Source organism: Chiloscyllium plagiosum, unplaced genomic scaffold (genome assembly GCF_037043375.1).
Source record: "Chiloscyllium plagiosum isolate Xiang-an unplaced genomic scaffold, Cpla_swu_hap1 HiC_scaffold_23, whole genome shotgun sequence".
In the NCBI taxonomy this organism is placed as follows: Eukaryota; Metazoa; Chordata; class Chondrichthyes; order Orectolobiformes; family Hemiscylliidae; genus Chiloscyllium; species Chiloscyllium plagiosum.
Window position 1 is genome coordinate 49,960,030 of NW_028270161.1, and position 288,358 is coordinate 50,248,387.

At 42.4% G+C, this 288,358-nt stretch overlaps 2 protein-coding genes across 6 annotated transcripts; one reads left to right on the forward strand and one right to left on the reverse strand.

The window, feature by feature from the left end:
* The first annotated feature begins 35,495 nt into the window (after window positions 1–35,495).
* On the forward strand, window positions 35,496–109,812 carry arhgef39 (Rho guanine nucleotide exchange factor 39). 4 transcript variants are annotated; one of them, XM_087999656.1, is made up of 14 exons: window positions 35,496–35,588; window positions 43,140–43,233; window positions 72,668–72,849; window positions 72,957–73,051; window positions 77,930–78,050; window positions 79,264–79,382; window positions 92,830–92,900; window positions 93,369–93,497; window positions 96,108–96,337; window positions 98,188–98,276; window positions 100,797–100,895; window positions 102,926–103,058; window positions 103,203–103,306; window positions 105,605–109,812. In XM_087999656.1, the coding sequence occupies exons 2-14, from the start codon at window positions 43,191–43,193 to the stop codon at window positions 105,660–105,662; spliced, it is 1,473 nt and encodes a 490-aa protein (XP_087855782.1). In that variant the 5' UTR covers window positions 35,496–35,588; window positions 43,140–43,190; the 3' UTR covers window positions 105,663–109,812. The 4 variants fall into 4 exon arrangements, with proteins under 4 accessions (XP_087855782.1, XP_087855784.1, XP_087855785.1 ...); XM_087999658.1 differs by lacking the exon at window positions 100,797–100,895; XM_087999657.1 differs by lacking the exons at window positions 35,496–35,588; window positions 43,140–43,233 and adding an exon at window positions 71,864–71,880.
* A 571-nt stretch (window positions 109,813–110,383) lies between these two features.
* Window positions 110,384–218,460, reverse strand: LOC122561491 (serine/threonine-protein kinase 33-like). Of its 2 annotated transcripts, none has more exons than XM_043713239.2 (13): window positions 218,216–218,460; window positions 215,799–215,918; window positions 158,746–158,859; window positions 152,399–152,503; window positions 133,684–133,822; window positions 129,607–129,695; window positions 124,634–124,727; window positions 124,451–124,526; window positions 122,975–123,087; window positions 121,572–121,657; window positions 117,548–117,742; window positions 112,055–112,261; window positions 110,384–111,039 (listed from the first exon to the last, which is right to left on the reverse strand). In XM_043713239.2, exons 2-12 carry the CDS (start codon window positions 215,877–215,879, stop codon window positions 112,082–112,084), a joined length of 1,272 nt encoding a protein of 423 aa, XP_043569174.1. In that variant the 5' UTR covers window positions 215,880–215,918; window positions 218,216–218,460; the 3' UTR covers window positions 110,384–111,039; window positions 112,055–112,081. The 2 variants fall into 2 exon arrangements, with proteins under 2 accessions (XP_043569174.1, XP_043569173.1); XM_043713238.2 differs by having other exon boundaries at window positions 110,389–111,042; window positions 218,216–218,458.
* Window positions 218,461–288,358: the final 69,898 nt, after the last annotated feature.

The following is a 288,358-nucleotide window of genomic DNA, read 5'->3' on the forward strand; positions in this document are numbered from 1 at the left end:
CATTTTGAGCCTAAGTCTGGCCACAGGATTAATCAATTCAAATTATTAGACCATTCAATTTGTTTTTCACTACTGAATTCCCACTTTGCTGTCTTATTTGCATTGCTTAATTCAATAGACAGATAAATCAATTTGATATTTGAACATAAAAGATGACTTTGATTTATCAGTAGTCTTTTCAATATCCCCGATTGTTCCTTATGTGTACACAAATTTACAAACAATAAATGTGTGTTTGTTTTGTTTGTGCATGCCACTGACAATTAGACCGGCATTTATTGTCCATCCTTACTCATCCTTGCGAAGGTGCTGAAGAGCAGCCTTCTTGAACCATTGCAGTCCACGTGGCATAGATACACCCATGATGGGTTAATTAGGGACTTCCAGGATTTGTATCCAGTGATGCTGAAGAATTGGTGGTATATTTGTAAGTCAAGATGATGTATCACTTGGAGGGGTACTCATGGATAATGGTGATCTCATTATTAGCTGGACATACTCTAGATGGAAGAGATTGTAGATATGGAAGTTGCTGTCAAATGAGCCTTGATATGCTATTGCATTGCATTTTATAGATGACACACACCGTTTACCCTACACATGAAGTGAATGGATCTTTAATGTGGTGGAATGGGATGTCAATGGATAATGTAGAGTTGTTTGAACATTGTTGGAGCTACACTTCTTCAATCAAGTGAAAAGTATTCCCATCACACTAGTGACCTGTGCCTTATAAATATCAACAGGCTCTGGATAGACGACTGGACAGACCCACTTCAAGATCACAACAAATCGCAGAGCCCAGGCCATACAGTATGTTGCAGCAGCAGGCCAACCACACAAACCAATGTGTTCATCATCTGTCACATCATGACTTTTATAGGATGTGAACTCTGCTATCAAGTCCAGCAATTGTGGCCCATCTCTAATTGACCTGGAGAAGGACAGCCCCTCTAAGTCTCAGTAGCTATTTGTTCATTGAAAATACAGTTGCCCTCTTTCATTCAAAACAACACATGCAGATAATTTTACATCCGACATATGCATGTGCCTTGCATGACATTGTTTGAAAACAAAGCACCTCTAATAAGCCTACGTGGTCAGGTTAAGTTTCATTCATGTGTTAGTGAAATGTTCACCAATTTGTTCCCCAATAACTACATCCACAACATGTAACTGGAAGTGAACACTGATTTTGTGTTTGTAATTTAATGGTCTCACTAACACTCGGTTTGCCTGAGGGTACCAGTTTTTATGGATTTCGACCACCACGGGTATCCAGTACATAGAGAATACTTGATAGAAACCGATGAGCCTTTGGTCTTTCAGACATGTATGGATATCACGCAGAACTCATTTCAAGGTTATTTGTTCCCTTTTTGCCACAATCTTGTAGTTTAGTCATATTTTAACACTGACATTAGAGAAACAAAATGCACTTGTATTATACTTTCATGAACACTTAACATTTCAAAATGATGTAAAGCCAAATAAGCTGAATCCATTGCTGAGGACATAATAGCAGGACATTTAGAGAATCATAACACAATGAAATAAGCTTAACCTGGTTTTAAAAAGGAAAATTATGTTTGACAAATTTCTATTTGTAATAAATAAGGTGGATGAAAAGAAACCTCTAGACGTACTGTATTCAGATTTCTAAAAGGCATTCAATACATTGGCACAGAAAATATTGCCACATAATCTAGTCACAGCAATGCAACAAGACTACATCACTAGCTACTTGATGAAGGAGCAGCACTCCAAAAGCTTACACTTCCAAATAAACTGTTGGACTATGACCTGGTGTTGTGTGATTTTTAACTACATGAAATAAGAAAGGGTCATGGTAATAGGGGTCAGATGTTAGCTTGGACAGAGGATTAGTTAATCAATAAGAAATGGAAAATCAGGATAAGTGAATCATTTCCATTACAGTAGATTTGACGGGTCAAATGGCCCCCTGCTGTTTTCTTTTCTTACACTTTTCTGAAGTGTAGCCACGATTGAAATGTAGACAGCTTAACCGCCCATTTGCATACAGTAAATGCCAATTAATGGCAATGTGACAGTGACTAGACAATCTTTTTTTTGTAATGTTGAAAATAATAATTCCTCTTCAAAATATTGCCTTTTCTTTTACAGCCAATTACACAGGCAGGCGGGGCCAGAATTTAATGTCTTATTGAAATTGTAGAGCCTCCAACAGTGCAGTACTCCCTCAGTACCACTGTGGAGTGTCAGTGTTGATTTTTGAGCTCCAGCCTTGGCGTGGGTCTTGAAACCAGACCTTGTGAGTCAGAAATAAACATTCAAAAAATGCTGGAGAAACTCAACAGGTCTAGCATATCTATAGAGAGAAACAGAGTTAATGATTGGAGTCCTGTCCAACTTTCCTTCAGAATTCTGTGATTTATAGACAAAAGTGCTATCAACTGAGTGACAGTCTACAAGAACAGATATTTCCAGTTGGAGATGAGCATCTCCACTGGTTCGATATAAATTATATCATTTTAATGAATTCTCAATCTTTTCATATTCTTCAATTAGAAGACAACACTTTTCTGAAGCCAGAACACTGTACATAGCATTGACTTCTGAATATTCTACACATAGCAAAGCCTATTATATCTTGCAGACTTGAAAGTTCATAGTCAGCTCCTGTATTTCTGCTCAATGAGAGGTGACAATCCATTCAAGGAGTTGTAAACCAGATGCTGACTCTCAGAAGTATCATTTGCCTTTGAAAATTCCTCATGGAAAGTACAACTGTTAATACATTTATGCAAACATCAACACTTGCTTAAAAAAATACTTTGAAAATTCAATCAGCCGTCCCTTTTGAAGGTTTTTGATTAAAGTAACAAAGCCCTCAAATCCTCACGAGGTGAGGACGCTACACTTACAGCATTCAAGATCTGTTGACACACAAATTATGGTGTTGAAAAATGTCACTAATTCATATGTTGAGAATGCACAGATGTAGCTAAAAGCTCTCTTTCAGCTGTTATAGTGTAAATCAATCCTGTCAATGCTCATGCTCTTCAGCTGGCCTTGAAATGAAAATATTGAAAAATATCGAAGATTATCAATTGTGGAATGATGCAACTTTATTGCAAATTGTATGTAATTTGCTTTGGTCAAAACCTGACTTTGGCCATTAGAAATTTCAGTTATTGAGGAAAAAAATATTATTTAAAAAATTCATAAAGTTTTTTGTGATTTGTGAAGAAATAATAATAGGTAATACAGGGCCATCTAGTGGCATTAAAATCATAGTTACAGGTACATTTGACAGGTATGTATGGAGATTTTACTTCTGGAATTTGCAGAGGAAAAGTTTCCATTGGTTTCAATAGAACACATAGTAAAAGGAAGAATTTTACAATATTATGTAGATGTGTGATCATCATAACTGGAGCAGATAAGAGCTTAGAAAGTCTGGCTATACCAGTGAATAGTCAGTTTGGTCAAACTGTGACATGGTGGCACAGTGGTTAGCATTGCTGCCTCACAACGCCAGAGACCTGGGTTCAATTCCCACCTCAGGCAACTGTCTGTGTGGAGTTTGCACATTCTCCCCGTGTCTGTGCGGGTTTCCTCCGGGTGCTCCGGTTTCCTCCCACAGTCCAACAAAAATGTGCAGGTTAGGTGAATTGGCCATGCTAAATTGCTCATAGTGTTAGGTGTAGGGGTCTGGATGGGTTGCTCTTTGGAGGGTTAGTGTAGACTTGTTGGGCCAAAGGGCCTGTTTCCACACTGTAAGTAATCTAATCTAAAAAAAATTACAAGATTTGTTCTTTAGGGATACACCTGCAATTTCTATGACCAAAAAAAATAATTGAAGAATTAAAGAAGGCAAGTTTAGAATAATTGTGCTTTTTTATAAAATGTAATTTCTGTTTTGAATATTTTCAAACTCAACATTGCTCTTATTGAGACGGGATGCACAAATAAAGAATATTACACGTGAGAACTAGTAACAAATGTACAGAATGTTCCCAATGAAAAGTTTAGTAAGGGAACTTGTGCATTCATTTTCCTCCATTTGAATTTACATTACAAATGCATATGTCATTATGTAAGCACTTCCAACTCCACATTCTCAAATACCAAGAAAAACACTGACAGCAGATTTATGAGTCATAAACCTGACTCTATGCATGTATTGCCATTTATTAACTTCCTCTGTGTCAAAATCCTGAAAGTTTCTACCCAATATTACAGCAGGAGTACATTCACCATGTGAAATCATGCAATCCCTGCAGTGTGGAAAACAGCTATTTAGTTTATCAAGTCCATACCGACCTTCTGAACAGCATCTCAAGCAGACCCATCCCCTATCTCAGTAGCCCTGCATTTCCCATGGATAATCCACCTATCCTCACATCCCTGGACTCTATGGGCAATTTAGCACAGCCAATCCACCTAGATTCTTAGTTTGTGGGAGGAAACCGATAGACACCCAAGGGTGGAATTGAACCTGGGTCCCTGGTGCTGTAAGGCGACAGTGCTAACCACTGAGCCACTGCAGCTGGAACTGCAGTGATTCAAAAAGGCAGCTCACCCACCTCCTTGAAGTCGATTAGGGATTGACAATAAATGCTAATCTACATATCCTGAAAATCAATCTAATCCTTATTTAAAAGGAAGAATACCAATAAGGAAGCAGCTTAAGTGTCATAAGACCATAAGATATCGGAACAGAATTAGGCCATTCAGCCCATCAAGTCTGCTCCGCCATTTGATCACGGCTGATATATTTCTCAACACCATTCCCCTGCCTTCTTTCCATAACCCTTGAACAATGTCAAGCAAAGATTTCCACCAAAATTACAACTTGCCTCATATTTTCAATTTACTGCTCGCGAGCAGGAACTATGATTCAATGAAGAGTACTATTCCATTGGTTTATACTTTCCAAAGATCACAAGAAATCACCGTAAATTAGGACACAAACAGATATTCAGTAAACTCCCATTCGCATTTCCCATTGATTCTCAGTGGGTGACACTTAACTGACCAGGTGAAAGTGTTAAGTACTTCTGATTGGAAAGAAATCTTTTTAAAATAAAGAAATCAGTATGCCAAAAGAGAAAATGCTGGAAAATCTCAGCAGGTCTGGCAGCATCTGTAAGGAGAGAAAAGAGCTGACTTTTCGAGTCTAACTGACCCTTTGTCAGAGCTTTGACAAAGGGTCAGTTAGACTCAAAACGTCCGCTCTTTTCTTTCCTTACAGTTGCTGCCAGACCTGCTGAGATTTTCCAGCACTTTCTCTTTTGGTTTCAGATTCCAGCATCCGCAGTAATTTGCTTTTATCCAAGAAATCAGTATGCATTGACTAGATTGGGTTTTGCAAGTGGATATTTAATTGGTTAAACGGATATTTTTACTGCTGGTAGTTTAAAACAAAAATGATAAGAAAGTCAGGGTGATTTTGGTATTGGGAAAGTCACTCAGTTGTGTGTGATAACACTTCTGGCTGGGAAAGCAAAAGCGAAATAAAGGAAGAAATCAACGTGGACTCTTGTGGCACAGTGGTAATATCCCTGCCTTTGGAAAGGAGGAAGGGTCACTTGACCTGAAATGGTAACTCTGATTTCTCTCCACAGATGCTGCCAGACCTGCTGAGACTTTCCAGCAATTTCTGTTCTTGTTTCTGATTTACAGCATCCACAATTCTTCCAGTTTTTATTTGAGAAAGGAGGTTTGGGTTCAAGTCTCAATTACTCCAGAGGTATCAAGTAACATTACTGAACACATTGATTCAAGATAAATATTGAGAAAAGAGAGAAATTAATGATAGAAGCAGGTGGCTCACAATCATCCCTATTATTTACCCATTGATCACAAGAAGGTAGGATGGACGCCTGGACCTTTGGCCTTCTTCTTAATATAAAAGCCCAGCTGGCCTCCTCCTTAACTCCTCTCACCCTGCCTCCTGTAAAAGCGCCATCCCCTATTCCCAATTCCTCTTCTCCACTGCATCTGTTCCCAGGATGACCAATTCCACCATAAAAAATCCCAGGTGGCCTCCTTCTTAAAGCGAAGCCACTTTCTCCAAATTACAAGACCTGGTAATTTCACCAGTTTCCTCATCTCCCATCTCCCCACCTCATCCAAAATCCAACCATCCAACTCGGCACCGCCTTCTTGAACTGTCCTCCCTGTCCATCTTCCTTCCCACCTATCTGCTCCACCCTCTGCTCCATCACCCCCCAACCTGCATCTACCTATTGCCTTCCCAGTTACCTTCCACCCAGTCCCACGCCCCTGCTATTTATTTCCCAGCCCCCTCCCACACCCCAACATTCCCGATGAATGGCTTATGTCTGAAATGTTGACTCTCCTGCTCCTCGGATGTTGCCTGACCGGCTGTGCTTTTCCAGCGCCACACTTTTTGACTCTGATCCCCAGGATCTGCAGTCCTCACTTTCTCCCAAATTACAAGACCTCCCCATGAATGAATGAGAGCAGCTGCAGCAGTCCTCCCTTTCTCAGATAGCTTATTCACAAACAATCCCACTAAATTAGTGAACATTATGAAGGAGTTGCACCAACCCACACCGAGATATTGTTCAAACCAAGGTTACAGTTAAAAATTGCAAACATAGGCATAGGACTCAGGCTGGGGATAAATTCTTGCTTGCTATACCTAGAGCCACAGGGACCCATGAATGGTGGATGGGGCAGCACATTGTGGCTTTTACACAACATGGTTACTGGAAAAATGATTTAAGACACAGAGTCTTTAATTGTAGTGTGTAGCTGAGAATCTCATTGAACAACCTGAAGCCTAGGCTGGAGTTGGTTGAAAATAATGAAATTTGAGATTAAAATAAGCAAGAAGGTTCTAAACATGAAAATAATAACTACACTCATTAGAGGGTAATAAAGAATGAACTTGGCACAGGGGGTCTCGGGAAGAATTTTGTCATTTAAATCTTAATTAGAATGATTTTAAATTGTCCAATTATCTGCAGTCATTGCTAAAACTGATCACACGGATAATATTGAGTAAAACCAAGTTGCATTGGGCTGTTTAGAGCTGATAGTGTTTAGATATGTTGCATGTACATAGAGTCTAATCTGGATCCCATTCTCCTAGTGGAGACCTGCTGAGTTGTACAGTTGTAGAGAACCCCTTTACTGTCCAATCATTCTGATTAAGTAAATGGAAAATCTAAGGCTTTTTGCACACCACAGTCAGTGAGTGCACTTCAAAGTTAGAACAATGTGCTCGCAGAATTAAGCCATGTAGCAATACCTACATGGGTTGACTGATTAGTTATGAATTGTAACAATAATCAGCTGTTCTCCGATGCCCTTTCTCAAGATTAAAGAAAAATCAAAGAAAAAAGAAACAATATTGCGGGCCCTGGACGTCCAGCCTAGGCTTCAGGTTGTTCAATAAGATTCTCAGCTACATACTACAATTAAAGACTCTGTGTCTTAAATCTTTTTTCCAGTAACCATGTTGTGTAAATGCCACAATGTGCTGCCCCATCCACCCCTCACGGGTCCCTGTGGCTCTAGGTATATAGCAAGCAAGAATTTATCCCCAGCCTGAGTCCTATCCCTGTGTTTGCAATAATTGACTGTAACCTTGGTTCAAACAATATCTCGGTGTGGGTTGGTGCAACTCCTTCATAATGTTCACTAATTTAGTGGGATTGTTTGTGGATAAGCTGTCTGAGAAAAATAACAGTGGATTTGTTAATGAAAAAATTAACTCTGTTCGTCATTTCATAAAAGGTTGTAGCATTTTCTGTTTTTACTCAAATAGGTCGCTCATTTAAAGCAAACAGACATTTAAACTTGTGACCTCACTGCTGACAGTTACAAATATAAATAAATAAATAAAGTTCTGTGCCTTATTACGCAATTTGGAACAACAGAAAACATAGAAAATGTGGCAAACATACAGTATACTCATTGCCTATTCATATTAGAACTGCATACAGTAGATTAGTATTAAAAACATGAATACACACAGAGACAAACACAGACACAAAGCTAAAAGTGTCATATGTACAAGAATACAAATTAGAAGCAGGCCATTCAGCCCTTTGAACTTGTTCTACTATTTGATGAGATGACGGCTGATCCACTTGCTGTCTCAACAAAATTTACTGCTCCTCGGATGCTGCCTGAACTGCAGTGCTCTTCCAGCACCACTAATCCAGAAAATGTTCCTTCCTAACCCTGAACCTTTTCAATCAAAAATCTATTAAAATTTTTACCTAACAGTTGAATGGTTTTAATTAACCTCTCTTTCTAACCAAACTGATCAGGGATGTTATTAAACACTTCTGGAGCAGGTGCTCCAAGGGTTTGAACGCTACCACTGTGCCACAAGAGAACCCTTCATGGAACATGAAATAGCCTTGCAGAGGCCGGTATCCTGTCACCAAGTCATCCTTTATTTACATGTGCAGAGTACTTGACACTGATCCAGTTCCCTCAGAGCCAGCTCTCAGAGTGAACAGGACCTCTGACACTCCTCTTTATATTTGTCAGCCAAGGCTCCCTGATGGGACCAGGTTAACAGCTCCAATCGAGGAACACCTCCTCCAGGATTTCCATCTGGCTGACCTCATTACAATCATGACAGAACGTGGCACGAATTTGCATGTCATCCTTGCAGAGATTAGGCCATGCTAATCTCTGCATCGCTCTCATTTTAATATGTGTACCGCTGAAGCAAGCACAAGTTCTTTAATGCAAGCAACTACGTTAGGAGGATTAGAAACTGAGGTTAATGCACAAAAATGGATAACCTTTGTAATATAGGTGCAGTTTCAGAAGCCTAGCCAGCTGACTGGAGTTCAAGAGAACTAGCAGGTATGATTTTCTTTGAACCTGGCGATGAACAACAATGCTGACAATTTTCGCAGCCTCCAACTACTTGCTCGAGAGATGACATTAGCCTGTGTGCCAAGATCGGGGAAGTAGAATTTAGTAAGCACGAGACTCGAATAGGGAATTTTTTTTAAAATTTGGCAATTTGATAGGACAATAATAAGTCAACAGTATTCCAGACTTTCTTAGAGAGGGGGTGGTGCCAGAGGATTGGAGCGTAACAAATCCCCTGTGTTTTTGTGAAGTGAGAGGCCAGACAGCTGGAGGGAAGACTTTAGCGAATATGTACAGAACCTTCCCAGGCCTTGATAAATGTGAGCAATTTGGGGAAATTGGGTGATGGAGGTTCTTCTTGACATAAAGAGTGAATAGTCATGTTTCCCAACCAAAAGCGAGATATCGAGATGAGATTCTTGCTAGTGAGGGGCGAGAGGCATATTAATATGGATTATTGCATACTATCATGGAATCCCCACAGTGCAGAAAGAGGCTATTAGGCCTATCAACCCTCCGAATGGCATCCCACCACAACCCCGTATTTACCAAGACTAACCCACACATCCTGAGACGCTACAGGGCATTTTTGTAGTGTGGCCAATCCGTCTAACCTGCACAACTTCGGGCTGTGGAAGGTACCCGGCAGAAACCCAAGCAGACACAGGGAGAATGTGCAGACTTCAAACAGAGAGTTGCCCGAGCCGGGAATCGAACCTGAGTCCCTGGCATTGTGAGGCAGCAGGGCTAATCACTGAGCTGCCCGAGGAAGAGTGTGGCCAAAACAGAAGTAAAGGAGAACCATGTATTCGCTGGGAATTGAATCCGGGCCTCCAGTGTGGCAGGTGAGAATTCTACCTTACTATTACTTCATCTTGCCTCACTAACATTCATGCTCCTATACTTCCATCCATTGGAATAGAGTGAGCGGGAAATTGGATTAGCTTGGATAAGTGGGGCAACAAAAGCGGCATGGTTGGTAGTTCACAAGGCAAGTTTGGGTTGACTGTGTGTGAAAGCTCACTAGAACCTGAGTGGAGGAACCATCCCTGAAAATCAAAACACCTGACACTTAGCCAAATTCTGCTGAGACTCAACCCAATAATTTGAGATAAAATTAGTTGCTACTAGTTGTTAAAGGCAAACTGAATTTGATTGACTTCATCAAATTCATTGATATATTATCAGAGGGTTAACAATGTGGATATGGCCATTCGCAAGGTATTTAACACGGAGCTAAACAATACACTTGAAGTAAAAGTAAAGCTAATAGGAATAAAGAGAGAATGGTAGCATGGTTACAAAACCCGACTCAGGAATGGAAAATAGGGAGCAGCATTGAATGGCTTGTTGTCCAGGTGGGAGGAAAGTATACAGCCAGTGTTTGCTAAGTAACAATGCAGGAGTTTTCAGGTAAGTAATCCAAACACTGCTGCTTTTGATTATTGGAAATAATCCACCCACGTCAACACAACGGTCAAGAAAGCACAGCAGCCTCTCTACTTCATTAAGAGGCTAAGAAAATTCGGCACATCCACAAGGACTCTTGCCAATTTTTATAGATACACCACAGAACGCATCCTATCTGAATGAATCACAGTGTGGTATGCCAACTGCTCTGCCCAGGAACCTACAGAGAGTAGTGAATACAGCCCAGTCCATCACATAAACCAGCCTCCCATTCACTGACTCCATCTATACTTCCCGCTCCCTCGGAAAAAGCAACCAAACTAATCAAAGGCCCCTCCCACCCCAGTTATACTCTTCTCCACCCTCTTCCATTTAACAGAAGATATAAACGTTTGAATACACGTACAGTTTAAGAACAGCTTCTTCCCTGCTGTTATCAAACTTTCTTAAATGTTAATTCTGATCTCTCCCTTTGCTTCTCTACAGCTGTAAGACTGTATTCTGCACTCTCCTTGCACTCTCCACTGATGCACTTTGTATGGTACGATCTTCCTGTATAGCACACAAAACAACACTTTTCACTGTATCCCAGTGAGTGATAATAAATTAATCAATCAAAACTGATCAGAAGAATAAGAAGAGTCAGTGTAAGATAAAATATATAATTTTAAGGGAGGTGAAGTGACAGGAAAACCTGAGGATGTTGTACGCAAATTTTTGAAGGTGTCAGAACAAGTTGAGGAGGCTGTTTAAAAATGTTTGGAATCATCGGATTTGTTACCAGAGGAGTAGACTATAAAAGCACAGAAGTTATGCTGAATCTTTGTAAAACACCATTTAGGCCACCGCTGAAGTGTTGTGTTAAATTGTAGTCATCTCATCACGGGAAAGGACAGTAAGCCCTTGGAGTAGCTATTTTGGAGATTTATGACAATGGTTCCAGGGTTCAGGGATTTCAGTCTCGTGGAGAAGCAGGAACGGTTCTCCTTGGAGCAGAGAAAAGTTAAGAGGATATTTGATAGAGGTGTTCAAAAGCATAAACAGTTTTCAACGAGTAAATAAAAATAAACTGTTTTCAGTGACAGAAGATGTGGTGACAAGGGAATGCTGTTTCAGGTGATTGGCCAAAGTACCAGAGGCACCATTGGGAAACATTGTTTTTAAAAAATGCATTAAGTTGCTGTGATCTAAAATGGAGTGCCTGCAAGGATGCCAGAAGCAGCTCCAACGGTGATGTAAAAAAAAAGAATTGAATAAATCGTTGAAAGGAAATAATGAAAGGGCTATGGGAAACATGCAGGGGAGTAGTATTAATTAGATAGGGATATCAATGAGGACCATTGATGTGAATGGCCTCTTTTGCATTGTACAGTTGGACGATTGTAATATTTTTATAGCTGGTTTCTGCTGAGAACTGTTTAATAAGCTCCTGAACTAAGCATCTTCTACAATAATCTTCCATCAGTGTTGTTTACATTTGAATAGTGTGATCTATGTGATTGAGAGCAGTAACTTATTTGTTCCTATTTTTTGTGTTAATCAGTCATCTAAAGCTCTGGACCAGGGTAAACCAAAGAGACAAAACCAGATCAGATGCCACTGATGCAGTTGTAAAGAAACTTTCAAATAAGAGTTTAAAAGTCATTCACACAATGTCTGGGTTTCTTCGACAGAATTTACGAATGGATAGTTCCTGTGATGATTAGATTAGATTACTTACAGTGTGGAAACAGGCCCTTTGGCCCAATAAGTCCACACTGACCCTCCGAAGAGCAACCCACTCAGACCCATTCCCCTACATTCACCTAATACTACGGGCAATTTAGCATGGCCAATTCACCTGACCTGCACATTTTTCAGACTGTGGGAGAAAACTGGAGCACTCGGAGGAAACCCAGACAGACATGGGGAGAATGTGCAAACTCCACACAGACAGTTGACTGAGGTAGGAATTGAACCCAGGTCTCTGGTGCTGTGAGGCAGCAGTGCTAACCACTGTGCCACCATGCTGCCCAAAGGATAGAGTTTTGTCAGATTGTGGGCTACACATTAATTGTAAGGCCCACCTCAACTAAAAACTGACTTTTGAAAAATCCAATCTAAATGTTTACTCATCTTGATGACTAACATTAACTATTCTAGGTGCAATCATGTTTTTAAGGTTTTAAGACTTTGTAACATTAAGCACAAAAGAGCTGATACTTGATTTGACCAGATGTGACTAGGCACAGTTCTCTTGTCTGTTCACCGAAGTCCTTGTTTTGTTTTCAATCTTCCTTCCCGAATGAACCACTAAAACCCAAGCCTTAATAACACTTACTAGTCACTATACCTGCAAGGTCAAATGTGCTGAGGTCTAATTGGCTATTCAGAGTATGAACAGTGTGAAAGTCTTTGTAGTGCAATGGCAGTGTCCCTACCCCTGAGCCAAGAGGCCTGAGTTCAAGACAACTTTCTCTAGAGGTGTGTAATAACATCTCTGAACAGGTTAATTAGTGAAATAGCTGCATGAACATTTCAAATAATATTTGGCTAAACAATATCTGCCTTACTCCTGATTACTTTTAAAGAAATCAATGGACTTTTCAATGATATCACTTCCTATTGTTTCCTGGATCATTAGTTCATATGCCAATCATTTAGTAAGATTGTCCCTCTTATAACAGCTTGTCTCACTTAGCTTAACAATTTCACAGATCCTTCTTAAGATAAGGTGGCACTAATAACAATTAATTCATCTGCTTAGAATATGTCATATCATTTCCCTAAATATCCCAAATGATAAGTTTACAATTCTCTAAAGTCTATCAATATCATTTAGGGCGGCACAGTGGCTAGCACTGCTGCCTCACATCACCAGGGTCCCAGGTTCAATTCCAGCCTCAGATGATTATCTGTGTGGCGCTTGCGCATTCTCCCTGTGTCTGTGTGGATTTCCTCCCACAGTCCAAAGATGTGCAGGTCATGTGAATTGGCCATGCTAAATTGCCCATAGTGTTAGGTGCATTAGTCAGAGGGAAATGGGTCTGGGTGGGTTTCTCTTCAGAGGGTCAGTGTGGACTGGTTGGGCCGAAGAGCCTGTTTCCACACTGTAGGGAAAAAGAAAAGGGAAAAAACTATGTGACTCCCCAATACCTGCTATTACCTAAACCAAATGAAAGTTCAATAATACCATACAAATTAACACACAGAGGCTATCACATACTTTAAATTACAAAACGGAGTCATTTTAAAACATGGCTGTGTCTTTGAATAAAAGTTGTGTCCACTTCAAAGATATTTTTACATGTGGAAGCCTACATTTGCATTAGGTGAAGTAATGGTCTGCAGATGCTGAAGATTAGAGTCAAGACTGTGGTGCTGGAAAAGCACAGCAGGTGAGGCAGCATCTGAGGAGAAGGAGAATCGGCGTTTTGGGCAAAAACCCTTCATCAGGAATATGATTTGGAGATGCCGGTGTTGGACTGGTGTGTACAAACTTAAAAATCAAACAACACCAGGTTATAGTCCAACAGGTTTATTTGGAAGCACTAGCTTTCAGAGCGCTGCTCCTTCAGATGGTTGTCAACCCTCGAAGGAGCAGCACTCCAAAAACTAGTGCTTCCAAATAAACCTTTTGGACTATAACTTGGTGTTGTTTGATTTTTAACTTTGTCAATCAGGAATATATTAGTATTAGTCTGAGCCATAAAATAACTATGTAACTAATGCCTTTACTTTTTGTTTAACTTGCACTTCTTCACAACTAACCACAACTAAACATATAACATAATCCCTCCTTTGCTTAGTCATGTCAAAATTATTAACTATTGAAAAACAAGCTAATTCTGCAGTTTGACTGAGCGACAGTACAGTAGTGACAATACCATGGCTTGAAGAGGTGATTTTGTCCTGGCATTTTTTTTTATGAAGAGAGGTTGAGAAGGAGGTACGGAGCGGTTTGCTCGAAGCCAATAAACAGCTTGTGAGGCCTTGGTTGTTTTTTACAGTTGGAACAAAAGAAGCAACCTCAATGGGAGGGGTCAAGCTCCCACAGAACCAGGATTTTAGTTTGAGTTTTCAGTAGCAGCCGCAGGTAACTTGAAGCTGGATGTGGAAGCTCTTATTCCTCTCTCTGTTACAGCTAAAAGCTAGGGTTCTCTCCCTGCTGCTAGAATTGCATGTGAGATAATCTGTTTCACTGAATTTACCTTTACTGAGGGAGCGTTATGGGGTGTTACTTTTTTTTGGAACAGTCAATGAGTACTTCATTATTTTGTTAAGTATTTCGATAAAGTTGAAGTTAAACTGATTCTTTTCTTTTTATCTGTATTTTAACAATAATGTATGAATAAAGTGTGGAGAAAGTGAGTCCTGCAGATACTGGAGATCAGAGTCAAGAGTGTGGTGCTGGAAAAGCACAGCAGGTCAGGCTATACCAGGTTATAGTCCAACGGGTTTATTTGGAAGCACTAGCTTTCAGAGCACTGCTCCTTCGTCAGATGGTTGTCATCTGATGAAGCAGTGGTGCTCCAAAAGCTAGTGCTTCCAAATAAACATGTTGGATTATAACTTGGTGTTGTTTGATTTTTAACTTTGTCAATCATGAATATGCTTGTATTAGTGTGAGCCATAAAATAACTAGGTTATAGTCCAATAGGTTTATTTGGGAGCATCCAGGGAGCAGGAGAATTGATGTTTCAGACTTTCCTGATGAAAGGCTGATGTATGAAATGTTGACTCTCCTGCTCCTCAGATGCTGCCTGACCTGCTGGGCTTTTCCAGCACCACACTCTCGAATATGAATTAAAGTGTGGTTTGCTTCCAGCCTGATTGTTCAATCCATCAATTGCATCCGGAACACAATGCCTGGCACTTGCCTTTAAAATAAGAAAAGGTTAGAGTCTAGGCTGACTCATTGACATGCTTTGAAGGGGTTTAGTCTGATCCATTACACAGTGACATAGTTCCAAGTCAGGATGATGCGTGACCTGCAGCAGAACCTGCAGCTGGTAGAGTTCCAATGTAACTGCTGCTGCTATTCTTCGAAATTGTGGAGGTCAAAGTGCGGCAGTAAGAAACCTTGTATCGTGCATCCTGTAGATGTGCTGCCACTGGCTGCTAGTGCTAGAGAGAGTAATTGTTTTAAGGTTGTGAATGCTCTACCATACAAATGGATTGCATTGTCCTGGAAATCATCTTAATTGTTATTTAAGTTGCACTCTTCCAGGTTAGTGAAGAGGATTCCATCTCACTCCTGATTTGCGTTTTATATGTGGTGGACAAGCTCTGAGGAGTCAGGCGGAAATTTTCACCCTCTTACCTACTTTATATTCAGTTCTATTGTTCAGTTTGGTTTCTGAACAATGATAACTCCCGGGATATTAATGGCAAGACATTCAGCAACGACAATGCCGTTGAATGTTAAACGGAGGTGGGTGGATTTTTGTTTTTCTTGTTGGAGATGGCCATTGCTGATGTCACACCTGGGAGGAGGAGGAACACACTGGTCTTCAAACCCTCACTACTCTTCCAGCCGCACCATTACAATCAATGTGTTGATTCAATAATCAGAATGGCCAATTGCTTCCTTTTTATGCTACCATCCAAAGTTAAACAGATTTTCACCAGTTCCTTCCTTGAAAATAAAATAATTGCTTAGCAATACAGCACTTCAACATTGCTAAAAGAAAGGCAAGAAGTTGAAGTGTTTAATCTTGCAAGAAAGAATAACCTTAATAAAGGTGGCATGGTGGCTTAATGGCTCTGTGGTTAGCACTGCTGCCTTGCAGCACTAAGGTCCCAGGTTCAATTCTAGCCTCAGGTAACTATCTGTGTGGAGTTTGCACATTCTCCCTGTGTGTGTGGGTTTCCTCCCACAGTCCAAAGATATGCAGGTCAGGTGAATTGCCATGCTAAATAGGTGCATCATTCAGAGGGAAATGACTCTGGGTGCGTTGTGCTTCAGACGGTCGGTGTGGACTGGTTGGGCTGCGGGGGGGGGGAGCTGTTTCCACATTGTAGGAAATCTAATCTAAAAGCAACCCCATTTTATGAGAAGAGGGTACTGCTTGCTAATGGTGACCCAACCTTCAGGATGCTGTAGTTAATTAGCTGTCTCCATGACCCCATTTTTATGAAAACTTTGCAATGCATGTATAAATTTGTTTTGTCTATATAAAACAAAACAATGCAAAATAAACCATTTATTATAAACATATGTCTTTTTCCTAATGGGAGAGCTGCATGCCAACAAATAAATGGATTGATACAACTGCCAAAGAAGGACTCATTTTGCACTGAAAAGGGATTTTATTTAGGTGAAGGTGTAGGCTGTGTCTGAATCCCTGGCAGATGGCAATGAGATGGTGTCAGTCTCCATGGTCTTATCAGTCATAAGACAGCATGAACTTTATTGAATTTATGCTGAACAGGGGTATTGAGCAAGTGAACCAAAGTCACCTCTGCAGAAGGAATCTCCAATGTCTCATTAGCCATCCTGACCCCAAACTTCACAGGTTGCTTGCATTATGTGTACTGACCAGCATCACCCGTTGAGTAGACCCTGAGCTTGTGATGGTCATTTCTGTTCACTAAAAAGGTGGTGTTCTCAAAAGGGGCACAAATAATGACAGCGCAAATAAAATTGTGCAGTACCCAGTAAAATGCTGTAGCAGGACAAATGTGAAAAAAACCCACCAAAAATTGTAAACAGCCTTCAGCAATATTTTACAGTTTACATTGTTGAGATAATGAGCTACAGAATTTATTAAAATTCTTCTCATTGTTTGCAAAACCCTCTATCTCTATTTCTCTAACCTCAAACTCTACAACCTTCAGGTCACTGCATCCTTACCTTATCGCTTTTGTACATTTGAATCATTTCACCACTGCCCTCACCTGACTAAGCTCTAAGCAAATTTCCTTCTGCGATCTCTTTGCCTCTCTTAACTTGTGCATCCCCTGTTAAGATACTCAATAAGACCTACTTTCAAACAAATTTATGGTTATCTGTTTGAATATCTTCTTGAGCTGAATTTTGTTTGGTAAGGCTGGAATATTTTACTATGTTTAGAATGCTACATAAATCAAAGTTGTTGGTTGATGCTCGATCCTGATCGTTCATTGCCTCAGGATATCAACAAGTTCCAAGAGCAAATATTTTAAAGTCTATTGCTATAATGAGAATACAATGGTATTGATATTGTGATATTCTGAGTAGTCTATTAACACTGCAACATGAAAACTAAGTTCCCTATTCAAATCTACACGTAGTATGTAAATGATTGAAAATTCAATGAACTTCAAATATGACCAATGCACATTAACAAAATGCAGGGTGCTGAACAGCATAATTTCTATTCTGCCAGTTAAGGAGTTCTGTAATCATTTGTATGCTAAAATGATCATAATTGTACAAATCTTCCATTTTTAATTTTGTTTTAATGATTATCCATAACGATGTCATGAATTATGATTACTTGATTTATTTATATTCTCACTACAATTTAGTACATGAAGATTTTCAATAAACCAATTATTTACTGAAAGGAACAATACTATGATGCGATGCTGCTGTGAAGAGAGACAGTCTTCAAATCCTCCAGCAAGTGTTCTTGTAAATTGCAGTTTGTCCACATGAATTCATACTTTCTTTCCTTTCTTACTGCATTTGGGTCAAAATAAATTCTTTGCTGAATATCAAATGGAAATGTAGCTCCTCAATAACGAAGTCAGTAAATACACCACATTATGTCAGGCTGAGCCAAACAGCAGAACACTGTAGATTTGATATGCAGATAGCACTAAGTTCACTGTCCTCAGTCAGACTTGTGTAGCTACAGTTGGCTTCAAGTTTCCTGAGATGGTGGAGCAGTAAGATTGGTGACAACACAATTTATAAAATATTTCATTTTCAAATACAGTTACAATCTAGCTAATTCAGGCACCGGAACACAAGCAGAAGCATGCATTGTTTCAACTCACTCTGTGGTTTCACTTTTGATATTAAGCTGAATGGGGACCTATCGAATAAGTCATTCAAAGCCTGTGACAAGATCAATGAATCAAGCCATTCCTATCAATTTAATTTGGTCAGTTTGACATTGGACACAGAGAGACTGAAGGATAACTTTGAACTTTTCAGTAAATGGCATCTGTACTTGTGTGGCCAAACGTCCTAGATAACTGACAATCTGTGAATGGCTACTCATCTAATTTAATCATGAGAAATACCATTCCCTAATGCAATCTTCTTTCATTATATCTTCAAAGGATGGAGAATGAAATGTCTGTCTTACTTGTATTAGCTTTAACTCAGCAGAGAGAGTGAGCTAAATTTTAGCCTATTCCTCATGTGTCAATTTTGTATTTTGTTGTATGGAAGGAAAAGAAATTTTGAGCTTTCAATATTTTGAGGAAGACCAGTAATGCTGTTGTTGATACACAGTTTTTAATAAGTACTGGTCACTGATATGCATGCAATTATATAGTGACATTTCATAGATGGCCACATGAAAAATTAACACTGGACTGGGGTTGGGGTGGGGCAGGAGTGGGAGGTCGTGAGAGGTGGCTGGAAAGATAATATTTGCAAAAGTTTTTAAAACAGGAAGGAGAGTTACATTAAAGTAGGCATTAAGGTAAATAGCTTTCAGGAGGCAATGGTGGGATGTTAGTGGTGTTACCTTTGGGACAGTCCATATCACAGTAGTGGAGGTGGTGGATGTATTAGAATGTATGAAGGTGGTTAAATCGCCTGGTTCTGACCGGGTATATCCAAGCACATTGCAAGAGGCTGGAGAAAAATTTGTGGGGGCCCTGGATGATATTTTTGCATCATCGTTAGCCACTGGTAAGGTCCCAGAAGACTGGAGGGTAGCGAATGTTGTGCCTTTATTGAAGAAGGGCTACAAAGAAAAGTCTGGGAACCACAGACCAGTAAGCTTAACATCTATAATGGATGTTACTTGTGAAGATTCTGAGGGGTAAGATATATGTGCATTTGGAAAGAGAGGGTTTGATTAGATTACTTACAGTACCTTCGACCCAACAAGTCCACACCGACCCTCCGAAGAGCAGCCCACCCAGACCCATTCCCCTACATTTACCCCTTCACCTAACACTATGGGCAATTTAGCATGGCCAATTCACCTAACCTGCACATCTTTGAACTGTGGGAGGAAACCCACACAGACACGGGGAGAATGTACAAACTCCAAACAGACTGTTGCCTGAGGCGGGAACTGAACCCAGGTCTCTGGCGCTGTGAGGCAGCAGTGCTAACCACTGTGCCACAGTGCCGCCCCAAATTAGGAGTAATCAGCGTGGCTTCTCAAGTGGGAGATCATGCCTCACAAATTTGTTAGAGTTCTTTGATGAAGTGATTAGGAAGGTTGACGAGGGCAGGGTGGTAGACATATGTCTACATGGATTTCAGTAAGGCCTTTGATAAGGTTCAACATGGTAGGCTGTTCTGGAATCACATTGAGTCCAGGACGAGCTGGCAAATTGGATATAAAGTTGGTTTGATGGTAGGTAGCAGAGGGGAATAGTGGAAGGATGCTTGTTGGACTGGAGGCCTGTGACTAGTAGAGTGCCTCAGGGATTGGTGCTGGGCCCATTACTGTTTTCTATCTATATCAATGATTTGGATGAGAATGCACACGACATGATTAGTAAGTTTGCAGATGATACTAAAATAGGTGGTATAATAGACAGTGAGAACGGTTATCAGAAATTGCAGCAGGACTTTGATCAGTTGGGGAAGTGAGCCAAGAAATGGCAAATGGAATTTAATATAGATAAATGTGAGGTCTTGCATTTAGAAAGTCAAATCAAGGTAGGAGTTTCATGGTGAATGGTAGGGCCTTAAGGAGTGTAGTGGAACAGAGGGACCTTGGAGTTCAGGTACACGGTTCTCTGAAAGTGGAGGGCAGTGAAGAAGGCTTCATCAGTCAAGGCATTGAGTATAGGAGTTATGTTGCAGTTGTAAAGGATGTTGGTGAGATCACACTTGGAGTATTGTATTCAGTTTTGACACCTTGTTTGGGAAGGATGTTATTAAACAGGGAAGAGTGCATAAGAAATTTACAAGGATATTGCCAGAACTGAGTTATAGGGAAAGCGTAGGAGACTGAGGGGTGACCTTATAGAAGTGTATAAGATCATGAGAGGCACAGACAGGGTGAATGCACTCAGTCTTTTTCCCAGGGTTGGGGAGGTGAGAACTAGAGGGCATCAGTTTTAATTGGAGGGGAAAGAATAAGAGGCAACTTTTTTTACACAGAGATTGGTACGCATATGGAATGAGCTAAACCCCTTCCTGGACCTCTCCATCTCCATTAGTGACGACCGACTTGACACTGACATTTTTTACAAACCCACCGACTCCCACAGCTACCTGGATTACACCTCTTCCCACCCTACCTCTTGCAAAAATGCCATCCCGTATTCCCAATTCCTCCGCCTCCGCCGTATCTGCTCCCAGGAGGACCAGTTCCACCACAGAACACACCAGATGGCCTCCTTCTTTAGAGACCGCAATTTCCCTTCCCACGTGGCTAAAGATGCCCTCCAACGCATCTCGTCCACATCCCGAACCTCCGCCCTCAGACCCCACCCCTCCAACCGTAACAAGGACAGAATGCCCCGGTGCTCACCTTCCACCCTACCAACCTTCGCATAAACCAAATCATCCGCCGACATTACCGCCACCTCCAAACAGACCCCACCACCAGGGATATATTTCCCTCCACACCCTTTTCCACCTTCCGCAAAGACCGTTCCCTCCGTGACTACCTGGTCAGGTCCACGCCCCCCTACAACCCACCCTCCCATCCTGGCACCTTCCCTTGTCACCGCAGGAACTGCAAAACCTGCGCCCACACCTCCTCCCTCACCTCTATCCAAGGCCCTAAAGGAGCCTTCCACATCCATCAAAGTTTTATCTGCACATTCACTAATATCATTTATTGCATCCGTTGCTCCCGATGCGGTCTCCTCTGCATTGGGGAGACTGGGCGCCTCCTAGCAGAGCGCTTTAGGGAACATCTCCAGGACACCCGCACCAATCAACCACACCTCCCCGTGGCCCAACATTTCAACTCCCCCTCCCATTCTGCCGAGGACATGGAGGTCCTGGGCCTCCTTCACCACCGCTCCCTCACCACCAGATGCCTGGAGGAAGAATGCATCATTTTCCGCCTCGGAACATTTCAACCCCAGGGCATCAATGTGGACTTCAACCGTTTCCTCATTTCCCCTTCCCCCACCTCACCCTAGTTCCAAACTTCCAGCTCTGCACTGTCCCCATGACTTGTCCGGACTTGTCCTACCTGCCTATCTCCTTTTCCACCTATCCACTCCACCCTCTCCTCCCTGACCTATCACCTTCATCCCCTCCCCCACTCACCTATTGTACTCTATGCTACTTTTTCCCAACCCCACCCTCCTCTAGCTTATCTCTCCACGCTCCAGGCTCACTTCCTTTATTCCTGATGAAGGGCTTTTGCCCGAAACGTCGATTTCGCTGCTCCTTGGATGCTGCCTGAACTGCTGTGCTCTTCCAGCACCACTAATCCAGAATATGGAATGAGCTGCCAATGGAAGTGGTTGAGGCAGGTACTTTAACAACATTTAAATGGCATTTGGACAAATACATGAATAGGAAAGGTTTAGAAGTTTATGGGCCAAGTGCGGAGAAATGGTGTTAGTGTGGATGGACATTTTGGTTGGTATGGACCAGTTTGGGCCAAAGGGCCTGTCTCCATGCTATAGGACTCCATAACTCTGAAAGGGTGAAGATGCAAATAATGGACAGCAGTGGGAGAGGGGAAGACTGTAGCACAGGATGACATAAAGAACTTAAAGAGATAATGAATTCAAGGTTGAATTTCAGACCAAGGATACATTTTAAATGTTGAGCATTGGAGAATGGAGACCCAAGTTACCGCTGGGGAAGAAATGGGGAAAGATTGGGGAAAGTAACTGTCTGAATTTTGGACAAGTTGTAGGTGATGTTGTAAGACATGAATGATTACTTGACGAAATTGTTTATAGGGGTTTCAGTGGTAGATTCAATAAGGTACGGAATTGAGGTGGATAATGTTGTGGAGGTGGAAGAAAGCAGTCTCTTCAATGCATAAGATAATCAAGACAGGATTGCAAACTGTTTGGGCTCAAACAGAGGACATGCTTAGGTTGGGGATTGGCATCAGTGACTGATTTCTAATGGGGACTGATGACTTCAGCATTTCCAATGTGCTGAAGGAACGGCTAACGCCCATGGTTAGACAAGCAGTGTGCGTGCAAATGGGCAATCAGAATTTTACCAATTCAGTACCCTCAGGGAAAGATCCAGTTAACAAAAAAAGACACTTCAAAACAAATGTACTGGTTAAGCTGGTCCTCTGTTTTAGACAAGACCAGTTGGACCATGGAGTCACATTTTGCTGTTTACTAACTTTTCCTTTTGGGTAGCCATTCCTCTCGGTTGGAAAGTTGCATTCACCATTTAAGGTGAGAGGTGGAGTCTGAAGTAGAGAAACTACTAGAATCTATAATAAAGGATAAAGTGATTGACCATCTTGGATGTTTTCAGAGACAGCATACATTTATAAAGGATGGGTGATGCCTGACAAACCAGGTTACATTTTTTGAAGAAATAACTAGGATGGTGGGGAGGAAATATCCATGGATATTATATGGGCTTGCAGAACACGTTCAACGGACTACTTCATAAAATGAAGGCCATGGAATCAAACGCAAATGACTGACCATGTTAGGAAATGAGCTGTAAGTAAGACTGAGTTGAAATAATGTACAGATATTCTAATTGCCAGGATGTAACTAGTTGTTCTCATGTGGAATTGTGTTGGAGACCTTCTACTTGGTATATTTATTAATAACTGAGAGAAGGAGATAGAAAGCCATGTATCTAAATGAGCTGATAGGTAGGTATAAGCTGTGTAGATAGTAGTGTAAAATTGGGGAGAGTTTAATTGAATGACTGGGAAAAATTGTGACAAATGGATTTCAATAAAATGCAAGGTCATTCAGTACAGACTGGAGAATAAATAGATAGAACACTTTTAAATGGTCAAAGACCAGAATTATTGGAGTTCCTCAGAAGCCAAGGAGTCCATAAAGTATTCCAATAAATAATCAATTGGTTTAGATTAGATTAGATTCCCTACAGTGTGGAAACAGGCCCTTCGGCCCACCAAGTCCACACTGACCCTCCAAAGAGTAACCCATCCAGACCCATTTCCCTCTGACTAATGCACCTAACACTATGGGCAATTTAGCATGGCCAATTCACCTGACCTGCACATCTTTGGACTCTGGGAGGAAGCCGAGCACACCGAGGAAACCCACGCATACACAGGGAGAATGTGCAAACTCCACACAGACAGTATATTTGGCGAACTGAAGCATAAAATGATACAAGATTCTGCTACAGCTACACAGAAGTCTAAATGTAAATATTGTCTTCAGTTTTAGTTACTCTGTCATAGCGAGGAAGTAATTGCTTTGGAAAGAATGTTGTGTAGATTTATCCAGAATGGATACCAAGAGTTAAATTACAAGGAGAAATTACACAATCTGGGGTTAACTTACTTGGAATTGAGGAGGATTTGTTATTGTTATGGGGTCAAAATAAAGCTGTTTTCATGGTTTTGAAGCTAGGAATAGAGAACATACTTTAATATTTTAAAAATGGATCTTTCAGGAAAATGGTTAGGAGACACTTATTACCTTAATAGTGGTAGATATTTGAAACTCGCTTCTAAAAACAGCAATTAATGCTTGGTTAATTGTTAATTTTGATCGACTTTTGGGAAGCAAAAGCTTATTGGGCAAAGGGGGTGAGTAACAGCTCCCAGAGCAGCACATTTTTGTTAAATTGCAGAATAGATGTAAGGGGCTAAACAGTCAATACCTGTTAGTATGCTGGAGACAGTGGAGTACAGAACCAAGTGTTTTAGTATATACATGCAGAAACTGATGCCATGCTATAGATGGAATTGCTATGTGATGTAATGCATTCTTTTTATATTTTATCCATTCGACTTATACCATAGAGACTGGATTCCCGTTGATTCAGTTGTCTTTCAGGTTGTTAAAAACATTTTGTACATTGATGTGATATTTCAGACTTGCATCTATTTTCTGGGATCTTTCAATAGATAATTATGACATTATATACATACCTTACTAATTTTACTGTTTCAACTGACTGCTACAGATTGATTCACCGACTGCTATAAGAAGGAGATCTTTTATACTGGAGTGTTACATGCCATGATGTATTTCAGCTGCCTCAAAGGTATAGTGCCTTGATCCCACAGAAGTGCCAGAATATAACACTAAGAAGCAATGGGTGCATTAGGAAGGATGGGACCGATGGCAGCTGCTGTGGAGACTTGAGCTGGTATTGTCGGGGTGCTGGAACCTTTTTGTTGAATGCATTTACTGTATAGTCCAAACCTTTTTCGGCACACGATTACTGAAAGCAAGGAGACCAGGTACAGTTAGCTGAGATATTCTAACAAATCACAATGCCAAGATCAGGGTTCCCTGGTGGATGCCAGGTCTCAGTCTATAGACATGGATAAGATACAGTCATAGCATCCCCACAGTGTGGGAGCAGGACACTCAGCACGAGTCCACACCATCCCTCCGAACAACCTCCCACTCAGACTCTCCCTGCCAACACTATCCATGACCCTGCATTTCCCCATGGCTAATCCACCTAGTTTGCACATCCCTGGACATTATGGGCAAGTTTACATTGCCAATCCACCTAACCTGCATATCTTTGGACTGTGGGAGGAAACCAGAGGAAACAAGGAGAACATGCAAACTCCACACAGACAGTTACCCAAGGCTGGAATCAAAGTGGGGTTCCTGGTGCTGTGAGGCAGCAGTGCTAATCACTGAGTCACCGTGTTACCCTCGTCAGAGTAACTCTCTGGTTGGAAGGGGCTATGAAGTATGCCTATAGGAATGCTTACTGACAGTGTGTTTAACTAGTTTATTTAGTGAAAGTACTGACAACAGAGTCTGATGCCATGCTTCCTGCTGGAGAGTAGAGGTCTGTTGAGTGGGGACAAAATCTGGTTTAGCTGCAATGCCCTCAATGAACAAACAGCCTGCAGACTCCCAGAATTTAGGCTCAGAACATAAAACCTGACACATTATTGGTCTAATCTTCAGCACCCTGCTCAAAAGCCAACACCAATAAGGAAAAAATTGAGATACAAAAAATGGAAGCCCATGAAGGTATAATAGTACAGATTTGCCAACCAACATCATTTCTGTGCTGGCAGCAATTCATTTATATTAAATGATATAACACCAAATGGAAACTTCTGATATCTTCCTAACTTTCTCTCCCCATCAACTAATGCGTAAAGGTTCAAAACAAATTAAGACTAACCTTATTCAGCAGCTAGTTAATTGCAATTTTCCCTTTTACTTATCTGCTTTTTCTCATGGGTAACTTTTTATTGAAGTATTTCCATGGTCTTAACAGGAAACAAACTCATTCCCGCAGAGAAGACAGATTTTCTCACATTCCAAGTGCAGCTGTCAGATGCAGAATTTGTAGTGCAAACAATATGTTAAATTAAAAAGTGTAATTTTAATGCCTCACAGATCACTAATAATGATTAGTATCAACCCTATATTTCACACTTTCTTTAAAGGTGTTCTAAGGCACAGTCCTGTTACTGTAAATAAAAGACTGGGTCTCTTTTAATTTATTTAGTTCTAGACAATGACACTGCTCATATGAAGCATTCAGTAGGACTTCTCAAAAAAAATTAATAAGGCTATACTTTTGCAACGTATGTTGCTTTCAAACAGAACGGCTAATTTGGTCTGTACTGCTTGGGGGAACTGTCTGTATTGGAATTTTCAAAGAGGAAACAGGAACTGTTGTAAGCACTCGGAATCAGCCGCTATCTATGAAGAAAAGGTGCAGTTTCACATTTTAGATCTAAAACCATTCGTTATAATGGAGGCCTGAGGAACAGACCTGCAACCTTTTAGCCTTTGCTTTCTCTAATCAGATATCAGCTTGCATCTCCAACATCAGATGTCAGGGGTTCAAGTCCACTTACTTAAGAAAGCCCGGCACAAAATCCTTGCTGACAGTCCAGTGCGATACTGAGGGAATACAACTCTGATGGAAGTGATCTGTCCTTTCAGGTGGATGTGAACAATTCCACTTCAGAGAAGTTTACTCTTGTGTTCCAGTTAATACTTAACCCTCATCCAACATCACTGGCATTATTGGGACCTTTCTGAGCACCAAGTAGGTGCTGCATTTCCTTTACAGCAATAATTACAATCATTTGCTGTAAAAAGGCTTTAGGATGTTTGTGCTTATGAAAGGTCCTATGTAAGAGCAGGATGCTAACTACATAGAATCCCAACAGTGGCCCACTCAGTCCATGCCGACTCTCGAAACAACATCCTACCCAGACCCATCATCCCATCTTATCCTGTCACCCTGCATTTCCCATGGCTAATCCACCTATCCTACACATTCCTGGATACTATGGGCAACTTGGCTTGGCCAATCCACCTAACCTGCATATCTTTGTACTGTGGGAGGAAACCGGAGAACCCAGAGGAATCCCATGCAGACACAGGGAGAACATGCAAACTCCACACATTCACCTGAGGGTGGGATCAAACTCAGGTCCCTGGCCCTGTGAGGCAGTAGTGCTAACCACTGAGCCACTGTCCTGCCCCATCTGTGGTGAACAAATGTTCAGACTCAACAATCTTCCCACACTATGATACTCACATCTTCCGTGGCATCCACCTCACAAATCTCAAATTTATCAAGAACTCTTCTATCCATGAATTGTTCTGCACCAAGTCCCACATGTTCAATACACTAGCTTCGTACAGTTAATGAACTCCTGATTCTGGTAATCCAAATTTAAGATCCTAGTCCTCATATTCTTCATGGTTTCACGCAATCCTATCTCTACTAAAAATACCTTCAGCCCATGTGCCTATTCTTAAACACTTTGCTTCTTGGACTCACCTCTGCCCACTACTGGTGGCAGAACCATAAGACATTGCCTGGGGCTCCAATGCCTGCATCAACCACACTGAACCTTCCCATCTATCCTTCAAAAAAAAGACTTCCTCAAAATACCTTGCTTCATCAAAGCTTTCAGTCATACTGTCTAATCTTAATGTAATAATTTATCAATCTGAAACATTTCAATCCAGGTTTCTATAGCAACAGATATCTGCACTGTATTAAATAGTCAATTTCTTTCCTGACCATTTGCCAAAGGTAAACATATTTAAAATGGAATTTTCGCAATGGACAGCATCATAGATCTGATGTGAGAGACCCATGGATAGATTATACTGGAGTATAAATCACATCTTTACTCTATAGGCCTTGAGTAACTTGCATTTATAATTTTAAATTGTCACCGCTGAGTATTAATCATCTGTTAAGCAATGGACTACCAATGCGGTAAACCAATTTTAGGTTTAGCTGGGTATCAATATTCATACTAAGTAAGCTATATTGACAAGTTGCAGCAGCAACTTCAGGGCCTGTTAAAAGTCTATCCAACAATGGCCTACAGCAGCCAACAGCAGGAATGCTAATCCAGAGAAGCCCCCATTAAATCAATTTCAATTTACTGAAGAAAAATTGATCTTCATGGAATTTTCTTTTAACAGAAGGCCACGGCTCAATGTTATAAGGGCACAAATCTACATACAAAGATATCAATGACGAGGCTATGAATGTGGGGTTCAGAATCAGGAATTTAAAGCCCTATCTATGACACCTCCCAAGGAGAGTCTGCCAAGACCCCAAGTTGCTGCACTGTCGTCATACATTATCTGCCTCTAGGAACAAATTACTGCTGATGGTGGAATCTGAATTGAAATCAAAAAGTGCTGGAGATCACAGCAGGCCAAGGCAGCATCCACGGAGAGAACGTAAGCTAATGTTTTGAGTCTAGATGACTCTTTATCATTGGTTCAAGGTAGCTTGAAAAGAATGACACCCTCTGATGCCGATATGTAGTGACACTTTTTGACTCCACTGAAGTCTACCCAGAATGTTCATTTCCAGGCAATCACCGTGACGGTGGATGTATGGACACTAGCAATCACTGACGATGATAACAGATAAGCACAGTGCAAATGTGAGCAAAGATCTTGTAACAGTCTCTATCACGAGAGACAAAATGTTTAACAAGTAACAGGATTCAATGCAGAGAAGTCACCAGGACTTGATGGTCTGCTTGCATCTTAGAGTTTTAAAGGAAGGGGGTTGCGGAGATAGCAGAAACATTGGTCAAAATGTTCCAGAACTCGCTGGATTCCAGGAGAATTCCAGGACATTAGAAAACTGTTAATGTCACACCCATGTTCAAGAAGAGGAGAAGTTGGAAAGCAAAAAGAACACAGGCTAGTTAACTTAATATTTGACATTTGGAAATGCTACAGTCCGCTACAGAAAAAACTAGAAGGGGATTTTGAGAAGCTGGACAGAATCAGTCATCATGGTTTCGTGAAAAGGAAATCGTCTTTGACAAATTTGCTAGTGTGCTTTGAAGATATAACAAGAGGTGATAAAGGGGAACCGGCAGATGTAATATATTTGGATTGTCAGAAGCTTTGAATGTGGTGCAACATCAAAGGTTACTACACAAGATAGGAGCTCACAGTATGGGTGTAATGTGTTAGTAAGGAATGAGGATTGGTTAAAATACAGAAAACAGATTTGGAATTAAGGGGGATTTTCAGGTCGGAAATATGTAGTAGTGGATTACTACAAGGATCAGTTCTAGGGTTTCAATTAGTTACCAGCTATTTTAATGATTGGGCGAATGGGACAGAATGTAATATGTTTAAATTTGTCAACAATACAAAATTAGGTGGGAGAACATGTTGTAATGGAAGGAAGCTGCAAGGATATATAAATAGGTTAATGAGTGGGCAAAAATCTGGTCGATTGAGAAAAGTGAGAAATTGTGCATTTTTGCAGGAAGAATCAAAAGGGAAAAAAAGCGAAATATATAGGGAATTGGGTTGTCTTGTGCATGCAACATAAAATGTTAGGTTTCAGGTAACCCTAACCCAATCGCAGCCAGTAATTACAAAGGCAAATGGAATTTTGGCTTTCATTGCTAGGATGTTGGAGTTTAAAAGCAGAAAGTCTTGTACAAATATACAGGGTGTTGGTGAGGCTGTGTCTGGAGTACTGTATACAGTTTTGGTCCCATTATTTAAAGAAGCACATACTGGCATTGGAGGCAATTCACTAGGCTTAATCCCAGGAAGAACGGGCTGACTTATCAAGAATTGTTAACCAGGATAACCCTTTATTCTGCTGGACTTCTTATTTCTTTAATTCTGTATTTTTGTTCCCTAGGAATTTGCACTTAAGAATCTGTACCTAGGTACCTGTGTACCTAAGATGGCGCCGTAAGAGGCTACTTGTAAATTTTTCACTATAGTTATTTGAGTACATGCAACAATACAGCTAATTCAATTCAGTTATTCACTTGAGGTTAGATATAAGACTCTAAGAGAGCTTGACAGCAGTGGTGCTGAGATATTTCCACTTATGGGTGAATCTCAAACCAGGGGACAGTAACAAAATAAGGGGGCACTGATTTTAAACTTAGATCCAGAGGAATTTCTTTGCCCGAGGGTAATAAATGTCTGGAATTCTCTACTCCAGAGATGTCTGGAGGCTAAATCCCTGGAAGTATTTAAAGAAGGAGGTAGAGTTTTGAAACACCAGGAAGATAATGGCTATGCTGAGCTGGCATGGAAGAGCAATTGAGGCATTGGAAAGGATCAGTCATGACCTTGTTGAATAGCAAGGCAGGTTTGAGGGCCCTAATCATGTTTACGTGGAGTCACGCAGGGAGAGGTACGTGTGGAGAGGGGACAACAAGAGGTGATGGAAGAAAATTGCATAATCAACGTTTTAAAAAAAAAGGACACCTTTAGGAAGGTTATGATGCTATACTGGTGCTATGATGCTGTGGCCATAACAGAGACATGGGTTTCTCAGGGGCAGGAATGATTGCTGGATATTCCAGGGTTTAGAGCATTTAAAAAGAATAGGGAGGGGGGAAAAAGAGGAGGGGGTGTAGCACTACTAATCAGAGAGGGTATCACAGTTACAGAAGCTTCCATTGTCGAGGAAGATCTGCCTACCGAGTCAGTATGGGTGGAAATTAGGAACAGCAAGGGAGCAGTCACCTCTTTAGGGGTTTACTACAGGCCCCCCAATAGCAGCAGTGAGATGGAAGAAAGCATAGCTCGGCAGATTTTGGAAAAGTGTGGATGTAGTAGGGTTGTTGTAATGGGTGACTTTCACTTTCCCAATATTGATTGGAACCTCCTTCGAGCAGAAGATTTGAATGGAGCTGATTTTGTAAGGTGTATTCAGGAGGGCTTCCTAACTCAGTACGTTGACAGGCCGACGAGGGGAGAGGCCATTCTAGACTTGGTGCTCGGAAACGGCCAGGGCAGGTATCAGATCTTGTGGTGGGAGAGCATTTTGGTGATAGTGACCACAACTACCTCACATTCTACATAGCTATGGAGAAGGAGAGGATTAGGCAAAATGGGAGGATATTTAATTGGGGAAGAGGAAACTATGATGCGATTAGACATGAGTTAGGAAGAATGGATTGGGAGCAATTGTTCCATGGTAAAGGCACTATAGACATGTGGAGACTGTTTAAGGAACAGTTGTTGCAAGTGATGAATAAATATGTCCCTCTGAGACAGGCAAGAAGGAGTAAGATAAAGGAACCTTGGATGACGAGAGCGGTGGAGCTTCTCTTCAAAAGGTAAAAGGTAGTTTACATAAGGTGGAAGAAGCTCGGGTCAAGCTCAGCTCTACAGGATTACAGGCAGGCAAGGAAGGAGCTTAAAAATGGTCTGAAGAGAGCCAGGAGGGGGCACGAGAAAGGCTTGGCAGAACGGATTAGGGAGAACACAAAGGCATTTTACACTTATGTGAGGAATAAGAGAATGGTCAAAGAAAGATAGGGCCGATCAGGGATAGCATCGGGAATTTGTGTGTGGAGTCTGAGGAGGTAGGGGAAGCCCTAAATGAGTTTTTTGCTTCTGTCTTCACGAAAGAAACGAATGAAACCTTTGAAGAGCAGGTGTGCATGCTGAAATGGATAGAGATAGAGGAAGCTGATGTGCTGAAAATTTTGTCAAACATTAAGATTGACAAGTCTCCAGGCCCAGACCAGATTTGTCCTCGGCTGCTTTGGGAAACGAGAAATGCAATTGCTTCGCCACTTGCGAAGATCTTTTCATCCTCGCTCTCCACTGGAGTCGTACCTGAGGACTGGAGAGAGGCAAATGTAATTCCTCTCAAGAACGGAAATAGGGAAATCCCTGGCAATTACAGACCAGTAAGTCTCACGTCTGTCGTCTGCAAGGTGTTGGAAAGGATTCTGAGAGATAGGATTTATGACCATCTGGAAGAGCATGGCTTGATTAAATGCAGTCAACACGGCTTTGTGAGGGGCAGGTCATGCCTCACAAACCTTATCGAGTTCTTTGAGGATGTGACTAGAAAGGTTGATGAGGGTTGAGCTGTGGATGTGATGTATATGGACTTTAGCAAGGCATTTGATAAGGTTCCCCATGGTAGGCTCATTCAGAAGGTCAGGAGGAATGGGATTCAGGGGAACATAGCTGTCAGGATACAGAATTGGCTGGCCAACAGAAGACAGCGAGTGGTAGTAGAAGGAAAATATTCTGCCTGGAAGTCTGTGGCGATTGGTGTTCCACAGGGCTCTGTCCTTGGGCCTCTATTGTTTGTAATTTTTATTAATGACTTGGATGAGGGGATTGAAGGATGGGTCAGCAAGTTTGCAGACGACACAAAGGTTGGAGGTGTCGTTGACAGTATAGAGGGCTGTTGTAGGCTGCAGCGGGACATTGACAGGATGCAGAGATGGGCTGCGAGGTGGCAGATGGAGTTCAACCTGGATAAATGTGAGGTGATGCATTTTGGAAGGTCGAATTTGAAAGCTGAGTACAGGATTAAGGATAGGATTCTTGGCAGTGTGGAGGAACAGAGGGATCTTGGGGTGCAGGTACATAGATCCCTTAAAATGGCCACCCAAGTGGACAGGGTTGTTAAGAAAGCATATGGTGTTTTGATTTTCATTAACAGGGGTATTAAGTTTAAGAGTTGTGAGATCTTGTTGCAGCTGTATAAAACTTTGGTTAGACCGCACTTTGAATACTGCGTCCAGTTCTGGTCGCCCTATTATAGGAAAGATGTGGATGCGTTGGAGAGGGTTCAGAGGAGGTTTACCAGGATGCTGCCTGGACTGGAGGGCTTATCTTATAACGAGAGGTTGACTGAGCTCGGACATTTTTCATTGGAGAAAAGGAGGAGAAGAGGGGACCTAATTGAGGTATACAAGGTAATGAGAGGCATAGATAGAGTCGATAGCCAGAGACTATTTCCCAGGGCAGAAATGACTAACACGAGGGGTCATAGTTTTAAGCTGGTTGGAGGAAAGTATAGAGGGGATGTCAGAGGCGGGTTCTTTATACAGAGAGTTGTGAGGGCATGGAATGCATTGCCAGCAGCAGTTGTGGAGACAGGGTCATTGGGAACATTTAAGAGACTCCTCGACATACATATGGTCACAGAAATTTTAGGGTGCATACATGAGGATCAGTGGTCGGCGCAACATCGTCGGCTGAAGGGCATGTTCTGTGCTGTACTGTTCTATGTTCTATGTTATGATACAATCAAAGGCAATTAAGAAAGGAAGGCTCCAGATGGGGCAGGAGTTGGAAAGACTGGGGAGGGGCCAATGGTAATTTTTCTGAGGAATGGAGGTTAATGAGTACAATTTTGCAAGCTAGAATAATAATGCTTGAGGAAAGCAAACCATCGACTCTCTCCACTAGCAAGGGTGAGAGGAGTTGAGTCAGTAAGAATATAATAGTCAAAGACTGAAGCTGGCAGGAGATATCCAGAGGACAAAACAGTAAAACTTGTGAATGACATACTGGGTTGACTTATCTTGTATACTTCAAAATGAAGGACCGGTAGGCTCTTTTCCATGTATGACATTTTTTTTGTAGCTTTGGCTTTCTCTCTGGATACTTATTACAGAAATTAAGTTGAAAGAATAGGAAAAGATGGACGTCAAATGGAAATGCTGAGTAGCAGTGGGGGATTGTAGTCGTAATTAGGTAGGAACAAATTGAAGGTAATATCAGAAACTGCATGGATAAATGAATGTGCTTGTAAATATTTATTAAATGTATTCTGAAAGTCAAAAATATGTAATTATACGAATGGTTTTATCAAAAAAAAAAGTGGATATGTGGAACTCAGTCTTTTGGAGAGATGTTGAGATAAATGAAATGCGCACGTGTGAATTTAACCGATGTAGAGCATTCATGCACTGGTTTTAGCAAACACTAACTTGAACAAAACAAATAATACTCAGATTGGGAGGAGTGTGCAGTGGGTCAGCATCTGTGAAACAGACTGGGAGGAGTGCGCAGTGGGTCAGCATCAGTGAAGCAGACTGGGAGGAGTGTGCAGTGGGTCAGCATCAGTGAAGCTGACTGGGAGGAGTGCGCAGTGGGTCAGCATCAGTGAAGCTGACTGGGAGGAGTGCGCAGTGGGTCAGCATCAGTGAAGCAGACTGGGAGGAGTGCGCAGTGGGGTCAGCATCTGTGAAGCAGACTGGGAGGAGTGCGCAGTGGGTCAGCATCAGTGAAGCAGATTGGGAGGAGTGTGCAGCAAATCAGTATTAACTGTGTAGGTCGAAATTCATTAAAAAGACCAAAGGATCGGTTTCTATGCTGTGCATCTCAGTGACTCTATGTTCATGTTTAAAAGACAGTCCATATGAGACTTGCTCTGCAAACACAATAGTTAACTGCTTATACTAGGAACAAGTTCTGTTTAATAGTGTTTATTACAGGCCAATGCTTTCATCATGAAAGTCTCATGCTTTGTGAACTCTGGGACCATCGAGTATAAATATCAAAGGGTTGGTAGTTATGTGGGGAATGCCTGTGGATAGCATCATATTTACCTGCCTCTATCCTTTAAGTAGTTATTTTTACTTCCCTTTTGGAATGCTTCAGTAATTAGTTCTTGAAGTGGTCTCCTGTATCAGCCCAAAGAGATCCATTTCATTTAGTAAAACAGCTGCACTCTGTTGCCATCAGCCAAGCTCAGCAATGCGCACTGTACTTAGGAATTTAGTTGGTTCATTTCCAGATGGACAAAGAGTTACAAATTATTGAAAGGAATGTGCACTTTACAGATCCCAGAATCAAACTTAAATAACTGGCTTTCCAGGTTTGTATATATGATGTTACCCCCACCCAACTACCCTTCCCAAAACTATTGGGGGGGGGGGGAAGAAAAGGAGGAGTAAGGGTAAGGAAGTGGAGTAAGGATAAGGAGGTGGGGTAAGGAGGGTGGTGGGGCAGATGGGATAAAGAGGGATGATGGGCGTAAGGTTGGGTAAGGGGGTTGCAGGGGAGGTGAGGTGGGGTTAAGGTGGGTTGGTGGTAACTTGGGGTAGGGGGTAAGGTGGGGTGAGAGGATAAGGTGGGGTTGGGAGGGTGTGGGGGGTAAGGGTGTGTGTGGGGGTTGGGGTTAAGGGGAGGTTAGGAGGGTAAGATGGGGTTGGGGATAAGGTGGGCTGAGAGGGTAAGATGGGGTTGGGGATGTGAGGGGTAAGGTGGGGTTGGGGGTTAAGGTGGGGTTGGGGGTTAAGGTGGGGTTGGGGGGGTGAGGAGGGTAAGATGGGGTTGGGGGTAAGGTGGAGGTTGGGGTGAGGAGGGTGAGGGTGTAGATTGGTCGAGGGTGTTGTGGGGGGGGAAAGGGGGTGAGTGTGAGGGTGAGGTAGGGTTGGGGGGTGTCAGGTGGGGTTGGGGGGGTGAGGAGGGTAAGATGGGGTTGGGGGTAAGGTGGGGGTTGGGGTGAGGAGGGTGAGGGTGTAGATTGGTCGAGGGTGTTGTGGGAGGGAAGAGTGTGAGGGTGAGGTAGGGTGTGGGGATGGATGGGGAGAGGACGTGACGTCATTGCCGATTGTGTGGTGAATGTCCGTCACTGCCCTCACCCCCGGGAGGGGGAGGGGGATCCAGGGGCCCACACCCTCCGTGTGTGGGGGAGGGGGGTGAGTGTTATTTTCAGGAAGAGGAGCCGCTGCAGCGCGGTGTTTCATGGGCAGGGTTTCTCTCCGCCAATCAGGAGCGAGAACAACTCGGAAGCGGGAAATTTTAAACAAAAATCCACAGAAACAGATTGTCAGGTAAGAGAGGGAATGAGAAAATCTCCGGGATAGAGGGAGAGGGAGAGGGAAAGAAAAAAAAAGACAGACAGACCGACCCGAGGGGCAGAGAAAAAAGAACGAGAAAATGCCCGGGGTAGATAGATAGAATGAGAAAACCGCGGGAGGAGAGGGGAAAGAGAGAGAGAGAGAGAGAGAATGAGAAAACCTCCAGGGGGTGAAAGAAAATGAGGAAAGCCCCGAGTAAGAACGAGAGAGAGAGAGAGAGAGAATAGGAAAATCCACAGAATAGAGGGAAAGAGAGAGAGAGAATGAGAAAAACAACGGGCTAGAGGGATGGAGACAATGAGATTTAAAAAAAAACTGCGGGATAGAGGGAAAATGAGAGAAAACCGCGGGACGGAGGTTGTGTGTATGTGACAGAGAGAGAGAGAATGAATGAGAACATGTCCAGGATGAATTGAGAGAGGGATGGGGAATGAGAAAAACACTGGGATAGAGGGTGGGAGAGAGAGACAATGAGAAAATCCCCAGATGAAAAGGGGGCAGAGGGAATGAGAAAACCACTGGGATAGAGGGAGTGTTCTGGAGTCATAGAGATGTACAGCACAGATCCTTCAGTCCATGCCGACCAGATATCTCAACCCAATCTAGTTCCACCTGCCAGCGCCCGGCCCATATCCCTCCAAACCCTTCCTATTCATATACCCATCCAGCTACTGTTTAAATGTTGTAATTGTACCAGCTTCCGCCACTTCCTCTGGCAGCTCATTCCATACACGTGCCACCCTCTGTGTGAAAGAGTGCTCCTTTGGTCTCTTTTATATCTTTCACCTCTCACCTTAAACCTATGCCCTCTCGTTTTGGACTCTCCCACCCCAGGGAAAAGACTTTGTCTATTTAAACCCTATCCACGCCCCTCATGATTTTATAAACCTCTATCAGGTCACTCCTCAGCCTCCGACGCTCCAGGGAAAAGAGCCCCAGCCTATTCAGCCTCCCTGTAGCTCAAATCCTCCAACCCTATCAATATCCCTGTAAATCCTTTCTGAACATCAAGTTTCACAACATCCTTCCTATAGGAAGGAGACCAGAATTGCATACAATATTCCAAAAGTGGCTTAACCAATGTCCTGTACAGTTGCAATATGACCTCCTAACTCCTGTACTCAATAATCTGACCAATAAAGGAAAGCATACCAAACACCACCTTCACGATCCTATCCACCTGCGATCTACTTTCAAGGAGCTATGAACCTGCACTCTGTTTGTTCAGTGACTCTCCCAAGGACTTTACCATTAAGTGTATAAGTCCTGCTAAGATTTGCTTTCCCAAAGTGCAGCAGCTCACATTTATCTAAATTAAACTCCATCTGCCACTCCTCAGCCCGTTGGCCCATCTGATCAAGATCCCATTGTAATCTGAGGTAACTTCTTCGCTGACCACCACACCTCCAATTTTGGTGTCATCTGCAGACTTACTAACTATACCTCTTAAATTCACATCCAAATCTCACGTATAAATGATGAAAAGTAGTGGACCCAGCACCGATCCTTGTGGCACACCACTGGTCACAGGACTCCAATCTGAAAAACAAACCTCCACTACCACCCTCTGTCTTCTACCTTTGACCCAGTTCTGTATCCAAATGGCTAGTTATCCGTGTATTCCATGCGATCTAACCTTGCTAAGTAGTCTCCCACCTTACTGAAATCCATATCGATCATGTCCATTGCTCTGCCCTCATCAATCTTCTTTTGTTACTTCAAAAAACTCAATCAAGTTTGTGAGACATGATTTCCCACGCACAAAGCCATGTTGACTATCCCTGACCAGTACTTGCCTTTCCAAATACATGTTCATCCTGTCCCTCAGGATTCCCTCCAACAACTTGCCCACCACTCTAGTCTATATTTCCCTGGCTTGTCCTTACCACTTTTCTTAAATAGTGGCACCATGTAAGCCAACCTCCACTCTAGAGACATAGAATGAGTAAAATCCTGGGACAGAGAGAACGAGGAGAACCTGGGAGGGAGGTGAGGCGGCAGTGGGAAGAGAGAGAAAATGAGAAAAACGCTGGATAGAGAGGCAGGGAGCAAGAAAATGAGAAAAACCCTGGGATAGTGGGAGGGAGAGAGAGGGAATGAGAAAATCCCTGGATGAGAGTGGGGGGCGGGTGGGTGGAGAGGGAGAGAGAGCATGAGGAAAACCCTTGGATAGAGGGATGGAGCAAGAGGGAGGGAGAGAGAGAGAAAATCCCCGTGTTAGAATGAGGGAGAGAGAGATGATGAGAAAAGCCCAGGTGAGAGGGGAGAGAGAGAGAGAGAGAAATTAGAAAATCCCGGGATAGAGGGAGAGAGAGAGAATGAGAAAATCCCCAGGAGGGAAGGAGAGAGAGAGAGAGAATGGGAAATCCGTAGGATTAGACGGAGGGAGAAAGAGAATGAGAAAGCCCCCGGGTTGGAGAGACAGAGAGAAAACCCCCAGGTTCGTGGGTGCAAGGGAAAATGAGAAAACCCCTGGGTTAGAGGGAGGGAGGGAGAGAGAGAGAATGAGAAAACCCCTGGGATAGAGAGAGAGAGAGAGAGAAAGAAAATGAGAAAACCCCCGGGATAGAGGGAGAGAGAGAGAATGAGAAAGCCCCCAGGAGGGAGGAGGGAGAGAGACAGAGAAAGAAAATGAGAAAACCACGGGGAGAGAATGAGAATACCCCAGTATTTGAGAGACAGAGGGAGAGAGAATGAGAAAACTCCAGGATTGGAGAGAGAGAGAGAGAGAGAGAAAATGAGAAAGCCTCAGACTTCCCTAATCTTACACTCCAACCCTCTTGAAGTAAAGGGCAATATTCCATTAGCCTTCCTGATTATCTGCTGGCCCTGTATGTTTCAGTGTTTTGTGCACAAGTCCCCCTAAGTTCCTTTGTGTTATGGCTTTCTGCAGATTGCCTCCATTCAAATAATATTCTGTACTTTTGTTCTCTCTTCCAAAATGAACAATTTGATATTGCAGTCCAGCACAGATGGAGAGACTGGGATAGACAGGGTGGGGGTGATAGCAAGCCTGGGATAGACAGGGTTGTGGGAGCAGAGGAGAACCCCAGGATTGATGGAAAGAGAGTACCTGAGGTAGCTAGGGGGAGAGAAGTGGGGTGAGAGGGAGAACCTAGGATAGACAGGGCGAGAGAGAGAGAGAGAGAGAGTGAGTGAGCCTAGGACAGTGAGAGAGAGAGAGACAGACACACACTGGATGGACAAGTGGAGAGAGAGGCTGATAGAGAGAGAGAGAGCACGTGAGAGAGAGTGCAAGAGAAAGAAATCAAAACCAAGATGTGAGTGTGAGAATAACTAACCTGGGATGGAAACAGTGAGTGAATGAAATTTAAAAAAAAGAGCATTCAGAGAGAAAATCCAGATTGAACCCAGTACAGTATCTGAGAAAGAGTTTTTAAAGGATATGGGTGTTGGCCAGCACTTATTGTCTGCCTTTAATTGTCTTGGTGAAAGTGATGGCGAGCTATCTTCTAGAGCCACCCCAGTTGGCACATTGGGGCTGTGAACAAGGAAGCTCCTGGAGTTTGACCCAATGCCAGTGCAGCAGCAGTGAAAATAGTTCCAAGTCAGGATTCAGTGTGGCTTGGAGGGAAACTGTAGATGCTACTAATTCCATATCCTTCGGAAGGTGCTGTTTGACTTTGGGGAATTTGTGCAGTACGTCTTGTAGATGGTACCCTCTTCTGCCAGTCTGGGAATGAATATAAATCTGGTGGAAAGGGTGCCATCAAGTGGACTGCCTTGGGCTGATAGAGCCAACCTTCCTCAGTGTTCTTGGAGCTGCACTCACCCAGGCATGTACAGAGTATTGTGCCGTGTAGATGGTGTCCATGTTTTGGGGGGTTAGGTGAGCTATTTGCCACATAATGCCCAGCTTCTGACCTGTTGTTGCAGCCAAAGTATTTACTTGGCTGGCCCAGTTCACTTTCTGGTCAATGGTAAATCCCAGAGTATTGATCCTTGAGGGTTAAATGATGGTGGGATAGAATCATAGAATCCTTTCAATGCAGAAAGAGGCTATTTGGCCCATTGACACTGTTCCAGCCTTCCAAAGAGCATTCAACCCAGAGCCATCCCAGTATCTTCACATTTCCCCCGGCTAACCCACTTAGCTTGCATATCCCTGGACGCTATGGGCAATTTAGCATAGCCAATCCATCTAACCTGCATACCTTTGGACTGTGGGAGGAAACTGGAGCAGCCAGAGGAAACACATGCAGGCAAGGGGAGAACATGCAAAGTCCACATAGACTGGAATTGAACCTGGGTCCCTGACACTGTGAGGCAGCTGTGCTAACCACTGAGCCACTGTGCCAAGGATATGGGAAGTGAAAGGAAAAGTGACTTGCTTCCATTTCAGACAATTGGCTCCATATTATAATTAACGTTGGTTGATGTTAAGTGGTTTGTCAAAGATATATTCCAGTTTTTTCCAGGAATTTGATGTTAGTTAGTGGCTTCCCAGGAAATTTCACAGGGCAGTTAGAGTTGATCATATTGCTATGGGTCAGGAGCTATGGGCAAGACCAGATAATAAGTAAAGTTCAGTTGTGAATCGATGTTTTTCTTTGTGACAATTTTGGCAGTTTCACAATTACCATTATTGATGCAAATGTTCAATTCTACAGTTATTTAATTAACTGAATTTTCTCAAGTTCCATAGCAGGACTTAAAGTCCTGTCTCTAGGCCGTGAGTGCAGTAGCATCATCACTATGCTTCGATAACCTTCAGTGTAATAAAATATTTCCAATGTGCTTCACAGAGGCCTTGTAAAACAAATTTTGACATCAGGCCTCATAAGCACATTAGCTCAGACGACCAAAAGATATTGTTTGTTTTCAAGGAGTATCTTAAAGGAAGAAGAGTAGTAAGAGATTTGGTGAGAAATTTCTGCACTTAGAGCCCAGGCATCTGAAGGCTCCAGCACTTATTGTGGACTAATTAAACCTGAACCTGTCCCCAAGTTGCAGGTCCTAATTCCTTCTCTTTTTGCTTTATGTCATTGTGTTTTTTTGTCATTTAACTTTGCTTGCCTTGTAACTTATTGGAGGCCTTCTGTTCTGACCTTCCCTTCTCCCCTTTCTATGACCCTGTACTTTCTCAAAGCTGTTACATCTCTCTAACCTTTTCTACTATTGACGGATGGTCATCAACATGGAACATTGACTAGGTTTCTGTGTCTCAAGTGCCGCCCAACTTAAGCATGTTTTGTGAAGATTTGTAGCTCAGGTTGAGGTTCTGGATGTAAGTTTGCTCACTGAGCTGGAAGGTTTGTTTTCAGACATTTCGTCACCCTACTAGGTAACATAATCAGTGAGCCTCTGGTGAAGCACTCTTAGTATGGCTCACTTTCTATGTGTGTTTAGGTTTCCTTGGGTTAGTGACATCATTTCCTGTGGTGATGTCATTTCCTGTTCTTTTTCTCAGGGGATGGTAAATGGGATCCAAGTCAATGTGTTTGTTGATAGAGTTCTGGTTGGAATGCCATGCTTCTAGGAATTCTCGCGTATGTCTCTGTTTGGTTTGTCCTAAGATGGATGTGTTGTCCCAGTCAAAGTGGTGTCCTTCCTCGTCTGTATGTATAAGCATTTCCAACATTTTCTTTTTTTTCACTAGAATTCCTTGCGGCAGCTAGAAGTACAAATGCAAAGAAATAGAGTCAGACAGCAAGGAAACAGACGCTTCGTTCCAACTAGTCCATGCTAACCATGTTCCTAAACCAAACTGTGCCCACTTGCCTCTGTTTGGCCCATGTCCCTCCAAACCTTTACTGTTAACATACTTATCAATGTATATTTTAAATGTTGTAACTGTACCTTTTAAATGTAATTAGGGAGCTGGGGAAAATTGAGTTATGTGTTATGCCAGTGCAGATTAGGGAACAGAGTCGAGAGTGTGGTGGTGGAAAAACACAGCTGGCCAGGCAGCATCCGAGGAGCAGGAGAGTCGACATTTCGGGTCTAAGCCTTCTTTCCTGATGAAGGGCTTATGCCCAAAACATCGATTCTCCTGCTCCTCGGATGCTCCCTGACCTGCTGTGCTTTTCTAGCACCACACTCTCAACTCTGATCTCCAGCATCTGCAGTCCTCACTTCCTCCAGGTTATGGAACAATCTGTTAGAGGTGATTATAATTATTGAAGGAAAGTTCAGAGTAGAGTGCCTTTCAATAGTTCAAGGGTTAAAGTGATTTAAAACAGAATAAGAAAATGTCTTTTAAAATAGTGAGCTGTGAAATTCAACTGCAAGGTTCATAGTAAGGCAGAAATATGCCAAGATTAAATATTATGTTAAATACGTAGGTCAAAGAAACAGGGTCAAAGTCATATAGCTCAGTCTAGATACATGTAATTAGAAGTATAGCTTGCATTGAAAGTAAACACTAACTGGTGTTTGCTAAATTTTCTGCCACCGTTTGTGTCATTATCTAAAACAATGGGCATAGATGAATGGCATGTTTAAGTGAATTGCAGATTGATTGAGTTTCTTCCCTCTAATATCTCTAATATATTAACGCGTTTTCTCCTTCATATATTTATTGTGCCCAGGCCTGACTATTCCATTGCTTGAATCCCCTACCTTCTCTCGACTTCATCTTCCACAGATCTGAATGAATACATCCTGTCCAACACAAAGACATGCTTGTCTGTCACCTCTGACCTCGTTATCCGGCTTCAATCATTTCCCAAACTGCAAAATTAAAACTTTTCATTGTTGTGGTTAAATCCCTTCATGGCTTCTCTTTTTTTTAAATTAATCTTTGTGGTATTGTCTGATCCTCAAGTCTTCATTTCTTTCTCTGATCTCTTGTTCACAGTCATTCCTGTGCACACCTTTGTTGGCTGGGCTTTCTGCTGCTTGGGCCTTGTGTTCTTGAATTTCCGTGACCACCATTGGTGTCCATGCCCTCTATTGCCTCGGTTCGAATGGCTGGAATTACCCCACTCCCCCAACTTGTGCCATGTCTTGCCAGATCTCCATAGTTACCATCTTCCTCTTAATTTTTTTTCTGAATGTACTGTCTGAGTATTTATGAATTTTCATTTGCATTCAGTTCTCTTTATTTCTTTATTCTTTTGTGGGCTGGTAAGGTTAGCACTTGTTGCTCATTCCAAACTGCCTACGAATTCAGTTTTTTTTTAAGGTAATCTTGGAGAGTGGTTTCGAGCTGAGCACATTTGGGTTCAGAGTCATGTGTAAGGGATACAAATTTCCCTCCCAAGAGGATGAGTGAAATAAATAGGTTGTTTATAACAATCAATGACAGTTTCACTGACATTATATAAAATCCACTTTTATTCCAGGTTTATTTGCAGAATTCAAAATCCATTAGGTGTCATGGTGGGCTTTCAACTCCAAGCAAATAGCCTAGGCCTCTGCATTACCAGTCTACTAACATCACCACTGTCTACACCATCTCACCTACTGTGCTGGTTCCTATACTGGACTTTCACAATAAATGGAATAAGGGATAAAATGGACCTTGATTTCACTTGGAATTTATCCTCTTCCCTTTTCTAGGTTTCTTTTCCTTTACCAGCAAATTTTACCGAAAAGTATCTCCACATCACCATGTCTGCATTATCATCTTGGACTCTAACAAAAACGCATCTGAGTAAGTGTTTCTCCTGTTGGTCTACAAGGTAAACTGGAGCTCTTTCTCATGAGGATTTGTATTATTGCATAGATTCCAGTCCAGACAGGCAGTGTACCTTTATGACAATAGATGACATCATGGAATGTGACATTCAACTGTAAAGGTAACCATCTAACTTCAAGGGTGGTAATAGTTGTAGCCTGCAAGTCACTGTATCTTTGCTGTATGTCGTCAGGGTAAGTACAGAGCCCAGACCATGTGTACATCAGAGATCTTGCAGCAGAGTGAGTAGTGAGTGTTACTAGTAAACTTCAGGACACCTGTTTCAATGAGAACTTAGTCTTTGCAGCATATATTATGAGGGCTAATATTTGGTGAATACTGAGAGAATATCATATTAGTCAATGGCTACTGTTAAGAATCTATTCTCATATTCTGGATCGCCTAAATTCTCAGTGGCTCCAATGATTTTGGTTTTGAGCAAGTCAGACTGTTGAATGTTTGGGCCTTCTTTGAATACCACTGATGACACAAAAGTGTCAGTTCCACGGTTCCATAAGAAACATGAGTAACTGACCTTTGTAGGAGTTGGTATGTGCTACCACGTATGTATTTGTATGGTAGTCAGTCCCATAGTAGTAACAATGGAATTTCCTTGTTATCTGAACCTGGATTATTTTACCAATTGCCTCATAGGTGGACTGAGTTAATGCTAAACGAGGTCAGGTCCTGTTTAAATCGCATACTACTTTATTCCAAGGCCTATATAAAAAGTCAAAGGTATGCTCAGAGCTGATTGATTGATTAAGTTTACTTGTGCTCACACAGTTATGATAGTTACAACTCTAGTGGACCATCTAACATGGACAGCATGTTGACATCTGGCACTGGTGTGGTACAGCTCTCAGGTCACAGTGTTTTTTCTCTTAACCTCCTGTGGAGTTCTGTTTCCGAGCAGCAACCTGCCTTCCTCCATGCATGTTCTCGGCTTTATCCCTGACCGCTGGCAGCGTGAGATCAAAAGCCTTCCATTGCCAAGGTTGCAAAGTGTTTATTTCTCAAGGGGCCATGCCACCAAATTGCCCATTGTTTGACCTCTAAGAAATCACTTCATGATCATCATAACAACATTGTTCCTCCTGAGTTTGAATTCTCGAGCAGCATGCTGCAATTCTGAGGAGCTAAGCCCTTTGAAGAAAGCTTTAACTCAAAGTGCATTTTAAAGTAACTCCCAGCTAGATAAATGGCCACAGAACTCTCAAATTCAACATAAAGCTCTCTGTAACGTCCATAGAGTTGCTTACTGTGCCACAAAGTGATTGAAAAAACTGTTTTATAAACATAATTTTTGCACCAAAAGGCTGCCTTGTTAAGTTAGACTAAACACGCTTTTGACTGAACTGAAATTTGTGAGGTTCGTTTGTGATGTTCAGGATCAAAGGGTTAAATACTTGGGAGGTCTTTTGCATCTCACTGTTGAAACGACCAAGATGAATGTTTAGGGATTCTGAAGATTAGTGCTCCGGGATTCCACTCTCCAAATGGATTCACTGCGAATTTACATTTCTTTTGGTCTTATTACCAGCTGGTTATGCTGATAACTATAATTTATATTTTGCTGAGTGCCCCATTAGTCCCCTACTAATCCACAAGCCTGCTCTTCTGGACTAATAGAAAAGTAATTTTTCCAAAAAATTGCCTCGTTTTGTCCTCCAGCGAAAATAAGGATGTGACAGATGGAGCCAATATCATGCCATGCTGTTTCTGCAATTAAACTGAGAAATGAAGAGCAATCAAAAATGGACTGAAGGAAAGCAATACTGGCTTGGTCTTCTGGCATGTCACTTCCTGCCCTGAGCTAGCCGAGCTCTTGTTCTTTGCTGCTGTGCGGAGCTGACACTTCAATGTCAGCCGCAATTCATGTCATCACTTCGCTTAGGTGAATGTGCCCAGTTTTCCAAATCTACTACGCCACTTGTGTGGTTCCCATTAAACCATCCTGGCACAATTAGTGGGTACTCCCTGAGAAACTGCTGTTGCGTTTGGCCTTTCCACCAGCGCAAATGAAAATCAGTCGTCTCTCATCCTAGCTCCCCCCTTCACAACTTGCTCGAGTGGAGTTTTCAGATCCATGGGAGTGAGATACTTTTAGATCGTGATGTCGGACACTAAATTTATCATCTTGTGGCTGCTCGCATTGGCACTGTTAATGTTAGCATTCTGTCTCTTTTAGAAACCATTTGGGGTTGACAGTCAAGAGTCAGAGGTGTTGCTTGGGATTGACCGAGATAAAAATTCTCAGCTCTTGGCCACTGCTGCTTCTGGTGTGAAACTGGAATTACATTTTTTAATTTATTAGCTGACAGAATTTGAGATGGCAAACCTTTAGTGCCTAGAATTTGCAAAGTTATCACTGTAAGCACTTGGGTTCATTGTACATGATTTTAGTGTAGGAAAAAGACTTATCTGGCCAAATAAAATACTTGTGACATGCCCACATTAATAGTCATCTTACAGTACCTGTATTCAGAAAAGCATCTGGATATATTCTGTGTTCAAATCTTTTATTCTAATCTTTAGTCGCATTTATAAATTGAAAAACAGATTTCTCTACTTCCAGCGCACTTATTTCTGTAGATAATGTCACATTTGAATCATTAGTTGTGTGGGTTTATACATGTAGAAATTGCTTGCATTATTACTGTGCTCTTGAGCCACCAGTCTCCATTGATCAGAGGCTGCTTGTTTACAGTGTTTTGGCAAGTTGCTGATGTACTGCTCCCTGGGGATAGAGCAGGGGTTAATTACTGTTAAACTCTTAGTGCCAACTAACAACACAGGCTTACTGCTACATTAAAAATGACACAACTAAGGAAAGCATGAGGTGAATGGCACTTGGCGAAACCGGAATTAAAGTGACAGAGTCTTGGAGTGGAACTGACGTTTGTATTATAGAGGCTATCACATAATTAAGATGACTAGATGTTGGCTTTGTTAGCTTCTATTGGGCATTATGAATAAGAGAATATTTGATGCTTGCTTCACCTGTTTAATGGTGTCCTCTCAAGGTCATCTGATCTTTGATCCATCTAATTGCTGTCTGTGTGTGAAATAGTGCAACTAGTGGGTCTCCTCTGGCATTGCTCGTTTTTAGCTAGCAGTTAGATAGTGACACCATTGCTTTCCCTAGTCCCTGTGATGTGGTTACAGAGGAGGAGACACTAACTGTGTCATTTCAAAGATTTGAACTTTGTGTTGGGGAATTTTTTTTTAATAATAATGTATTATTTCTAAATGAGCTCTTGCCCACTGTGGGCAAGGAAAATATATTTTGTTCCTTCACATGGCACATGTGAATGTCAGGCATCACACTGGAGATCGTTGCTTTACCCTAAACGTTAGAAAAAAGATTATGTGAAATACAAGTTGTTTCATTTGCATCTTTCTTTTGCAAGTATCTTTGTCAGTACTTAGTATTATCAAAAGTTTGATTTTGATAGATTAATGTTTGAGCTTTTATTTAGAATGTTCCCTCAAACTTCAATGAGGTATAGTCTCCACTACTTGACTGTCTATCCTGTCAGCTGCTGCTCGCTCGAGTTAACGATGTCAAGCAGGTGCTCTGAAACAGCAGACGAGTCCCAGGTGGGAAGAGGAAGAGCTTCAGGAATTCTCTCAGTCTCCCTGGTGATGTGCAGCATTTCTGACACCTGGGAACCACTGGTCTGTGACCGTCCAAAGTGGAGAAGGAGCATCCGAGAAGGCGTCCAGCACCTTAAGACTCAGTCGGGGGGAGAAAGTGGAAGTCAAGCAGAAACAGGGAAAGGGGCACGCTGCCACACCAACGCCTCACCCATCCCTTCCTGTGACCACCTTTTGCCCCAAGTGTAACAGAGCCTGCGGAAACAGCATCAGTCTGTACAGCTATCTACTCACCCTGAGAGCAGGAGAGTCATCCTTGTCTGTGAGGGATTGCCAGTGATGAATAATTTGAAGCATATGGCATTTTTCACCAATATACTTGGCATTTACTCAGGTAAATGACTTGGGGCACTGATCCACTCCACGTCCCTCTCTGATCCACTCCCCCCCTCCCTCTCTGATCCACTCCCCCCCTCTCTCTCTGATCCACTCACCCCTCCCTCTCTGATCCACTCCCTCCCCTCTCTCTGATCTCTCAGTGGGGCACTGACTTGGGATGTGGGACACCAATGTGGGAGAGTCTGAACAAGCTTAGGTTGAAACCTGAGATCAAATTCTTTGGTTCTGGATTATTTTATTCATTTAAAGAGCGGTGCTGCATCTACCTTGTTGGATTTGCCTGCGCTGCATCCATCTTGTTGAATTTGCTTGCCTTTTTCAGTTATTGTGTCTTGTTGCATGTTGTGTGAGCAAATTGCATTGATGTCAACAGGCCTGCTGCAGGTAATTGGAACAGGACAGACCTTTGAGAATTCCCCATTGTTTTAGGTGGTGATTGTTTCTCTGGGGTATGATGAAGGTGGCTGTTGTAACTATTCAAAGTATGGAGTGCAGCTGAAATGTCATGGAATCTTGAGAGTTTGGGGAGTGAGGGAGAGGGGTGATGGGAGCAGGGCGGTGCTCCTTACTTGTTTAATTCTGTCAGCCTATCAAAACAGCATAACCGCAAGCAGGGAGGTAAATGGAGTCAGCTTTGTGAATATCCCCATCCAAAAGAGCATTTGCATAAAATTAAAAGATAACTTTACAGGCAAATGGATGAGTAATTCGTTGCTCATTTACGGTATTATTTTAAAGCTTTGGAAAGTTATTGTAATTGATATGTTTCGTTAGTATTAGTAAACATTGCAAGCATTCCTGATGACTGGCTTTGCCCAAAACATTGATTCTCCTGCTCCTCGGATGCTGCCTGACCCACTGTGCTTTTCCAGCACTATACTCTCGACAAAGATTGTGTGCAGTAAGAAATCCTATAGGGTGTGGTCGGATTTATTCATTGTAAATGAATCAGAACATTTGTGTGATGTGCAGGAGGATGAAGGAGCTCTTAGATGCTGGTGATCCAGAGCAAATATGTCTGCTTGCTGCTTAAGGTTTTTTGACTCAGTTCAGAAGAGATTTACCAGGATGTTGCCAGGTATGGAAGGTTTCAGTTATAAAGAAAGGCTGGGACTTTCTTCTTTAGAACGTAGGATGTTGAGAGATGACCTTATAGAGTTTATAAAATAATGGTGAGTATTGATGGGGTTAGTGGTACAGGTCATTCTGCTATAACGTGCGTTTCATCAACATGAATTGTCTATAACGAGATTAACGAATTGTGGATGATATTTAATTTACGTGAACTTTCTACTGAATAGATATAGCAATTTTCTACTGTACAAGGCCACAGAGGGACGCAACTGTGGCGTTGTAGCAGACAAACCTATAGGTGTCATTTCCCTCGGATGAGAGATTTCAAGTATATTTTCAAGATGAGAGGAGAGATTTAAAAAAAGATATGAGGGGCAAACATTTTATAAAGAGTAGTCTGTGTGTCGAATGAACTCCCTGAGGGTGTGGTGGTGCAGGTGCAGTCACGTTTAAAAGACATTTGGATAAGTACATGAATAGGAGAAAGTGAGGTCTGCAGATGCTGGAGATCAGAGCTGAAAATGTGTTGCTGGAACAGCGCAGCAGGTCAGGCAGCATCCAGGGAACAGGAGAATCGACGTTTCGGGCATAAGCCCTTCTTCAGGAATGAGGAAAGTGTGTCCAGCAGGCTTAGATAAAAGGTAGGGAGGAGGGACTTGGGGGAGGGGCGTTGGAAATGTGATAGGTGGAAAGAGGTCAAGGTGAGGGTGATAGGTCAGAGTGGGGTGGGGGCGGAGAGGTCAGGAAGAAGATTGCAGGTTAGGAAGGCAGTGCTGAGTTCGAGGGATTTGACTGAGGCAAGGTGGGGGGAGGGGAAATGAGGAAACTGGTGAAATCCGAGTTCATCCCTTGTGGTTGGAGGATTCCTAGGCGGAAGATGAGGCGCTCTTCCTCCAACCGTCGTGTTGTTGTGGTCGGGCGATGGAGGAGTCCAAAGACCTGCATATCCTTGGTGGAGTGGGAGGGGGAATTGAAGTGTTGAGCCACAAGGTGGTTGGGTTGGTTGGTCCGGGTGTCCCAGAGGTGTTCTTTGAAAAGCTCCGCAAGTAGGCGGCCTGTCTCCCCAATATAGAGGAGGCCACATCGGGTGCAGCGGATGCAATAGATGATGTGTGTGGAGGTGCAGGTGAATTTGTGGCGGATATGGCTGTTTCCTTTGGGGTCTTGGAGGGAAGTGAGGGGGGAGGTGTGGGCGCAAGTCTTGCACCTCCTGCGGTTGCAGGGGAAGGTGCCGGGAGTGGAGGTTGGGTTGGTGGGGGGTGTGGATCTGACGAGGGAGTCACGGAGGGAGTGGTCTTTACGGACAGGCCGCCTACTTGAGGAGCGTTTCAGCGAACACCTCTGGGACACCCGGACCAACCAACCCAACCACCCTGTGGCTCAACACTTCAACTCCCCCTCCCACTCCACCAAGGATATGCAGGTCTATGGACTCCTCCATCGCCAGACCACAACAACACGACGGTTGGAGGAAGAGCGCCTCATCTTCCACCTAGGAATCCTCCAACCACAAGGGATGAACTCGGATTTCACCAGTTTCCTCATTTCCCCTCCCCCCACCTTGTCTCAGTCAAATCCCTCGAACTCAGCACCGCCTTCCTAACCTGCAATCTTCTTCCTGACCTCTCCGCCCCCACCCCACTCTGACCTATCACCCTCACCTTGACCTCTTTCCACCTATCGCATTTCCAATGCCCCTCCCCCAAGTCCCTCCTCCCTACCTTTTATCTTAGCCTGCTGGACACGCTTTCCTCATTCCTGAAGAAGGGCTTATGCCCGAAACGTCGATTCTCCTGTTCCCTGGATGCTGCCTGACCTGCTGCGCTGTTCCAGCAACACATTTTCAGCTAAGTACATGAATAGGAAAGGTTAGGAGGGATATGGGCCAGGAGCAGGCAGGTGGGACTAGTTTAGTTTGGGATTAAGGTCGGCATGGACTAGTTGGACCGAAGGGTTTGTTTCCATGCTCTATGATTCTATGACTCTGAGTTTGAGCCGCATGGTCAAGCTGTAGAATCTGCATTGTGTCAAGAAGGGGCAATGTCACCTCAGTACCTCTCCAGAAGGCAGTCACATCTCTTGAGATCTTCTGATTTGGTCAGGGACAAAAGAGTGAGGCAGTTATGGGAACTCAAGGTGTTGTGGTAAATGTCAAACAGTTTTGAGATACTAGGATACAGTGAGGACTGCAGATGCTGGAGATAAGATTCGAGTGTGTGTTGCTGGAAAAGCACAGCAGGTCAAGCAGAATCGGAGGAGCAGGAAGTTTGAGGGACCTTTAGCTTTTTTGGATGAGAATGACGGCTGCAGGGTGAGATTGAGCTGACAAGTCCCAGCACACTGGGACAGAAAGCCATTTGAGTTGGGAAAGTGACAATCAAGTAGTGACAGTAGGGAACACGGCAGTGAGGGCAATTGACGCCAGTACAACAAACAGCAAGATCATAGAAAGCTGTGTTGCCTGCTTGGTGTTAGGGCTCAGGCTGGAAAAGAACTTGCAGTGGGAGAGAGAAGATAAAATAGTCATGATCTACAAAAGTACTAATGACATGCAGGACAAGAAGAAGGCAATGTGAGATGCTAGGGACCAAATCAAAAAAGAACCTCAAGGGTTATAATCCCTGGTAAAGACTGATATGAGAAAGTAGATTCCGTTTTGTGTGAGACTGGGGAAAGTGGGATCTGTACCATTGGGACTGCCTCCACTTTGAACTATATTGGAGCCAGTATTCTAGCAAGCTTTTTAACGAGGGAAGTAAAGGAATTTTGAAACAAATAATGGGAGCAAAGAATCAAACTTAGAAAGAGGTGGTCAGTCAATGTATGAAAAAGAAAGGTGAAAATGATACTACTGTAATATAGCCAGACAAGAAGAAGATTGAGTGGACAAATCTAAGAGTAATTTAGGTTGGAGTTTGGAGGCTAGAAAGAAAATAGGACTAGACTAAAAGGTCTGCTCCTGACTGCCCATAATATAGGAGTAAACAGATGAACAAAAAGCATGAATAGAAATACGTAACTTCAGTCAAACATAAATTGAGACTTGAATATTGAAGGATACAAGACATTTAGAAATTGCGGGAAGCTCGGAAAAGATGGCAAGTTGGATTTGTTAATTAATCATGGCATAATAGAGAAAGATGTCATAAATTGAAGAAACCACAATACAGAATCTGTTTGAATAGAGCTGAGAAATATTCACGCTAAGACATGGTCCAACAGTAACCACCCAGTAGAATGGAATATCAAAGAAGAAATACATTAGACCTGGTGCAACGAGATGGGATTAATATCTGGCCTCACAGTGAAGCTGTCCTTAGGTAGCAGTGACTGTGAAATGACTGAATTTTGGGTTCAGTTTGAGGGAGAAACAAGTGGTTTTAAAATTATTATTTTAATCTTAAATAGGGCAACTTTAAGGGCTTGAAAACAAAGATAGCTGAAATGAGCTGGCACAATAGATTGAAGGATAAATCAATAGAAATGCAATGACAGATATGTGAGAGGATATTTCACAATACACAGAATAAATACATTCCAATGAGAGAAGGAAAAATGCAAGCAGAGCACTCATCATTTGCTATTAACTAAAAATAATTAAACATAACTTCAAGCTTAAAGGAAAGGGGTATAATTATGCAAGGATGGGTGTCAGAGCAGAAGATTGGTCTGAATATATTAAAAAAGACAAAAAATAAGCAAAAGCAAAGTAAGGAAGGGAAAATGTGAGTGCGTGAGAAAGCTAGCTAAAAACGTAATACGAGACAGGAGTTTCAACAGATATTTAATAAAGGAAAGAGTTAATTAAGTGGATGTTGGTCCTAAAGAAAGTGTGCCTGGGGAATTAATATGAAATGATGATAGATGAATTGAAAAAGTGCTTTGCATTGATTGTCACTGTAGAGGATTCAAAAACATTCCAAAACTCGCTAATTCAAGAAATAGAAAGGGAAGAGTTGAATAAATTATAAAACCGTACTATGATTGTAAGCAAATGTTTTGGAACTGTAGAATGGCAAGTCGCTGGGTCTTGATGGACTTCATCCGAAGCTCATCAAAGGAGTAGCTTGTGAGACAGTTAATGCACTGGTTCTAATTTTCCCCAACCCCTTGATTCAGGGAAGGCCTATCAGATTGGAAAGTAGTGAATGAAATTTCTTTATTCATAAAGGGAGGGAGGCAGAAAGCTGTGAACTAAAGGCCAGTTGGCTGAATGTTCTGTTGTAGGGAAAATGTTAGATAGTCATAGAGACATAGAATCATACAGCATGGAAACAAGCCCTCCGGTCCAACCAGTCCATGCCGACCATAATCCCAAACTAAACTAGTCCCACCTGCCTGCTCCTGGCCCATATCCCTCCTAACTTTTCCTATTCATATACTTATCTTTTAAATGTTGTGACTGCATCTGCACCACCACACCCTCAGGAAGTTCATTCGACACACAAACTACTCTTTATAAAATGTTTGCCCCTCATATCTTTATAAAATCTCTCCTCTCATCTTGAAAATATACTTGAAATCTCTCATCCGAGGGAAATGACACCTATAGGTTTGTCTGCTACAACGCCACAGTTGCATCCCTCTGTGACCTTGTATGGTAGAAAATTGCTATACCCGTTCAGTAGTAAGTTCACGTAAATTAAATATCATCCACAATTCGTCAATCTCGTTATAGCCAATTGATGTTGACGAAACGCACATTATAGCAGAATGACCTGTACCACTAACCCCATCAATACCCACCATTATTTTATAAACTCTATAAGGTCATCTCTCGACCCCCTACGTTCCAAAGAAGAAAGTCCCAGCCTTTCTTTATAACTGAAACCTTCCATACTGTTGAAGAAGTTATTTCAGGAAACCCTGAAGAGTTCAGAGTAACTGGCCAGTCAACACTGGTGTTTGACACTGGTGGTGATTATGGCTGATGGAAAGAAAGGGGACCTTCCAAGAAGGGTGCCAGAAAATCCATGAAGAGGCTGCCAGGGGAGAGCAGTGAACATTTTGCGAAGGCAATGGAGGAGCGTCAGTTCATCTGCATCTACAAATATTGAAGCAGGTCCACTCCCATATCTCCTCCAAGGCAGAGAGTTGTTAATGATATTTTCAAATGCATCACGGCTGAGGCTTCGGGGACTGGCTTAGTACAAGAAGCCTCAGGCCTTCAGCTCCTGGGGAAACACAGACCACTGTGTATCTGTTGCTGCCACCTGGGGAGCACACCGTATTGGAAAGAATACAATAATTGACCAAGTGCAGTAGTTCCAAAGGAATCTGCAAAGGGAATTTATGAAAAAATACCATGATCTTGTGAAAGAGATTTCACGTTTAATAAATTTCTTGGAGTTCTTTGAGGAAGTAACGTGTGCAGTAGATAAAGGGGAAACTTTGGATTTTGTATGTGGATTTTCAGTAGACATTAAATAAGTTGCTACATCAAAGGTTATTGCTGAAAATAACAATTCATGGTGTTGTGGGAAGTTAGGGAGGAAATTGTGGGGCACCTAGCAGAAATACTTTTATCATCTATAACCATGAATGAAGTGGCAGAGGACTGGAGAGTAGCTCGTATTTATTTAAGAACGGTTATAAGGAGAAACCTGGGAACTATAGACCTGTGAGTCTGACATTAATGGTGGGTAAGTTGTTGGAGGTGATTCTGATAGGATTTACATGCGTTTGGTGAGCTAAGGAATGATTAGGGATAGTCAGCATGGTTTTGTGTGAGGGAAATTGTGTCTCTCAAAATGGATTGAGTTTTATTTTGAGAAAGTAACCAAAAAGATTAATGAGGACAGAGTGATAGATGTTGTGTCCATGGCCTTCAGTAAAGTCTTTGATAAGGTTCCACATGGTGAAGTTCGATCATCTGGGATTCAGGGTGAGCTTGTGGCTTGATGGTAGGAGACCGAGGGTGGTGGTTGAGGGTTTATTTCAGACTGGAGGCCTGTGACCAGCGGTGTTCCACAGGGATCAGTACTGGATCCACTTTCATTTGTCATTTATATTTATGATTTGGATGAGAATATAGAAGGCATGGTTTACAGATGGCATTGAAATTGTAATGGACAATGAAGAAGGTTATCTAAGATTACAAAGAGATCTTGATCAATTGGGTCAGTGAGCTGAAGGGTGGAGTTTAATTTGGATAAATGTGAGGTATTTTGCATTTTGGTAAAACAAACAAGGGCAGGGCTTATATACTTAATGGGAGAGTCCTGAGTAGAGTTGTAGAACAGAGAGAAGTAGGGGTTCAGTTGCATAGTTTGAAATTTGCATTACAGGTTGACAGGGTGGTTAGGAAGGGGTTTAGCGTGCTTGCCTTCATTGCTCAGACCTTTTGAGTATGTTAAGATTGTACAGGACGTTGGTGAAGTCTCTTCACCCTTTTATAAAAAGGATATTATTAAACTGGAGAGGGTTCAGCAAAGGTTTACCAGGATGTTACTGGGAATGGAGGGTTTGAATTACAAAAGTAGGCTGGGACTTGTTTTCACTGAAGCATTGGCGGTTGAGGAGTGACCTTATAGAGGTTTATAAAATCACAAAGAGCATAGATATGGTGAATAGCAAATGTATTTTTCCTAATGTGTGGGGAGTTCAAAACTAGGTGGTATATTTTTATGGTGGTCTGAGAAAGTTTTAGAAAAGACATGAGGGGAAGCGTTTTTACAAAGTGATTATTGTGTGAAATGAACCGTCAGAGGAAGTGATGGATGTAGGTAGAGTAACAACATTGAAAAGATATTTGGATAAGTACATAAATAGGAAATGTTTGGAGGGATATGGACTAAACGTAGGCAGGTGGGACTAATTTAGTTTGGGAACGGGAAATGCAGACTAGCCATTTTCTGGTTGGCAAGATATCATCAATGATATCCCACAGGGATCAGTACTGGGGTCTCACATTTTCACAATTTGAATAAATGACTTTGAAGAGATGTAGGATATGATTGCTAAATTTGCTGATGACACAAAGGTAAGTAGGAAGATAAGTTGTGAAGTTGAGATGAGGAAGCTGCAAAGGGATTAAGGTGGGTTATGAGTGGGCAAAGATCTGACAAATGGATTATGATATGGGAAAATATAAAAATGTCCATTTTGGCTGGGTGAATAAAAAAGAAGTGCATCTAATTGTTGAGTTTGTAAAGCTATGCGCAGAGGTCCAGGTATCCTGATGCATGAATCACAAGAAACATTGAATACTATATTTGTCTCCTTATTTAAGGAAGCATGTATGTGTGTTGGAAGTAGTTCAGAAAAAGCTTGCCAGACTAATGTCTAATGTGGAAAGGTTGAACAATCTAGGTTTGGAGCTTGAGTTAAGAGGTGACTTGGTTGAAAAATAAGTTTCTGAGAGGTCTTGGCAGGATGGATGTGGAGACAATGTTTCTTCTTGTTGGTCATTTCACAATTAGAGGTGACTGTTTAAAAATAAGCGATCATCAGTTTACCGGATGAAAAAGTTGTAGTTGATGAGTCATTACAACTCTGGTTGAAGCAGAATCTTTGCGTATTGTTAAGGCAGAGTTAGATTCTTGATAAGCAAGGAGGTAAAAGGTTATCGGGGGTAGGGAAAATATGAAGTAATCAGATCAGCCATGATCTTATTGAATGGTGGAGCAGTCTTGAGGGGCAGATTGAGTGACTTCTCATTTGTATGCAAGCAGGTGGAATTTGTGTTCAGAAAGTCATTACTCATTGTTTTTTTTTCCTTCTCAGGTCTGCCTTTGATCAATGCTGATTTGAAAAGTGCTGCAGGATTTGAAATGAGCTCACTTGTTGTACTTAGGGGTCTTGGCTACTGCGGTCCATTTTGAGTAGGTTTCAGCCACTGGGAGAAGCTGGAATTGTTTGAAAGGGTTCCCATCTCCTTGGTTGCAACTGGATATTAAGGCCTGATGTCTCCTTTCCAGACTAGCTTAGGATGCCCTTGTACTCTGAGAGAAGCAGGCAGTTATACTGCAGAAGGGGATGATATGGATCACTTAAATAGTTATCACTGGCTGGAGGATAGAGTGAACTTTATTTGAAGTCAGTTTAAGTGACTCTTAGAAACAATGTTTAAAATGCCCAATTGTTGTGTCCTCCCAAAGCCCCTTTTCAGCTCTGTCTGTCTGTCTCTTTCTCTCGCACGTGCACACACACACACACGCGCGCGCACACACATCCACACGCACGCGCACACACACGCGCGCACACACATCACCACCCACCCAACCTCCAACCAAGTGCAGGTTACATTATTTAATATGTCGTGGTTTACATATATCTATATAAAACCAAAATTGCCCTTGTATGGACCTCCTGACTGTAAAACATATTTCCTTTTGTCACGCAGTTGGCATTCCTGTCAATTACCAATATAAAAGCTATGTCTTACATTGGAGCAAAGACATAGCATGACGTTCGATGAGGTTTGGCCCAAATGTTTCCCTCCATCTAAACTCCAAGGCATTGTGGGTTCCCATGCACATTACCAAAGAACATTGACTCCCAGCGTTAGGCTAAATGCAAGCAGTTTATGAACTGGATTTGAATTACAATTTTTAGGTCACACCTTTTATGCCACTGTGTTAACAATTTCTAATAAACAACCCCTCAACATTTTGGACCAGTCTAAATGCTTGTTGGACTGTAGTTGCAGGTCTCCAATCACAAGGTGGCACTGTGAAACATCATGTTTGTTTCTGGTCCAATGTGGCTGCCCTTTCAATATTTTTTGGTGTTTAGACCTAGGTCTATGTGACTCTACAATGATCCACCTGAATCACTTAAGGCTGCCCAAGCTTGGGTCCTGGCCAATGCCTTCTCACCTTTCACCTCATATCGAGTCTGTGATTGGCTGTGCAGCTGTCTTTGATACCCTTGTGCTGTGTCCTTCATCATGGTCAAGATTTGGGGATTTAGAGAATTACAACATTATGACAACATCTGTGCAGGTGTCCCAAACATTAATCATCTATTTTTGTTGGAACGTTTAATCCAGAGAGCATGGATCTGACTGCAAATAGCCAATGTTTAACCGTCTGACTTTCACTGCATGTTATAAGGCTGTACGGGATGGAAACAAACTCTTCAGCCTATGGGTGGCACAGTGGCTCAGTGGTTAGCACTGGTGCCTTATAGCACCAGGAACCCTGGTTCAATTCCACCCTCAGGACTGTCCGTGTGGAGTTTGCACATTCCCCCGGTGTCTGTGTGGGTTTGCTCCAGGTGCTCTGGTTTCCTCCCATGGTCCGAAGATATGCAGTTTAGGTAAATTGGCCATGCTAAATTGCTCATAGTGTTTCAGGGATGTGTAGGTTATGTCCATTAATCAAGGAAAATGTAAAAGTAATAGGGTATGGGAATGGGTCTGAGTGGAATACTCTTCAGAGGTTTAGTGTGGATTTGTTGGGCCAAATTGTCTGTTTCCATGCTGTAGGGATTCTGTGATTCAAACTTGTCCATGCCAACCAGGTATTCAAAATAAGTGTAGTCCCATTTTGCCAGCTTGGGCACTACACTTAATGGGATTTGTTATAATGTCATATTATTAACAAAGAAATAAGAACTTATTCTTGTGAGAATGTATATATGGGGTACCACATTCACTTTGCACTGCAGTTATGTGCTGAATAACAGTGCATTAGTCATATGGAGAGTGGAAAGAAGTATACTCAGTGAATCTCCATCATTTGGAGTCTAAATTGTGATTGTTATTTCTAATTTGAGAACAAGAAGATATAACTGGATTGTGCTCTCTTTAGGTAGCTACTTCTTCAGAACATTTACAAATTGTCAGCTTTTCAGCAAAGTGTGTAAGGGTTAATTTCACTCTCATACTGAATAGAGACACTGTGCATAGGGCAATGTGTCTGAGATCCAAGTTTTGAATCAATCTGTCTGTCTCTGTCTTTCAATGTCTCTTGTGAGAGTTCTTAATGCAGTCATTTTCAGCTGTCTCAGTTGAGTTCCCAATGATTGTGGGTCTTTGAAAGCTGACGATTTGCTGCTAATTAACAGGCTTATTCCGAGGTAGTGTTGTAAAGTGCCCAGCAGAAGATACTTGCTTGAGAGGTGGATATACACTTTCTAAATCACTCTTCAGAAAATGTTTGTTACTGATACTTGATACCATTATAAACCTCAAGCACAACTGTTGTGGCTCCAAATTTCCTGGAAAGCTTTGACACATCTTCACTGTAAGATTACACAGTTGTAAGGATAGTTTGTTTGAAATAATTTGAATGTAATTTGATTTGTACTTTTACGCCAAAAAATTGCACAAATATTTCTCACATTTGCTGCAATCCAAAATTGCAACCCACTTCCCATGCATGTTACCAAAGAATTTGAATTTTCCTCTGTATACTTTAATCTTGACATTTTACAAAGTTTTCTCAGTGATTTTTTTTTTGTTAAAAATCATTTTGCTGAGACCAGCTCTGATTTCTGTATCTTTGAATGCATTGTTGTGTCAGATCTATAATGGAAAACTTTCCACAACCGTTTTCAGAATGATGCTGGGGGAAGAGTTTTCACTTTAGATGCAGTCGATAAAGCCGATTCGAGGTAAAATTGCTCCACCTTTGAAAAGGATTTCTTTCTTTCATATTTCTGCTCAAAATCATGAGCAAGTCTTCAAATCAAAAATGTATCACGAGTCAGCGCAATTACTTAATGGCATTTGGTAACCGGATGCAGTTTTTTTAAGGCAACTCCATGTGACTTTACCACAAAACACCCAAAGTATTTTGAATAGGTATTAGTCCGTTATTCCACTTGGAACTGCATCAGCGTTTGTTCAGTGTCACTGAGTCAAAGTTGTGGAACTGTCTTCTTCGCACCACTGTGGGGGAGTCTGTAATCGCCAAGGGCTAGTCATTCACACAGGCAGCTCACACCACCATGTCCATGGCAATTAGAATGGCAAGTGAATACTGGCCAAGCGAATGAGGACAACATCTGTAAATTTTTCAAACAATGCCTACAAATGTGTGACCAACTGTTTAATTTGGGGCCATAACAATTGTTGGAAGTAGAGCTTGCTTCTAATGTGATGTGTTGCTAAAATCACAGAAACTGGATTGGTACTGAACATGATCGGTGCTTAAAGTCCTACCTTACGTGCTTAACTTGACCAAATTATGCTGGGGGGAAAAAAGTCAACACAACTAAATGAAAGCTCCAGGCGGCAGCATTTAGTATGTCTTATTATTTTCACAGTACATAATAAGAGAAAATGGGACTGGTAATAAGGGTGTAGGTGGAAATTCCAAGTCCGGGGCAGCACGGTGGCTCAGTGGTTAGCACTGCTGCCTCACAGCACCAGGGACCTGGGTTCGATTCCCGCCTCGGGCTATTGTGTGTAGTTTGCGTGCCTGCATGGGTTTCCTCCCATATTCCCAAAAAGATGTGCAGGTTAGGTGAATTGGCCAAGCTAAATTGCCCATAATGTTAGGTGCAGTAATCAGAGGTAAATGTCGGGAAATGAGTCTGGGTGGTCACTCTGATAGGGAATCTAGACAAAGTTAGCTGGATGTTGTGCAGAAGAGTGATTGGGCTCACAGGTAATTGTATTTCTCTCTCTGCAGATATTGCAAGATCTGCTGAGTTTCTCCAGCATTTGGTTTTTATTTCAGGATGATGTGTAAATTAGAGGAGAATTTGGTATCCAGTGGTGTTCCTATGTGCCTGCTACCCTTTATAGGAGTCAAAGATTTGGAAGGTGCCTTTTTCTAGAAATCATTGTTGATAGACAGCAGAGAAAAGACTCAAGGAGCCAAATGGCCTATTGCTGTTCCTAATTTATATAGATTGGAGCCTCTCTGGAACAGTGTGCCATGATATTGAAGCCTCTTCTGCCTCTGGGGAGAGCCCAGTTGGAGACCAATGAGCAAATTACCTCTTTGGTTAGCTTAATCGAGTTAATTTGACAGGGAAAATATTCCACATTAAATTGCAATTAGCAGGAGTGGAAACAGCCTGAATCGCCCCTCGGTTCCATGTAATTATTTCATTTTGATGTAGTCATGCAGCAATCATGATGCAAGCTAACTCCAGGATGTCAGGTAAAATCGAAGTGTCTTCCTGATGGTTTCAGGTCTTACAACCAGACCTCATGCAGGGCTCCCCAATTCATTCTAGTTCCAGACAGGAAATCCCCAAACTAATAAGCTCCCCGGGGGAAGGAAGAATGACTGGCTCCCCTTTATTCACTCCTGTCCTTGTTTGGTTGCAAGAAGGTTTACTTGTAAAAGATCCTTTCCCAGCAAGATACGTTTCCCCCAGAACCAAATCAACTTCTCTTTTAGAAGGAGCTAGTTTAACCAAGCTGCTTGAATTAACAAGGAGTTTATTAATTAATAAGCCTGAGAAGAATTAGTAATACAACGCACACACCTGCTCAGACTAGATTAGATTCCCTGCAGTGTAGAAGCAGGCCCTTCAGCCCAACAGGTCCACACCAACCCTCCAAAGAGTAACCCGTCCAGACCCATTTCCCTCTGACTAATGCACCTAACTCTGTGGGCAATTTTAGCATGGTTAATTCACCTAACGTGCACATCTTTGTGATGAGTGGGAGGAAACCCGAGCACCTGGAGGGAACCCACGCAGACACTGGGAGAATGTGCAAACTCCACACAGTCGCCCAAGGCTGGAATTGAACCCAGGTCCCTGGAGGTATGAGGCAGCAGTGCTAACCTCCGAGCCACCGTGCCACCCATTAGAAATAAGGCTAGTCCAAAATGCTAAAAGTTTTTCAAAACAAGGATATATTTGGGCTGGACAGATTTGATACAGGGAGGATGCTTTCCCCAGTTTGAGAGTCTAAGACCGGAAGACACTACCTCAGGATGCAGAGCAGATTGTTTTAAGATTGAGATGAAGACAAATTTCTTCACTCGAAGGGTAATGAACCTGTAGAATTCTCTCCCACAGAAGGCAATGGTCACCAGATAAATTCAAGATAAAGTTTTAGATTTTGAAAGGCAAGAAGGGGTATGGGGATTAAGTACAAATATAGCATTGAGATATAGCGTCAGCTGTGATCATATTGAAAGGCAGGGCAAGCTTGAAGGACAGATTGGCCTGTTCCTGCTCCTGGTTTTTAAAGTACATAAGTCTCTGATTAGTTCGTAAAGATGTTGAGCCTGTTACAGTGGAAATTATCTGAAGTGACATTGGAAGTTGACCGGAAGATTTTTGAGATTCTTGGTTTTGCAGGTTGTTTGAAATTCTTGATTCTGGTTTAAGCTGGTTTTTGCAATGCTCTGCGAGTGATTCCACATTTCCCTGCAAAACAGGGTGGTTCAATAGCAGTTCTTCGCAAATGCTGCACGTGAGAACTTCCTGTCCCACAAGTCCACTCCAGCAGAGTTGAAACTGGCTTTTCAATCCCTGTCCTTGTGTATTATTCAAAGGGGAAAATAAAAGTGTTTGGGAATATATTCCGGAGGTGGGGGGTGGGGGGGGGGGGGTGACTTGCTGTTTAGTAGGCTGTTCTCAGCCCCTTGTTATCTTAACATTCACAAGAAATCATGTATTTAAAGTTTCTTTGACACCTTTACAGGTAACATCTCATCAGTCCCACACATGACTTTGGCAGACAGTCACTGAATTTAAATCTGCATTTTTTACAGAGCAGTTCTCCTTTCAAGAAAGAAGTATATAATTAGAAGTAAAAGAAATGTTAATAAATACTCTGAAGTTCTGATTCATGGTCATGACATGGGCTTGCAGTGCATCCTGTGGTGTGAGCGAGCTTCGTTGAGCTCTGTGAATCCGGTTCCTGGGGGGAATGCTGTCTCATTTCAGCAGGTCATTGCCAGCCAGATTCAACAAGCCAAGTTTATGTTGTGCTTCTAAAGCTGGCGAGGAACGCTGACAAGTTTTGTCACAATAGTGCATAGTGCTGCAGACATGCTACGATAAGATATCTGGAATTCCAAGGAAACACGTTAGCAAGCCGAGAACATGGGGACTCAAAGAACACAAGATTTCACATTTATGGGTAAGAAGTACTATCAAAGAGTCCTGAAGAAGAATGTAATGAAGAGATGATTTAATCAGAACATGGATTAAATTATCATGGTCATGCTGGCTGTAGGAAGGCAAACACAATTTTTCATGCTTAAGGCCTTTTTGCATCAGAAATTGTTTTGAGTTGTAATGTGCAGCACAATATCTGTGGAATACATTTCTTCACCCAGAATCAGAGCACTTGGTATTTGTTTAACTAATGCAATTGAGATTAGAATTTTATTTTTATTTGCTCATGAGGTGTGAACGTCACTGCCAGTATTTGTTACCTGTCTCCAATTATTCTTGAGTAGACTGCTAGGCCAGTTCAGAGAGCCGTTGAATCATGCACAGACTGCGTAGGGATGTCAGAATTCCTTCCCGACAGGGTGTCAGTATCCCTAGAGCGTCTCATGGATCTCTGGATTGCTAAACCAGTGACATCATCACTACACCACCACCTATTAAATATAGACCATATGTAGAAAAGTTATAAAGAGAAAAGGAATGTTGTGATTTCTAGTGGTTATTGTCAAATTTCTTGAAAGGAATTGGGGTATTTTGCAAGAACGAAGGTACTGCAGATGCTGAGAAACTGAAATTAAAAAGCAAGAAATGCTGGAAACAGCTCGGCTACTCTGGCAGCATCCATGGAGAATCAGCCTGTTGGGTCAATGACATCTCACCAAACAGAATATACCTTATCCAAACTGGCACTCCTGCAACTGAAGATGAATCATGGGAGATTGCATGTTCCCAGGTCCTTATTAAGAAGATGTGAACAAGGAAATTGATCAGGAGGCGTTAATAGATTAAAAGTACATGTGAAATTAATTGAAGTACGGAGAACACTTGATGTGACACTGATGAGTCTCATTTAGAAATAAATCGAATGTATACATACAATAAACAAGGGTTAAAATGTGGACGTATTGAAACGTGGTCAGATGGTGTGATCCAAGGTCAAAGAAATGTTGAGCAATTAAAAAAAAATTACTTTAATTTGCCTTCAAACAGATGATGAAAAGCTGTCTAAATATTAAATTTTCATAAAGGATGAGAAGGGAAGGAGAGAAAGTACACAGAATGATTAATTGGATGTAGATGGCTTGGTGGCTCAGTGGTTAGCACTGTTGCCTTACAGTGCCAGGGACTTGGATTCAATTCCAGCCTCAGGTGAATGTCTGAATGAGCTTCCTCCGTGTGTTCCAGTTTCTTGCCAAGGTCGAAAGACGTGCAGATTAGGTGGATCAGCCATGCTAACCTGCCCATAGTGTCCAGGGATGTGCAGGCTGCATGGATTAGCTGTGGGAAATTCAGTGTCACAGGCTAGGGTAAGGGATTGGATCTGGTTGGGATGCTCTTTGGAGAATTGGTGTGGACTCAAGCCAATTGGCCTGCTTCCAATGCTGGAATCCTATATTTATGAAAAGAATTGGACCAGACAGACTGATTGTTGAAACTTATTTTGATTGACAGTTTATGACCTAACCATCCTCCCAGACTCTAGGTGAGGTTCTTCAGTTTTTTGTGGTTCCAAATGGGAACACCTCTAATCTTTTCATTCCTGGGAAGGAAGGATGAATGACTTCTCCTGTTTATTGGATTGCACTGTCAGTTGGTTGTACCAATGCTAATTTAAAAGGGACCCTTCCCTGGTCTTTCAGGCTACATGAATATATATGTTTTCAAAGCACTAATTAAATCAGGCTTTTTTGGGTTAAGAGAAAAGTATTAAACGTGAGAAGAAAAAATAATGCCCCACATGCAGGTTAGAAATGAGAAGAGATTCGAGAATGAAAGTCAGGAGATCTGTGTTCAGACTTTGGACAGTTCATGAAGAGTAGACTGTGACTGTTGATAGTCGAGCAGTCAGTTTTGGGATTCTTGGCTTTGTGAGTTGGTTGAAGTTCTTTCATCCTGTTTCCTTTTGGCAGTGACTGGCTGATGGCACTCCAGTGAAAGTCCTTGGTTCTTCACTTGGAACCTTCACAGCACACTAACACGTGAATGTACGCTAGCACACGAGTACCTCTGCTCACTAACACTACTTGTTCCACGAGCGCGCAGACCAGGTTTGAACTGGTTTTAAACCCCTGTATTCGTGTATTCTTGAAGGAACAAGAAACAAACATGCCTTTTGCCCAGATTTCTCCTGTCGCATTCACACTCTGGAATAGCACTCGGGGTTGCAGTACAGTCTGTAGTGAACAGTTCTCCTTCTAAGTCAATCCTTTTGAAGCTCCTTTAAGATGTCATCAGGGTGTGAAATTCCAGGGTCTGTCTCCAGAAATCTGCCGAATTTACATCTTCATTCATATTTTAGCTGAATGTCCTTATTTTTTTAAATTTGATAAGTGATCAAGAGTCATGACGAGTTGAGGGAATTGGTAAAGTGGAATATTCCACAACTCTTACAATTAGCCTGGAGAACCCAGTGTGTGATAAATAAAATGGTCTTTCCTAATTGGTTAACAAGCTTCTGCACTTTTAAAATAATCCATATTTTGTTGTTCATAAAGACATCACAGGAGAGAAATTAGTAAGAATTGGGAAGAAATTTCAGGTTATTATTTATTTTGTAAGTATTTAGTGGATTTCTGTGTGTGTGTATTGTACACTGGGACTCAACTCTGCAAAAACAGTCTCAGTTGTAAATTGTTTGAGCTGTTTGGCTCTCTAGTACAGTTTTTAATTGGATGAGATAGTATAACAGAGCTTTTGTTTAAACTGTTAGTTACGGAGACCTGGGGCCTGATCTTTTCATTTGTAGGGTACAAGCAGCCTCAATATGTACATTGGTCTAAGGTGTGTTACTGTGGCTGGCCCTTGTGATTCTCTTGCAATCCACATTGAATCAGGATTCGTTTACCACAGGATGCTGTTAATAATGCTTGCCGCTAAGCTTTCCATGAAGTGTAAAATATAAAGGGGCAAAAATGTACAATAATATGAAAACTTTATTCAGCATTTGCGAGAGATTCAGCAATGTCCTTGCTTAAAATTTAAAATGCGTTATATTTATTGACATTTATTTAACAAAATGTACACCAGTCTGGCCCTACATATTGAAGGGGAAATGTTTAAGGTATGTTTCATAGGACATTGGTACCTGAACTATTCTCATTTCTTCACAGAAGTATGGTGTTTTTATTATTTGTTTGCATCCATCTGTTCGAGTGATCATGTATATGTGGCGAAGTGTTTTAAAGTTTGTGAACTGGATATTCAACAGTGAATGAATAAGAATAATAATAAGCAAAAAGGTCTGTAGAGTTTTGCATCATCCAATTTGTATTCAGCTCAAAATTTATTCCAAGAAATTTTTTTTAAACTATCAACTCAAATGGGTATGTTATGGCTTTGTATTCATTTATTAGATTTGTGGTTACCAAGGTAAATTTGCTGAAACTTTCAAGGCTGCACACTGTGATTTGTCACAGTCTTGATGTCTGTACAACGAGTGACAATCTTCGAAAAATCTATATTAGTGATGTATTTAATTACAGAGCAGATTGAAATTGACAGTCTTGGTGACCTATTTGTGGACTTAGGCTGATGGATGCTTTCATCAAGTCCTTTTCCCTTAGAATCACTTATTTCTCAAAGCAAATAGAATCGCTGTTTTATCTTAAAAGATCTGCTCCCTGAAATGTCTGGAATGTTGGACCAAAATAAATTTTAAAATGGCAAATTTATATTATATCACAAAGAAGAAACTAATCTTCAGGTTGCACTTATAAAGGGCAGCTCAAGTACTGTGCTTTAACTGAGTAAGAAGCTAAATATTTGTTTTAGCTAGAATCAGTTAATTTGGCAGGCATGGGAAATAAACTATATGTTGTGATTTTGGAGGATTGCATTTCATTGAGTTTTCACTCAATCACTAAGATGTATTTGCTGACAATCTTTCAAGTTTAAAATTGTCAAATCATTTAGTTTGGAGGAAGGCGATGTCCGTGGAAGGAAGAACACCATTGTCTTGCTTTGGATAAAACAACATAAACGATTAAATGGCACAATCTGAAGAAGAAAATTCTGTTGAAACCTTGACTGAAATTTAACCATTGGCATCAAATTGGTTCATTTGGTATCTTATCTTGGTGCGGGCGAGGAATGAAAGAAATATGTAGTCAAAACATTACATTTTGCATTCATCAGGACAGATGCAAGAGTGCAAACTTTGAAAGGAAACAACATTTGATCCTGATGAACACAAAATGAAAAGTTTATACAGCATGTGTCTGCTTTCAGCAATATTCAAGTTTTATCCTGTCAAGTGACTATCTCATTGTCGTTTGTGAGGTCCCACTGTGTAAAAATAGACTTAACTGCAGTCGCTATGATTCAAAAGACTCCGTGTTGTGATGTGAGGGCATGGAGGATTGAGGAAGGAAGAACAGTACCAAGTAGCAGAGATCAGTGGTTACAACAAAGGAACTGGTTGCTGTCTGAATGAAGTATTGAATCCCACTACAGTCTGGAATCTCTTATTCGAAAACTTCAGAACCAAATGGTTTTCAGATGAAGAATATTTTTGGTTTCTGATTGCAGTTTATCCCCCCTACCCCACTCATACGTCCGTGCAGGTCTGTTCGAGCCCTCTGGTTACACAAGGAACTTTGCTTGGCTCAAATAGATCTAGAAGTGAAGATTTTTTTTCCAAAGTGCCTAAACAGACCCAAACAGTCATATAGGCACACTGAGTTTGTGCCTTTGGAAAAAAAACTTTGCTTTCAAATCCATCAGTATGCCTGCAGGGCTGTTCAGGACCTCTTTCAAAAGACCTTAGGTTTCGATCTGTAGTATATCAGCCCAGTCAGTGCCCTGTAAGAAGTCTTGGTCTGCACCCACTCTCCCCCACACACCCTCCCTCCAAAGCAGTTTAGTTGAATCCGCATTGATCTCTACCTTAAGATTTTTTAAAAAAAAGAATGAATTTGCAAATGTCTTGTTTTCCTTCATCTCTACATCTGGTATGCAATGTTCCCCCCCTCCCCCCAACCACCACCACCCCGCCCCCACCTCAAAACAGTTTGCTGGAGGTTGGCGGATGGTTCATCAGTTCCACTCTGGAATTGATCTAAAGCAAACTCTGTCTCTGAATGTCAGTTTCTGAACCTTTCTTTTGATGTTACAAATGAAATTATTTTTCCTTTAAGTTACATCCAAGTTTTCCTCCTGTGTTTATCACTCCATTTGTTTGACACTAAATGGAACCCTGCCTCCCACACTCACTTCCCAACTTCAGTTTCTTAATTGGCAATAAACCAGGGTTTGTACGCTTCTTGTTAGGTACTGTTTCAACAGGGCATTGAGTTTATGCCATGTCTGGTTACAGTTCTGTTTCGGTCTAGCTGCGTCCTTGACTGCGCAAAGCCAGTAATCTTGCAACAATGAAGTGAACAGGTAGAACTGCACACCACAGCGCACACGTAAACTAGCAGTTGTCTATTTGAAACCTCCAATAGCAGAGCCATGTTTCTGTCACTGGAAATCTGTTTCCATTAGGGTTCCTTTATGCTCGCTGCTGATGCTCTTGCTGTTTGTGAAGTATGCCAATGACATGCACTTAAATGTAGTGGGTATGATAAAGAAGTTTGTGGAAGTGTGGTAAACAGTGATTAGGATGGCTTAGGAAATATGTCTGAAGAAGAGGCATATCAGACTCGAAACGTTAACTCTGTTTCTCTCTCAGATACTGCAGACTTGCTGGGATTCTCCAATATTTTCTCAGTTTGTCTCAGATGCAATGCTGGAAATCTGAAACAATCTGTTTTACTGAACTTGCCTTTGCCAAGGGTGTGTTTATGGGGTATTACTATATTAGAATAGTTGCTCTTTAGTAGTTTAATAATAATCTATTATTCTGTTAAGTTTTTCAATAGAGTTAAAGTTAAACTAATTCTTTTTTCTTTTCTTTGTATTTAGTGGCAGTTAAGTGTATGATATGTTTTGCTTAAAGCCAAGTTGTGTGATCAATTGAATTACATGTGGAACAACAGCATCTTACACTTGTCTTTAAATTAGATAAAAGTTAGCGTCTAGCCTATCTTCTTGATATATTTGCAGGGGGTTTGGTCTGGTCAATAACACAATCTCTAAAAAGGGTAATGGTTTCAGAAGCTTAGAGGAGTAACAACTGAAAGGACTGACCTTGAAAGTGCATAATTCACCAGTGCCAGGTGGGTTGTATCCTGCAACATAAGAAGACAGCAGCTCAAAGCTGGAGGCAATTCAGCCCCTCGATTCAAGCCCCTCAATCACTGCTGACTTCATCTCAACTTCCATTCCCAATTTCCTGTTCCACTCCCCATGACTGATTAAAAATCTGTCTATCTGGTCTTTAAATTTATTCAGTGTGTTGACATCCACCACACTCTGGAGTAGTGAATTCCACAGAGTCATAACCCTTCAAGAGAAGATAATTTCTAATCATCTCTGATTTAAGACGTGACCTAAAACTATGACCTCTCATTTTACATTGCCCCACACAGGGAGACATCCACCTTCTGTGTGCTTTGTTAATCCTGTTTAGCATTTTCTATACCTCAACTAGAGCATCCCTCACCCTTCTCTAAACTGGAGTGAGTATTGACCTAAACTGCTCAATTTCTCCTCATAAGACAAAGCCTTCCATCACTGGAATTAATCTCTCAACCTTCTCAAAAGCAAGTACATCCTTGAATTGAATTGAATTTATTGTCACGTGAAAAGCTTGCAAGCAATACAGGCAGATCACAGAGCTAAGTAGCACAGATAGTAAATAATAGGTAAACAGCAGCAAAAACAAAAACACAGGTACAGGCGAATGTTAAGAGTTTGTGAGTCCATTCAGTATTCTAACAACATTAGGGTAGAAACTGTTTTGAAACCAGCTGGTGCATGTGTTCTGGCTTCTACACCACCTCCCGGATGGTAGAGGTTGGAGAAAAACATTGCCAGGGTGGGATGGATCTTTGAGAATGCTGCCGGCCTTTCCTTGACAGTGGGCCTGGCAGATGGATTCTATAGATGGGAGGTTGGTCTTTGTGATTGTCCGGGCTGAGTTCACCACTTTCTGTAACCATCTCCGATCTTGAATGGTACAGTTGCCATACCAGGTAGTGATACATCCAGACAGAATGCTCTCGATGGCGCACCTATAAAAGTTGGCAAGGGTATTCACAGTCATGCCAAATATCCTCAGCTGCCTCAGGGAGAATAGACATTGTTGGGCCTTTGTAACCTGTGCGTCCACATGGAGTCCAAGAAAACTTGTTGTGGATGACTACTCCCAGGAGTTTGACACTCCACTTGTTCCACCTCCATGTTGTTAATGCATAGGGGGACATGAGTAACATCCAATGCAAGTCAATAATGAGTTCCTTGGTTTTGCCAGCATTAAGAACTAGGTTGTTCTCAGTGCACCATTTTTTTTCAGGTCTTCCACCATCGTCTGTATTCTGTTTCGTTGTCATCTGAGATTCGACCGACTATGGTGGTGTCATCAGCGAACTTGTAAATGGCATTAGTCTGGTATTTGGTGAAGCAGTCTTGGGTACACAGTGAGTATAGTAGGGGGCTGAGTACGCACCCCTGGGGGTTGCGGGGGGCTCCAGTGTTAAGTGTTAGTGAGGATGAAATATTCTCCCCAATCTTCATTGATTGTGGCCTGTGGGTCAGGAAACTGCGGATCCAGTTGCAGAGATGGGTCTTCATCCGCGATCACTAAATTTAGTAATCAGTCTCAAGGGGATAATAGTGTTGTAAGCTGAACTGTAGTCAATGAGTAGGATTCTTACATAGCTGTTCTTGGTGTCAAGATGTTCTAGGGAGAAGTGAAGTGCAAGTGAAATGACATCTGACGTGGATATGTTTGTCCAATAGGCAGATTGGAGTGGGTCAAGAGTAGTGGCGAGGCTGGAGTTGATTAATGCCAGGACCAGCCTTTCAAAACACTTCATGACCACCAAAGGTAGGGCCACTGGGTGGTAGTCATTGAGACATACTGCATGAGCCTTGTTAGGCACAGGGATGATGTTAGCCCTCTTGAAACAGCCAGGGACAGGGGCCTGCTGCAGGGAGAGGTTGAAGATGTCCAAGAAGACTTCTGCCAGTTGATCTGCACATGCTCTGAGTGCACGGCCTGGTACTCCGTCTGGTCCCATCGCTTTCCTTGGATTTACACAAAGGAAAACTGATCTGAGCTCTGATGCAGCGACTGTTGGGAGAGGTTCATCAGGACTTGTTGAAATAGGTTTTACCTCTCCACCGAAATTCTGCTCAAAGCGAACATAGGCGTTGAGACGATCTGGGAGGGATACATCATCGTCTGCTATCTTGCACTGTCTCTTTTTACAACCTGTGATGTCATTCAGTCCTTGCCATAGTCGCTGGGTGTCTGTCTGGGTCTCTAGTTTGGATCGGTATTGGTCCTTGGCTGTCTTAATGGCTCTGTGAAGGTCATACTTGGATTCCTTATATTTCAGTGGATCTCCTGATCTGAAGGCCTCACGCCTGGTTTTTAGCAGGTTCTGTATGTCCTGATCCTTCCAGGGTTTCCTGCTGTGGAACACCCGGATTGACTTCCTCGGTATGCAGTCCTCCACACACTTGCTGATAAAGTCTGTGACGGTAGTGGTGTACTCGTCCAAGGTACCTGCGGACTGTTTGAACATGTCCCAATCAGCCGATTCCAGACAGCATCGGAGTTGATAATCTGCCTCCTCCGACCAGCACTGGACCTGTATCTGCGAGGGGGTCTCCTGCTTGAGCTTTTGCCTGTAAGCCGGGAGAAAAACACGGCATTGTGGTCGGAGATCCTGAAATGAGAGTGGGGTTGGAGCAGTAGGCATCTTTCACAGTGCTGTAGCAGTGGTCTAAAATGTTCGGGCCCCTGGTGGGGCAAGTAATGTTCTGGTGGTACTTGGGCAACACCTTCCTCAAGTAAGGGGGCTAAAACCCGTATGCAACACCAAGAAGTGGTCTCACCAATTTGTTGCACAATTGCAACAACATTTCCTTACGTTCCTATTGACTCATAGACTGTTAAAAGAAGCCAGGGAGGTATAGCAGGTCATTGAAGGATCATTTTCGAATCCTCACTAGCTACAGGGGAGATACCAGAGGATTGGGGTCTGTGAATTTTGCACCATGATTCCAAAAGGCTGTGAGGATGGGCCAAATAATTAAATCCTTGTCAGTCTGATCTCGGTGCTGGGTAATACTGGGAGACAGGATTGTATGAAGAGGGCTTAGTTTTATTGGGGATTGTCAGAATGCTTTTGTTCTGGGAAGGGGATGTATTATCATCTTAATTGGACTTTTTTGAGGAAGTAGCTAGGAAGATTGATGAGAATGTTCTTTACATGGATTGGAGTAAGGTATTTGACAAGGTCTCATGTGGCAGGTTTTTCTGGTTTAAGCAAACAAAAAAAAATCCCGAATCACAATCAGCTTGGAATTGTTTTAGATTCAATTGCTTAAACTCTACGACAGGCCAAAGGAAAGGTGGTGGCCAAGTGAGATCATCACTGGACTGTTACTCTAGAAACCCAGGTATTGCTCTCAGGATCCCACCCTGTCAGATGGTGGAATTTGAAATCAGTAAAAATTTGGAATTAATACTCCAGTGATGACTATGAATCCATTGTCGATTGTCAGGAAAAACCCATCTGGTTCACTAATATGCTCTAAAGAAGGAAACTGCCATCCTAACCTGGTCTGGTCTGCACATGACTCTAGACACACAGAAATGTGGTTGACTTTTAACTCCTAACGATTGAGGATTGGCAATAAATATTGGCTTATACAGTGACACCCCATCCTGAATGAATAAAAGCAAGTTAGAAAGGGGTACCTTGAGACCTTTTATTTTGGAGCAGTAGTAGCATCCCTAGCTCTGGACCAGGAAGTATGTAGCAAGTAGGACTTGAACCCAGAAGTATGTGATAACATCTCTGACCAGTTGATTAGAAAATACCTGAAAGGATATCTTTATTGTAAACAGCTGTTCGCGACACCTCAAGCTTTTAATTGCTGTCACATTGCTAAATTCCACTGTTTTACTTTGAAATGACAGATTTGCACCTAAGATTGTCCTCACTGCATATCTGAATTTTGGGACCACAACTTATGGTCTTAATTATATGCAGTAGTAATCGAACCATCTTACTTGGAGTATTTATTTTAAGTTTAGTTTAATAACTGGAAAGTGAAAAGGTAACAAGGAATATCCACAACCATCATATTTTGTAACCAGTGGAAATGAAATTTAGACCTGGCTTTTAAGTAATCTTTTCATCTCATTCATGGTGATCTGTATCCCCTGTAATTAATTTTCCAGAACCAGCTGCCAGTGATCAGCTCTATACCCCAATGGCTCGAGAGTTTCAGCGAAAGCACACAACAGGAGGCAGCACCATAGAAGAGCAGAGGGCGCGTTGGGAAAGGAAGAGGATTCGAACCGCTAAAGAGTTGATTGAGACTGAGCAGAGGTACTTCGAACAGCTGGAACTAGTTGTAGTGGTAAGGATGCGATAGAGAACACTACAGTGAGGGATATGACAATGTGACTTGAATACAGAGTTTTGTTCAAATAGCTTTTTCATCTAAACAGGCTTCTCTTCCCTTAGTATTTTATAGAAATTTTAAAAGCAAAGGGGACCCTGCAGCCAGGTGTTCGAGATGCCATATTTTGCACTTTAAAGGCCATCCATTCAGTAAATAGGTATGATTTTATTGTCAATGTGTTTTAATTTGTCTCTCTTAGCTTGTTGTTCTACAGTTAGTTCTGCTATAATGTGTTTCTTCAACCCGAATTGGCTTTAATGTAATTGAAGAATTTGGACCATTGTTTCTGGAATGCTAACTTTTCTTACCTGTACTGGCTATAACACGATTCCAATCCCATTAGTTTAAATGGTGTGGCTATTGTGTGACTTTTGTTTTAATGATGTGAGATGGCATGAGAACAGAGCTGTTCGCGTTATATCAGAACCGACTGTACTTGTTTTCCTGCATTTGTTTCCCTTGATGGGAACTTATATTTTCACTTGAGCAAGAAGCTGAAGCCTCTCTTTAAAAGTCTTGATCAATAAAAGACAGCGTTAGAAATATGCCACCTGAGCTGGTACAATTACAACATTTAAAAGGCATCTGGATGGGCATATGAATAGAAAGGTTTGGAGGGATATGGTCCAAGTGCTGGCAAATGAGACTAGATTAATTTGGAAATCTGCCCGGCATGGACGAGTTGGAGGGAATGGTCTGTTTCCGTGCTGTACATCTCTATGACTCTATACTGCATAGAGGTATCAACCCAGATTAGGCGCTCACTGTTGGAGCACCATCTGCTGTCTGTGATAGAGTGCTACCAATTTATTTCTGAGCTGAGCCTCCTGTTGGTTATTTATCAAATTTTATTAAGATAGGCATTCAACAAGGTTCCCCATGGGAGATGGTGAGCAAGGTTAGATCTCACGGAATACAGGGAGAACTAGCCATTTGGAGGGTTGTTTTTCAGACTGGAGGCCTGTGACCAGTGGAGTGCCACAAGGATCGGTGCTGGGTCCTCTACTTTTTGTCATTTATATAAATTATTTGGATGCGAACATAAGAGGCACGGTTAGTAAGTTTGCAGATGACACCAAAATTGGAGGCGTGGTGGACAGCGAAGAAGGTTACAACAGGATCTTGATCAGATGAGCCAATGCGCTGAGAAGTGGCAGATGGAGTTTAATTCAGATAAATGCAAGATGCTGCATTTTGGGAAAGCAAATCTTAGCAGGGCTTATACACTTAATGGTAAGGCCTAGGGAGTGTTGCTGAACAAAGAGACCTAGGAGTGCAGGTTCATAGCTCCTTGAAAATGGAGTCGCAGGTAGATGGGATAGTGAAGAAGGTGTTTGGTATGCTTTCCTTTATTGGTCAGAGTGTTGAGTACAAGAGTTTGGAGGTCATGTTGCAGCTGTATAGGTCATTGTTTAGGCCACTGTTGGAATATTGCGTACAATTCTGGTCTCCTTCCTATCGGAAGGACATTGTGAAAAGGGTTCAGAAAAGATTTATAAGAATGTTGCCAGGGTTGGAGGAGTTGAGCTATAAGGAGAGGCTGAACAGGCTGGGGCTGTTTTCCCTGGAGCATCGGAGGCTGAGGGGTGACCTTATAGAGGTTCACAAAATTATGAGGGGCATGGATAGGATAAATAGACAAAGTCTTTTCCCTGGGGTGGGGGAGTCCAGAACTAGAGGGCATAGGTTTAGGGTGAGAGGGGAAAGATATAAAAGAGACCTAAGGGGCAACTTTTTCCAGAAGGTGGTATGTGTATGGAATAAGCTGCCAGAGGAAGTGGTGGAGGCTGGTACAATTGCTACATTTAAAAGGCATTTGGATGGGTATATGAACAGGAAGGGTTTGGAGGGCTATGGGCCAGATGCTGGCAGGTGGGACTAGATTGGGTCAGGATATCTGGTCGGAATGGATGGGTTGGACCGAAGGGTCTGTTTCCATGCTGTACATCTCTATGACTATATTTTCTGTGGGCTGACGGTGGACAGAAGATCTTTCACTTCATTTCCTGATGGCCATTTCATAAAATCTAGAATGATAAAAGTGCCGAAGGAGGCCATTCAAGACCAATATCACTGCAAGACTAACTCAACTTTGAAAAAGGACATGAGGGGCAATTTTCTTTTACACACAGCATGGTTAGTATGTGGAATGGACTTCCAGAGGAAGTGGTGGACGCAGGTACAGTTACAATGTGTAAAAGACATTTGGATAAGTACATGAATTAAAAAAATGTTTGAAGTGATGAGGGCCAGGAGCAGGCAGATGAGACTAGTTTATTTTGGCATTATGGTCTGGTTGGACTGAAGGGCCTGTTTGCATGCTGTACGACTCTGACTCTATAAACTGATCCTAACTTCTTTTCCCAACTGCAAATCACTTCTTTTCAGGTGCTTTATCAAGTCCTGTTTGAAAGCCACAACTGAATCTGTCTTCAGCATGTTACCAGGCACTGCATTCTACTTGTGTGAAGAATATTTTTCCTGGTGTCACTGTGGGTTTCTTCTAAGAACAACAAGTCTTCAATATATTCACATAGCTGCAATCTCTCAACCCTGGAGCCAGTTTTGTAAAATCTTTCTGCACACTCATTAATATCTCCAGATCTTTCCTAAAGGGTGATGTCCAGCAGTGAATATTGTATTTCAATTGGGACTGTAACAGTGCTTTGTAAAGGTTCATTGTAACCTCCTTGGTTTACTTGCTCTATATACAAAGCCCTGGATCTTGGTTGCTCTTTTACCACCTTTCTTAACCTGCTTTGCAATTTTCAATGCTTTGAGCGTATGTACCTTTCCTTGCATTCCCATTAGAATGATCCCCTTTATGTTGCATTGCCTATCCTCATTGTTCTTGACTAAATATTCCATTTTATATATCTCTTTGCCTTAAATTTCACCTCCTACATTGCTGCTCATTCCACCAGCCTACCTACACATTCTCTTGAAATCTGTCATTTTCCTGCTCACAGTTAATGAGGCTTCCAAGTTTTGTCAGCTGAAAATTATGCCCAGTGCACCCAAGTCTTGGTCGTTAATAGTTTTCCAGAAAAGTATGGGACAGATCCTTGGGGAATCCCACTGCACACTTCTCCCCTGTCTGACAAACAGCTGTATATTTCTCTTTATTTCCTGCAACTCTGCCAGCTTTGTGTCTGTGCAGCCACTGTCCCTAGTAGTCCAGTGACTTTATCTTTGATGGCAAGCCTATTATGTAATGTGTTTTCAAATGTCCTTGGGAAGTTCAGGTACACCACTCTAACTGCATCATCCTCACCGATCCTCTCTGTTACTCATTTTTGCAACTCAAACACGTTGGATAAGCATGGCTTGCCCTTAACGTCTGTTCTGGTTTTCCTTTATTCACCGACTCATCAATTTAGGGCTCTTATAGTGTCATGGTAGTGTCCCCACCTCTGGATGAGAAGTTTCGGTTCAAGTCCCAACTGCTCCAAGCTGGATCAATAGCATCTCTGAGCAGGTTGATTTGAAGTTATCTTTACTTATGCTAATTTTTGCCCCTAGTATTGTCTCTAATCCTTTTCTCACCACCGTTATTAAACTGTTGGGCCTGAAGCTACTCTGTATATCCTTGCATCTTATTCTCACAGATGTTGTAAACTTTTCACTTCTCTAATCCTCCGGCACTACCCTGTTTCTAAGAAGGGTTGCAAGACTGTGGCCTGTAACACTGCACTTTCTATGCTTAGTTTCTTCAGCAACTTTGGATACATCCCATCTGATCCTGCTGACTTTATCAACTTTTAAGTCCAACTCTTCTAATCCCTGCTCCTTAATTTTAGCCCAGCCAATATTTCAAAGGTGTTTTGACTGTGACTTTCATGATTCCTGAAGATGGGCTCATGCCCGAAACGTCGATTCTCCTGCTCCTTGGATGCTGCCTGACCTGCTGCACTTTTCCAGCAACACGTTTTCAGCTCTGATCTCCAGCATCTGCAGTCCTCACTTTCTCCTGTGGCAACACTTCCCTTGGCAATGACAGATTCAGTTCGCCTGGGGATAGGCCTGTTCTTATCCCTCCTGAAATTAGCCCCATTGCCAATTGATCACCATCTATTCCACTTTGTTCCTTGTCCTTTTCTAAGGCTCATCTAAACATTGTTGTTTTGATCTCTGCTTCCTATCTATTCCCCTACTGGCATTCCTTCTGCTTTGCACAGACATCAGCCCATACGTTGACCTTTTGTCACACAAAAAGTGAACCACTGGAGGGTGTGTGCATGGTCATCACCTTTATCGTTCACAGCAGTGAGCCTGTTGTGCGTGGGCATGCTTTAAACTTCCATATGTCTTTACAATACAGCCTGTGATGCCTACTTGAGCCCAGTTATAAGGTATCAGTAAATAAATCATCCATTTGTGGGGTGCAAAACTGAAGCTGCCTCCTACTACAAACATGAGTTGTGAAAAATGGGTTGATATTGATATGCTGAACATGTGCAAGAAACATGACTTTTGGAGCTTGAGAAATGGGTATGACTTGTACGCTGGGTTAACTGATACAACATGATCCAAGGCAGAAATGCAATGCATGGTGAAAACAAAAATGTTGGAAATCACAGGGAGCCAGACAGTATTCATGGAGAGTGAGCAAGCTAATGTTTCAAGCCTTAGATGACTCTTCATCAGACTGACTCGAAATGTTATCTTGCTGTCTCTCCATGGATGCTGCCTGACCCTCTGTGATCTCCAAGATTTTTTGTTTCCAGTACAGATTCCAGCATCTGTTTGACTTCTCTGTTGATCCAATTTTGCAGCATTTGGAGTCTAGCTGTCTGACTTAGAGCTGTAAAGACACAGGTGGTCTGGGCTAAATGCGAATTAATATATGGCTTTCATCGTGTCTTCGATCATTAACATGTCTCCCACTTGATTTCAGTATCTATGAAGTTTTCCTCCATGTGTTACTTTAAAGAAAATATGCTTTGTTATGGGGCATGAAGCACTGGTTTGATTAGCTTGGGAAAAAAATTAGAGAAATGTCACTGGATAAGCAACATTTTTATATCCTATACAGGACATTACTGTGTAATCTTGAAAATGGCAAGTTTGGATTGGCCTTTGACCTCTTCTGCCCTCACCTTCATCTTTATATCACTTACACAGACAATATGGAGCAGGCTGTCAAAGTCCTACAGGTAATGCAGCAATTTTTATGAGTCATTGAAGGTGTATTTGTAATGACAGATTAACATTCAGCAACATCTTCAATAGATTCATCCAGCATTTTGCTGTTCTGATGATGAGAGTGAGGTGACACCGTATAGAAATGGACTATATGTAAAAACAAAGGCTAATTGTCCAATGAGGTTGCCACACTGTCTATAATTAAATTTGGCACCAGTGGCAGAAGCATTATAATTTGGACTTTGATTATAAAAGGTATTCACATTGAAAGCATTCTTTATTAATTGCAGTTTTTGCTATCAGTTTTTTGTTTTATGCAACCTGCTCTTTCCCTAAGGAATTTGAATTTGAGGAGACGATGGCCTAGTGGTATTATCACTAGGCTGTTAATCCAGAGACCCAGGTAATGTTCTGGGCACCCAGGTTCGAATCCCGCAACGGTAGATGGTGTAATTTGAACTCAGTAAAATCTGGAAGTGCGAGTCTAATGATAACTTGGAATCCATTGTCAATTGCTGGATAAACCCAGCGGGTTCACTAATGTCCTTCAGGGAAGGAAACTGCCATCCTTACCTGGTCTGACCTACATGTGACTCCAGACCTAGAGCCATGGGGTTGATTCTTAACTGCTCTCTGTGCAATTAGGATGGGCAGTAAAAATGCTGGCCTACCTAGTGATGCCCTCATACCAGGAATGAATAAAAAAAAGTTGGTGCTTTGAAAACATGCTCAGCTTTTCCTCATCCCCTTCATTCTAAGGATATTGTCCTCCTCCTTCAAAGTTTGTCGGAGTAAACTCATGGAGTCACCTCTTTGACATTTCCCACTCTGTGTACTTATTTATCTCGTTGAGATCCTGAGCTAGAGAGATATCACTGTCTTAATTAAGAAGAAGGATGTGACCATAGTAAATTGACTGATTCCATTGATTAAGGACTAGCTGTGCAAGTAACATTGATTTTAACAGTGGGTCTACATAAATGTAATTGTTGGAACATGGGACTGCATAATTAGGATGATCTGACAGAGAATAGTTGGTTTGTCCTTTTCAACCTTCAGTATCATCCCTGTGCATAATAATGCGCCCCTGCGCAATTAGTTTCAATCGGGAAATGTTATGAAACGTCTTCACAGTGAGTGCAAAGAGATCGTTAAGATTAATATTGTCTGCCAACATCTGCAACACTCTGTTAATTAATATGCATCTTGTGTGGTCTATTTTAGGAACAAATTAGGAAAAATAAGTCATTTGTACGTTTTAAGAGGCTCCAAGAATCTAGACCGGAATTCCAAGGGTTGAAACTGGAGGATTTGCTCTCACTGCCACGTAAGCGGGTTTATCAGTAAGTAGGCATTGGTTCCTATAGTCTCTTCTCCAATGCACACAAGGCGGCACAGACGTGAGGGGTCAAGTGACCTCCTTCTGTTTTATAAATTGTCCCTCCTAATGCAGTATTTGATAACATTTAAAAATATAGAAGTTTACAAGCTTAACCTTCTGCTGGAAAACGAATTAGGAGCCAGCCCTTCTTTGTGCATATGAAATCATCACTTGCCTGGATGGATCTGGTCGATTGATTTTGTATGAATCACTCTGCTGCGAATAAACTGCCCTATTTGTTGCCCATGTTTTGTCCCATTAAATCAGAAATGGTGTACGACTTTGAATTATTGCAATTTCATGACTCAAAAGGATCTCGATAAAGACCAATCTTTTAAAATAGATGAACTTCCAAAATGACCAACTGAAAGAACCAAAGGATGTGAGTTCACTATCTTAAGTCTTTTACTGTAACAAACAAACTAAAATCAGTTTACTCTAGTTCAAACATAAATTTACAGACAACAGAACTAACAGTGCGTCAACTGAAAAAAATCTAAGTTTAGCATTCAGTAACTAATGCAAACAAAATATTTGTAGGAACCACATTTTCTCAGTGTCTTTCTTCTGCAACAATGTAGCATTAAAGGAGCTACCCCAAAGTGACTCCAAACTCTCCAGCACACCAGGTTGAAATGTTGACAATTGTTCCTCTCTCTAGCCAGATTTTCCCAGATCAACTATCACTAGCAAAGCACAACCCAACCTTCCCTAAATCTTTAAGAACCCTTTCTGTCTCTTCCACTTCTTTTGAATGGAAACCATAAGTATTAGATGGTCTTTAACACAAAACAGTTCTCTCTACTTTGCACAGTCGCGTTTCTTCTGCATCTCAGTTGCCACTGTCTTAGTTTTGTGGGATACTGTGGAAGCTGATAAAATTCCATTTGACACCTCAATGAGTTTCTGTTTGTTTCTCCACCTCCTCACCAAACCCTCCATCTCACCCCATGGTAACTGGGTCACATAGGTATTTCTCTAAACAGGGGTATATCAGGAATTCTAATTTTCTTGAATTTGGTGTTTTACTTTAACTTGGAAACAAGTAACTTGTAAAGTATTTGTATACGAGCAAATGCATACGTCAAAGTCTAATTAACTATTTCATTACAAATGTAAACATCAAGCCTCAACTATATGCCTGACAATTCAAAGCCAAAGATTTTGTGTTTTACAGCTGATAAGAATTTCAAATATATACATTTGGAGACAGTACTGGGTGGAGGTGCTTCCTTCCTATTTTATTATTGCATCGTTGACGTAACTAGTATGTTGGCAACCAATGCTTTGCAACTAACTGGTTCAGTAAGGCCAGCATTTATTGGCCGTTCCCACTCTCCATTATCGTGGCTAGGGACAATTGTCTTTTGAATCACTGCAGTCTGCCCAGAGAAGGTATTCCAATAATGCTGTGTGTTAGGCCGATCCACAATGTTTTTATCCATGACAGGTTTATCTTTTGAAAAAGTAGAATCGCATCGGGTTAAGTGCCAACCACTGGTAGCTTGTAATTTTCATTAAGTTGCTTTGAATGACCATTAACAGCCCCAAATGGCATTCCTTGTCTCTCTTAGTGATTTAATGTCTCAAAATATATTTTTCAGACAGCTGGAAAATTTCATCTCTATCATTAACACTATAAATTGATGATGACTTTATTATGAGTAATTGGAGGAAATAACCAATTGGTGTATTAACTATCTGATATTGATTCTCAACTTCAGCACTTTTCATATTGAGTAAAATTCTCACCAAACCTTTATCTGCTTATTTTAACACAATTGAAGCAATTTCTTATTGTTGTTTTACGTCATGCCAGGTCAATATACCAATAAATCCAGATAAGACACTTTTTGTTGGCTATTCAGTCTTGTCTTAACAAATTTTATGTTTTCACCTCATACGCCATATGGGGTTGAAATATTCACATTAAGACTATCTCGCCATGAATTTTCTGTCCTCCCCTGACCTTCGTCTCTGCTTAAATCAGTCGTCACACAATCTGAAGCTCCTTAGGCCTTCACTACAGTTAGTTGGAGAGGCAATGGCCTAGTGGTATTATCGCTAGACAATTAATCCAGAAACTTAGCTCATGTTGTGGGGGCACGGGTTCAAATCCTGCCGTGATAGATAGTGGAATTTGAATTCAATAAAGGATCTGGAATTAAAGAGTCTAATGATCATCACGAGACCATCGTCAATTGTTGATAGAAGCTCATCTGATCCACTGATGGGCTTTAGGGAAGAAAATCTGGCCTACATGTGACCCCAGCCCCATAGCAATGCGGTTGACTCTTGACTGACCTGTGGGCTATTAGAGATGGACAATAAATGCTGGCCTAGCCAGAGATGCCCACATCCCATGAGTGAATTAAAAAATAAATCTTCAATGTTTTTACCTCCACAACTGCACTTTTGGTGAGAAATCTTCACTTCATATAGCAGGCCTTTTCTCCCATTTTCCAAATTTTTATTCCACCTGGATCCTCCCGTTATCCTTTTACTCTGTCCATATCTTTTCATTAGAATCTGCTGGTGTGAAGCATCATCTCAGTTTTTCTCCTCCAGTCACTTGCTGTAACATTCTTTCCTCTGAACCTGCAGCACCAGTCCTCAGACCCAGCATAGCATTGCCATTAATGCCTCTGACAAGCATAATGCCATTGCAAGTAAGTGAACCAACCTTACCTTGAGGCAGCGGACGGCTAGTTCTCTAATGGCTTCTCCTGACAGCCACAACCTCAACCTGTAGTTTCCCAGTTTGTCACTTATCCCGTCTCATCCTTAGTGATCTTTGCCTCCAGTCTCATGATTTCCCCACTTGCCCTCCCAAATACACGGAGTCTTCTGCCCATTCCCAATATCCACAGGAAGGTTTGCCCTGGAAAGTCCATTTATTCGGCCTGCACCTGTCACACAGAAATGATTTGTTCATGTCTAGACCCTATTTTTCTACTATTGTCAGGGGTCTCTTTTTCAAAACTTGCTCCAGTTGCTGATTTCCTGGCATTCCCTTTGCACCCTGGGCATCTGGTCCCTCTGTGTTTCCACACTGCACCCACATTGATGAGAGATCTCATGGCCTCTCCCTTGACTAAGACCAAGCCTAACTACATCTCTGCCCCCCCCCCGACCACCACCACCCTCTTCCAACATCTCCTTTGATCAAACCTGCATCCTACCAAATAAAATATTTTGCTATGGAACTTCTAACTGAACCTACCTTTTTCATGGAATACGTGGTACATTCGTCGTCCTGGTCCTACTTGTGGCTTTTCTCTGTCTCGCTCTCTCTTTCTCTCTCTGTTCCTGTTTCTGTCTCTCTCTCTGTTTCTCTCTCTCTCTCTCTCTCTCTATTTCTCTATTTCTGTCTCGCTCTCTCTCTCTCTGTTTCTGTCTCTCTCTCTCTCTCTCTCTCTGTTTCTGTCTCTCTCTCTGTTTCTGTCCCTCTGTCTGTCTCTCTCTATCTCTCTTTCTGTGCTGTTTCCTCAAACTGGAACATTTCAAAAATATTGTTTCCAATTTCCATTTCATTCCCAGGGTCCAATCTCCAAATCTTTCCTCATCGTTGACATCTCTAGACCCATCCTTTGTTTCTATACTTGTCCCTACATCTTTTCTTGGGGTCTAGCACCATTGTTCATTTAGTCATTCAATCCCTCCTGCCTTCCTCTCTGTTACACACCTTCCTGCTTTTCCTGTTTCTATACTCACTCAAAATACTGTTCCACCTCTAACTTTTTTAGTCAAGTTTGATGAAAGGTCATGACGCTGACACATTTGCTTACTATTTATCTTCACAGATGTTGCTTGGTCTACTTGAGGTATTTCCGGCTTGTTCTGCCTTCTTGATTTTCAAATAGAAATGCTAAAGCTTAGTACCAGTTAAAGTAAATTTGTTCAAAAGCTGCTCCCAGCTGTTTGTTGTTCCATTTCAGGGGATTATTTTTTTTAAAAGATGTTTTGTTTTAATCCTGGAGATAAAAACACTTGCACTTTTGAGATAAATTGAGCAATAAAAGAAGGACATTTTAATCATTATTATCAGCGTGACTGTAACATTGCTGGGAATTGCATTTAAAGTTAGATCTGCATTTTCAGACTGTTTTTTTTTTCCCCTTAGACCACTATCACAAAAGTAGGCCAACCAGCCGACTGAGTCCACACTGACCCTCTAAAGAGCATCCCACCCGGACCCATCCTAACCCTGTAACCCTGCATTTCCCATGGCTAATCTGGGCAATTTAGCATGGCCACTCCACCTAACCTGGACTGTTGGAGGAAGCTGGAACACCTTGAGGAAATCTATGCGGACAGTGAGCAGAATATGCAAACTCTGTGCAGTTGCCTGAGGGTGGAATCGAACCTGGGTCTCTGGCAACGTCAGGCAGCAGTGCTCACCACTGAGCCACCGTGCTGCAGCATTAATGCGCTGCTAGTTTCATAAATGTTTGTAGACAAGACAAAGGTTATACAGTACAGATGAGAAAGTGGAGCCAAGACCACAACTAAGTCAGCCATGGTCTTGTTGAGTGGTAGAGTAGTCTCAAAGAACTCAGTCACCTACTACTCTTAAGGCATCCAAATGCCATATCCCCTGGGAACAGGATGGACCTTCCCATGGTGACTTGGGAAGCCAGTTTAGATGACTTGGAGGGTGTTTCTGGGCTTCTCTGGGTGACTACTGCAGACTCTTTGGAAGTTCCCTGATTTGCAGCCAGTGGTGACCCGCTGATCTTTAATTATGACTTCAGGATGTTCAAGCCTGGAAGGATGTGTCAGTGGGGAGAACCTGCTGCTTACTCTCCACATATGATTTACTAAATAACTCGCACAACATCTCACTTGCGTAGATATTAAGCTGGGAAACAAGATCATGGTCCCAGCCATGATAGACATGACACCAATGTTCACTGCCATACTTTAATTTCAAATTGAAAAGATGCACTGTAAAATTGATGAAAGATCCTCAGACAGCACCTTCCAAACCCATGACCAGTGCAAGGGCAGCAGAATTATGCCAACACCATCACTTGGAAGTTCCCCTCCAAGCCATTCCCTATCCTGACCTGCAGATGTATCGCTGTTTCTTCATTCACTGGGTTAAAATCCTGAAATTCCCTCCCTAAGGGCATTGTGGGTCAACCTGCAGCATGTGGACAGCTGGGGTTCAAGAAAGCAGCTCACCAACACCTTCTCGAGGGGCAACCATGCACAAGCAATAAGTGCTGGACAGCCAGCAACCCCCATGTCCTTTGAGTGAAAAAAAGTCTTAGAAGGGAAAATCCTGCCCTCTGATTCCCACGCCCAACTGTCTCTTAGGCTATAGATCTGGAGAATTGAGAGTTTTGCTCTGTTGTTAGATTGCAATCTGTGATTCCAGCCCTGCATCTTCACTGTTAGCGCCTTTCATTTCTGGGTCATTGGCCATTTGCTCTCATCTGAGTGTATCTGCAACTGAAACGGTCAGCATTACTATTGCCATCTTGAGATAAATTAATCTAATGCTTTCCTTATTAGTCTCCTCCTCTGTTCCTCACATACTCCAGCTCGTTTAAAGCTCTCCTACTTGAAGTTGATCCTGTACCATGTTCCACTCACCCATTACATGCTAATCCTCACTGACTTTGTTCCCCATCTCCTCACTTCAAATTAAAAATACACATTGGCCTTGAAATCCTTCGGTACTCCTATCCTTCAATGACTCCACGAGTCCTGTAATAACTTTCTATCCTCAAGCTCACCATGTATCTCAATGACTCCACCAATCCTGTAATAACTTTCTATCCTCAAGCTCTCTACACCTCTCGCCCATCTTCCCCCCATTGGTCCAGCATTGCAAATTCTTCCTTTATCTGAGACTTGTTCCCTTAAAATCCTCCAACCCCCATCTCATTGCTCAAGCTTTTTGTCGTTCTTCCTGCCTCTGCAGATGACAATAGGGCGATGGCCATCAATAAATTTGACTTAATTTGGCAAATACAAACACGCTGTGTGAGGAGCTGACTCACATTTGAAGCAACGCCTTTTTGTGGAACTCTGCATGTTTGACCCAATGCAGTGTTTACAATGGGGAGACATTTCTGTTCTAAAGCTGGCTATCACTTGAGGGATCTCGTGATAGGTTACAGGCTGGTTTTGATGGCTTGTCAGAGAGCCTCGTTTTATATCCTCCAAAGTGACCTTGAGTGGCTCCATCCAACAGCTGTGAAGATGGAGCTTGCTGCTTTCGCCCCTCTACTTGCCAAGTGCACGTGGGCAAAATTGCTTCAAATAATGCCATGTTGCCACCTTGGTCTCCATCTGCACATTGCCAATTGTCAGCAGATATTGGAGCTTGCCACCCTCCTGCATGCTCTGGGCATGGGGCCAAGGTGATGATGTGCCAGCACGTGCCCCCTGCCCAACATGTTCTGGATGAATCTTGGGCAGTGAAGTTGTGGCTGATTTGTTCTGCCTCCTCTCGAACGAGCTCGCTGGTTTTTATGGTGCAATCTGTCAATCTGGGAAGATCCAGCCAAGGGCACCGGACAGTTGCCAGCACAGTTCATGGAGGCAGTCTCCCAGTCGCTGTCCTGAAATCCCTGGGTGTGTAGCCTTTGCCAATTGTGTCTTCACTGCCTATCTTTTCCAGACAGATGGCATTTCCCACTGTCAGCTACAATAGTCTGGATGTAGGAAGATGTATGAAGGCTGAGTGTTTAATAATTGACTCCCGTTGGTAATGTCTTTGTGATGCAGCTGTTAATTCCATGAGGAAGACCTGTTTATGGCTCTTCAACATTCTCAATTTGATGAAACTTTTGTTGGGTCCTGTTGACAAACCTCTATAGAATTATGATGCAGCCATGGAGCTCGGTTGACTGTTTGCTTGGCATTAAAAAAAAAAGACACGGCTGAGAGGAGATTTGATAGTGGAATTCAAATCCATGCAGAGCTTGGACAGAGGAGATGGGGTTGAAACTGTTCCCACTTGTGAAAAGCTTGAGAACCGAGAGGCACAGATTTAAAAGGATTGGCAAAAGAAGCAAAAGCAACATTACCAAAAACACATTCACGCAGCGAATGGTTGAGGGTCTGTAAGGCACTGCGAGAGTCTGTGTGGCAGAGGCAGCTTCAATTGAGCCATTCAAAGGGGAATTAGACAGTTTTTTGAAAAGAAACAGCATTGTAAGCTATGGGATAAAACGCAGGATAATAATCCGAAGTGAAATGTGTATTTAAAGAGCCAGAGTGGACACAATGAGCTGAATAGCCTTCCCATACTCTTTCAATTCTGTGACATTACTTATCCACTGGTTAAAAAATTATCATGCACAGTCTGTTATTCCTTTTTATTGATCCCCCCTCGGTCTGTCTCCCCCCGCTCTGTCCCCCCCACCCCCCCCCACTCTGTCTTCCTCCCGCCCTGTCCACCCCCCCCGCTCTGTCTCAACCCCCCGCTCTGTCTTCCCTGTCTTCCCCCCCTCGCTCTGTTCCCTCTCCCACTCTGTCTCTTGCCCCCCCTCGCTCTGTCTCTCTCTCTCTCTCTGTCTTTCGCTCTCCTGAGCTATCAAGAGAGGCTAAGAAATATCTGGAGAATTGAAACAATAAGGCTGGTTCCCTTGAATTTGTTCAGCTTGCTCGTAAATGGATTTTTGCAGGTCATTGCAAAATTAAACAAGTGAGACCCAAAAAAATAAAAGTCATCAACGGGGTCATAACATTGAACTTTACCGTGCCCTCTTCTGGATAGAAAATACCCAAAAATGTCGCCTTTATTTGTGCGGCTCCTCTCTCTGCATTTTCTTTTCTTCATCTTTTGTTGGGTTTCTGGTAGTTACTTGTTGCTTTTCTTTGTTGTACTTTTTTTCATTTGTGATCTTTTCCCATTTTTCAGAGCTGAAATTGGGAAAAACTGATTTGTCTTTGCGTTGCGTGAAGTAATGAATGATAAGAGGATGAGTTTCAAGTACAAGTCAAATATCAAGTTCTGTCCTTGATATTTCTTTAAGCTGTTGTGAATTCCTCTGTCCAATTCTGTGAAAGTCAAATTTATGTCATCGCTCTGATGAGCCATTGTGTATAATCAATACATTTATTAATTTAATGTCACAAACATCTTTTTAAACATTTTTCACTATGGCCCTGTATATGTTTCAGTAACGCTGTCAAGCTGCTATTTTCACCTTACTCTGATTACATTATTGATCTTGTAACTCTAAGCACATGATTGTGGACTTTAAGTTTCAACTGCGTGTTGGGCCCTAACATTTCTGCAAAAAAAAAAGGAAAACTGTGGAATTTCTCGCTTGGCTTTCAAATAAATGTATTTTCAAACTAGGAAGGAGAGAGAAGAAAGTGCTGGCTTCCAGATGACAGGACACATTATGTCTGCTGTCACAGTAGATAGTGTGGGAATCTCCCCTAGGCCTGGCCTGCTTGCAACTGACACCAGTCTGCAGTAATTAATCTCCGCAGTGATGAAAGCAGCAGGTCTTGGGAAGCTCCTACTCGTGAAAGCATATGCTGGAGCCAGCTGCTGCCACTGTTCGGAGAGGGCCTGCACAGTGGAACACTCCACATTTGACAGACTCCCACAGTGACAGTCGTGCATCATTGGCATATTAGGCCCAGAGGAGGTGGAATTTGCCTTCTGCTGCCCTTTATTACCAGAAAATATCCATCAGACAGTAACAAAATACACTAATTATATGAGAAGCAAATTGTGGACCAGTTACTGTTAAGCAGACCTGTATGTCAAGACTGTTATGTTTTCATTACACTGTTCCTCCAGGAATGCTGACAACAGGGATTGTTTGGTCTGGTTGAATGTGTACTAATTAGATTCCCATTGTGCACATGCTGAAGAGAGCAGATTGTCAGTAATTGTTTAGTAACTCCGAAATAGTTTGAGTATTTTACCGAAGATATTTCAGACCGAATGGTGTGTGGCTTAACTGGAGAATATCCAGGTTGTGTTGAAATTTTTAAGGTAACACGTTGACACGAAGGTACAGCCTGTTGTCAGCTTGCTTCAGCTGGTAAAGACTGCACCATCAACTCTATTCCAAGAATTGTGCTTATGTTCTCTAGTGCAGTGTAAAACAGGTGGGGGGGGGGGGGCATTGCACCTTCAGAAATGCCATCTGAGGAGATGTTAAACTGAGACACACCTACCTTATTGAGCTGGTACTGATCAGAAAAGAATAGGAGGAACCTTGATATCGTGTGCAATATGGGCGCCACCAAATCATCCTATGGTCACCAATCAATGCCAGGGAATCCACATTCATGCCAATTAGCAAAATCCTCAGAAACTACTGTTTAATCTTGTAGATTCACACGAGGAAACAAAATATGAAAGTTCTCATGACTCTGTTCAATCCTGCTCTTCTGTCATTCTCTTGAAACAATTGATGGAAATGTTTGTCAGAATTTTGGTGCGTGTGCGGTGACTTTTATCCCATATTTTCTTCTCCAGCAGTTTAACCAGATACCTCCCTAGAATCTTCAATTCAGATCTCTTGAAGGATACCACAAGCTCAACTGACAACTCTCGCTTTCTCATCAGAACTCTTCACATCACCTTCAACGACTGATCATCTTTAGTCCTGCTGTATAACTGTCTCAACATAGAAACATAAAAGATAGGAGGGGGGGAGGCCATTTGGCCCTTTAAGCCAGCTCCACCATTCACACGATCATGGCTGATTGTCCAACTCAATAGCCTAATCCTGCTTTCTCCCCATAACCTTTGATCCCATTCGCCCCAAGTGCTATATGTAGCCGCCTCTTGAATACATTCAATGTTTTGGCATCAACTACATCCTGTGGTAATGAATTCCACAGGCTCACCACACTTTGGGTGAAGAAATGTCTCTTTATCTCCGTCCTATAAATGGTCTGCCCTGAATCCTCAGACTGAAACTTCTGGTTCTGGATACACTCACCATCAGGAATATCCTCCCTATATCTACCCTGTCTCCTCCTATTAGAATTTTAATAAGTCTCTATGAGATCCTCCTCATTTATCTAAACTCCAGCGAAAACAATCCTAACCCAGTCAATCTTTCTTTATGCGTCAGTCCCGCCATCCCCAGAGACAGCTTGTCTTGTCCATTGTTAATTTGTATGTGCAACATGTTTTTTTAATGAATAGAGGCCAATCCATCTCATCATTCAGAGTTCATCAGAGTCCTCTGTGTTCAACTCCAATAGGTTCCTTGTACAATGCATTCCAAAATTGTCCAGGTCTTTGTAACGCACTTGGCATCCTGGATTGCATAACTCTTCTTCAAAGTGATAGCATTAACGAAAATAATTCCAACTGTAGCAAGGTACCTTTTTCCCACTTCTCTCCCTTTATTGGACGTAGACAAGCTGAGAGATGAACTGATCTTATTTCTTTTTGTCATCAGAAAGCTTATAGGTGTTTATGACAGAAAAGCATTGTTTGCCTGTAGTCTGTGACTTCTCTTAGAAAACATAGAACAGTATAGGCCCTTCGGCCCTCGATGTTGTGCTGGCCTTTTATCGTCCTCTACAATCAAACTAACCTACACACCCTTCATTGTACTATCTTCCATGTACCGATTCAAGAGTTGCTTAAATGTCCCTAATGTATCTGACTCTACCACCAACGCTGGCAGTGCATTCCAAGCACCCACCAGTTTCTCTATAAAGAATCTACCTCTGACATCTCCCCTAAACCTTTCTCCAATCACTTTAATATTACGCCCCCTCATGATAGCCATTTCCACCATGGGAAACAGTCTCTGGCTATCCACTCTATCTATGCCACTCTATATCTCTTAAAGAATGATCTGAAAAAATAGTGCAGTTTGGACACTTCACTTCTAAAAGACTCTGAGAACCGAATGAGGTGGGATGTTTGAAGCAGCCTGCCAACATTGGAGAGCTGAAAGTAAGGTAGAAAGTGAAGGAAATGACTGTGTTAAAAAAAACGAGGTTCAAGGAAACAGCTCACCACCACCCTCGGAAACGTACTTTGCAGATGAAGAAGGTCCATGTCTCTGCCCCCCCTTGTCCTTCGAGATGGAAGTGGTCATAGTTTTGGAAGGTCTTATCTAAGCAAGCAAGGTGAAGTTTTGCAGTGCATCTTGTAAATAGTGTACATTGCTTTCTCTATATACTTGTAGACAGTGCCTTAGTACCTGTGCATCAGAACTCTGAAGTTGCCTGTAGACTTTGAAAAAGGAAGCACCTATGGTTATGTTCTGCGTGTGCAAAGCTTTTATTTTCAGATTTGTTTGTGCAGCAGACATTCAACAATTGAGGAAGATGAAAACTTAACATATTGATTTTTACTCTTCTGAAGCACTGTGTCCCGTTCTGGTCACCCTGCTATTGGAAGGATATTATTAAGCTGGGAGGCTTCAGAAGAGATTTACCAAGGTGTTGCCAACAATGGAAGGTTTGAGTTATGAGAGGTTGGATAGGCTAGGACATTTTTCACTGGAGCATAGAAGGTTGAACAATGACCTTACAGAGTTTTATAAAACCATGAGGGGTGTAGATATGGTGAGTGGCAGGTGCCTTTTTCCCTGGGGTGGAGGATTTCAGGACTAGGGAGCATATTTTTAAGATGAGCAGAGAAAGATTTAAAAAGGGGCAATTTTTTTCTACACAGTCATTTGTGTGTGGAATGAACTTCCAGAGGAAGTGGTGGATGCAACATTTAAAAGACATTTGGATAAGTACATGAATAAGAAATGTTTGCAGGGATATGGGCCAACCGCAGGCAGGTGGGACTAGTTTAGTTTGAGATTATGGTTGACGTGGACTGGTTGGACCGAAGGGTCTGTTTCCATGCTATATAACTATAAAGTGTCTAAACGCAAGAGAAATATGCCACCTTTGGCAAATATGCCATATCCAATGTCCATGTCCCTTGTCCTTCCTTTCTATTTGGATGTGACACCTCCACAGCTGTCAACATTTGTAAATCTTTATCTTTTTCACGGGATGTAGCCATTGCCATTCTGAACTGCCCTCAGGCTGAAGGCAGTTAAGAATCAATCACATTACTGTGGGTTTGGGTTCATGTGTAGCTTCAAGTTCAACTCCCCACCCCATCCCTGTAACCCTGCATTTCCCACCTCAGCTGCACGCCGTTGGACTGTGGGAGGAAACCAGAGAAAACCTACAGATGGGGAGAGCATGCAAACTCCACATAGCCAGTCTCCCAAGGCCAGAATCAGTTAACCACTGAACCCCCATAAGATGGGCTTTTATGACAAATCAATAATTATTTAATGGTCACTATTGAATTCTCGCTCTATGAATTGAACTGACATTCAGCCAATGCCATGGTGGGATTTTAATACATGTTTCCAAAGTAGTAGCCTGGGGTTCCAGGTTACTAGCCCCAATGGCATTAACACTAGGCGTCCATCTCTCTGTAACTGTCGAGACCTGTGCCAGTGTCAGTGGGGACGTTTGTATTGGGAGCAAAGGATCAGTCCTGCTGAATTTCTAGCCTTGTTTTCAGAAGGATAGTTCTGGTTACAGCTGTTGATCCCCCTGCTATGAGCTCATTCCTATTTGACCTCCAGCAAAAGCAGTTTCCCATTGACATTGAAGGCCGAGTGCCAGTGTTAATGAGAGGCACCTTATGCTCACTTTTACCTGGCCTGCCAGCTCAAGGCAAGTGAAATAAAGTCGAGAAATAATTAGAGCCTTTGGTTTTTACAATTACTTTCTGTGAAGCAGCAAAGCCGGTTAGAGTGTAACTGGAATTGTTTCAACAGGTCTGAAGTAATGTGGAAGATACTGAGTTGGTGGTGGTGGGAGGGGGGGGCGGCAGTGACAGCGGTGACAGGAAAAACGCAGGAAATAAATTGTTCCCCATTCTCTAAGCGTTGCACTCACTGAAAAGAAATTCAAGCATCTATCTGAAATCCTCAAGGAAATATTATACAAAATGGATGGGGTGCGCTGGAGGTTTATGCGAACAAATGTTGATTGTCAAGTGGGCCCATAACAGGTAGTGAGAGAGGGAGGAGGACTGGGAGCGGCTTTTCGGCATTTCTTTTCAGGTTGACCCAGGCTTGTGTTGCTGTTCACTCTTCAGTGCTCTCTTCAGACTCTTATTCGAGTACCAGATTCTTTGGTAAGGTGTACAGAGGATTCTTTCACTTTTGCCAGCTCGCTCTCTGTCTCTCCTATCATACGTCAAGTTGCAAGGCCACAGGAATGTCAAGCTGTACCCCCACCCCAGCTCAAAACTGGCTTGCTCCTCGCTGCTCTTTCCATTTAAAAACCTTTTCAACATCTGCTTTACTAGCAACACAAGTGTGCACCTAGTTCCATGATGTTTTAGTCATTTTGCCAACAAATCATTTCTATAGTTTGCAACTGAAAGTAGTGTTTCCTCATTAAAAAAAAGACATCAAATTTCATTTCAGGTACAAGCATTTGTTGCGAGATCTGATCGAAAACACCAGCCCTGACAGTCCTGAATTTCAACAGCTGACAAGTAAGATTCACTATTCTTTCCCTGTATTCTGAAATCATAGCAGTTAAATGTTATCAGAGATCTGCTTTTCCGTAAATCTGATGGTGTGGCTTTTATGCATCAGATTTAAAAGTGGATATACATAAAGTTATCAATCAGCTTTTACAGTGAGGAGCTCTATATACCACTCTCGCTACCAGAGGAGGACTGTGTACAATACTTATAAAGTAAATGATTAAAAATGCTCAAAAGCTCACATATAAGGGGAAATCACAGACTGCGCACTCCAAGCTTGTCCTGCTTCCTCTCTAGGGTGCTGAATTGCACCTACTGCACAGCATCACTTTTTTTGTTTCATTATTTGCACAGCAATAACAATCTCACCCTGTACTCAGTGAATCCAGTGCTTGCGCGCGGTGTCTATTTCTTTTTTCTGGAAGCCAATGTCCTCTTTTTAAAATGCCTACGCTGCCCCTTTGTGAACATCAGATGCGGTAAAAACAGTTTCTGAAGTTTCTCGGCACGTTGAAGACCGGGCCCGGAGCCACGAAAACCACCTGCAGATGTTGAGAGTGCAGAAAATGCTAAAAGGAAGGTGGAGCAAGGTGTTAGCTTCAGGTTAGTTCTTGTGATCAATTATTCCTTTTAATAGTTCTGGGGGAATAACCTTGAATGTTGCAGGAATGCAGGAGATCGCAATCCGCAGTGACTAGAATGATTACAAGATCCCTAATGACGTGGTGGAGTGCAAAATGGTTGCAGGTTTCAAGGAATTGATTTAACTTAATTTGTTGGCTTGCTGGTGAACACTGAAGGCTTTTGGGCCTAGATTATCGAAGATACTTTTTTTTTGGCCTTTTATTTCTCCACCAGCTCCCCCGCCCCCCCACTCTCTAGACTTTCTCCTTTTGTTTTTCTCTTCAGAGATACCCACTTGTGTAAAAAGCACAAAGAACCCAGTCATGAAAGCGGAGGCCTGTCAACTTCCCTGAGGACCAATTAATGGTGCTCCAAATCTTGTGGGCAGGCAGATAAAAAGACGAGAGAGAGCGTGAGAGAGAGATGAATACCCGGCATGCAGAAGGCAGCTTTTATTAGATGTTAGTAGGCACTTCTTAAGTATTCTTAACCAACTTCTCTGGGATTTCTCAATATCAATTTTCTCATCTGATTTAATATTAAGAGACGACTATACTTATTTTTTCACAAAGAAGATCCTCACCCCCTCTTCCCACTGCCCCCTCCAAAAAATATGGAAAATATTGAGCAAAGGCAAGTGCTTTATCTGTGACAGCAGTTCAACATTGTTTATTTTTTTAATTTTTATAGTTTTTACCTTTTTCTGTAAGGTATGACTGCTGGGAAGTTCTAAGACTTGGCAACGCAACCCTTTGCTCTGTCCTTGCCCCCTGCAAGCCCACAGCCTTTTGAACAGCTGCTGAGTTTGACTTTGATACCGCAAGTTGAAAGTGTCTGACATGGAAGGGGAAGCATGAAAGTCTTGCTCTTTGAACTTTCTCTTTTCAAAGTCCTGCATAAAGTACCAGGGAGGGCAATAATGGACAGGCTCACCACTCTTTGAGTATGCAATGAATCATTGATAATGAGAATCTGGGTTTTCATTGCATTCAGATCTCGAAACACTTTTTTTTAAAAAAGGGAACTTTGGCTAAAACTTTGCAGCTGTGCATGTTAATTTCTGGGTTGCAACATAACACTACGGTTGAGTCCAGAGAAATTTCATATTCTGTAGCATTACATTTGGAAGCTCTGTTTCATTTTTGTTTAATTTTGTTCATTTCATTCAAAAATGGTCGTTTAATCTCAAACTTGTATTTTAGGTCAGCTTCAAATATTTGCTAACAATCTTAAATGTTCTTCAAAGCTCACAATCTAGCTTTTGCACGAAGTTTTCCAAAATGGACATGGGAATGTGCTAAATCAAGGCAGCATCAGCACAAGTGTAACTTGTGTGTGATCTTTATCTTCACGGATTCGGTTTGGTCCATAGCTGCTGCTTACGCTTTTACACAAATCTTTTAGTTCATGACAACAGGATTGTTGATGTCTACTGCACAGAACTGATGCCATCTCTAGATATTCTCAGAGTGTACTAGAGGAGGTGCAAGTGCTTAAACAGAATAGCAGTCACACAGTGTTAATGTCCTTGCGCTATACAGTAACCTTTCTCTGACTGTCATAACACAACAGTCATGTTCCACCAGGGGATAGCTCTACCTTGTGAAAGCTGCAGTTTGGAGAATCTGAGCTCATGTATTATACCTGTACCTCTGCTTAGCACTCTCTGAAAGTGCATGCTTCATTCAATAAGCACAGGATATCTTTTATTGACTTACAAAAATTGTTAAACGAAAGCCTAACACTTGGAGTCACATTAGCTTCATTCTTACTATTCTTACCTGAGTGAGGTTATGGGTTCACCACCCATTTCAGTTCACAATCTAGACTAATTGTGCAGTACTGAGGCCGTGCTGCACTGTCAGAGGTACCATTTTTGTAATGAATATTAATCTGAACGCCAATCTGCATTTGCCAATAAGTGTGGAAGATCCCAGATCATTATTTTGAAGAATAGAGTATTCTCCTTTATGTCCTGATCAATGTCTTTCTCTCAACAAATGTTACTAACACACTGTCGCTGTTCATTATCACACTGCAGCGTGCGGGCTCTTGCTGTGTTTTGTACTTTGCCATCTTATAAAACTTCATGCAAAAGCTGGATTGTGAGCGTTGAAGAGCATTTAAAATTGTTACCAAATATTTGAAGCTGACCTAAAATAAAAGTACATCATTGTGATTTGGCATTTGGAATGTCCTCTGGTTGTGAAAAGTGTTATGTAAATACAATTTATTGTTATGGGAAAGGATCGGTTCTGAAATTTTTGGCACAGTTGCAGAATCTAGTAGTGGGAAGCTAGAGATCGTTTGGAAATATGTTTCACAGAAGCAGGTTTCACTGTTCTTGTTTTGACAGTGGTTAAGAATACTCAAAAGTATGATCTGATGCAATCAACTGTATTGGTTGATGAGAATTTGCCTGGTGATTGCTGAACTTGAGAAGTCTTTTTAAATAAGAAAGGGGGTGCATATAGTGGGTGTCCTGAATTCTCCAATGAAATTACAGATGGAGAGCCCTAAGATCCTTCTACTTCCTGCACTTGGCACAAAGCTTGTTTTTAACAACTTTCCTCCCTTCTGCTGCTACAGGAAGGAAATATATTCGAGAGGGCTGGTTGACAATTGTGCCTTCTAAGGGTGAGGATTTAAAGCACAAAATGTTCTTCCTGTTTTCTGACATCCTCCTGATGGCCAAGCCTTGTCACCCACTCCACCCGGTGCATTCTGACAAATTTGCCTGGCAGAAGACCTATCCCTTGATCGAGGGCACCGTAGAGAAAGTCTTTGGACACACCAAGAGTCAGGGGGGGCTTATTAACGTAAGTCTTAATTTTTAGCGTGCACTTAATATTGACCCACACTGCACATGGATAAAATTCAATTGTCTTTGTAGATTTCGAGATCAATGACTGCCTACTCAAAAACCAGTCGACCTTGTTCCCAAGTTCCATTCTCCTTCCTTGCATGCGTTAAATCAAATCTATCCGTTTGGTGACATTTACTATTAATTCTTTTTGATTTTATCACCAATCATCTTGCAGAAATTTCCGTGAGTATGCTTGCTCTTCTGCAAAAGAGACAAAAAATAAAGTCATGTGATTATATTAAACACTCTTTGTTCTATTACAAGATAGCTCCAAATGGTCAAATTCAATCAACTCTGGGAATTAACTAGCTGTAATAACTCTGCATGTCTCTGTCAAAGTAGCTTTTAGCCACTTAATTCATTAAACCATCATTAGATATTAATTTTAGTAGATGAAATCTTGAAGTGTAGACAGCATGAAGTTACAAATAGATTGGAGTAATTTTATTGACTTTATCAAAGGTATATAATGACAATAAAATGCATTAAGTTTCAGATTTTCACCTGTAGGAAATCTTAAACATTTGGAGCTGGTTATGTGTTCAAGTGTGCCACTGCCAATTCCATCAAACACTTCATTTGAGTAGTTAGCTTTTTCTAATAACTCTGGCCTTTCATCATCCTATTATGCTGTAAAGCAAAATTCATCTACGGTAATAGTGCAATGATATTCAATGTTCATTTCTTTGCCCCCCTCTCTCCAAGGCAGATTATCAATCTGGAAGCTACCTGTAAGCATTGAAAATTGCAGCGAGCACTGTGAGCCACTTGCATCTTAGCTTGAAGAATTAAAGAGAAATTAAATTTGACAGCAGTAAATTCAGACGTACAATGTTCGCTCCAATTTATATGCAAAATGAAATGCCTCATGAAAGTATCTCCCAGTTTCTGTCTCAGATTTGAAAGAGAATTCAGTAGCTTCTGCAATCCGTAATGTGCTGGTTCTTTCATTTTAGATTGCAACTTGCAGACACCTTTTGATGTATAAATAATCAACTTGAATTATGCCCAGTACAAATGCTGGTGCACTACTGTTTGTGTCTTACAATGTAATTTCTGTCCCAGAGAGTCAAATTTCCTTGACAAATTCTTAATTGCTGTGTTTGCACAGAGGCTGGATCTATTTGTGCATAAATCTTAAGTATTCCCAGAAGGGAAGGAACTAATATTATCAACAGTTACACTTGGCCTATTCAGTGAACTTCATAATTAGATAATGCATTTGATGACAATGCATTTGAAATCTTTATTCATTTTGAATTCTGCATTGCAAATTGTTTTGCACCAAAAATACTTCCTCATTTCAAGCTGACCATGTCCTTACCTTCGTTTTAGGTGTCACCTTTTGTTGTGTTTTAATGAAGTCTGTGGCCAGGAAATCCAACCATCTATCAGTCAAAAGTCAATGTTCCTATAGATTTGTTGGCTTCTTAAGCCAGCCGCATAAGTTGCAAAGTTGCTGTTTGATTTTTTTTTAATGAAGAAACGTTGTTGCCTTTAGAGAGAGAGAGAGAGAGAGAGAGACAGGTGATTTTATTTGATGGAACTAATCTTAGCTACACGTTTAAAACGTCAATGATGGTTATTGATGATAACGTGCTATTGCATTCTTAAATGGTTTTGAATATTTCATGATGGAGGATCTACAGAAGGAATAAATTGAAGGACTTTGCGTTTATTGACAGACATAATTTCTGTTGGGTTCTGTGTAAAAGTTTCTCTTTTTAAACAAAAGCTTGCTTTGAAGTGGAAGAAGTGAAATCCAAATCAGCCTTTTTGTTTTTTTTTAAATCTGCCCTTTAGCTAACTTTTCCTGAGGAGAAGCTCCTTGTGATGTCGAATGACCAGGAGGACATCAATGACTGGTACCGGTGCCTGTCTGCTGCCATCGGGTACGTTGCTTTGGCAAGTTGGCCGTCCTTGCTGCTGCCACTGACCTTGTGGAGTGCTCCCGACGAAAGGTCGGAATGGATTCATTGATCAGCCAGACCGAGCGTATGACAGTCTCTCCCTTAATTGAATCCCAAAAGGGGCCAGACGTAGGTTATTATTACAGAAGTCAGCCGATAGTGCTCATTAAAAGCTCCACAGACTGTGTGGTTTACTAATTAGTTTATTATACAGACACATTGACGATGGGGAAATGTTGTCATTTTGCCCTTTATCGCGCAGGGGATGCTGCTAAAAGTTTAATCAGCTGGCACTGACCAGCTTCGTGGTGGATGCGCACTGGTCATTACTGAGGTCACCCCTGCTGTATCACTGCTGGCAGGGTCACAGTTTGAACCCTGAGCAGATCCACTCTCAGGCTGCATAACCCTTCCACCTGAACGAGGCCTGCTATAAAATGCACACTACAGGGCGTAAAGCAGCAGATTGGCTACATGAGTGAGAGCATCTTGTTAAAAGTTTCCCTTTACTTGCCTTGTTAAAGATGGTATTGTCAGAACATCTGTTAGCCACGGTTAGCAAGACCTTGGAAGTTTTGCTTAAGGCCTAGAACAGTTACAGTTAATTAATGTTTTATTTAATACAGTCTTGCTGAGTGACAGAAATATTTTTAACCTCTGGAGTGCCAAATGCTTTTGTTCCTGCTGATGCATAGTTGACTGTGAGTAGTATTTTATTGTTTAATTTGGGAGCAATATTATTTTGACTTGAACAGCCTCTCGTTACTGATTATCACAAACATGATTGCCCCACGGACTAAAGGCAAGTAATGGGATAGCTTTAATTCGACCAGCATGAAAGACGCTGTAGTCCTTTGTTAACTTCCTCTCTGTGCACAGGATGAGCGGTCACGATATTCAAAAAGGAAATCGTCTCGTGATCCTGCACCCTTCAGAGCTTCGCTGAATTAGAAGCTGCCAGCAACTTCCACCCCTCCATCCCCCACAAAGGAGCTGCCCTGAATAAGCACAGTGAGAATGAAGCACCAGTTCCCCAGTCCGTGCTCTCCTTTTCAGAGTGATGCTTGAATGGGCATGTGGGATCGATGGCTTAATCCACACCTCACCCTCCCAAGTCCCCTCGCTTGGCCCAATTCAATCCTTTTCTTAAAACAAAACTCTTCCCTGTTTAAGGTCAGAAAGCGTCGTTTCTGAAATAAATTGTGACATGTAATGGTTATGAAAGATTTTCTTGGCATCCCTGAAGTTGTGAGGAAAACCAGAGAAACCAACTCTTCTTGTAAATTGGGGTTTTATAGAAAGCTGGCTGCTGTGTTTAGGAAGAAATTATTGTATTTTTTCCCCATTTATAACTACATTATAAAATTAGTATTTGGTCTAAATGCTGTTTAACAGCTGCAACATGCAAGCTGTGGCAGCTTATCTTAATTGGGTTGACTCCCCTCTAGAGTACCTAGAATTTGGGTTTGAGATCCACATCAAGGAAGTTGTAATGATTAGCTGATCATTCACAGCCTTGCTGCTCTTGGATGGTCACTCACGTATACTGGTTGATGCCTTTCCCTACACTAGTCTGCTCCCCACCCCCCCTCAAATCCTGAAAGGAATTCACTGTGTGAATTCACTAAGTGGAGCAATACTATTTGGCACATTTCAGCTGCCACTGTCTTTCCCATGAGATAGTTGCAGTGACAGTCTCTTCCCCTATGAGATGCCTTTTTAAGTCTCTTTTATTGGCTGTGAATTTGAATCCTTCATGTTTCCAAGTTACCATCTTCCTCTCTGCATGCCAGAGTTAAATTTTGGAAGAGTAGGTGATGAACGATGTTTATTAATGGAGGGAAAGGAGGTCAAGTATGTCCCAAGATGTTGCTCATTAGCAATCATCTTCAGCAGGAGTTGTGTGGTGTGTACAAAATGAGTCACTTGTTGGGAAAGGGGCTACTGTGATCAACTTTGGTGGATCAGTTTGTTCCTTGTTTGTTCTCTGCATCATTCCAGGTATTTCTGTGTAGGAGCAATTTTCATTGGGCACCATCCAACCACCAGCTATCCTGTAAACTCCTCCCATCACTCCCACACTTGTTACTTCCTTCTGCTTATCTGAAAATCTGCAGGTCTAGTTTAGCCCAAAGATTGTCAGAGATGGTGCCAGTGATCCACCACTACGTGTAAACCTTGACTTTTCAGGAGCAATGTGAAGATCTTGTGTTCAGTGCTTGGTTACAGCCTTGGACTTTGTGTTTATCTGAACCCAGGGCTTTGCTCCTATTAGCCTTAATAGGCCAGTCTGAGCCACATTGGTAACTGCAATGCAGCTCTCCCCAGCAGGGGGCAATACTTGACAAGACCAGCCCACTGATAATTGCATTGCTGCCCACCCCTCTATCACAGAATGCCCAGTCATATGTCAGCAAGGAGTGCAGCCCAGGATACAAAACTTATAAAACAGATTTTAAAACTGGGCAGCTGATTGCAGTTTCATTATCTCTTCATTCTCAGGATGCGGTGGCCATGGCAAAGCTGGCAAATTATTGTCACGGAAACAGAAAATGGAGCAGGAGGAGGCCATTCAGCCCGAGGAGCCTGCTCCCTTATTCAGTATGATCATCGTTGATCATCCAACTCTGTACTCTGTTCCTGCTTTCTTCCCATTTCCTAAGAACTATATCTTAACTCCTTCTTGAAAACATTCCAAGTTTTGGCCTTGACCACATTCTGTGACAGAGAATTCAGCATGCTCCCCACTCTCTGGGTGAAGGAATTTCTCCTCATCTCAATCCTAAATGGCCTACCCCGTATCCTTAAGACTGTGATCCCCTGTCATTGGGAACACCCATCCTGCATTTACCCTGTCCAATCCTGTTAGAAATTTATAGATATCTATGAGATCCCTCATGATTCTAAACTCCAGTGACTCTCATCCTAACTGATCCAGTCTCTCTTCAAATGTCAGTCCTGCCCTCCCGCAAATCAGTCTCACAAAGGCCCTGGACAATTGCAGCGGGACATCACTGCTCCTGCACTCGAATCCTCTCTTGATGAAGGCCAACATACTGTTTACCACCTTCACTGCTTGCTACACCTGTGTGCATGCTTTCAGTGACTGATGTGTAAGGAGACCTCAAGATAATATGATGGAGATGTGAATTTGAATCCCACCATGATAGATGTCGACTATGTCTTATGGTGACAATGAATTTATTGTCAAATCGCTGTAAAAACCCACTAACAACTCACTGATGTCCTTCAGGTAAGAAAACTGCCATCCTTCCCTGGTCTGGCTAACATGTGACTCCAGACTCATGTGATTGACCAGTAATTGCTCTCTGACATATTGGAGCATGTCATCCAGTTGCAGCGATCACTAGAAAGTGGTTCACGAAGGCAGCTGACCACCATCGTCTTGAGGGCAACTATGGACAGGCAATAAAATGCTGGTTCAGTGAGCGATGCTCACAGCACATGAGTGAAGTTTTTAAAAAAGTAGTTGCAAGTGCTCACAAACAGCAATGATCAAGTATTGGTTTTTGTGATATTGATGGAGGGACAGATATTGACCCGACAGCTCCTCTCTGAAACAATGCCGTGAGATCTCTGCTCAAGTAGGCGGATGGGACCTCAGTTTAGCCTCTCAGCTGACTTGCAACATTTCATGCAAAGCAGTGACATCCTTCCAGTCCCAATCATCATCCAACCATCATCACAACATCTGACTAATTCATCTTAATAACTAGCTGGAATTACTGCATTTACCCTGCAAAACCAAGTGACTGCACTTCAAAAAATCATCATGTGATTGCATAGCCCTTAGTGAGATCCTGACAGTGTGCAGACTGACAATTCCATGACAATTCTCGAGTCTTTCCTATCATAAGGAAGTACAGAGTGAACAATACAATATTTCCATTGCACTGTATTCGAACAGAGGAGTCACTCCAGTATTGTAATAGATTCAGTCATAAGGGAAGGGTGACTGCCTTTCAGAGTGGACACCCAGTTCAGGAGTCAAATTTGAAGCATGTTTACTTGGACCTTCGGCCTATATAGGCTTTGTAATGGTGGGGACGGTCACCGCTGCTCACCATGTTGTATGAGCTAGCTGGACTCTTGGTAATCATCTGTTGCTAAGGTTGAGCCTGTTTTGTCTTATCTGGCAGAGAAAGCCCACAACATAGTCAAATAGGAAGAGGCTTTTGTCTTAAAAAAATGTCATTGACTGCATAATAGTAACTAGGTACAAGTCATGTTATTAAGGTAAATGTAATTACAAAGACCATGAGGGGGCTTTGATGCGTGTGTCTCCTTCAAGAACCAACTGTGCCTTTCCCCACCCAAGTCCTTGCTCCATTTTCAGATTGGATGGAGCTTAATGCAGTCTTCAGCATTAACCCTTTCAGAGCCATTACCTTACTCAGTCATCTCATCGCCTTGTGTGATTTGACCTTTCAAATTAAAGGTTCATGAACTGACGATGGCGTCCAAAACTGAATATGGTGACTGAATATATGCTACCTGAAACTTGCATTAAAATTGTCCTCAGCAGCCTATCGTGTGTTTGGCAGGATTCAGTAGGCAGAGATGAAGTATTGTTTACTGACTGGACTTTTCTACTCCTTGTCATCTCACAGACAGTTGAGGTCCCGGTCTGTCTTCGTACTGAGGAAGGATAATCTAGCAAGGAGACCCTTACGGTCGGACAGAAATACAACACCAGAGGAAACCTACCTGACCCCCTCACAAAGTGGAAACAAGAGAAGCTTGGTAAGAAGTCATTTCGGAGGTTGGAAGATACCAAAAGCTGCCGGTGCATTCATTGTCACCGAAGGGAGGTTGTGAGTAACTGAGTGGCACAGGCAGTGCAATATTAAAATTAATCTCCTTCTCCTCCTCCTCCTCTTGTGATAGAACAGTGACCAACGCCAGGTAAAGGACATGAATGCAAACAGCCAGCCGATACATGAAGGGACAGCAGTGAAGCGAATCCGACTGGAGACAAACTCCACAATGAGGTAGTGTGTTGGAAATCCAAGCTTTGTTTGAAAGTTTGTGTATCGCTGCACCGTATGCTGCTTTGCCCTTTCTCTGAAGATACTCTGACTGTTGTATTGATCCGACATCCCACTCATGAATTCTTGGTGCTCTTTTCAACTTGAAACAAATTCTTTGGATGAAAGGCTTTCTGAATTTTTAAGCATTTCAAGGCAATGTTGCGCTTTGTCAATATATCCACCAGATGTCTCCAAAATGCACAGATACACATTTCATCCATTATTAAGGTCCACAACACCGTCCCCACACTGTCACCCCTCACCGCCCCGACGCTGTCACCCCTCACCATCCCCACACTGTCACCCCTCACCGCCCCGACGCTGTCACCCCTCACCGCCCCCACACTGTCACCCCTCACCGCCCCGACGCTGTCACCCCTCACCGCCCCCACTCTGTCACTCGTAACTGCTCCCCGTTCCCGTGTATACCTATATCTCTAACATTAGCATACTTTCAGGCATGGATAGGGTGAGTGTACTGAGTCTTTTTCCCATGTGTAGGGAATCATGAACTACAGGGCATCAGTTTAATGTTTGAGGTGAAAGAATAAATGCAAATCCGTGGGGCAACGTTTTTATGCAAAGGGTGGTACACATATGGAATGAGCTGCCAGTGGAAGTGGTTGAGTAGGCTTCATTGACAACAATTAAAAGACATTTGGACAAATACATGGTTAGGAAAGATTTAGAAGCATGTGGGACAATTGCAGAGAAAAGAGGTAAGCGTGGATGGATATTTTGGTCGGCCTGGACCAGTTTGGGTCCAAGGGTTTGTCTCCATGCTGTGAGACTCTGAGTTAATGCCCTGCAACCAGTCGTTCCGCTGGATTTTGTTCTAGCGGCTTTAAGATGAGGTCCTCTTTGTGAGGCGAAGTGCATTGCTTCCATCCGGCCCAGAATTCCCCTCATTGACTTCTGCAACCCCATGGCTTGAGCTAACCCAGAGAGAGGCTGAGCCATTCTCTACCCAAAGACCCACGCAAAGTTGATCTCTCTCACCATCAGGGTGGTCTTAATGTGACTGCATTAGGATGGCAGGGGAAGGCTGTAATGTTGGATTCCTCAATGTTAGCAGCGGTGGAAGTTCACATGAATGGATGTGATGTCAGGCTAAGGTGATACCTTCCCCTACTCGGCACTCAATTAAAGCCCACAGGTGAGAAGTGGGAGATGGAGTGCAATGTGTGAAGGTGATCAGTCCTTTGGAGCCATTGGACACCGAATAACCAATGACTGGTAAACCAGACTAGATTAGATTCCCTACAGTGTGGAAACAGGCCCTTTGGCACAACCAGTCCACACCCACCCTCCGAAGAGTAACCCACCCAGACCCATTTCCCTCTGACTAATGCACCTAACACTCTGGGCAATTTTGCATGGCCAATTCACCTGACCCGCACATCTTTGGACTGTGGGAGGAAACCGGAGCACCCGGAGGAAACCCACGCAGACACTGGGAGAATGTGCAGACTCCACACACAGTCGCCCAGGTTGGAATTAAACCTAGGACCCTGGTGCTGTGAGGCAGCAGTGCTAGCCACTGTGCCGCCCAGATGAATCTCATTCCCTTGAGTCTCTCCTATTCCCAATGCACCCTGTTTTCGACTGGAATGTTGGCCCTTATTTCGAGGGGTGAGTGAAGTAGCAGAGTTGGGAAGTCTTACTGCACGAGGTGCTGGTGGAAGCACAGCTGGAGCAGTTTTGATGTCCCTTTATTGAAGGCAAGTTATCATTTCATTGGAAGCAAATCCGAGAAGGTTCGCTGGAATAATCCCTGGTGATGAAGGAATTGTCTCATCAGCAAAGATCAAATAGTCTGAGGCTCGGTTCGCTGTCTAAAGGAATTGAAAAGAAAGTGAAGTGATCTCATTGAAGCATTTAGGATTGTTCAGGGGATTGACAGGGTAAATGCTGAGATGACATTTCCCTTTACTGGACAGCATAATCTCAGAATAATTTAAAAGGAGGAATTCCTTCCCTCAGGGGGCAGCATGCCTTTGGGACTCCTTGCCACAGACAGCTGTAGGGGCAGAGGCCTTGCGTATATTTAAGGCTCAGGTTTCGATCAGTCGGAGAAATCACAGGTTTATGAGGAAAGTGGCTGTGAGGAATGTCAGATTGTCCATGATCCTGTTGAAGAGCAGAGCAGGCTCGAGGGGCCTAATGTTCCTACTTCCTGAGGTCTGATGTATTTTTAACAGTTTGCCTCACAGTTTTCTGAGTAATGTTTGCTAAGGAACGCCTCTCTGACTTTTCTAGGCACGAGGATGCTGGTCCCAGCGTGGAGCAGACGGGCACCAACTGTACCATTCTGTAACATGATTGTGGAGCAGCAAGGACTGACCTCCATCACGTGCGAGGAGGGCTTCTGTTTATTTTTGGAATTATAAGCATGCAATGGGTTCCTCACAATCATGATCACATGACAAGTTTGAAATAATAACGCAGAAGTTGAAAGCTGAATTGACGGCTTGGAAGGAACTGAAAAATTTGACCTGAGTCAACAGGAATCTACTGATTCCGATGCTTTTGTTTCTGGGACTCTGTACCCGATCCATGCCGGAAGGCTGAGAGGGAGTGAGGGGTAACCAGGCAGCTGGTCTTAATATCCGTGCTGTTTCCCTGTTCATTCCTGGCTGACCTGTCAGACTGGGCCTTGAGCACTGAGCGTTTCAGGGCTCTCTGATGTTTGCTTCGTTGCTGCCTGGTTGAATCTCTCCTGCCCGGATATCTGGGAGGAGCTGTGTACTGTGCTGCTGCTTTGCTGCTGGTTACACCCAAAAAAGGGAAAGAAGAACGTTTCTGTCACCCATTTAAGCAATGTCCCAGTTAACAGGAATTTGGATGGCCGGGCTGCATTTCCCATGCACCCTCCCAGTTACAAGCATGAATCAATTTGGTTATGAAAGGGTATAAGGTGTATAGCATCCCATTGAACTTGGAGATGAGTAGTCTGGAAATCGGGGAACATTTGGGTCTTGAAATCAGGTCAAACATGCTCCACATGGAGAATGATGTGCTGAGACTATAATCAGAAGTTGGTGTGGTATTACTTGTCTATTTTATGCCAATAAGCTGTCGTTGAACATTACGCTTTTGCTCCCACCTTTGCAGAATTGGAGTCGAACCATTGACAATAGTTTTGAAGAGAAAGTCAAGTGAAGTATTGGCTAGCTTCAATTTGCTGTCATATCACGGGGTTATATGCTCATCCCATACCGAGCTTTTCGGGTTTCCTGACCTGCATTTACAGCACTTCAACAGTAGCATTTACTCAATTACTGGAAGCTTTTTCAAGTGAAGCTTTTGATTAATTACTTGACATTGTCATCGTGTAGCCTCTGACTGTTCTGTTGAGGAACTAATTCAAACATTTGGAAAAAAGAGTTTGGTTTGTCCCATTGAAAATGCCAAATGTACTTGTATTTAATAAGCAGTCTCTAAGTGTCCATTCTGAGAGCCAGGGTAAATACTCGTCAATCGCCACACACAAGTCTTAATTAATGGAGTAATTGCTTTATGTGCTGTCAATTTTCGCACCGATTTTATTCATCCTAATTGTATAATGATCCTGCCTCAGTGATTGTCAGAATAATGAATAATTTGCAAAGCATAATAATGGCTAATAAATTTACATTAAATGTTTAATAATCTTTTGGCTAAGAATTTTTGCAACAGGAGAACCCTTTACATTCAGCAAGATTTTATTGAGTCATTTGCGACTTGTTCAAACCGTATTTTGGGAAGTGTAATTCCATCTCCTGCCTTTGTTCTTATAAACTGAACAGGTAAAATGGATCAAGCCTTGAGAAAGTTCAATGCTGAATAGCTGGTTTTGTTGTAATTACTTGATCAACGTTAATGTCTTCCAGCTGGTCATGTTGCTAGGCTGGTACAGTCTCCAGAACAAACAGAAAAGTCTATTGGTTGCGATGCTTCGATAAAATTGCATATTTCTATACAACCAGTATGGTACTGTTATGCACGAAGGAAGCAAGGAATAAACCAGGAAACTCCAGGTCAGTCAGTCAGTATCAAAATTTCAGAAGCAGTTCTGTGAGACAGGATTAATCTGCACTTGGAGAGGCAGGGATTAATCAAGACCAGTCAGCACGGTTTTGTTAAGGGGACGTCATGTCTGATCAACTTGATTACCTTTTTGAAAAGTACAATCAGGCATATAGATGAGATGCGTACATTCAACATTGTCCACTTGGACTTAAGCAAGGCTTTTGACGAGGTCCCGCATGGGAAACTGATAGTGAAGGTAAGACCTCTTGGGATCTAAGGAGTTGTGGCCAATTGGATCCAGAATTGACTGAGTGGCAGGAAGCAGAGGGTGATGGTTATTTTTAAGACTTGAACCCTGAGTTCTGCAGGGTTCCATTGGGATCAGTGTTGGGGGCACTTGCTGTTTGTGATTCAAACTGAAACGTTAACTCTGATTTCTCTTCACCGATGTTTGCAGACCTGCTGAACTTTTCTGGCAACTTCTGTTTTGGTTTCTGGTTTACAGCATCCGCAGTTATTTCGGTTTTTATTGAATCTCGGCATGTCAATCAGTAAGTTTGCAGATGATACCAAAATTAGTGGGATGCCTTAGATTACTGGAGAATATAGCTGGAATGATCTGTGGTAAATGAAATTCAATCTGCATAAGTGTGAGGTTTGGCAAGACACAGAAAGCAAGGGAATACACAGTGAATGGTCAGACTCTAGGAAGTAATGAAGATTAGAGGGACCTTGCTGTGTATGTAGAGCAGTCCCTTACGGTATTGGGACAATCGATACTGTGATTAAGAAAGCATGTGGAATACTTGACTTTACTGGCCAAGACAGAGAACAATTCTGTTCTCCCTCCTACAGAAAGGATATTGTGAAACTTGGAAGGGTTCAGAAAAGATTTACCAAGGATGTTGCCAGGTTTGGAGGCTTTGAGCTATAGGGAGAGGCTGAATAGGCTGGGGCTGTTTTCCCTGGAATGTCAGAGGCTGAGGGGTGACCTTCTAGAGATTTACAAAATCACAAGGGTCATGGATGGGGTAAATAGACAAGGTTGTTTCCCTGTGGTGGGGGAGTCCAAAACTAGACAGCATAGGTTTAAGGTGAGAGGAAAAAGATTTAAAAGGGACCAAAGGAGCAGCTTTTTCAAGCAAAGGATGGTGCGTGTATGGAATGAGCTGTCAGAGGAAGTGGTGGAGGCTGGTACAATTGCAACATTTAAAAGGACTCTGGATGGGTATGTGAATAGGAAGGGTTTGTAGGGATTTGGGCCGGGTGCTGGCAGGTGGGACTAGATTGTGTTGGGATATCTGGTCGGCATGGACAAGTTGGACCAAAGGGTCTGTTTCCATGCTGTACATCTCTATGACTCTTTAACTGGAAGAACAGGGAGGTGATGCTGGAACTGTATAAAATGTTGGTTAGGCCATAGCCAAAATATTGTGTGCAGTTCTGTAATGCACATCATAGGTAGCATGTGATCACACTGGACAGGGTGCAGAGGAGACCTACCAGGATGTCGCCTGAGCTGGGGAATTTATTATGAACAGAAATTGGATAGACTGGGGTTGTTTCCCTTAGAGTTGAGGAGGCACATCATTGAGATGTTTAAAATCATGAGGGGCCTAGATAGAGTCAATGGGAAGAAGCACTTCCCCTTGGTGGGGGTGAGGTCAATGATAGGGGCATAGATTTAATGTAAGGGATAGGAAGTTTAGAGGATATATTTTTTGCACTGAGAATGATGGGAGTCTGGAGGTCAATATCTGGAAGGGTAGTAGAGATAGAAAAAATTTAGACGTACACTTCAGATACCAACGCCTACAAGACTATGGGCCAAGTGCTGGGAAATGGCATTAGAATAAGCGAGATGGTAGTTTTTGACTGGCACAGACTCAATGGGCAGAAGGGCATATTTCTGTGTTGTAGACCTCAGTGACACTATGGCTGCGAGTGCATTAATCACTAAAGTGATTGAGTTTGAAGAGTTTGCAACCAACATTTCTAATTGTAATACAGCTCAATGTGCTTCATGTGCTAACTCCTTCTACCTAAGTGGTAGGCGATGGATAAGTGGCATTATCACTGGAATATTAGTCCAGAGACCCAGGTAATGTTCTGGGAACACAGTTTCACATCCCACCTCGGCAGGTGGTGGAATTTGAATTCAATAAATATCTGAAATAAAGAATCTAATGCTGACCTTAAATCCATTGTCGATTGGGATGGTAAATCTTTCCCTAAGAATTTGTATTAGAGAATCTGTATGGCACGGTGGCTCAGTGGTTAGCACTTACTGTTGCCTCACAGCACCAGGGACCCAGGTTCCATTCCAGCCTTGGGCAACTGACTGTGTGGAGTTTGCACATTCTCCCCGTGTGGGTTTCCTCCTGTTGCTCCAGTTTCCTCCCACGGTCCAAAGATGTGCAGATCAGGTGAATTGGCCATTCTAAATTGCCCGTAGTGTTAAGTGCATTAGTCAGAGGGGAATGGGTCTGGGTGGGTTACTCATCGGAGGGTTGGTGTAGATTTGTTGGGCCGAAGGGCCTGTTTTCCACACTAGGGAATCTAATCTAATGGTGCTGTGAGTGACGACTTGTAAACTTTTCACTGAACTCGTGTGTGTACATGTGAAAATAAAACTATTTGAAATTCTCTCTCTCTTTCTGTCCAAATTTTCTTTCCTGCTGTTTCTCTCTCAGTGCCTGATTTAATATTGAAATCACCTGCTCTGATGTACACTTCTTAGTCCTCGCATGGTCACTTTGATTAAGACAATAGAGATTTTTACTCTTGTTCAGCCAGGTTTGCAGGTTTCCAGTGGCACTCAGGAGTGAGTGAAAGGCATTGAAGTGTTTGATCAGCTCCAGTCGTATTGAATGATGGGGTAGTCTCGATGGGCTGAATGGCCTATTCCTAGCTCCCAAAAATCCTGGTTTCCATTGCTGCGTTGAGACTGACTCGCACTTTCAACAACCTGACAATCAAAAAGTGTGAAACCCAGATGGGGCAAGTATTGCTAATGGGCAGATACTTTGCAGAGAAAAATCTGACCCTCCAGCATCTATTCATTCATCATTTGATATGTACAAGTTGAATACTTTGTTTATCTACATAAGTGAGATCACACTTCAAAAACGATGCTCTGTGAAGTATGTTTGGGAAACCTCAGGGTATGATGAAGTGATGTCTAAGTCTTTTTGATCTTTCCCTTGTCTTTCAGCAATTGCATCTTAATCTTGAAACCGTATCGTGGAAAACTCAATCACGTGTGTTTTTTTTTGGTGCAGGGAGATTTTCATATCTAAAATGCTACTTCAATTTAATACCAAAAACTAGCAACATCCTTTTAATTTTCTCACCGTTTAATAGTAATATTGTTTCAAATTGTGCAATGCGGCACACAATTGTAGATTAGGTTAGCATTCAATTCATCTAATTGTAACATATTTTCAGGATTTCAAATGTTTAAGTGTGACAAGAATCATAAAGCCAAATACGATTAACAGTAAATAAAACATTGTTTCATTGAACAGTTGCTTTCCAAAATAAGAAGACAAGTTGCTACAGAGAATAATTATTTCTTTCGGTTGCAGGGTGGCCTCATGCTGAGCTTGAAGCAGGTTTCACACTTGAAGAGCTGGTTGTAAGCTGGCAACTGGGGAGATCAATAGGGTTTCGACCTATTGCAGCTACTGGAGATGGTGCCAGAGAGAACAAAGGGGGGCAGTGGAGGGGGGAATAAAAACAATGAGGATTAGATACTGAAATGACAATATGGAATGTGAGACACTTTTAATAAATGTTTAATTATTCCCTCCCGACAGTCATTGTGGTCTACATACAGCACAAAGACAGCTCACCACTACCTTCTCAAGGGCAGCTAGGGACGGGCAATAAATACTGGGCCCAGCCAGCAACACCTACGTCCCATGAGTAAATTAAAACAAAAAATCTTATAAGACCTTCCACATCGATTTGGACTTCGGGGGAAGATTTGGAACACCAGGTGGAAATGCTTGGAAAATCTGTCAGCATCTGTTGAGGGGAGACTTATTGTTTGTGACATGTCAACTTACTTAAACACTGACTTCCATTCTCAGGCATTCCGCTATAACACATGTTTTGTTAACACGAATCGATATAACACAATCGACGAATTGGGGACGCTGTTTCTAAAGCGTGAAGTTTTAAAGTGTGTGTTGGTTATAACGTGATTCCAGCCCCATTAGTTTAAATGGTGCTGCTGTTACATGTTTTTCTTACAACATGGGATTACACGAGAATGGAACTGCCGTGTTAAAGCAGAACTGACTGGATGTGCAGAATTTTGTGATCTTTTGGTTTGTGGATCAAAATGCAGGCATGTTTTAAGCAGTGGAAATGTGGAAAATAGCAAAATCTTTTTCTGCTTCTAGTGATGTAAAAATTACCCAGGAGGTGCAGCTCAGAATCAGAAAAACCACCAGACTGAAGGGAGTTTCTCTGAAGGTACAGCACCCAAATGTATTTTCTTTTGTGCTCTCCCCCACTGTGATTATGAAAAAAAAGGTGCCACCTTATCTGGTGATGGATGCTGAGCTCTCTTTTCAAGGCTGACATTCCAGTTGAGTAAACGTTGTGCTGTGAGATGATTTTAGTGCTGAAACATTGAAAGTTCTGCCTCCTGCAAAGATTTTAACAGACATCTGCTGTTCTCTAGAGTACCTGATAATGGGCTTCCTCAATGAAGAGTTATCTTTTCAGCAGAGAAGTCTGAGTGGCTACTTTGTTAAATATTCCTGGATTCACTGCCGATTCGGACATCCGTCGGCCTTTTCTATTGAACGCCAGATGATGTTTTGATGCGAAAGTAGCCGGCAATGGTGCAATGTCAATCGAATGGCGTTTTTGTCTCGCACCTGCACCTGTTGGCTGAAAGCACACACAACCTCAAACCATGAGGGGCATAGACAAGGTGAGTAGCAAAGGTCTTTTCTGGCAAGTTCAAAACTAGTGGGTGTCATTTTAAGGTGAGAGGGGAAAGATTCAAAAGGGACCTGAGGGACAACCTTTTCAAATTGTTCGTAAGTGAAATGAACTGCTAGAGGAAAGGGTAGACGCAGGTACAGTTATAACGTTTAACAGACATTTGGACAAGTGCATGAATAGGAAAGGTTTAGAAGGATATGGGCCAAACACAGGCAAAAGTGGGACTAGTTTCATCGAATCCTACAGTATGGTAGCAGGCCATTTGGCCCATTGAGTCCACAATTACCCTCCAAAGAGCATCGCATGCAGATCCAACCCCATCCCTGTAACCCTGCATTTCACGTGGCTAACTCACCTCCCTGGACACTATAGGCAATTTAGCATGACCAATTTACCAAGCCTGCACATCTTTGGACTATGGGAGGAAAGCAGAGCACCCGGAGGAAACCCACGCAGATATGAGGAGAATGTGCAAACTCCACACAGACAGTCACCTGAGGGTGGAATCAAACCCAGGTCCGCATGAGGCAGCAGTGCTAACCACTGAGTCACCATGCCACCCAGTTTCATTTCGGAAACTTGGACAAGTTGGACTGAAGGGTCTGTTTCCATGCTGTATGACTCTATAACTGGTAAAGTTCATAAATTTCTCCTAACTTTTAAAAACAAAGTATGAAACGTATAGTACCAATACTTTGAGGATATTGTGTCAACCACCTCATGTAGGAGTGCAGTCATGAGGAGGCCTGATCGAATAGGTCTGTCAGTTTTCCATCTTTAAGGATGTCACTGGAGCTATATGGGTTTTTGCAACTGTCTGTCCCTAAGACTACTCAACTGCCAGCCCACTAAGTTTATTGAATTTGACCTCAAGACTTCCTGTTTCTGCATCCACTTCCATAACCTCTAGGTTAATTGGTTATCCAATATTAGCGAGCAATCTTGTTTAGAGACTGAATGCTTGGAAGCATCGCAGGCTGTAAATAAAGAAACAAAAGTTAGAGGTAAGATTGCCCCTCTACAGTCTCTGGCTTTGATTCAAGAAATAATATTCTTCAGAGGAAGGCATCCAAACAGTTATATTTATATATTGATCATCCACCAAGAAGTAGCGGTATTTACAATTCAATTTAACTTGCTGCTCCTACAAAGAGAACATGTTGAAATTAAATTGAAACAAAAGCAGACTCCACTCTAATTCTGTTCACTGCTTGAAAATTATAATGTTTAATTGATTTGATTTATTGTCACATGTACCTAAGTACAGTGAAAAGCTTTTGTTTGTGAGCAGTACAGGCATAGTAAGCAAGGACAGGCAGATCACAGGGTGGGAAAAAAAATCTGAACAAGGTAAGGCACACAGATTACACCACGCAGGATGTTCACGAGGCAAAATCACATTGACAAGATCAACATTATTTGAAGTTAGCTGGTCCATACAGCAGTCTAATAACGGCAGGAAGAAGCTATTCTTGAACCTGCTGGTGCATGTGTTCAACTTTCTGTATTTGTCTGATGGAAGAGGTTGTAGGAGAGCATTACCGGGTGGGATGGGTCTTTGATGATGTTGGCAGCCTTTCCGCAGCACTGAGAAGTGTAAATGGAGCCCATGGATGGGAGGTTAGCTTCTGTCATGGTCTGGTCTGTGCACACCACCTTTTGTGGTTACTGATGGTGCTGGGCAGAATAGTTGCCATACTAGGCCCTTATGGACACAGCCAGTATACTTTTAACCGTGTATCTGTAAAAGTGGTGAGGGTTCTTATGGACATGCTGAATTTTCTGAGCCACCTGAGGAAGAAGAGGCATTGTTGTGCCTTCTTGACCATCACATCTACATGGGAGGTCCATGTCAGGTTGTTGGTTATCATCACTCCCAGGAACTTGACACTGTCAACCTTCTTCACCTCAGCTCTGTTCATATAGATGAGAGCGTGTCCTCTTTCTTTTTTTCCCAAAGCCAATGATGAGTTCTTTAGTTTTGTCAACATTGAGAGAGAGAGATTGTTATCATTGCACCATGACACCAAGCTCTCTAGCTCCTTTTTGTATACTGACTCATTGTTATTTGCTATCCATCCTACCACAGTGGGATCATCATTGGCTTGGATATAAATAAGAAACTATAAATTAGAGCCAAAATGAAGTTGGAAGTAATGACAAAGGTTATAACCTTTTTAGAATGAAAGGTTTAACCATAATAAGCTATCTAGTAAAAGAAAAGCTCTTGTTGCTTGTATTAATTTTATTGATAGTTCCTTTCCTATCATTTCCCTCTGGTGGAAGAATACCAAATTGAGGTAGCACTGAGTAAACGAAGCAGGTATGCCTCGGAATAGTTGAAGGCAACCGAACCAGCTGGTTCCCCCTCAGTCATTTCGAGATTGGAGGAAGGTGTTCAGTTTCTCCTCTGTCCTTTCAATTGATTCTAAAGAAAGTTCAAAGTCACCTGACACCAGAACAAAGAATAAAGAAAATTTACATCCCAGGAACAGGCCCTTCAGTCCTCCAAGCCTGCGCTGATCCAAACCTACTATCTAAACCTGTCATCCAATTCCTAAGCATCTGTATCCCTCTGCTCCCCACTTACTCATGCATCTGTCCAGACGCATCTTAAATGAATCTACCGTGCCTGCCTCTACTACCTCTGCTGGCAACACATTCCAGACACCCACCACTCTCCGCGTAAAATACTTGCTGTGTGTATCTCCCTCAAACTTTTCACCTCTCACCTTGAAAACGTGACCCGTCATTATTGAATCCCTCCCCCCAGGAAAAAGGTTATCTCTATCTACCCTGTATATATCCTTCATGATTTTGTAGACCTCAGTCAGGTCCCCCTTCAATCTCCTTTTTTCTAATGAAAACAAACCTAACCTACTCAAACTCTCTTCACAGATAGCACCTTCCATACCAGGCAACATCCTCGTAAACCTTCTCTGCACCCTCTCCAAAGCGTCCACATCCCTTTGGTAATGTGGCGACCAGAACTGTACATAGTATTCTAAATGTGCCCAAACCAATGTCTTGTACAATTTTAACATGACCTGCCAGCTCTTATAATCAATACCCCGTCCAATGAAGGCAAGCATACCATATGCCTTCTTGACCACTCTATCCACCTGTGCAGCAACCTTCAGAGTACAATGGGCCTGCACTCTCAGATCCCTCTGCTCATCAACTTTTCTTAATGTTTTTCCGTTCACTGTATAATTCGCTACAGAATTAGACTTGCCAAAATGCATCATCTCACATTTGCCTGGATTGAATTTCATCTGCCTCTTCTTCATCCAACTCTCCAGTCTATCTATATTCTCCTGTATTCTTTGACAGTCCCCTATGCTTTCTGCTACTCCACTAATCTTTGTGTTATCTGCAAACTTGCTGATCATGCAAACAGTGCCCTCTTCCAGATCATTTATGTATATCACAAACAACAGTGGCCCCAATACTGATCCCTGTGGAACACCACTGGTCACCTTTCTCCATTTCGAGAAACTCCCTTCAACTACTACATTCTGTCTCCTGTTGTTCAACCAGTTCTTTATCCACCTAGCTAGAACATGCTGCACACCATGTGACTTCACTATCACTTTACTATGGGCAACCTTATCAAACGCCTTACTAAATTCCATGTGTATGACATCAACAACTCTTCCTTCCTTCCTTCCTATAACCAGGTTATAGTCCAACAGGTTCACTTGAAATCACAACTTTTGGTGCACTGCTCCTTCATTAGGTGAAGACTCCAAAAGCTTGTGATTTGAAATAAACCCGTTGGACTATAACCTGGTCGTGTGACTTCTGACTTTGTCCACCTCAGTCCAACACCAGCACCTCCACATCATGGATTCCAGAAAAGACAAACTATCATATCTAAAACCAAAGCTTCCTAGTTATATTATCACGTATTGATAATACAGAAATAATTGTTTGAGAGATTTTCTTTAGTCTAGATTGAAGTGTTTACTGTAAGTAGTAGAAAATGCACTGTAAGAGCAACCAAATGTAAAATGGTTGATCAAATCATAAGAGTTTCTAATCCAATTTTCACTGGATAACAAAAACAGGATGGCACAAAAAATGTTGTTGCCAAGTAATGTTAAATTTACATGCCTGGCTTTGTAAATGATTGGCTTTTTCTTTGCTAATTTTCAGCCTCTTTCACATCCTTCATCTCTCTGAATTGCTGGTCAGAATTTAGCTTGATGCTTGAAGTAGTTTCAGACACATGAACTGAAGCTACTGACATATCTGGCAGAACAATCAGTCCGACATCTCAGTTGCTAGCACTATTGCCTCATGAGTCATCAGATTGTGGGTTCAAGATGTACTGCAGTGATTTCAGCACAAAACACTAGCACTGTTGGGCAGTCTTTCAGATGAGATGTCAAACTAAGTCTTAGATGTGTGATGGATCAAAGTGACACAATGTTACTATTTCAGAGAAGATCAAGGTTCTTATTTTGCAATGTCTTAGCTACTAGTTATGCCTCAGTCACCATCCAATGAGCATTTTACTGCAGATGCTGGAAATTGTACTGAAAACAACAAATGCTGGAGATCGCAGCGAGACCCACAGCATCCATGGAGAGAGAGCAAGCTAACATTTTGAATCTACTCAATGTTAGCTTGCTCTCTCTCCGTGCTTGATGTTTGGGGAGCTTGCTGCTTATAAATTGGCTGCCACAGTTTTACATTATAATAGTGACTACAACTCAGTGTTGTGTGTAAAGTACGTTGGGATATCTTGAGATTACAAAAAGACTCAAATATAATATTTATGTGTGCACAAGTTTTTTTTCATCCAAGTGGTGTCAATTACAAATTGAAAAGCCGGTTTGCTGGTTTGCCATCACTCATTTTCTGCAAGGTAGAGAATAAGTTAAAATTACCTCCTCCTTTCTCTTATGGTAAATGCCTTCTACATCCAGATGTCTTAGTAATTATAAGCAAAACACTTCATAATTTTTAATAACTTTGTTATAAGATCTCTTGCAAACCTTCTCAAGCCCCTCCTCTTATCCACTGCCATTTACCTGCGCTATCTTCATATCTAGTCATTCACCTTGTTACTGTTTGGTGACATCATCTTAGATACAGAAACTCCCGTGTCAATAAACTTCCCATTTGCTCATTTACTGAGCAGCTACAAGGTGCTTCCTTGAGAATGTACAGCAGGGTTATGCAAACGGAAATGATATTTTTAACATTGTTAGAAAAAAATACCTTTGTAGTACGTGAAAGCGCTTTGCTGAAGTTGAGATCAGTCTTCATATCTGTTTCTGATTGGGCAAGGCCATCATCCTCATTCACCCCGTTCTCTTTTACCACTTCCTCCTCGTTGTCGCTATGGTTACCTAGTTTCCACTGTTTCATCATTTCCAACACATTTTTGGGTCGTTTGCTCTTACTAGTATCCCCCTGAAAACATGCAAAATTACGCATGAAGTGTCAAATGCCTTAATATGGCAGAGCTGTCAGCAGCTGATCAAAGATGGCGAGATGCGCTCCACAAGTCTACAACTAGTATTCCTCTTGTATCAACATTGATTATAAAAGTCGATTTGACACTCTACAGATTTCAAAGACCTTGCAGACTTGAAAGCAGCTGTGAATTATTAACAGCTGTTATGAGACACAGATATTTTCAACACAGAAGGAAGCCATTCAGCCCATTCTGTCCATTCTGGTGATAACTCTAATCCCACTTTTCCAGCTCTTAGAGGCCATGGTACAACAAGTGGAATATCTAAAATACTGCTGAAATATTGAGAGACTTACTGACTTCGCCACTCTTTCAGGCAATAATGTCCAGACTCCCGCCAACATCTGGCTAGAAAAGAAAATCTGTTCAACTCCTTTTACTTCTTAACTTAAATCTGCCTCCTAGTTATTGACCCTTCTACTAATGGACAAAATACCTTTCCATCCACCCTAGCAATGATCTTACACAGCCCTCTCAATGTCCCCCCCCCACTAAGGAGAACAACCCCAGCCTCTCCAATCTTTCTTCATAGCTGACTCTCCATCCTAGGCAACATCTCTTCTTCACCCTCCAGTTACAATCACATCCTTCCTATAATATCATGAGCAGAACAGCATGTAATTCTCCAGATGTGGCCTAACCGGCACTTTTTATAGTGTTCAGCATCACCTTGCTCCTCCTCACTGCTGTATTCTATGCCTCAGGCATTAAAGGTAATATCCCATATGCCGCCTTTAGTATCTTATCCACCCTATCCTGCTAACTTGGAGGATCTGTGGATATCTCTCTGATCTTCAATACTTGCCAGGGTCATATAATTCATAATGTGATCCCTTCCCTTATTAGACATGCCAACTGCAGTCCCTCACACTTTTCTGGGTTGAAGTCCATTCTCCATTGGTCTACCCAGCTGACCAGTCTGTTGAAATGCTCTTGTAGTGCACAGTTATACTCCTCACTATTCTTACCCTATTATTTTCATGTCACGCACACAGTTCTTCACCACACTCCTGTCATTTCATTCCAGATCATTAATGTGTACCATAATGGTCCCAGCACCAAGCCCTACAGAACTCCACTAGAAACAGATTTCCAGTTACAGAAACATCTCTCTACCATCACCCTCTGCTTCCTGCTTCTCAGCCAATTTTGTATCTAACATGCCACTTTTGTTGGATCCCTTGGGTTCTTACGTTCTTGACCAGTCTGTCATGAGGATCCTTAACAAAACTTTCACTAAAATCCATATAGACCACATCGAGTATGTTACCTACCCTCATACGCACTATTGACTAACTCCTCAAACATTTGTTTAGAGTTGTCAAAACGACCTACTTTTGCTGACTACTGCTGACTAATTTGTATCTTTTGTCTTTCCAACTGCAGATCTGTTCTATCCTGCAGATTACTTTCTAATGACTTTCCCATCAGTGTGGTTTACAGTGACTGCTATTGAATTTCCTGATCCAGCTCTCCCTCCCCTCTTTTAATAATGGACAATGCTAGCAGTCCTCCAGTCCTCTTACATCTCATCTGTAGCAAGGGAGGATTTGAAGTTTTTTTTTATTTCAAAAATATACTTTATTCACAAAAAAAAGCTTGGTCATAAACGCAGTTCGGTTCTATACAGTAGCATATCAAGAAAACAAACATTGGAATTTGATTCTATCCAAACAAACCAAAGACACCTCTTACTTGTACAAGACCATATTTACATGTGTTTGAGGCACTGTGGGGTTACTGAACAGACCCCCATTTAATTTCAGCAGGAGGATCTCGGACAATGTTCTTTCTCTGCTATGCCGTGGTGGCAGCTGCCCCAGGCTTGAATGCATCCCTCACCACATAGTCTTGAACCTTGCAATGTGCCAGCCTGCAACACTGGGTCAAGGTCAACTCCTTGTTCTGGAGGGCCAACAAATTTCAGCCAGACCAAGTTGCAAAGGCCTTGGATCTCCTCCCTCAGCAGCCTGGGATATATGTCATCTCGGCCTATAGATTTATCCACTGTTAAGGCAGCTGAACCCATTATACCCCTTCTCACTCTATGATAACTTCTAATATTTCACAGTCTTCCCCCTAATGTTTCTACCCGCACCTCCCTTTTCCAATGTAAAGTCTGACACAAGTATTCATTGAGGACTGTGCACATGTCTAATGTAAAACAATTCTTTGAAAACATTTAATGCTGTGGCTTAGCAGTTTGTCCAAATGGGTTTTTGTGATTTTAATTTACTTCAAAAGTTTTTGGGAGTTAATTAAACTGTTTTGTGGAAGATTCTGTGAGAATAAATGGTTTCCTCCCAGGCTATTTAATGGCAGGCTATTCCTCTGTACTGTTATATTCAATGGCATATTTGAATATATTTTTCTTGTTAAAATTACAATGCGCACTATCATCACTTTGGTCATCTTACTCACGATATGTTTGTCATTGTATAACTTAGGCAACATGTTCTGCACACCAAACTAATGAACCCGTTTCAAAATGGAATTGAACATAGTCCAGTTACAACATATCGGTGCAGTCTACTTCCATACACAACTGAAGTTATTCTCTCATAGAGGTATCTACGCATACAGAGATATTTACATGCACTGTTTCCCAAATTGCAGCCAAAACATACAAATATAGAAGAACATGAATGGACACCACACAACAATCAACAGACAGGAGTGTTCCCTCCCAGTTGGAAAACACTTCAGCAGTCCGGGACATTCGACCTCGGATCTTCGGGTGACCATCCTCCAAGGTGGACTTTGGGACAGGCAACAATGAAAAGTAGCCGAGCAGAGGTGGAGAGCCAAGTGTGGTACCCACGGGAATGGCCTCAACCAGTACCATGGGTTCATGTCACACTACAGGTGACCCTGTTGCACTATACACACACACACACATACAGTCCCTCTCATATGTTCTCACACACCCTCTCACAGACTTCTACCCCTTTACACTCACATTCACTCACAATAACACACTCTCAATAGACACTCAAACTTGCCCCACCCATGCACTCACACATACACGTACGTTTGTGGGGTGAATTTGGACTTGCAGAATTACATTTTACTTTGCTCAAAAATGCATGAATTAATGTAAGATTCTGTAAATCCGTTTTTTAGATTAGAATCATTCTGACCATTATGGCACAGACAGTCTCACACAGGGAAACTCACACCTTCAATGCACTATCTGGGCCGACATGACACCAATTGCTAAAGTTCATTTGAGAATGTAATTTTTTAAAAAGGTTTTGTGATTTACATATGAAAGAACTGAAACCAACAAGGTCATTCTAAAAGATTAAAAATCACACAACACCAGGTTATAGTCCAACAGGTTTAATTGGAAGCACACTAGCTTTCAATTAAACCTGTTGGACTATAACCTGGTGTTGTGTGATTTTTAACTTTGTACACCCCAGTCCAACACCGGCATCTCCGAATCATTCTAAAAGATGAAAGACTTAACAAACAGTCCAGGTCTTTTTCAATATATAATTTCAGTTACATTCACACTGTAAACGTTTGCTATAAATTCTATGTTTTACAATCTTATTCTCCACAACCACCTCCTGAAGGAGCAGCGCTCTGAAAGCTAGTGCTTCCAAATAAATCTGTTGGATTATAACCTGGTATCGTGTGAGTTTTAATTTAAGACTATTTTTAATGCATGAAATTTGATCATGAGTGAAATCTTTGCTTATTGGTGAAGATATACAGATAAGTCTAAATTTTCAAAGTATTTAATGAATAATTACTCACAGTTATCCAATGGTGATTTAGCAATTCACTGGCTGTCATTCTGTGAGCTGGATCCACTAACAGAAGGCCTTTCAATACTGAGCGAGCTGTTAAAATATATATATATAATATATAGAAAATACTAGTTAATATTTCCATTGTACAGTATTGCAACAGAAGACTTACTTAAGTTATCTCGAGAATGTGATTTGAAAGAAGTTCTGGGATTTACGTATTAATGAACTGAAACCTGCAACCTAGACTTACAATCTAGGTTTGTTCAATATATGGTATCAGTTGCATGCATGACACTGTGATCTTTTGCTATAAATTCCGTCTTATGACCCTGCTCCACAGCTACCTGACAAAGGAGTAGCACTCTAAAAGCTAGTACCTCCAAATAAACCTGTTGGACTATAACTTGGCGTTGTGTGGTTTTTAACTTTGTTCACTCTAGTATACTAATAGGATTCAGTTATGTGAAGCAGTTGAATTACAATAAAGAAATATTGTAGCTGAATGTTTGGTATCACATCTTCATTTAAACAATTGACTCATAGGAGACCCAGCCATAGAGCAGTGTTCCTTGCTGTGTAAATCATCACACTCATATTATAGTCAATAAATAGACTGACACTTAGCATGCTTAAGAAGCATGACACATTCAGTAACGTGTTCACATTTGAACGAGGGGGCTAGTACTTTCTATCCAATGACTCAGTGGTTTGCACTTCTGCCTCACAGCACCAGGGATCCAGATGCCATTCCAGCCTCAGGAGACTGTGGAGTTTGCACATTCTCCCCGTGTCTGTGTGGGTTTCCTCCGGGTGATCCGGTTTCTTCCCACAATCCAAAGATGTGCAGTTAGGTGAATTGGCCATACTAAATTGCCCATTGTGTTTGGGGATGTGTAGGTTAGGTGCTTTAACCAGGGATAAATATAGCATAATAGGATAGGGGAATGGGTCAGGGCGGGTTACTCTTCGGAGGGTTGGTGCAAACTTGTTGGGCCGAAGGGCCTGTTTCCACACTGTAGGGATTCTGTGACAAAGATAGAATTTGTGAAGGTGATGATCATAACCAGGTAGAGGAAGACCAAAAGAAAACTTTCTGAATTTAATATAGTTCTTAATCAGACTCACCTCTTCTCAAGACATGTAGCAAGTTTTGTACTTGAATTGTGTGGTGATACAAGGTAATGAGCTAACCAAAGATGTTGATGTTTGCAGGTACCTTTGAATTTCTTACATACCCCTGACAATTTTTAAAAAACTAATAAATTATCAAACTAAATTTCAACCAAAATTTCAACAAAAACAGGATACTTTATCAAAACATTAGGAAAATTCAGACAGGGTATTCAATCATTCCTTCTTTTGTCACATTGAGCATATGTGCATTGCCACTGTACTTAAGGATCTTACCGCTCTCACTAATAGACTTCAGAGATGAATGAGAAAAATCTAGCTCCCCTTTTGTGATCTCCTCATACAATTTTTCTGAAGTTGTAGCTGTAAAAGGAGCTTGACCACATAGCCTGTAAGACAAAACAAAAGTGAAACATCATCCTTAGCTTTTCAGTTTGCTCAGAACCATGCATTAATGCAGAGACTATTTGGACATTTCTGTTTTCGATGAATATGTATAATCATCTTCCCTTGGGGTATTAGCTCTGGGAAGACAAACCTGGCAATGGAATATTGATAATTATCAACTGCAAATTTCCAAAGTGCTGCTGTTGATGGACAAACCAGCAGTGGATTGTTTGAAAATTACGAAGCTCGCTGTTTTCCTGGTGCAAAGCCTTATCTTGTGATTACTCAGGAATTAAAAGTCTTTGGGGATGGCAATTGCTAAGACTAATTGGGCACTTATTATTACATTGAATTTTAAAGCACAGTAATAGGCCAACTGAGCAATTCAAAGTTCCTGCCCTCCAAGGATCTCCTACCATCTTACTTCATCCAACCAAAATAGTATTTCTTTAATCCACATGTAATTATCTATCTTTCCTTTAATTGCATCTGTTATTCATCTCAATAACTTCATTTGAGAGCAAGTCCCTGGTTCTCACCAGTCTTCAGTTTTATTGGATTTATTAGGGATTCCCTTATGATCATGGCCTTTTGTTTTGAACTTGCTCATAGGTGGAACCACCTTCTCAACATTTACCTTTTAATCCTGAGTGGCTTTATTTGGATCGATTTACTTATAAAGCCACACAGCAAGGAAACAAACCCTTCAGTCCAATCAGTCCAACAATCTAAATTAAACTGGTCCCACCTGCCTGCTCCTGACCAATATCCCTCCAAACCTTTCCTATTCATGTACTTATCCAAATGTCTTTTAAAAGTTGTAATTGTGCTATTATCCAGTACTACCTCAGGAAGTCCATTCCATACGTGAACCACCCCCTGTATAAAAAAAATGCCCCTCATGCCTTTTTTGAATCTCTCTCCTCTCACCTTAAAAATGTGCTCCCTCATCTTGAAATCCCCTAACCTTGGGAAGAGACAGCTACCATTAACTCTATGTAAACCTGTCATTATTTTATAAACTTTTATAAGGGCTCCTCTCAATGTTTTATGCTCTTGTGAAAAAAAGTCCCAGCCTAACCTCCTTTAGAGTCTACTGTGACACCAATTTGGTATAATCCGCAAACTTACTAACCATGCCCTTCTGTATTCTCATCAAAATCATTTTTATCAATGACAAAACAAGGAGGACCCAGAACCTGTGGAACACTGCTGATAGTCTTCCAGTCTGAAAGACAACCCTCCACTACCACTCTCTGTCTCCTGCCATTAAGCCAATTATGCATATGTATAAGAATGCCCATAGGTTTTCACAGGAAGAAAGACAGTTAGAAAATCCTAAAAATAAATGGAATGAGTACATACAAGATATACATAATGATTCCAATGCTCCAGAGGTCGCACTGCTGGCTGTAGTCATAGTTATTGATTATCTCTGGGGCTGTCAAATAATGAGAAAAGTATTAGAAATGTAATTAGAGAACATAGGTTCTACTTTACAATTTCCTTTTCCATTACATAACCTGGAGCAAATTATGCACTGCTTACCCATGTATAAAGGTGTACCACATGCGTCCTGTAACATCGATTCACTGCCAACACCAGCACCATCCTTTAATACAGACAAGCCAAAGTCCGTCACCTGTGAACAGAGAAGCAAATGTTTTTTTTTCAATAACAGCATGTTCTCCTCTTCCTAAAGGCAGAAACTCATCAAAGAGAAAGTGGCCTCCAGTCCTTCTCCTACTTCATCCTGGGGGAATTCAGCTCCAGTGCCTCTAATGGCTCATTCTGGCCAATAGCACTATAAGCCTTCTTCACATGAGAGGAAGGGAAATGAGTATCAGAAGACCACTTCACTATTGAATTTAATCATGTCATTACTTAAATCTGCCATCCATAGTTACCAACAAAGGGGAAACATTCCATCAGCAATGATCAGAATGGGAACGGAGAAAAGCTGAAAGTGCTGGAGAAACTCAGGAGGTCTGGCAGCATATGTGGAGTGAAAACCAGAGTTTAACTTTTCAAGACCCGTGACCCAGAAATTAAAACTTTGTTTTTCTCTCCACAGACCTGCTGAGTTTCTCCAGCACTTTTTGGGTTTTTTTGTGTATCTCCAGTGTCTGCAGTTTTCTTTTTAAAATGTACTTCACGATCAGAATTGGAATGACTGGCTAATATTTACAGCATTATCAAGGAATGTTAAGGTTAAATGAGCTATTTAAAAGAATGGTTGTGCAAAAAGTAAGATGAAGACTTTTTAAGCCAAAAAATCATGTCTTAATGTCGTCCAGCTGCCTTAAAGGTATACTGCCTTTCTGAGGTCGGGGGCAATAATACACCATCCCTCTTTATGCTTTGAAGAACAGGAAACCTGTTCTGATTTTTAAAAACCCTGAACGAACTGTGGATGCTGGAAATCTGAAACAAAAACAGAAATTGCTGGAAAAACTCAACAGGTCTGGCAGCATCTGTGGGGAGAAAACAGAATGAACATTTCAAGTCCAGTGACCCTTCTGAAGAAACGTCTGTGTCATGCTTATGTTTTGTGTTCTGGAGAACTGTGATATAATTTGGAATACAGACCAAAGTTGGTAGATACTTGGTGATGTAATCCATATGCTTTTGGAATATATCCTCACAGCTAATCCAAATGGTAACCTGTGAAAACGATATCTATAGAAGTGTGTTCTAAAAGTTGTCTCTCCCAATGACTGAGGAAAGACGTATGAACCAATACCCTGACATCCAGCTTGGAAAAATGTTTGCTTCTGAGAACTTGGGATTAAACTTTTCCAGGTTAGGAATGTTGGTTAGATATCTTTTTAGTTCAATGTTCAGTTGCCTTGAATCTAAATATACTCATATAGTGTCATCTTTCTTCAAAACAAAAGTAAATCATTGCACCAATCAATTAGTGCTCAACTTTGCAACTGATGTTACTTTGTACCATTCCGACCTTGAGTGCACTTATGAGGAGGGTTGATGTTTGGCTGTGCATCTTTCCGATGTTGCACCGTATCACTTTAAAGTTTAAAGATGTTTTAAAGTTCCCAATAGAACCAAAGGGTAGAGTTTAGTCAAGTCAAGGATCGGTTTGATACTACAGTCTGGAATCTTTGGTGTAGGAATTGATGAGTTCATTAGCCTGATTATAATATATTTATCCATGTATGCAGCTAGAATGATAAAAGAAGATCCTGTTGTATCAATGATGTAAAACATTTCTCATGTCTATCATAAGGAAATGTATTGACATTTAATATGCCAATGCAGGAGATGCCAGTCCCATTACAAGCTGTTAACTCATCAAGTGTGGACTGCTTCACGCTCTACCAGTTTCTTGAGTACATTTCATGAAAAATGCATAAAGGGATGATATTTGCATTTGCACCAGTGTCAATTTTGGCATATAGCTCACATTGCATATTTCTTTTGGCATATACCACTTGGATGGAGTTAAAGACTTTATCTTTTTTTGATAGTATCCATGTGGTGTGTCAGATTGAGCACATGTACTGGATCATTACCATTAGCTCTTGGAATTGCTTGCATGCCATGAACAAAAGTTTGGAAATGTCTTTGACATATTCCCTTTGTTGGTTTGTCTTCACATGTTCAAGTGCAGTGAAGTGTTGCAATTTGGGTTTCTCCCAGTACTTGGACTTCTTGTAAATCTCAGCTCACTTCATGTGGAATGCCGGGCAATGTTTTGGTGGGTAAAACAGCCCACATCTCTTCCAGGATTTGGCTGTTTTGCTGAACCTATTGACAGCTGCAATTGCATTGTAGACTGGGAGACCTGTGGATGTTGCTGTCCTGCTACATTCACTTTGAGCCTGCATTCTTCTTCTTGTGTCAAAGTAATAACTTTTAACTTTGCAAAGCACTACCTTTCAGAAAGATTTGATAGGGTCAGAGGCAGTGACCATTCCATAAGCCTTTCAGTTATGTTAGCTTTGGTGAATCAATATCTGTCTATGAATTGGTTGATTGTTTCATTGGCTGCTGGCAATATAATATGGATACAAGCTTATGTACCCTGAAGTTGGTTTGGATCTAAAGCTGGCCTTCTAAAAATTAGGAAATTTGCAGTTATTACAAAAATATCAGGGCTTTTCATTTTGCTCGTCCTTCATTTTCCAAAATGATAAGAGGTTTCACTGCCTTTGTTTAATGGCTCTTGTCTATGGAGATTTATTCTTTCTTTGAATAACTGAAGTTCTGACAGAATGTCACTGGAGTACCAATCCACAATCAGATATTTGCTTTCTATTCTTACTGTGCAGCTTTTGCTCTTTAAGAATGCCAGTACACACAGAATCTGCAGTGAGTGTAATGATATTCTTAGAGCTATAGAGTCGTTGAGTCATACAGCAAGTCATACAGTCATTCAGTCCAACCAGCCCCTGCCGAACATAATCCAAAACTAAACCAATCCCACCTGCCTGCTCCTGGCTCATATCCCTCCAAATCTTTCCCATTCATGTACTTACCGAAGCGTCTTTTTTAAGTTGTAACTGTGCCCACATCCATGACTTCCTCAGGATGTTCATTCCACATGCGAACCATGCTCTGTTTAAAAAATTTGTCCCTCATGCCTTTTTTAAATCTCAACCCTCTCACTTTAAAAATGTGCCCCTTCATCTTGAAATCCCCTCATCCTAGGGAAAGACACCTCCCATTTACCCTATCTTTACCCCTCATGATTTTATAAACCTCTACAAAGTCACATTTCAACCTACACTCCAGTGAAAAAGGTCCCAGCCTATTCAGCCTATCTTTATAATTCAAACCTTCCTCTTCTCTCCTTGTTGCTGATTTCTTTTGTTTTTATGTTGAAAGAAATAGCTGGGCAGTGCCTGGATGTTGCTTTGGTGCTGAACAAGTATTGGTGTGATATAATGCATGCTTTTTTTAAAACTTTTTGCCATTTCCAAAACTACAATGTGGTGGAATCAACTGACAGCTAGGTACAGATAAGTTTTAGCAATATATAGAATTTTTTTTCTAATGTTTTGGTTGAACTTCATTCTAGAACCTTATTTTAAAAAACACTGGCAAGCTGTGGCCTCACATTTTTTCTTAAAAGAGAGAGAGCATATTCACAACTATTCCTCTGCTATCATGAGCACATTTTAGTACAGTTGTCATCGTCTGCATTGATAGTTAGATATGAATCACAGCTTTGAACTCAGATGATTGGTGACAGTTAACTAAATAATTCTCACAACCGCCATTACTATTATCACCCTCTCGTCTTCAGTACTGACTTATGACTAGTTTCTCGTGCTCACTTGCTATCAGCATTTTGTGATGCTCACTTGCTGCGATCAATTGATGTTCTTTTCTATTTGTTAGCCTGTGCAACGTATACTATAGACACCTGTGTCCTTATTGAGACAGTTATCTGGAAATTAATTAACAACAAGCTATGTACACTGATATGACAGCTCAGATTTGTATATTGTCCAAGTTATATCTTTACTTATATCATTAGTACATTACATATTCAGTTACTGGATGGCTAGCTGACTGACTGTACAGACAGTGAGACCTTTCATTCTACAGAGTCACATATTGTGATATAATCTAGCTGCCTTTTTAAGATTTGTTAAATAACTGGGAGCATGGATTTAACGTTGTTAAATTTGAACCCAAATTCCCAGAACATTACCCGGGTCTCCAGATTGGCAATGGTGGAAATGTGTTGCTGGAGAAGCGCAGCAGGTCAGGCAGCATCTAGGGAACAGGAGAATCGACGTTTCGGGCATTAGCCCTTCTTCAGGAATGGCAGATTGGCAGTCCAGTGATAATATCACAAAGCCATTGCTTCCACCTAAACATTTTAAGAGTTCAATTTTGGACATTTGCCTATGTCATGGAACAGGGCATAGCTATGGTATTGGTTTACAATGTGTAACCTTAGTCTCACTCTGGACCTGTATTTGCATCCAGTGATGTTCTAGAACAGAGAGTTTCAGTCTTCATAAGTCACTAATCGCAAAGTGATTATTGACGAAATTATATTCAACTGAAAGCTTTATTAGTTCATAGATACTCAAAGGAAATTGCTATCCTTACTTGGTCTGGACTACTTGTGATTCCAGACCCGCAGCAATGTGATTGACTCTTCACTGACCTCTGGGCAAAAAGTGCTGGCCTAGCCAGGGACACCCCTATCCCATGAATGAATAAAAAATTTTGGAAAAAAGATTCCAGATTCCACTGGAAGAGAATATGAATTTCAATGAGGCAATGTGTTCTATGTAAAGATGAAAATATCAAAGTGAGTTTAAAGAGCTTACCTTTTCTAAATTTTTGGCTTCTACATATGCACTACCAATGCCCTGTACTTGCAATAAAATGCAACTTGTGGATCAGGTCAAGACTTGATACTCATTGATCATTTTTCATAGTTGACCGAGAATTATTACAATATTACAAGGTAACATACAACCTGATGATTCCAATTTTTAATGAATGAAACCAGGGGGTGCATCATTGGTAAAACTTACTTTGATATTAAGTTTTAGTTCTTCATCATCTGCATTATTATTACTTTTTACCAGGATGTTTTCCAGCTTCAGATCTCTGTGAATAATATCTTAAAAAGAAGAGATTTGATTAAAAGAAGAACCGAGTTGATCTAATATAATTTTCACAGCTTTCACGTCAATATGGCTATATTTAATCAGAAAAGTCAGGCTGTCCGGTTTGGGATCGTAAGGTCCACTGCTGAAAGCCCAGATAAATCAATTGTATTTTCATTTGCTGGTGTTCATTCCATAACTCAGTAGGGAGTAACTGCTGATAGGTAGACATCAAAGGAACTTATAACTGGACAATATCCCCTGAGTGCTACTTCCCATTGGGAAAATGGATTCATCCTTAATGTTTTAGTTTCAAAACTTTGCTGGTCTGGTTTGTTTGAGATTCCTGAGCTTGGAGTCTTGAATGGCAGCTGTTCATTTTCTTCAAAGCTTCTGTTGACAGTTCCTTGGATTTAGTGCCATCGCTGTAGGCCAGTCTCAAGCCCATCACCTTCTGGTCATGCTACCCGATGTCAACCAATCTGATCGTATAACACAAGGGGGCAGAGAATGTACACAACCCTCTCATCACATAAGCAGGACATTTCAGTCTAGTGTTCCCTCTGAGCTGAACTGATATTTTTTAACCTAAGATTGGCCAAACCAGAGCAAATCAAAATCAAGAAATTTCAAGTGGAAATTCCTTGCAGTGTAAATTGAATAGTGATGATTGATTGTACTAGTCTGAAAAAAACACATGACTGGAAACCAGTCAAAGCACTAGTCACATTCCTAAACTACATTAATCACATGATGAATTCCCTACTTATTGTGCTCACTGTACACATTCAAAAGGTTTAATTTTTATTTTAATATCTACATTTAGATTTAGATTAGATTACAGTGTGGAAACAGGCCCTTCGGCCCAACAAGTCCACACCGACCCACCGAAGTGAAACCCACCCATACCCCTACATTTATCCCTTACCTAACACTACAGGCAATTTAGTATGGCCAATTCACCTGACCCTGCACATCTTTGGATGGTGGGAGGAAACCGGAGCACCCGGAGGAAACCCATGCAGACACGGGGAGAACGTGCAAACTCCACACAGTCAGTCGCCTGAGGCAGGAATTGAACCCGGGTCTCTGGCGCTGTGAGGCAGCAGTGCTAACCACTGTGCCACCGTGCCGCCCACATATTTTTATTGAATTGCAAGGGGGCTAATAGATGTGTTTTAGTAGCTTGGGACTTCTTTATTTCAATTTACTAAGAAATTTTTACACCAATGTAATTAACAAATTTTAAAGTTTTTATAAGTAACTTTCAGTTATTTAAAATCAGGTTACTCACAATTGCTGAACTAGACACTTTGCTTGTAAATGTTTTTATTTGTGACAACAGCATAAATAATGGGAAGACTGTTTCCAATGTTTGTCATTGTTTTCATTTTTTTCAAACTCTGTCTCTGAGCCTCCATCTCTTTCGAGCAGCTCAGTGATAACTCCACCCCTTTCCTGACAACCATCTGAGACCAGTCCAGACTGCTTGCAAACTTAATATCACATGTGACCCTGTCATAAGCTTCTCTTCATGCATTTCCCCTGTCACTAAGTTTGCCAATTTCCACTTCTGCAGTATCATCTGACTTTGGTTTGGCCTCAGTTTATCTGCTGCTCATACCCTCATTCATACCTTAGTTACCTCTGGACATGACTATTCCTGCACATTTGTGGCTGTTCTCCCACATCCTACTCTCTGTAAATTTGAGTTCAATCAACTCTGCAGATGTGTCCCAATTTGCTCTAGGTCTCATTCACCCATCACCTCTGTGAGCTTCGACCAACACTGGTTTCCACTCATGTGATGTCTTGATGTTTAAAATATTTTCAAGTCCCTGGATAACCTCATCCCTCCAAGATCTGTCATCACCTCCAGTCTTCCAACTCTCCAAGACATCAGGCTAGTTGATTCAGCCAACTCTGGCCTCTAGAACATTCTTGGTGGTTATTCCTTCAGTAATCTGGGCCTAAAGTCCTGAATTCCTTCTCTACTTCTCTAGCTCTCTTTAAGACACTTATTAAAAATAGCCCTTCTGACCAAACATTTTGGGCATCTGCCTGATTACCAATTTGTTTTCTATCTCTCTGGTGAAATGTTTTGGGTAGGGTAATGCACTATACAATTGGTCAGTGTGTTTTCAGCTCTCTTCATAAAACTATACTACGATCACTCTTTAAATACAGGGAGGAGCAATTGTTTAACAATTTATAATCTAAAATGCTGCCTGATTTACCATAGGGGCTCATGAAATATTTGAATTTTGGAAACATCTAAGTGAACTTGGGCAAAGTCAAACGAAAATCTTTCCAACTGCTCATGTAATTTGCACACAGAGCACCGATTGTACCTAAAGTAGCACCTCATAGTCTGATTCTTCCCAATATGCTGTCATGTATTATTCCTGCTTTTCATTTGGTAGACAGCTTGCACTTTATTTCAATGAGGTCAGAATGAAGTATTAAGCTGCACTATTTCTCAAGTAGTCAGAGAACATTTGGAACAACAGTTAAAAGTGGATTTGCCTAATTGGATCACACAGTTTCTTTTCAAATAATAATACAATATAATTAATGATCATCTGAGGCTGGTATACAATAGGTGTGATGTGCTCATTGATTACGGAGGCAGTATTATGGATTACTCATTGTTTCTGATCTTTGGGGAAACACGTCAATGTCTCGTCACTCATTCGTATTTTCACCACCTTTTGTTTTAGTACTTTTTTTTGATATCTACTAACTTAAGAGAATGTCCCTTGATTTCTTTGGTACGATGGCACAGTGCTTGTATTACTGGAAAGGAGTCCTGAGTGCTAGTCTATTAAAGTTGAGAAATTAGTTCAAATCCTAACAATGCAGCTGAGGAATTTAAACTCGTAGTTTATTAATCAAATAAACAAAATGTTGATATCAGTTGATGGACACCAAGCAACAACTGAATTGTCATAAAAAAAAACATGCTTTAGACAAGGAAACCTCTCTGTACTCACTTTGGTCAAAATAAACTCCAGACCTTCTGCAATGTGATTATCTCTTGACTACCCTCCAAAATGGTGTAGCAAGTTACTCACATGTAACAAAATCACATTGAAAATCTGTAATCCACTTAATCTGCTTTGGTTCAAGTAGGCAGCTCATCACACCTTCTCAAGGACAATTAAAGGATGAACAATAAATGCTGGGTTTGCCAATAATCCCCACATGTCATGAATGATTTTTTTTTAGAATGTCTAACATTTAACTGTTATTGTTTCTGAAGCATTTATACAGAGTATTGATTTATTTGGGTCTCTAAATATGACATGCATAAATCCCAAATTTGAACATGAAGGTATGTTAGTATTGGGAGCTGGAGATGCATACAAATTACCAGGAAGATGGATTTTAACATTACAGCAAGTTACATGGATCATTTAATATGGTCCAGGAGGACAAAATGTTTTTCTAAACTCCATCTGAGCTGATCCCAATTGTTTACAAAGAGTGATGTTGCAAAGCTTTGCTTGATTTAACATTCCAATTCAGAAAATAATAACTTCAAAATGTCACAGTTGATTATGTGTGAGAGTCTCTGGAATGGGCTTGAACCCGTGACTCTCTGATTTGGGCAGTCATTCTATCATATATGGGCCAGACATGTATTGGCTCCAGGGATTCAATGGCTAATTCCTGTTCCTTGATTACTAACTCAAGGATATATTGAACACGTGAGATATGTCACAATGTTGGCATAAGTTTGCATGGTAGATTGAGTTGGAAATTAATGCAACATTTTGTAACAAACATATACAACATACACCTTAATAATGACTCAAGATGTGTACTAAATGAATTGACTGTCACATTGTTTAATTGTCACATTTCCTATCTGATATTTCTAATAGGAGGCACAAATAAGGAACTTGTGTTTGACCAGTTGTAGATAACCAGTATAAATGAATAGAACAGTAAGTATTAGCTACAATGCAATATCCATTAATGTAACACAGGGCATCTTACCGTTCTTGTGGAGGTAAAAGATAGCACTGGCCAAGCTGGATATGATGTGTTTTGTTTCAGACTCACTCAGATGGCCTTTCTCTTCCAGAATGCCCTTCAGCTCCCCAAGCTCACAGAATTCAATGACAAGGTAGACTTTCTAAATCAGACAGGAGAATTGGAGAAGAACAGTAGGCCTTTGGTTAACAGTTGTATTTGTAGAGTCACAGAGCCGATAAAGTCACACATTTTGATGTCACCTAGTGAATGTGCAGAATGTGAAACAATCCTCTCAGTGAGTGAGTCAGAAAGACAATTGACTATCTTTTATACACTGCCAGAAGTAGTTTCACTTGGGAAGCTTCCACCAGCACAGACAGGAGATATTAACTCATTGGGTAGGATTGGATTCTAACCCAGGAGTTGATTCTCTAAAGCAAGGCATGTAATGGATGGTGGGTTCATGAGTGAAGCAGCAAATTACAAACCGTTTCTTAAATCTACTACATTATAAAAAGAGTGGATCGACTCTGCCACCGTTGCATGCATTATTTTAAAGATCATTACCTTTCAAGTCACATTTTCATCACTAACACTACGGGGTGGGTAGATAACCCATTCCAAGGTATTTGTCCAAATGGAGCTTGCATTAATCAGCTGAGTGAAAGGAGGGTTGGTTCAGTCAGTGACTCAGTCACCCTTCTTCCCTCTGCTCACTACCCTCCCTGGCTAACACAGGTGAGAACAGCAACCATCAGAAATCAGAAATCTCCAAATCATCAGAAATCAAGTGCTTGTTGCATGTTATTGTGATGGTGGATCACACCAACTCCATTGTGTTTTACCGCTGCTACATAAAATTATATCTATCTGACACCATGATAAAGACAGGGCCAAAATCACCAGTTGAAAAGTGTGGCACCAGAAAAGCACAGCAGGTCAGGCAGCATCAGGGGAGCAGGAGAGTTAAAGGTTTGGGCGTAAGCCACACTTTTCAACTCCGACTCTACAGCATCTACAGTCCTCACTTTCTCCCAATATCTCCAGTTGCTGATATTACATCCTAGAACCCTTCTTCCTTGTTGGAAGATCGAATGGAAACAGTCATGTGAAATTCACTTAATTTTCTACTCATGACTCCGAATAGCAAGGCAGGAAAATATAGAAACTTAGAAAATCAGAGCAGGAGTGGGCCATTTGGATCTTGATTCATCCACCATTCAATACAATCATGGCGGATCATCCAAATCAGTACCATCTTACTGCTGTCTCCACAAAACCATTGATTTCTTTAGCCTTAAGCCTTATATCTAACTCCCTCTTGAACACATTCAATGTTTTGGCCTCAACCATTTTGTATGGCAGAGAACTCTGCAGGCTCACCATGCCCTGAGTGAAGGAATTTCTCCTCATCTAAATCCTAAAGGGCATACCCCGTATCTTTAGAGTGTGACCCATGGTTCTGGACTCAGTGATTATCGGGAATATCCTTCCTGCATTAACACTGCTAATCTTGTTAGAATTTTATAGGTTTCTAGGAGGTTCCTTCCTCATTCTTCGGAACTCCAGTGAATATAGTTCTATCCAATCTTTTCTCTCTACATGTGTCAATCCTGCAATCTGAGGAATCAGTCTGATAATTCTGGAGGACAGAATGGATGCATGTAGCATTACCTCATTGATGCAGAAGCCAGCCATGCCCTTGAGCCTAACATTCAAAACACTCTCATCTCATCCAGTGAATTGTGTGACAGCAGCGGTGTGTTACTGAAGGTCGATGGTAAAATTGTTTTACCCCAATTTATGGACCTAACACAGCTGTAAATTTAGTCAGTTGAGCAAGACCAATTTGCACGTGGGTTAGGGACACTGATAACTTGGTTGAAGGCTTTCTTTTCAGCAGTGGCTGATACCTAAAAAAGCACAGGGCAGATTTCAATCATAGAATCCCTACAGTGTGGAAACAGGCCATTCGGCCCAACAAGTCCACACCAACCCTCCGAAGAGTAAGCCTCCCAGACTCATTCCCCGACCTTTCATTTCTTAACATTTCAATGTAGAAACAAATCTCAAGCCCTCATTTCAGATGAAGAGGCTGGATTAAGGGACTCATGACTGGCAATTGTGATCAACCATTCCCCTTCTACAGAGGCCAATAACCTGTCACCAAGTCACCCTTTATCTACAGGTGGAGAGACCATGACACTTTCAACTCCCTAAGAACCAGCTCCCTGAGTGAGCAGAACCTCTGACTCTCCTGTTTATTTTTTTCTTTTTAACTAAATCAAAATAGAGTTTGGAGGGGGAAATCATCCCATCCCAACCCCTCCCCAGGGTGTAACACCCCCTTTTTTTTAATGATGTATGTGAATACGTGTGAGACACAGTGAAAGACACAAAGTGCACGTATCTTTATTCAATTTCCACCACAGGAAGATAGGAAAACACCCGAGTGGCCAGTGACAAACACTGCCCTTCACATCGAAGGGCAATGCTGTGTGATCAAAACAGTGAAGGGGAGGGTAGGGACTAAATCAAAATAGAGTTGGAGGGTATTCTCCTGTTTATATCTGTCAGCCAGGGCTCCCTGATTAGACCAGATTAACAGCCCCAATCAGGTAATTCAATTCTATGAGGTCCACTTGGCTGACCTTGTAACATTCACTACAATGCCATCTGTAGGCAGGTGCTGGAAATATACTGGAAAGGCCAGCCTCACAGTGATAAGGTGCCCTCCTACTGATCCTACTGACAATAAGAGCACTGGCACATCGTGGTTTAAACTGTTTGAATTAAGCTGCTGAGTTTGGCCAATCTCTTCAGACTGCAGTTATATTTCACTGAGAGTACTTAACTGTCACTATGACTGACTTACTTCTCCCTTTCTTAGTCAAATGACTTTATAAATCTTTGCAGTATATTTAATGTGTTCCACAATACAAGGAGTTGGGTAACCTGAGGAAAACTAAACCTTGCTCTGTTGCTTTCTATAAGTGATTTACACAAGTCTTTGAGTTAGACCTAGGCAAGAACAGAGTTCCCCAGAAGTATAGTTTCAGGATATTGCAGGCAATGGTGACTAGGAATTGCAGTAATCAACTAGGTTTGCTTTTTCTTTTGTTCTTTCGTGAGATGGAGGCATAATTCTCAAAAAGTGTGGTGGTGGAAAAGCACAGCCAGTCAGGCAGCATCTGAGAAGCAGGAGAGTCGATGTTTCGAGCATTCATTCATTCCTGATGAAGAGCTTATGCTCGAAACATTGACTCTCTTGCTCCTCGGATGCTGCCTGACCTGCTGTGTTTTTCCAGCACCACATCTTTTGACTCTGACCTGCAGCATCTGCAGTCCTCACTTTCTCCCTGTAGGATTAACTGGTAAGGCCATCATTTGTTGTCTTCTCTCTAATGCCCATCGGCCATTTCAGATGGAAGTTAAGAGTCAAAAACATGTAGGCCAAACTAGGTAAGGATGGCAGATGCCCTTCCCAAAAGGACAGATGATTCAGTGATTAACTAACTAGATCTAGGCAATCAATGATTGCAAGCTCTAGTCTAATGGTTAACATTACGGAAGCTAGCTTCAATACCAGATTTTATTAATTTATTTTGATTAGCTGTAGTGGATTTGAACCTGTTGTATCCTCCGAACAGTTTGTGATTTTAGATTATTAGCCCAGTGGCATTAGCATGCTTCCACTCAGCTCCATGTGGCGTTCCTGTTGCTGTTTCACTCCCAGCCCCCAGTTCCCCCCAACCTGGTGCAGAGTCCCCACTGTCACACAGCCTCTGAAGAAGAAAGCTTCTCCCTAAATAACATTGAGAATTATACAGGTTTGTATCTGAAATTAAGTAGTTTGTGGACTATTGAATTTGAACGAATGAAATTGAATAAGCGAAAACTGGAGTTGCTTTGTATTCAAATGATTAGCGAAGAGCTGTGGAAATTTACAGAGAGAGAGAGAGGCAAGGGGAAGTATTCCATCTTCCAAACTGTGTTTCAAGACTGCCCAGATAGAGTGCAGGGCGACATGACTTTGAACTACTAGTTACACAGATTCTGGAAATTATAGTAGCTCCTTTTAAGAAGACAGATGGGCTTGCGTCAATGCTTAATCATGTTTTGTAACGTTGCTCCGTATTAAGCTCATTAGAGTAAGTGATTCCATTTTGAAACAATGCTCACATTTTAAACAAAGTGATTTGTTTTCTTGGCCATTAGATAGAATGTACTAAGTTCAACGATTTTTTCTGTAACCCTTGCGTTCATCTCCTTGGCGAGAACTTTTATTTGTATGGAGAACTGGTGTGGAAAGCTACATTGAAATGGCAAAATTCTCCAGTTATTATTTTAAGTGGGGTGCAAATTGGTCTTGAAACCATTGAAGGAAAACATGCCACTAGCAGGGGGCAACCATTCAGTCCCAGATCCTCCCCTGACATTCAGTCAGATCCTCATTAGAACTATATCCTAACTTTATATCTGCCTTTGCTCTATATTCCTTCATAGTTTTGCTTATATGAAATCTATCAATTGCAAATTTAAATGAATAATAGACCAGAGTTGAAACTGCTGTCATTGATATACATAGAAATGTTTCCTAACTTAATTTCTGAAAGGTCTGGCCCTAAATGGATAAAAAAAATTTCAACCATGGGAATAGGTTCAAAAGAGAAAAACTCCGTTACCCAAACTTTTGATCGAATCACTCTTAATCTTCTTCATTCCAGCGAATACAATCCCAGTATACAATCTCCTCATTGAAGTAAAACAGTGCTGCTCTCCCTTATTCCTGCAGTGTCATTCCCTAAATATACTACTCCATGTAATATTTGAGGAGAAAGTGAGGTCTGCAGATGCTGGAGATCAGAGATGGAAATGTGTTGCTGGAAAAGTGCAGCAGGTCAGGCAGCATCTAGGGAACAGGAGAATCGACGTTTCGGGCATTAGCCCTTCTTCAGGAAGAAGGGCTAATGCCCGAAACATCGATTCTCCTATTCCCTAGATGCTGCCTGACCTGCTGCGCTTTTCCAGCAACACATTTCCATACTCCATGTAATACTCCAGTACTCCATTTACTCCACTTAAATCTTTGTCTGGCTGGACTTTTATATATATATATTTATATATATTTTATTCCTTATTTTATATATTGATGTGAACCCAGTATTCTAATAGATTATCCCTTATACCTTCTGGAGATTTTTAAAATCAATGTTCATGGAGCCTTAAGTCTCTTTCGGTCTTCACTGCTTCTAACTTTTCACTATTTAGAAGGTTTTCTGGTCTTCCTTCAGTCCAAAGTGGATGACCACACACTTGTTCACACCTAAATTCATCTAACACAGTTTGGCCTGAAAACTGAATCAATAAGTACAGGTAGTCCTCATTTAACATTGTGTCACTGTTCCTGAGCATTACTACTTTAAGTGAAATGACTTTAAGTGCACCATGGGGCCCACGGGAATTGATGTTAAAGCCAAAGTTAGGTTCCTTCAGATGTTATCTTGCCTGGAAGTCCTGTACCATACATGTGCATTACAAACTGGAATCACTTACAAAATGAAATAAATCATTGTACATGTTGGACTGAGGGGTCTGCTGCCCTGCTGTATGATTCTACGACTGAATATAGCAGAGATACAGTTTTTAAAAAGATTATATTTGCTTGAAAAGGATATCCACGGATTGCTAAATAGTTTACCTTCACATCACCTGCCAGGTCACTCTGTAATCATTAATGCTACAATTTATCATTCTGTGGGCACTATGCACTCTGCTTGGGTTATCTTCTGCCAGGATTTTCAGTGCTTCTTCCCCGAGTTGGAAACCTCTTGCCAACACTCTTTGTCGACAGCATTCGAGGGGTTGGTATTCTGGCACAGTCTTCTTCAGATCATGGATTCCTAAGTCCTCAGTGAACAATGTCTCTCCATGGAATTAAAACAATTTCACCACATCAGCCTTGTTCAGTTCATCAAAACCAGCCTCCCTCGCCATGGTCATGATTTCACACTGAACCTCGGGAACAGGATCACGAGAATCTCTTTTGCCACTGACACACTTGGGCCACAATTTCTGCCATACGCCACTGAGACACAATGATAAGGTTTCATCCCATGCACCACTGCAATTGTTGATCGCTTTGAAAATGTTGTATGCATGCTCAAACCCCCTGACCTATGGTGCATTCTCACCATTTATTGTCTTGATTAAATGGGTGAAAGTATGACACGGATAGTAAGCTTTGGATAGCTGTGTGGCTCCCAGATCCATGGGGTCTATCTTTGGAACCTAGGAACGCTATGCCTAATCGTGTCTCACCAACTTGATTGAGTTTTTTGAAGATGTGAAAAACAAGATTGATGAAGCAAGTGGTAGACATTTTCTTTATATGAACTTCAGCAAGGTGTTCAGCAAAGTTCTGCACGGTAGACTGGTTAGCATGGTTTGATCACATGGAATCCATTTGGATACAAAATTGACCTGAAGGTAGGAGACAGAAGATGGTGGTGGAGGGTTGCTTTTCAGATTGGAGGCCTGCAACCAGCAGTGTGCCCCAAGGATCAGTGTGAGTCCACTGCTTTTTGTCATTTATATAAATTATTTGGATGTGAATATAGGAGGAATGGTTAGTAAGTTTGCAGATGACACCAAAATTGGAGGTATAGTGGACAGTAAAGAAGGTTAACCAAAAGAGAAAATGCTGGAAAATCTCAGCAGGTCTGGCAGCATCTGTAAGGAGAGAAAAGAGCTGACGTTTCGAGTCTAACTGACCCTTTGTCAGCTTCGACAAAGCTTCATTAATCATTGCATTGAGTATAGGAGTTGGGATGTCATGCTGCAGTTATACAGCACATTGGTTAGGCCACTTTTGAAATACTGCATTCAATTTTGGTCTCTTTGCTATAGGAAAGATGTTGTTAAACTTGAAAGGTGTATAAAAGATTTACAAGGATGCTGCCAGGGTTGGACGATTTTAGCTATCGGGAAAGGCTGAATAGGCTGGGGCTGATTTCCCTAGAGCATCAGAGGCTGATCTTATAGAGATTTATAAAATCGTGAGGGGCATGGACAGGGTAAATAGCCAGGGTCTTTTTCCCAGGATAGGAGAGTGCAAAACTAAAGGGTATAGGTTTAAGATGAGATGGGAAAGATATGAAAGGAACCTAAGGGACAACTTTCCCATACAGAGAGTGGTGTGTGTATGGAATTAGTTGTCAGAGGATGTGGTGGAGGCTGGTCCAAGGCATCTTGATGGGTACATGACTAGGGAGGGTTTAGAGGGATATGGGCCAAATGCTGGCAAATGGGACTAGATTGGGTTGGGATATCTGGTTGGCATGGACGGGTTGGACTGAAGTCTCTGTTTCTGTGCTGCACATCTCTATGACTCTTTAACAGGAGTAGGCCATTCAGCCCCTGAGTCTGGTCCACCTTTCACTGAGATCATGGCTGACCTGTGGTCTAACTCCAGAAACCTGCCTTTGGCCCGCATCTTTTAATTTGTTTGCCTAACAAAAATTGTATCTATCTCAGATTTAAAATTAACAACTGATCCAGCATCAACTGCCATTTGTGGAAGATAATTCCAAACAATCTACCGCCCTTTGTGTGTAGAGTGCTTCCTAACATCTCTCCTGAACGATCTGATGCTAATTCTCAGACCATGTCCCCCAGTTCTAGAATCCCCCACCAGTGGAAGTAATTTATCTTTATCTACCCTGTCTTTTCCTGAGAATATCTTGAACACTTTGATCTGATCACCCTTAACCTTCTAAGTTCTAGAGAAACAGCTAATTTGTGTAATCTCTCCTTATCACCCAACCCCTGAACTCCAGATATCATTCTTGTAAACCTACACTGTACTGCCTCCAAGGCCAATATATCCTTCCTAAGGTGTGATGCCCAGATAGTAGTAACAGGATAGGTCAGAGTCAGCATGGATTTATGAAGGGGAAATCATACTTGATAATCTTCTGGAATTTTTTGAGGATGTAACTCTGAAGATGGACGAGGGAGATCCAGTAGATGTAGTGTACCTGGACTTTCAGAAAGCTTTTGATAAAGTTCCACATAGGAGGTTAGTGAGCAACATTAGGGCACATGATATTGGGGGCAAAGTACTAACTTCGATTGAAAGTTGGTTGGCTGATAGCAAACAAAGAGTAGTGATAAATGGCTCCATTTTGGAATGGCAGGCAGTGACCGGGGGGGTACTGCAGGGATCAGTACTGAGACCGCAGCTTTTTACAATATATGTTAATGATATAGAAGATGGTATTAGTCATAACATTAGCAAATTTGCTGATGATACTAAGCTGGATGGCAGGGTGAAATGTGATGAGGAATTTAGGAGATTACAGGGTGACCTGGACAAGTTAGGTGAGTGGTCAGATGCATGGCAGATGCAGTTTAATGTGGATAAATGTATGGTTATCCACTTTGGTGGCAAGAACAGGAAGGCAGATTACTACCTAAATGGAATCAATTTAGGTAAAGGGGCAGTACAGAGAGATCTAGATGTTCTTGTACACCAGTCAATGAAGGTAAGCATGCAGGTACAGCAGGTAGTGAAGAAGGCTAATAGCATACTGGCCTTCATAACAAGAGAGATTGAGTATAGAAGCAAAGAGGTTCTTCTGCAGCTGTACAGGGCCCTGGTGAGACCACACCTGGACTACTGTGTGCAGTTCTGGTCTCCAAATTTGAGGAAAGACATTTTGGCTATTGAGGGAGTGCAGCGTAGGTTCACGAGGTCAATTCCTGGAATGGCGGGACTACCTTATGCTGAAAGACTGGAGCGACTGGGCTTGTGTACCCTTGAGTTTAGAAGACTGAGAGGGGATATGATTGAGACATATAAGATTATTAAAGGATTGGACACTCTGGAGGCAGGAAACATGTTTCCGCTGATGGGTGAGTGCCGAACCAGAGGACACAGCTTAAAAATACGGGGTAGACCTTTTAGGACAGAGATGAGGAGAAACGTCTTCACCCAGAGAGTGGTGGCTGTGTGGGCAGTGGAGGCCCAGTCTCTGGATTCATTTAAGAAAGAGTTGGATAGAGCTCTCAAGGATAGTGGTATCAAGGGTTATGGAGATAAGGCAGGAACAGGATACTGACTAAGGATGATCAGCCATGATCATATTGAATGGTGGTGCAGGCTCGAAGAGCAGAATGGCCTAATCCTGCACCTATTGGAAGGTAAATCATGTACATGTTTTCAGACATTTCAATTGATGGTTATATTTTCTCTGGCACAATACGCCTTCCCAACAGGGAGAGAACACAGAGAAAGCAAATCCTGAAAATGCATGTCCATCATCCAGGCTTTCTTGTTTGAGTGTTATATTGGATGGCAGATATTTCTTAGAGTGGCTCTTCAGTGCTCATGGTATTTCGGATGTATAGCCCTCAGGGCAGTATCTTTACATCTCCTGCCATGTTCCTGTCAAGTAAACGATGTTTAATAACTTTAATTTCTGGCCTATCATCTCCTGTTTTGAATTATATGTTCACTGGGATTTTTACCTCTAGCCAAGTCTCATCTCAGCAATGTTAAAACCTTGCTTTGGTGAGTAGATACCTTCTTTAATGACTGTCTTCAATTGGGCATGAATTTGTTCAGCCTAGTGACAGCACTAACCTCTTCACCAGACACTTCCATATTGTGCCGACAACAACAATTCATGAAATGGTCAAACCATTCACAACAAGCATGGAAACTAACCCACTGAGACCTCTGCAAGGCCTCATTCAGGGGTTTGGTTTGTTCTTGGGTGACCTTGATGCTGAGAGGCTCTTTGACTGGTTTTGGCCTTCGATCCAGGCTGCCAAGAATCTTTCCGTGACTACATGGTGCTGTATCTAAGTTGACTCACCCTCTCAGCACTTGGAGGTGTAACTTGTTTTGATTTTCATTAACTCGATTGTTCTCCCTGTTGTAGGGATTATCCCAAACATTCAAGCAATATTGCATTCTCATTCTCCTGCTTTGGAATGTTTTAATGCATCTGACTTCATTGATGAATTCTCTTGATCTCTTGATAGGGTGAATTGCTGGGCTCTTTTCCCCTGGGTGGGGGGGGGGGGGTCCAAAACTAGACAGCATAGGTTTAAGGTGAGAGGGGAAAAACTTTAAAGGGACCTGAGGGGTAACATTTTCACACAGAGCGTAGTGCACGTATGGAACAAGCTGCCAGAGGAAGTGGTAGAGGCAGGTACAATTACAACATTTAAGAAATATATGGTCAGGTACCTGGATAGGAAAGGTTGAGAGGGATAATGCAGGAAAATGGAACCAGTTGGGTTTAGAAAACCTGGTCAGCATGGACAAGTCAGGCTGAAGGGCCTGTTTCCATGCTGTGTGACTCTATGATCTCTTTGCTGCAGCAAGCTCCCTACCACTGCTTGCTGGGTGCTTCTGCCTTATGTTTAAATCCCTGCGGGTTGCACAGACTTCAGTCTCTCACGTCTCTCTTTCTCCTTTCCCACTCTGTCTGTCTCTCTCCTACACCACTCTGTCTCTCTTTTCCCTGCACCCAGCTCAGGACAACATTCTCACAGACCTGTAAAGGACCTCTACTCTTCGTCATCCACAGAAGAATCCATACACTAAACAAACAGTTCTTCCTAGCCATATCGGAAATTAAAGACAGTAAGTACCAAAAACTTTCATGTACTTATCCCCCACACTCCAGATTCCTCAACCGTTCCAGAATATTCCATCGGCCTCCGGAAGCGCTCGGGCGCCATTAACCACGCGGCCGTTGCAGCAACTGCCGCCGCGAACCATGATGTCACTTCCGCCCCCACCGGCCATGCAGCCTCGGCGATCGCCGCCCAGACAACTGCCTCCGCGATCGCCAGGAAGACCATCGCCAACAGATTCGCGGCCTCCGCGGGGTCCACAGCCACCGGGAACAACACCATTTCTGGGTTCGCCGCAGCCACTTCTGCCCCCGGAGTTGCTGTCACAGCATCTACTTCCGCCCCCAGTGACGTCACTAACCTGCACAACCACCACGCTGCATGCGTCCCTGCCCCCACACCGATCTCCGCCCCCACACCTAACCCCGCCCCCCCACACCGATCCCCGCCCCCATGCCTAACCCCGCTCCCAGCTCCAGTCCCACACCAGGTCCTAGCTTCCAGCCCTGCCGTATTTTGACCATCCCTCCAGACCTCCCCTTCTCTGAGGATGAAAGATCAGTCCTCAGCAGAGGCCTCACCTTCATCCCCCTATGCTCCCGGATTAACAAATTCAATACACGGCGAGACATCGAGCATTTCTTCCGCCGCCTTCGCCTCCGCACCTACTTCTTCAACCAGAACTCCTGCCCACCCTCTGACGACCCCTTCTCCCAACTCCAACACACCCCATCCACCTGGACACCCCGTGCTGGCCTCTTACCCGCCCTCGATCTCTTCATAGCCAACTGCTGCCGCGACATTGACCGCCTCAACCTGTCTACCCCTTTCACCCACTCCAAACTCTCACCCTCGCAACGTGCTGCCCTCCACTCCCTCTGCTCCAACCCCAACCTCAACATCAAACCGGCAGACAAGGGAGGCGCGATGGTGGTTTGGCGCACCGATCTTTATATTGCTGAGGCTAAACGCCAGCTCGCGGACACCTCCTCCTACTGCCCCCTTGACCATGACCCCACCTCCCACCACCAAACCATCATCTCCCAGACCATACATAACCTCATCACCTCAGGGGATCTCCCATCCACCGCCTCCAACCTCATAATCCCACAACCCCGCACCGCCCGTTTCTACCTCCTGCCCAAAATCCACAAACCTGACTGCCCCGGCCGACCCATTGTCTCAGCCTGCTCCTGCCCCACCAAACTCATTTCTGCATACCTCGACACGGTCCTGTCCCCCTTAGTCCAAGAACTCCCCACCTACGTTTGGGACATCACCCACGCCCTCCACCTCCTCCATGATTTTCGCTTCCCCAGCCCCCAACGCCTTATCTTCACCATGGACAACCGACTGACTCCCACAGCTACCTAGATTACACCTCCTCCCACCCTGCCCCCTGTAAAAACGCCATCCCATATTCCCAATTCCTTCTCCTTCGCCGCATCTGCTCCCAGGAGGACCAATTCCAATACCGAACAACCCAGATGGCCTCGTTCTTCAAAGACCGCAATTTCCCCTCAGACGTGGTTGACGATGCTCTCCACCGCATCTTCTCCACTTCCCGCTCCTCTGCACTTGTACCCCGCCTCTCCAATCGCCACCAGGACAGAACCCCACTAGTCCTCCCCCACCAACCTCCAGATACATCGTAGCATCCTTCGTCATTTCCGCAACCTCCAAACAGACCCCACCACCAAGGATATATTTCCCTCCCCACCCCTATCAGCATTCCGGAAAGACCACTCCCTCCGCGACTCCCTCGTCAGATCCCCACCCCCACCAACCCAACCTCCACTTCCGGCACCTTCCCCTGCAACCGCAAGAAATACAAAACTTGCGCCCACAACTCCCCCCTCACTTCCCTCCAAGGCCCCAAGGGATCCTTCCATATCCGTCAGAAATTCACCTGCACCTCCACACGCATCATTTACTGCAACCGCTGCACCCAATGTGGCCTCCTATACATTGGGGAGACAGGCCGCCTACTTGCGGAACATTTCAGAGAACACCTCTGGGACACCCGCACCAACCAACCCAAACATCCTGTGGCTGAACACTTTAACTCCCCCTCCCACTCCGCCAAGGACATGCAGGTCCTTGGCCTCCTCCATCGCCAGACCATGGCAACACGACGCCTGGAGGAAGAGCGCCTCATCTTCCGCCTAGGAACCCTCCAACCACAAGGGATGAATGCAGATTTCTCCAGCTTTCTCATTTCCCCTCCCCCCACCTTTTCTCAGTCCCAACCCTCAGACTCAGCACTGCCTTCTTGACATGCAATCTTCTTCCCGACCTCTCCGCCCCCACCCCCTCTCCGGCCTATCACCCTCACCTTCACCTCCTTCCACCTATCGCATTCCCAACGCCCCTCCCCCAAGTCCCTCCTCCCTACCTTTTATCTTAGCCTGCTTGGCACACCCTCCTCATTCCTGAAGAAGGGCTTATGCCCGAAATGTCGATTTTCCTGCTCCTTTGATGCTGCCTGACCTGCTGCACTTTTCCAGCAACACATTTTTAAGCTCTAGAAATGTACAGCACATAAACAGAGCCTTTAGTTCAAATCATTCATGCCAACCAAATATCCTAAATTAATCTAGTCCCATTTGCCAGCACTTGGTCCATATCCCTCTAAACCCTTTCTATTCATATATCCATCCAGAGGCCTTTTAAATGTTATTGTTGGACCAGCCTCCACCACTTCCTCTGGCAGCTCATTCCACTTCCTCTGGCACCACCCTCTGTGTGAAAACAGTTGCTCCTTAGGTCTCTTTTATATATTTCCCCTCTCACCTTATACCTATCTCCTGCCTTGGGGAAAAGACCTTGGCCAGTCACTGTATCCATGCTCTTCATGATTTTATAAACCTCTATAAGGTCACCCTTAGCATCTGATACTCCAAAGAAAATAGTCCCAGCCTATTCAGCCTCTCCATATAGTCCTAAAAAGAAAACAAACTTCATTTGAAATAGTACATAATGGAGCAACATTATATGAAGAGTACCCAGATCTCCTTGTAATTGAATGCTCCCATCTTCACAGCTTACAATGTCACCTACTGTTGTATTCTTATCAAAACTGAATGTATGGCTCTCTATCTCTTCATCTGAGTTGTGCATGATTGAAATGTATAGGTGAGGTGCTAACATACATCGCTGTGGAAGCCTTGAAAAGGAACACTGCATCTATGATGCTGTAACATCAGGGGCAGGACTTCATGCATATGACTAGACAAATAGCCTATCACGTCTGCACCAGCTAATGGCACAGCAGTTGCACAAGCTTGATAACTGTCCTTAGCTAGTAAGTGCTACCTTTGATCAGCAATTGGCCAATTTCAGGAAAACCAGTAAAATTTGAAGTTACTATGCTGTTTCAAACCTGCCATCTATATTCTCAGCAGCAAAACATCATAAATGATTGATATGTTGCCATGTTTAGGGCAAAACAATGAGTTACTCCTCAAATGCATCCCCCTTTTATTTAATTGATTCTCAAGTAGAACAAAGAACAATACTTCAGTCCTCCAAGCTGCGCTGACACATTTTGCCCCTCCATATAAAATTGTCTTCATTTACAGAATCCATATCCCTCTGTTCCCTTCCTATTCACATACTCGTCCAGGTTTTTCCTGACTGCTGCTATTGTGTCTGCTTCCACCACCTCCTCTGGCAGCGTGTTCCAGGCACTCACCACACATTGTGTGAAAAACTTGCATCACACATCTCTTCTAAACTCCTCCTCCCCCCCCAACACACACCTTGAACCTGTGTCCCCTAGTAATTGACCAACCCCCCCAACTCTGGGGAAAAGCCTCATACTTTCCACTCTATCCATGCCATTCACAATTTTATAAACTTCTATCAGGTTGCCCTTCAACCTCCTGTGTTCCCAGTGAAAACAAACCCAGTCTATCCAACCTTTCTTCATAGCTAAAATTCCCCTTACCGTGCAACATCCTGATAAACCTTTTCTGCACCCTCTCCAAAGCATCCATATACTTCTGGTAGTGTGGTGACCAGAACTGTATGCAATATTCCAAGTGTGGCCTAACTAAAGTTCTATAAAGCTGCAGCATAACTTGTCTATCCTTATACTCAATGCTCCTTCCAATGAAGGCAAGCATGCCATAGGCCTAAATTACTACCTTATCTACCTGCGCTGACACCTTCAGTGATCTGTGGGCCTGCACACCAAGATCCCTCTGCATATTAATACTCAGAAAGGTTCTGCCATTCACTGCATAATTTCCACCTTGACCTTCCAAAATGCATCACCTCACATTTGTCCAGATTAAACTCCATCTGCCATTTTTCTGCCCATACCTCCAGCTGATCCATATCCAGCTGTATCCTCTGACAATCCTCCTCACTATGTGTAACTCCATCAATCTTTTAATAATCCACAAACGTACTGATTTTACCAGCTACGTTTTCTTCCAAATCATTAATGTAGACCACAAACAGCAGAGGTCTCAGCACTGATCCCTGTGGAACACCACTAGTCACAGCCCTCCATACCGAAAAGCATCCTTGCACCACTATCCTGTGTTGCCTATGACTAATTCAGTTCTGTATCCATTGTGCCAGCTCACCCTGATACCATGTGACTTCACCTTTCATACTAGCCTATCATGAGGGACCTTGTCAAAGGCTTTACTGAAGTCCATGTAGACAACATCAACCACTTTTCCCTCATCAATCATCTTCGTTACCTCCTCAAAAATCTTGTTCACGTTAGTGAGACACTCCCTCCTGTGCACAAAACCATGCTGTTTATCAATAATAAGTCTATTTGCATCTAAATGCATCTTGTCCCTGAGAATCTTTTCCAAACATTTTGTTGCCACTGATGTGAGGCTCACAGGGCTGTAATTTCCTGGATTATCCCTGCTACCCTTCTTAAACAATGGGACAACATTGGCTATTCTCCAGTCCCCGGGACCTCAACTGTGGCCAAAGAGGATACAAAATTGTCTGTCAATGCTCCAGCAATTTGTTATCCTGGCCACCTAAATACTCTGAGATATGTCCCATCAGGACCCAGGGATGTATTTACCTACATATTTTTTAACACCTCTTCCTTTGTAATAGCAACTTGGCTTAGAAATTCCACACTCCCTTCCCTGATATCATCCTCCACCAATTCCTTCTCTTTGGTGAATACCAACACAAAGTATTCATTTAAGACCTCACCTACCTCTTTTGGCTCCACACATAGAATCCCTCCTTTGTCGAGTGAACCAACCCTTTCCCCGGCTACTCTCTTGCTTTTTATATTGTTATACGAAACCTTGGGGTTCTCCTTAATCCTGTTTGCTAATGACTTTTTGTGACCCATTTTAGCCCTTCTAATTCCTTGTTTATGTTCTTTGCTACTTTCCTTATATACTTCAAGGACTTCAATTCCCATTCCCATTCTCTTAGACCTTACGTATGCTTTCTTTTTCTTTTTGACCAAGGTCATAACATTCCGGGTCATCCAAGGTTCAGGCATCCTTCATTCTCGCAGGAATGTACCGCTCCCGAACTCTTATCAGTTGCCATTTGAAATACTCTCACATGTCCAATGTAGATTTACTTCAAACAGCCACCTCCAATCAAAATTCTTGAGATCTTGCCTAATATTGTTGTACAAAGTTAAAAATCACACAACACCAGGTTATAGTCCAACAGGTTTAATTGGAAGCATTAGCTTTCAGAGCGCTGAGTCCAATTAAACCTGTTGGACTATAACCTGGTGTTGTGTGATTTTTAACTTTGTACACCCCAGTCCAACACCGGCATCTCCAAATCATTCCAATGTTGTTGTAGTTTGCCTTTCCCTAATTTATCACATTCACATTGTTATCCCTCTCCATTGGTATCTTAAAACTCACAGTATTATGGTCACTGCTCCTGAAATGCTTCCCCCCTTAAACTTCACTCACTTGGCCAGGCCCATTTCCCAAAACCAGGTACAATTTAACCCCTTCCTGATGAAGAGCTTATGCTTGAAATGTCAATTGCCCTGCTCCTTTTCCAGCACCACACTTTTTGACTCTGATCTCCAGCATCCGTAGTCCTCACTTTCTCCCAGTATAACCCCTTCCCTGGTTGGACTGTTTACATACTCTGTCAAGAAACCCTCCTGAATGGTCCTTACAAATTCTGACGAAAGTTGGTACTGCAGATGCTGGAGATTAAAGTCAAGGTTAGAGTAGTGCAGGAAAATCGCAGCAGGTCAGGCAGCATCCGAGGAGCAGGAAAATCGATGTTTCGGGCAAAAGCCCTCCATCAGGAATGCTTACAAATTTTGCCCCATCCAAGCCCAGTCAATATAGGGGAAGTTAAAAACACCCACCGCAACAACTCTGCTGGTTTTACATCTTTCCAAAATATGCCTACATAATCTGTCCTCTATCTCCCACTGGCTGTTGGGAAATCTGTAGTATATCCCCAGCATTTACCCCCAAGTAAATTGAAGGTTTTCTCAAGTGAATTTAAATTCAAGTAATTAAACTTGATTCCTCTGAGAAAAGCAGGATTTGAAACAATCCAATGTGGTGCTAAACACCATTCTGAATTTTCACACAAAATGGATTCCACGTGGAGGATGGCAAAGCGGGAAGTTTAATGTTAGTAGAAACAAGCACTGTGTTGGGAACAGTCACTCAGCAATGGTTTTCTTCAAATTGGCCAATTCCTGATCAAAATAGCACTTGCTGTCTAAGTAAAGGCAGGAAGTGAGTTCTGGCAGCTAGTGTGCCATTGCTGGTGCAAACATGATGGGCCAAATGGACTCCTGCTGCTCCATGATAATTCTGTGATTCTGTGAATAGGAAGTCAATAGAATGCCTTTGCAGATGAACGAGGGAGTAGCATTCTCTCTCTCCAACGGTTTTAACTTTAACATAAAAAATGCCTTCATCATCCCAAATACCATTGGAGGATTTGAACCCCTCCAGAGCTGACTGTGGTTCCAGTTCAGTTGAGGCAAACCTCTAAGCCTGCCTGGAGTATTAGGCCTCTGGTTTCCTCATAGGAGGCGATCTCCAGGCAGGTGGCCTCTTTCCCTTCACCTGGGAGCCAATTTGGGGCGTATCAGGAAGGTGATACCATAGTGATATCATCACTGGATTGTTAATCCAGAGACCCAAATAAAGTTATGGGGACCCAGGTTTGAATCCCACCATCGCAAATGGTGGAATTTGAATCTGATAAAATAAATCTGGAATGAAGAATCTAATGCTGATCATGAAGCCAATGTCAATTGTCAGGAAAATCCCAACTGGTTCATTAATGTCTTTTATGGAAGGAAATCTGCCATCCTTACCTGGTCTGGCCTAAATGTGATTTCAGAACCAGAGCACTATGGTTGACTCTAAACTGCCATCTGGTCAATTAGGGTTAGGCAATAAATTCTGGCCTAACCAACGACACCCTCATCCCATGAATTAATATTTTTAAAAACCGGAATTTTCTCACCCTTTAATACCGTGGATGTCAGCGTATAAATCAACTTTCAATGCCTCAAGGAACCTCTCCAAAAACAGGGGTTATGTTATAAACTGAGTCCAAAGTAACCATTGATGTGGGTGGTCATCAATTTAGAATAACTTCTGATGCAAAGAGTGGAAATGAGACATGCTATCCTTGTAACACACCTGGTATTATCCACCTCATGCATGCACCCAGTTATGAGTAAGTAAATCCTGAATATTGTGAGATGAGAAACTGAAGCTCACTACTGAAGCAACTGCTATGAAAAGAAGGAATAAGCTATACATTGAGTGGAGCCAAAAGCATGTCATTTGGAGCTAGAAGCATGGGTTCATCATGTTCACCAGGTTTAATTTAATTATGCAATTTATAGTAAACTGAATTACATACCCTCTGTCTGTATATTGTTAATCCTGCCATCACCCACCTCTGTTCACCTTTCAGGAAGATCAATCAATGAAGGGCAGATAGACCCCTCAGGGTGGCACATATGAAAACAAGTTGCAATACCACAAGAAACATTAATGGCAATCAAGAGGAATGTACTGAGTAAATATTATACAAAGCTCAAGTTTTCCTAAGTACTTAGCTAGAAAGCCATTACCTTTGTTGTTTCATAAACTTCTTCTAGTTTAATGATATGTTCATGGTTCACCATCTTCAAGATGGCAATCTCCCTCTCCAGCATTTTCACAGCATGGCTCCCAGCCTGAAATGAGAAGATGGGAGTTTTGTTCAACCTCTGCAGCAAATATCACAGCAAATCATTTAGATACAACACACAGAAAGGAACTTTTCATTTTCTGGTCTGGTAACTGGAGGGGCAGTGCAGTTGATGTTTGGATGCCTACAATTCAAATATGTTAGAGTTTCTCCCTGTGAATGCTATCCAGTGCCTCCTGCTGGAAGCATTATGTATTGGTGCCAAGTGTGCAGATCTGTGACTTGTTGACTGTTCGATAATTCATTGACCCTGGCATCAAAACTGGCACTGAGTAATGGGTACCTGGATGATTTAGAATTTTGGGTGTGGGATCCATGAGCCTCCAACACATGCTGGTGACAATAAAGAATGCAGATAATCTCCCACAAAGTATCTGAAATATTTTGATAGTGTTGAAGAAATATTGGAACATCAAATACTGAGCAAAAGTACAGATTGCATGCTACCACATAATATTCTATGACCAGGAGTGGCAACCAAGGGGCAGGGAAATGGGAAGCCAAGTAGATGATTGCTAAATAGATTGAATAAGTTTGACATACTCAAACATCCATACTTTTTCAATACAATTCAGACTCACTGACTAATCCCTCTGGCATATTACGAGTCTTGATTTAATTGAAACATATATATATCCCGAGGGGACTTGACTGGGTTGACATTGAAAGCATGTTCCTCATGGGAGAACTTAGACCGAGGAGTCATAGTTTAGAAATAACTGGCTGTCCGTTTAAGACCATGATGAGGAAAAATAATGTTTTTCAGAGAGTTGAGAATCTTTGGCACTTTTTTTGATTAGATTAGATTACTTACAGTGTGGAAACAGGCCCTTCGGCCCAACAAGTCCATACCGACCCGCCAAAGCGTATACTACCCAGACCCATTCTCCTACATTTATCCCTTCAGCTAACACTACAGGCAATTTAGCATAGCCAATTCACCTAACCTGCACATCTTTGGATTGTGGGAGGAAACCGGAGCACCCGGAGGAAACCCACGCAGGCACGGGGAGAATGTGCAAACTCCACACAGAGAGTCGCCTGAGGCGGGAGTTGAACCCGGGTCTCTGGCGCTGTGAGACAGCAGTGCTAACCACTGTGCCACCATGCTGCCCACTAGGCCAAGTGTTAACAAATGGGACTAGATTAGGTTGGGATATTTGGTTGGCATAGGCCAACCAAAGGGTCTGTTTCTGTGATGTAGAATTAAAATCCCTACAGTGTGGAAACAAGCCCTTTGGCCCAACAAGTCGACACTGACCCTGTAAAGAGTAACCCATCCCCCTACATTTACTCCTGATTAAGGCACCTAACCTACACATCCCTGGATACCACAGGCAATTCAGCATGGCCAATTCACCTAACCTACACATCTTTGGACTGTGAGAGGAAACCTCATACACATACAGGGAGAATGTGCAAACTCCACACAGACAGTCACCCAAGGCTGGAATTGAACCCAAGTCCTTGGCTCTAGAAGGCAACAGTGCTGACCACTGGGCTACCATGCTACCAATGTCGTTTTGCCTCTGTGACTCTAGATGCTGAATATTTAAGTATGTTTAAGGTAAGTGTAGATAGATTCTCAGTGACCAAAGAGATGAAAGATTATCAGGGATGTGCTGGAATGTAGAGTTGAGGTTAAAAGCAGATTGGCCATGGTCTTATTGAATAACGGAATAGGCTTGAAGGGTTGAGCAAGCCTGCTCTTGCACCTTATTGATATGTTTGAATTAATCGTTAAGTTATTAAATGTAGGTGATAACACTGGCACAGGAAGGAAGAACTTTAGTTCTACATATAGAGTGGAAATGAAAAGGTTGAAAGGGAATTTGGTAAGAGATATTCAAAATCACGGACATCTTCAGACAGAGTAGATAGGGAAAACTATTCCAACTGATGGAAGGATCGACTTTGAGAGGGCATAGACTTAAAGTATTTGGCAAAAGAAGAAATATTTTCACACAGCAAGACCTGGAGTGCACTGCCTGAGATTTGATTTGATTTATTTATTGTCATGAGTGTTGTTTAGCATCACTACTCTCTGGTGCCATTTTAAGATTAGATTACATACAGTGCGGAAACAGGCCCTTCGGCCCAACAAGTCCACATCAACCCGCTGAAGAGCAACCCACCCAGATCCATTCCCCTACATTTACCCCTTCACCTAACACTATGGGCAATTTGCCATGGCCAATTCACCTGACCTGCACATCTTTGGACTGTGGGAGGAAACCGGAGCACCCGGAGGAAACTCACGCAGACACGGAGAGAATGTGCAAACTCCACACAGACAGTTGCCCAAGGCAAGAATTGAACCCGGGATCTCTGGCGCTGTGAGGCAGCAGTGGTTGCCACCGTGCCGCAGAGAAAATAAGCAAATCAAAACACAGTTAGTGTTGTGGAGCCAGATTCAACTGAGACATCCAAGAGGGAGGTGAATTATTATCTGAAAAGGAAGATGTGTGGGGCTATAGGAAGATGTCAGGGAATAGCATGAGTTGAATTGCTCCTTTGGAGAGCTAGCACAGATATAAATGGGCTGAGTGGCTTCATTTTGTGCTGTAACGCTTGTGTTATTCTGTGTTAACAGTGGTGGTTTTGCCTCTGAATCAGAGAGTTGTGATTTCGACACCCCACTCTTGAGAGCTGAAAATATAATTGAGATCTTTTTAAAGAATTAGTTCTTGGGTTATTGGCATTGAGAGCAAGGTTAGAATTTATGGCTGATCCCGAGAATGACACATCAATGGAGTCCTGAGGGAAGGCTGCACGTTAGAGATGTCAGTTTTCAGTCAAATTGTGGTCCTGTCTGCTTTGAGGATAAAAATGATCCCATGACTTCATCTCATCCCAACAATTCTGGTCTCCCTGCTATAGAAAAGATGCTGGGAAACTTGAAAGGGTTCAGAAAAGATTTACTAGGATGTTGCCAGGTTTGGAGAGTATTAAGCTATGGGGAGAGGCTGAATAGACTAGGGCTATTTTCCCTGGAATATCAGAGGCTGAGAGGTGACCTTAGAGAGGTTTATAAAATCATGAGGGGCATGGATGGGGTAAAGAGACTTGGCCTTTTCCCCAGGGTGGGGGAGTCCAAAACTAGAGGGCATAGGTTTCAGATGAGAGGGGCAAGATTTAAAAGGGATCTGAGGGGCAATGTTTTCACACAGAGGGTGGTGCATGTATGGAATATGCTGCCAGAGGAAGTGGTGGAGGCTGGTACAATTACAACATTTAGAAGGCATCTGGATGGGTACATGATACGAAGGGTTTAGAGGGATATGGGCCAAATGCTGGCAAATGGGACTAGATTAATTTGGGATATCTGGTCAGCATGGATGGGTTTGACCAAATGCTCTGTTTCCATACTATACATCTCTATGACACCATGCAAAGCAGGGTACAAATCTCCCTTGAGACAAAAGTAGAGATTGCTGGAAAAGCTCAGCGAGTCTGGTAGCATCTGCGGAAAGAAATCAGAGTTACTGTTTCGGGTCAGAACAGAGTTGCCAGATCTGCTGAGCTTTTCCTGCAATCTCTATTTTTGTTTCTGATTTACAGCATCTGCAGTTCTTTCAATTTTTATTCAAGTCTCCCTTGCTTTCTTTCCAGATTTTTTTTTAAATTATAGATGGCCTGGGCTAGCACTTTGAGGGTGTAATTTCAAAGTTTGCTGGTAACATGAAACTCCGAAATGAAGTAAACCATATAGGCAGAGGGGGTCGGTAAGCTAGATGTCTGGTTTGTGATGAAGAGGGGTACCCACCACGTGGGTTCAACTCCCACACTGGCTGAGGTTGCCATGAAGAAGTCTCCTTTCCAACCAAACCCCTCACTTGAGGTGTGGTGACCCTCATCAGTTTTACTTAATCAGTCATCTCTCTCTCTAATGGAGAGGAGCCCTATGGTTTAGTAGCATTATGGAGGCTTTACCTTTTAATAACCAGCTTCAGAAGCATAAAGGCAGACTGGCGAAATGGAATGGAAGAATTGAAGATATGTTTACATGTAGGAAGTTGTGAAGTGATATATTTCGGTTGAATGAATGATGAGAGACAATATTGGCCAAACAATGTTAATGGCATTGTAGGAATAAAGAGACCAGGCGATTAGTATGTGCAAATGTTTGAAAGAGGCAAGATGTGCCACAAAAGCTGTTGGAAAGACATATGGGATTCTTGGATAGTATAGAAAGAAGCATTAAATATAATTGTTGAGGGTGTTCTGCTAAGTAAGAATATCCTGAATCTTTTTTTTTCAGTCTAACCCCAAATTTGAGGTTTGAAAATTGTCATCAGTCCTCTGTGGGAACCACCAAGAAGCTGGGGAAGGGCAAAGAGAAGGGCTATCAAAGCAGAGGATTGAAAAACTATGAAAGTGAGAGATGGGGATCAGTGCTACATTGCTGCCTCTGACCCCAAATCCTAAAGTTTCAGCCCGTGATCCCAGTTGGCGTCCTGCTCCCATTGTAGGAAGCCTTGTGTTAAACATTATAAATCCCTGTTTGAACCCTAGGTCCAATTCTTTGGTCAGTTCTGAGGACCATATTTTCAAGGAGGATGTCAAGGCCTTAAGAATAAAGAACTTTGGTTATGTGCAGAACCTAGAGAGGTTGTGTTATTCCACTTACAGTGGAGAAGGTGACAGGGTATTCAAATAAAGACGGTCAAATTTTTGAAAAGGTTTTTTCGAGTCAATGAGGAGAACTGTCCCCAATAGCCGAAGAAATGACCAGAAGATACATTGGCAAAGGCTCAGAGTCTTGATGAGAGGATGATTTCTATATTAACAACTTTTTCTGATCCAGAACACAATACCCAAAAGTGTGGTGGGATCAGGTTCAATCATAACTTTTCAAAGGGAAATCAACTGAGAACTGCAGAACTTTGGGGAAAGGGTGAGGATACAGAATGAAGTGGATAGCTCTTTTATAGTGTCAGAGAGCCATAGTGATATACAGCACAGAAACAGACCCCTCAGTCTAACTCGTCTGTGCTGACCAGAAATCTGAAATTAATCTCGTCCAATTTTCCAGCACTTGGTCCATATCCCTCTAAACCCTTCCAATTCGTATACCCATCCATATGCCTTTGATGCTGCAGCAATCTATGGTTCTGTGATATCTGTTGGAATGAAAAGACCAAACTAAATTGAGCAGCCAGTGCTCCCAACCTGGAGATTCCTCCAATTCTGGCTGTAATTATGGCCCTGGTCTCTTTACCATATGGAAGGTGGGCAATAAGGGATTCACATGAGTTTGTGCAGAAACGTAGAGCACAAGTTCCAGAGGATTTTCACAACAGCAAGAAGAAGGAACATGTTTTCTACTTGTTAACTCAGAAAGCTGTTTAAATATTCTGTTCAGGAAATTCTTCCTATCACCTGCATCAAAGCTGGCGCTGAGTTACACTGCATTGGATGATGCTGCACTGTGGGCTCTATGATCTTCCAACTCATGTTGGTGGCAGTGAGGAGCTTAGATAATCTCCCCCAAAATATCTGAAATCTTTTGATAGTCTGAAAAATGGCATGGTGGCTTGGTGGTTAGCACTGCTGCCTCACAGCACCACGGGCCTAGGCTCAATTCCAGCTTTCAGGCAACTGTCTGTGGGGAGTTTGCATGTACTCCCTGGTGCCCTGGTTACCTTCCAAAGTCCAAAGATGTGCAGGTTAGGTGAATTGGCTATGGTCCATTGCCCATTATGTGGAGATTAGCAGGGAAGGGTTGGGATTCTCTTAGGAGGGCTGAGTGGCCTACTTCCACACTATGCTTACTAAACACCAGTTAAAGTACATGTTACCCCATAATATTTTATGAATGGCAGAAATGGGAATCAAAAGAGATAATTCCTATCCTACATGACCCTCTTCTAACCTTTGAGCCTAACAGATTCATCCTGTGCCTATTATTCTTGCAGTATAAATGGTGATAAACAGTAGAGTACTGTACTTTCCCTTACCTGTACTTTTTAAACATTCCCTTGGCCCAGGTATGAATGGTGACTGTTTCTTCGGTGGCAACTGGACAGCCCAGACACAAGGAGCAGCAGCTCAGTACATGGGTATCAATCTGAATTCTCTTCACACTTCTCCTTCTATCATTCAGAAGAGGAGAGCTTTCTCTACTCCACATCCCCATTCATTTCCCCACCCCACGGACAACACAGGCCAAGTTTAATGAGTCATGAAATGAGTGGAGGATTCAATTTCTTTTAGGAAGAATGTTACCTTTTCCTTGTTCAGTTTCTTGATGGCCCATGTTGTGTCTGTGGAGATGTGTGTTGCCTGGACAACAACACCAAAGCTGCCTTTCCCCAGATTGCGTCCAAACTGATAGATCAGCTGGAAGGCAATTGAAAGAGATGTTGTGATTGACAGTTGACAGTTCATGCAACAGTCCTTAAAAAAAACTTACAGCCATGAAGATCATGTGTAACCTATATTTTAACTGAGACCCAAACTAACACAATTCAGTCAGGATATATATACATGAACATATTTCTGAGCCAGGAGGCCTAGGTTCTCGTTGGCACGGTGGCTCAGTGGTAAGCACTGCTGCCTCACAAGACCAGGGACCCTGATTCAATTCTACCCTTGGGTGACTGGCTGTGTGGAGTTTGCACATCCTCCCATAGTCCAAAGTTGTGCAGGTTAGGTGGATTGGCCTTGCTAAATTGCCCAAAGCGTGCAGGCTGGGTGGGTTAGCCTTGGGAAATGCAGGGAAAGGGTGGGAGTATGGGTTTGGCTGGAATGTTCTTCAAAGGATGGATGTGGACTTGCTGGGCCGAATGGTCTGCTTCCATACTGTAGGGATTCTGTGAAGCCCCACCTATTATACAGGTGTCTTACAACACCTCGGGTGGTAGGTCAATTAAAAATATCGATACTGAGGAGTGGTAATCAATCCATCCACACACTTTTGCGGTAGAGCTGAGCTAAGCTCATGGTTTCTCTGACAGTTTTCATCCCAGCTCCCTCAGGAATAAGAAGCATGCCTGAACCTTAACTGTTCCCTTGCAGTTCTCAGTGGTCAGGGGAATTCAAACCCCCTTCCCCATGGCAGTGAGTGTTGTTTTCTGTGGACTTTGAAAGTTCTAAGGTTGCTCACGCGATTGTTCATTATTCCACTGGCACTTCTTTGTTCAGTGTGAATACCCACCTCAGACAGTCCCTCCACACAACAGAGCTAACTCCTGCACCACCCCACCCCACCTAATAATCATCCCTCCCTCATTACTCTCCCTCACTCTCCGACAGTGATTGCTTTCTGACAGTGATCACCTTCTGACAGTGATCACTCTGCCTCACCCTCCGACATGACCACCTCTCCAATCCCCATTGTTATCCATTTCTAACAGATCGTTAATATTTCAACAATGTCCGTGAGAGTGTAATGGAATTTCCCTCTAGTATGAGGAACTCCTCTGCGAGCAGAGCGCCTGAGCAAAAAAAAACTCCATGGAGATTGTAAACATGTAATACCAGTGTCTGCACATACTGAATGAGCCCCATTCCCAGTAGTGTGACTTCAAAAATAAAATCCAGTGGTGAATTCCCTGCCCTTCATGTGTGAAATATTGATCCTGGAGGTCAAAAGGGACCTTTGTTATTCTTGCATTCTGTATGACAAGACTTTTGGACAGGTTCTGTGAGCATTAGGTGCTGGATGAATCCCACTCTATTCTGCCTCAACATTGGAGCCTTATTTCAATGTATGCCATTCTATTTTCTGGGAGGTATGGATCGATTTTCCTTTTAGCATTCCAATATTGCACAGTATAGTTATGATTACGAATGGTTTTGGGTCAATTGTAGCTTATCATATGTTAGTGTTTTAATATAAAACAAACAAGATTCAGGCATTGTGGGCAAAACAATTAGCTTAAAGAAGTATTGACCAGAAAGATATTTCCCTCAGAGTGGTGCACTTCTCTAAGTGTTATTGACCATTATTCTGGTGCATGGACACCCTAACCCCCCCCCCCCCACCCCACAAAAAAACATAGACATTCAAACAATCATGAGAGGACAATCAAGTTGAGTGGTTGCTATATGCAGCACCTACTGAAAGTGATAGGAAATCATTGGAAGATTTTGTCAATTAAAAACAGAAAGTGCTCAGCAGGTCTGCTGCATAATTGTAGTTTTTATACGTTTGACAGAAGGGAGGAAGAGTGAGTGGAACAGATGGTGAGGTCGAGTAAAAGATAAGGCTTGGTGGTTAACACTGCTGCCTCACAGCACCAGGGACCCATATTCAATTCCAGCCTTGGCTGACTGTCTATATGGAGTTTGCACATTCTCTCCCTGTCTCTGTGTGGGTTTCCTTCTAATGCTCTGGATTCCTCCCACAGTCCAAAGATGCACAGGTTGGTGGATTGACCATGCTAAATTGCCCATAGTGTTCAGAGATGTGCAGGCTCTGTGGATTTTACCATGGTAAATGCAATGCAATAGGGATAGGGTGGGTCTATGTTGGATGCTCTTTGGAGACTCGATGAGGGCTCAATGGGCTGAATGGCCTCTTTCAGCACCGTAGGGATTCTATGATTCTAGAAAGAAAATATTAATGATAGTAAAGGAGTGAGAGAGATATAAAATAAGTGTTAATGATTGGTGCATAGGGAAGAAAATGGATCCGGTGAGAGCAAAGTCAATATGAATGAGATGTGTTGGAAGATGCAAGTAGTTTGTGATCAAAATAGAGGAGAGAGGTCATACTCTGAATTTGTTCAGCACATGGTGAGTCTTAGAGGCTGTAGAGTGCCAAAGCAGAAAATGAAGTATTAGCATGGAAACAGGATAGTTTATTGAAATGGCAAGCAACTGGAAGGTCAGGACCATTTTTGTAGGCAAGGCTGAGTCTGTCTCTATCACAAAACAACCTGTGCAATGGCTCTTGAACACAGATGCATCAGACACCACAGGCTGAATGTTTAGGCCTATTTGAGGTGGTAGGCATGGTGGTAAAATACCTACAATGACCAGTTTGCTGAGTTCTTGATGCCATTTTCAGTGTGGCCATTTCAGAAGGGTGAATTTAAGTTGCATATTAGGCTTGCTTATGACCTAACAAAAGCCAGCTGGGGTTTTCAGGTTGATCTGCAGCCCCACAGATCGGTGAGGCTAGTTTTGATGCCTAAAGGCAGGCATTTGATGGCAGGTCACAATGCCTTTTTTTTTAATTTCAAAAATATACTTTATTCACAAAAAAACACATCCTATACAAACTTAGTCACTAAAGCAATTTGGTTCTGTACAGTCTTTGCATATGGAGAAACAGACAAATACTGGAATTTGATCTTCCTGAAAGTTCCACAAATCCAAGGCATTTCTTACTTATGCAAGATGCTATTTACATATTTTTGAGGCACCAGGAGATCCACTAATTGAGCAGACCCCCATTGTACTCTGGCTGAAAAGCCTCAGATGGTGGTCTCTCCCTGTCTTTCCTAAGCTTTAGTGCGTCCCTTAGCATGTAGTCCTGCAACTTGGACCGGGCCAGTCTGCGACAGCCAGTCAAGGTCAACATCTTGCAATGGAAGACCAACCAGAATGGCTTCACTCTTGGCCTCAAGGCCTTCCCTGCCCCTACCTGGGTGCTGGAGAGGACAGGTGCCTCTATGTAGAGAGGTTCTTCCCTCTGCGGTGAGAGCCTGAGTGGAGATTTAACTTCAAAATTTAAAAACATTGGAAGCTGGGCATCTGTATGAGAAATGCTCCTTCTCTTACCATTTATTACAGCTCTCAAGCTGAAAGATTGCTTGATCCTCCTGATTTGAGATCCAACTGGCCATCCTTAATTGGAAAGAGAGCCTATTTTCCTATGCTAATTAGGAGACATCATTGAGACAATCCTATTGAGTGGCTGTTATCATCTCCCCCTTCCCCTGGATAGCCTCAATACCTGGGAACCTTTGGAGGGAACATCTAGCCATATGGCAGCAGATCCATTGTCGCTGTTGCTGGCCTTATGTATCCATCTTTCACCTGCGCAGATATCACACCAATTTCTAAATGCTTATTCTCAGTGCTTTAAAATGTCAACTTTCAAGTTGCTTTCAGCAAGCCCTACAATTTATTTAATTGCACTAAGTCCACGCACAAGCAAGCACAGGGAGAAATGATAGTAAACAGCCTCAGAATCAAACACACAATATCAACACAGGACCCTTCCGTCTCCACAGCCCAACAGATTACTGACCCGACAGCACCTACAGAGTCCAAAGGGATTAGATGCCCCCTTCGTCCACCCTAGCACCCAAGCACACCACCCTAAACATGCGGAGCTTTCAGTGAGTGGTTGGGATATATCGTGGATCTAAGACCGAACCAGAGAGAATGTGGTGGATACAGGCATCAGTGAACCAGCCTACTGAATGAGGGCAATGGAACACTAGTACCTGGAGCACAATATTACATCCTCTGTGCACACCTCAGTAACACCAGTTCAGCCAGGGTGGAGAAATCTACCTCAGAGGCCACAACATAACTGCACTTTGGAGATGAGGAGCTCTATCCCTGGCATTCACAACCGTGGATTTACGTAGCAAGCTCCTGGACCTAGAGACTGTACGACTGGAAATCACTCCAAAGGCAGAACGAAAGGAGGGATGTCTGGTGTGTGTGTGTGTGTGCTTCTACATTGTCACCGAGTCCTCCGGTGGGACATAAAGCCCAGAGATAGGGGTACTAACCACAATACTCAAGATAGCCTCTAACTCCATTTAGGTAGAAAGACGATCATTTATAAAGTAAAAAAACGAAACATCAATCTCTACTCACAACTCAAAGAAATAGAACTGTCAGCAATTTCAATATTTGGATGAGTTAAAACATTAATCTAATCTAAAAGATCAAGCTTTGTAACTAAAAGTAAAACAAGGAATAACTTAATTGCTTTGTTAAGCTGTCAGGTAAGTCAGTTAAAATAAATATATCAGAAATGTTCAAAATATAGTTGCATTAAATGACTGGGAAACTGTACTCTAAACACTGGAGTTTCAACAGATCAAGTGCCCTTTCTTTATCTTCATGTGTCTTATGTTTTTAAAACAAGGCATTAACTCACATAAAATCAGCTCTTATTGAAGACCCGTGGTTACAGCAAGGTAGTTTTGGAGAGAGATTGAAGCCATGATGTAGGACGTTTTGATGTAATTCAGGTCAATTTCCTCTTGTCCTGAGTCAGATCTGAGACAGCCATCAGGAGGCACCTACCATTAGTGGTCTAAATAGGACGCCAGAGAGGCAGGATATCAGAACCCATGCCAACAGTCTGTCCTTTATATTGTGAAGCCTTGACCATTATTCATCTGATGAACCATTGGAAAGAAAGGCACTCTGCACAGTTACAATTTGAGACATTCTTGGCCCTGATATCCTGCCATCCTCACCTTTCATTGATCCACGCATCACTCAAAGTGGAGAGGATGTGCTGCCAAAGCTATGCACTTGCTGAAAAATACGTTGTGTGGGACCACAAAATATCCGCATGTAGGTGTGTTTTCCATCTTTGGAAGGTGAGCAGTATATTTTAAGGTGTCAGTTACTTAAGCATCGCCTTTATTATGTGCATTTTAACCAGGCATAGGGCACCAAAACATTTGTGTAGTAGAATTCTTGGTTGTAACTCAACAGTACTCTTTCATCTCTAAGTCAATGGAGACTAGAGCATGTAGTCTGGACTCAATCATTGTGCGGCTAGGAGAACGTGAGGACTGCAAATGCTGGAGAGTCAGAGTTGACAAGGGTGGCACTGGAAAAGCACAGCATGTTAGGCAGCATCCGAGGAGCAGGAGAATCAACATTTTGGGCATGAGCACTTCATTGGGAATCACATTCCTGATGAAAAGCTTATGTCCAAAGTGTCAACTTTCCTGACCTTCGGACGCTGCCTGACCTACTGTATTTTTCCAGCGCCACCCTTTGCGACTCAATCATTGTGCGCGTAGGCTTGGATTTTCTCCATGTCAGGAGAATTCAGGACTTCTTTAAAAATGGTGATGGTTCCCAATTCCAGGATTCCCAGCCTCATTCCTGGGCTCTCCAATCTGCAGCAGCTCCTTTACCGACTGTGGGCTGGTGCAGGTCAGAAGTCTGCACCCAGTGTTCACAACCTGCCAACTCCATTGCTGTGATGGGCATGTATCAGTCCTCTGTGACGTCCAGGGAGCTGGGCCAACGTAACAATGATTTGTGGTTCACTGTGCCTCAGATGTAGTGGACCATCATCTGCTGAAGGGCACTTGGTGAAAATTAAGCTTGGAGAGTTCTGCTATACCAATCTGTCAGGTCCTGCACTGACCCCCAACCATCTCTCCTGGCCCTTCGTGTCCCCATGCAAATAGCCTCACCACTACCATCTCCATAGCCCCTCAATCCATAACACTTCTATGCCTATTGACTCACTCATGCACGGTGGGGAAACACTGAACTCTGGAGTGACAATAGATAATCTGTTTAGGCAACACAGTTAAGGTAAATCTGTCAGAAGTGTTCAAATTATAGTTGCATTATACGCCTGGGAAATTGTACACTAGATAATGAAGCTTCAGTAGATCAAACACTCTTTCTTTAGGATGTGGACAAAAGCTTTAAGAGCAAGAAGGCTGAACAAACAGAAGCAGAAGGCAATCACTCACTGTACAAGCCTGCTCTGTCATTCAATAAACTCATGGCTGACTCTTCTTTCACATCAGCTCCACACTGTCAGGCAAAAGAGAGGACTGCAGATGCTGGAGATCAGAGTCTAGATTAGAGTGGTGCTGGAAAAGTACAGCAGGTCAGGCAGCATCCGAGGAGCAGGAAATCGATATTTCGGGCAAAAGCTCTTCATCAGGAATGAAGGCTCCACACAGCTCTCAAAGCTTTGATATTTGTAAATCTACCTCCCCTTTTAACACTTCCAGTGTCTAGCCTCCCCTAACCTCTCGGGTAGAGTAATCCTGACATTCATTAGCTTCTGGGAGAAGAAATTCATTCACGTCTCAGTTTTAAATGCATGTCCCCTTGTTCTGTAACTATGCCCTTAGTTCAGGATTTACCCACTAATGGAAACATTTTCTCAACAGCTACACTGTCAAGCCTCCTCAGAATCTTGAATGTGCCCACAAAACCGCCTCTCATTTTCTAAACTTTAATGAATAAAGGCCTAACCTGTTTAGCCATTCTTGATAAGCCAACCCTTCATCCCAGGAATTAGCCAATTGAGTCTCTTTAGAACTGCCACTAGTGCCAGTACATAAAGTCAATAGACAATAGGTGCAGGAGTAGACCATTCAACCCTTTCAGCCTGCACCACCATTCATTATGATCATGGCTGATCATCCATAATCAGTATCCTGTTCCTGTCTTATCCCCATAGTCCTTGATTCCACTGTCTTTAAGAGTTCTATTCATCTCTTTCTTGAAAGTAACCAGAGACTTGGCCTCCACTGCCTTCTGGGGCAGAGTATTCACAAAGAATCATAGAGATGGACAGCACAGATACCGATCCTTGGGTCCAACTCCTCCATGTTGACCAGATACTCTCAATTAATTTTGTCCCATTTGCCAACACTTGGCCTGTAACCCTCTAAACCCTTCCTATTCATAAACCCATCCAAATGACTTTCAAATGTTGTAATTGGAATCCACCACTTCCTCTGGCAGCCTATTTCATACATGCTGCATGGAAATGTTGCCCCTTAGATCCCCTTTTCTTGCCTGCTCACCTTAAACCTATGCCCTGTGGTTTTGGGGTCCCCTACCCTGGGGAAAAATAAAACCTTGTTCCATGCACCTCATGATTTTATAAATTTCTATAACGTCACCCCTCAGTCTGTGATGCTGCAGGAAAAACAGTCCCTATTCAGCCTCTCCCGAGAGCTCAAACATCCAACCCTGGTAAAATCCTTGTAAATCTTTTCTGAACGGTTTCAGAACATCTGTCCAATTCAGGGAGATCAGAAATGAATGCATTATTCCAAACTCATATACTGAATGCACTGACTAATAAAGGCAAGTATACCAAATGCCTTCTGCACTATCCTGTCTCCCTGCGACTCCACCTTCAAGGAAGTGTGAACCTACACATCCTTTTTTAAACTGTACCTCCATTTCCAGGTGGGCTTTACTGACATCCACGAGCTCGTTGGATGCTGCCTGAATTGCTGTGCTCTTCCAGCACCACTGATCCAGAATCTGGTTTCCAGTATCTGCAGTCATTGTTTTTACCCCTTTACTGACATCCAGTACTGTTGAAACAAGACTGCTCCCTATTTAAATTACAACTCCATGTGATAACGTTTGAAATTCCATTTGTCATAATTACTTGTTCCATCTGCATGCTCACATTAGTGCTGCATCAACAAGAATACCCAGATCCCCCTTGTGCTGCACATTATCAGATTCTCTCTCTATTTAAATAGTAGTTTGCCTTTTGATCATTCTTAGCTCCTTCCTTTCTATATTAAACGCCATCAGCCAAGATTTTACTAATTCACTCAACTAATCTTATTCCTTGAAGATTCCTGATGTCCCAGTCACAAAATTCCCTCCCCTCTATTTTTGTATCATCTTCAAATTTGGACACATTACACTCTGCCCCTCCTCCAAGTCATTAATCCACTATTTATGTTTATTCAATCTGAGAAAGACCCCTTAATTCCAACTCTGTTTTATGTGTGTCAATTAATCCTCAATCCATGCTTAGACATTACCCTCAATACTATGAGCTGCTACCTGATGCAATAATCTTTTATGTGGCACCTTATTGAATGCTTTCTGAAAATCTAAGTACGCCACATCTAGCAGTTCCCTTTTATCAATTCTACTGATTACATCCTCAAAGAACTCTAATAAATCTGGCAAACATGATTTCCCTTTCACAAAACCATGTTGATTCTCTTTGTTTGTATTGAACTTTGCTAAACATCTTGCTATTTTTCCTTAATAAGAGATTCAAGTGTTTTTCCCAACAACAGATTTTAGACTCACTGCAGTTTCCTGCTTTCAGTCTCAATATTTAAGCAGGAGTGTCAGATTAACAGTTTTCCAATCCACTACAACCTTCTTGGAATCCAGAAAGTTCCAAAACATTTCAAATAATGTCTCCACCACCTCTGCAGGTAGTTTGATGTTAGTGCAAAACGAGAAGACATCAATTTAAGATGGATTCACTTGTCTCTGATAAATGCTGTTGGGGACTGACACTGGGAGCCACTGGGAGTTGACTCGGAGAAAGTATGGCAGAGTAATGAAAATGTAAAACTTGTCACCTCATGGAATAGTTGTGATGAATAATGTCCGTGTACTTAAGGGGAATTTTGATAAGCATATGAAGGATTGGGTGGCATGGTGGCTCAGTGATTAGTGTTGCTGCCTCACAGCACCAGGGACACAGTTCAATTCCTGCCTTGGACAACTGCCTGTGTGGATTTTTGCATATTCTCTTCTTGTCCATGTGGGTTTCCTCCCACAATCCAAAGATGTGCAGGTTAGGTGGATTGGTCATGATAAATTGCCTGTAATGTCCAGGAATATGCAGGCTAGGTGGGAAATGTGGAGTTATTGGGATAGGGGAGTGGGTGGGATACTCTTCAGAGGTCAGTTTGAACTTGATGGGCCGACTAGCCTGCTGCCACATTCTATGAAGGAGAAAGAACAGAGAGGGCTGCAAATACAGTTTGTTGAAGAAGGAACAGAAGACGCCCAAGTGTGACATATACATCTGAAGTGGGCTGGCAAGGCTGAATGACTTATTTTTGTTTTGTCTATTCTGTGTAGTTTTATACAATATTCCCTTACAGATTCATGAGATGTCTGACCTGATAGCAACCAGTCCCTCCTACAAATGTATTCTTTTTGTAAATAATTCCATTTGTTGTAGGAAAGTAACTAACAAAATGGGGATCAGATATCCTCAAAGACTGTGTGTGCTTTGATCCCCTGTGAAGGATGGGATCAGTGCTGTTGCACTACATCTGAGTTTGACATTGTGACTCCCAGTGTCAGTTCCCAACAGCATTTATCAGAGACAAGACGATGGGACAATTTAGTGGACAGAATCTACCTTTTGGCCCATCTTTAGTTTGTGATATGAATTAACAAATGCATCAAGAAAATAATACTAATTCACTTACAAGGGTTTCACAATTAGAAGCTTATGGATTCCATCCCCGGGTCAGTGCAGCAGAGTAGTCATTAATTGTTGTTCTAGAATTTATGATGTTCATGATATGCGGAATTTCACCCACAATGTCCCTTCATTCCAATTTCAGAACAGAATGCACTAATATGATTTCCCAATGTCTCCATATCAACCAACTTCTTGGCATCTCTGAGAGAAAATGATCTAGTTCCTGACTGTAATTTGTGAATTGGTGAACGGGTTTTGATCATCTTCTTTTCCAAAGACACATTGAAATTGTCTAAACTCATTATAGTATGGGCTCAGACAATCAACAGTGGAAGGAACCTTTCATATTATCAATGTACGCTGGCTCTGTCCAAATGGCCGAGAGACAAATTATAAAGTAATGAAAGATAATAATTTAATGACCATTAAGTAAGCATATTTCATCAAGTTCAATTGCCAGCCACAGCCTAATCACCCATAATTTGTCTTTAATAGAATCATGCTAATTGCCTTTGATTAACTCAGACATTTTTAAAAGCTTATTTGTGTTATCGTGAATACTTCTATGATTTTGTCCACAAATAATCTTCAACTCGTTGATCTAAACTTTAGACTGATAATTCTTCTGAGCAAGGTGTCTTGTCTGAGCTGTTCTCCAGTTCCATGGCAGAGTACTTGAGAAGTACTAATTGATGAGGGAGAGTCTCCATTGTCTCATACTTTGGCTTCTTCCAACAACATAGTTAGTAACTTTGCAGATGACACCAAAATTGGAGGTGCAGTGGGCAGCAAAGAAGGTTACCTCAGAGTACAACGGGATCTTGACCAGATGGGCCGATGGGCTGAGGAGTGGCAGATGGAGTTTAATTTAGATAAATGCGAGGTGCTGCATTTTGGGAAAGCAAATCAGAGTAGGACTTATACACTTAATGGTAAGGTCCTGGGAGTGCTGCTGACCAAAACATGCAGGTTCATAGCTCCTTGAAAGTCGACTCACAGGTAGATAGGATAGTGAAGAAGGTGTTTGGTATGCTTGTTTTTATTGCTCAGAACATTGAGTATAGGAGTTGGGAGGTCATGTTGTGTCTGTACAGGACATTGTTTAGGCCATTTTTGAATTATTGCATGCAATTCTAGTCTCCCTCCTATTGGTGAGAGGGGAAAAATTTAAAAGGGTCTTAAAGGGCAACTTTTTCACACAGAGGGTGGTGCATGTATAGAATGAGCTGCCAGAGGAAGTGAAAGGAGGCTGGAACAATTACAATATTTAAAAGGCATCTGGATGGGTATAGGAAGAGAGGGCTTAGAGGAATATGGGCCAAGTGCTAGCAAAAGGGACTAGATTAACTTGGGATATTTGGTCAGCATGGACAATCTGGACCGAAGGGTCTGTTTCCGCGCTGTACATCTCTATGACTCTATGAATATTCAGGGCCTAGTGATTCATTCACTTTGTGTTCTATCAATTTGTTCAGAAGCTATTTTGTTTTCCAGAGTTAGTTCTGGTGGGCTGTTTTACATGATCCTTTCTGATCCCAGTTTTGAACTCATCTTTTGTCAATTTATGTGTCCCATGTCATAAGAACATTAAAAAAAAGCAGTCTCCTATGGCCCTCCATCTTGCTCTGCCATTTAATACAACCATGACTAATCCTCTGCCTCAACTTTCCTTTGCTGCTCCCTACCTGTATCCCTTGATTTCTTATAAAGGTTAATATTCTTACCACATCAACTTAAAGTGTTGAAATTTCTCGTCACTTCAGTCCTAAGTGATTAACCCTTGCATTCTAGAAGTCCCAGTCAGGAAAAACCCCTGTTTTACTTAAGAGAACATTAACCTTTTGTAGGTTAATGACCCTGAGCTTCCAGTTACCTGCCACTTCAATAGCACATTGTTTCCTGGCCAACATCTCTGTCTCAGGCTTGCTGCAGTGCTCCAGTGAAGCTCAGTGCAAGCTGAAAGAACAGCACCTCATTTTCCACTTGGGAACTTGACAGTGTTCTGGACTCAATATCGAGTTCAACAACCTTAGGGTTTGAGCTTTCCCATATCCTTACCCCAACCCCCAAATACTAGGCCTTGTTATAAAATAGTCTGCTATTACACACCATCTATTGTTAGCCACTAACAGTCTCCATTAATAGCTGTACACCTTCCTAATCAAATCATTATCCACTCCTTTGTCTATCCCACTGCTCTCCTCACTCTTAGGGCTCTGTCCCCACCTATTGTTTACTCCTTACGCTCTCCCCCACCCTATGTTCTGCATATAAATTGACATTTTCCTAGCTACCATCAGTTCTGAGAAAGGGTCACTTGACCCAAAACGTTAACTCTGATTTCTCTCCACAGATGCTGTCAAGCCTGCTGAGCTTTTCCAGCAATTTCTGCTTTTGTTTTATTAACCTTTTGATTTTATTTTGTTTTTGTAGGATTCCCCTCATTCATTTCCCTTTGATCCTATTCATTTCCCTTTAAACCAAATGCAAGCATTCCCCATAAATCCCTTGCCTAGATATTTTAAATATTCGATTGTTGGAATATTAATTTTGCTGTCTCTTTTAAACCTACACATGGATCACCCTTTAACAGCAATAACCACCCTCCTCCCACCCCACCAGCATTATTGCTGTTTATAAAAACACCAGTAAGATCACCCAATTTAATAACTAAACAAGTAACAAAATGCACTGCCTAGTGGGCCAGTGCAATAGTAACAGAAAGAGAAAGCTATTGTAGGGGAAGAGAGGAGGATTAAATCAAAATGGTTTTAGGGTGAGAGTTGAGGGTTAGGGTTAGGGTTAGGTTTAGGGTTACAGTTAGGATTAGAGTTAGAGTTATGGTTAGAGATAGGGATAGAGTTAGGGTTATGGTTAGAGTTAGGGTTAGGATTAGAGTTAGGGTTAGAGTTAGGGTTAGAGTTAGGGTGAGAGTTAGGATTGAGGTCACATTTAGGGTTATGGTTAGGGATAGGGTTAGGGTTACAGTTAGAGTTAGGCTTCAGGTTTGATCAGTTAAAGTTATGGTTAGTGATATGGTTAGGATTAGGATTAGGGATGGGATTAGGGACAGGGTTAGGGATTGGATTATGGATAGGAATTATGGATGGTGTTTGGAATGCTGATTGGGTTAGGGATGGGGTTAGGGTTTAGGATTAGGATTAGGATTAGCATTAGGGTTATGTTAAAAATCACACAACACCAGGTTATAGTCCAACAGGTTTATTTGGAAGTACAAGCTTTCGGAATTCTGCTCTTTCATCAGGTAGAATTCTGTGTAATATGATCTTACCCCACTATCTACCTGATGAAGGAGCAGCGCTATGAAAATGTATACTTCCAAAGAAACCTGTTGGGACTACAACCTGGTGTTGTGTGATATGTAACTTTCTCCACCCAAGTTCACCTTCACACCAGCACCTTCACACCAATCAACCACACCATCCCGTGGCCCAACATTTCAACTCCCCCTCCCACTCTGCCGAGGACATGGAGGTCCTGGGCCTCCTCCACCACCGCTCCCTCACCACCAGACGCCTGGAGAAAGAATGCCTCATCGGAACACTTCAACCCCAGGGCATCAATGTGGACTTCAACAGTTTCCTCATTTCCCCTTCCCCCACCTCACCCTAGTTCCAAACTTCCAGCTCAGCACTGTCTCCATGACTTGTCTGGACTTGTCCTACCTGCCTATCTCCTTTTCCATCGGTCCACTCCACCCTCTCCTCCCTGACCTATCACCTTCATCCCCTCCCCCACTCACCTATTGTACTCTATGCTACTTTCTCCCCACCCCCACCCTCCTCTAGTTTATCTCTCCACGCTTCAGGCTCTCTGCCTTTATTCCTGATGAAGGGCTTTTGCCCGAAATGTCGATTTTGCTACTCGTTGGATGCTGCCTCAACTGCTGTGCTCTTCCAGCACCACTAATCCAGAATCTGGTTTCCAGCATCTGCAGTCATTGTTTTTACCTCATTAGGGTTAATGTCAGACTTGGGGTTATGGTTAGGGTTACAAATGGGATTAGGGTTAGATCTCGAGTTGGAGTTTTGGTTAGGGTCAGAGTTAGAGTTATGGGTTAGGATCAAAGTTACAGTTATATTTAGGGTTATAGTTAAAGTTAGCGTAAGGGTTAGGGATGGGGTTAGGGTTTAAGGTTATAGTTAGGATTAGGGGTAGTGTTAGGGTTAGAATTAGGGTAGGGAAGTGGGTGTTCATCCAGCTCATGTCTACCCGAGAGCTTTGAGCGGTTTGCATGTTGTCTCTCCATGGACATTCAAGTACCAACATAACCATGGAAGATAGGCAGGGCGTGTGGATTGATGACCCCCTCCACTCCATCAGTCTTTTTATTTTATATCCAGAATGCTCTCAGACACAACTGAATTTTTTTTTCCCATCGCCAAATCATGTTGGTATTTTCTCCCATCTATTAACCACCAAATTATAAAGTTCCCAAATAGTAAATCACCCAGGTTTCCAATTGAATAATTTGTGTACAAAGCTCATGAAGGGTCCTCCAGCATTATTTTAAGGGAACATTTTTTTCTGTGTTCCGGTTCGTTGCTAACTGATTTCATTTGGTCCTGCTCAGTTTATAGAATTTATTGAGTCCTCTAGTGCTATCAAAATTGCGAAATAAACAGGAAATGTTTCTGCATGTGGTAAAAGCCTTGGTTTTGATATCAAGGGTTTTGATCAGATAATGTGCTGCTGGGCACCAGTGTTACAATTACCACTCCCAGCCCTGCAGATTGGGATTCAGTACAGATTTGAGAGCAGGGCAATGTGGTATGTGAGAATGGGGGTTAGTAGGAGCATAGTATTCATTACTATGGTTTCAGCCCCACTGCTGATCATAGCTTCAGTTATGATTTTTCCAAATTGGGCAGCACCATCTTCTCTACTGAGGTGAGGATATGTAATCACGCCTATCCCTGGTGTTGCTGTAGCTATTCCTGTTTTTAATCTACATCTGCTGTCTTGGAGAATTATTTAAGAACTCCTTCACAGTCTTTCATTTTAACAAATGTAATAAAAAAATTACTCTTAACAAACTAATGGATGTAATTGCTTCCCTTTGACTAAACAGTCATCATAAAGTCAGCAACATAGACTTAAAATTGGGACCTGTTGAATATTCTACATAACATGAGTTTTTAATAAATTCATCCAAATGTGTATTCAACATTTAACCATTGAATATTTTTATTTCATATCTATTTCAATATTGAAAGACTTGGGAAAAAAATATTGAATATAACACATGTCCAAAGCAAAGCTATGTCATAATATTTGTGAACAATATAAGGATTCTAGCGTCATGTAGCACAGAAACAGACCCTTCAGTCTAACCAGTCCATGCTGAACATGATCCCAAACTAAACTTGTCCCACCTGCCTGTTCCTGGCCTTTTCAAACCTTTCCTATTCATGCACTTATCCAAATGTCTTTTAAATATAGTAATTATATCTGCATCCGCCCTTCCTCAGAAAAGTTATTTCCACACGTGAACCCACTCACTGTGTAAAAAACAAATGCCCCTCATGTCTTTTTTAAATCTCTCTCCTCTCACCTTAAAAATTTGCCCCTTAATCTTGAAATCTCCCAACCTAGGGGAAAGCCAACTACCATTAGTTCTATTATTTTAACATGAGAGTGAGGAGCAGGCAAATTTAAAGGAACAAAAATAGTTAATTATCTATTTATGGCAAACAAATTACTATTAAATTTTTGCAATATAATTAAACATAATATTAGTGTATTAAATTATCTGTAACATGTTCCCATTATTCAATTGATGGCATTATTGACTCTGGGTGAAATGTTTGTGGGTTCCCCTCTAATTATTTCCCTCATTTTCTCTGCCTGAACTTCCATGTCTAGAACAAATAGTTGAGATGAACTCTTCAGTTCAACAGCGAGGAATGCTTTATGGCCAGTACAAACATTTAAAGCATTCATTGGTACTATTCCAACAGAATCAGAGAGTTATACAGCTCATCATCTATCCCCCAGTAGCACTTGCAAAACGAATCAATAAGATATTTTTAATTATTGTGGAATTAGTTTGTGGCAGTCAGTTTACATTGGAGAGGCTCAAATGTATTGGAAATAGGCCAACATTGGTTCACATAATTTAAAACAGTGGTGAATACAACACAGGTAACTGGAGATCCACTGGCATCAGTTCAGTCCAATATAAAATTAACTCAATTGGTTCTCAGCATACATTTTAAAGATTACCTACACGATAATGATTCAAATAGCAACACATCATGGATTTGGAATAAACGTTACTGTTTGACCAACCACTTTGACCTCTTTGAGGAAGTGACTTCTCAGGTACTCGGGGGAGTCACGAATAGGTGTGGAAAATAACCAAGAAAGCAAGTGGAATGCTGGCCTTCACAGCTAAAGAATTGGAGCACAAGTTTTGCTGCAGTTAGGAAAAATCCTTGTTAGACCCGACTTGGAGTTCTGACAACAGATCTGGGCACCAACCTTAGGAAGGATGTATTGGCCTTGGATGGAGTGCAAGGTAGGTCCACAAGAATGAAACCTGGACATCAGGAGTAACGTTATGAGGAAAAATTACACAACTTAGGCTTGTTTTCTATAGAATGTAGAAGGTTAATGAGTGATCTGATGTCTTCAAGACAGTAACTGAAAAAGACAGGTTAGATAAAGATAAACCGTTTCCAATCAGGGATTCTTGAACTAGGAAGCATAGTCTGAGAATTAGGAGCAGACAATTCAGGAGAGATGTTAGCAAACAATTCTACACACAAAGTGGATGTTTGGAACTCTCTTCCATGAACAGCAGTGAATGCTGGATCAGTTATTAACTTTAAACTTGAGATAGATACAATTTTGTTAAGCAAAGGTATTAAGGAATATGGACCAAAAACAGATATATGAAGTTTGACCACATATTAGCCATGATTTCATTGAATGATGGATGGAACTGCCTTGAGGGACTGAATGGCCTAATCATGCTCACGTGTTCTTAAGGCGTACTTTACTTAGACGACCAGATAACATTCAATTATTGGCTGCTGGTTTGAAATCTCATGAATTAAGTTACATTGGGAAGGGATGGCTGGGAATACTAAGTGTGTTGGCCCAAGAAGCTATGTTGACACCAGTATTGTTTACACGAAAAACTTGGATTTGAAAACTAAGTGAAAGTTGATTACGTTTACAGATAACACCAAGCTAAGAGAGGAAGGGTTATGTGAGCTCAGAGATGGTAGAGTGAGATAGGGAAAAAAATAAACAAGTGAGCAGAACAATGAAAGATTAAAATTATTGCAGGGAACTGTAAAGTATTAAAAAGGAAAACTGGTAGATGGTGTACATTCTGCACGAATGGGCAGAACCATCAATGGATGAAGTTGAAAGAGGGAGAAGAGTTTCAATTGATTCAACATTCCACATGATAGCAATTGCGACAAAAGGAGGCCATTGTAAGGAAAATCCTATTGTGGCTCTCATGGATGGGGTGGGGGTGGGGTGTAGAGATAGGGGTGAGAGTAAAGGTGTGAGAATTAAGATGGACATTGGCAAGGGCCCTGACAGTTACAGGAAAGAGGAATCGTCAGTCGAGGAAAAATGAAGATGCAATTGAAGCTATGCTGTGGAAAGTAGACCAACACAATGAAGGTGGAGTAACTGGGAAATGGTTTTGAACTCTTAATGGAAGCGTAGAGGCAGGGACTTTTGCCAAAGTAAGTCTGGGAGTCAGTGGCATAATAGCAAAGTTGGTTGACAGGCAACTCCCAGAAATGGAAATCGAGATCAGTGGAGGGAAGGGAAGAGTAAGACATGGAATATGTGAAATGAGGATTCATAGATAACTGTATGTGTGAGTGGCATTTTTTGGTTTTGCCCCATAATGGAAAATATCAACTCTCTTTCTAATTTTCACCCTTCTCTTGCTTCATCCAGAAGGGGCGTCCTCCAGTTACCCTGCCTAGGATTTATCCTTCAATGAACATGACCAAAACAGATTACAGGGTATTCAGGTCAGATATCTTGCTCCTTTCATGGGAATTGTCTGTGTGCAGATTGGTTTTCACAGTTTCTTTATTGTAATATTACTTCAGAAGTACTTCACTGGTTTTGAAACATTGTGAAAGCTGTTTTTAGATACAAGCCCTTTACTTTAATGCCATCAGTTCATTCATCATGTCTTAATAAATAGAAAGTGCCATAGACTTTTATAAGTTGTTCAACATCAACACAAAAATAGTTATGTCAAGACTTTCTGACAATGATCAAGTTACACTTGAATAACTTACCTTGGAGTCTTCTTATAGTTTTAAAGGTGGATGTAGTCTGATATTCAGTGCACACCATGCGGTATTGTGAAAACTATGCAAATTACCCTGTTAAGCCTCTCTGATAATGGCCTCTGAAAATCTGATTCTTCTGTTTTCCCGAAGATTGTTTTACACATGCCTGTACTTCTGGCAGAATGGGCTTAGCTTATAGTACAACTTAAGAAGCATTAACAAGCACTCTTACAGAAGCGAAACATGGCAAAGTGATTTTTGTTTGGAGTGTAAACATGCTTTCGTAGTCTTCAGAGTCAATGCTTTTTCTCCCGAGTAATTAAAATGATATGGGGGTTTAAGTGATAAACCTCATTCCCACTCTGCAATCTATCAAAGCAGGAGCTGCCTCTGGTTTTATTTTCTTTAAAAACGTAAGTTTGAGAGTTGTTGTGTCCCAGAAGTGAACCATTTATTAGAATAACCTGGGGGGAGAGGAAATTGAATTTATGGTTTTGGCAACATGTCTTGGATACTCATGGGTCATGGCTACTGTTTTGGAGTCAAATCAATGTAGGATATATATAAAAAACCTTACGCTATTGAGGTGTGCCTTTCCCAGAATGTTGGCTGGAGCTCAATTCTTTTAAAAAAAAAGCATACTCATATCTGATTTCAAACAATGGAGGGTTTGGCCTCTATGGCAATTGTTTGTTTTGATTTTCTTTGGGCTATCTGCTTTTCTCACCACAGTGTATACAAAACACAAGCTGGGACAAATGATCCTGTTGGAATAGAAGGCTGGTACCTATTGCAATTTAATACCTGGGATTGTAAAAGTGATTGGGAAAATGGAGAGGGAAAGACAGACCATTTATGAGTTTTTTTGTTGATACCACCTCAATTCCGAGGTGTTACCCCAATGAGACTGCAGATAGCCCTTCTTCAGATATTTAAGATGGTGAGATGGAGTAGAAGTTGGTAATAAGGTCCTTTTCTACCCCTCTATGTAATCATGGCTGATCTTCGACATGAACTCAACCTTCTTAACTAAACCCCATATCATTTTTATCTAAGGCAGTACAGAACTTAAAACCAGACATTTTGTCAAAACTGCTCATCCTGCATTCATCAGAACAATTCTCATGAAATGTGAAAGGAAAATAATGTTTTATACTGAATGAGTAGGGAGTGCTGGTTTATTGGCAAAGGGACTCTGATTTGTAGAGGCATTGCCATAATAAATGGACCTGTTAAATGATGACTACAGTTAATGACTAATTTTTGTTTTAACTTTAAAAGCAGGCAAGTTGACTTTGGTCAAGGCCTAAGAAATGAAGCAGAGAAAGACTGTCACTTGTTATGCTGAGTTAAAGCAGGAGTGGATATGTTTTTCCTGCTGCAAAGAACAGGGCCCTGTGTATTTAAATATGTAACTTGCAGGATGTGCAAAGTGCATCACACTGCAATCCCAACTGACAATCTTAACTTGATCAGCAATGTAAATCCCTGCACATTCAAAATTATTGAGCAAATGCTGTCCAATTATGGGATACACATATAATTTTAGACATGGTGTTTTGAGTTTGCAATATAGCTGGTTTAAAACAATCAATGCTGTGCCTGTCTAAAACTGCTGCAGTGACATGTTGGATGTCCTTCAGTGGGTCAGGAGACAAAAGTATTCACTAAATCTCAATTGTGGTCTTACCAAAGCCCTGTAGTTAAAACCCTTTTACATTTGTACTCCAAGCCTTTTGCAATATAGACAAGTATCACATTTGCCTTTCCAGTTCCTTGCTGTATCTGCGTGTTAAATTTCTGTCGAGAGTGTGGTATTAGAAAAGCACAGTGGGTCAGGCAGCATCCAAGGAGCGGGAGAATCAATGTTGCGGGTATAAGACCTTCATTAGGAGGGCTTATACCCGAAATGTAGACTTTCCTGCTCCTCAGGTGCTGCCTGACCTGCTGTGCTTTTCCAGCACCACACTCTTGACTCTGATCTCCAGCAACTGTAGTCCTCACTTTCCCTTGTTAAATTTCTGTGCTTCATGTACAAGGACACACAAATCCCTCTGAGCACCAGCATTTAATAGTTTCGCTTCATTTAAAAAAATATTCAATTCTTTTCATCAAAGTAACTGATCTCACAGTTTGCCACATTTTATTCCACCTGCCATCCTTTTGTCCATTAAGTTAGCCTGCGCTTTGCCAGGAAGGCAACCCAATTGTCAAGCTCAGCTTCCAATCAAATGGGAACATATTGGTGGAGGCCACAAGACAAGGTAGGTTAACATTTGGATGTGGTCAAACCCAGAAATGGAGAGATGTTGACTGGAATATCCAGGAGGGTAGGTGGGTCAACTGGAATGGATGATGTAAGGAGCGGTTGTAGTGTTAGGGATGGGAATGTCTGAAGCATAACACTATTTCTCCCCGAAAATATGCTGCCTGAGTATTTTTTTTTAGATTAGATTCCCTACAGCGTGGAAACAGGTCCTTCGGCCCAACCAGTCCACACCGACCCTCCGAAGAGTAACCCACCCAGGCCCATTTCCCTCTGACTAACTGACCTAACACTATGGGGCAATTTAGCATGGCCAATTCACCTGGCCTGCACATCTTTGTGACTGTGGGAGGAAACTGGAGCACCTGGAGGAAACCCATGCAGACACGGGGAGAATGTGCAAACTCCACACAGACAGTCACCCGAGGCTGGAATCGAACCTGGGACCCTGGTGCTGTGAGGCAGCAGTGCTAACCACTGTGCCACATGCTGCTCTTCTTAATAAGAGATTACAGACCTAGGGGTGAAAGGATCAAAGGTCAGTGGGAAGATTAATAGTCTGGGGATTTGGACAAAGTCAAATGCTTGTGAAGAAAGCCAGGGCGGGGAATTTGGAAGGAATGTTGGAACTAGCACTGAGGCATCAAGGCACACTGCTGTGGATCTGACAATCTCAGAAAGCATGACTGCTCAGTGTAAGAGTCAAGACATTGAGCAACAATAAAGCCTGACCTCCTACTTAATCCAAACCTGCTCTTTTGTTAGTTAAAATCACCTTTCTGTGTCCCCCTCACAGTTTACTTTCCCTTTTGTGCTAGTTTTGTACTACCATTAAAGCAAGATATATTACTTTCTGTCTCCTCCTTTAAGTAATGAAGTCAGTTTGTAAATAACTGATAGCCCAAACGATACCTGACTACCCCAGTCCATTTTCTGTCCTTTAACCAGACCTTAATCCATGCTAATATATAACCGCCAAAATCATGAGTCTCTATTTAAAGCATTTCCATGTGGCACCTTATCAAATGCCTTTTGAAATCAAAATATATTACATCTACTAATTCCCCTTTATCCACTCTGTAATTAAATCCTCAAAAATTCTTAATATATTTTCAAACATTCATACCTTTTCATAAGAGCATGTTAACACCAACTAATCATTATGATTTCTCTTTACTTCTCTGTTGTCCAATAGTTTTTGGACAACAGGTTAACGAGCCCCAGTTTCTTGTTCCTTTCTGACTCTTTTCTTAAACCTCCGGGTGCTCCGGTTTCCTCCCACAGTCCAAAGATGTGCAGGTTAGGTGAATTGGCCATACTAAAAAATTGCCCGTAGTGTTAGGTAAGGGGTAAATGTAGGGGTATGGGTGGGTTTCGCTTCGGCGGGTCGGTGTGGACTTGTTGGGCCGAAGGGCCTGTTTCCACACTGTAATCTAATCTAATCTAATCTAATCTAAATTTACAATTCCCTGTGACCTATTCCAGAATCTAGGGAATTTTGGAAGTTCATAACCAATGCATTCTCTGAAAATCCCCCTTTTTTAAACAATTAGATCATCAAGACATAGAGTATCTAATGGCTTTTGGTCTCATTATTTGTTTTGTCACAATTTCTTTCCTCATATTAATTCATTTAAGCGCGTCAGTCACTTTACAATTTGGTTTATTAATTTTTACATTATCTACTGTGAAGACAGATTCAAAATATTCATTGCATGTGACTTCCATTTTCTTATTTCCATTTAAATTTCCTCGAAGCATTGAAGGGACCCATGTCTAAGTTGCAGCTCTTTTCCAGTTTAAAATATGTGTAAACCTCCAACAGGCTGCTTGTCTATTCCTTGCTAATTTAAAGTCATTTTCTATTTCCCTTGATCTTTCTTCATTGGCTTCTCAAACTCTTCCAGTCTACAGGTTCACTAATCATCTATATAATCACAGAAAAGAATATTCTAGAATGTTGGTACTACTCATCCCTCATAGTCCTGACACTATTGACAATCAAATGCATTAGTCTGTGATGGGACTTACATAAAGTCTGGACCAGATATTAGAAAGGTGAGTTCCCTGTCTTAAAGGATACTCATGAATTTAATTCAGTTCTTGCCATTATCTGGCATTTACCTTGATAATTTTTGGTGCTAGCCCCACAGTTACCTTATTGTTTAAAACTCAATTTTGTGAAATGTCATGGTATGATTTGGACTTAGGATCCTAGAGTTGTCAGTGTGCTTGGATAGGCATAGGTTCTTTGCAAGTTCATGAGCATAAACAACCTTGTTTTGGATATTCATCTTAGGGTATGACATTTGAGAAGGTCCTTAGATTGAGACATTGAATTGAGGCTCTCTATCCCTGTTCAATTCCATGTTAAATTCCATGGAAACTATTCAAGAAAGTGGATTGAATTGTCATGTCCTCCCTCAATCACCAGCATTCAAAAGCAAAGTCCTTTTAGAGTCTAGGAGTCTCACTTTTCTACATCAAAACCCAATTTTCATGGGTTTGCCATTCACTCTATCTATAAATACATCTTCATACTTGCATCCAATGGACCAATTAACTGCTGGGTCATTGAATTACATCCTGCATAAAAGTTAAAAACATGGTCAAAGCTCTAATCCCAAAGATACATTTTTGATGCTGACTTGGAAGGAACTTGTACCCAACTAACGTTGTTTCAGAAAACAGGCACATTATCCACTTCAGAATCATCAGAGCCCTGACCTCCTTAGAATCAGAATTGATATCAACGGATGAAATGTGGAATCCCAAGGACCCACTGTTCTCTGATGTGCATTGGCTGGATATGATGTCTAACAGAATTTTGCCAAATTTACCTCAATATTTCTTTTGGCCTCCCACTATGAAATCAGAAAATAATGAGTTGTTCTTGTAAAATTACTGTAAGCGTGCCAGCCAAGCTGGCAAAAGATGGAAGGGAATAAGTCCCTTTGTGCAACTAATCAAATGTTTGTTGTGAAATGAATCACAATATGACTGATTTCAGACTCAATGCCAAAGGCTTGTAGGAACTATTTGTCATAAGCTAAAGGCAATTTAATTTTCTAAACAATGAAAATAAATATATGACATCCATTTGACATGAGTAATAGTTTACTTTTATTTCTTAAACTGCAAACAAACAATATTACCTATTAAGTATTAACTTATATATTTCTTTCTAAATGGTCAAAAGTATTCAAATCTCAGATGATCTAATTCAAATGGAAAAGGTGAAAAGCAGCATGATGACTCAGTGGTTAGCACTGCTGTTTCACAGCGCCAGGGACATAGGTTCAAGTCTACTCTTGGGTGACTGTCTGCATAGAGTTTGCACATTCTCCCCGTGTCTGTGTGAGCTTTCTCCCACAGTCCAAAGGTGCCAAGGTTCGGTGGCTTGGCCATGCTAAACTGCCAGTAGTGTCCAAGGATGTATCTGCTGGGTGGATTAGCATTAGGAAATGTAGGGTTACAAGGATAAGATGGGTTGGATGCTCTTTGAACGGTTGGTGTGGACTTGATGGGCTGAATGACCTGCTTCCACAATGTAGGGATATATGAAATGTGATCCATGTTTTAGAAAGGATCAATCAATTCCGAATAAAAATGGAATACTTTGGCTGAATATTACTGATATTGCACTCCTAGCCTAAAAAAAGTGTTGGACAAAGAATCACTACTACAGTATAGCCCTATTTCCAGCCTATCCCCTTTACTGGCAGAATGCAACTTGTAAATTACTACCTTTGAAGCTTTTCCAAACTACTTTGGCTGTTTGAAGTGGTATTATCGATAAGAAATAGACTTTGAATATGTTTAACCCACTTGCACATAATATTTCAATGACTGATATTTCTAGCCAAAGAAAATTTGCAGGAATATTCTTATGGAATTATCATTTGGCATCTCACTTTGTGTTTCCAAGCATAATGGGGCCAGCACATTGTCCTTACTTACTTGGAACCTGTCTGTTGACTTGCATTATGGGGTATGTATGAAATTCCATCACAACAAAGGCGTAGCTCTAATCAACTGTTTGGAGAGCTGGCATATTAACTCAGCAACCAAGTTAAGTTGCACAATGTTTGTGTGCTTACGATATCAATCCCTTGCAGAGTTGTTTGGAAAACTGCCTTGATCAGATCAACCTATTTCCTTCCCACAAATAGCAAAAACCTTCGTTTTATCCTACAGGGCAGTTTCAATGACAGAAATCGCAGAAAGAGTACTCAAAAACCAATTAATATACTTACTAATGGCACTGTTGGTTAATAAAATTAACATTCCACTTCCCTGAATATGGCTCAATGCTGCTTGGACTGCTGGGCCAATAAGGCAAAATTGCTCCTTGATTTGCCACTGAAATGTCTGTCTTGCCCAGGCTATAAGACTTGTAAAAGCTAATTGCATTTTCAATTCATTCCCACCCTCCCAGGAAGTTGAAGTCCAATGAAGTAGGGAGGCAACAGCCTTGTGGTATTATCACTAGACTATTAATCCCAGAAACTCAGCTAATGCTCTGGGGACCCAGATTCAAATCCTGCCATGGCATTGGTTGAATTTGAATTCAACAAAGAACCTGGAATTAAAAGTCTAATGATGACTATGAAACCATTGTTGGAAAAACTCATCTGGTTTACTAATATCCTTTCGGGAAGGAAATCTGTTATCTTACCTAGTCTGGCCTACATGTGACTCTAGACCCACAACAATTTGGTTGACTCTTAACTGCCCTCTGGGCAATTAGGGATGGAAAATAAATGCTAGCCTAGCCAGAAATGTCCATATCCCAGGAGAGAATATTTGAAGTTGTTATGGTTATGATCTCCACTGACGGTGTAGTCTTCATGTCCAGCACTGGGGCATGGGTGGAGGGGAAGTTATGAAATCTGTCCTAATAGAATAGATGTGCCATTGAAAAACAAAAACACTTATCATCTAATAATGTTTCGCATCCATTTCAGCGTGACATAAGCCCGAGAGTACTGACATTTCAGGGGCAGACCCTTTGCCGCTGAATGTTTTATCATCAGCTTATAGAATAGAGTCCCTACAGTGTGAAAACAGGCCCTTCAGCCCAGCAAGTCCACACCGACCCTGCGAAGAGTATCCCACTCACACCTATTCCCTTACATTTATCCCTGACTAGTGCACCTAACCTCAACAATCCCTGAACACTATGGGCAATTTAGCATGGCCAATTCACCTAACCTACACATCTTTGGACTGTCGGAGGAAACCCATACAGACAGGGAGAGAATGTGCAAGCTCCACACAGACAGTCACCCGAGGCTGGAATTGAACCCAGGTCCCTAGTACTGTGAAGCAGCAGTGCTAACCACTGAGCCATTATACCATCCAACTACTTAAAAATAGCTCACAGTTTCCCCTATGTGGAAGTTAAAGTGTATGTGTAATAGACTGCATAACCACAATTTCTAAACTTACATCCCCACTACACGCTAATATTATGGAATGGGTGTCCTTTCATTTGAAAACGAACCTACCCTTTCCATTTACAGGATCCTTAGCTCAACATTTCCACACTTGCAGTTTCTTTTTGTTTGTCTTCTCAGGACTTGAGTGTAGTTTACCAATAAAGTGAGAAGTGGTTTAAAGATGAAATACAGTGCCACACCCATGCTGTCAGCTTATGATGGGACTAAAGAGGGGCTTGATTAACATTAATGGTTAAACACTGATAAACATCAATAACCAGAAACTGCTGCTTCACAGTACTAGGGATACAAAGGTATTGACTTTTGGCCAAACTTCTACAAATTGAGATTAATACAGTAATCATTTAGCATTATAGATAGGAGACATGGGGGTGTAATGGTCATGCTCTTGGGCTACTACTCCAAAACCCCTGGTTGATTGGTTCAAATCCCATCTTGGCATATGGTGAGAAATATTGGAAATTCCAGTATCTGGAATAGAAACGCTAGTCTAATGTTGACCATGAAGCCATCATTATTTGTCATTAAAATATATTTGGTCACTTATGTCCTTCAGAGAAATAAATTTTCTGTCTTTATGTGGTCTCATTGCCACAGCAATCTGGTTAGCTTTTAACTGATGTCTTGGCAAATAAGTTGGGCAATATACTCTGACATAGTCAGTCATGCCCACATTGCATGAGCAAATTAAGAAATAATTCCTGACATTGCTATTCTCACTTAATCCTAGAATCAGGAATTCATAATCTCAGTCTTCAGTTCTGTTGAAAGGTTAATGAGTTTAACAACAAATCATTTTCTTTCTCCAAGGATGCTGCCTGACCTGTTATGTATTGTCAACCTTTACCTATTGTATCTCCTTCTTTATCAGAGAAAATATTGGATTTAATGTTACATCTAGTTTGGCTGAATCTGAGTTGCATCAAGCTTTCTGGAGGGATTTCTTCCATAGAAACCTAGAAACATAGAACACAGGTACAAAAGTAGTCCATTCGGCCCTTCGAGCCTGCATATCCATTCAATACGATCATGCAATCTCAGTATCCCATTCCCACTCTCTCCCCTTTAGCTTCAAGATCCATGTCCAGCTCCCTCTGGAATATATCGAATAAACTGACCTCAACAGCTTCCTGTGGGAGAGAATTCACAACTCTCTGAGTGAAGAAATTCTTCCTCATCTCAGTCCTGAACGGCTTACCCCTTACTCTTAGACTGTGACCCCTAGTTCTGGACTTCCCCAACATCAGGAACATTCTTCCCATAACTTGCCTGCCCAGTCCCAACAGGATTTGATATGTTCTTCTAAATTCCAGTGAATATAAGCACAGTCAATTCAATCTTTCCTCATATGTCAGTCCTGTCATCCCAGATTCAGTCTGGTGAACCTTTGCTAGACTCCCTCAATAACAAGAATGTCCTTCCTCAGACTAGGAGACCAAAACCGCACACAATACTCAAGGTGTGGCCTCACCAAGGCCCTATACAACTGCAGCAAGACATCCCTATTCAGATACTCAAACCCTCTCGCTATGAAGGCCAGCATGCCATTAGCTTTCCACACTGCCTGCTGCACCTGTATGCCAACCTTCAGCGATTGTTCCACCATGACACCCAGGTCTTGTTGTGCCTCCTCTTTCCCTAAACTGCCACTATTCAGATAATAAGCTGCCTTCCTGTTTTTGTGATCAAAGTGGATAACCTCACATTTACCCACATTATGTTGCATTTGTCAAGTATTTGCCAACTCAGCCAGCCTGTCCAAGTCACTGTGCGGCCTCTTAACATCCTCCTCACAGCACACACTGCCATCCAGCTTTATGTCATCTGCAAATTTGGAGATGTGGTATTCAATTCTTTCATCTAAATCATTAACGTATATTGTGAACAGCTGGGGTCCCAGCACTGAACCCTGCCGCACCCCATTCATCATCACTGCCTGCTGCTCCAAAAATGACCCATTTATTCCAACTCTCTGCTTCCTGTCTGCCAATGAGTTCTCTATTCATGTCAATATACTACCTCAATAAAGGTCAATACCATGACCTTTAAATTTCCTTACTAATATCTTTTGTGGAACCTTGTCAAAAGCCTTTTGGAAGTCCAGATGAACAACATCTATTGATTCACCATTGCCTACTCTACTGGTACCATCCTCAATAACTTCCAGACGATTTGTCAAGCATCACTTTCCTTTAGTGAATCCATGCTGGCTTGGACTGAATCTGTCACTGATTATCAAACGCTCAGTTATTACATCCTTAATGATTAACCCCAGCATTGTCCCCATCACCATTGTCAGGCTAACCAGCCTATAATTACCCATTTTCTCTCTCCTTCCTTTTTTAAAGAGTGGAGTTACAGTATTTACAGGGTAAAAACAATGACTGCAGATGCTGGAAACCAGATTCTGGATCAGTGGTGCTGGAAGAGCACAGCAATTCAGGCAGCATCCGACAAGCAGCAAAATCGATGTTTCGGGCAAAAGCCCTTCATCAGGAATAAAGGCAGAGAGCCTGAAGCGTGGAGAGATAAGCTAGAGGAGGGTGGGGGTGGGGAGAAAGTAGCATAGAGTACAATAGGTGAGTGGGGGAGGAGATGAAGGTGATAGGTCAGGGAGGAGAGGGTGGAGTGGATAGGTGGAAAAGGAGCTAGGCAGGTCGGACAAGTCCGGACAGGTCAAGGGGACAGTGCGGGCTGGAAGTTTGAAACTAGGATGAGGTGGGGGAAGGGGAAATGAGGAAGCTGTTGAAGTCCACATTGATGCCCTGGGGTTGAAGTGTTCCGAGGCGGAAGATGAGGCGTTCTTCCTCCAGGTGTCTGGTGGTGAGGGAGTGGCGGTGAAGAAGGCCCAGGACCTCCATGTCCTCGGCAGAGTGGGAGGGGGAGTTGAAATGTTGGGCTACGGGGCGGTTTGGTTGATTGGTGCGGGTGTCTCGGAGATGTTCCCTAAAGCGCTCTGCTAGGAGGCGCCCAGTCTCCCCAATGTAGAGGAGACCACATCGGGAGCAACGGATACAATAAATGATATTAGTGGATGTGCAGGTAAAACTTTGAAGGATGTGGAAGGCTCCTTTAGGGCCTTGGATAGAGGTGAGGGAGGAGGTGTGGGCACAGGTTTTACAGTTCCTGCGGTGGCACGGGAAAGTGCCAGGATGGGAGGGTGGGTCGTAGGGGGGCGTGGACCTGACCAGGTAGTCACGGAGGGAACGGTCTTTGCGGAAGGCGGAAAGGGGTGGGGAGGGAAATATATCCCTGGTGGTGGGGTCTTTTTGGAGGTGGCGGAAATGTCGGCGGATGACTTGGTTTATGTGAAGGTTGGTAGGGTGGAAGGTGAGCACCAGGGGCGTTCTGTCCTTGTTACGGTTGGAGGGGTGGGGTCTGAGGGCGGAGGTTCGGGATGTGGACGAGATGCGTTGGAGGGCATCTTTAACCACGTGGGAAGGGAAATTGCGGTCTCTAAAGAAGGAGGCCATCTGGTGTGTTCTATGGTGGAATTAGTCCTCCTGGGAGCAGATACGGCGGAGGCGGAGGAATTGGGAATATGGGATGGCATTTTTGCAAGAGATAGGGTGGGAAGAGGTGTAATCCAGGGAGCTGTGGGAGTCGGTGGATTTGTAAAAAATGTCAGTGTCAAGTCGGTCGTCACTAATGGAGATGGAGAGGTCCAGGAAGGGGAGGGAGGTGTCAGAGATGGTATTACACTCCAGTCCACTGGAACTCTTCCAGAGTCTACAGAATGCTGGAAAATGATTACCGATGCATTCTATGGTCACTTCCTTAAGTACTCTGGGTTTCACTGTTTCAGACTCCTGGGGACTTATCATTTCAATCCCATCAATTTCCTCTATACAATTTCCAGACTAATAAAGATTTCTTTCAGTTCCTCCTTCACGCTTGACCGTGCGTCCCCTAGCATTTTTTGCATGTTATTTATGTCCTCCTTAGTGAAAACAGATCCAAAATATTTGTTCAACTGGTTTGCCATCTCTTTGTTGTCCATTATGAATTCACCTAAATCTAACTGCAAGGGACCTACATTTGTCTTCACCAGTCTTTTTCTCTGCACGTATCTATAGAAGCTTTTGCAGTCAGTTTCTATGTTTTTTGCAAGCTAGCTTTCATATTCTATTTTGCCTTTTTGAATTAAATCCTTGGTCCTCCTCTGCTGAATTTTAAATTTCTCTCAGTCCTCAGGTTTCTTGCTATTTCTGGCCAAATACATGCCTCCTCTTAGGCTTTAATACTGTTCCTGATTTCCTTTGTTAGCCGTGGTTGAGCCATCTTCCATGTTTTACTCTTACGCCAGACAGGGATGTACAATTGTGAAAGTTCACCCATGTGTTCTTTAAATGTCTGCCATTGCCTATCCACCATCAACTCCTTAAGAATCCTTGGCCAGTTTATCCTAGTAAATGCATGCCTCAAACCAATGAAGTTAGCTTTCTTTAAGTTCAGGAACCTAGCCTCAGATTTAATTGTGTCACTCTCCATCTCAATGAAGAATTCTACCATATTATGGTTACTCTTCCCCAAAGGATCTCACACCACAATGTTGATAATTAATCCTCTCTCATTACACAATACCCAGTATGGGATGGCTTGCTCTCCAGGTGATTCCTTGACATATTGGTCCAGGAAACCATCCCTCATACATTCCAGGAAATCCTCCTCCATTGCATTGCTACCAGTTTGATTAGTCCAATCAATATGCAGATTGCAGTCACTCATACTAACTGCTGTGCCTTTACTGCATGCATTCTAATTTCCTGTTTGATTCAATCCCCAACCTCACAACTACTGTTTGGTTATCTTTACACAACTCCAGCTAAGGTCTTATTTCCCTTTGGTGTTCCACAGCTCCACCGATACAGATTCCACATTGTCCAGGCTAATGTCCTCCTTTACGATTATGTTACTCTCCTCCTTAACAAGCTATGTTACCCCACCTCCCTTTCCTTTCTTGAAAATTGAATAATGCTGGCCATTGAATTCCCACCCTTGTCATCCTGGAGCTAGGTCTCTGTTATCCCAATTATACCAAATCCATTAGTCATTGTTTGCTCAGTTAATTCATCACCTTATTAAAATGCTCCTCACATTGAGACACAGAGTTTTCTGGCTCATTTTTTAAAAATTTACTGCCCTTTTAGAATCATTGTGAAATGTGGCCCTTTTTGATTTTTGCCTTTGGTTTCTCTGTCTTCCACTTTTGCTGTTCCCCTTACGTGTCCTTTGTTTCTGTCCCCACTCACTCCCCTCCAGCTTCCTGCACTGGTTCCCACCCCCCTGCCGTATTAGTTTAAATCCTCACCAACAGCACTCGCACTCCCCCAGGACATTGGCTCTATTCTTGCCTGGTGCAGGCCATCCGGTTTGTACTGCTTGCACTTCTCCCAGAACTGATTCCAATGTCCCAGGAATTCTAACCCCTCTCTCCTGCACTATCCTTCAAGCCACACAGTCATCTTAGTTATCCTGCCATTCCTACTTTGGCTAGCTTGTTGCATTAGTAGCAAACCTGAGATTACTACTTTTGAGGTCCTACTTTTTTTAGTTTAACTCCAAGCTCCCTAAATTCAGCCTGTAGAACCTCAAGCCATGTTTTTTTAACTATACCGTTGGTGCCTACATGTACCATGACAGCTGGCTGTTCACCCTGCCTGCCCAGAATGTCCTCCAGCTGCTCCGAGATATTCTTGACCCTTGCTGCAGGGAGGCAACATATCATCCTGGGCTTTCGTTTGCAGCTGCAGAAACGCCTGTCCATGCTCTTTGAGGCCTACCACATTTCCTCACTATATTTTACCAAAATTGCCTCATTAATTCCTTACCATGCCCTTATAGTGTGGATTTCCACCTCATCTTACCACAGGTCCTTCCCACAACAACACATCACACACCATATAACTGCTGAAACTCTGGCATTCCTTGTGCTTGCACCATCTTTAATACCACAATGCACCCAGTCATTTGAGATAGTTTTGAAAGATGTTGGGCAAAACGACATAGATGTGGGACCCTCTTTCTTGCTACTGGATTGAGAAGCTCTTTCGAAGGGCCTACTGGTGGGATACCTCGAGTTCTTTAAGTTGTCTATTATATCTCTGCCAAGTCTCGGAAGTACATAGGAGCATGGGGATCATTGTTGCTTGGTAAACCAGAAACTAATTCTCGGGTTTAAAATCCTGGTCCAACAAAATGTTGTAGCCATAGCATTTATGTGAGTGATTCCTGTAATAGGTCTCTTTGATTGTGATGGGTTCAGTCGCAGTAACTCAAGGGGGTAAATCATTGCTTGGCACTCATGTCTCATGAATATTACTTGCCACTTATCAGGCCAATGTTGTTCAGGATTTGCTGTTTGTGGGGATGGGCTGCTTCAGTACCTGAAGAACTATAAATAGAACTGAACACTATGAGCCACCAGTAAGCATTTCCACTTCTGGGATTGTGATGAAGGAAGGTCACTCTTGAAGCTGGCTGGATCTTCTAAACACCACCTTGAGGAATTGCTGCAATGATGTTCTAGGACTGAGATTATTGATCTCAAACAATAACAACCATCTTCCTATGCCCTTGGCATAACAGCAGCTTTCGGAGTGCTTTCCTCTGACTATCTAGCGCCACAAAGATTAAATATTGCCTTAATGTCAGGGGCAATCACTCTTGCCTCACCTTTGGAATTGATTTCTTTTGTCCATTTTGGACCAAGGTGGACAGAGATTTGGAATGGTATGATGCTACCAGAATCAGATACGAACACATTATCACTAAGTGCAGATTGACAGCTCTGTTGATGACACTTTGGTGATGATTCAAGGTAGACTGGCCGGGTGATAATTGGTGATTTGTTCTTCTGAGTCAGTTAGCACTTTCAAAATTGAGAGATAGTTTTTATTTGTTAAGGATATGGAGCTAAACAAATACATGGAGTTGAGACACAATCCAACTATTGGAATGGCAGAATGAGGGCCTGAATGGCCTAATTACTTTTCTATGTTGCTGTTTCCAATGCACACTCTAATGAAAGGCAGCTTTCCACTTGTGGCATGGCATTATTAAATCACCTCTGCAGACAAAGTCAGTTTAAACTGTTAACCTATATTGACAAAAGAGATGCCTGATAGATTTCACTCTCCAACTGTTACAAAGCCCAATTTAGAGGAGAATGTGTTGACTTTTTCTATAAAAAAATAATAAGTCTAATAAGGGAGTCAGGAACTGCCAGCATAGGCATTTAATTGGCTCCTCTGGGTATGATTGTAGGTATTGGAAAGAAAAATATGTTCTGGTATAGACAATTCTGACCATTTCAAATGATCTCTAATAAAAAGCAAAGTACTAAAAAGAATAGTATTGAAGGTTAAAGATGATTAGAATTCACCTCATCTCTGTGATCTCTCTCTCACTCTGCACATGGCATGTTTTATCCATCATGAAGATTATTGTGGTTCTTTCAAACACACAGGTGTAAAAAATCGATACAGAAATCGAGGACAGCTACCTCATTAAAGCAAATTTCTAACCTGAATGGCTGACAGCAATCTTGTTAGATTCCAGTAAACAATTAAGACCACGTCAAAATACTAATGTTTGAACTTTTAAATCCTAAGTCCCATTTGTTTGAATGTCATCATCGCTTGTGTCTTGTTGCTCCTGTTCAGTGAAACCTCCATAGTACTGTCACGGATTAATCCTCAACTGTGTTTAGGATTCACAGTGCAACTCACGACACCATCAAAGAAAACAGTTCACAGGAAACCTGGGAACAGGAGCAGACCATTCAGCTGCATGAGCCTGTTCAGTGAGAAGAAAGAGGAGAATATAGTAACACACAAACAAAAATCAAAGTGTTGACCCCAGTTTTGGTACTTTTCATCACAGCTTAGATTTAATTACTGCGCTGCGGTCAATGTCAGGTCCATTTTGGAATGGCATTATACCGACTTTTGGGAATTGGTTTGAAAGACCATAGATTTATTGATCACTGATTATCATTGCATCAGGATAAACCAAATAATTTCACAAGCCATTGGGTTAACTTTCAATTGTTTTGTAGGCAGCTGCACATTTGTTCATTGCAAGGTCCAACTGAAAGGATTTTCTTGGTATCAGTGAGAGTCATTGGCCAGATTTACCTGGAGAACATCATTTAAATGAGCCCGCAGGATGTGGGTCGGGAGCTGGGCCAACAATCACTGTCCATCTGTAATTGCCAGCTCAGCACCAAACACATTGTTGTGGGTCTGGAGTCACACATAGGCCTGACAAGATGACAACAAGTGATTTCCCTTACTAAAGCATGAGTCAATCAGATAGGTTTCAGGAGAATTGACAGTGGTTGCAACCAAGTTAGATTGATATTTTATCGCACCATACTGAAATCTGAGCTCATGTCCCAAAACTAGGATTAAAAAATATCAGCTCCATGACCTTGAACCTATGCCACCATGTCCTATCCTAGAATAGAATTGTTTATCAACGCAGAGTATGAGCAAGGAACTTGGCATATAGTCCTGTTGGAAAGGCAGCACCTCTGACAATGCATAACTCGGCACTGCTCTGAGATATCAGCATAGATTATATGTTCACATGCTTTGAGTGGGGTTTGAATCCAGAACATTGTGAACTTGAAGCAAGTGCATCAAAGTCCAAGTTAGTGTTGCTCAATGAATGAACATAATTTAATGGAGCCTGCAAGGGTGGCATGATGCCAGAGGGTTAGGAGAATTGGCAGAGGTACCCACACAAGAGATGTGGCACCAGGAAAACATTCCCTGATTAAGGGCTAAATGTGAGAATCTCGCCTATTGGTGGCAGGACCTCAATTAGCCCCGTGACTGAACTACTTGACGTCAATTATCACTGACCTGACTGAAATGTAGTGGTGGCTAAGGAACTTACTGGATCCCACTTAGCTTTCCTATCCTTTGTCTCACAAATGCAACACAGTGAATCCTGTTGGGTTATCTCATAGGGAGCATGTACCTCATTGCCAGGGACTCAGTACCTGATCAAGGAACCTGACATTGGGTAGCACACTGGGACTGATAGTCTCCCCCTGTTCTTTTCTTACATCCACGAGCTCCAGTGACACTCTGCCTGTGATGCCTGTTCAAGGATCCAGTGGTGATCCTGTAGCTGAGCCCCAGTGCATTATGGGCAGCTCTTGAAGGTAAAAATTCTGCCCCAGGAGAGGGCTTCACGCCATGGAAAGCCTGATGGCAGTAAAAGTAAATCTGGTCTTTCACATGGAAGCAATGAGGGAGTTCTCACTGGCTTTCAAAACAGTGGAAGGAGAACCCTAAATCCCACCTTATATTTGTCAAACAAATATCCGGGCGGCACGGTGGCACAGTGGTTAGCACTGCTGCCTCACAGCGCCAGGGACCCGGGTTCAATTCCTGCCTCAGGCGACTGACTGTGTGGAGTTTGCACGTTCTCCCCGTGTCTGTGTGGGTTTCCTCCGGGTGCTCCGGTTTCCTCCCACCGTCCAAAGATGTGAATTGGCCATACTAAATTGCCTGTAGTGTTAGGTAAGGGGTAAATGTAGGGGTATGGGTGGGTTTCGCTTCGGCGGGTCGGTGTGGACTTGTTGGGCCGAAGGGCCTGTTTCCACACTGTAAATAATCTAATTTATCTAATCTAATCTAATCTAATCAAATGCATGATAGCTTTTCCAGAGTGCTGGTAGACTGCAATAAATTCAAGAAATTGACTCGTGGCATACCAAGAGCACCAATGATGCACAAAGTTTCTAGGGGGCAACAGAGCTCACACAGACTGATATTCTTTGAACAAAGCATAAAGGCTATTTGGCTCAACTGGACAACATTGCTGTTTATGCTCCACATAACCCTCGCCCCACTATATAGTGACTAACCCTATCTGCACATTCTCCTACTTCATCTCATTTATGTCTTTCCTAACCTTTATGTTAAGGCATCCATACTGCTTGCCTCAGCTATTTTAAACAATCCCTAAGTCAAGGACACTACTCTTCATTCCTTTGTTAGATTTATTAATGATTGCCTTGTAATTGTAGTTTTGTATTTGGTCTATTTCACAACTAGAAATAGGTTTCTCCGTCCTTATTCTATTGGACCCCTTTAAACGTTTGAAGACCTTTATTAAGTTATCAGCCCTCCTATTTGTTCCTATACTTCCTGATACTAACATCTTCTCAGTTCTGGTGTAATCCTTGTAAATCTTTTCCTTTTTGTTCTTTCTCTAGTGCCTATAAATCCCTTTCCATGATGTGAAGTCCAGAACTGCACATTCGAAAGCTGTTTGAATTTTCAACAGTAAATGACAGGGAGGGCCACGTTCACCCAAGAGAAGATAGCAGCGTTGGCAGAGAATTATGATTTATTTATTTTGCGAATGGAAGTTCAAGGTGGTAATTTGTTGCTCTCACCATTAAAGTGGTGATTCATCGTCATGGTGGAGCGAGCACAAGGCGCTGAAGTCTCTTGGGATTTCATTTGGTTGCATTTCAATGAAGTTGCACTTTCAATCCTGACTTGTTCTGCTTTCACTCTTTCAATGATCACCTTATTACTCAATCCCTCCTTGGTATTTCATTGGTTCAACATTGTCCTCTCTTCCCATGATCAGTCCTGTCCAGTATGTAATTATGGACAACATCCATGAGACAGCCAGCCTCACGTGCTCCCAGCGCCTTTTGGCAGAGCCCAACAGTGCCAAAATGGACATTGGGAAGTCCTCCATGGGATCAAGGACCACTCTCGGGAGTGGAAATGCTGTCCCCAAGAGCTGCTGCCTCATGAGTTGCAGGCAGCATGTGCAGGAGTGGTGGCTGCCGAAAGGGATGTGCCCGTCACAGACCCAGAATCCCTCAAGGATCTCATGCCAAAGGACAGTGAGGGAAACAGAAAGGAATCAGTGGCAAGTGGGTAGCTCTCAGCTCATTATAGAATCCCTGCAGTGCCATTTGGCCCATCAGGTCTGCAACGACAGTCCAAAGAGAAACCCAGCACCCAACTAACCCCCCCACAACATAATCATGCATTCCTCATAAACAATCCACCTAACCATCTTTGGACGGTGGGAGGAAACCCACACAGACACAGGGAGAATATGCAAACTCCACACATACAGACACCCAAAGCTGGAATTGAACCCAGGTCCCTGGCACTGTGAGGCCGCAGTGCTAATCACTGAGCCACCATGCCACCCTAATGCTATGTCCTTTAATTAGGCCCTCTTAAAATGAGAACCTCTCCTGTTCCCAGGAACCTGGAAATAATTCTGAAAGAAATTGTTTTTTCAGCTCCGACGTGGCGACTCTCCTATCTGTCCCTATGAAATCCCAGTGGCAGTGGGAAACTCTCCTTAAGTAGACCATTAAAGTGAGCACTTAAAGACTTCCATTGGTATCAGGATGAGACAACTGCTCATGAACCTTTCCCCTGCTAGACTTAATCAGGGCACAGACAGAAAGGCTCTGCATCACGCACCCACCTAATTAAATACCCCCCATTTCCAACTCATATAGGCAGAAGGGCATGAAGTTTCACCCATGTTCCCTCTTGCTCACATGAGCTGCTTTCTTTATTGTTTCTTGTCTCTTCCAAGCACAGAGGCAGCAAAGAGATACATTAAAAATTAATGAAGACACAGAGAGAATTGATTGAAAAGCAGTACAGTAACTGAAGTCGAAACTGTAAACCTAAAGATAAGAGTTGATGAAAAAATTGGAAGGGAAGGAAAGTTAAAGCACAGGGATAAACATAAAATAGATACAGGAGAAGGAAAATAAATAAATCAAATAGGAAAGGACAAAATGACTTACTGATAGCCAAAACTGAGAGAAACTTTAAGCAGAAGAGAGAGTTAAATATAGATACAATAACTAAAAAACAAGACAATGAAGTGATTTAGTAAATCTTAAAGGAAATTATCTTCTAGTTATGTAATTTTATACTATGCCAGTAAACACTCACAGGTTACCTTCTCAATAGGGAAGATTTCCTTTCGGCACTAAAATAACACGAGTTTTCATCCGCTTGCTGAATTGTTTGATTTTCACAGGCATCCCTCAAATAATCTTCAGTTGAAAAGTCAGTTTATTTTGTTTCCCACACTCTTAAAACCAACTGATTTAACCCAACTGATTCTTCATTCTTGTTTGATATTATTGTGTTTAAACACAAGAAATTAAAACTAAATGTCAATGTTTCACATTTCAAACATCTTCATTCTTGGATTCACAATCGTTTGGGAGATGTAGTTTCTCCTCGACTCTGTTTTAAATTTGTTACCCTTTATCTTAACACAATGACCTCTTGTCCTAGAATGCCCCACAAGAGGAAGCATCCGCTCCACGTTGATCTTATCCACACCTTTATCATCTTGAAAACCTCAATTTGATCTTCGGTAATTGTTCTAACTTCCAGAGAGTGTAGGCCTAAACCATTCAATCTCTCTTCATATGACAAACCCCTCATCACTGGGATCAATTGAATGAACCTCCTCTGAACTGCCTCCAATGGAATTTTATCTTTCCTCAAATAGGGGGACCAAAGCTGTGCACTATGCTCCAGGTGTAGTCTCACGACTGTCTTGTACTGGTGCAACAACACTTCCTTACCTTTATATTCTATTCCTTTAAGTATAAAGGCCAGCATTCCACTTGCTTTCTTTATTATCTGCTGTCCCTGCATGCTAGTTTTCTGTGACTCATCAATGAGGGCACCAAGATCCCTCTGCACCAGAACACCCCGAAGTGTCTCCCCATTAAGATAATAGGTGGCCTTCCCATTTTTTCGACCCACATGCATGACCTCACACTTATCTACGTTCAACTCCATCTGCCACACTTCGGCCCATTCTCCTACCTATCTATATCCAATTGTATGGTTCTTATTTCTTCATTGCAATTTACCATCTCACCTACCTTTATGTCATCCATAAATTTGGCTATAGAGCCTTCTATCCCTGTATCCAAGTTGTTAATGTAGATTGTAAATAGCTGGGGTCCAAGGACTGAACCCTGTGGCATCCCACTAGTTACATCTTGCCATCCAGAAAAAAAAATCATTCATCCCGACTCTGCCTTCTGTCCATCAGCTACTCACCTGTTCAGGCTCATAAACTACCCCTAATCCCACATGATCCAGCCAAGTGAATTAACCTTTTGTCCAGCACCTTATTAAATGCCTTCTGGATCCAGATATATTACATCTACATTATCTACTTTGCCTGTTATATCTTCGAAGAACTTGAGCAAACCAGTCAAACATGATTTGCATAAAACTGTGCTTACTCTGATGGATAGTTTTGACTTTCCAAATATCTTGATATTGCTTCCTTGATATTTGATTCTAACACTTTCCCAAAAACAAATGTTAAAATAACTGGACTGTAATTTCCCACATTTTGCCTCCCTCCCTTTTTGAATAAAGGTGTTACATTAGACATTTTCCAATCCACTGGACCCTTTGCCATGTCCAGGGAATTGTGGAATATTGTAACCAATGGATCTACTATCTCCCCTGTCACTTCTTTAATACCCTACGACGTAGGCTATCAGGCCCAGGGGACTTGTCTATCCTCAGTCCTAATAGTTTGCTTCGTTCATTTTTGTTATTGATAATGATTATCTTACCAGTGATAAAGAATTCAACACTAACAGAGATACATCACCAACACAAATTTATTCCCCTCACCCAAAGACAGTAACATGCTTATCAAGTAATAGTTGGTTCACAAGTTTTTAGATTCATGCAGTTGATGACTTCACCTTGAGAACGCTTAGTTGCTAGTCTTTGAACTTTGTTTATAATCCTAAGGATAGTGTGTGTTCCATGTACAAGATTTATTATTGGTAAAATAGCTCACAATCTTATCTTGGCTCCTGAAATAGTTGGAATGCCTCAAGAAATTAGGGTCAGTACCCCCATGTTTTTCTCTCTGTGTGTCTCTTTCTGCAATGTGAATAGCATCCAAGGTACATGCATTTGTATAAAACAAAGAGCTTTGGATACTGGAAATCTGAAATAGCTAGAGAAATTCAGCAGGTCTGGCAGCATCTAAGGAGAGAAAGCAGAATTACAGTTTTGGGTCTAGTGATCCTTTTTCAAAAGTTCTGTCTGTCCAAAGATGCTACCAGACCTGTTGAGTTTCTCTAGCAGTTTCCGATTTTGTGTACATATTGTGTACACATTGGGACTCTGATCACATCCACTTCTGACTGACTACAGCAATGTTTCTTTGTTCCCTCCAACTTCTCACAAGCATAGACTCATACACACACATTTTGTACATGCTCAACATCTCACATAAAGCATACTTCCCATAAATATTGGCCACATTTTCCAGAATAACTTTACTTAGCCTGATGAGTCATAGAGTCATAGAGATGTACTGCACTGAAACTGACCTTTTGGTCCAACTTGTCCATGCAGACCAGATATCCCAACCCAATCTAGTCCCAGCTGCCAGCACCCGGCCCATATCCCTCCAAATCCTTCCTATTCATATACCCATCCAGATGCCTATTGAATGTTGCAATTGGACCAGCCTCCACCACTTCCTCTGGCAGCTCATTCCATACACATACCACTCTCTGCATGAAAAAGTTGCCTGTTAAGTCTCTTTTATATCTTTCCTCTCTCACCATAAATCTTTGCGCTCTAGTTCTGTACTTCCCCACCCCAGAGAAAAGACTTTGTCTATTTATCCTATCCATGCCCCTCATGATTTTAAAAACCTCTACAAGGCCACCCCTTAGCCTCTGATGCTCCAGGGAAACCAGCCCCAGCCTATTCAACCTCTCCCCATAGCTCATGATGATGAAACCTCCATTATCAGAAGATAGATTGTCCTCCAACTCACCACTGAGTTGTGCCAGGAGACTAGTGCTTAATACAGACCGTGTGTGACAGAACTATTTAGCTAGATGATGCCAAGTAAAATATTTCCCCCAGAAATCAACCTGAAACCTTCAGCTACAAATAATTAAAGTCTAAAGCATATCGCAAGTCCAAAAAGCTTGGGTAAACTGACATGTCAATCACGTCTTCCCAAAGATGCAAATCAGCCAAGATCTAATTGAGTGATAGAAAGCTCTCAAGGGGTTGAATGGCCTACACGTATTCTTCTGTTCAGACTTTGTTTCCCTGAGACACTGGGAGATGAAAAGGTGGTGAATCTTTGTACCTTCATGCATAGTGGATCAGTCTATTATACTGCAGGCATACATTCTTCTGATGGGATCGTTAGCTCTTAAGTTAAAAAGAATATGAATTAGTAAGGTCCCTTCAGTTATATGTCCTCAGTGCAAAGGAAAAACAAGACTGAAGCTGTTAAAGTCAAGGTGTGTTGGAAGCAGCAGCATTATAGTGCACATTTGGGGCTTAGAGTATTAAACGTGTCTTACATAATTCAAGGATACTTCAATGCAAACAGTGCCTAAAGAGACAATGATTAGATAAAGGAAGATTCAGTCACTGAAGGCATGGATAGCTAATCAGTCCCAATAGGCAGTGGCCATAAAGATAAACTGTAATTTACCTTCCACCAGCTAGGTATCAGTGAAAGCACCTAAAGGTATAACTCTAATTAGCATTCAGCCAGCTCCTATTAAGAGACCTTACTTATTCTCTCTCAAAGAGATCTACCTGAATGTAACAGAGCACTCATTAGAATCAAATCCCTGCCAATAATCCCTTTGGGGTGAAAATCAAATGCGATAAATACTTCTGTTTAACTGGCCAACATATATAACATAAATTTAACACCAAAACATGTTGAGAAATTGAAGTTTCTTTTTTCAACAAGTACTTGTACTTGAACTGATTTTCCACAAAGGTGTCCATAGTCATTACATATTACTTTAATTCTATCGTTTTATACTTCGTTCTGTTTTACTTAAAATGCATCAGAGTTGCAAGTCAAATTAGTGGATCAAGTAATTTGAGGAAAGGCTTTTATCGAGGAGGATAATGGTGCAAACAAACAATATCTTTTCTAGTCCATTTGTTCAGACATTTATTACACATCTCTGGAGCTGGTAGGTCTTGATGCAGGGTCTCCTGGATCAGGGATAGGGAAACTGTCAGTGCACCCTCAACCATAGGCTATAAATTGGTCTTTCTAACAACAGAGGGTCCCAGGCATGCAGGTACACAATTCTTTTAAGTTTGTGTCTAATATACACAGAGTGGTTAAAAAGGCATTTAGTACCCTTGCCTTCATTGCTCAGTCCTTTGAGTATAGGAGTTGGGAAATCATGATGAGGTTCTACACTGGTCAGGCCTCTTCTGGAATACTGTGTCCAGTTCTGGTCACCCTGTTATAGGAAGGATATTGTTAAGCTGGAGAGGGTTCAGAAGAGATTTACCAGGATGTTGTTGGATATGGAAGGTTTGAGTTATAAAGGAAGACTGGATAGAGTCATAGAGATTTACAGCACGGAAACAGAACTTTTGGTCCCATGCCGACCAGGTATCCCAACCAAATCTAGTCCGATTTGTCAGCACTTGGCTCATATCCCTTTAAACCCTTCCGATTCATATACTCATTCATATGCCTTTTAAATGCTGTAATTGTACCAGCCTCTACCATTTCCTCTGGCAGCTCATTCCATACACACGCTATCTTCTGCATGAAAGAAGTTGCCCCTTTGGTCTTTTTTATACCTTTCCCATCTCACCCTAAACCTATGCCTGGATAAAAGACCTTGTCTATTTACCCTATCCATGCCCCTCATGATTTCATAAACATCTATAAGATTACCCCTCAGCGTACGACACTCCAGAGAAAACAGCCCCAGCCTTTCCCTATAACTCAAATCCTCCAACCCTGGCAACGTCCTTGTAAATCTTCTCTGGACTCTTTAAATTTCACAGCATCCTTCCTATAGGAAGGAGACCGGAATTGCACACAATATTTCAAAAGTGGCCGAGCAAATGTCCTGTACAACCGCAACATGAGCTCCCAACTCCTATACTCAATGCTCTGACCAATAAAGGAAAGCATGCCAAATGCCTTATTCACTATACTATCTACCTGCGACTCTACTTTCAAGGAGTTTTGAACCTGCACTCCAAGGTCTCTTTGTTCAGCAACTCTCCCCAGGACCTTATCATTAAGGGTATAAGTCCTGCTCTGATTTGCTTTTCTAAAATGCAGTACCTTGCATTTATCGAAACTAAACTCCATCTGCCCCTCTCCTCAGCCCATTGGCGTTTCGATCAAGACCCCATTGTACTCTGAGGTAACCTTCTTTGTTGTCTACTACATGTCCAATTTTAGTGTTATCTGCAAACTTACAAGGATACCTCCCATGTTCACATCCAAGCCGTTTGTATAAATGACGAAAAGCAGTCGGTGTGGCACACCACTGGTCACAGGCCTCCAGTCTGAAAAGCAACTCTCCACCACCACTCTCTGTCTTCTACATTTGAGCCAGTTCTGTATCCAAATGGCTAGTTGTCCCTCTATTCCATGAGATTTAACCTTGCTAAACAGTCTCCCATGAGGATAGACTGGGATGTTTTCACTGGAGCACAGGAGGTTGAGAATCATGAGGGGTATAGGCAGGGTTTATGATAAGTCTCTTTTCCTGAGGTTGGGGAATTTCAAGACTGAGGGGCATATGTTTAAGGTAAGAGTAGAGAGATTTGAAACGACATGAGGAAAACTTTATTGCATAAAAGGTGGTTCATATGTGGAATGAATTTTCTGTGGAAGTGATGGATGCAGGTACAGTTGCCACATTTAAAAAACACTTAAATAAGTACATGAATAGGAGCTGTTTAGAGGGATATGGGTCAGGAGTAGGCGAGTGGGACTAGTTTACTTTGGGATAATGTTGGGTATGGACTAGTTAGAGGAAAGGGTCTGTTTCCTTGCTCTATGACTCTATAAAAGGTAGCATGGGATTGTTATAGGCAAATTATGTTAACTAACTTGGTTGACTTTTTTAAGGTAACAGAGATGAGTTGTGAGGATTATGTGTTTCATATGATGTATTTGGATTTCCAAGAGGGGTTTGATAATGATGCATGAAGAGGTTTGTTGGCAAAATTAAAGCCAATGGAATAAAATGGATAGTGGCAGTTTGGATATGGTGTTAGCTGGGTGACAGCAAACAAAGCAGGGAGGGACGGATGTATCCGTCAGGCAGGGAGGAAAGGGTCGTGTGAGGGAGCCGTGGTTTAATAAGGAATTGGAATCCCTTGTTAAAGGGAAGAGGGCGGCCTATGTAAAGATGAGGCGTGAAGGTTCAATTGGGGCGATTGAGAGTTATAAGGTAGCAAGGAAGGACCTGAAGAGAGAGCTAAGAGCAGCAAGGAGGGGACATGAAAGGTCCTTAGTTGGTAGGATTAGGGAAAACCCGAAGGCTTTCTATAGGTATGTCAGGAATAAAAGAATGACTAGGGTAGGAATAGGTCGACTGACCGAACTGACCGAACTGGTCCTCACCCTGAACAACTTTTCTTTCCAATCCTCCCACTTTCTCCAAACAAAAGGAGTAGCCATGGGCACCCGCATGGGCCCCAGCTATGCCTGCCTCTTCGTAGGGTATGTGGAACAATCCATCTTCCGCAACTACACTGGCCCCACCCCCCATCTTTTCCTTCGCTACATTGGTGACTGTATCGGCGCTACCTCGTGCTCCCACGAGGAGGTTGAACAGTTCATCCACTACACTAACACCTTCCACCCCGACCTCAAATTCACCTGGACAGTCTCGGACTCCTCCCTCCCCTTCCTAGACCTTTCTGTTTCTATCTCGTGTTGATTCAGGCGACCGAATCAACACGGACATCTACTACAAACCAACCGACTCCCACAGCTACCTGGACTACACCTCCTCCCATCCTGCCCCCTGTAAAAACGCCATCCCATTCTCCCAATTCCTTCGTCTCCGCCGCATCTGCTCCCAGGAGGACCAGTTCAAAATACGTACAACACAGATGGCCTCCTTCTTCAAGGACCGCAATTTCCCCCCCGACGTGGTCGACGGTGCCCTCCACCGCATCTCCTCCACTTCCCGCTCCTCCGCCCTTGAGCCCCGCCCCTCCAACCGCCACCAGGACAGAACCCCACTGGTCCTCACCTACCACCCCACCAATCTCCATGTACAGCGCATCATCCGCCGTCGCTTCCGCCACCTCCAAACAGACCCCAGCACCAAGGATATATTTCCCTCCCCTCCCCTATCAGCTTTCCGTAGAGACCACTCCCTCCGCGACTCCCTTGTCAGATCCACACCCCCCACCGACCCAACCTCCACTCCCGGCACCTTCCCTTGCAACCGCAGGAGGTGCAACACTTGCGCCCACACCTCCCCCCTCACTTCTCTCCAAGGCCCCAAAGGAAACTTCCATATCCGCCACAGATTCACCTGCACCTCCACCCACATCATCTACTGCATCCGCTGCAGCCGGTGTGGCCTCCTCTATATTGGGGAGACAGGCCGCCTACTTGCGGAGCGATTCAGAGAGCACCTCTGGGCCACCCGGACGAACCAACCCAACCACCCTGTAGCACAGCATTTCAACTCCCCCTCCCACTCCACCGAGGATATGCAGGTCATTGGACTCATCCACCGCCAAACCACAACAACGCGACGGTCGGAGGAGGAGCGTCTTATCTTCCGACTGGGAACACTCCAACCACAGGGGATGAACTTGGACTTCATCAGTTTCTTCATCCCCCCTCCCCCCACCTTGTCTCAGCCGAACCCCTCCAGCCCGGCACCGCCTTCCTGACCTGCAGTCTTCTTCTTGACCTCTCCGCCTCCATCCTACTCTGACCTATCACCCTCACCTTGACCTCTTTCCACCTATCACATTTCCAACGCCCCTCCTCCAAGTCCCTCCTCCCTACCTTTTATCTTCTCCTGCTGAACACTCTCTGCTCATTCCAGAAGAAGGGCCTGTGCCCGAAACGTCGAATCTCCTGTTCCCTGGATGCTGCCTGACCTGCTGTGCTGTTCCAGCAATAAGTTTCAACTTTGATCTCCAGCATCTGCAGACCTCACTTTCTCCTAGGAATAGGTCCAGTCAAGGATAGTAGTGGGAAGTTGCGTGTGGAGGCTGAAGAGATTGGGGAGACACTGAATGAATACTTTTCGTCAGTATTCAATCAGGAACAGGACATTGTTGTCAATGTGAGTACTGAGTCACAATTAAGTAGAATGGATGGCTTTGAGGTATGTAGAGAAAAGGTGTTGGAAATTCTGGAAAGGGTGAAAATAGATAAGTCCCCTGGGCCTGATGGCATTTATCCTAGGATTCTCTGGGAAGCAAGGGAGGAGATTGCAGAGCCATTGGCCTTGATTTTTATGTCCTCGTTGTCTACAGGAGTAGTGCCAGAAGATTGGAGGCTAGCAAATGTGGTTCCCTTGTTCAAGAAGGGGAGTAGGGATAACCCTAGTAACTATAGGCCGGTGAGTCTCACTTCTGTTGTGGGCAAAGTCTTAAAGAGAATTGTAAGGGATAGGATTTATGAACATCTGGATAGGAATAATGTGATCAAGGATAGTCAGCATGGTTTTGTGAAGGGCAGGTCGTGCCTCACAAACCTTATTGAATTCTTTGAGAAGGTGACTAAGGAGGTGGACGAGGGGAAAGTGGTAGATGTGGTGTATATGGATTTTAGTAAGGCGTTTGATAAGGTTCCCCATGGTAGACTACTGCAAAAAATACGGAAGTATGGCATTGAGGGTGAGTTGGAGGTTTGGATTAGGAGTTGGCTGGCTGGAAGAAGACAGAGGGTACTAGTTGATGGCAAAGGTTCATCTTGGAGTGCCGTCACTAGCGGTGTTCCGCAAGGATCTGTTTTGGGACCATTGCTGTTTGTCATTTTTATAAATGACCTGGAGGAGGGGTTAGAAGGTTGGGTGAGCAAGTTTGCGGATGATACGAAAGTTGGAGGAGTTGTAGACAGTGAGGAAGGATATGGCAGCGGGATATAGATAAGCTGCAGAACTGGGCAGAAAGGTGGCAAATGGAGTTCAATGTAGCTAAGTGTGAGGTGATTCACTTTGGTAAGAGTAATAAAAAGATGGGGTACTGGGCTAATGGTCGGATACTTGGTAGTGTGGATGAGCAGAGGGATCTTGGTGTCCATGTACACAGATCTTTGAAAGTTGCCACCCAGGTAAATAGTGCGGTGAAGAAGGCATATGGTGTACTGGCTTTTATTGGTAGAGGAATTGAGTTCCGGAGTACTGAGGTCATGTTGCAGTTGTATAAGACTCTGGTGCGGCCGCATCTGGAGTATTGTGTGCAGTTTTGGTCGCCATATTATAGGAAGGATGTGGAGGCACTGGAACGGGTGCAGAGGAGGTTTACCAGGATGTTGCCTGATATGGTAGAAAGATCGTATGAGGAAAGGCTGAGGCACTTGGGGTTGTTTTCATTGGAGAAAAGAAGGTTTAGGGGTGACTTGATAGAGGTGTACAAGATGATTAGGGGTTTAGATAGGGTCGACAGTGAGAATCTTTTTTCCACGTATGGAGTCAGCTATTACAAGAGGGCATAGCTTTAAATTAAGGGGGGGGTAGGTATAGGACAGATGTTAGGGATAGGTTCTTTACTCAGCGAGTCGTGAGTTCATGGAATGCCCTGCCAGTAGCAGTGGTGGACTCTCCCTCATTATGGGCATTTAAGCGGGCATTGGATAGGCATATGGAGGATAGTGGGCTAGTGTAGGTTAGGTGGGCTTGGATCGGCGCAACATCGAGGGCCGAAGGGCCTGTACTGCGCTGTATTCTTCTATGTTCTATATAAAGCAAACAGGAGAATGCTTTATAGTTGGGTTCCTCATGAGTCAGCATAAGAATTAGTGTTTTTCTTGATCTACATTGTTACAGCTGAGGTAAATATGGACAATTGAATTTTAACTTCCATCAACTGAATGTTATGACTAGACCTGTCATGGGTTAAAATTATATTAAAAACGTAGGAATATGGACTTTTACAGGCTGCCGTGGTCACCTGGCCATAGATTGGGGAGAAAGTGAGGTCTGCAGATGCTGGAGATCAGAGTTGAAAATGTGTTGCTGGAAAAGCGCAGCAGGTCAGGCAGCATCCAGGGAACAGGAGAATTGACGTTTCGGGCATAAGCCCTTCTTCAGGAATGAGGAAAGTTTGTCCAGCAGGCTAAGATAAAAGGTAGGGAGGAGGGACTTGGAGGAGGGACTTGGGTGAGGGGCGTCGGAAATGCGATAGGTGGAAAGAGGTCAAGGTGAGGGTGATAGGTCAGAGTGGGGTAGGGGCGGAGAGGTCAGGAAGAAGATTGCAGGTTAGGAAGGCGGTGCTGAATTCGATGGATTTGACTGAGACAAGGTGGGGGGAGGGGAAATGAGGAAACCGCTGAGGCCAAACGCCAGCCGACCTTTACACCGCTGAAGCCAAACGCCAGCTCGCAGATACCTCCTCCTACTGCCCCCTTGGCCATGACCCCACCCCCCACCACCAAACCATCATCTTCCAGACCATCCATAACCTCATCACCTCAGGGGATCTCCCATCCACCGCCTCCAACCTCAGTCCCACAACCCCGCACCGCCCGCTTCTACCTCCTGCCCAAAATCCACAAACCTGACTGCCCCGGCCGACCCATTGTCTCCGCCTGCTCCTGCCCCACCGAACTCATCTCCACATACCTTGACATGGTCCTGTCCCCCTTAGTCCAAGAACTCCCCACCTACGTTCGGGACACCACCTATGCCCTCCACCTCCTCCATGATTTTCGCTTCCCCGGTCCCCAACGCCTTATCTTCACCATGGACATCCAGTCCCTGTACACCTCCATCCCCCATCACGAAGGACTCAAAGCACTCCGCTTCTTCCTTTCCTGCCGTACCGACCAGTACCCTTCCACTGACACCCTCCTTCGACTGACTGAACTGGTCCTCACCCTGAACAACTTCTCTTTCCAATCCTTCCACTTCCTCCAAACGAAAGGAGTAGCCATGGGCACCCGCATGGGCCCCAGCTATGCCTGCCTCTTCGTAGGGTATGTGGAACAATCCATCTTCCGCAACTACACTGGCCCCACCCCCCACCTTTTCCTCCGCTACATCGATGACTGTATCGGCGCCGCCTCGTGCTCCCACGAGGAGGTTGAACAGTTCATTCACTTCTCCAACACCTTCCACCCTGACCTCAAATTCACCTGGACAGTCTCAGATTCCTCCCTCCCCTTCCTCAACCTTTCTATTTCTATCTCAGGCGACCGAATCAACACGGACATCTACTACAAACCAACCGACTCCCACAGCTACCTGGACTACACCTCCTCCCACCCTGCCCCCTGTAAAAACGCCATCCCATTCTCCCAATTCCTTCGTCTCCGCCGCATCTGCTCCCAGGAGGACCAGTTCCAAAAACGCACAACCCAGATGGCCTCCTTCTTCAAGGACTGCAATTTCCCCCCCGACGTGGTCGACGATGCCCTCCATCTCATCTCCTCCACTTCCCGCTCCTCCGCCCTTGAGCCCCGTCCCTCCAACCGCCACCAGGACAGAACCCCACCGGTCCTCACCTACCACCCCACCAATCTCTATGTACAGCGCATCATCCGCCGTCATTTCCGCCACCTCCAAACGGACCCCACCACCAAGGATATATTTCCCTCCCCTCCCCTATCAGCATTCCGTAAAGACCACTCCCTCCGTGACTCCCTTGTCAGATCCACACCTCCCACCAGCCCAACCTCCACTCCCGGCACCTTCCCCTGCAACCGCAGGAGGTGCAAGACTTGCGCCCACACCTCCCCCCTCACCTCCCTCCAAGGCCCCAAAGGAAACTTCCATATCCGCCACAGATTCACCTGCACCTCCACACACATCATCTATTGCATCCTCTGCACCCAATGTGGCCTCCTCTATATTGGGGAGACAGGCCGCCTACTTGCGGGCCTCTGGGACACCCGGACCAACCAACCCAACCACCCTGTGGCTCAACACTTTAACTCCCCCTCCCACTCCACCAAGGATATGCAGGTCTTTGGACTCCTCCATCGCCAGACCACAACAACACGACGGTTGGAGAAAGAGCGCCTCATCTTCCGCCTAGGAACCCTCCAACCACAAGGGATGAACTCGGATTTCACCAGTTTCCTCATTTCCCCTCCCACCACCTTGTCTCAGTCAAATCCATTGAATTCAGCACCGCCTTCCTAACCTGCAATCTTCTTCCTGACCTCTCCGCCCCCACCCCAGTCTGACCTATCACCCTCACCTTGACCTCTTTCCACCTATCACATTTCCGACGCCCCTCCCCCAAGTCCCTCCTCCCTACCTTTTATCTTAGCCTGCTGGACAAACTTTCCTCATTCCTGAAGAAGGGCTTATGCCCGAAACGTCGATTCTCCTGTTCCCTGGATGCTGCCTGACCTGCTGCGCTTTTCCAGCAACACATTTTCAGCTCTGGCCATAGATTGGGACAAGCTTTGTGGAATGTACTTAGAAGACGTTAAAGCGTCAATACTAAAATTATTGGTTTTATATAAAGACATCAAAACCAGGCAACTGAGTCAGTTTAATTCAATTCTATGACAATTTTATGTAGTGTCAGATGAAAGGCTCTCACACCAATAAGCCAGGTTAGAAAGACAATGGAGCTAGACTCTGAAATACATGTCAAACTACATTTCAACACCTGTTGTTTAGCATGAAAGAAGAAAATATTAATTTATAAGCAAAAACTGTGAGACTTGCTGGGCAGAATAGTCCAATTTCCAGAATGACATAGGGAATCAGAGAAAGATTGAAAAATTACGTGAGTTGATGAGTCAGGAATTTCTCCACATTGAGAGCAAGAAGTCCCATTTTTCAGTTGAATGACAAGACAAAATTCTCACTATTGAATGATGAGAGGCCTTTGAACATGCAGTGCCACTCATTATCATGCTCAATACTGTCTAATCTCACCTCACAATTTGGCAAACTCCCAATTCACCACTGGCTGTATAAAAACTAGATGCTGAGAATTTCAAACATGAAAATCTGAGTGGTGATTCAAGCAGACTGCTTGCTGCTCCAAGCTTTCATCTTGGACACCAATCACTAACAATGAGGGCACAGACCAGGGACAGTGGCCACACCCACCCTGTGTCTGCAATCATTGGCATCTGACATGCAGTCTCATTGCATCATCATGGTACATCTCCAATCCCTTCCAATACTGTTCTGCGTTTCAATGCTGCACTTTTGAAGCAAATGGCACTTTTCATGGGAATATTGCTGCCAGAATACTGTGCACATGAATTGGACCAGGCTCAGGGTTACTTGCTTACTGTCACAGACTTTAATGATTGTAATGCTCACATCATCCCTGCTTTGCCTTGCCTTTTTGCAAAACTTCAAAGGCTCACAGTACTTCAGTCTTTGCATACTGCTTAGCATAGCTTCTCCTGGTTGTCAGCAGTGCCTTATTTTATTTTATCTTGATTTCTTTTTCACAATAAACTTCTGTTTTACTGATAAAACCAAATATGCAAAATTGTGTGATTGCATTTCTGTGAAAGACCACCTGACTGAAACCAACAAAAATCAAGACAAAATATAATCTAGCAAGCCAGAATTTGGTCTGGCATTTGAATGTTTAGGAATAACATTAGCTGGGATCATCACACCCTCCTCATCTAGACACAACAATACAAATGACATAGACTCGGTTGAAATTTAATTCCAAGAGAATGTGAAATGATGCATTTTGGTAGGAAGTATAAGGTAAGCAATAGAAATAGAATTAGAATTAAAGTTAGGCTTATTGTTATATGTGGCGAAAGTGAGGACTGCAAATGCTGGAGATTAGAGTTGAAAGTGTGATACTGGAAAAGCACAGCAGGTGTTTCGGCCTGTCGATTCTCCTGCTCCTCAGATGCTGCCTGACCTGTTGTGCTTTTCCAGCACCACACTCTCAACTCTTATTATTATATATACACTCACATGAGTACAATGAAAAGTTTACAAGTCACCACTTACTGCACCACCTGAAGCACAAAGGTTAGAAGATACAAAAGCTTAAACACATGTACCAACAGGTTCAAGAACAATGTCTTCTCTGCCTTTATTAGACTTCTGAATTTGTCATTCAAATGTTAAGTTCAATACTAGTATCGCTCTTTGTATACCTTGTCTTCAGCTGTAACTTGTATTCCTCATTCTGCTCTATTACCCTTTTGTACTTTGTATGATTTGCCTGTACTGCAGACAAAACAAAACTTTTTGCTGTACCTAGATACTCATGACAATTATAAATCAAATCAAAATCAAGTCAAAACTTAACGTCAACTCCTCCTCAAAGTCTCTGTAATGATGACTAATCATATCACTGTAACCTGTAACTGGTTACTAATAATGCATTTAACTGTACTTGGTAACTATAATGGATTAATCAGAAAGTGGTTTTCCTCTCCCGTACTAAAGTGGACAGGCCCTGGAGCTCCCTACCCTGAAAGAGGATGGCAGCAGCAACCTACATTAAGAGTAGCAGTTCTCACAGTGTAGTGAGCTGGTGTGCTCACACAGTAGTTCCCCCACCTCCAATCTTTTCTTTTTGCCCTGATTTCTCTCTCTCCCTCTGTCTTTTCTCCCCCTTTCTTTCTTTCATTTTTCTCCTTCTTCCCTTTGCCTTTTTATAGCTTCCACATGTCTCTCTTTCATCAGCTCTCTTGACCTTTTGTGAAGATAAACCTGAAATACCTTATTGCTATTCAAGTTTCAGTCCTCCAGCTCATTCCTAATCTCACAGTCTCTTATATAATTAAATCTTCAAGTCAGTGGTACCCAGAATCTAAGGATGAAGAGTAGGGTTAATTGCATTTATGTACCACAGGAACATTGATTGATTATGATTAGATTACATTACAGTGTGGAAACAGGCCCTTCGGCCCAACAAGTCCACACCGACCCGCCGAAGCGCAACCCACCCATACCCCTACATTTACCCCATACCTAACACTACGGGCAATTTAGCATGGCCAATTCACCTGACCTGCGCGTCTTTGGACTGTGGGAGGAAACCGGAGCACCGGAGGAAACCCACGTAGACACGGGGAGAATGTGCAAACTCCACACAGTCAGTCGCCTGAGGCGGGAATTGAACCCGGGTCTCTGGCGCTGTGAGGCAGCAGTGCTAACCACTGTGCCACTGTGCCACCGTGCCGCCCAATATTGTTGCACCTCTTCCTATCTATATCACCTCCTTCAACCTTAGAACATTCTTGGATTCTGGCTCATTGAATATCCTCAATTTTCATTACACCACTACTGGTGCCATAGCTTCAGATCCAAAAGCCTTTCAATACCGGAAATACCTCACTAAAACTTCTAACTCACTCTACAAGTTTAAGATGCTCCTTAAAACTTACCTCTTTGACCAAGATTTTGGTCATTTCCCCTAATGTGGCTCGAAGTCAAATTCTGTGCAATAATGCTCTTGTGAAGCACCTGGGGATAGTTTAAGGTGCTACATAAATGCAGGTGATTGTAGGCAGACTGAAATAGATGTTTCATGATGGATATCAATTTATATCTTACGCCTGAAAATAATAAGAGGGTGGCTGTAGGTGTATTTAAAATCTAACATAAGAATTTAATATAAGAACATGAAGTATGGGCTAAATGCAAATATTTTAATGTAACCTATAGAAGTGCCCCCTACTTCATCTGATATTTTGAAACCTGAGCAGAAATATTATATTTTTTGGCCTTAACCTTCTGAACATCAGAAGGAGGCATCTGAAAATTAGTCATCGCATTTCTGATCTTCCAGCAATGAAATACACAGAAAAGTGCACCTTGAGTTTATTTGGGAAGATCTAAAATCCGAAGGGGGGCTATGTAAAGGCAAGCTCCTGTTGTTATTACAGGATAGATCCCTTTTGATGAGAATTCAAATTAGATTCCAGGTTCAGAGATCACTGGAATGTCTGGAAAAAGAATCATAATTTCAGTACTTCGATATCTTATCAAATACATCAGCTTAAAAATACCTCACAAATTTTCAAGAGGTTAAATTTAGTAAGTGTCTGTCTCAAGTCAGTGATGAGAGGGCTGTAATATCCTAGGGAGGCTATTGCATTCAATCAAGTGTATAACAGCTCATTCCTAATCCCACAGTCTCTTATATAATTAAATCTTCAAGTCAGTGGTATCCAGAATCTAAGGATGAAGAGTAGGGTTAATTGGTTCTTATCCATCATTTCAGACACTTTTTCAGTTTTTATATAGATTCAATTTGTTAAAAATCACACATCAAATGCATATTCTCAATTAATTCTCATCAAATTCTTTAGAAAATATATCCAAACATGAGTAATTTAGGCAGAATCTGGCAATCAGAAGGCGGTGTTATTAAAAATGCTATGTTATTTCGTCCTTTCACCGCATTTCATCTTCTGGTCAGGACTGTAATTCCATGTTGCAGCTAAAACTCTTCGATCTGATTCTAAAAGCCATGATTTATTTCAGTGAGTTTCAGGCCAGGATGGGGAACCTTGCAAGGCAATACCATACATACCTGAAGAAGGGCTTATGCCCGAAACGTCGATTCTCCTGTTCCCTGGATGCTGCCTGACCTGCTGCGCTTTTCCAGCAACACATTTTCAGCTCTGATCTCCAGCATCTGCAGACCTCACTTTCTCCTCAATACCATACAATTATCATTGAACTGACAATCTCTGATATGGCCCCTGAGCAAATCCTTCTTCGCCCATATAGAGACCAAGTGATTGGCCAAAACCCTCATAAACACAGAGAAATGAGCGATCCACGTTTTAGATGAATGACGATCCAATTAGGATAAATTGGAATATTCCATGGCAAGAGACCAGGGACTGAGGTGGTAGAAAAAGGTTTACGTGACCAGTGCATATGTTAAAATCTGTTCCATCAGCACGTAAAAAGATAAGAACGATGATGGAATATTGGGATTTATCTGAAGAGATTGGAAAGCAGAGGAAGTTATGCTTCAGTTGAACAGAGGTTCGTTCAGATCCTATCTAGACTATTATGTTCTGTTTTGGGCAACTTCCTGCCAGGAAGGATCTTTAAGTCAGGGACCGGGATAGAAATCGTGGGCCCTGGTGCTGCTCATATTCTTTGTCCCCAGCCCACCCCTGACCCAAGAGCAGCAGTACTCCTCTCCCTAACTCCCCAGAATTTTGGGCCGTTATTATTAGGTTTTGATGTAGCCTCTGTCCCTGGCCAATCCTGGAGTAGAAGAGATTTACCAATGGTGGCAGGGTGGAAAGGCTTACATTATGAGGACCAGTTGCATAAATGATCCTGTACTACTGTAATTTAAAAATATAAATAGATCTGAGAAGGGGGACATCCAGAACATGAGATCATGATGTTCAGATTATAGGCAGGTCAATTGACACTAGAGTTCTTTGCATGCAAAAGGTGCCATTCTTATCTGTCTAACCATACTCAGAGGATCACTTGCACTGGCTTCTCTTCCTGCTCCTGCATTGATACCTGCAGTGTCTCCTCAAGGAATATCCTTGGTCCGTTTCTATTCCTTATTTGCACACTACCTGTGTGTACAACACATCCATCCTAGGACAAGCCAAATAAAGACATACATGAGAATTCCTAGAAGCATGGCATTCCAACCGAAACTCTATCAATGAACACATCGATTTAGATCCCATCTACCTCCTTCTGAGTAAAGAACAGGAAATGATATCACAACAAGAAATGACATCACCAACTCAAGGAAATCTAAACACATAAATAGCAAGCAGGATATAACAACAGCACTTCACTGGAGGTTCACAGGTGATCTTACCTAGCATGGTGATGAAACATCTGAAAATGAACCTTCCAGCTCAGTGAGTAATCTTACATCCAGAACCTCAACTGAGCTACAAATCTTCTCAAAATTTGCTACACACTACCCTTCAGCAATATTAACTGAAAGCGGTTTTCTTGTGTAAGTTGATGATCTCTTCGCCATTATCACTCTTGACTCCTCCTCTTACTCCCACACCCACCCCTTGCTAAATTACCAAATTGTTTAGCTGGCACCTAGTGCTGAATAAGCAGAAATTTCTTCCAGTTAGACATTTGGATGTCTAAAGTCTTTCTTTTGGTTCCCTCATAAACTCCTTCTCTGATTACATTGTCCATTCATTTCCCTGGCAGGAACCAGGGATGAAACTAGTTACAGAAATGTGGCAGGCCCTTGCCAAGAACAGACAAGTAGAATCTTTTAAGATCAGGAGACTGTTGTCCAACTGGTTGTGGCTGACCAGGAAACTCTCTCATTCTCAATGCCTGCCATAGGTATGCCAGATGAACTTGCAAATTGACAATCAACCTGCTTGCTCGTGTTATGATACACTTCCTGCAGCCATCAGGTGCTCATGTGGATATTGAACACACTGCTTTTGGTCCAGAGGTAGGGATATTATCTCCACAAGACTTCCACTGTACAATCAGTCTCTTTCCCCTTTCCCTTCCCCATAATGCTGCAAGTTTTCCATCTAAAGTGTACTAAGTAACTAACGAATTGCCTCTACCACCTCCTGAGGTAGCACATTCCAAATCCTAAAGCTTGCTATTGCAAAGGGTTTCTCCTCACCTGCCCTTTTGGATTAATTGCCAATGCTTTGTCTCCCTTGGATATCAATTCTCCCACCTGCGAAAATAGTTTCTCCATTTTTATTCCCAAATTCCCTTTGTTTCTGAGTTTCCCATTTTGAATGTCTTTAACTGGATAATTTAACTTTGGCTAACTTTGCATCTCCAATCCACTGTTACTGATTTACAGAGAACATGAAAGAGTAGGAAAGGTTTGGAGGGATATGGGCCAGGAGCAGGCAGGTGGGACTAGTTTCATTTGGGATTATGGTCGGCATGGACTGGTTGGACCAAAGGGTCTGTTTCCAAGCTGTATGACTCTATGAAGGTGTGTTAAAGATCAAACAGTTGCTATGAACTTTGTGTGTTCAACTTGATCTCTCCATCAACTTTTGGCCAGTATATTTATTTGATAACGAGGAATATCCACGAAGCCTGTCACACGTACATGATTAAATTACATTATTATTCTTGATGGAATTTATAGACATTGTGCAGCTGGCAGTGTTTATAAGTCCTGAGATATTTCTGAAGGTAGATGGAGAAACCTTACCTTGATAACAGACTCATCCTCTATCCTTTTATGAGGTACAGTGGTTTCTGTACTGTTGTTACGAGATCGCTGGAAAGCCATTTTTGTGCCTCGACAATCTAGTATCTGTTCAACTATCACCTTTAATGAGAAAAGGAGAAGGTACATATATTTTAACCAGCATTCATCGGGCATAGGCTGTATTCAGCCTAATTTAAGGTCTACAAGACCACACACAGTTCTGAACATTGGAATCCAGCCTTTAAACTCCAAGTGGCTCAAACTCATTGGTGTTTTGTCTAATACACGAGTTGCCATGTTTGATTTACATAGACTATGCAGAAATGGGAAGGACTGACCTTTCCAATGAGTGGAGCTTCCCCAGGAGGAGGCTGACCAAAACTCCAGGCCAGACTTTAAAGACAAAACTTTAAAAGCTGGACTTTTTCCTTTTCTTTTGGATAAGGACTTTAAAATCTGAATTTTTTTTTTCTTTTTCTTTTGACTTTGTTTCTTGTACTTCTCTTCTTGTTATGTTTAAAATTCTGGTTTCGTATTTTCTATTTTAAGATGGCTCCAGAGAGTGGTGACTTTGTACAGTTTACACTGTAGGCAAAAGTGAGGACTGTAGACACTGGAGATTAGAATCGAGAGTGTGGTGCTGGAAAAGCACAGCAGGTCAGGCAACATCCAAGACGCAGGAGAATCGACATTTCGGGCAAAGGCCTTCATCAGGACTGATGAAAAGCCTTTTCCCAAAACATTGACTCTCCTGCTCCTCGGATGCTGCCTGACCTGCTGTGCTTTTCCAGCACCACACTCTCAACACTTTTCACTGTACTCCTGCAAAATCTAATTCCAATTCCATTTCTGGGTGACCTGAGAGGCACAATCAGTGGGGCGTCCATTTTTTGATTCTGAGTTTGGACAAATGCAGTTATGTGCTGGATGAGCTTGAGTCCCTTCTGCTCCCTTTGCATTCCCCTTCCTGCCCTTACCCCCTCCTCTTCCTTCCCCCTGCCCCCACCATCCCCATGCCAAATCAAATTGGTTTCCCACCATCACTGTTTAGATTCAAACATGAGGTCGTATTTGCAAAGTTGTCAAAGTAACAATCCCACTGTTGCACTTCAATTGCTGTGTTCGTGAGTCGCAATTTTGAAATATAATTGCTCAAACTGGGGATGGAGGTATGCTCTCAAACCAATTAGCAGTGTCCAGCATCTTCAAAAGGTGGGAGCTGCCTGCTTTGCATATGCAGCAAAGGCAGATGGTAGCCCTGGTGGGGACTGCTGCTGTGTTGCCGAAAATAACAGGCAGGTCCTTCAAGGATCAGTGAATAAATGTTATATAATGGCGTTCATATGGCTGAAACCAAGTGATGTGCACAATCTGGTCCAACAGACCCAAGAGTTCAGTGGCCATGATTGGGATGTGAGGTTCAGATTGGGGTAATCCCGACGGGATTAATTATACATCCCCTCCTTCTTTGGCTTTTCTTGGCCACAAGCTGATTGGAAATCTCAGTAGGTGCAATAAAGAGATCTTAATAGTTCTCAATTGACTCTGCACCACTTGTAGACAAGTATTCATTCCAAACTAAATGAAGCTTATTCAAAAATAGCTTGGATCAGGAGTCTGCAACTGAACAAACACAATGTCAAGTGTGTCTCCAATTCTGACGCTGCTGCTAGCTGAGAATCCTGCCCCTTACTCCAACAGTTGAACCATTCAGTGAGATCATTTCTGATCTGTGGGCCCGAGCTACTGACTCACCTTTGGCCAGTATTCAATAATAACTTCCAACAATAAAAGTCTATCAATGTCAGATATAAAACCTGCAGTCAATCTTACATTAAATCTCAGTCTGGAATATAGGAAGGTGGAACCAAGGCACTATCACAGTGGAGAATGTTTGTACAATAGATAAAAGGAAAATGTTTCATAAAACTTTACTACATTCAAGAAAAACAAAGTGATTGTTAATGCCAACATTTGTTTTCATGAATCTGAGGTCCAAATCACACACAAAAGTTTTTAACACCTTTTCGATATGGCAGTCAATAGTTTTTTTTCTGAAACATTAGCATGCAATTGTGCCAATAAATTGTTACATTGTAATAACGTATCTGTTAAATACTTCATAATATTGTCTTTAATAAATCAATAATGTCCCAGGGAGATTTAACTTCATAGCTCAGCCAATGTTTGGGTTTGTATAGTTCAATACCTTGCATTACGTCTGTATAGTTCACGGACATACCCTACCTGTGTGCTGTATGAACAAACTGTAACAAGACACTTAAAACTTCTTACAATTTGAAAGGGAACAGATAATTCTGACTTAGCAACTGAATTATTTGCTATCACATTAAAACGAATAACAGATAGGATGATACAGGAACATTACTTAAACATGATGATCTGAAAATACTTACACTCTTGACATTTTTGAGACCAGCACAAAAAAAGCTTTTACTTCTTCATTCCTTTCTGATAACGAGTTCCCATTAGTACATCATTCTGAACTGCCACACAGCAAAACGTTACTCGACAAAATAATTTAGTCACCCAACTAGGAAGCTGCCTCTAATCACCTCCTGAGTCGTTCATTTTGGTTCATATTTCTGTTGGAGGTTTCTACTCAACAGCTTACTTTTTATGGAAACCTAATCCTTTCTTGTCCCACAACCTGTTTCACGTTGCATAGTAACGTCTGGAGTGGATCATGTAATGCTTCCACAAGTCTTTGTTAGAGTTTATGCAATGAAACCACCAAAAAAAAACTTGACCCACCCACCAATCATCAGCTCTCACCAAGAACCTTGCCAGAATTCTTGAAGGAAATAAAACAATAGTTATTTTCAGTAAACAACTCATTTTTACTTGCTTTATAGACTGTTGGCATGTTCAGCTAATGAGTTTAACTTATTCATAAGCAACATTGATTGCCTCGGAGGCACTATTCACATTTAATTCATCCTTTTTTTGTTAGTGATTTAAAGGTGCTCTCAGATATGTCTTGTTGACAAATGGTGGTGGTCATAGATGCTCAGTAGTCTCACTAGAGAATAGTGCTTTCCTTAAAACTGTCTCAAATCTCTGATCTGAACTGAATTAGGGACAGATTAGCATTCCCCCTTCTATGTGATGCTGTAGCGACAGCTGTTTATGATAGGCCAATATATTGCAACATATGGACATCTCTAAACTGGTTGAAGTATTGCAAATGGGAAAATAATCATAGGTTTACTCAGTGCCACAGTTCATCAGCTGTAAATTCCTGAGAACAATGCCCCTTTAAATCACAATGCTGGTGTGGTCATGGTTTTACTGGTGATCAATGCCAAGGAATAGGTTAAAATATATTTTGGGCCGTGACTGCTCAGCTTAAATTATTAAACTAAGCTTTAAAAAGGATGCAATCATTACATTCTTACAGGGATGATTTTAAGAATGAAACTTAATTTTTAAAGGCAGCGTCATTCCATTTTTTTAAAAGTAAGACCTTTTTCTTGAACTCTACACAGTGGGAACAATAATAGTTGCTTTACTGGTTATATTAATCACTGACATAAACTTCATAAATTGCTCATTGCGTCACTTCATTCCTTTTGATGGTGGGATGAGATAGTTTGCTGTTGAAATGTGGTAGTCTGATCTGAAGTTTTATCAAGGATTCTCAATTTCCAAATGAAATAAGAATTTGCTGATACACACTTGTAAAAAACAGAAAGAGAGACAGGTTACTAGGCAGAATCTGGCACTTTTTTTGCTGATCCAAGGTTTTCTTTGGGAGGGGTTTACACCACGAATCTTTTCTGTCTGTATTTGACCGAAATTGAGGCTTTAATGACCTATCCTGCCTGTGTGGTTACATCTGTCCCCAGTATACCATACACTTTTCCCAGAGCAACTCACCACTCAGCAGATATCCACCATAAGACCAGCATCCTTTGTGACTGTGCCGCCTTTAAAAGCCTCTTGTGTCCCCGGATGAACACTGGCATTCTGAAGGTCCATGCTCATTGACATAAAGAGTCGGGACATATCGGACAAGGAGAAGATGGAACAGCGATTCTCCTTCAGGGTACCTGGACAGCCTGGTGCAAACCTGTCAGCCTGCCCCGACGTTGCCTCCCAATTCAGTTCCAACTCTACAGAGCAGAGGAAAAGGCAGAAATGCAGAAGGAGGATTAATGACCTTTGCTCTCAGCCACCACACACTCTGTGCATCTCTGCTCCCGCAACACAGCTCCCACCAAGGTTCTTGCTCTGCCACTCGCACTCTTGCCTGCAAGATCTTCCCTCGCTTGCTCTCGCCCAACCCCCTTCCCCCAATTCAATCCTTCCCTTCCAGAATAAAACTGCCTACAACAGGGCAGAACCAGGCCTTATGAGTGGTAAAAGAAATTTCAACTTACTTCTGTCAATGTAGTAGAGCCGGTCCATCAGCCGGTCCAAGAACTACCAATGTCTACATAAGAAACAGGAGCAGGAGTAGGCCTCAAGCCTATGTATCCATTCAATACAATCATGGTGGATCTTCCCAGAGGAAAAACAAACAATAAAATCTATGCATGACATGTACTGGTCTGGCTCATGTTGTATATATCAAAATTGGAGGCCGTTAGATTCATTTCCCAGTATTATAGCTTTTTGTTGGTTTTGCCTCTGAGTTCTACTTCAACTTCTCCTTTCCCACCCCTTGATTTTCTTAATATCCAGAACACTATTGACCACTATGAAAAAATGGTCATCAATTGATCACTCCCATCAACTGAGTTCCTAAAATTTGCAATGCTCTTATTGAAAAGCTTTCTCCTCATTTCAATTCTAATGACTGACTCCTTTTCCTGAAACTATGGCCCTCGATTTAGATTCTCCAGCCATAGAGAAATAGCCTCCACATCATCTGCCCAGTAATTCCATCTAAGTTTTAACATGGGCAGAATCTTCCCCTCCCTGGTGTGGCAGGGGTAATGGTGGGCAAAGTCAAATACAGAGAGGACGAAACTATCAGATATTTGATGTCAAGAAAGATTTTCCTAATTTTCCCTTCAAGGCTCATATGACCACTTCAGAACCTTGCCATCAAGTGATGACTACTTTCATGCATTTGCAATTCCTGAAAGGCCCAAGTCATCTTAGTCATATGCCACTTGCAATTCTCCTCACCTTCACTGAGAAACTAATGGTGCACAAGCAGGTATCTGGCAGTTCAGGCTTGAATGCTTGCCCCAGCCATCATCCAACTGCTTCTTCACAGCAACGTCCCCAGGAGTTCCATGGCCACCATCCTTCCTGACTCATCATCCGAGTCAGCATCAGCAAATCACCATCCTCACCACATCGCCAAGCTTGCTCATGGTCCAACCAAACATCACCTCAACCCTTCGACAGATTACTTTGGAGCTGGGAGATACCAATGACCTGCATACCTCTTTTCACAGTCAGTCAATGAGCTCATCCGATACGAGTCCAGGTGGTTTGCCATGGTCATTTAGTCAAGGCTGTCCTGCCAAGACAGTCCAACGATCATTCAGTCCAGTCAGTCCTGGGGAGTGGCCAGGGGACTACTCAAGGATCAAATCCATGGCATCCTGGGGAAAGTGGGCAACTCAAGTCTGGGGATGGGTTTCATTGTACTCAGTCACTGAGAGAATGGTGGAAGTGATTGGGGACAATTGTAATAATAGGATGGACAGAACTGCAAGTTCCAGAATGGGGTGTTCAAGCAGGTTGTGGTAACTCTGGCCTCTACACAAAGAGGATGTAGGACCAATATGGGCCTAGGGAATATTCAAAATAATGGGCTCTTGCGGTAGAGTGAGCAAAATAATAGTTACACAAAGGGACTCAGTGGAAATGGAGAGAGAGGGGCTGAAACTTCATAGGGTCAAAGGGACAGCACCTCAGAAGGGAATATGAAGAATTGATGACAGTTACACTTTATTTGGCTGAGAACTACTCCCCTTAGGCTTTGAGATATTTGGCTGAATCACAAACAGTGCATTTGCCATTTAAGCTGCTGATGCATGGGCTGCCCTCTGACCATCACAAACCCAGGGTGCTCCCTTCTTGACCAGCTGGGAAGACCTGTCAGTGAGGTGCTCCTGACTCTGAATCCAGATAGAGTACTGACCAAGGTGAAACTCCCTGAGCTGTTGGAGGACACAAGTGAAAGCTCACCAGTGCATCCTCTGAGGGTTTGAATGGTCCTCTTCTGAGGTGAAGATGGACTGAGGGTCTCTGCCACCGGCCTCTTTGTGCGGGTTCCCTGAGTGCCACTAATCCCTGCTTTAGAGAAAAGAGGCAATTAGTTTTCCAAGACGGTTAAAAAGTTGTGCAGGGTAATAATTCATTAGTGCTGGTGATAATGGGAGAGCAGAGTCGAGAGTGTGGTGCTGGAAAAGCACAGCAGGTCAGGCAGTATCCGAGGAGCAGGAGAATCAACGTTTTGGGCAAAAGCCATTCCTGATGAAGGGCTTAAGACTAAAACGTCAATTCTCCTGCTCCTCGGATGCTGCCTGACCTGCTGTGCTTTTCCAGCATCACACTCTCGACTCTGATCTCCAGCATCTGCAGTCCTCATTTTCTCCTCATAATGGGAGAGCAACTGAACATAACACACTGAGGCTTTTTGCATTTTTACTCCATCAAGGGCACCCCTCTTCACATGAGCACCTATGCTCTGCTCCAGCCAAATCTAGAACTTTCTCCTCATAGGGAGAGAGGGTCCTGAAGTCCAACAGTGCGCCCCCACAACCCTCAAAACAAACAGTCTTGGATTCCTCAGCTCAGTGACATGCCAATTTTTTTCCTGCGATGAGTCAAAGGGAAGGATTGAGAATGATGGAACTGGTTGAAAGGTTATTTAAAGGTAATGCATGAACTGGAGGCCTTGAAGGATTAGGAAGTGAGGAAGCTCAAACTGTGGGAGGGTTTGTAGTTTGAGAGGATGAGGTAGGTGAGAGCCAATGAAATGGATGTGATATATGATGTAGTGGGAGTTGTAGTCCATGAATCGTGATGAGATGACAATAACAAGAGTTAGAATGACTGCTGGCCTGGGAAGTGTGAGATAGCAGAGAGAAGGTGGTGGCTCTTATCAGGAATTCACTGGCGTTCTTGCCGTACTGCTGGGCATCCCATTTCACACAAGGCTGACCTGATCTCTTATCTATGCTCAGGATGGCTTTGTTTGATGATTTAGCTTTTGTGGAGGTCAACTAGACAAAGGACTGGTCTCCTCTCATCCAAACCACCCACCATTACCTCCAGGTCCAGTTTGTGAAAGGGATTTCTGTCCAGGCAAATGTCCTGAATGTAAAGACCACACCCTGAGGACCAGTTTCTGGCTTGTAGCATCTGAAGTGGGTTTTAAATATGTTGGCAGTGGTATACAGACCAGAATGTGATGGCAGTGGTAAGCATTTCCACTTCTCTGGTCATGCAACCTCCTGCTAAAGGTGCCCAGGAACATGTTTGCACAATGAGTGAGGTGAAGCATGAGAGATTGCATGAGAAAAGCTGATCAGTGCTCTGGGTGCATTGAGTCTCACTCGACAAAACACTTTCACTCAAAATGGGCAAATTTTGCATTGTGTTTTAATGAGATCACCCTACATTCTTCTAAACCCCAGAGAACATAGACCCAACCAAGTAGAAAGAGCAACAAAGAACTGTGCTGAGTAAGAGTGGGAAGTCTGTCATATTGAGAATTGGACACTGAGCATGAGTGAAGGCGTGAAGTTAGCAGAGTGAACTATATTGAGCATTTCTTGTTAAAGCTAACCTGAAATGTTAACTCTCGGTTGTTGCCAAAGTTACTGATATTTCTAAAGGTGTGCTTCAAGTACTTTGGGACAGGGTTGATGCATTAGTGAGTCTATTCCTGCCCATTTTGTTTGTCTGTTTACATGCATTGCAGAGACTTGTAGAAGTAGAGAAAGATGGAGCAAGATGGAAGCTAAAGACCTTTTGGGCTCTCTTGAATATCCTCTTATTCATGATCATGGTGAAATAGTTCCCTAAGAACCACACAAAGCCAAAGGATCCAATAACACCTTAGCGGACATTGTGAAGGGATTTTTTCTTCCCATAGGATTAACAAGGAAACCTGTCTGGAGGTATTAGTGTCAATAAACGGTGGTGCTGGAAAAAAACAGAGCAAGTCAGGCCGCACCTGAGGAGCAAGAAAGTCAATGTTTTGGGCATAACCATTCATCAGGACTTCAAAAGTCTAATCTTGATGAAGGGTTATACCCGAAATGTCAACTCTCTTGCTCCTCGGATGCTGCCTGACCTGCTGTGCTTTTTCCAATGCCAAAGTTTATTGACTCTGACTTCTCCAGCATCTGTAGTCCTCACTATCTCCTACTTCTTGGAGATATTAGCCTATTGACCATATACATTAGTGATGAAAAGACATAATAGTCCAACTACTGAAAAATAATCTTTGAACTTACTTATGGAATATTTAGTAATAAAAAATATTTATAACATTTAGCAAAGCAAATTATTCTTCCACAAAAACACTGTCAATAAGTAAGTGACATCGTGCTCTGTGATAATATCAGCTGGAGACAGAAAGAAGGAATAGAAGCTGGACAAAAATAAATTTGCTAACAGAGAATACCGCAGAGGAACGAAAAGGCAAAGATAGAGTTAGCAATGTAAAGATGGAGACTCAACTGTAGTAACCTATGGAAAGAAGCAAGACTTAAATTAACACTTCACTTCCTTTGTGTACTGTGTGACATGGGTCAAATAAACATTAGTTATTGATTAACTTGTGACTGAATTTGTGGAACTCAACTGAAAGCACCACCTCTAAGTGGAATGCAGAGTGGACCTCCAGCAATGAAGGTGACATTCAAAACAGCAGAAGACTTAAAGACATTAAAAAATATCAGGTAAAAAAAAAACACCTCAAACCCATTCTCTCCATACAATGTCAACATTTTATCTTGTGAACTCAAACAGAAGTTCCACAGAGTGTTTAACCCAATGCCCAAAGGCAACTAAAGATAACTTCAAAGTGTCCACTTTACCTTAAAAGTTGGGGACAGTGTTTTAACTTTGACCCCACTGACAGTGGGAGACGTTGGTGGTGAGTCAGAAACCCAAGGAGGGGGTTTGCTCTGAGTCTTTAATTCAGTTGTGCCATTCGTGTCCGACTTCTCAGTTCCACGACCAGTTGGAACCGGCTATCTGTGCTTATCTTTTTTCACACAAGTTGGCTTCGTTAGGACTTCAAATGGAAAGTGTGAGGTGGCAAAAAGTGTTAATTAAAAAAATTTCAAACCACTGGAGAAGTGAGTTGTTGGCTATGCTTCGAATGCTTCGAGCAGGTTATATATTACAACCACATTACCCAATTGCCCTGGTTAGTGAGGTGGATAAAAGGATACAGATTTGGTTAGTGCTTCAACTCAATTTTATTTACAAAATATTCTTTATTAAGAACATCATGAGAACATTTCCCACAACATTTCCTCTCTATTTAGCTCTATCTGTTTCTAAAAGGATATTTCCTATAACGATCCATGTGTTTGAGCTGGACTATTAGAATCTTCTTTCTCTTCAATTCTTCCATAAAGGTGGGTCTTGGATGTCAGAGTGGATCTTCTCTCTCTCTTTCTCTCTCTCTATCTATCTCTCTCTCCAGGTGGTTGGAGAACTGCTGCTGGGCCAGGTCAAGGCTTCAATGAAGTGGCAATGTCCAGATGTGTGTTCTTATTCCCCCCCTCGCCCTTGACATTCCAAAATGTTCCGTAGCCTTTCATCAATGGGGGCATGAGCTGGATTTAATGCATCCAATCAGGTCATGCCAACATCCTTCACTGTTGTCATGCCAGGATGTGTAAACTGCACATACTCAGGCAGTCAAGGTGCCAGAACGCGCTGATTGACACTTCTCCAATGCACGCCCCTTGAGCTGGTTGAAACAGGTTCCCCTTTTCACTTTGTAACTTCTTTGATCTTGGTTTCCATTGTTCTCTGTTGCTGCTGGCTGTTGCTTAAATTAGTTGGGTCAATTTACTGTCAGGCTGTGGGTCAATTTAGAACGTCCAATCTTGGGGTGATGGTGACTTGACCGCAGAGGGAATTAGGACCACAATACAGTCAGGTTGTGAGGAGAGTAAGGAAGTTGCTTGCATTGTTTAAAACCATCTCTTGGCTCAGGTCTCCCCTGTGACACAGTAAAACATTCTGTTCAAACGTTGAGCCATTCAGGTTAGGTAAGGTCATATCTTATCTTCTCCTTTGTGTTGAATTTGCTGATCTTATGATTGTTTTCTTCTTTCTTACTTCTTTTCCACTGTCCCTATTGCAGTGAACAGCAACACTGTGAAGTTATGTTCAGTCCACATCAGTCGCAAGGATACACCATCTTCCTTATTCTAGCTTCTCAAACAAAGAAATGTCATCACATTTTTGACATTAATGCAGTGCCAACAAACAAGAGATGCAAACTTTTACCAAAAAATTAATCTTGATGCAAAACATGATAGATTTCATGCCACACCGGAATTTGGGTAAATTTCACAATGGCAAGTAGAGGTTTAATTGTGTCTCCCCCTGACTTTACTGGGAGAATATTATTGTTCGATGAGGGAAAGGTAAATAGAGGATAAGAATGATAGATTTAAATGAGAAAAGATAGGAGGAGTTTGAGAGGAATATAAACATGGTCTGCCTGACCATGGACTGGTCAGGCAGACTGGCCAGTTTCAGTGTTATCTATTATTGTAATACTTTGTGGGATGTGAGAAATCCCAATATTGGTTTATAAATATTAAGACTAATACAGCTAATACTTCTTCATCTTTGAACGTGTTTAACTTTAGTGAAAATGTATCTTCCATTTTAGGATAGCAGTTGATCAATGGAAAGCAATTTCAAAGTCTAAATCATTATTTTAAATTCCCTCTATGTTGTTGAACTCTGTCATCTTTTCAGGCAGTGGGTTCCGAATCATGAGAACTCCCTGTTTCAATGAAATAGACTTCTCACCTTTCTCCCTGGTGTCTTTGCCAATTAGTTTAAACCCGTGGCCTCTGGTTATTGCCTTCCCACCAATGGAAGCAGATTTGCTCCATCAACTTGATCAGAACTTTTCATAACTCTGAGCCTCTTCGAGAAAGCCCTGTCAGAAATGGAATAAGTGACACACTCAGGACATAGCACCATCTGCCACGTTTCCTCTTTTGGCACAGTTGGCAGCTCAAGTACTAATCTGGGATTAGACCATCTGAGGGATGCCAGACCTGCATTCCTTCGGGCCATTTATGTGAGTCTGAACGCTCCCAATCTATTAATGCAATGATAATCAGAGCTCATGGATAGTTTGATATTACAGCCCTTCAGGTTTCATTGCTCATTAGCACCTTGGATTGTTTTAATCAGCACTTGCATTTACTTACAGCCTTCACCATGGTTTCTACTAGAAATTCACAGAGAAAATGACACTCAGATAAAACTCCAGAGGCGAGTTGGATATGAAAGCAGAGGATGTTATGCTTCAGTTACACAGAGCACTGATGAGGCCAGATCTGGAGAATAGGGCACAGTACGGGTCTCCTTATTTAAGGAAGAAAGTAAAGGCATTGGAAGCAGTTCAGACACAGCTTACTACAATAGAACCTGGAATTGATGAGTTGTCATATGAGGAAAGCATGGACAGGCTAGGCTTGCACTCACTGGAGTTTCGAAGAGTAAAAGTTGACTTGATTGAAACATTCCTGATGAAGGACTTCTGCCTGAAACGTCGATTTTCCTGCTCCTCGGATGCTGCCTGAATGGCTGTGCTTTTCCAGCACCACACTCTTGACTCTCATCTCCAGCATCTGCAGTCCTCACTTTCTCCTTGATTGAAACATATAAAATCCAGAGGAGGGGATTGACAGGGGGATGTGGAGTGGATGTTTCCTCTTGTGCAAGACTCCAGAATTAAGACTCAGAAACAAAAACCAACATTGCTGGAGAAACTCAGCAGATCTAGCAGCATCTGTGGAGAGAAAGCCTAGTTAGTGCTTCGAGTCCAGTGACCCTTCCTCAGAACACGAGGGGCTGGGTGGCTGCTCCTGTTCCTAATGAGTACGTTTGTATAAACCTAAGTGGAAATCCAAAAAATATGCATGTGCAAAACATCTTCAAAGTATCGCCAGCAGTTTATACATGACAAACAAATTAATTGTTTTGCATCATTAGGCAGTCCTTTTGTGAAGCAGTGAGATGCTCACTCAAAAATGTGACTAAATGCAATTTCTCACGGGTAAAATGATGTGGCACATTTGAAAGCCAGCAATCAAATGAGTAGAAATTTGAGTATGTGTCTGCTTTGTGTCAATCATTCGCATTGTGTCAGTCAAACTTAGCATTTAGTCTAATAGTCACAAAGTGACGGTTTCTAAATTGAGGTGGAAAGACTTCAATACAGTTTAACAAAAACAAAATGAGCTTTTCAGTGTAATATTTACTGTGTTAACAGTCTTGATAAGAGACCCTGTGGCCATTAAGATAGGTGGTTTGAAATAGCTTTGAAAAATTTCTCTCATTAGGGATGATTATATCACTATTTAGCTAACCACTAAGAATGGTATTATCTATTGAATAACAGTAGGAATATATGATGAGATTCATTTTGTTATAATTTTCTCTCATGCATTCAGTCTTTAGCATACAATATTTACATATTGTCAAGTACATTATCATCCCATAATCCCATACTGCTTATAAAACATCTCAATAAAAAACAGCCAGACAACAAATTAATGATTTCATTTATCCTGACAGCTATCTCATCTCTGGACCTTTCCTTCTACTTAACTTTATGGCTGAAATCCAGGAAGGAGTCAGACAGACCAACAAATTATAAATTTAAAATAGATGTACTGCCTTCCATAAGTTCCTATTTCATTTCTGAAAGCAGCCATTAGCACTATCTGTTACAAAAGCACCAACTGCTCTACCAGACTCCTTTAATCTTTGGTGACTTCCATATTTTGCATCTTACATATAGGTCCTGATTTGGTATTGTTGGCTTTATTAAGGGTATTCACATGTAGCAGGAGTGAGCTTTTGCCTGGTAGTAAGTAGCATGGGCCTAGCTAATTCGGGGGATATAGCAATTCATTGTCATTTTACTTGGAGGAATTTGTGAAAACTAGCCAGATGGATGATGGGGAAGGAGGAATGGCAAGAAATCTAATAAGCAGCAACACTTAACGTGCTATTGCTTGTCATTAAATGACTTGTGAAGCTTTTAGAAGTATCATAGAATCCCTACAATGTGGAAACAGACCACTTGGCCCAACATGTCCACACCAACCCACTGAAGAGTAACCCACCCAGATCCATTCCCCTGTCCTATTACTCTACATTTACCCCTGACTAATGCACCTAATCTTCACATCCCTGAACATACGGGCAATTTAGCATGGCCAATCCACCTGACCTGCACATCTTTGGATTGTGGGAAGAAACCGGAGCACCCGGAGGAAACCCACGCTGACACGGGGAGAACGTGCAAACTCCACACAGACAGGTGCCGGAGGCTGGAATTGAATCCGGGTCCCTGGCGCTGTGAGGCAGCAGTACTAACCACTGAGCCATCTTGTTGCCTTTTGGTCACAGTTAAGATTTACTTCCATTCCATGAACAGAAGCACAAAACATTCTAGAGTAGGGTGAAATGATGGCAGCAGTTAACACTGCTGCCTCACATTGCCAGGGACCATTCCAGCCTTGAGTGACCATCTGTGTGGAATTTGTATATTCGCCCCATGTCTGCAGGGGTTTCCTTCCATAATCTAAAGATGTGGAGGTTAGGGTGGATTGGCCATTCTAAATTGTCCATAGTGTCCAGGGATGTGCAGGGTAGGTGGGCCAGCCATTGGAAATGCAGGGCTGGTGGGGTGGGTCTGTATACGATGCTCTTCCAAGGGTCATGTTGACTTGATGAGCTGAATAGCCTGCTTCCACACTTTAGGGATTCTGGTACTAAAGAATTGGTATACAGTTGGAGGTGCCATCTTTCAGATGAGAAGTTAAATTCAGGCTTTTTCTCCTCCATCACATGGTTATAACAGATCCAGAGGTTGCTGTTTTGAAGAATGGGGAGCCACGCCAAGTCGCCTGGATCAATATTTATTCTTAAATATACATTGCAAGGAAAAAGACTGTTTGATCATTATCACATTGCTGCTGTGTGTTTAAATTGGCATTGCATTTCCAATGTCAGAACAGCAACTATGTTTAAGAAATTGTATTTTGCTGTCTGTACAGCACTTGGGAGGTGTTGAGGTCAGGAAAGCTTCTACAGAAGTAGAAGTCATTTTTTTCTCTTTTGTCCAATGCACTAACTCATGGCAATGAAACAACACAATAAAGATCAAACTGTCATTGGCAAAGAAAAATAATCAGTTTTGCGAAGGAAACTTAACCTTAAGACCAATCTACAGGCCATGAATGAGTCATGTTCTATCCCACTCCAGAGTTAAGCACATAGTCTTGACAGTCACTACCCTATCAGAGCTAATAATTTTCAAATTAGTTCTTAAACTGATGCTCATTATGCCCTCAGCAACTGATGACACTACTCAAAGTAGAATTAGGAAGATTTCCTGATGCCCCATCTATTATTTACATCTACAACAAGATAGATTTATAAAGTGCCTTTTAGTAAAAGTTCTCAAGGTTCTTCTTCAGATCAACATTACTAAATAAAGTTGGACACAGCTATAAAAGAGAATACTAGGATGGATCTCAAAATCTCAGTTGACAAGTTGGGTTTTAAGGAGTGCCTTGAAACGAGGAGATAGGAAGAAAAGCAGAAAGGTTTAGTGAAGTATTATACTTAAAACATGCTGAGGACATCTTGAGTTCATGAAAGAATCATAGATTCATAGAATGACAACAGCACAGAGGAAGCCTATTTGGTCTGTTGCATCTGTGTTGGCATTGTGAAGGAGCAATTCACTTACTGTCACATGTCCACTCCTCCCTGTAACCTTTCACCAATCAACCCCACTGCCCTGTGGACCAAAATTTCAACTCCCCCTCCCACTCTGCCGAGGACATGCAGGTCCAGGGCCTCCTCCACCACTGCTCCCTCATGACCTGTCCTACCTGCCCATCTTCCTTTCCACTATCCACTCCACCCTCCTTTCTGACCTATCACCTTCATCCCCACCCTCATTCACCCATTGTACTCTTTGCTACCTTCCCCCACCCTCCTCTTTGACCTACAATCTCCATCCCCACCCCACCCTCCCTCTCATTTATCTCTCCACCCTGCAGGCACCCTGCCTCTATTCCTAATGAAGGGCTTTTGCCTGAAACGTCAATGTTCATGCTCTTTGGATGCTGCCTGACCTGCGGTGCTTTTCCAGCACCACTCTAATCTCGACTCTGGTTTCCAGCATCTGCAGTCCTTGTTTTTACCTCCCTGTAACCTTGCAGATTCTTCCTTTTTGGATTGAAGTCCAAGTTCTTCTTGAATGCCTCAATTGACCCTCTCTCCATCACACTCCCTGGAGGTACATTCTAGATCCTGGCCACACAATGGGTGAAAAGGTTATTTCTTACATCGCTATTAATTCTTTTGACAATGATCTTAAATCTGTGCTCTCTGATTTCAGATCCTTGCACCAATAGTTACAGGTTCACTGCCCAAATCTCTTCTGATTTTGAGTATCTCAATCAAATCTCCTCTCCACAATATCTTCTCTAAAAATGGTCCTGAGTTCTCCAATCTAACTAGATTGGAGTATTGTGCTCAGTTTGGGCCACATACCTCAAGAAGGATATATTGGCCCTGCAGTGTGTTCAGAGGAAATTCACAAGAATAGTCTCAGGAATGAAAAGCTAAACGTATGAGGAACGTTTGAGGACTCTGGGTGTATACTTGATGGAGTTTAGAAGGATGAGGGGGGAATCTAATTGAAACATACAGAATACTGAATGGCCTGAATATTGGGAAGATGTTTCTATTGGTAGGAGAGACTAGGACCCAAGGGCATAGCCTTAGAGTAAAGGGAATACCTTTTAGAATGGAGATAAGTAGAAACTTCTTCAGCCAGAGAGTTGTGAATCTATGGAATTCATTGCAGCAGAAAGCTGTGGAGACCAGGTCCCTGAGTATATTTAAGACTGAGAAAGATCGGTTTTTGAGTTGAAAATTAATGAAGGGTTATGGGGAGAAAGTGGGAGAATAGGATTGAGAAACTTATCAGCCATGATTGAATGGCGTAGCAGACTTGATGGGCTGAATGGCTTAATTTCTGCTCCTATGTCTTGTGGTCTTATAATGTAAGCACCCCTCCCTGGAATCATTATCATGATGTTATTTTACTGCACTGTCTCCGCACGTTTTTCTTAAAGTGCCCAGAACAAATGCAGTAACACTAGTTGAGGATGAACCAGTGTTTGAAAGTTTAACAAAATTTCCTTGCACTATGCCATGATGGACAAAGCTTAGAATGCAGTATTCTCCACACTTATGTGCATTCTATTCTCTGCAACCTACACCTTTGCGTCTGTGTTCTTTTGAAATTCTACGCACCCCTCTCACAACCCGCAATACTTTCAAGTTTATATCATCGACAAATGTTGAAATGGTGTCCTTTATACCAAAGTTCTAGGTCATACAGTCCCAGAAGTCTACAGCACACAAAAAAGGACCTTCAGCGCAACAAGACTGTGCCAATGAAAAGCAAGCACCTAACTATTCGAATCCTATTTCCCATCATGGCTCATAGCTTTGTCTTGACTGCCTTGGTATTGCAAGAGGACATCTAAATACAGGTACACAATGCTTTATCCGAAATTCTGAAACCCGAAACGCTCCAAAATCCGAAATTGTTTTGTGGAGTGTGCAGCATCATTTTGCTGTGCGAACAGGTGACCTAACTCCACACCCACTCGACCCACATCACTCAGATGTGACGTGTCGGCATGGCCCAGCACGGGCGTGTGTCAGCACTCACACTATTCCCATGTGCATCTGCTGTTAGGTAATGTTTTTCAATTTCACGCGAAAATCTCATTTGTTCCAAAATCTGAAACATTCCAAATTCTGAAAAACAACTGACCCCAAGAATTTCGGATACTACTTAGATGTTATGAGAGTTTTTGCCTCTACCACCCTTTCAGGCATTGATTTCCAGATCTGACCACCCAACGAGTGAATAAAGGTTCCTTCCCCTCGAAAAGTCTTCTGCTCCTTATGTTAAATCCATTTCCCCTGGTTAATGATCGCTCCATCAAATGGAAAAATTGTTTCCTGAATAACTTATCTATGCCCCTCATAATTCTATGTATTCCAACCATGTCCTCTCTGAGTTTCCTCTGCTTCATGGAAGACAATTCCAGTTCATTCAATTTCTCTTAGAGGCATGGTGTCATATAGCATGGAAACAAACCCTTTGGTCCAATTAGTCCATGCCTACTATAATCCCAAACTAAACTAGTCTCACCTGCCTATGTTTGGCCCATATCCCTCCTAACTTTTCCTGTTCATGAACCCATCTGGAAGTCTTTTAAATATTGCAACTGTACCTACATCCACCACTTCCTCTGGCAGTTCATTTCACATACTAACCACTCTCCATGTAAAAAGATTGCCCCTCGTGTCCTTTTTAAATCTTGCCCCTCTCACCTTAAAAATATGCCCCCTAGTTTTGAATGCCCCAATCTTAGGGAAAAGACCCATACTATTCATCTTATCTATGCCTCACATGATTTTATAAATCTTTATAAGGTCATCCCTCAACCTTCTACCCTCCAGTAAAAAAGAAGTCTCAGCCTAACTGGCCTATTTTTATAACTTAAACTTAAGTTATTTTTATAACTTAAACCTTCCATTCCCAGCAACATTCTGGTAAATCTTTCCTGAACCCTCTCCAATTTAATAATATTCTTTATACAGCAGGGCAACCAGAACTGGACACAGTGCTCCAGAAGAGGCCTCACCAATGTCCTGTACAACCTCAACATGAAGTCCCAACTCCTATACTCAAAGGTCTGAGCAATGAAGACAAGTGTGCTAAATGCCTTCTTAACCAGCTTGACTACCTGTGACACATATCTCAAAGAATTATGTACCTGAAGGCCTAGCCTTCTCTGTCTACAACACTGCCCAAGGCCCTACCATTCATTCTCTTCATAACTAAGACTCTCCAGCCCAGGCAACATCTTAGTTAATCTCCTCTCCTTCCTCTCCAGTACAATCACATCCCTGAGATAGTAAGTAGATCGTCAGGAAGAGAAGTGGTACTAACACTGACACCTGGGAGATTCCAGTGTAAATCTTCCTCTTCTCAGAAAATAGATTGTTCATCAGTTTCTCTCTGTTTATGTCACTCAGCTAATTTATGTACACGTTGCTACTGACTGTTGTGTGGAACGTTATCAGGTGCCTTTTGGAAGTCCATGGACGCTATGTCAATGTCATTATCATCATCAATGCTCTGTTGACTCATTAAAAACTCAAGCAAATTAGTCATAAATGATTTACCTGTCTTTCAAAAAACTCCTTAAACATAGGTCAGAATATCTGGTCTGCATGGACGGGTAGGACTGAAGAGTGTGTTTCAGTGGTGTATATCTCAATGACTCTATGTTCTACTTGTAATAGGTCCTAAGGCACTATGTAAATTGTTACAACTCTGGTGGAGGAATTTGTCCCACTGCATCACAATCCGTACCAACAGTGTAAATGCAGTATTCAATTGTGAAAAACAGCCAATCGATTATTTTTATTACTGCTAATGGGAAGAAAAGGGGATTTCACCAATTTTTAATAAACTTGAAAAATAACATTAATCAGAGATAAACTTATTCTCCAAATGAGTGACAGACTGGTTACTAACTAAACCAGCCTGTGAATTGTACTGTAGGAACAAACTAACAGGTTCAAGAGCAGCTTCTTCTCTGTCATTATTAAACTGCTGCATTGTACTTAATCCCAGATCGTTGTCTGCTGAATGGACCTCTCTAACTTCAAATAATGTTGATCTTGTTAATGTGATCTTTCTTTGTGCACCTCCTGTGCAGCCTTAACCTTGTACGCCTCGCTGTGTCTAAACAGCCTATGATCTGCCTGTACTGCTCACGGAACAAAACTTTTCACTGTCCTTAGGTACATGTGGCAATAAATCAAATCAAATCAAATCAAGTAGCAATGTGAGCATAAATTGTCTAAGTGACACTAAATAGAGAGAAACTGATCAATTTTCAAACTTGAGGAAGATTTATGTTCAGTGTTCTTGGGGAACGCTCATCCAAGAATTAACAATACATTGTCTGGCCTGATCAACATTAGGAGAAAGTATCTACCTGGGTACCTGGGACACTGGAGCATGCCTTCTTGGAACAACTACAGAGGAACTTCAATTATCCGGCATCCAATTATCTGAATTTCAGATTATCTGGCAAGATTGCAAGGTGTCGAAGCTTGGGCTAAACTATGTTACCCGGAACTCGATTACCTGGAATTCGATTAACCGACCAAAATACCCCCCCCCCCCACCATCCTTCGGATAATCGAGCTTCCTCTGTATCAGGAAATCATATCTCCCCATAGCTCAAGATTTAAGAAAGTACTGTTCCTATTCTATAAAGCGTGATTCTGTGATCCAGTACAGTTTGCAGAGAGTGACACAGACAGGGGAAATGTGAGTCAGTTGCTGAAGATTTATTACCCCCAAGGCATATGGTTTGCTAACTTGTTCTCCCTTGGGGCATCCCACCTTGGCCTTGTAGGAGGAGGGGGTCACAGAGTCCTCTTTCAAAGTGTATCATTACTCACATTTCAGAACAGCTTTTCTTGTGTGCTCACTGCATGCTGGCCGTATGATTTCTGCCGTATCTAATTCCTATGGCTGAAGTCTGCACTATCTCATTCTTCTCCCCCACAAAATCTCTTTTTCTGTCCTTCATGAAGACATTATCGAAGGCTTTCTTTCAGGACAGTTTCCAAGCGAGAGTTGGCCTTGCCTTATTGTTTTATGAGTTGCTTTATTTTATTTTCCTCAAATTATTTTTAGATATAAAAGTGGGGATGTGTCATAACAAGCGATATATATCTTCACTTGTGGAACTTGATGAGAGAACTCTCAAATGAGAAAGTCGTGAGTGAGTTATGGTCACCTCATGAGTAGTGCTGTTTATCATATCACTTGCCTGATGGTGACATATTCAATTTGTTAGACTTGCAATAGTTTACAGCTCAACTGACAAAACAAAAATTAATGAAAGTTTTTGTAGTTTTTTTTAAAAAAGATCAACAAAAATCAATTGTTGTGTATTTTGATTTCATTTTCTTGGTGTGATTCTGTACCTGTGGACATTTGTCGAACAGAAATCTCCTTGAGTTGCTGCCTGATCACTGTCTCCTTTAGTGAGGCTGTTTTGGTAGCAGCACTGTTTTGATGAAGGTTGTATTTAAATGAACTCAATCATGGCTGGTGCATCAATTTAGTTAACATGCAGATGCTGACCAAATGAAATTAAGGCGCATTGTCATTTTCTTCGAACCAGGTCCAGTGAAGCCCAGTTGTAGCACACTTTGATACCCCTCATGTCACGGTACTGGCCTTGCAAGATATCTTTTCTCTCTATGGATTCGCAGCAGAGGTTATAGCTTTAACAGCATGAGCCCTTCAAAAACGAGCCTTGACTTTTCCTTTAGTTGTTTGTAGGATGTGGGCATTGCTGGTTAGGTCAGCATTTATGGTCTATCCCTAATTACCCAGAGGGTACTTGGAGTCAAGCACATTATCTGTGGATCTGGAGTCACTTGTAGACCAGAGCAGAGAAAGATGCAGATTTCCTTTCCTCAAAGGCATTAGTGAACTAAATGAGTTTTTGTGACAGCCACCAGCATTTGCTATTAGCCTATTATTTTTACCCCATTGAATTGAAATCTCACTCTCTGCCACAGTGAGATTTGTACCCACATTCACAGAACACCAGCCTGCGGTTGCGGATTATTAGTCTGATGATATGACCACTTCCATTTGCATTATAGATATCATATTAAATTGGGGTTGCTTGTTTTTTTTGCCGCAAATACCCAACACTATTTGTATCATTCATTGCCGCTGCATCAGCTGATATCCTAAGTGGGCAATTCTACATTAAGGCATTCTGCAGTCTTAAAGGGAAAGTACTTAATGTGCTTAATCTGGTGTCTTGAGGAAGATGGATGATAGCGAACTCCTGACATTTACTGACCGTGCACTTGGTGCAAGGAGGTGAAGTAGAAACATCCTGGATTGTAGAGAGGCAGAAGTGATTCCAGACATATGCCGAGGAGGCAGTAAGAGGGAGTAGACATGAAGTTCAATGACATGGATTGAAGTACATGGACATAGTACAATCAGAAGTTTAGTAATCGGACATGAGTTGTTAAGGCAGATGAGCTCAACCTCACATACAAATATATCAGGAGCAGCAATAAGTCATTTGTCCCCTTAAGCCCATTCCATATTCAAGAAAATTATGGCAGATCTGATTGTAGGCTCAATTCCTCTTTTCTGTCTGTCCTCTATACGCTTGATTCCCATGCCAATCAAGAACCTATCTAAATCATTCTTAAAAATATTCTATGATCCTGTCTCCACCACTCTCTGGGGAAGACAGGTCCAGAGACATGGGACTCATTGACAGAAAAATTTCTGTTCATCAATATCTTAAATGGGTGCCCCCTTGTTTTTAGACTGTGTGGCCTAGTTCTAATGTTGGAGGAGAGGGCATCATCTCAGCATCCATCTTGATCAAGTCCCCTCAGGATTGTCCATGTTTCAAGCAATATTATCCACTAACTGCACCACTAATCTCATTCACTGCTTAATACACTACCCCAACACCCACCCAGCAGCAATACTCACTTATCATTCAGAACTGGGAACTATACAACTCTGATGGTCACAACAACCAAACATGTTGCAGAAGGAGAGAATTAAGAAAGGTTTAGCACAGCTCAATGTTTTAATCCACGTGAAGAAAGCAATAGTACGAAAGCAAAAGACCTGCAAATGTGAAATAAGAATTCCAAATGCTGGAAAGCTTCAATATTCTATGGAGAGAATCCAAGTGAAATGGTCAACATCATCATCTGATACTGGTCTGCTTCAGCTTGTTTCCTGCTGAAATCTTCATCCATGCTCTTGTCCCCTCTAGTCTTGACTTCCAACACACTCCTGACTGACTTCCAATCTTACAGGCTCTTATAAACTGAAGCCCATTCAAACCTCTGTACAGTATCCTAATTCCATTTGCCCATTTACTCTGTTCTTATCAACCTACATTGACCCTCAATTTCAAAATTCAAATTGCTCCACTGCCTCACCCCACGCTATCTCTGTAATGCTGATCACTCTCCAGACTCTTGCACTCCTGCTATTCTGGTGTCTTGTAAATCCCTGATTTGTATCACTCCACACCGATGGCTGTGCCATCAGTTAAATCTTTGTCAATCCCTTCCATATTATCTCTGTCTCTTTGCCTCTCTCTTTCCAATTTAAGATGCTCCTTAAAAGGTATCATTTTTATCAAGCCTTTAGTCAACAGCTCTGTAATTTCCTTATTTGGTTCATTGTCAGCTTTTGCTTTCTAACGATCCTGCAATGCTCATTGAGATATTTCATGAAGTTAAGCGTGTGATCGAAATGAAAGTTGTCGTCATTACTGTTTAGCCCTTCCTGCCCAGTACATGAAATTCTGTGTCACTGCTGTTGAGCTAATATATTGCTCAGTCAACATCATTAAATGTTGCAAGTCCAGACAAAACAAACACAAACATATTGTATCTGAGTTTCCACAGGGCTCAAGGAAGCTCAAGCAAATCCTTTATGCACAGGCTTCAATATTGCCACCTTGAATGTGGTATCAAGACCATTGGACCGTTTAGTACACAATTTATCAAACTGCTTGACATGTGACAGAATAAAGCACGTCTGTCCCTGAACTATAGTCGTTCTGCTTCCCTTCTTTCTGAATTGGAGGTTAATGGCCTGGTTTGCTCACAGGAAGTGACATAGCTGATTGATGCACAGATATTTGAACACAGGACTTTGTTATGTAGGTTTTCCTCCTCTAAAGTTTGAATGGAAAGAATTGCCAAGGTACTGAGGACATAGACTTATCTCCAATTTAAATTGAATCATCCAAAAGCAAGTTAATTGGGATGGCAGGATAACTCCACTGTGCAGAATGCCCATCCTGGGCTCTAGGAGAGTTGTGGACACTTTCTGCTGCCTGCACGATGGAAACGCCTCCAGGTTCGAAAAGTGGACTTCATATTTTGAAACTCAAGAAACAGCTAGAGAGACTGTGGTGTATCTGCAAAGCTGGGAACTGAATGGATCTGTGACATTTAACAAAATACCACACTGCAGAACAGGACCGGGCCGGTAATGGGTGATCGCTCGCCAGGCTAGAAAAATCAGGCAGGGTAGAACCTTGGAAGACTTTGAATACAAAGGTGAAAAAGGAAAAGACTTCAATGTTGGGCAAAGAACCAGAGAAAACCTGGGACACAAGGCAACAGAGTAGAAAGACTCTGAAGGGTGAGAAAAAAACCTGAGAAGACTTTGAGGACAAGCTGCATTTTGGCAAGACTCTCAAGAATAAAGGCACAGAAACGGAACAGCTCCACACTATGAAAGGAAACGCAATATTCTCATCCAATCAGAAAGCTCCAATAGCCCATAGTTCTGGTAGAAACTTTGCCATTCTACTGTCATTTGATAACGTGGACAACCCACCATAAGACCTAAGACATAGGAGCAGGAATTAGGCTATTCAGCCCATCAAGTCTGCTAAGTGATGCCAGCAGTGGGAGCTCTGGAAACAGGAGTTTCAGTGCAGTAGAATGGCAACATGCTTGCATGCAAAGGGGCAGCAGCATTAAGTCAAAATGTTCGGATATGTCATAGGTCCTACAGGAGACGATGTTCTAGTAGGACAAAAAGCAACATCAGCGCTCCAAGAAACACTGAGGATGGCTGGGCCCCAAATTGACCCCATGAGTCTCTTAAACACCCCATCAAAACACCAAAAGACTAGGAATAGAAGTCAATGACCATATTACACTGGACAAGACATGACTCCAAACAGTACCTTAGGAAATTCTGCAAAGGTGGGGGGGGGTGGGGGGGTACATTTAGGCATCGCAAAATGCACAGCAAGATCCTCAAGCAATCAGCAGTGATGCAACTGATAATGTAACTCTGATTTCACTAAGAAAGATTAGGAGAAGACATCAAGCGCGACAAAGCACATGAAGAGAGGGGTTTTAGAGACTACAATAAAGAGTGGTAATTGGTAATCTAATGAAGAATAAAAAAAACTAATTTCATCAGAAGTGGAAGAGCCTTTTTCAAGGATAAGGATACCCAGCCTTATGAGTATGTGTAGATGGTGACAGCCTAGAGACACCACCTGGAAGTATCTCATTACACGAGTAATAACTGTACCCTAAAGCACAGAATAAAGCAGTCTTCCCCAAAATGTGAGTCGAAGTTTTGATATTCACTGACCTCAGTGGCTTGGTTAGACAAAACAATAACATCAAGAAGAGATTGTTTAGCAAGGAACAAGGAAGTTTCTCAGAAAGCAATAAATCCCCTTAACGGGTGCTTTGAATGTATGGAGTGAAGCTCCAATCATTGATGAGCATTATGCAATCCCCAGATTGCAGAAAATAGTTGTGAAGCGATTTCTAAATGGTGAATTCATGCTCATGGTGCCTGTATATCAAACAGTTTGGAAGTGAAACTCAGGACTTTGCATCCATTAATTTTAGTTCCAAGGTCAAATTTCTAATATATTGCTTTAAATTATTTGGCAGTGTCGTAATATTTTTAAAAAGAGCTTGTGTCAAAAAATATAGGAACATAAAACAGGGGTAGTCCATTCAGCCGACCGAAGCTCTACCATTTAATCACGGTTGAGCAAGCACATCAATGCCTTTTACACATCCCATCCTTTCATGCCATTGCTAATCAAATGTTTGCCAACTTCCTGAATATATACTCAAAAGCTGAGCTACCTCAGCCCACTGGGATGCAGAATTCCAACATATCACTACCCTCTGAGCTTTGTATCATTTGCAAATTTTGAAATATTACCTTTGGTCACCACATCCAAACCATTGATATGTATTGTGAGCAGCTGAAGCCCCAGTATCAATCTTTGTGGCACCCATGAGTCAAAAAGTGTGGTGCTGGAAAAGCACAGCTGGTCAGGCAGCATCCAAGGAGCAGGAGAGTCGACGTTTCGGGCATAAGCCCTTCATCAGGAATGTGGGGGGAGGGGGCAGGGGTGGGAACAGGGGGCAGGGGGCTGAGAGATAAATGGGGGGGTGGGGCTAGGAACAAGCTAGCAGGGAATGTGATAGGTAGATGAAGGTGGTCCTCACTTACCCCATGAGTTACGGTTCCAGTGTGAAGCTGATTTATTCATTCTTACTCTCTGTTTTCTGTCAGTTAGCCTATCATTTATCCAAACCAGCACATACCACCGTAAAATTTCTTCACATACTTTCTATTTCTGGCTAGATGCAGTTTTATTGAACAAGTTGGAAAGGAGTTTACCACAAAATAAAAGTAAGCTTTACTCATAAAATGTGTGAGTAACCTGATTTTTAAAATACTGTAGATGGCTTTCAAAAAAATGTTGAACAAAGAACGCTGGAGATCTGAAACAAAAATAGAAATTGCTGGAGAAACTCAGCAGTCTGGCAGCATCTGTGGAGAGAGAAACAGAGTTAACATTTCGAGTCTGGTATGAATCTTCATCAGAACTTCATCACCTATTTTATATGTTTCTATTCAAAACAGCCTCATAATATTCATGATGTGGAGGTTTTGGTATTAGACTGGGGTAGAAAAAGTTAAAAATCACACAACACTTGATGAAGGAGCAGCGCTCTGAAAGCTAGTACCTCCAAATAAACCTGTTGGATTATAGCCTGTTGTTGTGTGATCTTTAACTCTTAATATTCATTCACTTGAATGAAGACCTGGTCTCTCTGTGAATAGTAATTTGGTTCTTGTGGGCACAACATTACTAATAGAAACATTTAATTCATTATTGAATGTGATGCTTTTTTCAAATGTGCTCAGAAACTGACCACTGGTTGCAAATATAAATAGGAGATGTAAAAGTCCAGTTGTATACAAAATTTGGAAATAACATTAACCTTGAAGCTGATGACAATTGAGCTGTTTATTCTCACCAGTCACATTTCACTCGATGGAATGATTTAACTTCCCAAGTTGGACAGCTATTGCAGATTGTGTTCGGAAACAGCAATTTCCTTTTGCAAAAAAAAAGTAATCATCTCGTTCATGATTACTGGACTTTATTTTAAGATTTTGTTTTGTCCTGCAGCTCCACTTATTTAATGGAAACTTTTTTGTTCTTTGTTTTGTCGTTCAACGGGGATGGTCAGAAAGGCCAGCTCATGTCCCAGTTTCAAATGGTCTGACGTCATGATGCCAACGCTCTCAACTCATGTGGTCAGTCGATATTCTTACAATAAAGCTAAAGGTGACCTTTTAATCCAAAACATTTAGAATCTCTGCAAAGCTGACACATTCTTTCAATTATCAGAAACTCAGAAAAGTGATTATAATGCAGGCTGGGGAACAGTCTTTTTGGTGGGCAACTTGCTGCAGTAGCAGAAGCAAAATATTTCATTTGCTGGAAATTTGAAATGAAACAGAAAGTGCGAGAGAAACTGAAAAGCATCTTTGGAGAGAGTAACAGAGTTAACCTTCGGAATCCAATGTGACTCTTCTTGATAAAGCCATGCTAAATTGCTCATAGCGTTCGGTGCGTTAGTCAGGGGTAAATGTAGGATAATAGGCCTGGGTGTCTTACTCTTCGGAGGGTCGGTGTGGACTTGTTGGGCCTGTTTCCACACTTGTACGGAGTCTTTAAAAAAAAGAACACAAGTCAGGTTGGATTCCAAGCACATTATATTTTTTAAAACTATATTTTTCAAGACTGACGAAAGTTGATTGGTAGTGAAATCAAATTGTACTTGAATTTCTGCTACCACTTTCATTTCAGTTGAATTGAATTCAGGTGAATTTCACTCAAAGTAACCAGTGGAAACTGTGTGGAATGTCTGATCCCAGGTACAGAAGGGGAGCTACATACATTATCTGTCCGTCTTCAGCTCATAACTGTACAATAGAAATACAGAAGGCTGTTCTGTTGGAGTGATAGTGTCCATACCTCTAGGTCAGAAGGCCTACGTTCAAATTCCAATTGCACCAGAGATATGTTGTAACTGGAGAAAGATTGGATCGACTGGGCTTATACTCACTGGGATTTAGAAGAATGAGGGGAATATCTCATAGAAAGGTATAAAATCCTGATGGGACTGGACAAGCTAGATGTGGGAAGAATGTTCCTGATGTTGGCAAGTCCAGAACCAGGGGTCACAGTCTAAGAGTAAGGGGTAGGCCATTTAGGACTGAGATGAGGAAGAATTTCTTCACTCAGAGAGTTGTGAACCTGTGGAATTCTCTCCCACAGGAAGCTGTTGGGACCAGTTCATTAGATACATTCAAGAGGGAGCTGGACATGGGACTTGAGGCTGAAGCAATCAAGGGATTTAGGGAGATGGAGGGAATGGGATACTGAGATTGCATGGTCAGCCGAATGGCCTACTCCCACACCTATTTTCTATGTTTCCATGTTTCGATGTATCTCTGAACAGGCTGATTAAAAGTAATTTGAGTTGAAATATCGCGATTCCAAAAGCATTAAATCATTGAGCAGTTGGATTCTGCACTGGGGCGGTTGGGTTACCATGGAAATATGAGCTCGGTTGACAAATTGGCATCCTTCACTTACGTCTTTGAGCCATGAGTGGACTTTGGTTAATACCGGTGACCCAAAACCTGAGTGATGCCTGACTCAAGCCGATCTGTAACATGGATACCTCAATCAAAGGCGGATAGCAGTGCTATGTTTATTACTGGCTTTCATGATCATTCAAAGAAAATAATGAAGAAAAGCCTGTTTTTCGGGATTATTGTACAGCTCCCATTGTCTTCTGGCAAGGAGGGAAAAGCGGACATATTTATATCAATATTGTTTTAGAGATAAGATATTTGAGATATCTATGTTATGGTAAGACTAAGCCTACTGAGCTATTACACACTATTTCTTCAATATAGAATTCAAACAAAGGCTTACGTTCCACCTGTTTTGACCAGCCTCTGCACCTCCATCATTTGTATTATTTTTTCTTTTAAATTGCATTGCAATTTTTAGATTATAAATTCATTTTCAATCACCATCCTCTCCTCACATAAGAATGTATAAAATAGGAAAAAGAGTAGGCCATTCGGCCCCTCAAGCCAGCCCTGTCATTCAATAAGGTCTTGACTGATCTACCGCAGGCCTCCAATCGCTGTTCTGCCCATTCAGTGTAGCCACTATTGTTACTTAACCTTTTTTTTTAACAGGAGTATGAATTTCTATATACATTTACTCTAATGGAACTACCTCTTTAAAGGCAAGCTTCAGGTCTATTCTAATGTTCCTGATCGATAGCACTTTCTTCCTGATATACCCTCAGAGATTGTTCCTCAGAGAACCTAGATCCTATTCACCCCCTCATTCCAAGGGCAGGCTAATGCATGATGTGTGACTCAGAACTGAGTCCCAACTCCATAACTCAAGCTAGGCCGAACTATTATTGGAAGAGGTGATGAGTCAAAACCTCTACGTGCTTCGAACGAGATATTGCAAGTCGTTCGGTTATAACACGTCAATGTGAATTCACTGTAGCACGATTGACGAAATGGGGATGCTGCTTCTACAACATGAGTGTTTACAACACACGTTGACGGTAATGTGCTTACAGCGCCAACACTTTAAGCATTATTTCAAAAGCGCAATTTTTCTAGAACTTAGGGTTGCACAAGAACCCAACCATTGCATTATAGAAGAACTAACTGTAGTGACGATTTGGCACGCTTGCCTCCATTGGTCACAACGTTCGGTATAGAAGTTGGGATGTCGTATTGTATTGGTGACACCACTTTTGGAATACCATGTATAATTCTGGTCACCCTACTATGGGAAGGATGTTGCTAAACTTGAGAAGACGTAGAAAAAATTTCCAAGGATGTTGATGGGACTGTTGGGTTTGAGCTATAGGGAGAGGTTGATTAGGCTGGGGCTTGGAGTACCAGAGGCCAAGGGGTGACCTTGTCGAACTTTATAAAATCATGATAGGCAAGAATAGTGAATAGCCAAGGTATTTTTCCCAAGTTAGGGGAGTCCAAAACTAGATGGCATAGGTTTAAGTGGGGGGGCGGGGGAGGATGATATAAAAGGGACCTATGGGGTAGGTTTTTCATGCAGAGGGTGGTGCGTGTATGGAATGAGTTGCCAGAGGAAGTGATGGAGCCTTATACAATTGCAACATTTAAAAGGCAAGTGGATGGGTATATGAATAGGAAGGATTTAGAGGGCCAAATGCTGGCAAAAAGGACTAGATTAAATTAGGACGTCTGGTCAGCACAGTTGATTTGGACCAAAGGGTCTGTTGCTGTACTGTATGACTCTATATGATTGCACAAATAAAGCATTTGTACAGAGTGGCTCACCAAAGAATTTACAAAGTACAATGCTGCCACTTGGTGGAGGTTAGTGATATTACATCTACATCCTATAAATAAAATGGAGCTGCTTTAAGGAATTACATTTCAGACATTTCTCCTTGACTTATCAAAATAATTAAAGACCCACCTGCATAACATGTGTCCAACTACAGTGCAGAAGGTACCAAAATGAAGCCAAGGGGCCAATGGGCTGAGGAATGGCAGATGGAGTTTAATTTAGATAAATGTGAGGTGCTGCGTTTTGGAAAAGCAAATCAAAACAGGACCTATATACTTAATGGTAAGATCCTGGGTAGTGTTGCTGAACAAATAGACCCTGGAGTGCAGGTTCATAGCTCCTTGAAAGTAGAGTCACAGGTAGATAGGATAGTGAAGAAGGCGTTTGGTATGCTTTCCTTTATTGGCTGGAGTATTGAGTACAGGATTTGGGAGGTCATGTTGCAGCTGTACAGGACATTGGTTAGGCCACTTTTGGAACATTGTGTGCAATTCTGGTCTCCTTCCTATTGGAAAGATGTTGTGAAACTTGAAAGGGTTCAGAAAAGACTTACAAGGATGTTGATTGGGCAAGGTGGGTTTGAGCTATAGGGAGAGGCTGAGGCTGAGGGGTGACCTTATTGAGATTTATAAAATCATGAGGTGCATGGATAGGATAAATAGACAAAGTCTTTTCCCTGGGGTGGGGGAGTCCAGAACTAGAGGGCGTAGGTTTAGGGTGAGAGAGGAAAGACATAAAAAGGACCTAAGGGGCAAGTTTTTCACGCAGAGGGTGGTATGTATATGGAATGTGCTGCTAGAGGAAGTGGTGGAGGCTGGTAACATTACAGCAAATAAAATGCATCTGAATGAGTATATGAATAGGAAGGGTTTGGAGGGATATGGACCAAGTGTTTGCAAATGGGACGAGATTAGGTTGAGATATCTGGTTGGCATGGGCGAGTTGGACTGAAGGGTGTGTTTCTATGCTGTATATCTCTATGACTCTAAGCATGAACTGACTATGAGTTGTCCTTAGTCAATTACTTTTCATATTTTTATGTTCTCAAAAGCCCCAAACTGCCAATGCTGGAAAGTATGCTCCCTCACTGCTGTTGTTTTCGATTCATGAATCCTTAATCTAATTTTAGAAATGCCAGAAGTAAAGAAGGCAGAGATTCTGACATGTTACTGTGATTGTTCAGCTTTCTCTGGTGCCAGCGGTGACAGAGACAGCAAAGCTCTCTAGCGATTGCAGGCGACAGACCTTTCAAGATGGCGGCAGCAGCAAGGTGAAATCTCGGAGGAGGGAAGCCAGAGCGGGAACTCTCAGTGAGGCAGCAGAGGCCTGGTCTAGCAGTGGAGCCAGGTCTCCTGGTTTCCGTAGGCCCAGAGCGGGGGCTTCTAGTGATGGCAAGGCCTCGGTTGCTATAGCGACAGCGTGGTATGCCCACACCCAGGACTCTCACACCAAGAGGTATGGGCGCTAGTTGCAGGGTGAGTGTGGGTTCAGCCTGGGACCCAGCATCACCATCAACAGCTGCATCGGCAAAGGTGGCCCAGCAGCAAAGAGATGGCAGCTATAGAATGGTGACACACGTTGGTGGGTCCAGTGCAGGCAGCAGCAAGGCAGTGGGGGAAGGATAGCCGTGCAAACGTTGTTGATGAGCTGGCTCAGGACTCTCTTTCAGTCATATCTTTTATCCTTTTTATTCTTAAACTATCCAAAACGGTGCCAGATTGTGACAACTGTTGAAGCTTGTCACTGTACTTTACTGTATTATCACCGTAAGGTACAAGTGACAATAAATCATTCATTTGTTCGTTCATTGCTTCGTGACTGGATGAAAAGGTCTCTTTTCCCCTCAGCTCCTTCTTTGCTCCTTGCCATCGCGTTCTGATCTTTGCTTTCTCCCAACAGTTTTAAAAAGCAAACACGACATTCACCATATGCTACATTGGATGATCCAAGAACAATCGCTGAAAATCCAAAATACAAAGAGAATTTGCTGGAAATATATGACGGGAAGCAACTCAGTGAAAATGGGGACATTTTGGAGGCTTTGTTACAGCTTGAGGTAAGAGCTGAAAAATGTGTTGCTAGAAAAGCGCAGCAGGTCAGGCAGCATCAAAGGAGCAGGAGAATCGACGTTTTGGGCATTCGCCCTTCTTCAGAAAGAAGGACTTATGCCCGAAACATCGATTCTCCTGCTCCTTGGATGCTGCCTGACCTGCTGCGCTTTTCCAGCAACACATTTTTCAGCTCTGATCTCCAGCATCTGCAGTCCTCACTTCCTCTTGAGGTAAGGTCCAATTAACACAAATGTCAATGTACCTCTTGTTCTCCAGTCTGTGCAAGCTCTAGTAAAGCCTCAAGGGGTGACCCTCTTTTATCTGTTCCCAGTCACATCCTATTTGCATATTAAGACTACATTGTTCTAGATTAGAGACATCAAAAGTCAAGATGGATAGGACTCTGCCAAACATGTCCAAATAGTTCTGAGCAGGATTCAGACCTCTGTGAGTCATTACTTCAACTCCCTGTTCCATTTTGTTTCTTATCAACTTGCTCAGAGGTGTTATTACTGAGCAGGTGGAGCATGAACACATGCCTCCTGCCTGCAAGTAAGGGATACTACCACTGTACCACAAGAGCCCTCAGACTGGATATCTGCTTCATGACTTAAAAAAAAATTAACCTATTTTACTAAACAACCTGTTCAGAAATATTGTCATGCATCTCTGGGACTTTTGGTCCAGATTAGGGACACTACCACTGTGCCACAAGAGGGCCCCCTCACCAAACTGAAGTCAATCTTCACCATTTTCTATCGTGACATTTAAACCTATGTCAAGCCTTGGTTCTGACTAGTCCAGTGATATTCCCTCTAGGCCACTGCCTTCCATCTATTCCCAAACAACTTCCACGTTTGATTTTTTACGCTGCTCAAGCTGCACTTGACCCAAGCCTTCAGTAAGGCTGTCTCCATCCACCTCCAATTCCCCTTTTGTGACATTGCAGAGTCTCAGCCTCTTTTCTTTGGGCAGTTAATATTCATAGAACAATCCCAGTTGTAATGTCCACAAATTTGCACATTGGGCATGTGTGCAGCAATGGGCTAGTTTCAGTCACATCTCATTTTCACTTTTCTACTCTGGAGCTAGTTGATTCACTATTTGTCTTTTCGCGTTTGGTTCACAATCTAACAAATCAATCATCTGCATTCTATTCTATATAATGTTCCTGCCTCCTTAAAACCCTTGTGTTGAAATCAACTGTGGCTCAGAATTAGTAGGACTTTTGCCTATGAGTTCAAAGGTCGTGTGTTCAAGTCCCAGTTAAGCACAGAAATCAAGGTTAACACCCCAATATAGTACTGAAGGATGCTGCACTCTCAGAGGTGCCTTTCAGTCAGGGGAGAAAGCATTGGTAATACATTACTTGGAAGATGTGGTTGAGACATGCGAGACTATCCAGCCCAGGAAGAACATGGATAGTTCAAATGAAACAAAGGAAGTTGTTTTCCGTGGACAGAATGGACTAAATTTGCATGCACTGCAAAAAGTCAAAAGGCTCTTCAAACCAGAGTGACTTGTTAATAGTTGTAGGTGTATTTTTAACCAATAGACATGATTGCTAGTCTGTGGCGAAATATAGCACTTGTGAGCCATGGAATATTTGACCATGAGGCCCAAGGGTCACACTGAATTGAAAACCAATAAACAGCCTCAGACATCAAAGCCGCCTTCTGTTTTAATGAAATGTTAGTATTTCAGTGAAACTTCATGTTTCCGTGAGTCTGATTAGAAACAAGACTGGACCACAAGAAATAAGGAGATGCAGAGTCTGATTCTCAGTCTGGGGTCAACGGCCTGATACTAAGATCATTTCCAAGTCTCAATCCCACAGTGTGTGTGTGTGTTCTGAAAGCAACCAGACCAGAGGCAAGCAAGGCAGCCAACTTATGGTGCAGACCACCTTTTAGAAGCAGAAACTGGCTCTGAATTGCCTTTGACAGGCACATCACACATTGCCCCTGTCATGCATAATAGAGCAAGTATGAGGTCAGAGAGCCAGTGGTGTCACAGTACAGAGAAGCAACCAAATAGTCAATCAGAAGGTACTGACCCACTGCGTTTGTTACATTACTTCGATCCATCAGCCACAGCACATAATGATTCCCTGCACTGCTCCTTCCAGCTGATACTTGCATGCACTTTTCTTAGTTGTCACTTTGAAATGTCCTTCCCAACCCCATATCAAGCTCTTTAAGTAGTGTCCTCCTACAGTCCTCCGTGTAGTTCCTCCTGCCACATTCAGTTGTCTTGCACCATCCTCACACATCCACTGTCACATCTCTGGAGGAATTGTGCCACCCGCCATCCAATTACTCCTAGGCCAACCTCCCTTTTTGCTGCCCTCAATGTGTCCTCTCAAGGAACCAAACAAGAGGTGTTAATTGGGAGTGAATGGCAACCCTACTCTCTCCCCAGCTGTTACCCGCACCCTCTCCAAAATCCTCATGTAGTTCCTAATATGCACTGACCAGGGCTGGGTGTGATACATTAGATGGGATATAACCTGCGTTTTTTACAGATTTTGCATAACGTTCCAGTTCTTGTACAAAACATCTCTATTTATGAACCCAAAGATCCCACATATTTGTTGCCTCTCTATTTCCTGCTATTTTCAAGATGGTTCTTTTGTCCCTGCGCTGTTCTTAAAACAATCACTTCTCCCAAATTGTATCCTATTACACTTTTAAAAAAAAACATTCTTTGAGGGGAGGTGGACATCACGAGCAAGTCCCAGCTTTTGTTGCCCAAATGTAACAGTGAGGGGCTTAGAGGGCAGCTAGGAGTCAACCGCAGGGTTTGGACTGGGTAATGTTGGCAGACTGCCTTCCCCAAAGGACATTTGTGAACCAGATGGGCTATGATAGCAATTAATGCTAACTGTAATGGTCATGAGTACTGGGACTAGTTTTATACTCCAGAATTCAAAGTCCAATATTTGCTGTGGCAGAATTTGAACCCATATCTTCAAAGCATTAGTCTAACCCTTTGGATTATTCACCCATTGACACTACCACTGTGCCACCATCCTCCCACATCCTCTGCATTAAATTCTATTAGCCAATTATCTATCCATTCTGTTTCCCTCTCTGAGTCCTGCGCCAGTCCAACCACAATGATAATTCAGGCAATCAGATCGCTCTATTAAAATCATACACATTTTATTGATCGTTCCAATGTATAAGTCTCAGGTCCTTCTCTTCAATATTCTGCACACAACAATTTTCTGAGGTTCCTATCTGAAGGTTTCAGCACATGAATGGGAGAGACCATGTGGAAAATGCCTCTATCCCCCAGAGGACACTAGATTAAACAGTGATGGTACTTTGATGGCATTTCATTGTGGTGCTGTAAAGCCTGGTGATTCAATACTTGATGCCTTTGATTCCAAATTCATCAAAGAAAAGGTAAAAGCTGTAACTGAGAATCTGGAGTTCAGTAAAAACTTTTAATTGCACACAGCGCAGTATGATTGAACTTTACTTCCCATTAATAGAATCTCTACATTGTGGAAGCAGGCCATTCAGCCCATCAAGTCCACACCGAGCCCTTGGAAGAGCATCCTATCCATACCCATCCCAATACCGTATCTCTGCACTTTCCATGGCTAACCCATCTACCGTGCACATCCCTGGTCACCATCAGCAATTTTCCATGGCCAATCCACCTGACCTGCACATCTTTGGACTGTGGGAGGAAACCAGAGCACCCGGAGGCAACCTATGCAGACACGGGGAGAATGTGCAAACTCCACACAGACAGTTACCCAAGGGTGGAATCGAACCCAGGGTGCGGTGAGGCAGCATGCTAACCACTGAGCCACCCTACCGCCCTGTAAGCTGGATTACTGTGTTTTATTTCCCAAGACCATTTTATTGCAAGTGAAGCCAAATCTATCCCCCAAAAATCATACATCTTATACATGACTAACATCAACAAGGAAGAAATTAATGCATGAACAGCAAGGGAGGGCTTCAGATATGTAGATAATTGGGATGCCTTCTGGGGAAGGTGGGACCTGTACAAGAAGGACGGGTTGCATCTGAACTGGAAGGGGACCAATGTTCTGGGTGGAAGGTTTGCTCGAGTAGTTCGAGAGGGTTTAAACTAGTATGGCAGAGGGGGGGAACCTGAGCTGTATACCGGAGGTGAGAGTTGATGCAGATGAGGCAATAGCAAGAGGTAAACCAGCTCGTGGGAAGGATTTTCCTGGGTTGGAACCAAAGTATCAGTGTGATTGCTTTAACGCAAGGAGTATCAGGAATAAAAGTGACGAACTTAGAGCATGGATCAGTACCTGGTGCTATGATGTTGTGGCCATAACAGAGACATGGGTTTCTCAGGGGCAGGAATGGTTGCTGGATGTTCCAGGGTTTAGAACATTTAAAAAGAATAGGGAGGGGGGAAAAAGAGGAGGGGGTGTAGCACTGCTAATCAGAGAGGGTATCACAGCTACAGAAGCTTCCATTGTCGAGGAAGATCTGCCTACCGAGTCAGTATGGGTGGAAATTAGGAACAGCAAGGGAGCAGTCACCTCGTTTACTACAGGCCCCCCCAATAGCAGCAGGGAGATGGAAGAAAGCATAGCTCAGCAGATTTTGGAAAAGTGTGGACGTAGTAGGGTTGTTGTAATGGGTGACTTTAACTTTCCCAATATTGATTGGAACCTCCTTCGAGCAGAAGATTTGAATGGAGCTGATTTTGTAAGGTGTGTTCAGGAGGGCTTCCTAACTCAGTACGTTGACAGGCCGACAAGGGGAGAGGCCATTCTAGACTTGGTGCTCGGAAACGAGCCGGGGGAGGTATCAGATCTTGTGGTGGGAGAGCATTTTGGTGATAGTGACGACAACTGCCTCACATTCTACATAGCTATGGAGAAGGAGAGGATTAGGCAAAATGGGAGGATATTTAATTGGGGAAGAGGAAACTATGATGCGATTAGACATGAGTTAGGAAGAATGGATTGGGAGCAATTGTTCCATGGTAAAGGCACTATAGACATGTGGAGACTGTTTAAGGAACAGTTGTTGTAAGTGATGAATAAATATGTCCCTCTGAGACAGGCAAGAAGGGGTAAGATAGAGGAACCTTGGATGACGAGAGCGGTGGAGCTTCTCGTCAAAAGGAAAAAGGTAGCTTACATAAGGTGGAGGAAGCTAGGGTCAAGCTCAGCTCTACAGGATTATAGGCAGGCGAGGAAGGAGCATAAAAATGGTCTGAGGAGAGCCAGGAGGGGGCACAGGAAAGGCTTGGCAGAACGGATTAGGGAGAACACAAAGGCATTTTACACTTATGTGAGGAATAAGAGAATGGTCAAAGAAAGAGTAGGGCCGATCAGGGATAGCATCGGGAACTTGTGTGTAGAGTCTGAAGAGGTAGGGGAAGCCCTAAATTAGTTTTTTGCTTCTGTCTTTATGAAAGAAACAAACTTTGTAGTGAATGAAACCTTTGAAGAGCAGGTGTGCATGCTGGAATGGATAGAGATAGAGGAAGCTGATGTGCTGAAAGTTTTGTCAAACATTAAGATTGACAAGTTGCCAGGCCCGGACCAGATTTGTCCTCGGCTGCTTTGGGAAACGAGAAATGCAATTGCTTCGCCACTTGCGAAGATCTTTTCATCCTCGCTCTCCACTGGAGTCGTACCTGAGGACTGGAGAGAGGCAAATGTAATTCCTCTCTTCAAGAAAGGAAATAGGGAAATCCCCGGCAATTACAGACCAGTCAGTCTCATGTCTGTTGTCTGCAAGGTGTTAGAAAGGATTCTGAGGGATAGCATTTATGACCATCTGGAAGAGCATGGCTTGATTAAATGCAGTCAACACAGCTTTGTGAGGGGCAGGTCATGCCTCACAAACCTTATCGAGTTCTTTGAGGATGTGACTAGAAAAGTGGATGTGGTGTATATGGACTTCAGCAAGGCATTTGATAAGGTTCCCCATGGTAGGCTCACTCAGAAGGTCAGGAGGAATGGGATTCAGGGGAACGTAGCTGTCTGGATACAGAATTGGCTGGCCAACAGAAGACAGCGAGTGGTAGTAAAAGGAAAATATTCTGCCTGGAAGTCTGTGGTGAGTGGTATTCCACAGGGCTCTGTCCTTGGGCCTCTATTGTTTGTAGTTTTTATTAATGACTTGGATGAGGGGATTGAAGGATGGGTCAGCAAGTTTGCAGATGACACAAAGGATGGAGGTGTCGTTGACAGTATAGAAGGTTGTTGTAGGCTGCAGCGGGACATTGACAGGATGCAGAGATGGGCTGAGTGGTGGCAGATGGAGTTCAACCTGGATAAATGTGAGGTGATGCATTTTGGAAGGTCGAATTTGAAAGCTGAGTACAGGATTAAGGATAAGATTCTTGGCAGTGTGGAGGAACAGAGGGATCTTGGGGTGCAGGTACATAGATCCCTTAAAATGGCCACCCAAGTGGACAGGGTTGTTAAGAAAGCATATGGTGTTTTGGCTTTCATTAACAGGGGGATTGAGTTTAAGAGTCGTGAGATCTTGTTGCAGCTCTATAAAACTTTGGTTAGACCGCACTTTGAATACTGCGTCCAGTTCTGGTCGCCCTATTATAGGAAAGATGTGGATGCGTTGGAGAGGGTTCAGAGGAGGTTTACCAGGACGCAGCCTGGACTGGAGGGCTTATCTTATGAGGAGAGGTTGACTGAGCTCGGACTTTTTTCATTGGAGAAAAGGAGGAGAAGAGGGGACCTAATTGAGGTATACAAGATAATGAGAGGCATAGATAGAGTCGATAGCCAGAGACTATTTCCCAGGGCAGAAATGACTAACATGAGGGGTCATAGTTTTAAGCTGGTTGGAGGAAAGTATAGAGGGATGTCAGAGGCGGGTTCTTTACACAGAGAGTTGTGAGAGCATGGAATGCATTGCCAGCAGCAGTTGTGGAGGCAGGGTCACTGGGGACATTTAAGAGACTCCTGGACATGCATATGGTCACAGAAATTTGAGGGTGCATACATGAGGATCAGTGGTCGGCACAACATCGTGGGCTGAAGGACCTGTTCTGTGCTGTACTGTTCTATGTTCTATGTACTATAACTTTTAAAGGACTTTTCACAACCTCAAGATATCCCAAAGGATTTGAGAACTAATGAAGTTTTTTTTTGATGTGTGATCATTATTACAAAACAGAATAGACAACAATCACCTTGCACTCAGCAAGCCCACTCACAAATAATAGTGATATTGAGCAGATTACTTGTTATCTTGTGATGGTGAATGAGGGTTATATGCTGGTACGTCCATCCATAATAACTGTTCTGCACTCCTTAAAACATTCAGCTAAGGAAACTTTTACATCTCTGTGAAATGACCGGAGAGGCCTTAGTTTGAGATACGAAGAAGAAGGGCTTATGCCCGAAACGTCGATTCTCCTGTTCCCTGGATGCTGCCTGACCTGCTGCGCTTTTCCAGCAACACATTTTCAGCTCTGATCTCCAGCATCTGCAGACCTCACTTTCTCCTCCTTAGTTTTAGATACGTCTTACAGATGATATCTCCACCAGTGTGATATGTCAATATTTATTTTTGTACTGAATCCCAGGCATGGATATGAACACACAAACCTCCAACTCAAAAGCAAGAAGCTGCCATTGGAGGCCACTGCAGACATGATTAATATTAATAATTGTCAAAGAAGCAGACAAGATATGGTGCTGAGTGAACTATGACATGAAGGAGGCCAATGTTGAAAAGGAACTGAGATCAGTCTTTCATCAATTAGGCACAAAGGATTCTGAGAATGAACAGAAATTCAAATCAAATAGGCAGCAGACTGGTGAATGGAAATGGAAAAGTAAATGATGTTTAGATATCAAAAAAGATTTGAAAATGGATTTGTGTGGCAGGAAATTATCACCCTGATTAGGGAAAATATTACTTACAATTGATTAATTATGCTGTAAACCTGAAAAAAGGTATGATTATACAAAACCTGCAGACAACTAAACATTTTAGTACGACAAATTGTATCAATTGTATGTTATCAGATTTATGATAATATTTCAAGCTTCAATCTAGAAACTGAAACATAATATGTGGTGGCACATCATTGGATGAATAGGAGACATTCAATATCTGTCCATAGGCAGATAAAAAGCTGCTCTAATACCAACCTACTCCCAGAACTGGCCTCATTCTAATACTGACCGACTCCCAGTACAGGCCTCACTCTAATACCGACCCACTCCTAGTACATGCCTCATTCTAATACAGGCCCAAATCCAGCACAGGCCTCACTCTAATACCGAACCACTCCCAGGACTGGCTTCACTCTAATACTGACCCACTTCCACTACAGGCCTCACTCTAATACTGACCCACTCCTAGCACAGGCCTCACTCTAATACCGGCCTACTCCCAGGACAGGCTTCACATCTAATACTGACCCACTCCAGTACAGGCCTCACTCTAATACTGACCCACTCCAGTACAGGCCTCACACTAATACTGACCCACTTTCAGCACATGCCTCACTCTAATACCAACCCACTCCCAGTACAGGCCTCACTCTAATACCGACCCACACCCAGTACAGGCCTCACTCTAATACCGACCCACTCCCAATACAGGCCTCACTCTAATACCGACGCACTCCCAGCACTGGCCTCAATCTAAAACCGACCCTCTCCCAGCACTGGCCACGCACTAATACCGACCCACTCCCAACACTGGCCACGCACCAATATCGACCCATTCCCAGCACTGGCCTCACTCTAATACTGACCCACTCCCAACACTGGCCACGCACCAATACCGACCCACTCCCAGCACTGGCCTCACTCTAATACTGGCCCACTCCCAGCACAGGCCTCACTCTAATATTGACCCACTCCAGCACTGGCCTCACTCTAATACTGACCCACTCCCAGCACAGGCCTCACTCTAATATCAACCCACTCCCAGCACTGGCCTCACTCTAATATCGACCCACTCCCACGACTGGCCTCACTCTAATACTGGGCCTCCCCCAGCACAGGCCTCACTCTAATACCGACCCACTCCCAGGACTGACCTCATTCTAATACTGGCCCACTCCCAGGACTGGCCTCAGTCCAAAACTGGCCCATTCCCAGTACAGGCCTCACTCTAACACCGACCCACTCCGAGCACTGGCCTCACTCCCAATACCAACCCACTCCCAGGACTGGCCTCACTGTAATACTGACCCATTCCCAGCTCAGTCCTCACTCTAATACCGACCCACTCCCAGGACTTGCCTCACTCTAATACATGCCGACTCCCAGCACAGGCCTCACTCTAATACCGACCCACTCCTAGCACTGGCCCACTCTAATACCGACCCACTCCCAGTACAGGCCTCACTTTAATACCAGGTAAAAACAATGACTGCAGATGCTGGAAACCAGATTCTGGATCAGTGGTGCTGGAAGAGCACAGCAATTCAGGCAGCATCCGACGAGCAGCAAAATCGACGTTTCGGGCAAAAGCCCTTCATCAGGAATAAAACTGATGAAGGGCTTTTGCCCGAAACGTCGATTTTGCTGCTCGTCGATCACTTTAATACCAACCCACTCCCAGCACAGGCCTCACTCTAATACCGACACACTCCCAGTACAGGCCTCACTCTAATACTGACCCACTCCCAGTACAGGCCTCACTCTAATATTGACCCACTCCCAGCACTGGCCTCACTCTAATACTGAGGTAAAAACAATGACTGCAGATGCTGGAAACCAGATTCTGGATCAGTGGTGCTGGAAGAGCACAGCAATTCAGGCAGCATCCGAGGACAGGCAAAATCGACGTTTCGGGCAAAAGCCCTTCATCAGGAATAAAGCTCTGGATCAGTGGTGCTGGAAGAGCACAGCAATTCAGGCAGCATCCGAGGACAGGCAAAATCGACGTTTCGGGCAAAAGCCCTTCATCAGGAATAAAGGTCTGGATCAGTGGTGCTGGAAGAGCACAGCAATTCAGGCAGCATCCGAGGACAGGCAAAATCGACGTTTCGGGCAAAAGCCCTTCATCATGACCCACTCCCAGCACTGGCCTCACTCTAATACTGAGGTAAAAACAATGACTGCAGATGCTGGAAACCAGATTCTGGATCAGTGGTGCTGGAAGAGCACAGCAATTCAGGCAGCATCCGAGGACAGGCAAAATCGACGTTTCGGGCAAAAGCCCTTCATCAGGAATAAAGCTCTGGATCAGTGGTGCTGGAAGAGCACAGCAATTCAGGCAGCATCCGAGGACAGGCAAAATCGACGTTTCGGTCACTCTAATACTGACCCACTTCCAGCATAGGCCTCACTCTAATACCGACCCACTCCCAGTACAGGCCTCACTCTAATACTGACCCACTCCCAGTACAGGCCTCACTCTAATACTGACCCACTCCCAGCACTGGTTCACTCTAATACCGACACACTCCCAGTACAGGCCTCACTCTAATACCGACCCACTCCCAGCACAGGCCTCACTCTAATACCGACGCACTCCCAGGGCTGGCCTCATTCTAATACCGACCCACTTCCAGGACAGGCCTCACTCTAATATCGACCCACTCCCAGAACAGGCCTCACTCTAATACTGACCCACTCCCAGCTCAGGCTGCACTCTAATACCGACCCACTTCCAGGACTGGCCTCACTCTAATACCGACCCACTCCCAGTACAGGCCTCACTCTAATACTGACCCACTCCCACTACAGGCCTCAATCTAATACTGACCCACTCCAGCACTGGCCTCGCTCTAATACCGACCCACTCCCAGTACAGGTCTCACTCTAATACCGACCCACTCCCAGCACAGGCCTCACTCTAATACCGACCCACTCCCAGCACTGGCCTCACTCTAATATCGACCCACTCCCACGACTGGCCTCACTCTAATACTGGGCCTCCCCCAGCACAGGCCTCACTCTAATACCGACCCACTCCCAGGACTGACCTCATTCTAATACTGGCCCACTCCCAGGACTGGCCTCAGTCCAAAACTGGCCCATTCCCAGTACAGGCCTCACTCTAACACCGACCCACTCCGAGCACTGGACTCACTCCCAATACCAACCCACTCCCAGGACTGGCCTCACTGTAATACTGACCCACTCCCAGCTCAGGCCTCACTCTAATACCGACCCACTCCCAGGGCTGGCCTCATTCTAATACTGGCCCACTCCCAGCACAGGCCTCAACTAATACCGACCCACTCCCAGCACTGGTTCACTCTAATACCGACCCACTCCCAGTACAGGCCTCACTCTAATACCGACCCACTCCCAGCACAGGCCTCAATCTAATACCGACCCACTCCCAGGGCTGGCCTCATTCTAATACCGACCCACTTCCAGGACAGGCCTCACTCTAATATCGACCCACTCCCAGCACAGGGCTCACTCTAATACCGACCCACTCCAAGCACAGGGCTCACTCTAATACCGACCCACTCCAAGCACAGGCCTCACTCTAATACCGACCCACTCCAAGCACAGGCCTCACTCTAATACCGACCCACTCCCAGCACAGGCCTCACTCTAATATCGACCCACTCCAAGCACAGGCCTCACTCTAATACTGAACTACTCCCAGCACAGGCCTCGCTCTATTACAGATCCAGTCTCAGAAGAGACCTCAGTCTATTACCGACCCAAGCTCAGGTCTTAAGAACATAAGAAAGAGGAACAGGACTATGCCCGTCAAGCTTGTTCTGCCATTCAATAAAATCATAGCTGATCTTTTTGTGCAATCAGCTAGACTTACCTATCCACTCACCATAACGTTTAGTTCCTTTACTGTTCAAAAATCTACCTTTGCCTTAAAAACATTCAACGCAGCAGCCTTAGCTGCTTCACTGTGCATGGAATTCCACGGATTCACAACCCTCTCGGGTGAAGAAGCTCCTCATTAACTCAATCCTAAATCTGCCCTTATTTTGAGGCTGTACCTCCTGGTTCCAATTTCACCTGCCAGTGGAAACAACCTCCCTGCTTCAATATTAATTATTCCCTTTGTAATTTCATATGTTTCGACATGATCTCTCCTCATTCTTTTAAGTTCCAATGATCACGATCCCAGTCTACTCAGTCTGTCCTCATAAGCGAAGTCTCTCAACTTCGGAATCAAAGCTGAAACTTTATTGCTGGAACAGCACAGCAGGTCAGGCAGCATCTAGGGAACAGAAGATTCGACGTTTCGGGCACATGCCCTTCTTCCTGAAGAAGGGCATGTGCCCGAAACGTCGAATCTTCTGTTCCCTAGATGCTGCCTGACCTGCTGTGCTGTTCCAGCAATAAAGTTTCAGCTTTGATCTCCAGCGTCTGCAGACCTCACTTTCTCCCCCAACTTCGGAATCAACCTAGTGAACCTCCTCTGCACCCCCTCCAATGTCAGCACAAACTTTCTCAAGAAAGGAGACCAAAACTGCATGCAGTACTCCAAGTGTGGCCTCACCAGCACCTTATACAGCTGCAGCATATCCTCTCTATTTTTAAACTCCATCCCTCTAGCAATGAAGGGCAATATTCCATTTGCCTTCTTAATTGCCTGCTGCACCTGCAAGCCAACTTTTTGTGATTCATGCACAAGGACACGCAGGTCCCTCTGCACAGCAGCATGCTGCAATGTTGCACTGCAATTTCTTCTGTCCTTCTGTTAATATCCCTGTCAGCAATGAGTTGTCAGTGAGAGAATATTCCGGGGCTTGAAATAGTTGACTAAAATTGGTGGCTATCTTAGTCAACTGTCGTTCTTTTGTCCAGCAAAACTCATGGTGTTTGAGTGAAAGTGAGGACCGCAGATGCTGGAGATCAGAGGCAAAATATGTGGCGCTGGAAAAGCACCAGGTCAGGCAGCATCCAAGGAGCAGGAGGTTTGACGTTTCGGGCAAAAGCCCTTCATCAGGAATGTGTGGTATTTTGAGTGTCAGCTTTGTATGAGTGAGTTAGTATCTGCGCCATCTGTAATAACACGGTGTCTACACTTCACCTTGTTTAAGAGATGTGAACAATTTGGGACATTCTTGGCTTCAAGAGGTGTTACATAAATGTAGGTTCCTTCTTTTAGTTCAACATGGGCGGCATGGTCACACAGTGGTTAGCACTGCTGTCTCATAGCATCAGGTCCCAGGTTCAATTCTAGCCTCGGGTGACTGTCTGTGTAGAGTTTGCACATTCTCCCCGTGTCTGCGTGGGTTTCCTCCAGGTGCTCCGGTTTCCTCCCACAATCTAAAGATGTGCAGGCCAGGTGAATTGGCCATGCTAAGTTGCCCGTAGTGTTACGTGTGTTAGTCAGAGGCAAATGGGTCTGGGTGGGTTACTCTTCGGAGGGTCGGTGTGGACTTGTTAGGCTGAAGGGCCTGTTTCCACACCGTAGGTAATCTAATCTAATCTAATCTAAAACTGCATATAAAACAATTAAAAACCGAAAGAACTGTGGATGCTGTAAATCAGAAACTAAAACAGAAATTGCTGGAAAAGCTCAGCAGGTCTGTTATTGTTTCGGGTCGAGTGACCCTGATGGTGGTTAGGAAAATGTTACATGCAGAAGGTAGGGTGGGGGGAAGAGGGTAAGGAGTAAATTATAGGTGGGGTTAGAGCAGAGAGAGAGAAAAGCAGTTAGACAGACAAGGGAATGGATAACAATCTGGCCAGAGAAGTGAATAGCTACTAATGACGACTGTTAGCGGCTAACAATGGGGGCTGTGTAACAGCAGGCTATATAACGCTTGGGGACTTGGACTGGGGTCAAAGACATGGGAGAGCTCAAACTCTAAAGGTATTGAACTTGATATTGAGTCGGGAAAGCTGTAGGGTCCCCAGATGGAAAATGAGGTGCTGTTCTTGTGTTGAGCTTTGCCGGAGCACTGTAGCAAGCCTGAGACAGAGTTGTTGGCCAGGAAACAATTAAGTTCTATCAGTCATGTGCCAAATCACAACAGTGAAGTCTACCGTGTTGGTCTCAATATAAGATTCTCGCACAGCACAATGAAACACTGCCCAGTCTGAACCTATTAGATTGCTAGCAAATGCAGCCATCTGAAAGAACTTGTTCAATAACTCGCCAATGATGTAACATTCCGGGTGACGATCCGAGAGTTGACATTGAGTATCGTTATTGTGCATAGCAATGCATACTGGTAACTACTGGATTGACCTCCGGGAATCCCACTTTGTCCTGATATTAATGAGCCCCTTCCCTCCCAAAATTATAAAGAGGTTGTCCATTTTCTCTGACGTTTGCGTTGGTAAGAAATAGTTCTTAGCTGTGGAGTGATTACTTCTTAAAGCCTTTTGGTTGCAGTTGGGGAGTGAACGCATGAAATGAAAGGACAGCGATGAAGGCAAAAAGAACCCCCTCCCCCCACCCCCCACCCCCCACCCCCACCCCCACCCCCACCTCAGCGTCTAAAGCCTCTGGTGCCATTCTTGCAGAGTGAGATCACTGGATGCAATTTTATTTTGCATGTCTAAGAACCCACAAATATTTTGAGATAACTTATCTAAATCCAGACTGTGATTAATGTGTAACAGTCCTGTGCAGCATTCACTTAATAGCACTGGATTAATCCTAGAGCTTCATTAACACTGGATAAACTCTGGTAATCTATCGAGGAGATTGAAGAAGCTAATACCATTGCAGTTGCTAGACAACCAATTCCCATTTATAGTCTTCAAAAGTCATTTTCAATTTCTAATACTGATAGCAGATTCCAAAGGAGGTTATGAAAGCGAAATAGAATTGTTTATTCTCATGTGGGATCTGTGAAGCAATGATTTAACTGCTTTCTTTCATTTTTGTTGAAGTTATTCTTTATTGCTTTTTGAATCTATCAGTCTGCTCCCACCATTCCACAGCTATCGTGACATTGAGCCTTTGACATGTATCAGGCTCCTAACCCCTGTCCGGACCTCATACTCCACCTCCAATTTTTATTAATAATTTTATGAATGCTTGTCATTTTGTCACTTCTTTTGCCTTATTTTGTGCTTTAAATCAATACCATTGTCAGAACATTAAGTTCTGGAGTATCTTGGATTATGGATGTCTGTGTGTACACTGTCCAAAGGCTACTTGCTCTCTATCATTATGTAGCACGCTTCAACTCCTTATACACTTATTTATATCTATATGTAGTAGATTCTCAAATACAGTTCGCTAGGGTCATGTGTAAGATCTCACTCTTAACATACTCATTCCAGACTATTGCCCTCTCTCTTACTGATGCCACACTCATGTGATTGGTTAAATCATCATGATTTATGAATCTTATTACATCACAGCTCCCCCAAGTTTCTCCTTATTAGGTGTGCATTATTCTAGTTGTTTACTTTTACTCATTCGTATTCTTTAATAATATTCTGTCGTGGTCATAACGGAGACATGGGTTTCACAGGGGCAGGAATGGTTTCTTGATATTCCAGGGTTTAGAACGTTTAAAAAGAACAGGGAGGGTGGAAAAGGAGGAGGGAGTGTAGCATTGCTAATCAGAGAGTGCATCACAGCTACAGAAACGAAGATTGTTGAGGAAGGTTTGTCTACTGAGTCAGTACGGGTGGAAAGTAGGAACAGCAATGGAGCAGTCACCTTATTGGGAGTTTTCTACAGACCCCGTCATAGCAGGAGAGAGAATGAAGAACTCATAGGCTGGCAGATTTTGGAAGAGTGCAGATGTAGCAGAGTTGTTGTTATGGGTGACTTCAACTTACCCAATATCGACTGGAACCTCCTTAGTGCAGATGGTTTGGATGGCGCTATTTTTGTCAGGTCTGTTCAGGAGGGTTTCCTTACTCAGTAATGTAGACAGACCGACGAGGGGAGAGGCCATTTTGGATTTGGTGCTCAGCAATGAGCCAGGACAGGTGTCAGATCTTGCGGTGGGAGAATACTTTGGTGAGAGTGATCGCAACTGCCTCACATTTATCATAGCCTTGGAGAGGGAAAGGAGTAGTTACCGAGGGAAGATATTTAATAGGGGAAAAGGAAACTATGACGCTATCAGATCGGAGTTGGAAAGTACAGACTGGGAGCAATTGTTCCACAGAAAGGGGACAGCAATCATGTGGAGACTGTTTAAGGAGCAGTTGTTGCGAGTGATGCACGAATTTGTTCCTCGGAATAAGAAGGGATAAGATTAAGAAACCTTGGATGACAAGAACAGGGGAGCCTCTCATCAAAAGGAAGAAGGCAGCTTACATAAGGTGGAGGAAGCAAGGATCTAGCACAGCTTTAGAGGATTACAGGCTTGCTAGAAAGGAGCTCAGAAATGGATTGAGGAGAGCAATTAGGGGGCACGAAAAAGGCTTGGCAAGAAGGATTAGGGAGAACCCAAAGACGTTTTACTCATACGTGAGAAATAAGAGAATGATCAGGGAGAAGATAGGGCTGGTCAGGGATAGCGTAGGGAACTTGTGCATGGAGTCTGAGCAGATCAGGGAAGCCGTAAATTGGTTTTTTGCTTTGTGTTTAAGAGCCGCGAGGTTTGCTAAAGCTCTACAAGTCCCTGGTGAGGCCACACTTGGAATATTGTGTCCAGTTCTGGTCGCCATCCTTTTGGAAAGATACAGAGGCTTTGGAGAGGGTGCAAAGAAGGTTTACCAGGATGCTAGTTCGACTGGAGGGCTTGCCTTACAAAGAGAGGTTGACTAAGCTCAGACTTTTCTCTCTGGAGGGAAGGAGGAAGAGAGGTGACCTGATTGAGGTATACAAGATAATGAGAGGAATAGATAGAGTCAATAGCCAGAGACGTTTCCCCAGGGCAGGATTGACTGGCACACGAGGGATCATAGTTTTAAGATATTAGGAGGAAGGTATAGAGGAGACGTCAGAGGAAGGTCCTTGACGCAGAGAGTTGTGACTGCATGGAATGCGTTGCCAGCTGTGATGGTGGAAGCAAAATCATTGGGGATATTTAAGCGACTGCTGGACATGCACATGGATAGCAGTGAGTTGAGGGGTGCGTAGGTTAAGTTATTTTATTTTACATTAGGATTAATGCTCGGCACAGCATTGTGGGCCAGAGGGCATGTTCTGTGCTGTACTTTTCTATGTTCTATGTTCTATGAACATCATTATTACCAGTATCAGCATTATTGTTTGCATCTACTTACCCATCGTGCCCCCCCCCCACCTTCACCGCCATCTCCCACCCCTCAAGACCAAACATTAAAGTTGAGATGATCTTTAACTCTGACTAGACATCCTGATCTGATCCACTTCAGTTCTAGTGCAGAATGGAGGTCCAGTACCATGTTCAGAGCTAGTTCTGCATTAGTGTGATGGTGTTATAGCTGGTCTGGAATAGATGAATTACACTGCATGCTATCTGATGTGGAAGGAGTAAGGCTGCCATACATCCTACGATAATCAGACTAACTCTCACTTCTTGACTCATGTAGAGTCAATGGGGAGTATGGGCCCTCATGGGCTGTACAAGCCCTAATGGTGCTACTTGCTGCACCCTTCCTGCTGAATGTTCTTCAGGCATTTGGACAACGAAAGTACTTGGTTGATTTGTTTTGCTTATGACTCTGGCTTCTGACTTTCTGTCTCTTAATCAGACTTTCAGCCTTGGAGTTATGGTTGGCAGAGTTTTCTCCCTGTGTCTGGTGTTGTACTACGTCTGCTATGATTTTTCCATGGGTTTACCTTCTTGAAGTCTTGTTTGAGATCATGTTTGGTTGGAGGGTGTGTTCTAAAAATGGTGCAGTACTGTGAACCAGCTTCATGAACCTTTCCCCAGTTGGGCAGCGTCCATGCTGTTAGTGAGGGAGTTCTTGCATTTTGACCCAACCGTCGTTGTATTTCTGTCAGATCATACTCCAATACTCGCTGAGTGTAAAACTTTTTCTCACACCACATTTGCCTCTTTTAACTTTACACCTTCTCATTCTTGTTCCTTTTTAAGGCGTGGAAACAATTTCTTCTGATCCATCCCAATTTTGAAAGACTGTATCAGACTTCCTCTCATCCTCTTTCTCTGCAAGGAGAACAGTCCCAGATTCTTTACTCGGTCTTCGTACCTGAAGCTCCTCAATCCTCGGACCATTCCTGTAAATCACTTCTGCACTCTCTCCAATGCGTTACATCTTACCTGCAATGTTGTGTCCAGCACTACGAATGATACTCCAGCTGAGGCCTAACAAGTGTCTTACCAAAAACAGTTCTGATGAAGAGTCACCAGACCAAAAACGTTAACTCTGTTGTCTCTTCACAGATGCTGCCAGGCCTGCTGAGTTTCTCCAGCAATTTTCTGTTCTTGTTTCACATCTGCTGCATCCACAGCGCTTTGTTTCAGTTAAGTGTCTTCTCAAATTCGGGTCCCATACCATCAAGGGTTTGTGCAATAGGAATTAGGTGTTATTGTCACATGTACTCAAGCAGCAGTCTACAGAAAAACATATATAGTCGCTATTCCCGGTACCATCTTAGGTACAAGGTGCCTCGGTACAAAATTCTCCCTAGGTACAAGTAGAAAAATGAAGAAATAGGTTAAAAGTACAACATTACAGTTTTTCTCAACATAAAGTAGTAAACAAAGAAATAAAGCTAAGTTCAAAATTACGGTCCTTCTTTGGTCATAGGCCTGCAGTCACTCCATGTTGGGCTTTCCCTATGAGAGGCCGTACTCCCCATGAGACCCTGTACTCTCCATGAGGGCCTGTACTCCACATGAGGGACCGTATTACCCATGAGGGCCTGTACTCCCCATGAGGGCCTGTACTCCCCATGAGGGACCATTTTACCCATGGGGGCCTGTATGCCCCATGAGGGCCTTTTACTCCCCATGAGGGCCTTGTACTCCCCATGGGGGCCGATACTCCATATGAGGGACCGTATTCCCTGTGAGGAGCCGTATCCCCATGAGAGGCTGTACTCCATATGAGGGATTGTACTCCCCATGAGGGACCATACTGCCCATGAGGGCCCATACTCCCCACGAGGACCTGTACTCCCCATGAGGGCCTGTACTCCCCAGGAGGGCCTGTACTCCTCCACAAGGGCCTGTACTCCCCATGAGGGCCTGTACTCCCCGTGAGGGCCCCAAACTCGCCATGACGGCCCATACTCCGCATGAGGGCTCGATCTCTCCCCTGTGCTGGGAGATCATCACGTTGACTGCTATCCGGATGCACCACGATGCCACTGCCGCTGACCACCAGAGTTCGGCCTGGGTACACCAGCCACTTTGTTGCCGATCGCCAAAGCCCCCAGCTGCTGCCATCACATCTGCTGCCCCCACAACTGAGCTTCCTCAAGAAGATAAATAGAGAAAGAGAAACTAAAAAAAAGGAAAAAGCAAAGCAGTCAGGGTGGATGAGCTCCAGCTTGGGTGCCATCATCCACCGCCATTTTGTTGCGTATCTTGAACCGGGGGAGTGAGGTAAACGATAATGAATGTTTTCCTTCGCAGAATCTAAAGCGCAGGTAGTTTGAAGGCGGAAGAGTTTATTACTTGCTTTGTAGAATTAGGTGAGCAACTTTGAGAAGGGAAGTTGCTCAGTGATCTGTACCATCTCTTTCTCACTGGGGTAGATGAAAGCCCTGCACTGCCTGATTTCTGCTAGCTGGGAACCCCTCAGTGGGCAGCAGGTACATGGTAACACCACCACCTTCAAATTCCCCTCCAAGCCACTCACTATCCTGACTTGGAAATATAATGCCGTTCCTTCGCTGTTGCTGAGTCAAAATCCTGGAATTCCCTCCCTAATGTGTCACCTCACAGGGGTGCAACCACAGTGGTCAAGAAAGCAGCTTGTCACCACTTTCTCAAGGGTGACTAGGAATGGGCAATAAATGCTGGCCAGCCCACAAATATTTTTTTAAAACTCTGCTTCCGGAACCTATTTAAAATTTGTATGTGACAAGCACAGCTCAGTCCATACTTCAATGATTACTAATGTTCTGTAGGTCCACCTTTCCTTTACATCCCATTTTTGGGAGGTGATGGCCAAGAGGTATTATTGCTGCGCTGTTAATATAATATTCTGTGGATGTAGGTTTGAATCCTGCCATTGCAGATGGTGGAGCCTGAATCCAATACCAAAATCTGGAAATAAGAGTCTAGTGATGACCATGAGTCGATTGTTGGAAAAACCCATCTGGTTCCCGAATGTTCTTTCGGGAAGGATTCTGTCATCTTTACCTGGTCTGGCCTACATATGACTCCAAGACCCACAGCAATGTGATTGAGTCTTAACTGCCCTCTAGGTAATTCGGGACGGGCAATAAATGCTGCCTAGCCAGTGATACCCTCATCCCATGAATAAATAAAAAACCCACTAATTTGTGATTGTGTTTTCACCTATCTGTGTTTCCCTCGTCTTCCCAAGGGGAAAGCCAGTTTAAAAACAAACTTCCAACATTAGGAAATTAACAAAGTGATCATACTTGACATCCATTTTGAAATATACCAGTAAGCCGGAACAGTAGGTCCCAATCGCAAGTTTTTATTGTGTTTTCCTCTTGGGATAACCAAGGATTTGTGATCCCTCTTTCTTTAAAGTTGTCCTTTTAACCATTTTGTTACCTTTCTTAGATCGTTGGCTCAGCATCCAGCTTGTTCATCTCTGAGAGTCACATTGCAAAGCTAGATGCTGTATAAATTCTTGTTGTTATTGTTGATGAGGTAAAGCTGGATTTCAAATGGGTTGGTTTTGACTGAAATATTGCTGCAATTTCCTGTTCAGTGTGGTTTCCATTGGCAAAGGCAATATCAGCAGAAGCAATATCAATCTGTCGTTACTGGAATTCAAGTTTGATTGTTTCTTGGAGAAATGCTCAATATCTCTTGCTTTCCATTCAGCTGGGAAACATTAAATGACAGGAGCAACTCAACAGTCTCTACGGATCGAGCTTTTTGAATTACCTGCCAAACTTTACAATGTTTTATCTTAATTTAGCGGGCTGCCTTTGAGCGGAGATTTCTCAACCAACTTTGGAACTTAAAACAGTACCTCAGTAAACGTAATGCTGCAACTCGAACGGTGCACAATTTCATTCGAAGGAAAAGGCAGCAATCTGTGTTAATAATCCAACTCTTTTCTAACTCTGTTTAACTCTTTTCTTGTGGAGCAAGCTTGATGGGCTGAATGGCCTACTGTTGTTCCTATGCTTCTATCTTTCACTGTGGATATTCCCAGCGTGTACTTTGAATGGGTTGATGACAGGAATGTTTCACAATGAAGTCTGATAGGGAGACAAGCTTTTATGTCCCTTTGTTTGAGAGAAAGTGAGGGCTGCAGATGCTGGAGATCAGAGCTGAAAATGTGTTGCTGGAAAAGCGCAGCAGGTCAGGCAGCATCCAAGGAGCAGGAGAAGGGCATAAGCCCTTCTTCAGGAATCCCTTTGTTTGGTCAATCACTAATACCAAACAATGCATTTCCATCTTTCAGTGTGAGTGATCATCAGTTTGGTAGGCACATATGCTTCTCCGTATCACCAGCTCTGTTTTATTACTGATAAATTGATATTTCAATCCATGGATAGCAATCTTCTATTTGTGACCAATGATTTTGGGTCTCAAACTGTCAGAGAATTATGTTATTATTTAAATGAAAACTGGATGCTGTGATATGATGGACATGTGCCATGAAGGGTCAATTAGAGTCATAGAGTCATACAATACAGTCCAATCAGTGCAGGCTCAACATTATCCCAAACCAAACTAGTCCCACTTGCTTGCTCCCTACCCATATCCATCCAAACCTTTCCTATTCATGTACTAATCCAAATGTCTTTTAAACATTGTAATTGTACCCACATCTATCACTTCCTCAGGCAGTTCATTCCACAGGCAAACCAACCTCTGTGTAAAATAATTGCCCCTCATGTCTTTTTAAAATTTCTCTCCTCTCACCTTAAAAATGTGTCCTCTAGTCTTGAAATCCCCCATCCCATTGAAAAGATTGTAACCATTAACTGTATCTATACCTCTGATTATTTTATAAACTTCTACCTGGTTGACCCTCAACCTCCTACGCTCCAGTGAAAGAAGTCCCAACCTATTGAAAGAATTGAAAGAAATCAGTACTAGTTAAAAACTATGGTGCTGAGCAAACTAATCAGGTTAAAGGCTGACAAATCACCAGAGCCTGATAATCTACATTCCAGAATACTAAAGAAAGTTACCCTGAAAATATTGGATGCTTTGGTTGTCTTTCTTTATAACTCAAACCTTCTACACCCAGCAACATCCTGGTACATCTCTTCTGAACCCTCTCCAGCTTAATAATATCCTTCCCAAAAATGGGTGACCAGAAGTAGACATAGTGTTCCAGAAGAGGCCTCATAAATTAGACTTCACAACTCCTGTACTCAAAGGACTGAACAATGAAGGCAGACATGCCAAATGCCTTTTTAACTGCCATGTCTATATATTAGATTAGATTACATTACATTACAGTGTGGAAACAGGCCCTTCGGCCCAACAAGTCCACACCGATCCGCCGAAGCGCAACCCACCCATACCCCTACATTTACCCCTTACTTAACACTACGGGCAATTTAGCATGGCCAATTCACCTTACCTGCACATCTTTGGACTGTGGGAGGAAACCGGAGCACCCGGAGGAAACCCACGTAGACAGGGGGAGAACGTGCAAACTCCACACAGTCAATCGCCTGAGGCGTGAATTGAACCCAGGTCTCTGGCGCTGTGAGGCAACAGTACTAACCACTGTGCCACCGTGCCGCCCACAAGGCCCAACCCCAAGGTCTCTGTTCTATAACACTACCCAAGACCTTACCATTAATTGTGTAAGCCCTATCCTTGCTTGTTGTACCAAAATTATCCAGATTGAACTCCATCTGCTGGTTTTCAGCCCATTGACCTATTAGATCAAGATCCCTTTATCTTAAACTATTGTCCATCACTATTCACCTGGAGACAGTGGGTATTGTGTTGCTGCCTGACTCCAACACAGCCACGTAAGTACTGACTGCTGGGTGCCTGGACCAAACCTTCTGTGAAGTTCCTCACCATCTGAAGCTGACAGTAAATCAGAAGCTGGCAACCACTGTTTACAGCAATGATACAAACATGACTATTCCTTTCAGAAACCCAGGATGACTTCATCCAATCCTGTGAATCTTTCCAAATATCAAGTCTTTTATAATAGACTCTATTACCCACTACTGATGTCAGGCTAACTGGTCTATAATTCTCTGGGTTTTCTCTCCTTCCCTTTTTAAATAATGGGGTTATTATTGCCACCCTCCAGTCTCTAGAAACTGCTCTATAGAAGAGCCTATAGCATTTTGGAAGATGACAACCAAAGCATCCAATATTTTCAGGGTGACTTTCTTTAGTATTCTGGAATGTAGATTATCAGGCTCTGGTGATTTGTCAGCCTTTAACCTGATTAGTTTGCTCAGCACCATAGTTTTTAACTAGTACTGATTTCTTTCAATTCTGCCACCTCGTAACACTCTTAGTTCTCTGACATTTCTGGGAGATTATTCATGCCCTGTTTTGAGCAAAAGGACAAATATATTCAATTTTCTCCTGCATTTCTTGGTTCCCCATTATAATTTCCCCACTTCTGACTGTAAGGAAACTTCATTGCTATGATCTGCCTGTACTGATCGCAAAACAAAACATTTCACTGTACTTAGGTACATGTGATTACAAAAAATCAAATCAAATTAATTGTGGACATTGGTGACTGCAGGCTGGGATGCCAATTGTGAAAGGCAGCAGAGGAATGGGGTGAAGTGACAGAAGTGGAAGGAAGGGGGTATTGGTGGGAGTGAGTCGTTGACAACCAATGCCATCCTGGCTTCGATGGGGATCAGTAGACCTCTATGTCTGACATATTCACTTCATGTGCCTGGGGCTATTGGGAGGGCGAAAGTAGCCAGCTGAAAATTTAAAGAGACAGTTTGGGTGGGCATTTGGAGAAATTTTAAGGTGGCAGGATTGATGGGTAGGGTTAGAATGAAGAAAATGTGTACATACAGGAGTTTATGACTAGGTAGCGGATGAGCTTGAGATTACTGTGAGAATGATGCCACCTTTCATTGTGTTATAAATTGCAAGTGCACAAAGAAGGTGCAAATGACTGTGACCCCCCACACACCAGGTAAATGTTTCCTACTGTGAGGAGGGAAGCAGCTTCAGTTTGAATAATGTGAGCCCATTCAAAGGGCAAAAACATCTCATAGACACCCTTACAATATGGGTGAAACACATCAGTGAGCATAGGGCAAACTTTATGCATTTACCTACTGTGTAGAATCCAAATCCTTGCCCTAAAACTCTTGACCACATCATGAATCAATCCCATGAATGGCTGTGGTGTCCAACCAATGTTTTGCATATGGAAAGGTTGACTCTAGTTGGCAAATTACCCTCCAAGTTTTCATAGCCTTGAATTTGTGCAGGAACTGCTCGCTTCAAACCTGGGACCACAAATGGCTAGTCTCTGTACCTTCATTGTTGTAATTGTGGCTAAACAGACATCAACAAACATCACTGATGGTTAAAGTGAACATATCTTTCTAAATGTTGGACGTGCTTACAATGAAGAATCATCCATGCCACTTCTGTGCCCTCAAAAGGTTGTCTTTTCTCTTCCTGTCCAACCACAGCATGGATCAGTACTTGGAATTATGACGTTGTGGTCATTATGGAGACTTGGGTATCACAGGGGCAGGAATGGTTGTTGTATGTTCCAAGGTTTAGATGTTTCAAAAGGAATAGGGGAGGGAGGTAAAAGAGGTGGTGGAGTGGCATTCCTAATCAGGGATAGTATCACAGCTGCAGAATGAGAGATCGTCGAGGAGGGTTTGTCTACAGAGTCAGTATGAGTGGAAGTCAGAAACAGGAAAGGAGCAATCACTTTATTGGGAGTTTTTTACAGAATCCCCAATATCAACAGAGACACAGAGGAACAAATTGGCAGGCAGATTTTGGAAATGTGCAGAAGTAACAGAGTTGTTGACTTAACTTCCCCAATATTGATTGAAACCTACTTAGCTCAAATAGTTTGGATGGAGCAATTTTTGTCAGGTGTGTCCAGGAAGGGTTCCTGGCACAATATGTGGATAGCCTAACAAGCGGGGGAGGCCATATTGGATTTGGTGCTTGACAACGAAACAGAGCATTTCGGTGACTATGTATTTCCTGATCTTTACTATACTCATGGAGGGGGATAGGAGCAGGTGGTACAGGAAAGTATTTAATTGGGGCAGGGGGAATTACAATGCTATTAGACAGGAACTAGAGCACATAAATTAGGAACAGATGTTCTCAGGAAAATGCACAACAGAAATGTGGAGGTTGTCCCGCTGAGGGAAGGAAGGATGGTAGGGTGAAAGAACCTTGGGCGATAATGAATGTGGAACATCTAGTCAAGAGGAAGAAGGAAGCTTACTTAAGGTTGAGGAGACAAGGATCTGACAGGGCTTTAGAGGGTTACAAGGTAGCCAGGAAGAATCTGAAGAATGACTTAGGAGAGCTAGCAGGGGGCATGAGAAAGATTTAACAGGTAGGATTAGGGAAAATTCAAGGCATTCTACACTTAAGAGAGGAACAAGAGGATGGCCGGATTGAGGGTAGGGCCGTGCAGGAATAGTGGAAGAAACCTGCGCCTGGAGTCAGAGGAAGTATGGGAGGTCCTTAGTGAATACTTTGCTTCTGTATTCACGAGTGAGAGGGGTCTTGAAGTTTGTAAGGTCAGTGTGAAACAGCCTGATATGCTAGAACAGGTTGATGTTAGGAAGGAGGATGTGCTGAAAATTGTGAAAAACATAAGGATAGATCAATCCCTGGGCCAGACGCGATATAGCCAAGGTTAGTAGAGGAAGCGAGGGAAGATATTGTTGCATCTTCGGCGGTGATCTTTGCATCCTCAATGATCACTGGAGTAGTACCAAATGATTGGAGGGTGTTATTCCCTTGTTCAAGAAAGCGAATAGGGATAACCCTGGGAATTGTAGACCAGTCAGTCTTACGTCAGTAGTAGGCAATGTATTGGATAGGATTCTGAGAGACAGGAATTTTGATTACTTGGAAAACCATAGTTTGATTAGAAATAGTCAGCATGGCTTTGTGAGGGGCAGGTCATACCTCACAAACCTTATTGAATTCTTTGAGGATGTGACAAAACATGTTGATAAAGGTAGAGCAGCGGATGTGATGTACATGGATTTTAGCAAGGCGTTTGATAAGATTCCCCGTGGCAGGCTCATTCAGAAAATAGGATACATTGTCATCCTATAGGAGACATAGGATACAGGGAAACTTGTCTGTCTGGAAACAAAATTGGCTGCCCCATAGAAGAGGGTGGTGATAGATGGGAAGTATTCATTCTGGAGCTTGGTGACCATTGGTGTTCTGTGGGGATCAATTCTGGGATCTCTGCTGTTTGTGATTTTTATAAATGACTTGGATGAGGAAGTGGAAGGGTGGGTTAGTAAGTTTGCTGAAGACATGAAGGTTGGTGGAGTTATGGGTAGCATGAAGGGCTGTTGAAGGTTGCAACGGGACATTGACAGGATGCAGAACTGGGCAAGTAAGTAACAGATGGACTTCAACCTGGAAAGGTGTGAAGTCATTCACTTTGGAAATTCAAATTTAAATTCAGAATACAGAGTTAAAGGCAGGATTCTTGGCAGTGTGGAGAAACAGAGGAATCTTGGGGTCCATGGGCATAGATTCCTCAAAGTTGCCACCCAAGTTGATGGGGTTGTTAAGAAGGCATATGGTGTGTTGGCTTTAATTAGCAGGAGGATTGAATTTAAGAGCCACGAGGTTATTCTGCAGCTTTACAAAGCCCTGTTTAGACACTTGGAATATTGTGTTCAGTTCTGGTTGCCTCATTATAAGAAAGATGTGGAAGCTTTAGAGATGGTGCAGAAGGAGATTTACCAAGATGCTGCCTGGACTGGAGGCCATGTCTTATGAAAAAGAGGTTGAGGGAGCGAGGGCTTTTCTCATTGGAGTGAAGAAGGATGAGAGATGACTTGATAGAGGTGTATGAGATGGTGAGAGGCATAGATAGAGTGGATAGCCAGAGACGTTTTTCCCATGGTGGACATGTCAATCACAAGGGGACATCATTTTAAGGTAATTGGAGGAAGGTTTAGGGGAGATGTCAGAGGTAGGTTCTTTACACAGAGAGTGGTGGGTGTATAGAAAGCACTACCGCCAGTCGTAGTAGAGTCAGATACATTTAAGAGACATTTAAGCGACTCTTGGATAGGTACATAGATGATAGTACAATGGAGAGTATATAGGTTAGTTTGACCTTAGAGTAGGATAAAAGGCACAACATCGAGGGCCGAAGGACTTGTACTGTGCTGTACTGTTCTATGTTCTATGTTTTGTATATCTCAGGATTTACAGTTGAGGTGGAGGGACTTTGCTGTGGAATGGAACCCATTGGCTTTAGAGGTTTGGACCTGCTAACAGGACCCATAGGCCATAGGAGAAGAATTAGGCCATTTTGGCAGGGGGCCTGGCCATGGCTCCCCCTTGTATTGGGTGCTGACTGTGGCACTGACCTGTCTCCTTGCTGTTGGTATTTAGCCCCAGTGGCTAGCACAATGGAGTGCAGGTCTGTGTGATCATCCAGAGTCAGTCACAAATGAACGCACTGCCCTCACACTTAGGTTGCAAATTGGAAAATACATCTGGTTTTATGATGTCCTTTAGAGAAGGAAATATGCCATCCTTATCTTGTCCAGCCTACAGGTGACTCCAGACCCACAGCAATGTGATTGACACTTAACTACTCCTGAGTAGAGTCTAGCAAGGAACTCGTTTCAAGGACAATTAATCTTAGAATAATGGAATCATATAGTATCAAAAAGGGCCTTTAGCCCATCAAATCTATACCAACAAAGCTATACAAATCCGGTCTCTAATACTGCACCCATAGCCTTGAATGTTACAATAATTCATGATGGACAACAAATGTTGACCTTTCTAGCGATGCTTAGATCCCGGGAAAAAGAAGTGGTCTGTCTCCCATACCTACTCCCAAATATTTGAAGGTTTAAACTCTCTTCACCTCTCTGATGACTTGAGATCTCCTCACCTCCACCAGTTACTTATCCCTACCTGTCCTTCCTCATCTCCTTTATTTGCAATCAGGTAGTCTTGATGCACTGCAGGCAGTCAGCAAGTTGACATTAAGAAAGAAAAGATTGTCAATGATGGTCTGTTACATTGTTTTAGGTTAGTTCCGCTTTAAGCCGCAGTTTGCATGTTGAAATTCATTGCAATTATTTTCAAAGTCCCACAAGTTCTCAATTTACCCCTGGGCAAGGCTTAATGTGATGTATACATACTGACGTTTTGTGTAAGCTGGAAGGTTTAAGTAAGGTTGAACCACTGGAAAATGGTCTGGGGAGATTAGTTCATCCTGCTTCAAACCCTCAGTTCTGCGAATGGTTGGAGTATTGTCTCTTTTTGGTGTAACACGTAAAGATTTGTGACAGAATGGGGATTGTGAGCTAATTAATACACAGAAAGGAAGCCTGGACTCATACCGCTTTTCAAATTTTAATTAGGAACTTAGAACGCAAACTCTACTGGGAGCTAATGCTTGCCAAACAATAATAAGTTATCTGCAAATAAGTATTCATTTAATCATGTAGCAGGCTAGCTGATAATTAGTAACTAGAGAAGGATTCCTGTCCTACTTATTTTTAATCAGAAACTCAGCCATGTTAGAACAGCTGCATTTCCCCTCATCGCAATGCCTCCCATATCTCTCAAACAGCAGGTCTTATAAATGTTGCTGGCACTGTTTTTTAGCTTGTGAGCATAAATGGCACAACACTTGGGACTCATAATGTGCAGTGTCAGAGTTGGTAAATGCTAGTGTTACATCCAGAATCCTCCACGTGGTTCTGGTCTCATCCATCGCCACTTGGGAAAACTCTTGAGTAGATGACAAGTGCTTTCCCAGAGCGAGCAATGATAAATTGCAAGGCTCTCTGTAGTTGTTATGAATGAAGAGCCATATAGAAGTTCCTCCCCTTGTGAACAGGTATGTTGCTTTGAGGATATGGTGATAGATATGCCTGAAGTGACTGGGAAGCAAGATAAAATAAAAGTGAAATGCTTTTTTTTGCTAATATTGTGACAAGATCTACAATATTTTCTGAAGGAAAATGTTGGGGATTCTGGAAATCTGTAATAAAAACAGAGAATTCTGGAAACAATCAGCAGGTCAGGCAGCAGAGAAACGGTCTTTCCGTCAGTACCGGTTTCCTTCAAACAAGTACAGACACAGGCATTAGGGAAGGGCAAGGAGTAAAGTTGGAGTTCTGTCTCAGGAGAGATGAAATGATAAAAGGCATGATGGTGAACGGCAGAAAGGGATGGTAACGGGACAAGTAAAGAAACAAAAGATGGCTCAAGAAGAGAAGCAAATGAGGAAAGCAGAATTGTTAGCAAAAGTTACTGTCAGAAAATGATTGGCTCTGCTGCCATTTTTTTTCAGGCAGCAGCTGTTGTCAATGCTTCTGCTATTGCCATTCACATCTTCTCTAGACTCACCTTTTGTTCTTCACTACTCCCATTGCCATCTCCTCACACCTCACACTATTATTATTTTTATCATTTGCTCTTCCTTGCCTTCCACACCATCACAAATCTTCTGTCTTTTCTTTCCTCCCTTCCCACTTCCCTGCTTCGCATTTACTTAAAACCAAATGGGTGGCATGGTGGCTCAGTGGTTAGCACTGCTACCTCACAGCCCTAAGGACCTGGGTTTGATTCCTGCCTTGGGCAATTGTCTGTGTGGAGTTTGTACATTCTCTCCGGGTGCTCTGGTTTCCTCCCACAATCCAAAGATGTGCAGGTCAGGTGAATTGGCCATGCTAAAATGCCCATAGTATTGGATGCATTAGTCAGGGGTAAATGTAGGGGAATGGGTCTGGGTGGGTTACTCTTCAGAGGGTTAGTGTGGACTTGTTGGGCTGAAGGGCCTGAGTAACAGATAATAAGCAGAATAATGGGCAATGCATCCTTGCTCATTTTCAAAATATTATCATGAAACCTCTTACATCCTACATTTGTTCCTGGGATGACAGGATTGTCGTATGATCGCAGGTGGAGTGGTTTAGGGCTATACTCTCTCAGGTTAGATGACTAAGGAATGATATCATTAAATCATTAAGGATTCTGAGGGCTTTTTGTGGGATAGATGCTGAGGGATTATTTCTCCTGATTAGTGAGACCATAACTAGAGGGATCACTTCAGGGTAAAGAAGCAGTCACTGAAGACTGAAATGAGGAGGAATTTCTTCTCTCCGTATAATTCCCAACCTCAGGATTCCCAGATGTTCAACACCTTTGGAAATCAATGTCACACATTCGGTCTGACTTGGAACTATTTTGTCCCCTCCTTGTCACTGGATCAAAATCCTGGAAAAAATTCCCACCAGCACATTATCTAGACTACAACAGTTCAGGAAAGTGACACACCACACCTTCTCACTACACCTTCTCAAATGCAGTTAATGATGGACATTAAACATAGGCCTTACAATGATGTTCACATTCTAAAAGAAATAAAACTTGTATGTTCAGGGCCAAGCTGGGTTTATGGATCCTAGGCACATTAAGTGATGTGGGAATCAGATGAAATGGAGTTGAGGTCAAAGATTGGATGAAATGGGAGAGTAGGCTCAAGGAGTCATGAGATCTACTGCTGTTTATTCTGTTCTTATCCACCTGAGAGTGAAGGTAGTTTAACGTATCATTCAAAAGACAATATGTCTCATATTGGAGTACGAACAGTTCTACACTGAATTGGAATGAAGTCTCTAATATGCAACTTAGAGTCATAGAGTCATACAGTATGGAAACAGACTCCTCGGTCCAACTTGTCCATGAAGACTAAGTTTCCCAAACTGAACTCGTCCTATTTGCCTGTATTTAGCTCATCTAAACCTTTCCTGTTCATGTACGTCTCCAAGTGTCTTTGAAAAGTTCTAACTGTGCCTGCATCACCCACTTCCTCTGGCAGTTCATTCCACTTATGCACCACTGTCTGTGTGGAAAAGTTACCCCACAGTTTCCTTTTAAGTCTTTCCCCTCTCTTCTTAAAATTATGCTGTCTCACTTTGAAGTTCCAAATCCTCAGGAAAAGACTTTTGCTATTCACCTTATCTATGCCCCTCATAATTTTAGAAATTTCTATAAGGTCATCCCTCGACCTCTTACGATACAGGGAAAAATGTCCCAGCCTATTCAGCCTCTCCTTACAACTGAAACCCTCCAATTTTGGTAACATACTTATAAATCTTTTCTGCAACTTCTCCAATTTAGTAATATCCTTCCTAAAGCAGGGCGACCAGAATTGAACGCAGTGAATCCATAAACTCTTTCTCAGAGACAGCAATGCTGTTAACTAAGCATTGATTGATGCTGTTTTACAGAGGTAAAGGCAGATCTGATGTTGTCATGAGTTGCATTTCTGAATTAGCGCAGTAAAGCTGAAACTGGAGAAGACCAAAATACCTGTCCTTCTCTGCCATATCAGATGAGATTCTTAGAGCATCCCATCTCCCTTTAAGTGTAGTGGCAATCTCCTAATCAATCCAGAAAGGCAGCTTTTCGGTGACATGGATCATCCAACCCCTGAGATAGGATCAGCTGAGATATTGCTGCTATAAATAAGAAGTTTCTTTAGCGCATTCAGAACTGACTGAGCGTTCTGAGCTAATTTAAGCCTCTTGCCTGAAAGGCGGACAGGAGAAGGAGCAAACCAGTCAAGTGTAGGAATTATGGTGTCCTTGGGTAAAGCAGAAAGAAAAGCAAATTCTGGACCATGTTTGCAGATCTTTGATAGAAGGATTGTGGCCAATTGCACTGCTGTAAAGAGCAGAATGTAGTTTTAGCAATTAAAAAAAAAATTTGTGAGATACTAGTGTCGCTGGCAAGACAAGCATTTTTTTATCCTGCACGAATTCCCCTTGAAGTGAATGAGTTACTGCACTACTTCAGAGGGAAGTTAAAAGTCAGCCACATTTCTGTTGGTTTGGATCTGCATGTAGCAGATCAGGCACAGACGGCAGATTGCCTTCCTGAAAATTGGCATTGGTGAACCAGATGGATTTTTACAGTCAATGGTGGTTGTCAAGGTCACCTGATATTCAATTCCAGGCTTTGTTAATTAATTGAATGTAAATTCTGCCAGCTGGAAAAGCACAGCAGGTCAGGCACCATCCGAGAAGCAGGAAAATCAACATTTCAGGTCTCATTCCTGATGAAGGGCTCCGGCCCAAAATGTTGCTTTTCCTGCTCCTTGAATGCTGCCTGACCAGCTGTGTTTTTCCAGCAACATACTCTTACTTCTAGATTGCCAGTCTAGTGACATTACGACTATATCATAATGTGGAGGTGCCAGTGTTGGACTGGGGTGGACAACGTTACAAATCACAGAACACGAAGTTATAGTCCAACAGATTTATTTGGAAGCCCTAACTTTTGGAGCGCTGCTCCTTCATCGGGTGGTTGTGGAGTATAAGATAATTAGATGCAGACTTTATAGCAAAAGATTACAATGTCATACAGCAATATATCACTCCACAACCACCTGATGAAGGAGCTGCACTCCAAAAGCTGGTGCTTCCAAATAAACCTGTTGGACTATAGCCTTGTGTTCTGTGATTTTTAGCTTTGACTATATTATCATCTCCCCAGAGAAGGGATGGTGGGGAAATGTTTGGTCGGTTTCTCCTGAACTTCAGATGTTGGTTTGAAAGAAACCTGAAGAAACCCCAAAGAACCTGCATGAACAGTTACACTTACCAAGAGATAACTGGGAGAAAGGATGCCTACCCATACATGGGGGTGAGCTTTACTTTTTGAAAATAAATCTAGGCGAATGCGAATCGGACCCCATGTTGACTTGAATGTGGTAATAACGCCATCTTTACGAGAAGCAAAACCTATGAGGCATAAGCAAACAAGGGTCATTTGAAGATTCTGTGTAAGAGTCACTGGACCCGAAATGTTTTCTCTGATTATTCTCGACAGATGCTGCCAGACCTGCTGAGCTTCTCCAACAATTTCTGTTCTTGTTTCTGATTTCCAGCATCTGCTGTTCTTTTGGTTTTTAATTAGGGATCATATGAGTCTGTGTGGTAGATAGGTGCCAAGTTATTGACTTGCGGTAAGTGCAACGAGATAATTTCAATAGAGATGAATACATTAAGATGCATATTGTTGTATCCACTGATAGCCACTAGCTGTGAGAAGAAAGTGAGGTCTGCAGATGCTGGAGATCAGAGCTGAAAATGTGTTGCTGGAAAAGCGCAGCAGGTCAGGCAGCATCCAGGGAACAGGAGAATCGACGTTTCGGGCATAAGCCCTTCTTCAGGAATGTGAGAGACTAGCTGTGAGAGACAGCTATCCCATTGCAGGTGAGGAAATGGCCGAGTGATATTATTGCTAGATAATGAACCCAGGTGAAGTTCTAATGTCCTAGGTTTAGATCCCACCATGGTGGATGATGGAATTTTAATTCAATAAAAATATGGAAGCAAGAGTTTATAGCTATATAAACCCAGCTGGATTACTAATGTTCTTTCCGGGAAGGAAATCTGCCAACCTTACCTGATCTGGCCTACATTTTACTCTTAACTGGGCAATTCAGATGCACCCATATCCAATGAATGATTTTTTAAAAAAAATTACATCTGTATCTGAGTAGCCCGGGACACAATAGCTGATGATTTACCCTTATTCCTATAAATAGTGGCTCTGCTAACTCATACTCTATCAGAGAGATTTTATAAATCAACCCTTCGGATGTAGTGATTGGATCGAGGTCAGCCAGGTGGACCTCATAAGAATATCAATTCCCTCATTGGGGCTGTTAACCTGGTCCCATCAGCGAGCCCTGGCTGACAGATATAAACAGGAGGGTTAGGGGTTTGGTTCACTCCAAGAGCTGGCTCTGAGCTTGCTGAGTCAGTGTCATGTACTATACATGTGTAAATAAAGGGTGACTCGGCGATGGGACACTGGCCTTCAGTGGAGTTACTTCACCTCCTACCATTCATTCACCATGGACATTTGATGGTGAGAGACATCTAAAAGGAGCTTGCCAAAGTTACCCTTTCTGAATTGCAATCACGTTTTGTTAATTGCAAGTTTGCTTTTGAATACCTACTGTCCAATACCTATTGTGTGTTTTCAGTCAGTGTGGATTTACCACACTGGAGCCTTCCACTAAAATAAATGAGACTGTAAAGTGTATCCTTCTACGTCAATGCCGTCTACACACCATATCCATTACTCAGCTGCAAAAAAAATTTATGAAACCTTAATGCACCGTGAATTCACAGTGTGAAAAATGGCATTTGCTCTGCTGATAGATCCTGATTGAAAACTCCAACAGCTCTGCAGCTAAAGGAACATAAACAGCTACCCATTTACAAAGAAACAAATGACATTTTCATGTGGCTCTGACTTGAAAATGGACAAGAAAAGTCATGAATTAAAGAGACAAGTAAGCAGCTTAATTTGAAGAGCTAGTTGTAGTATATGTTGAGGTGAAACAAATGGCCTCCTCCTGTTCACCAGATTCAGAGCTGGACAAATGGCCCCTGTGTTTTGGTGTCATAAAAGGTCACGAAAAACTATTATCCATCCACCCTTAAAATATAACAAGATGTAAAGCAGAACATCCTGAACGGGTTCCTACTGTGAGCCCATTTCAAGGCTTGGAAATTGCCGCCAGCCTGCGATGATAAGTACAAGAACAGACTTTGTAGTTGAGACTGACCTGTGAGGGCAACGGGAACATGAATGAAAATGGGAGTATTACAGCAGGAATGTGATAGCTTTTGCTCTGAAACTAATGTTATAACTTCATTGCTGCCTCACAGCCCACTTTGGAAGACCCTGATATCAAAACCCAACAGAAGGTATTACGTGGTTCTAATGGATTCATATATTGGAAGCACTTTACATCTGCCTTTGGTGCACATTCATATTATTTGTCATTTTTGAGTTAAATTTTGAAATTTTCTCCAGGTTGCAATGCCCTAAACACATTTATCCTGTCAAAAGAAAAATCAGTTTGTCAGTGGAGTAGGTTCAAAATTAGTTTGAAAAGCTGCCCTGTCACAAATACTCATAAGACAAAGTAAATTGCAACATACTGTTATATAAATAAGTATTGATAAACTCACATTCCTAATCATAACAAAGGCTTTTGTCAATTCATGAAGAGCATAACAGAATCATCCTATTCATTGTAATTCGGGCTGGCAGTTATGTTTCGTCGACGGATTAGATGATTCTTTTCTGTGATTTATTTTGTTTCCCTTTGACTGAATTTAGATTTCTGCCGCAGTTAGGGCATCTTTACAAATGAATGATTAAAATGCTTTCCAGTTTTGTATTTGGAGTATACAATTATCTTCCAAATTCAAATAAAGCGAGGAAACATGTTTCTTTCAAAGAATGATGCGAAGGGACAGTAAATGAAAGCAGCCACCAGAGGGCAGGAGTTCACTCTAGCAGCTCATGGATCTCAAATGTCTACATGAGATCCACCAATACATTCTCACAGCCTCTCCTGCCCTGTTGGATTTGGATGCTTTTTAATATTTGACAAACACTAGCCCTCTGAGAGGTTGCTGAAGGAAAATGGCCTTAGGCACACTTAAGGTTGATTTAAGATTTCAGATTGCCTCAAAATGAAACAAGATCAAATCACAAAGGTGTCCGAATCATGTTTGCTCTTCAGAAAATGAAGTCACCAGAGTAGTGTGCACTCAGGGTGGTGTAACCTTAGGACCACCATTCCGCAGGCAAGGGGAGACATTGATGGCAACCTCAGCCAACCTGTGAACCCACTGTATTCTGCAACGCAAACTAACAAAATAATGTTCACCCCACTTGAATGGTTGTTTTATCAAGCAGTCACCAATCTGTCACTAACAATAATTTGATTCTTGAGTTTTTTAATGCATCCATGCTCAAAATTATTCCACTATATATTAGATTTAAGAAATAATGAACTCATGTTTCACACCTGTACAACATTGCAAAATAATTTACAACCACAGAATTCACTATTAGTATGTAAGACGGCTGCCACTTGATCAGTTTGGAATTACAAGGAGCTTATATAGAATGGATAGCATGCAGCGATCTTTGTCATTGAGTCATAGAGATGTACAGCACGGAAACAGACGCTTCGATTCAACTCGTCCATGCTGACCAGATATCCCAACCCAATCTAGTCCCATTTGTCAGCATTTGCCCCACATCCCTCTAAAACCTTCCTATTCATTTATCCATCCAGATGCCTTTTAAATTGTACCAGCCTCCACCACTGCCTCTGGCAGCTCATTCCATACACGTACCACCCTCTGTGTGAAAAGGTTAGGCCCATTTTAAACTTTTTCCGTCTCACCTTAAACCTGTGCCCCAAAAAGTACAGAAGTGGAGGCAATTTATTTTATCCAGGAGGTGACTGAGATCTGGAACTTAATGAGAGATTAATAAGAAAGAAGTCCTCGCTGTATTTAAATGTAGTTGGATGTCCACTTGAATGTCTGCTCTTGTTGTCAATGAGAATGGCAATGAAGATGAAGATGACAGTGAAGATGACAGTGATGATGATGACATGAAGATGACATGAAGATGACAGTGAAGATGACAGTGATGAAGATGACAGTGATGAAGATGACAGTGATGATGACAGTGATGAAGATGACAGTGATGAAGATGACATGAAGATGACATGAAGATGACAGTGATGAAGATGACAGTGAAGATGACAGTGAAGAGAAAGATGATGAAGTGTTGATGATGAAGATGACAATGATGACAATGACATGTTGAGACTTACAGGGCTACTGACCAACAGCAGGAAAATTGGATCAGGCTGAATAGTTCTTTATTGACCAACACAATGGGCTAAATTGTCTCCTGCTCTGCTGTAAATTTCTGCAATTCAATCTTTTTACAGTCTCTGTTTTGATGTATTCCTGGAGGTTTCATTTCATGATAGTCTTGCTTCTAAATTGATTAGTCCAGTAGGTTACCTTTTCATAAGACAGAAAAATAAAAGGTAGATGTAAATCAGAGACACACAGTTGTGTTTTTTTCGTTTCAAGTCCCCTTTAATTTCTTTCTCTGTCGCTGCATTTTTGAGATTAAATACTTAATTCGTGGACAATCTTGGACAGATGCAGCTGCCAATATCCTGGCCCCAAAATGTAGCAAATGAGAGGAAAAAGTAGCTTTCTTATGCTTTAATTAAGAGATGAATGCTGGTTAAGGCACTTGGAGAATTCTCTGGTTTTCTTTCAATGGTACCTCAAAATCTCTTACATCCATCTAAACCAGGCAGAAATAGGCCACAATTTAACTTGTTCTCAGTGAAATGGGATCTCTAACTTCCTCAGTGCTGTGCTGAATAGTCAACAGGGATTTAAATTGCTTACATCAGAAAAGAGGCTTTGAACCATTATATTCTAGATCAGATGTGAGGCAATGAACGAATGGAGGTCTCACCTTATAGAGAAGTGTTCAGATTGAGGTTGAAAACTGATTGTTTGGGTTAATGTAAAAGATTCTGATGCACTACTAAAAGAAGATCACAGAGTTCCCAGCTACCTCAATCAACATTCATTTCAACAAGTGATTACGAGTATAAGCATCATTTGTTTACAGCAGCCTATTCTCTTAAAATACATTTAAGAAGTTTAACTCACCCATCTGTACTTTTTAGATTACATTAGATTATATTACAGTGTGGAAACAGGCCCTACGGCTCAACAAGTCCACACCGACCCGCCGAAGCGCAACCCACCCATACCCCTACATTTACCCCTTACCTAACACTATGGATTCACCTGACCTGCACATCTTTGAACTGTGGGAGGAAACCGGAGCACCTGGAGGAAACCCACGCAGACACGGGGAGAACGTGCAAACTCCACACAGTCAATCGCCTGAGGCGGGAATTGAACCCGGGTCTCTGGCGCTGTGAGGCAACAGTGCTAACCACTGTGCCACCGTGCCGCCCATTACTTGTGGAGAACGTGAAGACTGCAGATGCTGGAGATCAGAGTCGAGAGTGTGGTGCTGGAAAAACACAGCAGATCAGGTAGCATGTGAGGAGCAGGGAAATCGATGTTTCAGGCATAAGCCCTTCACCAGGAAACTGATTCCTGATGAAGGGCTTATGCCCAAAACGTCGATTCTCCTGCTCCTCAGATGCTGCCTGATCTGCTGTGTTTTTCCAGCATCTGTATTGGTGGAATTGGGTAGGTAATTTCACAAGTTAAATGGACTTGCAATGGGTAAATATGACCAGAACTATATTTGAGCCGTAACTTTAAACTTGATATAAGTCTGTGTCGAACAATGTAATCGTTACTTTATATGGGTCTTAATTTGCTTCTCAACTGTTGTTTCCAAGAGTTCACACACTCTATGTCAGACTTGGAACTGTCTTTAATTCTGATAAAAGAGTTACAAAGTCCTATTTGTTTTCATGGATCTAATCCTGGCTTTCCAAAAATAAGCTTTCTCATATCAGAAAGTATCCAAATAAGAAGCTAAAGTTAGATTGTGTTTACATTAGATAATAGAAGCAAAAAAAAAAATCAGTAATTTGTGCAACCAGCTTTCTATCAGAGCTCAGCATCCTGTTCAGGACTAATTAAGCCAATAAACTATATCAGTAGCAATGAATAATATTGTTAATCAAATCTAAAATGTAAAATAAAATGACAGCCATAACATTATTGCTCCCAAATCATTCCATAACAGTGAATTTCGATGTGTTTTGCCTGCACTACTTTTCAATGTTTTTTATGTCTTTCTGACTACATTTACACCTCAGGTTATGGTACATAGTGATGGGTCACATTCCCGAAGACTAGATTGGACCCTGTGTTACTTCTAACTTTCTTTCTTCCTGCCAATAGCTGCTGTGGCTGTGAGCCCTAGTTGGACCAATTTTTCTCCCATTTCCCCTTGTACTTTCTTCAATCTTCATCCACACAACCACAATCTATCCCTTTGACTTCAGTTTTACTTGATCGTAAATCACTCATCTACCCTTCTCGCCTCTATTCTAACCAAAATTATGAATGCTTCCCTCTCCTTGGATTGATCAGGTACTTATGTATGTATTGATGTAACAGTAACAGCAGCAGTCATGTACTAGAGTTTGGGAGGGGAAAGGTGTATTCTGTACCAGAGAATATACTTAACTTGACCAGTAGAATATATTATCAATAAGGGTTTTGGAGAAACCTATCACTCATAGCAAGAGGACAGAGAGAAGCATTCTAAACATAAAGCAGGCCACAAGTTACCCAAAGACGCTTCCAATCATTATTCAAAAACTCGTACCAAATCATAAACCATATTCTCAAGTAATATTGTCTTCCTTTTCATAGTTGTCAGGACCTCCCTCTGTAAATGTAAATGCCTCTTATATTTCAAGTACTGCGTCATTGTCTAACCTCCCTGATTTTACTCATCCGATAGCTTTCCAAAGACTGAATTAGTTTCCACATGAATGGGGGTCACATACAGCTCTACCTTTTCAATATCTATCTCGACTGATGGTATGCTACTGTCAGATTGATTTGGAGGAGCCAGTGTTGGAGTGGGGTGGACAAAGTTAAAAATCACACAACTCCAGGTTATAGTCCAACAGGTTTATTTGGAAGCACACTAGCTTTCAGAGCGTTGCTCCTTCATCGGTTGTTTGTGGAGCAGAATCATAAGACACAGAGTTTATAGCAAAAACTATAATTACTGTCAGATTGATCTACTAAAATTCAGTCCTGAGTGAACTGCAGTTTTCTCCAGTTAAATGCTAGGTAGGCTTCAGACCTCATTGCAACCTCCAGGCTCATGGCACTATTTCCAATCATCATCACAATGTAGGCACAGCATGGACTCTCCAAATCAAAGGTTACCTAATCTCCCCTCAGTAACATACCTCACCTCCTCCCTTAACCCACTGTTCACTTATACTGACCCATACCTGTCACTCACTAATGCTTTTCTGGCTAACCTTTGTCCTCTGTAAACTTCAGCTCATTCTAAACTCTGTTCCAGGTAATGTATCCTGCAATGAATCCTGTACAAACTCCTACTCCGGTGTACTTCCATTTGTTTTCCGACCCTAATACTTGGAATACGAAATTCTTATCCTTATGTTTAAGTTTCTTTACGGATTCACTACCTCTGTGTCGACCCCCAGTTCGAGAATCCTCACTAAATGTCTTGTAACTACACAGCTGTGGCCCTAATACACTAACCTCTTCATCTATCCATCTCCATTTCTTCTGTTAAATCTCTCTTTAAAACCTATTCCTTTCATTACCATTCCAAATGTCTCCCACTTTGTATTGTTTATAGAATGATAGAATCCCTACAATGGAGAGGTTGGCCATTTGTCCCATTGAGTACACACTAGTGGGGTGGCACGGTGGCTCAGTGGTTAGCACTGCTGCCTCACAGCACCAGGTTCGATTCCAGCCTCGGGTGACTGTCTGTGTGGAATTTGCACATTCTCCCTGTGTCTGCGTGGGTTTCCTCCGGGTGCTCAAGTTTCCTTCCACAATCCAAAGATGTGCAGGTCAGGTGAATTGGCCATGCTAAATTGCCCATAGTGTTAAGTGCATTAGTCAGAGGGAAATAGGTCTGGGTGGGTTACTTTTCGGAGGGTCGGTGTGGACTGGTTAGGCTGAAGGGCCTGTTTTGACACTGTAGGGAACCTAATCTAACCCTCTAAAGTGCATCCCACCCACACCCTACCTTATAACCCTGCATTTCCCATGGCCAATCCACATAGCCTGCATATCTTTGGACTGTCCAGAGAAAACCCACGCAGGTACAGGGAACATGTGCAAGCTCCACACATACTGAGGGTGGAATC

What these genes read in the sequence shown, in the direction of transcription:
- LOC122561491 (XM_043713239.2), bottom strand. Translation starts at nt 215,879, where the DNA reads ATGGCTTTCCAGCGATCTCGTAACAACAGTACAGAAACCACTGTACCT. An exon ending in AGAAACTGAACAAGGAAAAG is followed by an intron (nt 152,504 to 158,745) that starts GTAACATTCTTC and finishes TTCTCATTTCAG; the next exon opens with GCTGGGAGCCATGCTGTGAA. An exon ending in CGCTTTCACGTACTACAAAG is followed by an intron (nt 112,262 to 117,547) that starts GTATTTTTTTCT and finishes GTGTGCTTTCAG; the next exon opens with CCAACAGGTGCAGGTGCGAG.
- arhgef39 (XM_087999656.1), top strand. Translation starts at nt 43,191, where the DNA reads ATGTCTGCATTATCATCTTGGACTCTAACAAAAACGCATCTGA. An exon ending in GCCATCCATTCAGTAAATAG is followed by an intron (nt 73,052 to 77,929) that starts GTATGATTTTAT and finishes TATCCTATACAG; the next exon opens with GACATTACTGTGTAATCTTG. An exon ending in TGAATTTCAACAGCTGACAA is followed by an intron (nt 92,901 to 93,368) that starts GTAAGATTCACT and finishes TGTGAACATCAG; the next exon opens with ATGCGGTAAAAACAGTTTCT.